Raw genomic sequence first — 288,358 nt, 5'->3', positions numbered from 1 at the left:
TTTATCGTTAAAGCAACAAGCTATTATACATTTAAATGTTTGCCTTACCACACCTAACACTGGACAAACAGAAGTGAGCATGCAGTAAAAACTAAATTATTCCTTATTTTATTTGCTCCCTCCATCATTTGATTAGAGACACACAAACTAACAATAAACCAGCCACTCTATCACTCTACATCAGCAATGTCTGCATGTAAACCAGATCCAGGAGATATTATCAGAGAGTGGAGTCTGGAGTGCACGGAGGTTTCTGAGGTGGTTGGCAGGTAGAGCGCTCGTCTGTTGGTTTAGTCTGTGTGCGTGTGATCCAGACGGTTTCCATGTTGCTGCTCAGGGCTCTGCGGGGTCAGACCATCTGCTGCAGCTCTTCTTGTTCTTCTGGAGGATGATGGTCCTTCTTTATGACTCTGCCTGGATGTTTGGGCTCGTTGCTCTCCTGCAGAGTTTGAAGTTATTGTTTTTGGGTGAAAGGTGCCACAGAAAAATGTTTTTAGCTGCTAAAGTTCTGCAGCCACAGAGGAACGAACTTCCTCAAATCCATCAGAGATGCTGTTAATCAAAGCGTTTGTCTGTACAGCACCCTTTTCAGCACCTTTTTTTTTTTAATTTTATAATTTTCCCCACAATTTCTTTTTATTTATATTTATTTATTATATATCTATATCTATCTATCTATATATATATATATATATATTTATTTATATCTGTTTCTGTAATATTTATCCTGTGCGTTCCTGTTTTTGCTCCAAAATGAAATAATGTGGAAATCAGAAAAATATTAACCATTTTATCGTGCATAAGAGTTTTGCTTAACAATAACAAAAAAGCCTTTGACTGCTGTCCTTCAACAAACCTAATGTGTGTTATTATTGCTAATGTTAACCTGAAGCAGGCCAGAAGTGGCTCCACGTCTCGTCTTCTTATTCCACCTTAAACTTTTTAATACTATTATGTTTTTATTTACTTTTTAAATTTACTCTGAGTGGGCTAATTTAATCTTATTTTTTGATATGAGCCACTTTGCTTTTTGAAAGTGCTTTCTCAAATATCCTTTGCCGGGCCAGTTACCTATCACATACTTTCAAAAACATTGACCTACATCAATATTTAATGTGTTGTTCCTCTAACACGTTTATGAAATTTGATTTCATAGTTTTTGCACAAACTTGCTGACAAACAAAACGAGAGATAACTGTTAGAACATTGGTTTTTGATTTGTCCCACTGATCTCTGCTGAATCAGTTTGCAATGATAAACATTAAGACTGTATAATTTTTTTCTGAGCTATATCGTTTTACACTTTTTTAAAGGTGTGCCTGGATCTGATGGACATCCAGCCAAAATGGAGGAATGGACCAGCGTTCCCAGCATGACCAGTATGAGCAGCAGATCGTTTCCGCCTGGAATCAACGGAGTCGAGAAAACCAACAATGAACTGGACATCAAATATCCACAGCAGGTAAGTAACCTGAACATTACCTGTAAACAAAGTGTTTTTGTACAAGGAACACTTTTAACTGCAGGAAGGTACAAATAAAATATGACTTTTATGTTTATTTTGGCAGTAAAACAGGAATAAATTCTGACTTTGAAATTAAACTGGTCAACATGTCACAGGCTTTACATGAACTAGAAAATAAAAGTGTGATTTGCAGCACACAAATGAATTTATTAAAGGCAGAATCCTTCTATGTCTGAATTTTGCTTTACTTGCTGCTATTTTGCCATTTGCTTGTTCTGCTCTGATGATAGTTGTCAGTCCTGATTGTAAGGAGAGCCCTGATTGGCTACAATCCACCAGCCCCTCTCATGTTTTCCAGTTTCTTTCGGGGAAACTAGAACCAGCTGTTAAACTGAGACTTAGAAATACTCCATTGGAAGTTTTGAAGAAGGAGCCTAAATTCTTGGATTTTCTTAAAAGGTTGTCTCAAGTGTCTTTAGCTCATTAATTTCATCTGTGTGTTAACCTCTAACAGCTGCTGATGTGCACAGAGCTTATAGAACAGCTGTTGTAATGTGGACCAATCAAAAGCAAGTATTTTACTGTTTACTGTGGAACAAAAGGGAGAACAAGGACATTTAGAGAAAGAGTTCTTTCTCTAAAAAAATGTAAATTATTATTCACGTATTTTTATTTTATTTTTGTTTTAATCTTTTTTGTAAATTAAGGAGAGTTTCTGACTATGCAATTTAAAAAAATTAGGAAGTGGAAGATCTTCAAAGGTCCTCCAGAAATCACATCAGTTCAAAAAAGTAAAGCTTTAAAGGTGTTTGTGATCAGGGAGATATGCAGGACTATTTTTTAAAAATAAACATACGTTTTAGCCTAATGGCTTTTCCAAAAATGAGTAATGACAAGACTCACGTATGAGAAAACCTTTTAATATTTATTAAAGGGCAAAATGAATGTTTAAGCCATCATTAACGTAATTTGAGAGAAAATGTCAGTGACAATATATTTAAAGTAAGACCAGATCCAAACATCAATCGACAACAAAGATTAGTTGATGGAAAGGGTCGGCATTCGAATCATCCTGAAAGATGATGGATTGATCGGAATATTACTTCAAATCAAGTGGGATTAAAACCATTCCTTTTTTCCTTGTTTTCCTCAGTCTTCATCCAGTCTGCCTGGTTACCTCTCAGCTTGTGCATATTCTCCGCCGAACCAGTACTGTGTGTATGGAGGACCTGCAACCAACTACATGAACTCTGGACACCACTGGCAGCCCCAGTCCTCCAGTCTAACTCCCAGTTTCAATTCCAGAATGACCCCTAGTCTGAGTCCTGGAATGACTCAGAGTCTGAGTCATCCCAGCTCAGCTGCACTGCAGGAAGCTGCAGATTTCCACTCCACATCTTTCAAACTTTCACAGAGAGAAGGTGAGACTGACTCAGACATAGCCTTCGAGCCAGTTCTGTGTAGCACCACATCTGAACACCAGATCCAGATGTTTTTACTGTTACTGATAAACTAGCAGACCCCCACTGCTGTGATGAAAAACAAGGGAATTTATGAGACTAAATATTAATGACCTATTGGCTTTAATTTAAAGTGAAACCATTGTGCTTATTTCACTGTTTATGTTACACCGAGCCTTGTTCAAACCCCACAGTTCATATGAAACAAGCTCTTTGATATCATACAGAGCTGAGAGTAAAAAAAGAAAAGAGATGCATAAAAAATCATGTAGATAAGATAAAAGAGAACACATTAAAACAAAACAATATACCAAAACAGTTTAAATGGGTACAGAGTCAAACAGTTTATAATCCCTAATTTAAATTGACCATCAGGTCAAGGCAGGGTATGCTCTAGAGAGGTCACCGGTCTGTCGCAGGGCTGCCAACCTTTCACTCTCACATTCACACATACAGCCAATTTTTAAAATCACCAGCTAATGTGATCTGCACATGTATTTGGACTGTGGGAGGAAGCTGAGGTACCCAGAGATAACCGATGCAACCATGGGAAAACCATGCAAACTTGTACTAATTCCAAAACAACAAAAACAGAAATCTTAACAAAATTGTTCAGTTGAATGGTCTCAGTGTCAGATCACTGAGCAATGGGGATATGTGGCAGTTAGCCATCATTGTGTTCTGCTCTGGAGAACATTTTACGTTCATTTAGTGCAAGTTATAGATCATTAGCTCACCGTTAGCTCTATTAGTAAATTGCAAAAATAAGTGGACCTAGAACAAAACCTTGTGGGACGCCTTCCGTTATTATTAACTGTTGCTGGTCAGACAAGTAATTCCTGAACAGTAACCAGCGCCATTTTAAAAGTTTGACACGCAAACCATGATCATCTGTGTGGCCCAAAAATCTAGCAGCCTGGTGTTTTTCTTATCCAAGCCTTTATCCAGAACCTAAATAACAGCAAAACAATGCAGTGCATACACGCCTTCATCTGGATTTATGAAACACATGCCACAGAGCATGCGTTTTATGTAGAAGAGACATTATACTCTTAGACAAACCGGATAATTTGGAAATTGGCCTTTAGTTATTCCTTCTTTCCTACCTTATTTTAGGGGAATAATATGACTGGTTTCTCAAAGTGTGCTGTATTTCTTTGCCCCGCAGATTCCCAATTACTCTGCCAGCCCACTGTTGATATTCAGTAGTATTTCAGTCTTTTGTAGGATGGAAGCTAAAGAGAAAGTTGACTTTTGTGGCCTGGCTGAAAACTACAGATGTATAAAAGTGTCTCTCTAAAAAGCCGCAGTGCTTCTATCCAGTGTTTTAAGCTATAAAAACACATCTGAGAGGATTTATTTTCTGCTAAAAGCTGCATTTTCCTCCTCAACAACCACTAATGTGTGTGTGCGTTTTTAAGAAACATGGCTGGTTATGTTAAGATTAAAACAGCCCCAAATTGCACAGAAGAAATAGCTCCTGGTTTTCATAGAATAAATAACATTTCATTTATAGTTAGTTGGCTGTCCTGTTCAAAAACTGACATAATGCGCACATTTTCTGTGTAAACTGTTGTTAGCAGTACATTTCTAGCAAAAACAGATTAGGTTTGATATAAATTAATGAATTCGATAACTGTTTGCCTTTTTTCATCCTCAGGACTTAGCCCAACAAATCAAGTGGGGAATAAAAACCCCAATAAAAAAACCACACAAAATATTAATGTACTACAAAACCAAATGAAAATGAAACTCTGAAATTTTAAGGGCAGACGTCTGAAATAATGAAGCCAAATCTGATTTCCCACCAGCAGCGTCAAGCCTTATTAAAGCTGCTGAAAAACACGAAGCCCACAGAACCAGTTCCTGATAACGTTCAACAAACAGATCATTCCTACTTATCCTTTGTTTAACCAAAATATCCCTTTGAAGTTGGGTTTTTTAAAGGAGGATCAGGCTGGGCAGCAGGGTTCAGTACAACACACTCAAAATGAATTTAAAAACCCAGAGACGACCTTTGAAGGAAGGTTGAATAAAATAGTTATGATCACTGAAACAGAGAACTCAGTCATTCTTTCTGTAGCATCTCTGTCCATCAGCTGGAGATGAGATATACTCTCTCTCCTGTCTGTACACTCGTACCTAGAGTAAAGGTGTGTTTTGATATGAGGCCTTGATTTTAATTGAGCCATTGAGCTATCTGTGAAGTTTCTTTAAAATGGCTTTCAAAATAGCAAAGAATAGAGAGGCGTGCATGCAGGGTTCAAGTCCATGCACAAACTATAATTCATTTTTGCAGTTGGTGAAGTTCTTTGTCAATTAATGAGAGTTTCGGGGTATTTTGATGCTTTCACTGTCCTACTTATGACTTCTGATGCTGCCGAACTGACGCTAACACTTCATCTTATCATCACCAAAGTATTTATTCTGCCCAGCTTGTACAATGAAAACTGACATTAAGAAAAAATGTGTTTTGTAAGTGGTACATTTTAAGAAGAACTAGATCAAAACAAACAAACTGGCCAAATATTGAACACACAACTGTTAGATGTTTCTGTCAACTTTGCACAACTAATGGGCAATCTTATGAGTGCCCCAATTCAGGTCAAATTATTTGTGGGATAATCATTTCTATGTCTGCTACTATGTGGATGCTAAAGGCTGTTGTGACCTGTGCTTTCAATGGTAGAAGGAGTATATTTATCTTGCACATGGACTTCAATGCTAGCTCTGTTGTCATGACAGTAACACCAAGTTACCCATGTAAATTGATACAAAACTAGATTACGTACATGAAATAGATCATCTTTTTATCCATGCCAACAAATCTCTTTATGATTAGATTTCTAATTCCGTTAGGGAGAAGTCTTTGACTACCAAGTGTCTATTAAAAATCCTTCAAATAATTGGGATTCAAAGGTTTTCCTAAATTGATGGGCCACAAATAAAGTTGGCATCCTCGTAAGGCTGATACGACTGTGTGCATAGTTGATTAGAGAAGAGCTGTTTAATCTCGATAAAATAAACTGGATGCTGGTAAAAGAGAAACATGGTCACGATGTTGCTAATGGGTTATTTCTTGTGTTTCCTCTGCAGAGGAAGGGAAACTTCCCCTGAACAAACACCATCACTCTGCTCACAGATTATCTTCCGCCTCGTGACGACGTGGAGGAAACGCAGAGGGACTGGAGCGATGTTTAAACGGGGTCATGTTTTAGAAGATTAGTGGCAAACTGAGCTGTGACTGTGCTGGAACTATAAACCAAATCTGTCAGAATCGGGACTTTTATTTAGTGACGAAAAGGTGAAGGAAGAAAACAGGAAATAGACGAGAGAAAGTCCTAAAAAAAATTTTTTTTGCTTGAATAAAACTAATTTGTCTTCCATATAATTTGATGTTGTTGCCACAAAAGAGAAAGTTTAAGCTGCATTTGAATTCTGTTATCTTGTAAAGTATTTTGGCAAAGCTGTACATATATTTTTCTATAAATTTGCTTAATAAAAATTTAATAATGCAACAAAAAATGCATCTGTGCTTATTTTAGCATTAGGAAGAAAATATTTTAAACATATTATATTAAAATGGGTCAGATAAGATCTTATCATTAAAAAAACTGTAGATATTAATTAGTGTTATTATCCAAATTGTTTTGTCTTATTTAAAATGCATTAAATGTGTTTGGCTCTCCTGTAATTGAAGTTTATTGACACTATTTATAAGTACATAACAGGTAGATTTTGTTGTTTACCTTAAGCACAGCATATATTTAAGAGTACTTGATAATAACTCTGTTCTTTTCTTGGCTTTGTCTTAAATATCGAATGTATGTAAATGCAGCCTGAGGTTACTCCATGTCATTTAGTTCTGCATTTAACACCAATAATTGATGAAATCTTCGTCTGTCTGTTTGAACACAACCAAACATACCTTCGTCTGACCCACCTGAGACATACCAGGCGTGTCTGAGAGCCTGAGCAAATTCCACACTTTTTATTTTTCAGTTAAAAGTTGTCACCTGTGTAGAATTCCCTGGCTTTGGGACAATAACAATATATCTTGTCTTTTCATCTTATCTCATAGTAACTGCTGCCTGCTGCAAATGTTTCATCGCTGAACAACCGTTGGCCGTCCTTTTCTTCCTCTTGGCTGGTTTTGAAAAATAGCTTCACTGTGAAAGTTGTCCCGATGCATTTTATAGTGAATGGAAGTCTCTACAATAATTATTTTGTATTATCCTTCTAACAAAAGTGAACAGTCTCAGTTAAACTTTTCACTGACCATATTATTTATATTTCTGACACGGAGAAGCAGAGAGATGATGTCTGAGAGCTGAGACGTGCGACACAATAACACAGAATCTAATGGACATGAAGATCAGAAACCGTTTTGTTTATAATTTTAAAACAAGATTTTGGTAATACTAGTCTGTGCACAAGTGCAATATCCTTTTATCCTTTTTAGCAGAACTGTATTTATGTGTATTTATAGTTTTATATTTGATATTTTTATTGTATTATGGCTATTATACATGGCTGTCTCTTCACAAGTAGTTACTGATCAAATGTTCTGTCATTCATATTTTATTTAAAAGATATACATTTAAATGAAATAAAAGTTACAAAAACACATGGATGTGATTTGACTGCAGTGTAAGGAGAGGTCTGACTGAACCGCCATCACATGTTGAAACGGCATCAGCAGTGCTGCAGTTCTTTCTACGTACTGTGACCAGTTCTGAGATAACATCAGCGTCTCGGCCATGCACGCATGTACTCACAGGCATGTTTCTATGTCTGTGCTCAGTGACACTAACCGAGCGCCACAATAAAACGTGCATAAACCAAATTTTAACTTTAAACATAAAAACAAATTTTAAAGTGGCCTTTGAAGAAGTGGAAATATGTTTTTTTTAATTCTCACTTTTGCAAAATTCTGTCATTTCTCATTGTATTTATTTCAAAATTAGTTTTATACATATTTGTCTTTGGTTTCTCAGGACTCACTCATATTGTTCCAATGAGCAGTTCTCCAGAAAGATGCAACAAACAAACGAGAATCACTGCTGTCATCAAACACGTCTCACACACGTCTCACACACGTCTCACACAGCCTCTTTTCAACTGCCGATCAGTCAGGATTTCCTGAACTACAAACCAGAAGCTTAAATTTGTGTTTTCTGTCAGATGGACTCACCCTGCAGCTCACGGTGAACATTTCGGACATTTTACTGCCGTTTTCTAAACTGTTAGTAATGATTAGCCGATAACAGGGCAAAAGGCAGGATTATAACCACAATCAGAATCAGAATACTTTATTAATCCCTGAGCAAATTATGTGGTTACAGTTGCTTCAAGACAGTAAGAACAGTAACAGACTGAACTAAATTAATTAATACAATAATATTACAAAGTTACAAAATATAAGAACTAACTCTAATATATAAAATTTAGTATTATTTCTTATGTTTTGTAACTTTGTAATATATTGTTTTATTTAACCATGAGCATTCTTTCAAAAAGTCTCAAAAATCAAGCAGGTTGAAAATCATTTACTGAAGTTTTCTGTACTTTACTTTGTGTTATTTACTGAAATGATTAATGTGTAAACTATGGCACACACAAAGCACCATCGTCTAACTGGAGGTATTTATTGGGGAATTGAGACTTTCTCCTTTCCAGTGCTTCTAAAAACCTTCTGAAAATATCTGTATTATATTAATTAAAATAAAATGATGAATCGCCGGCATGAATAGGTGCCACATGCACATTTAAGAGGATGCCACCAAAACAAAAGAGGACAGATATCGTGCCTCTGTGCATGTTGACTCAGAAGGGAGAACGTGAAATGAGAAAAGTAAAGGAGAGTAAATATTTGAAAGCAATAAAGAATCCCTGGGAGCCTCAGTGTATTATATTTCATTTTATTTTGAATTCTCACCTGCTCCCTGAATTTTGTGGTTTTCCTCTATAAATTGATGCAAAGAGGAAAATGTCACAAAAAGTCGGAATGTTTGATGCTCAGAATTAATGGAAACGTTTTTTCTCTATTCTTTTTTTTAACAGGTGTGTCAGAGGAAAGGTGCAATTGTTGGGAAGTAATGTCCTACTGTGAGACGCTGCTGTGCTTGTTGTGCATCATGTTTAGGTGTGTGTGTGTGACACTGACCAGCATGTAAGGATCCAGAGGCTCCCAGCTGAACACTAAATTGTAATGAAATTACAATGGGTGATTTTTATGCACCTCAGCTGTCAGTGAAACTCAATTTCTCATGTTTCATGTGAAATTGATGCTTCACTCGCAAAAAAACAAAAAACAAAACATTACTGATCTTTAACTGGTTCTAAAATTCTTTTTTGTTGAAAAAGCACAAACCTCCTAAATCAGGAAAGAAGTCCAGTTTCATTCCCGTGAGCTGCTGCTGCAGTCAGGAGAAGCTTCCTGCAGGTAAACAACAAAAAAAAGTAAGATGATCCATCAGCAAACAGCTCAAAGTAAACAGAAGCTGCCCATTAATGCCTGAACAATCTGAGTCCCTCTGAGACCCAGGCTGACAGAGCAAACAGCGGCTCATTGTTTAAAACTCTTTAGGAAGCTTTTGAGTCATTTAGGAAGCAACTTGAGTCCCACTTGTCTTTTCCATTATCTGCTTTGAGCTGCTCATTGAGTCTGCAGCTTTCTGTCTGTGCAGGTGGGGCTGCTCACGATTTTTGTCTTCTCACACAGAAAACCAAAGCGTATAAAAAATAGATAAAAAAAATAATTATGAAATGGAAAATTATGGCCATTTATGGCTGGATTCATTTGCATTAAAGTGGGCGTATTGTTGTCTGTTAATCTGTCTTTTGTGCTTTAACTGTTCAAACTCGCCCTTTCGTGTATTGTGCGACATGCTTTCACCTTTTTGTTTCATTGTATTTCATACCCTTTGGTTACCTTTGACATGCCAAACGTGTTGCACCGCAGTACGTGTTGCCTCATCTCTCTCACACCTACAGAACGGAGGCGCCACGAAGAAGAGAGGCAGCTCGGCGTGAAACCGCTCTAAGCCGCCAAAATCACAAACCCAGGGCAGTAATTATACCAGAGATAGTTTATACACCCACTGTTCTATTAAACACTTAATATCTTAAGCCCATTTCATGTTGCGAGCATTTCAGGTCACATTTACACATGCAGCTTTGATGAACAGTACAGAAGTGTAAAAGACTCCCAGGAGTGTGTCCAGGTGAAACTTGAGTGTAAATAATGAGTTCAATTGAAGATAGCGATCAGTAGATTATCAGCAGTGTTACTAGAAATCTTCAAAACTTCAAAGAGTGAGGGTCAGTTTGGAGGCAGAGGAGGATGTCTGAAGTGCAATGTGATGATAAGACGTGTCTGTGACATGGGCTGCAATTTAGAGTGTTTTAATTGTGTTAACATACTTTTGTGACTTAGGTCATGGTATAAAATTTGTTTTTGAGCCTAGGTTATAAAAACATCTTCCAAGAGACACATCAGACAATCAGAAATTTAATGGATATGTAGGTTAAGGGAGCAGGGGTGATGAGGAAGTGTTGGGTGGGTAAAGAAATTTAGAAGGACACATATTGTGGACAAGAAAGGGGAGGAAAATTGGGTGAAATATAAGAGTGAAGAAAGGTGCACAGTGGACTATTTGTTGTGCAGAAGATGCAAACTGAAAGAGACAGACTGCAAGAGGGTGGCAGGGGAGAATGTAGCTTGGCAGCACTGGATGGTAGTTTGTAAGAGTTTGGAAATCAAGAAGAGCAACGGAGTGAAAGTCGAGGCCAGAATTAAATGGTTGAAGTAGAAGAAGGAAGAATGTTGAATGTTGAGTTCAGGGAGGAGTTGAGACAGGCTGGGTGGTAGGGAAGAGCTATCACATGACTGGTGTGGTAAGGTAGACTACCAAGAAGGTGTTTGGTGTATCCTCTGGACACAAGGAAGAAGACTAGGAGACTTGGTGGTGGAAAGAGCAAATACAGGAAAGTATTCAAAAGAAGAGTTTAGCAAAAGAAAAAGCAGGATAGTCAGGGAGATATAACTAGACAGGAGTAGACAGAGAAATGGCACTAAGGAAGAAGGAAAAACATGAATAAGGTGGTTAGGCAGAGATCAAACTGGAAAGACTGTGCAGCAACTTAAAGTGATGAGGGATTGAGATGGAAATGTACTAATAAGGAGATAGAAGAAGTACTTTGAGGAGTTGATGAATGTAGACATTGTCAGAGAGGAGGACAGTTAGCAAACCAGGAAGTGCAGAGGATTAGAAGGAGGGAAGTAAGGGCAGCTAGGAGTGGAAAGGAGGTTGGTCCCAGTGACATACCTGTGGAGGTATGGAGATGTCTAGGAGACAGGGCAGTGGCCTTTTTGAAAGTCAGTAGAAGCAAGACAGAACATGTATGTGAAAGAGAGAGAGACAGGTGTAACAATTCTGAATTAGACAGTTTATGGCAAATCATCATGTCAACACACCCAGTCCCTCCACCTTTGCCTACCGCCCAGCTTACACTGCACCCACCATGCCTGCCCCAATGGGTGGTGGGGCCCACTGAGGCAAGCCCTTTTATTTCTTCAGTCTATGTCCAGCCAACCCAGCGTGGTTCTCTGCCCTAATTGAGATCTGGGTACAATTCGCTTTGGGAAACCCTGCCAGGGGACATGCAACTTGTCCATGTGAGGAGGTTCAGTTTGTTGAGGTGATTTGGGCATGTGGTTAGGCTGCGTCATTGGTGCCTGTCTTTGGAGATTTTGAGAGAAGACAGACCCAGAACCAGCTTGAGAGAATATGTATCATGGCCCGGGTGAGTGGCTGTGTGTTTTCCACTAGATTGGTCTCTGCATACAGGTGGAACCTCAGCAGCCCAAGTGTCTACACCTGTTGCTTATCTTCGGGGCTGTATTTATGTCCAGCGCTCTCAATGAATCTTCGCTAGATTGTCTCTAACCCTGGTTAGTGCCAAGCTGTTCATGTTAAGCCATCGTATTCTTGTTGTATTGACTGTTCGTCTCCTGTGATTTAGTACTCCTTAGATTATCCAGCCACCCTTGCAATTTGTCACATTCACCTGGACGCTGGTTTCTCAGTCGGTTTGCAGCCACCATCGTTGCCATTCTGGTTCTCTGCTTCACCTGCCTTCCTCACTGCCTTTCCCTCTTGGACCCACCGGACTCTCTGTTTGGACCCACAACCAATGAGCATTCACCCGGACCTCACCATCTGCCTCCCCCTATGTCGTCACCTGCCTCCGGACAAGTAAGACAAGATAAACTCTACTGAACCTACTGGCCCTCGAACAACAACCCTTTTTCCTAAACCACTTGTAGAGCCCGTTTCCTGTTCACAGTTGCAACACCTGATTCCTGCCATAGTTTACTGTTTATGCTCAGTATTCCAAATGTCAAATTCCTGTGTAATAATAAATCTTTCATGTCTAGCCACGTCTGTCTGAATTTTTGGTGCATGCCGTGACACATTATCTGCTGTCACACACTGTCAGATTTGCCTCCCTGACACTTCATTCTCTTCCTCAAAATGAAAATCTAGTTGGAGGAGCCACACTGGAGGAGATCCACCACCGCTCACAGAAGCACAATTACAAGGACACAAACAAAACTACTGAAAGATGGAGAATGGTGCAGCGGTGCACAAGAAGATGACCTCAAAGTCGAGATTGGCCAAATTCTTTAGTTTTACGGCCTGTTCTTAGAACGTTTTCATCACACGTCATACGTGCGGTTATGTTTTAATGGTTTTCAAAAGCCGTAGATTAAAAAAAAAATAATAGTGAACATAATTGAAGTGGGTGGAAACATTTCATGGGTGTTTTTTTCCAATGAATCCTACAAGTTAACCATAGCTTCAAGATCAAGATATCATTAAGAAGAATGTGGAAAGGCTTCAGTAAATGTGCACGCGTGGCATGTCATCCATAAATGCTGACATCATCACTGCAGATAGCAACTGCAGCTGAATTTTGCTTTTTGAACTTTTCATACCTATTTGCGACTCCACGCGCTTTGCTTCTGTCTGGCTGCTTTTGTTGTCAGTGTACCGTAGCCTTCACAAAGCCCATCGCGGGCTAATTATTGCAAAACAACAACAGTCTGCTTCATGTTGCAACACTTTGAATGTCAAGTCATCAATTATGACGGCTTAGCATGTCAGACGGAGAATCTCCTCTATTCTCTCAGGTGGCGGAGGATTTCTCCTTCACTGAACAGATTTTTATTTTAGTGTTAGATCTTTTGTTACGTGATTTTGTTTGAGTCTCTTCTGTCACCTTTCTGTGCATTAATATTCTTGTTATGTCTGTAATTCCAGACAGGCAAGCTTTCTTTGTGGAACAAAGTGAAGGGAATTAATTCATCTTTACTGTCGGACATCCATTCATCCATTTTCTTAACCGGTTATCCAGCTCACTGTTAGGCCTCATGCTGTAATAGGTTTCTTACTAAAATGAGGTCTAGGAAACTGCCGTGGAGAATTATCGATGCATACGACAATAACAAAAAAATTCTAATATATGTGAGGATATTCCACACACTATAGAGCTCTCTGACCATGCCCATGAACATTTTCGCAGCTGACCCATGTAGCACACATGTGACCCCAACTCCTATTGGCTGAGCTGTTGCCTCTTGATTATATATAAAGTCATTTTGCTCTTGAAAAAATGTCTGTTTTGTTTTACAGCTGCTCATTTTCAAATTAGTCCATGTGGCTAAAAATGTTTTTGGTCTTTGGGTCAGTGTGGTTCATGTGAGTATTTTTTATAAAGCTCAGATGCATTTTCCATTACAGCTGTACAGTCCAGCTTTGCTCTTGGGGGCTTGAGTCCTGCATCAATTGTAACTGGTCAAAACTAAACTAAATGAGGAACAAACTGCGGTTTACTGGTCCACAGTTTCATGCAGACTTTGTCGTTGTTGCAGACAAGACCATGCCATTCCCAAAACCTGTAGCATTTTTGGCATCCTTGACAAAACACTAGCATATGATGCCTCAAATGAAATGAGGTTGAAATTGGAGTTGTAATGATGGGTAATAAGATCTTACTACAATTAAAAACAACCTTTGGTGACAAAGTCCCTGTTTCAGTTTCACCTTGACACCTTTCTCCCATTTGGTGAAGAAAATTCTCTAACTAAATAAGAGAGGGTAGACACACTTTGGCAAGCTTTGGGACATGTTGAATTTCTCAGATGTAAACAGAAACATGAATCAACATCTTCTGATATTTATTCCACTGCCAGATGGATGCACTAGGATTGTATCCATCAGTCACTGGTAAATGGGCCTGTACAGTTTCAGTCATTTTTGATGTTTTTTTTTTTACTAAGATAGTCCTCAAATGAGTTAATTGGTAAGTGTAGTTTCATCCATATGACACACAAAATTATGGTTAATAAACCTATGCTAAAAAAATCTGCAAAAAGTCAAATTGACTGTTAAAATTTTTGTTGTAGTAATTTTCAGTTTATTAAAAAAAGATTAATTATTTATTTGTTATTAATTAACTAATTTAGTTGCTGTATTTTTCAACCAGCCATTGATTTTAAATAAAGATTTTCTGTTAAAGGATGATGTGCTGGCAAAAAACCACCAGGCATTTTCCTTTTATTTATTTATTTATTTATTTATATAATTGGATGGTGTAGATTCAATTCAATTTAATTCAATTTTATTTATATAGCGCCAAATCACAACAACAATTGCCTCAAGGTGCTTTATATTGTAAGGCAGACCCTACAATAATACATACGGAGAGAGGCTACAGAGACCAGACTGGAACTGGTCCAAACCTGACGCTTTATTAAAGCCCAAAGGAAATGACTTCATCTTTATTAGAGTGGAAGTGACTCCCTTCAATTTCCCCTCTGGAATAATGTGTAGAACATCCCATCAAACAGATCATGTGATTGGTTCAAAAGATTTATTTGAATGAAAATTATACCAACAGTGAACTTGACCCAGTTAGAGTTCAATGCTGCATGTCAGGGCAGAAAACTTCACAAATACACATTCAAATGAAAAACAACAACTGAGAGACATCTAGAGCTCCTTCTGGATCCAGGAATTTTCAGCCATAGAAATATTTTAGATGCTTTCAAAAACGATTTGTTTGCGTCTCTTAATTCACGTGATGTAATCAATTTTCCCCTCATAAAGTCAACAAGACCTTTGCAAAGTAAGTAAAGTTTAAAACTCTTTCACTCTCTATTTAATTTTAGAAAAATATGTAAAAAGTTGGATATTTTCTAATATGTAGCTATCCAAATTCTTTCAATTGTCTAAACATATCCATAAAACCATAGATGTCACAACTATGGACAACAACGGAATATTAGTCTATTAGTTGGAATAATAGTCTTTCCAATATATTAAAAAAACATTAATTACACAAATTAAACAAATTAATCCAAGAGGTATATTACTACTTACTGAGATCCAGTCATCAATGAACTTACCTAGTTTAGGGAGCCTATCACAGCAGTCACTGGGGTAAGAGGCGGGGCTACACAGGTCACCAGTCCATCACAGCGCTATTTATTTAGATTAAACTTATATTGGTTCTCTTATCTGACTACCGGTATGTTGGCTGACAAACGTCATTGTGCAGAAGTAAGTGTTCGTTTAATGCATCTTTGACTTTGAATGACGTTTGGTAGTTGATTGCTTGCACATTTTGCAGAAAAGCGTGTTATAGGGGCCTGCCCAACCCATTTTAAAACCATTACTTTACAAATAACTTGCCAAATTTCTGTTCTCTAAACAAAGCCACATGACACTACAAATTTAAACGAATCAAAAGAGAAAGCATTCCCTTTGTAGACAAAGCATTGCATGATAATGCAATGATTGACGTTGGAAAATCGCAAACATAACTGGCACACAGAGTCAGATTTGGTTCCCATAGATCTCACCTGGACATCTTCCTTCTTGAAAAAAAAAACAAAAAACCTTTTGTTTTTTCCAGTCTGATAGCATCTCTAATGAATAGCTGCTTGTACAGCAGGGTGCTGACAGGCAGACAGACATAACAAATCTGTGAGCGATGAGGAAATGCGTCAGATGGGCAATCTCAGATCCATCTTAGCTATCTGACGGTCATCTGTTTTTCCTCACACCCAGCTGCCGTGCCATCTTTCACCTTGAACCCTCCCACAGCGTGGTTCTCTGCTGCCACCCAGGTTTTTCTGGCCAGCACTTTTCTCCTGTCTTTGTGTTACTGTGAACGTTTTGATTTGTTGCTGATGGCAGCTAGTGATAGATAATGCCATGTGGGTATCTTGGTGCTTGTTTTCCAAGCACCGAGGTTGAACGGTTGGTTGATATTTTGCTGAGATTGAATTTTGGGTTGGGACCAGCCTCACTGCCTTCAAAAATGCAGCAAAATATAGAAATTTTTCCGTGCAATTGAACTGTTGTCATGAGTACAGATGAAAACTGTGAAGTCTGTTGCCCTTTTATGGCAACAGACTTCACAGTCACAGTCTTTTAGATTTATGGGAATATCAGTGCTGGAGTTCAAATCATCAATCGCATGTTTGTGTCAGTTATTTTGTATTTTGTACCTTGTGTTAAGGATTATCTAAGGCAGCAAAAGGCCACACAATGACTGAGAGGTCAGTGTTCGTGTTCATGATAGTTAAATGTTGACTACAGCACATTTTTTTATCCAGGCAGTGCCAAGAGCAGGCAAGAACCTGTCAAGACAAGAAAACTGGGTGATGACATGTAATTATTTTCAAGTAATATATGAAGATTACAGTAGGAATGCTAAAACAACAATATAATTGCAATTATCATAGCCCTGCAATTCCCTACTGGCGACTTGTCCAGGGTGTACCTGCCCTGTAACGCTGCATTGATGAAGCGTAGATGGTTAATTTCAACCAAACACCTGAAGCTTTTATACAGTCTATACAGTATAGAGCCATCACCTGGTTGGCACGCCATAAAGTAATGGTTCAGTGCTCGCAAAATCAATTCTTTACTGTAATTTAACATGTTTGTTTTTTCTTGGTTGTGAAAACAGACCAGTGGCTCCATTCCAGCTATCATCCACAGACAAACCAAATTAACCACCTCACTCACCACATATATAATCCTCTGTCTGTGGACTCACCTGGAATAATCTATCGCTCCTCTCTCACAGTGACCCATACAGTCCCCTGGCTGGGATCGCCACCTGTGCATAGTCGTTATTATTCAATAAATGAACTGAACTTTGAGTCGGTCCACTTTGTTTTTGTCTTCACTGCCAATTTGGGATCTGACAGAGTCATAAAGGAGAACGATGCCTGGTATGGCTAAGAGAGGGCCTATAAGTCACTAACGTATGCGTACGTGCAGATCAGTCAGATCCACCTCTCACTCAGTTTCGCTTCAAAAATCCCAACACGGTGACAATAAAAACACTTCACTCAAATCTTTATAATGAGACCTCACTAACAAATGCGCGACCTCACAGTTTTGTATGGAGCCTTTGGCGCTGACCCTGTAAAGGACTGGCGACCTGTCCAGGGTGTACCTTGGCCAATCAAATGGAGTATTCTTGTCTCCAGCAGGAAGGCACAGATGTTAAACCAAGCCATCGTTAGAAGGTTTTGGTAACTGTATATTGTTGACACTTTGTTGCTCTTTCTTTAGAGCAAACAATACACCTTACACTTGTTCTCATGCATTTTTGACTTTTTTCCCTCATAAATTTGTGAGATTAAAAAAAACGTATGTTATTTCTATTATAACTGATGTTACTATTTATGCTGCCTGCTAATGTATGATTCTATCTTCCAGATTTAGATGAGATTTTTTCTGAAAATGTAAATCTGTTTCTCATATTTTTTTCATGAATTCATAAATGTATTTCTTAAATTTGAGATTTTTTTCTTCGAATAAATTTATTATGTTAACTTTTTTGTCATAAATTAATCACACTTTTTTATACCTTTAACAGCTTCTTGAAGTTCACAGTTATATGGTAAATAAATGGGGAGAAGAATATTCACATACCTCACAGGATTTATATCCTAAACTATGAACAAACAAGCACCAGGTATAAAAAAAAATCGATATATGCTTTTCTTTCTTTAGGTAAAGTCGGTCTAAAGTCAGTGTTAGAATAACCTGGGCTGTGGGTTGCAGGGCGTCTCTGCCTATCAGCACATCTTTTACCTGTGCTGCTGATCTGTTAATCCCTCCTTTAGATCTAATGGGAGGATCTGGGCTTAGAAACATCAACAGAAACTCTCACAATATTTGACCTTTAGGTTAACATCGAAAGGCTTTTAAAATAGTTGAGGAGAGGGGAGGAGGTGGAGGGGGAGATGAAGCGGTTTTTCAGGCTAAATGAAGATCTCGGGTTTCACGGTAAAATGGAGGTGACGGACCTTTCCCCTGTTGGTTAAAGATGCCACGCTGCTGACATATCATAAACTGTGACCTGCGGTTGTAAAAACTTTATTTCACCAGTTTAACTAGTAACTAGTGTAAGTACAGTTTGAGAGACATTGCATTGTTGTGTCTTGTTCCTGACTTTTTCAACTGTTCCAATGAGAGTTAAGACTTTTTTTCACCTGCACAGGTTTCCTCTTTAAAGGTCCAGTGAAGCGTGCCGAGCTGCTGCTGTGCGCTGATGCTCGCCAGGCATGTTGCAGCTGGTTTGGACACCATGGAAAAGAAAGTGAAATATGCTCATTTATGTTCCATAACTGAGCAGTTTTGTGGTGACTTTGTGTTGTTTGCAGGCTTGCTTTTATGTGTCTTGTGTTTTTCTTTTTCTTTTTTAAAGAAAACCATGCCTGTATAATTAAAAATCCTATAAGTTTCAAAGCACAAGACGACATCTATCAATCTCATCTATTCTGTAATCTCCAAGAGAATCAGATGGAAAGGTAAAAATCTGTTTAGAGTTGTTCCTTGTTGGTTGGGCGACACCTGGTGGTAACAGCAGGTGGTTTTCAAGGTAGAAGTCATAAAGTGCTTAGATTGTTGGGGTTTTCGCTGGATTATTGTGGGGTCTTTACTTTATCTGATTGGTAAGTGTCAAATTAAGAGCCAAATGAAACCAGGGACTAAGATTCTGAACGTTGTCGATGATCAGCATATAGTCTTTCTAGTGAAGCATTCAAAGCCAGTCAGGTCTAACAGTGTTTGGTCGGCCCAGTTTAACCTGTACGAGCTTCTGAATATGTCAAGTTGATTGTTGACTGTGATTTACAGTAGGAGTGACTGTAAGTGAAGCTCTGTGAGAAACTGGTGACTACAGACTGTGTAAAAAGCTGAATGAGGTTGCGACTGGTTTTGGACATTTTAAAGCATCGTGGCGACTACCATGTTGGTTTTCTTGTGCATATTTGGACAAAAAGAGGACTACTAGACTTGCTAGCTCAGATGGCAAGGTTTAATACACAAGCACAGATACATTACATGGACAAAAGCACCGTGTCACACCTCTTAATCTTTGAATTCACGTGCTTTCAACACCTATGCAGTCTGCATTTAGAAACATTTGTAAAGAACGGGTTGTTCGAATTAGCTCACCGAATTTGAGCCTGGTACTCTGGATGCAATGAGTGAAGTTTTTCTCCTTCCTAGATTCCACGATCAACTGTAAGTGGGATTATTGCAAAGGGGAAGTGTTAGGAACCATAGCAACTCAGCCAGGAAGTGTCAAAGTTACAGAGCGCCGTTGGTGTAACTTTACATAACCAGTGCCCTGCATCCCAAAGCTCCTCTGGCATAAGGACACAAAATGTCCACTAGGAGCGTCAAATCTACCCAGTTGGAATTAAATTACAGTTAAATCTGGGAATAATAGTTAGATTGGGATTTAATGCTTAAAGAAACATTTATTTTGAAAGGATGCTAAAGAATAATTTAGAAGAGGTTCTGTGGTTGCAGCAAACATTCATAGGTTATTAGCAATTAATTAATAGTTAGCTAAGAGTTAGTTGACATTCTTTTTGTTGTTTATGTTCCAAAGTTCAACATTAGAGGAATTGTGTTCAAAACATGTTTTATGAAATCTTTTTATGGATTAGAACAAAATTAAATTAAATTAAATTAAATTAAACACTGCGAAACATTCTGACAGCACTCTGCATTTAATCATTAGTTATTATGAATCTCTGGCTCTCATCAGCAATTTCTCTGCATCATTGTAAGTTTAATGCCTTACAATGTAAAGCTGTTGTTGTGATTTGATGCTGTATGAATCAAACTGAAGTGAATTGACTGTGATAAGAATGAGAAAATCCTGAAAACTATGGATGACTCAAGTGCTGCTCATCATTTCTTTAACAGCTCCTGTGATACAAGCATGTGTAGAGGATGTTGAGTGTCTGTGTTAATAAAAAACAAATTTAAATTCTTTATCAAATTCTTTATTGCAATAATTTGACTGATATCTCCTACTTCGTAAGGAATGATTTGACTGGATTGTAAATTGAAACAAATCAGCATCAATCTATCGAATGTTTTGTTTTTCTGACCTGGGACATAAATGCCAGTGTTTGCTGGGACTTTATTGAAAATGACTCTTTAAGGAACCTTTTTTCTTTATTTATTCCTCTGGGGATCTTTAAAGAACCTCTTGCAAAAAGCTGAAACTAAAGAAGGTGTGTCAAACTCATTTTAGGCCGTCGGTCACAAACTGATCTCAAGTGTAAATAACTAAATGTTTAAAAAAATTGCCCAGGGTTGAAAAGCACTCCACTGTTTCTTCTTTCAAAAAAGTCTTCTTTTCCCTTTTCTTGTAAATAATCATCAGTATCTTCCTTCTTTATGATTTAAACAACTTGTCTAGCTCTAAAAATAAATGTGCTGTGAGACTAGCATCACCAATAAAAATGAAGAATATATTTCAATGAAAATTTGGAGTCGTTTGTGACCTCACTGGACCCTTTGGTGGCCAGGGTTTGACCCCCATGCCAGATGTTTGACACCACTTTTATATTGCTCTATGTCAAGGATCCAGTTAGCACCTTTATTTTTGTAAATGTATCTGTAAATGTGCCTTGCAGGCTGCATGAAACGATCTTGTCAGGGAGTTTAGAAAGCCGTGAGATGGGCACTGACAGATCTGCGGTCACGTCGTGGCAGATTACATCATGGCCCTTCCGCCCGCCTCAGCAGCCCTGAAAGGACTGAATGGAAAACCCACAAGATGAAACAACGCGTATCTGAATGTGGGTCCATTGAAATATACAAAGATTAAACACCTGGGTGGTGTAGAGAGAAAATGCCAGAGCGATGGAAGAAAAAGCAGTCGAGTGACAAATGGGGAGCTTAAAGGAATAGTTCAGATTTTTAAATAAAGAGATAACATCATGGCAAAGTTAGCTGTGAAAGTTGTAGTAAACAGAAAAATGAAGCTGTTCATCACTGGGAGAACCCCAACCTTTCACCCACATCTTCTCAGGTCTGGACCACACAGGGCTTCGTGTCAGTGTGTCCGGTGTTTAAATGCTCCCAGCAGAGGAAGACGAGGTCAGGAAGCAGCGCATCACTAAAAATGGCCTCAAGAAACCAAACACACTCCTGTTATCTACAGTAAGACCTTAGTTTAACCAGTGAGCCTTATTTTAATTAGGAAAAGAAACATGCTTGTAAGAGACGACTGAAAATAAGATGTTAGGTTTATTCAGGAGGCAGCTGCAGCTGCATGGAGAATTTTTGGTTTTACTCAAGGTTACATCAAGGTTAAATCAGCTTGACACAGAAAATTGTTCAAAATTCTTCTTTATTATAGCATTAAACTTACAAAGTCTTTCAAGTAATTGCACTTTCTCACTTTCAGTATCCAAACCTGCCATGCCAGCTTCCTTCCTCTCAGGGTTCATGGTCTTTTGGATCTTTTCAACCCCCGAATAGGTTTTTTCTCTGATTTCTGGAGGTCCAGAGAGCCATAAGTGTCTTTTAATTTTCCTCCAAATAAAATCAAAGAGTCTGAGAAAGCTCTTCAAAAATAATGCTATACAACTTGTACTGTTAATAATATGGCAAGCTTTCAGTTTTACATGTCAGGGTTGGAATCACTGAGAAAAGATCGAATCAATAAACATTTTCACCCCTCTGGGGCAGGATACTTGTTATCATCTTTATTGCATTTTATCAATGCAGCAAGTTTGGTTCGAATATAACATTTTTTTTAAAAAAGCTCAGTTGCTGAAAAGACAAACAGCTTTTAGGCAATGATGCTACAAAGTTACTGTTATTGCAGTAGGAAGATAAAGCAAGCCTGATTTTTGTTGATTCATTTATTTGCATTTTTATTTCCAGTCTTTTAGCTTAAAATGTGTTAGATAAATTTTGTGGAAATATTAAGAGTGAGGTTGGGCAGCATAGATGATGATAGGAACACCTGTTTAAAACATTAGTAAAGCTTTTAGAAAATGTTTTGTTACATTTATGAGACATGTACTGATGAACCACAACACCTGCCAGATGTTTTTTTAGGCACCATGCTGCCCCAAAATAGCTCTAGTCTGTCGTGCAGGGACAAGGGATCGGATCCTGAAGGTCCTGTGGGATGGGTCCTGTGTAGCTCAGCCTTGTTCTGGAACATCCTCCTTGATGTTTACTCAGACTGGGAGCAACAAACATATAGAATGATAAATCTAAGAAGTTGACTTCTGCCTGTACTCAATGACAAACCAATCTCTGAAAATTAAAAAAAAAAGAAAAAAAGCCCCACATAGAAAACCATTTAGATTAACACTTAAACCTGGTTTTCTCATCAACCTGCAGCCTTCTGATGGGTGGTCTATACCTTTGGTGGGGTTTCCCCAACGTGTGACCCCTACTGGTGCTCATGACCCCCCTGTGACCTTCTAGGAGTCACTGTGGGGAATGAAACAGATGTCAGAGAGTTTCTTTATGAGTTTCTAATGTGGAGAGTCCCTCGGCTCCTATTTAACATCAGCCGTTTGTTTTCAGAGGCATTTGTTTCTGGGCCGCTAACCTGAGAAAAAGACTTATGCTTAGAGACGAATGCAGCATCAGTGTCTTCAATGAGTGGCTGAAGGTGCTGAAACATTTGTGATACTGGAAAACATCTGATTTCCTCCACCACTTGTCTCTTTGTACAGAAGACAAAACCTTTTCTTCTTCTTCTTTTTCTGACCTGTGCATACTTTTAACAGGAGCTGATGCATCACCTATATCTATCAGCATCAGTCTGAATAAACAGGCTTAAATGTTGCAGTTGTTGGTTTCAGAGACACCACTCCTAAAGTCTGCATGACAAAGTCCACTTGGACAAGAATCGAACCCAGAAACAATCCATGATGTGTCGTTGACATGTGGTTATCCATCCATCCATCCATTTTCTGACGCTTATCTGGACGTGGGTGTTGGAGCAGCAGTCTAAGCGAGGGGTGTCCAACTCCAGGCCTCAAGAGCAAGGATCCTGCAGGTTTTAGATCTCACCCTGGGTCAACACACCTGAATCAAACGATTAGTTCATTACCAGGCCTCTGGAGAACTTCAAGACATGTTGAGGAGGCAATTTAGCCATTTAAATCAGCTGCGTTGGATCAAGGACACATCTAAAACCTGCAGGACACCGGGCCTTGAGACCTGGAGTTGGACACCCCTGGTCTAAGCAGAAATGCCCAGGTTTCCCTGTCCCAGCCACCTCCTACTTCTCCAACTCTTCTGAGACGAGGTCAGCTCATTTCCAAGAAACAACAAAGAATGTCCCGGGTCTACCCCAGTGTCTCCTCCCAGTTGAACATACCCAAAACACCTCAATGGGCTCCTTTCTGTGTATCCATGTAACTATGTAACCACTTAAGAAGAGAAATCTCTTTTTGGACTCACTCAAAACAAAAACTTTTCCTGTGCCACGAATTGCTTCTGACTACCTGCACAACTGAGATTCAGGGTTATGCTATTAAATTAAAAAAAGTAGATTTTTTATTTAATGTTTCCATGATTTCACCCACTGATTTCTGGACTCCATTGTCCAACAGACTAATAAAATCGTAAAATTTTACTCACCAAAACAGAAAGCAGCTCCCTAACAAAGCTTTTTAAGCTTCTGTTTCAGCTTTAAACACTGAATCTGCTGCTGAAAGCTAGAATCACACTGAAAGGCAAAGAAACACGTTCTCATCCAGCTTCAGTGCAGATTTGTTACATATGTGTAGAGCATCACGAGTAAAATAACTGCTGTTCAGAACTTAAAAATATAAAAAAGAAATAATTAATAAATAATTAAAATATATGAAAATCTGTAATATCTGTGAGATTAAAGCAAATCTCCGTCTCAGGTACCGACATCAAAATGCGTCTTGCTCTCTTTGGCATGAAAATATTGTCACCTTGATCTAAAGTCTGGAAAAACAGTAAAAATTCCTCACCTGCACTAAAGCGGTGCAGTGGCTTTGCTGCAGGTTATAATAGCACGCATCAGAGCGAGTGAAACACGCTTTATAACAGGAGGCCAGACTCCTGTCCCGCCCTGCTCTCTGGGTTATTGAAGAGTGCAATAAATCAGTCGCAATTCAGCCAAAATTATGCTGCATGGATGCTGACTTACATCAATAGAGGAGCACAAATTGCACCTACACTGGGCCTTTAAAGGGGCTACCTGTTAGATTCTGGATTGGTTTTAAAAGCCACTGTACTGCCTCAGACTAGCTCTCACTCAGGTCCCTCAGATCTGCTCCAACTGCTGAAGCAGCTTTCTATAGAGGGGGTCAGAGGAACATGTCGAGAGGAGCAGTATTTACCTTGTATTTCAACAGTTTATTTATTATAACATTTAAAAATGACAATAATCTTACATTTTTCTACCTTTTTATATCTTTTTTACATTTCTCACTCCCTGACCAATTAATTGTTCGGATGTTTAGGTTAAAAAAATTATATACATTTTTTTGTTAGTGATTAATGTTAAGAAAAATGTAACTGGTCTGTAAATATATTAACAATGATATATCTGTTTTGGTTACAATTAATTCTAGTTGATTGAGTTATATAACACTTGATTGTTGTTTATTTTCATTTCATTTCATGTATGTTCTATAAGTGTAATAATGTTATGCTATCATTTATTAATGCAATGTTTACAGACAGTTTTGAATTAATCTTATAAAACACTTCAGTAATTTCTTTTTTATCTTCTTTATTCTGTTTTTCAGTTACTGATGATTAATTTTTAACTCTTAATTTTATTTTTTTTCTTAACTTTCTTTTGAATAAATGTATTTGTTTAATATACTTTATTTTGTGCAAAAATTTCAAACAATTTGTATTCATTTGATTATTTTTTTGCTTTTTTCGAATCACCATGCACCGACATGTTTTCAGTATACCTTTCTTATTTCTCGTCTTTATTCTGTTTTGTTTTATCAACACTTGACATTTTCATTATTCAGTTTTTCATGTAATATTTATTGTTTGCCAATTTTATTGATTTCATATCTTTTATTTTCGCAGCCCTTAATTTTCTCGTTTAAGTGTGTGTGTTCATGCGTAATTTTTTTTATTTACTTTTTGAATTGCATTTGATTAGCTTGACAGGCGCTGTATAAATAAAGGTTGACTGATTGATTAGCTGCAGAAATGCTGATGTGTGTTGGACTCGCGGCAGCTTTTTGTTCTACACAAACATTTCCATCATCTCTGGTGACAGAAAACGAACTTTAATCAACTCTTAACAGGTGGAAAGGTGTATTCATGACTTCACAGGGTTTGGCACTCATGACAAAACAGAGCCTACAGACAAAATAACTTATTTTAAATTCTTTCTACTAATAATTTACTCCTCCAAATTATGGCTGACTTGTCAAAATACATAACTAATATAAAAATAGCTATAATACATGATAGGACGCTTCCCGTAAAAAACAAAACATTTACACATTTTGTTGTTGCAAAGGTCAAACACCATCATTTAATTCACATTTAATCTCAGTATAATTCTAAACGCTCTCATAAATGTACCCACTGATATGACTGAAGCGAATGATACAAGTCAGATTTCATAATGACAAACAATTTGTGTAGGACATATTTCAAGTCTTTGCTTCTGTTTCTCTTGCAGTGAGGTTCAGCTTTTATAGCCAGGCCTTGTTAACCCTTCTGCACTTTTATATCTTCATATATACGCTCTCTACCTGCTTACAGGCAGCGTCCTGTTGAACTTGACTCCTTGAGGCTCTGCAGGATGGAGGCCTGCAGTAAAACCTGTGGTCCAACATTAAAGGAGACGACTGATCAACAGCAGATGAGGTCGCTGACGCTCTGATCTGACGTCGCATGTAGCCGGTTTTACAAAGGTGAGTGGAGCCCGGAAACACGGCGCCATTTATCTCATAAATCAGCAGGACAGTAACCAAACACTGGACCTGTGGGTGGATGTAATGGCTCCGAGTGTATGCGCTGCAACTGGGAATAAAAACTGCAGCTGGTATCTCAAAACAAAACAGAAATGTAGGTGCAGCACATCCGAGGGTTTTCTGAAAATCTTGTATTCCAGATGAATTTAATATAAAGTCTTAGGTGCTTTTGGTGGAAACACCTGAATGTGCAAGTTAAATATTGGATTTCCAACCAGATCAAGCATTGTACCAGTATCATTGTGACTAAATGTTTCCAGTGCAACAACCAGTAAGTAAGTTCATTAATGAACCAAAACTGTAGGTGCAGCTCCTACTCACATAGAGGCATGGCTTTGCTGATGCTGCACAAAAAATGCACTGAAACCTTCAATTGTACCAGGTAGAAACATCAAAGTGCTTGATTTCAACAAGGCCGTGAAAATTGAACTTAAAAATACTGATTTTATCATTAGAATGACAACATATAGACTTGAAAGACTAAGCGACATAATAAAAGAGCTAACAGAGGACTGTCTCACTTTTTAATTCTCTGTAGAGAGTTGTGAGTGAAAGTCAGAGTACATCAGCAGTTCCTGGAATACTGAGACCAGCTCATCAGGCACTGACAATGATGCCATGTTAAAAGTCACTTAAAACATATTTCTTCCATATTTGTGATGCTCAGTTTGAACTTCAGGCAGACACGGTGAAGAAGACTCTGTGTGAGTCGCTGTCATGACTGACTGGATACTGAAGGAAGTGACCAGTGAGCAAAAAATGTAGCTTTGGTGGAATTAAACTGCTGTTCAGACACATCTGCCTTAACTTTGAGCAAGAGCAATGGATAAATGCTCTAACTGTGTTTATTTAAGGGAATAGTGTTGTATTTCTATACAGTATATTCATTTTGTTTTCTTTGCTCTTTTCAAACATAGTTTAAGAAGTTTTTAGTTGAAACCCATTTTTGCATACAGTACTTAGTTTTGAGTACTGTTACTGTTGTTTTATTTATGAGGATTTAGTGCATGTGTTGCATTCATTTCATTGTTTTGAGGCAACTGGATAGTGTAGTGGTAAGCCCACACACCTTTGGAGCGAAAGTCACACGTTCAATTCCCTCCCAGTATCCAGTAAAGGTCCTGGCTAGGCCCCCCATGCCAAACACCAAACCATGGAATGGTGCGGCTACATCTGCAGCCTGTCCGCAGCTCGGACACGACACATTTCACTGCATGTTGTACTTTGTATGATTGTGAATGTGACCAATAAAGTTTGTTTTGTTTCTAGTACGTTTATTCAGATGTTTAGCAATAAATATGAAGTGAAAAAGTGTTTGATCACAAGTTTATTTTGTTTAAAAGAATAGCTCTATATAGCTTTATTATCAGTTTGACCTTCAGATCAATTTTTACCTCAAAGGAGAGGTCAGAGGTCAAATGTGACATATTTTAAATCTTTTCTATATGATAATAATGCACACCACAGTTAGTTATAAGGCTTTTTGTCAATTTATGACCAACAAATTATAAAGCTGACATTGAAACCTCGGTGGATGTCAGCCAAATTTAAATTGATTGTTAACATGATCCCGCTCTACACCCCTACAAAGTTTTATCAGAATACATTCAAAACATTTCCAGCTATCATGCTCATACAGCGTGGTATGTAGGCAAACACTACCAAAGACATAACGTCCTGCAGGCATAGCAACAGCAGCCTCACACCAGAACTTGTTGTATTCTGAGCTTAACCTGAGCGGTTAGGTAAAAAACAAAAACTTGAAACAAAAAGTGCCACATCAGAATTCTTCTTCTGCGTTGAAGTTCAGCACTTTTGCAGACCCATCCATCCACCACGCCCTCCTCGCACAGCTGACTTTGTGGCTTTAACATGTACAGTCATTCAACACGATTATTAAAATGTAAAAGACGTAGGTGACACCACAAAACCCACATAAAACTGCCCTCACACTAACTCTCACTCCCCCCTTTGTGCCGGACTCCTCTGCAGATATCTTTCTGCAGGCGTTGTAGAGCGATGTGTAATGGAGAAATGCGGACGGACCACCCACCCTGCCGGAGCTGAAACTGGGTCCACAGAGGCCAGTTACTCTGTTTCCACAGGTCACTCATGTCCGACTTGTTAAATTTGTGAACCAGGAAGAAGACAGCGTGTAAGCCTTCAAGCTACAGCTGAACAAAGACATCTGCTGCGCAAAAAGGAAAACGGAGTTAAAACTTAAAGCTCCGATCAGAAAAGCATCTTTTCCTGACTCTTCATAAACAATTTCAGCTTCCAAAGCAGAGCGTAGGCCCGACAGCACAGGCTCATAAATCTCCTCTGAGATGAGTTACGGCAGCTCGGGGACGCTTTGGTGTGTCAGACGAGGGGCAGGCATGTGAAAATAGCCAAGATCATCACGCCATCGCTCATGGAGAATGTCCAACCACGCAAAGAAATAGTCCCACAGAGGGTTTTCTGACATTTGCAGCCATCTGTCATGAGTCTGAATTCATGAGAGAAGCTCTCCTGCAGAAGTCTGAAGCACTGGATTTTATTCTTTTATCCTTGTCCTGCAAGAGGCAGGCTTATGTAGTGTGAACATTCAAAATCTGCCACATTCCTACTAATTAGACACAAAAACACTTAAAAAGGAGCTTTGTTTAAACATAAAGATAGCTCTTTCTAAAACTTCAAAATGTGGAAAACTTATGAGCCGACATTAGAAAACATTTGACTTAAAACCAATAAATAAAATAAAGGATTTGAGTGAGATCTGTGCTTTATTCTCTGCAGTTTGTTTCATTGTTTTTAGTTTTTATTAACATGAATTTTCTTTGTGCTTCTGTCATTTCATACATCTAACCTTCATAACAATGACCATGTCAAAATATATTATTTAACGAGTGTAGTGGAAACTCTATGGACTGTTATTTTCTCTCGTCATTCTACTTGCTTCTGTTTCTAGAATAGTATACTGCAGTTTATTTGTATAACACTTATCAAAACTAGTTTTACAAGTGCTCTATGAGAGCACAAAGAATACAAATCATATACATAAGAGTGCACCAAAACCAAAACTACAAACTCTAATGATAAATTATAATATAAGCCAATAGTTTGATGGAGGATGTCTGGGAATGTTAATAAAATGAACAAAAAAATTAAAACTCACACTTTTAAGAAAGCTAACAGATATAGATAAGTCTATAAAAGTGATTTAAAGAGGGAAAGTCTTTAAAGCACTCAGAAGAATCTCAAAGAAATGGAAAGTCAGAGCTGTGTTATTAAAATCTGAGTAATATGTTGACTTTTCTTGGTCCTTGTAAGAAGTCTTGCTGCTGCATTTTCAACAATGTGAAATCTACAATGTACATCTACAACACCGGTTTAATATCTAGCTCCTTCGGTCTGTACTTTGAAGTGTTTCTATGCATTCATAAGCGTGTATGAGTTTGTGATGTATAAAAAGTGATTAAAGGTAAGTAGGTCTGTGATTTGTTGATTATGGTTTGTTGTGTTAAAAGCTCAGTTACACTAGATGTAATTCCAGAATTCTGAGTGATGTGTCCTGAAATACCAATAATAATCTAAGTATCTAATCACTGTGTTAGAAAAGTTGTTGTAGGTTTGATTTATTAGACAAAACCTTTTTTTCACACCTGGAAAAACATGCACAATGTTTACTAGAGACTGAATCCTGTGACTGATTTATGACCCGCCAGTGCTGCAGTGACAAGTTAAGAGTAGGTGGATTGTAATGAACAGTGATGGGATGATACTTGTTCTATTGTGCATGGAAAATATCAAATATGGGAAATTGACCAGTCTACATGTGGCACCAAGAGGAGTATGTTATCTTTGTCCTCCTGTTGCTCATCATCACCAACATGCAGGTGACGTTTTCACACGACGTGAGCAAAGTTCTCGGTGGCCAGTCTTTTCGTTGGGATGTTGCCTAAGTTGTCGTCAGCTATAACCCCACGGTGCCCATTTTTGGTCCTGGTTTTATCGTTTTGAGTCAGGCTATAAGCTGAGGTCATGTGGTTTGAACTCCGGTAGATGGAGAGGCTGCAAAAACAAGATGGCTGCCAAGCCCGCCTTGAGCTCAATGCATCGGCGGCTGTGCTCCCCTGGGAGACCTGTGTCCAGACTCAGAGGTGGAGGAGGACAGATGGTGAAAGACATCGAGGTCTGGGACTTCTCTCGCCTCTGTTTTGTCTGCGGTCCCCTCCGCGTTCGGTCACGGTGGACCAACCGGTCGGGGTTTGACGTCAGAGGGGCGAGGATGCGGTTACGGGCCTCCAGGACCGGCATAACGGAGATCAGAGACGGCCGGCTGTTGGCTGGGCTGCTTCACTGTACACAACAGGCAGAAGTAATAACACACATGGGTGGATCTGACTCCGTGACTTCATGTGAATCGGTCTCTTTTTTTCTGCTCTGCTGTGAAAACAATGGAGAAGCTCATAAAGAGGAGAAGAGAAAAGGTTTAATATCTCAGACAGAAGTGCTGTAGCCTCATTTTGTTGGATTTTATTTTGATGGATGGGCTAATTTAAGTTTACTAGTGAAAAACCAATCCTCTAAGAACAACACAAACCTAGAAGAGCCTCAGAGAGCGCAGATCTCCGCCAAGCCATATCCCGCAATGTCATTGTTAAAGAAACTGAATAGAATTCCAGGAACCGTGTCTTCATCCTGATCTCCAGCTACAGTTTAGCTAGCTCTTCCTTCACAGCTAGATTATTTGTTTTAGCTTCAAAATAGTTCTGAGAAAGTTTTCAGCTAAGTTTTCAGATACTCAGTCCACTTCAGGTGAGAGGTGAGATACACCCTGTCCATCACAGGACTGACACATAGAAACAGACAATGATTCACACTTAAGTTCATTTAGAAATGAAAATTAACCAAACAGAGTACCCAGAGTACCTGAGAACCCACGCAGGCACGGGGAGAACGTGCAAACTCCACAAACATAGTGGTTCATTTTTAAAAAAAGATTAAAATATAAAATATAACTACAAAAAAAAATGGATTTCTGTGGGGTGTGGGTCTGGGCTCAGCTGCAAGAGGACAGGTGGGACAGAGTGACAGGTCAGGTGACTGGCATACCTGTTGTGCATTTCCCAGTTAAACGCTCTTCCTCTTCATGCTAAAGGTGCAGAGCCGACAATGCAAACACACATCAGATACGGAGGGCTGCTGCTGGGCTGTGAACTGTTCTGGGAAGAGGTTTTGAGTCACTGTGGAGAATTTGAATGTGCTTCGCCCACAGGGTTATCTTTGTGAGCCAACAGTTTGTGTGTGTGTGTGTGTGTGTGTGTGTGTGTGTGTGTGTGTGTGTGTGTGTGTGTGTGTGTGTGTGTGTGTGTGTGTGCGTGCGTGCGCTCAGCGGTGCAGTTAAACTGGTGGTGGGCTGTTGTCTATACAGAGGTGAATCCATGGGCGGCACAGATTCCTGTTACAGTTGCTTCATGCAGCAGCGACTGACCTGAAATTCAAGTTAAAGATATTTGAGACGAGACTTAATCATCCTAACATAAGATAGGACTGCACAGGTCTTAAATTTTTACTTTTGTTCATTATTTATCTTGGTTACACAGTTACTCGCAGCACACCAAATTAAAAAGAAGCCAAATAGGACAAAAAATTCTCAGGTTTTAAATAAACCTGCAGCTTAGAGCACTGAAAGAGAAAATAACTAAGCTATGATCTGCATCTACAAACTCTGCAGTGTCGCTATTTGTATTCTTGTATCTATGAACAAAGTCAAATTACATTCCCAATTTTGTCTGAAGCGAATGTTGTTTGAAATGAAACAAGAATTAACAAGAAGGAAGGTTTTAAAAGCTGGAGCCACAGAGGTCGCGTAAAAAGAAGTGTAAGAAAAACATATATTTATATTAATAGATGTACTTAAAGTTATATGGTCAGCTGTGTGACACACACACACACACACACACACACACACACACACACACACACACACACACACACACACACACACACACAGGTGGTGTGAACCTGTGAGGTTGCATATAGGCCTTATGTAAGCATCGTGAAGAATACCTGCTTTAATGTCACAGTATGGATGGCGATTGTCTGCAGAGTGCTGCCATCTAGCGCCACATGTCATAATTACATGCTAGGCATTACAAAGCATTCACAACAACCATGGCTTATTGTGACTTTTTAACGGTTATTATTATTGCTGGTTATAATATTCTTATTTGACATTAAATAGTTTCACATTTATTTTTAGTCGAAGTTATTTGCAGCTGAAAAATGCTTTAAGAGTCTTGGTGCACATTAAACACTTTATGACCACAACATAATTAATATGAACTCCCAATTTTTCCTCATCAAAACTGGGCTCAGTTTGTTTCAGTGAAGTTTTTAATCTTTTTTTTTTAAAGATTTTAAACCCAGCAGTGTGAGCTGGGTTTAAGACTAATGGAGATTACTCTTATTAGTTTTTAAAGGTGGGTTAGCTTAATTTATAGATAATTTATTTATATTTATAATTTATAAATTTAAATAGATTATAGATTCAAACATTTTCTTTCGATTTGGGTCTCAGGAAACAAACTTTGGTTTGGCTGAAGTCTTTTCTTTCTTCCTTTTTTAAAAACTAGTTTTTCTTTTCTTTTTTAATTCTTGGAAATTTGGAAAGCCGTTCCTCTTTGAACATAAAGTGTTTTCCTGGTTTTTCCCTCTGTTTTCTGTATTTCTTAGAGGAAACTGTCTGTAACTTATTTAAAGCATTTTTGTAGAATAACAGACTGTCAGAAGTGTGTCTGCGTTTAGGTTTTGGAGTGGAGGTGCACAGCTTTTTAACTCTGGTCCTCATATACAGAGCATGACGGCACTGTGTCAATCTGTAGATGCATCCCTGCTGAAGTACAAAGATCAATACTGGACAGTACAGGAGCTGAAAAATGAGAAAAGGTGAGAACATAAGATCAGGCTGTAAAGATTTCACTAGTGTTGCCAAACACAAAGCCCGGATACTTAGTGTGTGTTTAACTTTAAGGTGGATGCACTCAAAGTGCAGACCACCTCCAGGCATTAGCCATGTCCTTTACTATGATGCTGTTTTCTTCACCATTCACTCTACCCTACAGATGCCACTGGGCCATTTCTCTACACCTAAAAGTGAAAAATCAGGGACTTCACCAGGCTGAACATGTAAAGGAGCACATTTTTTGTGTCACGTTGAAGCTCTTGTGGAAAGCGATGTCATATGTTCAGACATGTCTCGGAAAGTGTGAACTCTGTTTCTTTGAAAAAGCTCGCTCCTCAGTGAGTTCTAAAATAGATCTCTGAGTACGACGGTGTTTATTTTTTCTTGGCTTCTGGTCAGGATAATGCTGCGGTTTCAGAGGTAAATATCTCTGAGAACTGCTTGCCAGGTTTCCACCAACGTGACTGCAGATATTCTCGCAGGAGTCAAAGCCGCAGCGTTGGCATTGTTAGTGCTTTGCTTGAACTTCAGGGCTCCTTTGGGAGCTATAACATTTTATTTATGTTATTTTCATGATTCTCAGAAAAATAAAAATGACTTGAGGAGAAAGAAATATTATTTTGACACATCATGTTTTTTTATTCCTTTTAGTGTTTTTTAATAATAAACTAAAGGTTTGCTTTTGTTTGCACATATTACTCAAATATTACAGTGTGTATATATATGAGCTATGTAATAGAAAAGGTAGCTGCAGTATAAAATGTGATGTATTGATGTTTATTGTACACATGAATCAGAGCAGAAAACCCACACTGCACTTTTCTTTTTGCTGTATGTTAAAGAGCTCTGTCCAGTAAACCACAGTGATTTTGACTGGTTTCAGTTACTCCATGATATTTTTACAAAACACATGCTACTGTTGTCATGGTTCTGGGTCATTTTGATCCAGTGTTTTTGAGTTCCTGTGTTTTGCTGTTAGTTAGTATTATGGTTTATTATTTAAGGTTCCTTTTGTAACCCTGAGTTTATTCTGTTTGCTTCTTGTACGTTTAGGCTCCCTCTTGTGCCCTTTGTCTCTTTTTCTTTGTGTGTCTGTGCTCATATATGTTTGTGTGAGTCTTCATGTCTTGGTTCCCTCTTCTGTTCCCATGTTCCCTTCCCTGTGTGTCATTCTATGTTCCCCCTCACCCATCATGTTTATCCATGTTTCCCCAGCCCATCATGTCTCTCTTGTCCCCTCTCTCTCCCCTGCTCCCTCACTACCTCTCTCGTCTGCCTTTCCTCCACTCCTCTGCCAAGCTCATGTGTCAGTTCTGCATTCTGTTGTTTCCTGTTTTATTGTGAAAGTTTTGCTTTCCTTGTTCAGTGTGTTTAGTTTTGCTTCCCTGGTCTCGTTGTGTCTAATTTATCTCAGCTGTGTTCCTCATGTGTTTTATGTTGCCTCGTCATTGTGTTGTGTATTTAAGCCCTCTGTTTCCCTCTGTTCAGTGACTTGTTCTCCTTCATACCAGCTGTGTTCTGTTCTTTGTTTTGTTTGAGCAATAAACCTGAGTTTATGTGTTAAAGTCCTGTCTAAGAGTCTGCGTTTGGGTCCAATCCTGCCTGCTGCAGACAGTCCATTACAGCTATGACATAAAATGATTTGCAAACCCAGAAACCAAACTTTTGCAAACATTTACATAAAAAGAATCAGAATTTAAGAAAGAAAAACAAAAGAAGTAAGATCTTCAAAATGAATAAATAATGAAGGACTAAAATTCGTGGGACAGTGGATTCAAGACATACAACAGCCAACAAGGGTTTTAACACAGTCGGTTTATTCTGTAATGATACATATCACAAACTCACACACACATATATTAAACACACATATTAAAGGTTATTACGCATTGTTTTCTAATTAGCAGAACTCTAATTAAGAAAAGCAGCAATCCTACAAAACTCTGTCCTAATGTGGGGCATTTTTCTTTCAAACATGCTTAAGCTGAAATGACTACCCAGTATTCTCTACTGTTAGCTGGCTGCCCACCTACAATGGAGGCCAGTCAAACTGCATTAGAAAGAAAGTATGAACAGGGAGCTATTAACAAGTCACAATCATAATGTGCAGTGTTTGCGTTGCGAAAAAGAAAAAATCGGTATATATATTTCTTTTCCTCTTTGTTTAAGGCAGCTTTCTTCTGATTGGATGCCGCTCATAAACAGAAGATTTGAACAGTTGGCTGGTGGAGCTTATAGAAAGTGTTGATCCTGAGATCATCATATTAGGGATATCCACTCTCACTGACATCATAGAGAGCTGAAAATTTATTTTTTTTAAAGTTTATGTTTTTTGTATGGAGGACCAAAACTGCCAAAATAAATAAGGAAATAAATGACAAAAAATTTCAATTTGAAGTAGTAAAAATAAACATATGAGGAAGGCACATGTGCAGCTGCATACTGAAGCAGAAATGAAATGTGTCATGGTTCAGATTTCTTCTGATTTTTCCTTATTCCCTTGTGTATTGCCTCTTCCTTATTTTTTTGCCTCTTGTCTGCCTTCACGTGGTGTGTCCATCATGCTGACTGCTTACCTGTACATGACCCCTGGCTATTTTCAATAAAAATTTCTACTCTCTTGTGATTTTTATTTTATTTTATATATGAACAGTATCTATAAGACAGAAAAAAGAAAAGCACAACAGATACAATGATCAGCTGAGTATTTGACAGTGAATGTTACCTGAGGGTCTTTGTCGATGTAACAACAACATAAGGACGGTGGAGATAAAATATCAACAGAACACCATCAGGTGGAAGACCAGGGTCGCTACAAGTGGCAGGTGAGCAAAGACAGGGGGCGGAGCTGAATCTGTAGGCTGAGCAGTGGATGGGATCAGCGTAGTCAGTGGGGCTAAGATAGAAAGTAGAACTGAGGTAAGAAACATGGTTGATATAGTGAGCGGGGTTAGGTATAGAGAAAGGCACCTTTTGAGTGAATCATGGATGAAATCATAGATGGTATAAAAGACACAGAACACAGCTTTCTGGTCTCGTCTGAAAAGTGAAGCTGACGCAGAAGTGCCTTTAATCTGCAGTCTTTCCAGTGGCCACCAGGGGGCAACTCTCGTGGTTGCAAAAAAAAACCTCTGGATGGTGTAGTAGAAGTCTATGGGAAACTCAGCACCTTCCCAAATACTTTATTGGGTAGTTTCACATTAAACTGAATAAATCAGAAGTCTTTAGCCAATTAGTGTGCAGTCTGTGGTTTCACCTTCCAGGTGTCACACCTGGTTTGAAAAAACAAGACAGGACTTTGGGTGAAAAAATTTGAAATAAATGTTGATCATACTGAAAATTACCTGTGACAGTGATCCAGCTGGGTGGAGACTCTCCATGATGACTAATGTGACATTTGTAGAGGCCTTCATCAGACATGGAAACACGAGGAATGGTCATGTGACCTGTCGACTCAGTCCCGATGAAGGAGCCATCTTTATAGAAAGCAGCTGGGAGGTTTGAAGGTGTGGACTTTGCTTTACAGAGCAGTGTGATGGTCTCTCCCTCCATCACAGGAAGCACAGGACTCTGCAGGATCACTGGGCCACCTCAACACAGACACAAACTACAGCATTTCATCCACTGACACACAGCTTCACCAACACTAACTACACACAATCTTCTTACCAGTCACAGTGATGTTGACAGTGTTACTGGTTATTCCCTCTCTGCACTCACACCAGTAAACACCACTGTCCCTTCTGAAGATGTAGGTGATGGCACATGAAGAACCAACTTGTTTTCCCCACCCATCTCCACACCGACTCCTCTGTCGTTTGGACGTGTTCCTCCTCACAGTCCATCCAGCAGGGCCGTCCTCCCCCTCACAGCTCAGAGACAAAAAGTCACCTTCAAACAGCTGAGAGCTGCTGGGGCTCACAGTCAGTCGAGCTGTGGGGAAGAGTGAGAGACAGCATCTGCTTTTTTTTTCTAACGTCTAGCAGAGGGCGACTGTGACTTTGGTAGTATAGAGGTCTGGGGGACATTGGCCCTCCGCCCTCTATGATTTCACTAAACACTTTCCTGATGAGGTTATGGTTTCAGTTGCTATTTTAGAGGCTTATTGAACACAAGATAAAGTTCAGTTTGTAACTTATGCCCAGTTAAAAAACAGGATAAACTAGAACATTGCAAGCACAGAGATGATGGGTGAAAACACTCAGCACTTTTGCACTGTTAGGAAAAATAATTGAAAAAAAAATTAAATCACCTTTTTTTTGCAGTGTAAATCATAATAATATAATATTTTAATTCTTTTGAACACAATTATTGTATAATAGAAACATAATAGGCCAGATTGATGCCTTTCAGTTTCCATATCTACATGTAAAATGATGAATCTGTTGTGGAATTTTATTTTTATTATCATGTTTATGCAATCATTTTCATATTTGCTGTAAGATGCACAGCACAAAGGGCGCATGGTTAGCACAGGATGTTTGGTATGATGAGAGATAGCCAGCTTCACATGAACAAACTCGCTATTACAGGAAATGTCACCTGTGACCTGAAAGGTGCTTGAACAGAATATTGTTACATGAGCAACACCTCTTACAGCACATATCCAGTGATGATCACTGTGAGTGACATTTAACCATATAATACTGGATCTTTCGTGTTTTTGAAGTTTGACTAAATCATCAAACGGTCGAGCTTTCAGCGGGTCATAAATTATGATTATTGTTCTGACGCCAGTTTCAGCTAATAATAATAACAATAATTAACAATATTGTGGAACACATTGGTGCTTAAAAAGGAAATGACTGCGACTTTTGAGTTAGCAGTAAGTATGATTGTGATGTGGCTCTCAGACTGAAGAAGCACAATTTAGAGCTCTGAAGAATGGTTCGCCCGGTGTTACCCTCTCTGACACATATTTAAATGCCTCTACGCTTTTGTAGATGCTTAGAAAAAGTCTAACTGTAAATACTTCATATTTTGATAGACATGTGCCTCTTTAGCTACAACAAAATAAGTACTAACCTTGATTTGTTGTGTGGCACAGCAGTGAGGTCAGATCTAAAGAGACAGGACACTCAGGTTCATTTAAAGTTTCACACACAATAAGACAGATGAAGTACTTTACATCAGAAGCGCACTCACAGAAGAACCACAGTAGAAATGTTTCTGCCATTCTGCTGCATGTTCGCCTCAGAGTGACGCAAGCAAAGCTCTACGCCCACCTCAGTGAGGACCTGATGTAGTTTCCTCTTCTTTGAATATTAACTGTTATGTTTCCTATAAGAGAAAAACGAAAGATTTTGTTTGTATGTTTCCACACATACTAAAAAGATGGTCATCAGCAGGTGTTAAAATTAGGTAAAAACAACCTCAGATGAACAACAAAACATTTGGTTTGGGGTTTTGGCCCATTCTTTGCAGCTTTGCTTCATTTCATTGAGATTTGCAGACATTCATTTATGCACAGCTCTCTGAAGTTCCCAGAGAGGGAGACAAACACAAAGAAACAAAAGAAAAAAGTAAACCCATAAAAGAGATCAAAACTCAACAAACATTGAAGAAACCTGTAACCCATGTTTCAGTCGGGTTGAGGTCTGGACTTTGACTGGATCGCTGCAGCACTTTGATTGTCTTTAAGCTCTTTTTATGGAGATTTGCTGCTGTGCTTTGGATCATTGTCCTGTGTCATGACCTGTTTTGGTCAAGCTCTAGCTGTCAGGCAGATGGCCTCATATTTGACTGTAGAATACTTTGGTGTGCAGAGATGTTCATGGTCATCTCAGTGACTGCAAGGTGCCCAAATCACCAGCCCTCCACCACCGTGCTGGCAGCTGGCAGGAGATGTTTGTGCTGCAATGCTGTGATGGTGTGTATTGCAGCCAAACGTTTCCACTTTGGTCTCGTCTGTCCAAAGCACATTGTTCCAGAGGTCCTGAGGTTTGTTCAGAAGCAACTTTGCAAACTGTGCTGTTATGCTTGTTTTAAAGAGACGTGGCTTTCTGATGTTTTCTGCTGTTAACCAGTCCAACCAAGTCATACTTGTTCCATTCTTTTTTTTAATTGAACCATCATGGCCTTTAACATTTAACATGCTAACTGAAGTCTGCAGAGTCTGAGCTGTAGGTCTTGTTTTGTTTTTTTTTTTGGGGGGGGGGTCATTCTTTGAGCTGTTTGATGTGATGAATTTTTCTGAAAAAAAAATGTTTTGTAATAGCCTGTAAATGTGTTTATTCTGCCACAAATTTGGTCATTTTAACATGGGGGTCTATGGGGATTGACTCACGGGCAATAAGAGAAACTGCAGTTTTTGGCTCCTGCCAAATGATTAATATTTAAGGCCATCATTGTCAGCATTTGTCAACTGCAAACTTACTCAGCTGTTTTTCTCTTTATATTGTTGCCACACTATAGCAAAGTATGCCAGGCTAAGAGTAGTAAAAAGGACTTTAAATCCCAGTATTTTTGTCAAGTTAGGCTGTACATTGGTAAAACTAACATGGGTGCAAGAGACCTCTGTGACAACTCCTGCACCACCAGAGTGGCATACTATGAGTGCCTATCAATATATAAACCTAAAACCCCGCCAGAGATGACTAGTATCATGAAGGTGGTTATCAGCTTTCTCTGTTATCCCTTTCTGATAAATCAGAGACATTATCAGATGAATGGGAGAGACCTCTATAAAGAATATAAAGACAAGAGTATAATCCTGCATGCAATCATTAATCATAGGAAATAAAGATCATCAAAGCACAAAAGAATATTATCTTGAGTTATATTTATTTCACAGCTGCTCGTTCGAGCTCTGAAGCCTTTGATACATTTGAACATTAAATGTTAGTCAACGTTCAGGTCTGATTCTGTCCCGAAGCTTCATAAAGTAGACAAAGGAAATCACTGCAGCTTGTCAACAGATCAAAGTGAACTTTTATTTTTATTGAGTGATATTGTTGCTGATAATTAGCCTGCAGACTGATCTGTTTTCTAGTGGCTGCAGCTCCAATAGAGTAAATGAATGTGAATGCATGCAAATTCCATTCATTGCTGGGTGTTGTGTTTCATATATAAAGAGTGAACATCTAGGCTTATATAATACAAAGTGTTGTCTGACAGTCCCTGCTTGGGTGTTTGCCATGCATTCTCTGGACACATACAAAAAGCAGCAGAAGTCATCGGATAGTTTATAAACACTGATGGGTTAGATCTGGTAAATCACATAGATTAGATATTATATAGGAAATATATCAAAGTTTGCAAAGATTATGAAATGGGGATGTAAATGTTGGATTTTTGGGTTCCTGTATATGTGGAAGGAAATGAGGATTTGCACATATTGCCAAAACAGTCAGTGAAATCACAATCATTTAATTTACAGATACCATTAGGCAAAGCTGAACTTAAACCTAAGGAATATAGCAAGAGCACTGAGACATCAGTGATACAGGAAAGCATCTATACAACATTCCAAAACATGTTGATTTTGGGCGGGCAGGAGTGGAAAAGAAGAAATCTCTCTTCTTGGGCTACGACACACATGTTAATATCGCACTCCAGCTGCTTTGCTAATCACCAATGACTGTAGAAAACGTCACCAACACGTATGGTTGAGTACGAGCCAATGACGTACGAGCCCAAAGAGCGCGCGTACTCCACTGACCAATCATCACGTCCCTATGGCCGCGTCCACGTCCCTCCTATGAAAGGGGACTGTAGAAAACAGTCAATGGGTGAAACCAACTCGGTGATGCAACCTGAGCCCGGAGTGTCTTTACTCGCGTTGGAGGTGGTCTGTGTGGCCGGTTCTTCTCCTGTATTTATTGAAGGACTCCGGGATCTTGGATCTGCACTGAAGAGTAGTAAGTTCTAGCAGCCAGTTGCGTAGTCTGCTAGTTTTAGCTTAAACAGAGCCCGTATGAGGGCAGGAATCCTGCCTTTGGGTAGTATTTTTCTAACACCGGTAACAGCTGACTGTGCCAGCGACACTAAGACACGTTAGCTCGCCTGACCTGACCGGCTGAAGCGAGCCAAGATGCTAACTTATATTAAGCGGTGTCGATTTCCGCAACTGTACAAAGAAAACGTGCACTCATTATGTGCTGTGTAAATCAAAGAGTACACGCCGCGTATTAATGTGCTGTGACAGTGGCTCTGTCCTTTCTGTGTGACGCAGTTCGTAGCCTCGTTTAAAGTCAGACTGTGACAGGTTTGTAACTGACTGCACCGAGCAGTGTTTGTGTTGACGAGCCGGAGAGTTTGTAGCACAGATCATTTATCAAAGACTGGCAGTAATCACTGCTTAAATCACTACGAGTGGCTTACTGTGACTCACCAGTGTCATTATATTAGGAACTGTGTACAGATGCTGAGCGTTTTCTTGAATGTCATTTTGTGATGTGTTGCCTGCTGATTTTGGCATTATGGACATTCACTCGGCATCACAGCAGACTTTACTTGCCAAATCTATCAAATTTAATGAGTTTGGGATGAGCTGGTATGAAGCACAGAGTAATGTGAGCTCCATCATTTAAACTTCCTGCTTCCCTCCCTTCACTGTTAACGGGTATAACATCTGAGGACAGGTCTGAGTCTTTAATTACAAACCAAACAAGTAGCCAAGAAGAAGGAGTTTAACATTGTACTACTGCCAAAAAAAATAGAAAACGGACAAATCAGCTGTTTTACTCATTTGGAAGACACTCTGATTTTTCATTGTTTTGTCTCCTGAAAACCGCGGGTATTTTTATTATTTTACATGAAACCGTTTTTTCTCTTATTTCCTGCAGTCTGACACTTGTGCCCATGCTCCATTTCCACACTTCAGCTGCCAATAACCACTCAAGAGGAAGAAGATGATTTTCACAGGCGGTTTAATTCTGTCACCACAAAGATCGTGCAAAAACCTCTCGAAGTAAGTTATTTATTGTGATAGACTTAGTATTAGAGTTGTCATATGTCTGAAAGTTTTCAAAACTGTTAGTTTGAAGGTTCTTTTGTGGCAGAATAAACCAGCTTTTCTAGCAAATAACTTTACCCAGGAAACACTTTGTGATTTAAAGGATTTATCCCTTTGTCTTTATTGTTTCTTCAGGATGTGTCTTCAAATCTGCATATGGCTTTTTTTGGCGCTCACTCCGATAGTTGACGCTCTGGGTAAGTAGGTGTTGTTGAAAAGTTTGTAAACTACTGTTAAATCTTCGGTTACATTAGACTGCTGTAACTGAGAACAAGATTAGTTATAACTGACTTTATTAATAGGTTATAAAGTCATTTCTTCCTTCACCCTCATGTTCCTCACACCTCTCTTCTTCTCTCACTCATTCCCTGCTATGGCTGTGCGATATTATGATATGTATCGATTGATATAATCAACTTTTACTGCACTACAAACTTCTTAAAGTATGTTTTAAAAGAAGAAAACAACATTCATATATGAAAAATATCATACTATTCCCTTAAAAGTAAATACTGGCTAGACAGTGAGCTGCCTTGGTGGAGGTTTGCGCTCTTGGAGTACTTCTTGTTTAGTACATGCATATCTGATGTATATTTTTATTCTTAAACCTCTGTCTTGTTTCCTTTCTCCTTCAGACTACAAAAACATCATGTCTTCACTTGGCCAGCAGGTCATTCTGCCATGTAATGCTCCTGAAAATATGGAAGTCCTCGCCATGCAGTGGTCCAGATGTGGTCTGGAAGAATACGTGCTGCACTATCGTGATGACCAACTTGATCCAGATGGCCAGGATCCGTCTTATATGGGCCGGGTAAACCTGACCAATACCCACATGCAGAATGGAAATCTCTCAATGATACTGATGAACATGACGACTGCTGACATTGGAACATACGAGTGTATAGCCTTCCAGAGAACCTCAGGGATGGGCCGTGTAGTCCTCAGCATCATAAACCTGAATGCCAGTCAGTCAGGTGAGTTTGTGCTCATGTCAAATGATGACACTTTAAAAGAGTTTTCACCTCCCTGACTGCTGACAATTCACACCAATGCATTTTTTTTTCTCGACAGATGAAGGAAGCAGGAATGAAGTCAGCAGTGGCGCAGCTACAGGAAGAAACCATCTTGGTCTCATTGTGTCACTGTCAGTTATTGCAGGGATCATTCTGGTGGTTGGTATTCTCTATATTAGGTACCAAAGATGCAATGGATCCTTAGCTTCCACCCCAATATGAAATGACATCAACATCTCAGCATGTCTAAATTAGAAAGACCCTCAAATTTATTCCAAACATCTAAAACTTAAAATGACAGTTAAAAGCTGAGGTGGGATTTTTAAGAGATTTCTATGCACTATTTACCACTAAGAGCGCTGTGGAGCCCATCGAGAATGAAACTTCAACTTTGGTTAAAAAAAAAATTAGCAAAAGAATTTATATTTCATAACGAAGTCGACAGAGCAAACATTATGGCGCACAACAAGTTCATGCATCAAATTTGGAACAAGTCCAAATTAAGTTTCTTTCAAAGCTTTACTTCAAAATATGAACTTAACAAGTCATACACTAAATGTGTAAACCTTATGCAAAAGTATTTATTATAATGCACTGAAACGTTTTCTTATTTATTTATTCATTTGGTTTTTAGTATAAAGGTGCTTTTAAAACTCCTAAATGAAAAAAAAGACAGAATTTTGTGTGTTTTACATCCAAGCACAACTTTCCTGAAAAGAGAATTTTTTTTTATTGAAGTTACTTTCTGCCAGTATTATGTTTTCATGTTTGCAGATGCATTTTGTCTTTAGGTTGTTCTAGTTGCCAAAAAACAACACTGTTGTGGTGCTAAGAGGGAAAAGTCCCGTAAATTGTTTAGTAAAATTTAGATTATGAGGGACTTTTGCTGCCACCGTCTTGGTGTTTTCAAACTGGACATGACAACGAGGGATGGATCTCTCTGAGAAACCGAGTTTACTTACAGGGTACCCACATGCTTAAGTATTACCCTGCTTCATCTCCCTTATGACTCTCATGGGGATCATGTTTTACAAAGTGAGCATCATGTTTATTTCAAAAGACTAGAAAACGGTGACTGACAGCATGAACTCGTCTGGGAGATGTTTACAGAGTTCACAAAGTAAATTGCCAGTCGCCCCCAAGCTGTTCAAGTATTTAAGCATTACTGTATTTTCACTAAAGCACTGCATTATACTGAATAATAGAAGCCTTTAACATTGAGTAGCATTCCAGATATAGTTATGTATTGTGATAAATACTGTATGGTAGACAATGTGCCCATTAAGCATTAGGGCACTTTATTAGATACTTTATCAAGGTGTTGAAAGTTGAATGTGAAGGATCATAGTCACCAGCTACCAGCTGCTTATCACTAAAGGAAAGAAAAGTGATTCGCGCCTTATGTTTTTATCTTCTGTCGTTTTCTGCTTCATGGCCCGATTACAGTGAATTTATGGGACCATATTGTATGTTTTTTGTGACTCATGAAGAAATGCATTAGGCACATACAGAGTATACATTTTTGTAGCAATAATAACTGGCCTTTAACTGTTGAAATGGATGTTTTCAGGTACATGATCACATGATGACAGTTTCATGTCTTTCAATGTGCTTTCCTATGTTACAGTATTTAACATTGTTTTGTTTTTGTTTTTAATTCCTTGGTCCAAAAATGTTTGGGTTTAGTATTTCACAAAGGACAAAGCATCCATACTTTTTACTGTGATGATGACATGATGACCACTAAAGCCTTGAAACAAACTTTGAATATTTTTCTTACTTTGTGAGTCTCTATATTGCTATGAGCTGTGCTTTTTTTTGACAAAGGAACATTCCAAGTGCCATCCTTTGTTTTGTATGTTCTGTACATGCTCTGTACAATCATGACCCTGAGACCAATAAAGATCTATTTATTCTTTCACTTGAGTGTGCCGCTCTTGTTGACTCTTTATGGTTCACGTAAAGATAATGTAGAGCAGAATTAGCGTTTTATTTTTTTTATTAGTTTACATTTTTGTTTCCTCTTTAAATTTTTGTTTTCAGTTCAAAGTTCCAGAGCATTTTTACTTGTTTCACTTTATCTTTAAATGTTTAGCTTTCAGTTAGTTTCAGTGTCTGTTTTAGTTTTTAATTGAGTATATGAGGACTGTCAAATGGAAGATCTAATTTCAGGATAGGTGTGACGATACACATATATACCAACCTCCTAATGATAAAATGGATCACGTTGATTTAAAAAAAAAAAAAAAGTTAAGGACATTTTCTATATATTTAGTTTTGCTAGCATACATTCATTAGATCTTTTTAAGACATGGTTTGATTTTGCATTTGACTTTAGTTCATAGTTAAGAATTATCTTAATCTGTAGACTTGCTAATACGGAGTTTATATTTACAATATCCTCAAAATATCTGTTAACAGCAGATTTAAGTATTTTTGTTATTTTTCATTAGTTTCTCTTTTTATTTAGTTTCCAGTTTCAGGTAGTTTCCAGAATGGCTTTACTTGACTATTTTTCAACCCATCAATTCTTTATATCTTGCTTGGAAAAATGGGAAATTCAGCAGGTGCAGCAATGCTTGAAAGTAAATAACTGATATGAGAACCTTTATTCTTCAGCACAGTCTGAACTCTCTGAGATAGCTTTCTGTCATTTCTTTAAGTATCTCCAGGAATAGTTCTCCAGGTTCTTGAAGGACATTCCAAGCTCCTCTTTGGATGTTTCTGTTCAGTTCTCTGTCAGGATGATCCCACACTGCTTCAGTAATGCTGAGGTCCAGGCTCTGGGGAGGACAATCCACTGCACTGGCTGTGTGCCTGGGATCATTGTGAAGCTGCTGCCATTCAGATATTTTCCAGATGATATTTCATGGTGAATGAAAAACTAATGAGACTTTTCTAGGTTTATAATTCCATCAGTTCTGACAAGACCTCTAACAGCACCATGTTTAACAGATTGCTGTATACCCTCAGTGTTGTACCTCTCCTGACCTCCCCTGTACATATTGACAATAATGCATGTGTTACCATTTATTTGAAGTCCAGTTCTTGTGTAATTTGGCATACCTCAGCCTGTGACATCTATCGGACAATCTACACCACGTGCACAATTATTATGCAAGTTGTATTCTTGAGGATTAACTTTAATATGGATCAAAACCTGTGTTCTTACTCAATGCAAAATGTTAATAAACCAGAATGTTTGGCAAAGGAAATGTTAGTCTGGACATCCTCAGGGGGAAGCACATGTGTGCACAATTATTGGGAAATTAAAATGAATAGCTTAGCTATTTCAAGAGTGCTGAAAAGTCCTTCTGAAAGACTTTTTGCAATTTTTTTTTAACCAGTGTCTGTTACGTGGGGCCAAGAGTGATGAACACCTCATATAGAGGTGTTCATCACTCCTGGTCACGCCTTTATTCCTTAAATACATATCCTCTGAGAATGCTTAAATCCAACAACTATTACAGTTTATGTAGCTTGGAATTGGAAAATATGCATAGAAATACTGATGAGGTCAAAATGGGGCACATAGTGTTTTTCCCCAAGCTCACCGATGATCACGAGCTCGAGGTAGTGACCAAAGGAATGAGATTATTTCTGTTTGCTGGCCTGGAAACCCCTCGGTGTTCCCGTGAATAAGCTAGAGGAGGTGGCTCGGGAGACGGAGGTCTGGGCTTCTCTGCCGTTGCTCCCGGGATAGATAATTATGAACATAGGCAAAATACAATCTGATGAATGATTGTATTTAAAATGGTCACATTTTTTTCTTACCTGCCGTAAGGAAGCACAGGAGTGTGCTTTTAACAAGTTTTCTTTATGGCAGGCTCAACTCAGTCAGTTTCAGAGTATTTTTTGTTCATCGAAGGGCAAAAATTCAGTCCCCCAGCCAAGTTTGAGCCACAAAAAAGCAAGTTTAATTCAACTGAAAAAAGATGACTTATTGTAATATATAAATTTGTAGGAGTTTGTAACAGAAGAAAAGTGCTTCATACATGTGAAACATTTTTCCCTGCAGCTCAATTTAGCCAGTTTTTTTTTTCATTAGAAAATCAAAACACAGCACAGAAGTTGGAAATGTTCAACAGGAACAGGTGTTTAAATACTCACTGAGCGGCACGACCCTGATCTATGTGACTGGCAGCAACAATAAGAGCTGTTTAGAGTGTCCACAGACTGAGGAAAGGTGCTTCAGTGGTTCCTTTAGTGCTTCATGGCACTTACGGCATTTCCTGACGTAGTCATGATCTTTCAATCTGTTGAAAAATGTTTTCCTTAAACCTGCATTCTTTCTAAAGGCCACTAGGGGGAGACTACATTGCGAAATGACTTTTGCTCCTATAGAAGTCTGTCACCTCTGACACAGGCTCTGACTCTCTGATCATCTGTTTTCTTATGTGTTTTGGTTTTTGTTCGACAGGAAAGAGCAAACGACAGGTGCATGTTCTTCATACACTGATGGAGACAAATGAGGATTTATTTATACCCTGAGCCCAAATGTTCAGGACATGAGGAAAAGGTTCCTGGTGCAGAGAAGAGGGACCAAGCAATCCACCCTTGTTTTCTAAAGTGGAATTCTCACCACAGATGGACAGATACTTCTCAAAAACTGGTGCACCCACCATCAGATAAAAAAACACCAGTAAAAGTAATCTTTTATAGTTTCACATACAGTGTTTTTAAATGTTTCTTTCTATCATTTGTACAATCACTGGCAGCAGTCTTTGGTGATAAGCTGTGCCGGCAGATATGAATATGCAGTAAAAAAAACTGCACTTTGTTTACCTCCAACATTATACATGACTTTGTGTTGCCATAAAATATCAGATCTATTTAATTTAATATTTATTACTTTTACATGACAAAAATATTTCTCTGTTCTGTGCAGTTTAGAAATGATGCTCGATGGTGACCTCCATGACGTCAAAGTCCTCAGTCAGTTTCTGCTCAGGGTAGGGGTGTGGTGCTGTTGCTATGAAGACAAAGAGTTCAGGTCCAGTCATAATTAGGTAATAATAAGTGAGAAAAAACAATCAGAATTTAAGGGGACCTATTTCCATATCTGCATTTTTCTTCTAAGGCCCTTCTAAAATTGCTTTGCATGATTTACACTTCAAAATAATCAACACAGCTTCACCTGTGCTCAATTTGTCTGACTTACACCTGAGAATTAGATTGATAGATCAGATTGTCTTTGTTCTTACAGTATCTCGGATTTTGAGGCTCTCCCGGCATTCCCAGTGTGTTAGCTAGTTTCAGTGTTTCCATGTATGATCCCATGCTTGTTTCTCAGTTTGTTTTCTTTTTACTAACTATGCGGTCTGCCTACCTGTGCCAAACTGCTTCCAATTTTTAAATAAAGATTTAGATTTTGTATTGTTTTTAACAGGTCTTCTCTGTCCTGTGTTTGTGTCCCCTCTTCATTAATTGTTCTAACTTTGGCAGTTTCAGGCCTCTAATAGTCTTTATATATGGCGAAGTCCACCACTGTAGCTGCATGTGTACAGTTATGACAGAAAATAAACAAAAACACAACAGATCCCCTTTAGATTGATCATCTGATAGTGAACGTTACCTGAGGGTCTTTGTCGATATAAAGACACCATTAGGACAGTTGTGATGACATATGGACAGAACACCACCAGGTGGCAGACCACTCTCAAGACAAGTGATAGGTGAATGGAGACAGTGGGTGGAGCCGAATCAGTAGGCAGAGCTGTGGCAGAAGGAGATGCCATGGCAGTGGATTGGATCGGTGTGGTCATTAGGGTTGAGACAGAAAGCAAAGTTGATGTAGAGGGTGGGGATAATGTGGAAGGCGGAGCTGTAGTTGTTGGTTTACCTGTAAAGAGAATGGCACTGTTCAGGTGATTCATGGATGAAATCTTAGATGGTAATCTTAGATGGACGCAAAAAAGTGACGCTAACGGAGAAGTGCCTTTAATCTGCATTCGTTCCAGTGGCCACCAGGGGGCAACTCCTGTGGTAGCAGAAAAAAAACCTTTGGATGGTGTAGAGGTCTATGGGAAACTCAGCTTCCTCACTAAGCACCTTCCTGATTACTTTACTGAGTAGTTACAGGTTAAACAGAACACATTAGAAGTCTTTAGCCAGTTAAAGTATTTGGTTGGATCCGACCTGCAGGTTTGAAAACACCAAAGTGGTGATAGCTAAAAAGCTTGAGGTCTCATATTGGGACTTCACTGACTAATGGGTGACCTCGTGCTATCTATGTCCATCTATGGATGAAATAAATGTTGATCATACTGAAAATTACCTGTGACAGTGATCCAGCTGGGTGGAGACTCTCCATGATGACTGATGTGACATTTGTAGAGGCCTTCATCAGACATGGAAACACGAGGAATGGTCATGTGACCTGTCGACTCAGTCCCAATGAAGGAGCCATCTTTATAGAAAGCAGCTGGGAGGTTTGAAGGTGTGGACTTTGCTTTACAGAGCAGCGTGATGGTCTCTCCCTCCATCACAGGAAGCACAGGACTCTGCAGGATCACTGGGCCACCTCAACACAGACACAAACTACAGCATTTCATCCACTGACACACAGCTTCACCAACACTAACTACACACAATCTTCTTACCAGTCACAGTGATGTTGACGGTGTTACTGGTTATTCCCTCTCTGCACTCACACCAGTAAACACCACTGTCCCTTTTGAAGATGTAGGTGATGGTACAAGAAGAACTGACTTGTTTTCCCCACCCATCTCCACACCGACTCCTCTGTCGTTTGGGCGTGTTCCTCTTCACAGTCCATCCAGCAGCGCTGTCCTCCCCCTCACAGCTCAGAGACAAACGGTCACCTTCAAACAGCTGAGAGCTGCTGGGGCTCACAATCAGACGAGCTGTGGGGAAGATATGAATTATGCACATTTACAAAACCCTAGAGCAGCCATCAGATTGTCTCTGAGAATTACAGTGAAACAATTAATGCACACAGAACCATCTGCAAACACCAACATTTAAGTTTGGAAGGTGTTTTTTAAGGGCAGTAGTTGTTTGGGATCACTCCCATTTATCCAGGTTTATCTAGGGTATGGTTAAGCTCCACCACAGTTATTCAGGATTAGATTACATTAGATTACATTAGGTTAGATTGGAATTTCTTATCTCCCTTGGGAAATGTCTCGGAATCTCATCATATGAGATAACACACATACAAACGCTCATTCACAATTTCATCTGTTACTACTCAGTCATTTAATTGATAAAAGCACTTAAGATATTTTGTGCCTATTTAACTATTAATTTGGTAACCTGTAGCTTTTCCTGAGGACAACAGTGTATAATTTTCATTAAGGATACCCTTCAGTCTCTTCAAATATCTCCTGGAGGAAGTATGCCAATTATCTTTGAATTTGAGATCTGAACTTGTCAGAACCAAAACATGTAGTAAAGCTATAATGAATAATAGGTTTGTCATAAAGTAGTGCAGCCCTTAGTTTCACAGTTGAAACCTGAGGACATTGTGGGGCATTTCATGGTCTTTATGACTCGGGTGACTGCAGTTATTTGCAGCAGCTTCATAGTGCAGAGTGATTGTTGCTAAAGGTTAAAAAAAAAAATCCACACCAAATGGAATGTCAGTGAAGTGGAATCCTTCAGAACAGAGAAATGAAACCGCCAAATGCTGCAGTTCCTTTAATGTCCACCTGAGACTGGCTCCAAAAGTGGGTCAATCACATGTTAAAATGTCCAACTTTAAAGCAGAAATAAACACGTTTACAGCCTGCTACAAAAAATGTCTGGGTTTTTTTTTGGTAGTTTCCCTTGTTTTCATAACTCTGTCTTTTATAAATTCTTTTATTTAACTAATCCACTTGGATTTTGTTGACGATTGGCCACGTGTGACGCATTAGACCGATAGTTGGATGGTGATATCAGCTGCTATAGATGCCAACGTCTGTACGGCTTTACCTCAGTTAATCAAAGTCACTCAACTGAACCTCGGAAGCATGATTGAGCTGCTGGCTCTCTATGAAGCATTTAAATTATGTTATCGGGCCTCCTGTGTGGTGCAGAGCGTTGTTTTTCAGTTTTAATAACTGAAGTTGTAGTATTTGTATTGGTATGTTACTTAGTATTAATTAAAACATAAGTGTCTTTGCAGTGTATGCAGGTTTCTAACCAAGCATGCTAGCATTCATTTATCACTCAATTGTCAAGTCTAAATATGTTCACTTCTTATTTGGAATGGAAAATTTGATACATTTGAGGTTTCAAGAGTCAAGAAACCAATCAGAGACGTTACACTTTCTATACAGTTTGTGGTGATGGTGAGCAGCAGGTTAGGTCAAGATTCAAGGTGCAGAGAACACCATCTACACAGGATGTTTTCTGAGATGAGAGATGCCCAGTTTCCTTATCTAAATGCTTCAAAATCAGGAAACAGCGTCTGTCATCAAGCTGAACAGGATGTTGTGGGTAAGTGAGCAACAGCTGTTGCAGAAGGTGCAATCGTGATCACCTTTCTTTCTGCAGGTCAAAAAAGGTTATGTGGTGTTTGATGGTTTGTTGTTATGGAGTCAGTCTGCCAGTCCATTTATGCAGACATTGTTAAGAAGGCTCTGAAATGCTGGAAAAAAAATAAAATGAGGCAGAATTTCAGAGCCCTCTTAACTAGAAAATATTCATAGTATAAAAGGTAAAATGTTGCAGAGCTTTAGTTATTTTACTACTGAATGACCCACGTTCACATCTAATGCGGCCTTTTTTGTCAAGACTAATCACTGCTGATGAAAGCTGGGTCTCCAACCACAACCCACCGACCAAACAGTAGCTATTAGTTTAAGTTTGCAGTCGAAGTCCGAAGCTGACGAGTGTGACTCTTTTTTTCAACATTCACGAGGTTGTGTATTATAAACTCGTATCCCAGGCTCATATCATCAGTGAGGAGCTAACCAAACTGAAATGTGGTGACTGTGATCTTGTGCATGCATTTAAGCGGGTTTCTTGGCCACAGCAAAGCATTCAATGCACACCACTGCCCCCCCCCCCCAGCAGCTCTGCCTCAAAATGAAATTCAAATGAACGTGGAGACAGTACTTTTATGTGTAAATACAAAACTTCAGTATCGACACCACTGGATTTCAAAGGAAACAATCATGAAGGGGGCAATTTTCCATCAGGTATTTTTTATTATTACATTGGGCAAAATTGCTGAAGCTTTTTAAAATAACTCCTTTTAGCTGGATATCATCTAATGATTTGAGAAATCTGTCTCTAATTACATCTTTTCTTTGCTCAGCTCAACAACCCTTCATCAGATTCACTACAAAACTGTCGGGGTATTTTGTGGACGTGAATAAGTTCCATTTTGAGTTTGAGGTTATTTGGACGAAAGGTTCCTCTGTTACCGCTGCTTCCTCCACGACAGCTGCTGCCTGCTGTGTCTACATGAAGGGTTACACAAACACACACACAGGCATGTATGGCTGGCTACCTTTGTGAGGACATTTACTCTTATTAATGCTTTGCCAAACCTGTTACCCCTAAAACCAAGTCTTAACCCCTTAAATAGGCCTTTGAAAGGGTGTGAGGGGAAAAAATCCTTCATCACTTTGAATTCCTAAAATGTAAACTAGTTTGTACAAAGACCACTGGACATGACTGCATTTAGGCGTCTTTGTCTTTGGTTTCCTGTGAATCAGTCACTTCACCAAACCACGATTTAAAAAAAGACATAATCATGCATGCACATTCAGTGAGCATATATCCTTCAAGCTTTACGCTTTTTCAGCCAATAATTAATGATTGGTTGTATCTGTGAATTGTAGTTATCAAAACAAGAGTCACACTCACAGTAAGCATATAAACCAAGAGCACCTTGTGGAAGCAACTTTTATGCATTTGATTACATCTTTGTTATGAAGCCTTCATTTTAAAGAATTCAGATTTAGATGCATATCTATATTTATGTCTCTAAATCAGCTTCCACTGAAACTGCCACCAGAAATTAGCTTTTATTTGATTTATTTTTATTGTATTAACCTTGATACTTAAACCTTTAGCTTATCTCTGTACCCTTTTCTGTCTCAGCTCAGTTAGTTATGAGCTACATGGAAATAATTTACGGGAAAACTACGGAGGCCTGTGAAATTATATGTTCTGGTAAGTGAAAGCACATCGTAAAACATGAAGAGGAATGCCATCATTTGTTTTTTGTACATCATGTTGTATTTAAACATGTAATTGTACAAAGTGTGGTTTCCTGGTAGAATAAAACAAAGTGAACTAACCTTGGTTTGTTGAGCCACACAGCAGGGAGATCAACCCTAAATAGAATAACACTCGGTTAGTTTAAGTTTCACATTAATCTGACAAAAAAATATGTGGTTTACTTACACAGCAGCCACGGTACAGATGTACCCTTCATTCTTTCACTTGGTCATATTTGACTAAGACTTAACAACGACACTTCACGCAGTTTACAGTAAAATGAAACTCGCGTCCCCTCCCTTTGTGGTTTTCTTTAAACTGAGTACAATGAAAGACCCTTTTCCATTCCATAGAAGCAGAGAAATTACGTATTAAGAGACTGGATTGCACCACAACCTTAAGTTAACCATCAGCTCTCTCATGGTTTGTGTGTTTTGCTGTTTTCAGTCATTGATTTATATTTTTCAGTAATGGCCTCTGTTTGGGGTTTTGGGTTTCTTCAATGGAAGTCAGTAATAAAGACAAGGTGGGAGTTTTGGCTCAGACAATAATAAAGATCCAAAGCACAGAAAGTATGACAGCTATAGCTGTAAAACAGTGTCTCATGGGCCCGGCTTTTTAACCCTCTGGGTTTGTTCAGAATCACTACCCTTTCAGCTTGTTCGTGGCCAAAAGTGGCCACCAACAGATTAGGTCTGTAATTTTTATTATTTTTATGTTTTTTTGCCATTTTTTCTGCATAAAGATTTTAAGTAACTTCAGTTCTTTTCATAAATATAAAATAATTATTACTTTTTAAATTTTTAACCCTTTAAACGCCAGTTTGTTTGTCCACTGCACTAGCTGGAAGACAACCTCAAATCTCACAATTTTATATAACTGCATTGCTACTGAAATTTCTTGTATTATTAATAGTAGAGTCTGGGCATGTAATTGATTCACATCAACATTGATTATAATGCATTGTTATTTTTGTGCTGGGAGAGCAAAAACATAAAAACTCCCTCTCAGCTTGTTCGTGGCCAAAAATGGCCACCCCCTGTTTACGTTTACAAAATGCTATAAAATTCATAAATATTAAGAAAAATTTCCACTTTTTTTGACTTGATTTTTTAGATTAGCATCAGTGCTGTTCATAAAAATCAAAATTTCATTCAAATTCAGAATTTTAACCCTTTAAATACCAGTTAAATCAAATAATCCTAGGAACTCATAAATGGAAAAAAATCATAAAACCCCAATTTTTTTCAAAATAAAACATGCCATCTGATTTATTTTCTAACCATGATGGAGGTTAGATGCATAGCAATAATTAACAGTATCAATGACTTTTATGCATCTTTGTTTTTTTGTGCAGTGACAAAAAAAACAAAAAAAAAAAACTCTCTCTCAGCTTGTTCGTGGCCAAAAATGGCTACCCCTTGTTTACATTTACAAAATGCTATAAAATTCATATATATTAAGAAAAATTTCCACTTTTTTTGACTTGATTTTTTAGATTAGCATCAGTGCTGTTCATGAAAATCAAAATTTCATTCAAATTCAGAATTTTAACCCTTTAAATACCAGTTAAATCAAATAATCCTATGAACTCATAAATGGAAAAAATCTTAAAACCCCAATTTTTTTCCAAATAAAACATGCCATTTATTTTCTAACCATGCTGGAGGTTAGATGTATAGCGATAATTAACAGTATCAATGAGTTTTATGCATATTTGGTTTTTTGTGCAGTGACAAAAAATAAAAATAAAAACTCCCTTTCAGCTTGTTCGTGGCCCCCTTGTTTACATTTACAAAATGCTATAAAATTCATATATATTAAGAAAAATTTCCACTTTTTTTAACTTGACTTTTCAAATTAGCATCAGTGCTGTTCATCAAGACCAAAATTTCAATCAAATCCATAATTTTAACCCTTTAAATACCAGTTAAATCACATAATTTTAATGATTTACATGGGGATAAAAGCATAAAATCCCAATTTTTTTTCTAAATGATGGAGGTTAGATGTATAGTAATAATTAAAAGTATCAATGAGTTTTATGCATCTTTGGGGTTTTTTGCAGTGACAGAAAAACAAAAAAAATCTCTCTCAGCTTGTTTGTGGCCAAAAATGGCCACCCCCTGTTTATCTTTACCAAATACTATAAAATTAATATATATTAAAACATTTTTCTACTTTCATTGACTTGATTTTTTAAATTAGCACCAGTCCTAGTCATGAAAACCAAAATATAATTCAAATTCAGAAATTATACCCTTTGAATACCAGTCAGATTATGTATTATTACTACGCTTTTGGGGGAAAATAGCAATAAAGTTCACATTTTTTAGGGGGGGGGGGGATGGCCAAAAATGGCCAAAAAGAAAATCACAAAAGGTGTGTTAGTGGCCAGAAAAGCAATTTAATGACCAAATAACCACTGAAATGACCAATAAAATGATCAAAATTTATATTCCAGTGTGTGCGCTTCTGTGTGCATCCTCATTAGCAGCAAGATGTACTAACCACAGTAGAGTAGTTTTTGTAGGCACACTTTCTACACCTGGTGCAAGGGCTGCTGTTCCAATCCTGGAGGTGCGCCTTTTGCACCTTCTTCTCATTTTGTTGGTGGGGTGTGGGTCAACTCTGGTTCAGACTACTGTATCTTGAGATAAATGGCAGAAGTGGCTGAGAATCAGGGACAAGGGTGTCTTGCAGTTGTTGAGGTCACCAGCATGTGCCCCAGCTCTCCCAGGATCACTTTTCATTTGTAGGTTGTAGAGGACTCCCCCACTTCACTGAATTTGTTTCCGGCGGGACAAAGACATCGTATCCCAAGACATCCAGGAGATTGGAGAAAAGAGCCAGCAGCCATCAGTTAGTTTTCCTTCAACAACTCAAGGTACCAACATCCTCTCTAAGTTATCCAAGCAATATTTTTGCCTATTGTAGTCCAGGATTGCTTCTTGCTTTCACGCATCCTTTATTCCCCATCACTGACTGCTGGTTCCCTGTGTGTTGCTGTCAAAAGAAGCACATTCCTCCATTGCTTTGGCATGTGGGATATTGCTGTGGTAGTTTTGGTGAAGCCAAAGACAGACAACAAAATCTTCCTCTGTTGCAACTAGAAGAACTGGGGAGGAAGCTCTGGGTTGTTTCCCCTGTGCCAGTTTTTCATCTGAGGAGTTCCTCTGCCAAGGTGACCGAAGTAAAGACGTTGTCCTCGGAGCTCCTACGTCAGCTGGAGTCTGAACCCCATGCCATTTTTTACTTCCTGAGAACTTCCAGTGTTGTCATCCAACATGCTATGTATTGCTTTATTCTGGTCTAGGCTTTATCTCCACTTCATCTATAATCCTCCAATCCTCACACCTTCGCCTCCCGTGCAGGTCTATAAGGGTGCACATCAGCTAAAAGATCTCCTTTGTTATAAAAAAGTCAAAAGTAGATCTCAGGCTGCTAATGCAGAGAACTGCATACAGGGTGAGCCCTGGTTTGATGCCAGCGGGTACTGGATTGTAGAGCAGTCTCTCTTCAGTGGTGGGACCCACATGGTTTTCCTTTCATGAGGGATCCACTCAGTCACCGGCTCCTCGGTCTCAGAAAATGCTCCTATGTTCTTTTCCATCAGCTGCTCGGCCTCCACCTCCATGCCTCCCAACCCCAATCCTCCCCCAAAGAAGAGGATTCAGGCAATGGCTAGTACTCATCATCAGTGGTGATGCAGTCAGCCTCTTTGGAGATTGTCCCCTCATCTTCTGGAGAGGAAGTTTCTTCATCTTGGGCAGATGTCTTTTCTTCAAGGGCAGAGGACTGCTTGCTGTCCTTGCTCTCTGACCAGATCATACAGACAGTGCTTGAAGCAGTGATGACCTTCTTGCCATATTGCCAGAATAAATGATCTGGAAGCTGTTAGGCTTACTTACAGCAGTAGCAACGTCTGCACCTGCATAAACTCCAGGACACGTTTACAAACAGTGTTTGTTGTTGTTTGCGCTGCAGCTGCAGGTTTGAACTCTGCAAAATGTCCTGTGATTGGGTTTTTTTTATTTTTGTTTTTGTTTCTAGAGTTAATATTTTGGGTATGGTATCTTTTTATGAAAAATACAAGAGTAAAAGTGCTTTTAGCATGTGCTTCAAAGCTAAGTTTGACTGGGAACCTCGAAGCTCAATAGCCTGCATCGACAGAAATTCACTGCAGCCTATGTAATGTTTGATGCGTCATTATTTATTCCAGTCTATCTTGCAAATACATGTTTGTGCTGCAATGTCATGCACAAACACAAACTATTAGATCCTTAAGATCAAACCTATGTCAAAATTGTTTCATTATTTTGGTCCATTGGAGTGTGGTAAGCCATCAAAGGCCGCTACTAGAAACTAGGAATATTACATGAAATTGCTTGCTTGGCCAAAAATGGGTAAATGATGTAATTTGGTAAAAAAACCCATTAAAAACTACAATTTTCATGTGTTGAGTTTAGAATGAAAGCAATTTTACCTAAATCGCATGATATATTACTGTCAATAACAAGGAATTTAAAAAGGTGGTTATAATGAGTTTCAATTGGCCAAAAATGGCCACGATAGAATCAAGAGGAACAATTTGGTGTATAGTGATTATTATTGACATTATTAAGGAGCTGATGTTGACAATTTAAAAAATCTGAAAAAAATACACACCTTTGGGAAGTTTCATTCCATTTGCATTAACAGAACGAAAATGGTTGAAAAAAGAAAAGTGAAGTGGCCACAAATGGCCAGGATAGTTAAGGATGTTGTCTGTTTTTGTGTTCTCTTCACCTGCTGTTTCTGAAAGTGTTGGGCAGGTTCTGTCCAGCCCCACCCTCTGGGTGGAGTCCTCAGGTTCCCGCTTCAGCTGTCACACCTGTTACTCATCGAGCATCCAGTATTTAAGGAACAGCTCGAGCTAGTGACAGCTAAATGAAGCTTCATGAAGTCTTTCAGCCAATTTGATTGCAGAAGAGTTTATTCCTCAAGGCTTCATGTGCACACAGACCTCCCTCGCCACCTGCTGGTCAAAAACTGCCAAACACACAGACTTATCACTGTTCATTTTAAGTGCAGTCTTACATGTTGTGTTGTTTTTTTGTTTAGTTTTGTTTGGTTGGTTGTTGGTTTTTTTACTATGGACGTAAAGTCTGTCAATAAAGATTGATCGACTGATTTATTGATCAGTAAAATTACTAATATTTGATTTTCAGATATCATTAAATAAAGCTGTGGTAAAACAGATCATAAATGATCAGACACAAAAAAAATAGGGCAGAAGCACTGGAACATCAATGACACAAAAAGTAGTATATACTATATTCAAAAGGAAAGCAAGACAACCAATGGAACACCAACAGAAAATGTTAACAGAGAATAGAACAAAAGGCAGCCAACATCCAAAGAGGATCAAAAGCACTGGCAGCAATAGGGACCTGTAGCCCCTAAAGCACCCACACCTATAGCTATATAATAATAATAATAAAGTATTTTCAGTAATAGGATCAAATTTGGAGACTGTATTCTAAAGACTCCAGTCGTTTGTTTTTATTGTTGTGCTTTTTGTTAAGGACAATTAAAGACACTAAAATGTCATTTAGTCCATAGTGCTTTTATTATTATTTTATTGTGATCATATTAGTTGACTTTATCCCAAAAATCAGCTAACATGAGAAAAGTATAACAACACATTGCTGAAAAACATGACACTCAAAATTACATTTTTTATTAGTATTTGTGTGAGCCTTTAAGTGATATCAGCAGTGATGCTGGCACATTTGGGGAGAACTGTCTTTTCCTGAATCTGGACACAGACACACACAGCAGGGAAAAGCAGAGAGAGGGGGAGGTAGACCTTTGACCTTTTAACTTGTCAAATGTTTTAAATACTGAGCTTCAGCAAACACTGAAGGTGCAATTATTTCTATTTCATATCACTTTATATCTTTTTTTATCTCAAAAACAAATGTATCTTACACTGTATATATTGATGCATTATCTATCAAATAGATAAATATTGTTCTTTTAATATATTGGCACAACTACATTTGTCTGAAAATGAAAGCTTACTTATATGATATGGGTAAAAAGAAAAATCCCAAGATGTAAAAAATGTAATAAAATAAGTAGAGTAATATATTAAATATTATTTTATTGGGGGAGAAAATCAGGCCTGTCAGTCATAACTGTCTTAATTCATATAGAATAGATATCAGAGCAAAAATCAGGCTGACGTTTGCTAAATGGGTCAAACTGGGCAGAAATGATACAAACACATAAAATCCTTATAAAATATGATGTAACACTATAGACCAGGGGTGGGCAACTCCAGGCCTCGAGGGCCGGTGTCCTGAACTACAAGACATGTTGTGGAGGTAATTTAGCCATTTGAATCAGCTGTGTTGGATCAAGGACACATCTTTTCAGGTGCATTCTGCTGCTGATACTTACATACTTTAAGTTTCTGAATATATAACTTTTTACTACCTTATATAGTTTTTACTTGAAGAACTTGAGTAGTTTCTCCCACACTGAAAACAGTTTAACGATAACATTATTTTAACATTAGCTAAAAAGAATGATTCCTTTTCCTCACACACTGCTGAGTTTGTCCTGTCTGATCATCACAGGTGGAAGGCCTTTGTCTCATCAGCTCTCCCACAGAGATTATCACAGATGATCTGCAGCAGTGAGTTTCTCAGTCAGTCCTGACTCTGGACACTTGCATTTCTCAAGCATGGAAATCAAATGTGTGATAAGCTGCAGGATTAAAACACACGTTATTTTATAAATACATGTTATACTTTTATTTTACAATCACAGACAAAGAAAACAAGAGAAGGGAAATGTGCAGGACAGACAGAAAGGTGACAGGCTCAGAGGGCATACACTACTACAAAAAGAGCACAAGGAGTATTTCCTGTTTGTGCAAGTATTTGTGTTATTAGGGGTACTAAATGAAATGAGGGCTAAGTTTAAAGTGGTTAAGTTACTACACTGGCCAAACACCCCTGTGAATAAATTACCATTCTTTTAACTTAACGAGTGAACTGTCTGTTTGTTTCCCCTTAAAACAAACGTACGTTTGACTTGACACCACCAAACAAAACCTGCTTAGGAAGCACAATAAACAAACTCACATTAACATTAGTGTAATCGATCCTGAGGTTTGTATGGGACTATAAAAGTGATATTCAGTTGAGTGTCATGGTCCTCCTGCTCCTGATCACAGGCAAACCATCACCGCTCGTTGGCGTGTTCATCATCATCTTTGACCTCTTGCTTGAATGTCGCTCCCAAAAGAACAAATGTTTTCCAGACACTTATAAAACTGTTAATTATACAAAATTGTCTTTCTAATGATCTTTGTGAAGTTATCTTCTCTTAGCGATAGCTTTGATAGTTTGTGTTTCCTGTCTGAAGAACCTAATCTAAACTTTACAGGTGACTCAGGTAAAAAACGTGCCAGTGCTGCTGATGTCAGCCTCCATCTTTCCATCTTTAGTATGTCGGCGCTGCACATATGGTCACGGCAGCTTATTGTGGCGAGCGGAGCCGAGGCTGACGGCTTTACAGAAGCTTTGCGCTCCCTGGCAGAAAATGACTCTCAGGCTTTTGAACATTAAGACTCGATTTGGAAGTCTGACACAGCAGCTGGTCGCCGTAACGAGCCATCTCACCCACGATCACTTCTCAGGGTTTCTGACTTAAAGGGATTTCTCCCCCAGATTCCCATTTGGAAGGCAGACAGCTGCATCGTGCTGCTGAATGCAGAATGAGACGACAGGAAACCTCAGAATGATGACAAGATCTTTTTTTTTCCCTTTCAAATGAGAAAAGGTTCATTATAAAACTGCAAGAGAGGAACTAAAGGGCAGCTGTGGTGTGTTTGGACCACTTTTCTAATGAATTTGAGCGAAGTCCTTTTTTACTGCTAGCCTCATTTACTCATACATGTATTTTTAACTAAACACGCTTGCTATGTTGGATGGATGCACTGATGGATGCATCAAGGGCAACTTGGGATTCAGTATCTTGCCCAAGGATACTTTGACCTGCAGATTGGAGGAGCTGGGGATCAAATCACCAACCTTCCAATCAGTAGACACCCCAATCTACTTCTTGAGCCACATGTAATCCATGGGGACCTCCAAGTTTCCCTGAAGTTTCCCCAACAAGGCCAGTGTCCTGGCATATAATTTCCTAGTGATCTGACTTTAGAACTTCTGAAATTTACCCTGGAAGTTTTTGCAAAATCTCAACAACACACCAAACAAATGGCACCAAAAGCATTCTCCCAACTTTGCTTGACTTCAGTGGAGCAATACATTTGGTAAACTCTACAAGCAGCTTTACTGGCTGGGATAGTTTTGCATTTTTCACTTTTGTTGTACACATTTAGTGAAATCAGGACCTGAGCAAAAATGCACACCTCCATCAGGACAGCAATCACATACTAAGCCTAATACTTTCTGCCACCAGAGTCCTCGTGTGCTTCCTAACATGGATTATTTTCACTGTTTTAAAGTGAAAACCCTAAAATGTGTCATCTCATTAAAGCTTACAGAGGTTCCTTCATTAAGCTGAAGGAGTCCGGCATGTGTGGATGAATTTATACCATGAGAAGCTTAAACAGCGAGCTGGGCTGAATGTAAAGCCTGAAGCTCGTCCACATATGGACCTCTTGTCACACATCACTTTGTATCTGATGACTGGTAGCTAGAGGATGCTCCAACCCCCAGCAAATGCTCCGGTTCTGTCCATTCATTCTTTCTGTCACATCCATTCTCTTCATCCAAAGATGTCAAAACATGAAACAGTTTCTGTTCAGCAGTTCTTATTAATGTCTAATAAAAAAACGACTAAAGCAGCATGTCTCCTGTAATGTCAGGGTAAAAACAAAAACAACTAAACAGAACTTCAGTGGTGATTTCTGCAGAAACACAGCTGTTCACCTGTGTTTCTGCACTTTGGCCTGAAGATGGTGCCACTGCGCTGCTCCTCAATCCACTGCAGCTTATTTAAAAAAAATAAAATCCCATTAGCTCATATCTGTTAAATTTATTAAATTAATTATATCTATAAGAAAGTTACACAGTAGCATTAAATATTCATAAAAGAAGCTGACAGCATAACAGGAAACTATAATAAAGAGAATAAATAATTAATGCACCTGAATATGTCTCAGTTTAGAAATAGAGAGGAGAAAATAAAACAAGTATTTCTTTATTTCCATGTCATCCTGTCCTTTTTAAATTACCTGTGTATTGTATAATATTTAATGTAATTCAAGCAATTTGATGACATTGACTGTAAAAACAAGAATTCTTGTAAACGCTACAGATATATAAGTTAAGACTCCTCTGTCCCCACAATTTAAATAAAACTATAACCAGCTGAGACTCCCTGATGACTGATTTTTAATATGCACAACAACACCAGCTAAATCTAAGTTATTAATATGTTACGATGTCGGTTTGTAAACACAGCAACAACAACAAAAACTCTTTTTTTCCAGATCTCCATGAAGGCTGCTCATGAACTCAGGGTCAAAATGTAAAATTCAAGTAAAGAATTAGTTCTGCTCCTTAACCACGTGTGTCTCTGTCAGTCTTGCTCAACCTGTTTTTACAGGCCTGAGCATAATAAATCAGATAAATCAGCGTTTGTGTAGACAGTTTACCTCTAACACACAATCTGACCTTTTGCAATCAAACTGGCTCGACATAAAAACAAAAGCTGCCTTTACAGCTCCGTCATGGTGAGATTTGTATTACAGAAATATATTTTAGTGCAGTTACATGCCTCTTTATAGTGTACTCTGTTCATGTGAATGTGTGTGTGTGTGAATGCAAACATGATCATCATTATGACACAGAATATGTTATTTAAAAGCTGAAATAACACATGGACTGCTCATTCTGTCACCTGAGACTGTCTGCCTTCAGCATCAGCTTACACCTGTCTGTTCAGTATGGCTTTACATGCCGTGCACTGCTTTACAGACCACACCTTAAACTGAGCTGACCACAATTTATCATCAGACCAACCAAGCTGGATTTGGTCTGCCTTACTTCTGACAAACGGGGTTTGCACCGTCACGAAAACAAATCTCTATAATTTAAATCATTAAACCTTTGGGCAAAGACTTGGTCTAAGATTCAGGGAGCTTTAGACTGGAAGGGTTAAGCGGCAGTGTTTCTCAAACTTTATCCAACATGCTCCACACCACACTATGAACATCGCAATTTCTATCAATCACAACCGAAAGGATCCAAGTTGATATAACAAAAACTCCAAATGTCCCTGAAATGAAATAAAGTGAACATATCTGAGTCACATTTGAGCTCTGTTAGCTCTGAATGAGTTCCAGCAGCAGCAGATAAACAGACTGTTTGTTGTGGCTCAACGAGCCGCCGCTCATCTGGACATTCACTCCTCTTCCTCTTCGTCTCTCAAATTGAACTTGAACTAACTGCAGGAGAGTTTGATATATTTATTTTGTTTCCTGCATTGCAAAGATAACCAAAACAGGCTGATAATATTAGCCCCTGCTCTCCCACAACCAACCTTATAGTTAGCAAAGCATCATCTGGAATCTTATAGATGTGTAATCTGCTTGAATTATTGATATCTTTTGGGATATTCTGCAGCCACAGCTGGAAGGAATCTTCCCTCCATGATCCTCAGAAGATTTTAAGATTTTCCAGGTTAATCTTGAGAAGATGCAGAACAAGCTTTTTATTTCCATGATCATCCTGTGAGCTTAAACACAAAGGCGTCATTTTTCTCTTTAGGTTTTGCCTTGAAGAACCCGCATGTAAAATCGCCACCAGACTTCATTTAAAAAGATGGTCGTTTTTTGTTTATCTTAGCAAAAGTAGCTCATTTATAGAAAACAGTGCAACACAGTCCTTTTAAAACTGATTTATCAGCTACACAAAACTTATATTCTTGAATGTCAATCAAATATTATTTTTCCTGTTCTTTAAGGACACAAACAAATGGGTTTCTTTAATATTTAACCCCAGAGGACGCAGCTTTATCCTCTGTGCTCTGGCATTCTTTGTTCAAGGCTTTTCATAGCTTGCTCTGCGTTTGTGGCCTCCTTAACAAAGAGCCACTAATGTGCTGATAGCACAGAGCACCAGATGTGTTTATCACTCCACTGTGTACTTTACTTTGAATGACCTGCTCGTGGGTTTTAAGTGGAGGTCAGGAACAAGGCAGCAGGGAGTTTAGAGCAAGATAGATCTTTGTATGCAAAACGAGCTCTTTATTTGTGGCTGTTGGAAATTTGAGCTCTTTTTTTGTTCCGAGTACCGTTTAGGGGGAAAAAATCCACTTTATTAGTTTTGTTCTCCAAATTAAAATGCATTGAAGCATTTTTTGATCTGATTGCTCTGTGTAGATAAATCTACAACGGTAACCTAAAACTTTGTGGTTCCTGACCTTTAGAGGACTTTCGTCTTCACTGGAAGAATGAGCTATCTAATGTCAAAGGTTCAATGACCTTAAAGAAAAAGCTGTATAAAATATATAAATGTGTGGTCTCTGTCTAGTCTCTGACAGGCAACCTAGTCACCAAGAAAATACAACGAACCTGCCTGAATTACTTTTTATTTGATATACGAGACTTAACCTATGTATTTTACATCAGTCTGATATAAAATAATGATCATGTACTGACTGATAGCCATGTACACAAAGTGAAGGGAGAGTAGTCCCAATTTAGAGATGGGATGTGTCCACCGTTCACACCTGAGATTCATTTCATTTTTACTTACTACTTGTTTTGAAAAACGTGATGTTGTAGGGTGAAATCATAGACTGTATTTAAAAGATGGACATAGCCACCGTACAATGCTCCTTTTGGTTAGTGAAGTTAGCATAGCCTCAAGCTGAGCACTTTTACAACCATCTTGGTGTTTAAAGTAAGACATGATGACTGGCGAGGGGTGGACTGTGACCACACGGATCAGTTTACTCCAGGTAATCCAACTTTCTAGTTTTTGTCATGATCATAATCTACAAAATTAACTTGTATTCAATAAGGCCCAAAAGTAGAGGCCACAGAGCAAAGCAGCAGAGTGCGTTTTTTTCCTATAGGCTTCCTGACAACTCACCCCCTGCTGTCCAATGCAAAGAATGTTGGTATAAGACATGTTAATATGGATTTTACTATATACTGAAATAAAATGGTGTTGATTTGAGGACCTAAACAATATACTTTCTATGTAACCCTGAATTATTAGATAAATTAAAGTAACTAAATAGGCTAAGTATGATTTAAATTGGTGGCTGTGGTGTTAAAATGTGTTTGTGGGAGCAGAGCTGTGGAGAAAAGATCTGCTAGAAAAATAGTTACTGATTAGTAGTACAGGTCTTTGTTTGTATGGATTACCTTTGACTCCGCCCTGTATGTAATTTCTTTTACCAAGTTATTAAACTTTTCTTTTAGTGATTTTCTGTAAAATCAGGTTCCTGAAAAAGAGATTTTCAAACTTTAGAAGTTGTCTATGTGGTTAAACAAAAGCAATCTAGTAAAAGTTCTGAAATGCTGTGAAACTTTAATCTGGGAGCCACTGATTTGTTGTTCCTCCATGCTTAGACTCCTTTGCCAGCTATATTCAGCTCCTCGTGTACCTGGCGGTCTCTGGAGGAAAAGGCACAGCTAAAATAATCTTTAGACATAATCCTTAAAAACTGTTGACTGTGAGCGAGCAAAGCATTCACATTTTTACTTTGAAATGATTCAAAACTAGAAACAAAGGGCTGAAAACAGAGTTGGACTCTCCCTGCTGCCCAATATTTGTGCACCTTGTGTATCGAGAAAGCTTTAATAATCTCCAATAAAACATTTCAGGGAGCGTTTGGTGATGGGTGGCCCGCCCCTTTGGCTTAAAGCAATTAATTCAGCTTTCTGACATCAAACTCCGGGCTCAGCGTGACAGCTTGGAGCTCAAATAAAAAAATAAAAAAGCCAAGTTCTCCTGGGAACAGAGTAAAGATGGCAGGCTCTTTTCTCCACTGTTTGCTCAGTGGCTCTGAGAGCAATCTTCCCCCCAGCCTGAATGAAATGCGAGGGCACAAACAATGTGCCGGAGTAGAGAAAGGGCCGGCGGGGAATGAACAGTTTGGAGTATTTGCTTAGTGGAGGAGCCGCCACAAAGGCAGAGCCACAGCGTTCCCATGAATCAAGGCGCCGTCTCAGGCGCCTTTTTGTTGTGGCGGGTCTCCGTCGCCAGCTATTAAACAGCACTACATATAACTGGTTTCATGTCACTTAAAGCCTTTTCTCAGTGAAACTGTACCATCAGGTGACCTGCTCTCGCTTGCTTTATCAGGCTGGTCGGCATCCAGGCGGTTGGCTGAGCTCTGCGCTGCACGTGGCACCGCAGTTCAGCTCTAAATATTCGTCTCTCATCGAGTGTTTTCGCACTTCAAAGTTGTGAGAATGAAGATGACGTTTAGACCAATAACTCTGACGTTTAGCCATAGTTGACCGTTGCCCTGCCAATTTCCATCCCCAACCCAAACGCCCAGACTCGGAGCTCTCTGGGTGGCCATGCTGGAGGTCTGAAAGGCACCCAGATTGACGCTTAAGCTCTTTTTCGCCTTAAGAAAGCGTCATTGTAGATCTCCATGAATGGCAAACTGCTGTTTATCTAAGATGGACCCTTTTTTTCAAAGACGTTCCACCAACGCAAGACCACAAATTCACAGTTCTCATCAGAGCAGGCGACTATTTTCATACTGAGATCAAAGATGAGAAATGGCCCTTTAAAGCAGCACTTGGCAAAACTTTACGGACAGCATCCAGCAGTCTGACCTGAGTGTCTGGCTTCAGGAGAGCTCGGGCAGCTGAAACTGCTTCAAGTCCAGTTCATATGTGAACATATCCCCCGAGTTTATTTTAATCTGATCAATAAATCTGATTTCTCCTTGCCCTTTGAGTCATTCTGCAGAGCTGAAACAAACAAAATGTAATAAAGACAAATTTTTGATAAATCTGAATTCAATTGTTCCTAACATTAGAAACAAGCTTAACAAATTGATGCAAATAAACTACAGTCAGTAGCTCTGTCTTATAAACTTCTCAAAGTGGGAAGAATGCCTTCATAAAGCTGATGGTTAACAATAAAAAATATTTTTTATATTTTAGTATATTTTAATTTTCAAATATACTCTCTTAGCCATCTACAGCTAGTGACTGACTACAGGAGACAGTGGGCGTCTCTCATTCCTGTTATCATCTCATACTCTGACTGTCATGGGAGGTGTGGTAGTTAAGCAGATCACCTGACATTTAAGCCTTTAAAGGCTGGCCCACATGTTCACACACCTTCCACCGTCTTCAGACTTTTTTGCTGTTGTTCACGACATTTGGATGGTGGCAGGTGGACTACTAAGTTTGCACCCGCAGACACAGATTCCTGCTAATTAGACCAAAGTAAAAGTCTAATAAAACATCAAAGCTGCACCAAAGACTTTTTGATATTTATTACTGCACAACACGCACATTATCTGTCAGATAATTATGTTAAAATGTTCCAAAAGGCACTCAAAGAAACTCCAGTGTTGGGGTGTACTAGTCCAAGCAGCCATGACCCCAAAATTTTAAGCCTTAACAAAATCCTGTTGGGTGAAGACAAAGCTGCCCACGGAAAGCCAAGAAATATGCTTCATTTTGTTTTTGATTAGTTTTTATGGCAGGCTGTAAACATATTTATTTGACATTTTAACACGGGCGTCTGTGGGGAATGCCTCGCGAGTCACTGTTGGAGCCAGTGGACATTCGAGGAACTGCACTACACCCCTGATTCCAGTACTTTCTGTAAGGCTGAAACAACAGATGATAGTTAAAAATAAAACACATAAAATAAATAAGCCAAGTAAAAAAATATCCAAAAATAAAATAACAAAGTCTGTTTTAAACTGCAAAGAAGAAACGTGGGTTTTCGGTTGTTGAAGCGTGTGCAGGAAGCATAAATTGGCCTGCAGCTCTCTGTGTTTTCACGCAGCATTTGGAGCATTTCCTGTAACGTCTTTCAGTCTTGTATGTGCTTTGTCCTGGAAGGCCACCGCATACATCGCATCAGATCACAGTCAACATGACAGCTTTGGGCTTTTGACCCCTGAAGCCAACATGAGACCCTGCAGATCCTCGTCGCCTATGTTGAGCCGCTGAGCAAAGCAGAGCAAAGATCACGATTAACCGTCTTAAAAACCTGCTGCCTTTTGTAGACGGACGCAGCCTCGGGTGATCCGGCTGTTGCCGTGCTCTCTGCTGAGGCGAGAGGAACCCGCCGAGCAAATACAGGTGGCTGGAAGTCGGGGACGGTGGACAAAACTGAGATCTGTCTTTTCTTGTTGAAAAGTGTCCTTTGTTTCTTCAAGTCCTTTATTTGACACTTCACTCCTGCACTCCTGGTTTTAGTTTGTTGTGTGGCAACCATTTAAAGTATGTTTTTCAAAAACTCAGCTTCCACGCTGTGCTCACTTTTCAAACCTGAAAGCTTGGTCCATCTTTTATATACAGTCTTTTTGCTCTCTCATTCACTTGTGGTCCGACACCTAATGTGATATCGCCATGTTAGTTTTGTTCCATCAGAGCAACTAACTGTGATGTGATGTCACAGACTCATGCTCTGCAGCTGGACTTTCTGTTTAGTTTTACAGCTTTAGCTTTTGTTGGTGTTCTTTCTATTTGCCAGTAAAATCTAATTTTTCTTGCTCACTTTAGTCCACCCCTGCACACTTCTGGCCTGCACCACCACTGTTGGAAAAGTTTGGCTTTTAGACTTTCTGGCAGGTTTGCTAAAATAATCAGTATAAGGAGCAGATTATGGTACATATAGCTCAATTTCACGTGGAAGACTGAGGTTTGTGTCCTGCACAAAGCCAAAAGTCAGTTCTGATTTGTTATTTCTAGACTTGGTTTACTTATATAATTATTTTAATATTATATAATTTGCAGTTTGGTTTGATTTTTTATGGATGTTACACAAAAATATTGTAAAGATAAAAGTCTCATATGCTTGGTGAAGATTATCCCATACACAGTGCATCTGCTGCATTGCTGCTCAAGGTTTCAAACACAGAGATATCAGATTTTGCATTAAGTCATGCATTTTCACTGTTTTTATTTGATATCTAACTAAACAACTGACACCATACGACCTCACACTGACCGCCAGCAGCACAGCATCATGTCCCTCCACCTCACATGCTCAGACACCCTTAATAAACCAAAAAAATCTGTCCCCGAACTTATAGAAGAGACGTGTCTGCTGGTCTTCACCCCGTCTGTAGTGTTTTTCTCCTGAGTGTGTTTTGGAAGCCGGTCGCAGGCCCGATAAAGCTGAGCGCAAATATGAGGAAGATGTGGAGGTTTGCTCAGTGTACACATGCTCAGACAACAGCAGAAGAGGCTCGGCCGAGAAGCAGCGGTCCGAGGTGGCAAAGGAGACAAAGAGATGAAACCAGGCTCTGAATTTGGGCAAATGAACCCAAACTCAGAAACAAAGAAGCAGCACACGAGTCTTTAAATTTCCCTCCAGATCGCCATCAATGCTGAAAACTGTCAGGATGTAGAGGAATGACTTCTGCAGGAGTGCTTCGTAAGACTGAAAAAAGAAGATTAATGGATTTAAAGGGACCAAGAAAAAACAAATATAAAACAATTTTGTTCTGAAACAAGGTGTTCCACTTTAAATGAAGTTAAGGGGTTGTTCACACAAGCTAATCCCTTTAGTGGATTAACAGCCTTAAAGTGCTGCAAACGGACTCCACACACTCTAAGAAATCAGATACTGTATATAAAAGATGCACATAGCCACTGTGACCACTGATTTGTGCATGTTTTGGTCATCACCCTTTTTTTTTTTTTTGTTATTCTGAGCCAGAAGTGGAGTGCTAAATACTTAAAAGGTCTGTACCTCACAGAAAGCCATAAATTAATACAGTACTGTGCAAAAGTGTTGAGCCACCCTTCACATCTTTACATTTTAGAGAGAAAATTGGAAATATGGGCAGCAATTCATTGAAACATTGTGTTTTTCTATCCAGGTATGCTTTTACTGCGTCGGCAGTGTGTTGCACATAAATGCACATTTCTGTGTTCATAATTCCATAAGTTTTGACTAGATCTCCAACACCACCAAAATACAGCTCAAACCGTCACAGAGCCTCCACTGGTTTTTTACAGATGACTGCAGACTCTCACTGTTGGACCTCTTTCCTGACCTCCTCCTTTTCCTGCAGGTACAAAAATATATTTTTTATGCTGTCAAATTGAGTCAACTTTGACATTTCTCATTATGTTATCTCAGTTATGTGTCTAAAGAAGCATTTTAAATGATTTAATATTCTTTGTTAAGTTTTCTGCTATGTGTCGACACAAGACTGGTTGGTCCAGTGAGTTTGGTGCTTTTGTTATGCTTGAATGATTCACAGGTCAATGTTAAGTGGCTTAACAACCAAAAAAGCATTGATCTGAAAGGTATGAGGACTAGAATGAAAATGAGTGAAGAAGCAGCCTGACAGAGAAAATCTTTCACTGACCTTCAGAAAATCTGAAGGACTCTTCCTCCAAACTGTTTTTTTTTTAAATTACAAGAAAGATTGGATCCTCGGGAACTAAATATAAAGAAAGACATTGCTGTTACAAGCAGATACTGACAGGTGACAGGTGACAGGCAGCTGTCACCTGTCCGTCAATGTGAACACAATCCCTCCCAACAAATGCCGTCCCACAGATTTGTTTGTCAAAAGCAGAAGCTTAAAATATTTGAAAATAAAGGTCAAATGAGCTAAGTAGTGCAATGTTACTAAACTTTCATATTTTATTCATTAAATATTTGCTATTTTTTGTAAATGAGTATAATATTTGGTAACAAAAAAGCCCCGGCGTTTATGTCTTGGAGCGTTTGCTCAGGACTGTAGGAATAATTGTGCATACAGAGCTTACGTTAGGACATCCCTTATATGTATGCATGTGTGTGTATGGGTGGTAAACGCTCCTTGTACAAACACAGCATCGCTGGCTAAGCTCTGACCTCGAGGCGCTCGGCATGCAGCCTTCCCATTATTCCTGGTCAGAAAGAGGTCATTATTATTCATAACGCGCTGATTGCTTTTCTTAAGCAAACAGAGATGCTCAGCAAGGCGGCGAGTCTGATGAAGCCCCTCATCACACCCCATCACACCTCATCACACCTCAGCAGCAGTCTTTGTTTATGAGAAGTGACCATCGTTTTCCCTTTAAATTTCCAGTGACGCTGAATTTCCATGTGGAGCTGCATGTTTTTCCTTTACCTTTTGTACCATTGGGGGAAAACAACCTTTGACATCTGGAGATTAAATCTGACCCAAACTTTTGATACAACTTTTCCTTGTGGAATTATTGCGATTAGATGTCAAGAAAAGACTTCCAGTCAACAGTTTATTCAGCATCCAATTGTTTTCTGGGTTGTTATTTGTGAGTTTGAAAAAGAGATTGTGGCTTTGGTTTCAAGAACATCAAAGTGGACATATTCTGCTCATTTCCACCTTAAAAACCTGGACTCTGAATCATGCAAAGCTGCTGTTGTAAAGCTCAAAATAATCCTTCATATCTAATACTTGGCCTTGGTGCTGCCCCTTAGTTGAGCTAGTCTCTTTTAGCTCCTCCCCCTTTGAACCAATTTTGCCCTGATTGGCTGCCCCTCACTAACAGAACTGTTAAAACTCAGGTGGGCGGGACTTTTGTTCTCACAGTTGTGTATCCGAGATGATCATAGGCTGATATCGTTCAAGTCAAGAGTAGTAAACAGATACTGATTATTGCAGTTATTCATAGTAATTCATAGATTGATTAATTTATGGATTAATAAAGAGAATCCCAGTCTGGATGCATGTTTACATGTTTACTGGATTAATTCATCTCCCTCATCCATGGTCTTAATTAAAGATCTCAGAGTTTGACACTGTAAATATGTTACACCTAAACACTGTTTTTCTTTCTTTCTTTTCTTTAGACCAGATACTGAAGCTGAAACTGTGTCACTAGAAATGTAAAGAACTTTGTCTTAAAGATGAAACTTCACACAGGATCAGGAGGCACCAATCCTTTGTGAAGTTAATAAACAACCTGCAGTGTCTGTAGACGGCTTTTCTCCCAAAGCTTTACAGACAGCTCATCAAAACCTCGCCGGTGTCGTTTCACTCTTTTCTTCTGACACCTCCACCATCAGAAACTCAGCCTGTTGAGTCCCTCTTCCAGTACACAGCCTGTGTTTTACAATCAAAGTCAGACTGATTGGCTCAGAGGTGTGGCAGGCTATTTTTTTTTAAAGACTAACCTATATTGCTCAGGTCAGCTTTGTTTGATTTCGCAACAAACTCTTACAGCAGGTAGAGGCAGGCACCAGTCACCCCAGCGCACAATTAAACAAACACACTGATTTCCGAGTCAAATATTCCATGCACACGGATGGAGACTTGACCTTGTTTGAAGCTGTAAGTCATGCAAAATGACCCGCTTTAGTCTTTGAAGATATTGTTTACTCATGGCTTTGTGCACAGAGTGAAGCTGCGGGATTTTAAACTGTAAATGAACCACATTCATGCGGAGCTTTTAAAGTGCTTTCAGTCACAGATTCATTCAGTACTTTAAAAATAATTTGAGCTGTTTTCTGTCTCCTTTTTTTGCCACAGCCCATTTCTAATCATTGCTAATAAGAAAAGGTTCCAAATTAAATTTTTAATAAAATAAAAAGTTTGTCTCATTTTTCTTCATTAATTACATTTATTAGCCCCAGCTTCACTCCACATATTTCCCCTGGATGTCTTCAGTGGCTCGATGCCCACCAGACAGGCAGCTCTCGGAAACAGATAGCCTACAATTTGGAAAGACTATAGGTGACTACAGAAGGAAGCTTTGGTACAGAAGGACAAGTGGTACAAATGTCTTTTGGGGGTTTCATCCAAAATGAAAGCCACAACAGTTCTAGTTAATCTATAAGCCAGAAGACTGAGTTCCTCTTGTGCACATTCTTATTTTTGAAGTATTCGGTTGGTAAAATAAACCTCGGAGGACACCGCCATGGGCTCTTTATCCAAACTATCTATTAAAAAAATTGAAAACTAAATAAATAAACTATCACTAAAACTGATGAACTGACTCATCCTGATGCTTGTAGTAACTCATAAATGATATAAAGCATACATCACACCCCGCACACCACAGCTTCTTTATTTGGAGATGGTGAAGCATCGTTCTGCATATATTTTCATATTAATGAGGGAAAACTGATCTCCTTCCCTTTGCAAGCTAAGTTCAAATTGATATGAGTATAAAGTACACAGAGACAAAATGCTGACATTAAAAAAATAAAAATGCTAATTAATGTGCTGACTGGAAGAAAATTGATTTTTTTTTTCTCAAATGAACTCGATAGCTAAAGAAGAAAATGTACACACTCTACAGGGTTGGGTTTGTTTGTTTGTTTGTTTTGTTGTTTGTTTGTGGAGATGATCCATTTACACTGTGGAGCGTCTTTCTGCATCAGCTGAAATATTACTGAAGCTCTGTTACTGTCAGCAAACTCGTCCTTTTGTGGCTTTTGGAGTGTTTGGACAGTAAAATCAGACCATGGAGACATTGAGGAATATTTTCTTTATTTTTATAACATTTAATAAACTGATTAAAATGATTGATCAAAAACATAATCAGCACTTTTTTCTTGTTTAAGTTCTATTTATTGGCTGGAGTTCAGGAACCTGGCAGCTTTAAATTTCATAAACTCGGGTGATTTATCAAATACCAAAACAGCTGCAGCCTGGTTTCCAATGAGTCTGTATAATATATGTGACCAATGATACAGCATAATATTCATTTTGAATGGATTTTATTATGTTGTTTGTGCTATGTGGAGAAGATCAACAATTAAAAACGAAAAGAAAATGTCAAATAGAAGATGTTGATCTCAGTGGACATGCAGGGAACGCCCAGAAAATTAAAAAAAAAAAGAAGAATAAGCTGAGTTTTTATAAGCACAACAGTAAACAATAACAACAACAACGTATCCAATAGGTGAAGGTCATTTTTTTTCCTAATACAGGGTTTTTCCCAAAAAATCTCAAACCAACAAAGTTTAAACAAAGTTTATTATTAGGACATCTTTTAAGTAAGTAAAAATGATTTATTTTTCTAATCTTGTTAGTTTGCTTATTCATTTTAGGAAAAAGTCACCCGACCTTTTTTGTTGTCAGTCGGCCTCAGTTTGCATTACACCCCCAAACCCTAATCCTAACCCTCAGGGTTAGGGTATAGTTCTTTATTAGAGTCAGTTAGATCTTTTTTTCCTTGATTGCCAAAACCTTGTGGAATAATTTTAAACATTAAACATTCTGATGTGTAATTTAGGGTTAGGATAACTGAGACATCACAGGGTTAAATTCCAGGAGTTTATCAATGAAAACAAATGACTTCATCATCAAAGTGAGCAGGTCTGATGTGCACATTAAAACAGATTATTACCTAAACAAAAGAAGCTACATCATCCTGATATTAAACAGAGCTGAACTGGCTCTTTACACTCTGACTCTCACATCAGGAGCGAAGCAAACATGACAGAGGACCGAAGAGTGAAGCATGAATATGTGTGTTAGCTCAGCAGGAACAATAGGAAACAAGATTATTTAAAGACAGTAGAGGAGCCTCCCTCCCTAAGCACACCAGACAAACAAGCTGAAAATGTGCAAAGTGATGCATAAAAATTCACCAGAAAGCAGAAAATGAAAAATCCTCACTGAATGTCGTCTCTCCTACTCTGCCATATGTTTGTCACATCAGTGCTTAACCTGTTGTAGTTTTTAAAATTCCATGTTTAAATATGTGCATTCAATTTATTTAAAGCATTCGACTTTTTTGAGCCAGAATGTCTTTGTGCTGAATAACTGTTTTCTTGAATGTGACCATGTGACCCGTGAAGCCTGTTATCTGCAGTTCAGCATCACTTCTGTGTGACATTAATGTGCTTTAAGAGGAGAGCTTGTCACCTTTTCATGGGCTATTGTTCCAGTTGTTATCTGCTTCTATGTTATCTGTGACCCTGCGGGTGATAATCAAGCCATTTAGTGCTAATGCTGCCTCAGTTTACTCACATCTTTATCTCAGTAACACGTTTTGCACCTTTAAGGATACCGCAGCTCAGCTCACCCTCTGTCGTATTCCTGTTAGGCAGAAGATATTTGTATCCTTTATAATTTGGTATGTTAATATACAAAAACTGACATTAAAAAGTTGCATTAATTTAATAAACACCCAAAAAGTATTTATTAATTTACTTCTAAAAGCAGACGTTAATAGACTTGCTTTTATGCAATCTTATTTCTTAATGTTTCTTTGATCACTTTAACTTTTTAAAACTTATTTATGCCTCAGTGTTTAAATCTACTGTACTTTTTTGCATTAAATCAAACATTTTAATCTTATTCTGTTTCATTTTTAGATTAATGTGTAGTTTTCTGTTTGAGTTTAGTATTCTGCTTGTGCTTGTCTGTAAAGGGTGTTTAATTAAAAAAATTATTTGCAGATGGGCTGGCATTTGTGCAGATTTTTTTTCTAGTATTATTGACTCCTTAATGCTTTATCTGCTTCACATCTGAACCTGCAGCTTCCTTAGAAAAACCAAACATAACCTCAGACACATGTGTTTTGATTGTAGGAAGAAGCCGAAGAACACAGCGAAGAAGAAAAAAGGGAGAACAAAGACCCGAGGAAGATTTGACGGTGTAGAATTGATATTTCACCTAATTTCGTTTTGTATTTGGCCAAACACGGTCTACATCCTGACATTCCACCTTAAAAATTAAGAAGAAATTTACAAATCTGTATATTTTACTGCTTGGGAAAGTTTGTGCATCATTTTAGCCCTCAAAAAGGTGCACATAATCACCTGCAGGTCCAATAATCTAACCGAAAACAATTATTAAAATCATTTCGGTCACACTCCAGTTTTATATCAGTAAATACATAATTTTCTTTTACCGTAAAAAAGCACAACAACCTGAAATCTTTCTCTTCTTTAACTCTGGAGCTACAAAAGGACAAAATATTTCCACTCATACTTTGGAATTAAAATAAGCTCCACTGTGAATCTTTACTTTTAATTTTCACACCTGTGTAGCCATGCTGGCATCACCACTCCTGGAACGGCAGCACATTTTAGGGAAAACCTAAGATGTTACACACCCCTGAGGAGTACATTTGTGTATGTTATATCTGTAGGTATGCCGGGATCATCTGTTACAGACTTCTGAGCACAAATGTTTGATGAGCCAGAGCCAACTTCTTCAGGAAGACACTCATGTGAAACAAGAATCTCAAGAATTTTTTTTTACCTTTCAAAACGACTTTGTCTGCCAAAGCAGGAACACTGAGCTCCTGCTTTGTCTTCCAGAACCTGTAGAACATTTATTTATTCTCAATTTTATGTAAATACTGAGATTTTTAAATAATATTTTGGACTAATGATGAAGAATTATACAATTGTAAGTCATAAGTGGAGTGGAAAAAAATACATTAAAAAAATATACAACCTCAATGCAGGAAAGTATAAATGCATGTGTGCAGGCCTCCACTGGCATTTACAAAGGATCGTCCAGGATGTTGTGAGCTCCTAGTAATCTTCTCCACATAAAATCGTCTTTAAATGTTCCTTAAAGAGCCCTCAAAGTGAGAAAGATGGATTCATTGAGTTCTTGAATCTTTATGGAGAGGTTTTCCTAAAGTCATCCACAGAATAGCTTGAAAGTATCTGATGTTACATGGGTGGAAGGTTTTTAAAAATTCTGTTTAACAGAGTCCTGGCACACCTCTGGTCTCCTTCCTCTCTGTCAATTGTGTTACTCTGTTGTGCTTAGATATATGTGGACGAAAGACACACAAAGAGGTCAAATTTAAGGGAAAACAAACCTTATAAGTAATTTTTTGCTGCTTGACTGGGCCCCGGTGTCCTGTCCGGTTTAACCTTTGTGAACCTTCAGTTGAATAAAAACGACACAACAAAGATTTCATATGAAGCTTTTTATCAGATGGATGAAAAACAGGGGAATGGCCCTTTATCACATTTACAAATGTACAGATCAGAGTTTTTGCAGTGAGGAGTCCGGCGGGGCCTCAGGAGGAGTTCATTATGGGCCTGCCGTACACGCCGTGATAGTACCCGCTGTCGCTGTGCGCGGGCTCCAGGCCGGGTTTGGCCGCCATCAGAGCCCCGGACACGGGGCAGCCGTAACCTCCGTACTGCACCACCGGCTCCAGCTTGTGGTGCTGCGGCTCCGACATGAGGTTGTTGATGGAGAATGGGTGGTTGAAGGAGTAGTGGGTGTGGTAGGGGTCCGTTTTCAGGTGCGCGGCCTCGTGCAGCAGCAGCGGGTGCGGGTGGTGCGAGAGCAGGTGCTGCGTGTGCGTGAGCGGGGAGGGCACGCGCACGGGGCTTGAGGCTGGCGGTTCTCCCCGGTGGGGTTTGAGGTCGGCGCCCTTTCCGTCAGAGGACGGAGGTGACGATGAGGAGGAGGAGGAGGAGGAAGGCGGGGAGTCCGAGCCTCTGCCCGGCGCTCCGGCCTCACAGCCCGGCTCGCTGTCCGCCTTCTTCCCGCACTTAAAGCGCTTCTGCCGCCGCAGGTAGCAGCCGTTCTCGAACATGTTCCCGGAGTCCGGGTGCAGCGTCCAGAACGAGCCCTTCCCCGGCTTGTCAGGCGCGCGCGGCACCTTGATGAAGCAGTCGTTGAAGGAGAGCGAGTGGCGGATGGAGTTCTGCCAGCGCTGCTGGTTTTGCCGGTAGAACGGGAACAGGTCCATGATCCACTGGTAGATCTCGTTGAGCGTCAGCATCTTGCTGCCGGACTGCTGGATCGCCATGGTGATCAGGGAGATGTACGAGTACGGCGGTTTGGCGTGCGTGTAGCTGCGCCGGTAGGCCTTGGACTCCCGTGGTCTGATGGCGCAGGCCTGTCCGTACACCGGGCTCATCACCGGCACGTTCCCGTACGGCGGCGGGCTCATGGAGCTCATGCTGGGCGGCAGCGCGGCGGCCCCGGCGCTCTGCGTCATTCCGGAGGCCACAGAAGAGCCGCTCACCCCGACCGGGTGGCTCACGTAATGCGCGTTCATGTGGCCGGTGCCCGTCATGCCAGGCGTGCCCATGTAGGTGCTCATGGAGTTCATGTTGGCCGCTGGGGGGTAACACTGCGACACAGAAAAAGCCAATTAACATTAATTAATGCACGAGGACACACACACACACACACACATTGAGTTAAATCCTAAATAATTTAATTTAATTTAAAATTAACAGCCTGATAATGTCGCATAAACACACAATAATAAATCCAGCGGATTTATTTCAGCCTGACACAAAGATCAGAGTCAGAAAAGACACCGGAGGCCAAAACAGAGCGAAATAATTCGTTCCTGATCGGTGCTACGATCAGTGTTCTGTCACTGCAGTCTTTAAAATAGTGAGTTGGAAAAAAGGCTGGAAACTTGAAAAATACACATAAAAACTCCAATAAAGCTTCACAGCAGGCGCAGAGATAAAAATACACGAAAGCCTCTGATTAGTTTCAAATAACAAATCGGAAGTTATTTAAAACAGTGAAAACTGCTAACTACGAGATTCTGATTATTATAATAAAGACTAAGACTGACTTTCTGTTTGATTTTCCAGTGACCCAGTTTAACAGTAGCCATGTTTTTAGGGTTTCTAATACACCTGTATTCCTCTGTCTAATTCATCCTAATTGAGCTGTATTTGCTATAATCCGAGCCCGTCCATATCTTTAAATCTATAAGCACGCAAATCCTTGTAAAGGCTGCTTTCACTCTGTGGTTTTCTTGAAGGTGAAGGTGAAGTCCAAACCTTCCACTTTACCTCTCTGTGACGTGTTTATACTTTATTTATTTTTTTAAAAATAGACCCGAGCTCACGCGCAGGGTGTGGGGACTACTGGTAATGTTAAGTAAATCACTAATGCAACTTTTAGAGGGGACAATTTTATTTGAATAGAACAAAATTATCACGAGAATTACAATTTTTAAAAATAAGATATTTCGCTTTAGATGTATAAAAATGTGGGAATTTTATTCAGCAAAAACGTCCAAGGAAATTATTTTTATAAGTAGAATAAAATCTTTTTTTTGTCTTTTTTAAAATAAATTTTTAGATAAATATTACACATTTATTTTTCTTATTTTATTCTCTTGTTAACTGATTTTAACGCTTTTGTTTTATTAACCTAGAAAATTCTTTGTGAATTCAAATCAGTTACGCAGAGTTTTAACAGCAAGTCAAAGCGCTTGTTAAAATCTGTCCCTCCAGAATGAAAAGCGGGTGTGAAATTTCGTAAATCCTGTAGAAAAATAAAGGTGACGTTTAATCGCGTAAAAACTTGCATTTTGTTGCCCGTGTGTGTCCTCGCTGGCAGCTGCAGCCATTTTTCTTTTGCTCGGTGTTTGTTTTGCTGTTATGATCGAATTTAAAGCAGGTATCGTTTTTAAATGTTAGTTACAGTTTAGATTATTTGACACAGCCGAGTATTGAAGGTCAAACAACCTCCTGATTTTCGCTTTAATTACCTGGATTTCTGGAACAAACTAGATCTCAGTTTAACAAATTCTACTGCAAATATTTACTTAGTTTACTTAAAATGAAAAACATGGATCATTATTTTTACTTGAAATCCACCCGAAGAGTGGCTCCTTTGACAAACTCAACATGCTCTAAAACGACTTTAAAAACTCTTCAGATTCAGTTTTACACCTAAGGTGTAGGCTAAAGTTTAGTTTAATCAAATTAAACTCAATAATACTAATAACTGGTTATACTTTTATATGAAACATTCAAACTGTGCGTAAACGACTAAATTGTGTAGGCTCGGTACAGCTGAGCCTCTCAGAGTCCAGCTCAGATCCTGTAAGTGACCCTCAGTTATCGTTTTTCCGTCACTGAGATTGTCCGGCCCGTGATCGGGTTTTATCTGCCTCCTCTGCGGGGAAACCGCTTCCTCTGATCGATATTTAACCAATAAGCCAACATCCCCACTGACTGATAACACCCACGGGTGAAATTCACGGACCTCGGGCTCTGCGTAGTAGTAGCTGCTGCTCCAGTCCGGATGCTCGTGTCCCTCCATTTTAACGGCGCTCAGCATCGTGCACGATCCAGCTCCAGATTCATCCAAACAGCTCCACACAAGGCTGGAAAACAACCACGTGAACCCCACCTTTCCTCAGCTGGCAGCCGGTACCGGGCCGCTGAATCCCGCCTGTCTGTTTGTCACCGGAGCTGCTGCCTCTCACCTGCGCGCGCACTGTGGCCGGCGGACGGTTTGTGCGCACTGAGCGTCTGCGGCACCTGCTGCTCGCTGCTGCGCAGCCGCTGTCCAATCAGCCGCCTGCATCCCAGGGCCGGATAATAAACTCCCCGAGGGCGGGGGGGCACGTATGCTTAGCTGGGCCCCTGTAGGAGTCTCACAGCAGATTCAGGTTTAATTTTGACTCTCAAAAAATAATTAAAAGTGAAAAGAATTAAAGAAAAATGGCACCAAATCTGTCGCACAGTCCACTAGCAACGAAAATGGACAGAATCAGATCCACAGATTCATGCTTTGGATTTTTTTGTTCAAATCAGCAGGATTTTCTATCAACACATCTACTGATTCATGTCCATTTAAACAGGTGGATTTTCTCCCAAATTAAAGAACAAAAAAAGTCCACAAAGTTTTACTGATTTTTTTAATCTTCTGTAACTCATTTCATCAAAATGATCACTATTACACCTTTTTTCTGTTTTACACCTAAGGTGTGTTTTCTTTTGTTTTTCAGTCTCATCTTCAACTTTTGTTTGGTTACATTTAGCCACAAAATTGGTTTGTGTTACGTTCTGTATTTTTATTTTTTTGTAAACATTTAAAACTTCATTTAAAACATTTAAAACGTCTCTTTCAACAGAGTGATAAGCTAGCATAAAGTTAGCAGCATCTAAGCACAGAGTATTAACACTGTTGAAGTATTAAGATATAGGAGTTACATTACAGATATCAAATCAAAAGGGCAAAAACTAAATGAGAGCAGGGAAATCGGGTGCAGGGCAGTAAAGTATGAGGCCATCTCTGGGTATACATGCAGAGGAAAACCAGGGGTCACTGTATTGTATTGCACTGGATGGAAGCTTTTCTTTTGAAGGTGGTCTGACCAAAAGACATTTTTCTGTCTTTATGATATAAAGGATGTGCTAGTTTGTTTAGTATGTATAACTTCAACTAAGAATCCTCAAGAATTTAGATTTACATACAGTGGTTTTAAATACCAAAACGATGCCAGTTAACATCATAATCCTCATGTCTACAATTCAAGGCCAAGGGACCAGATTGGGCCTCTATGAATCCAGAATCATTAAGCTTGAGGTTCTCACAAAATTTTGGCCCACCTATACGCTTGAGTTAATGAATTCACAGAGTGGAAGTACACAATTGTTTCAATTTAAGAATAATGCATGTCTCAAATGTAGTTTGTGAAGCTCAAAAAGCTGTAGGAGTGGTAAAACACAAAACATGCTGGTTCCAGAGAGGCTGATCTTTAATGTCTTTATATAACCGTGAAATATGAACCTTTCCCTTTGTGTGAAAGTGTTTAGTTCCCGGCAGAGTGGAGGCTGTCCGGGATCTCCTCCTTCCTTTTCAGCTGCAGGGTTCACTGTTTGTGCTCTGACAGTGTGTGTTTACCTGCCGGTGAATCTGAAAGGATAGCCGATACACACAGCCGAGGTGAAGGAACAAGAGGAGCTGGACCACCATGCTCTCTGCACACAGCCGCTGTTTTATCTTCTGTGGCCATCAAACATGACCACAAATATTTCCCTTCATTTGTTGGTTGCACATGAAGACCGAGAGGGGGTTGAAGTGTTTATCAAAGCTGTGACACAACGAATGGCATCTCTCACCTGCACACTGAAAGTATTTACAAGTCACAAGTTATGGATTAAATACTGACTGAAGACTTTAAAGCGGCTTCAGATACAACCTCCTCTGTTGTATCTGAAGCCGCTTAACAAAGAATCAGTGGGCATGAAGGATAAATATGGAATCTGTGGCCAGGAAGGAGATCTTCCTTACACGTGACGTACCCGTAAAAAGTTGCAAATCTTTATTATTAGCTTTAAATCTTTTATTGAAACAGGTAGTCTCACTGAAACCTTACTAAAAGTCACTTTATACATTATCATGAAGTAAGAAAAACACACACAAGGCTGTTTACAGATACAAACCTTTAAAATGTCCCAGTGAAATGAGGTTGTTTATTTGTCTCCCACTGAAAACTTCACCTCCACATGAACAGAGTCAACATTTTGGGATTTCCTTCCCTGGATGATTGCGCGTGCACCAAGATATTTTTTTATTTTGCATCCTGGGATAAGATGGACAGAAAACGTGCCCAAGCATGCGGAGAACATGGAATCTCCATGTGTCTAGAGATCCTCATGGGTGAATAAATGATGAAAAATAGCTGTGATTTATTGATGTATTATAAATATTTTATTTTCATCAGCTACAAATGATAATACTCCTTACTCTGCATCCACAGCCTCCAAATTCTTGACACAGGAAACAAACAGAGATGTTGTGTGCTTGATCGGCTCTTCATTACCCACCATACATCTAACAATAATCTGTCATTTGTGATTTTTTTTTAAAATTGGCATCACCTCCTAACCCTGCTATATATAAATTCAGCTACAAAACAGATAGAAACAGATTGTTCTTTACTTCTTCTGACTACACCCAGTTCCCAAACATTATTCATGAACACTCTGTGTTTATTTGTGTGCATGAGTTCAGTGGGACTCTGTCCTCCTGTCAGTCTGTGCTCTGTTTTGAAGGACACATCAGCTACTAAAATGCGTCACGAGGGCAGCAAAGAGTGAAGACTCCATGAGGAGTTATAACTGGGGAGAGCGCGTCCTTTCCAGAAGTGTTTTTACCTTTAAGTATCACTAAATCATAACCACAACTGAGATACAGAAACCACAGAGAGAGGAGTGTTTAAACAACTTGTCCTTCATATTCATACATTTCTGCCCTCCAGCATTTATCTGTGTGCCTGTGATTACAAAAGTTTTATTTTTTAATCTTCTGTTATTTAAATAAATAACAGAAGTCCTATGGAAAAAAATGTTATGAGCACATCTGTATAATGAAAAAATTTCACATCATATTTAACTGACGGGACTTTAAAATGAGGCTCCAACGTGGAGACGTTTCATTTCTACAGAACAAAGACACGCTGTGGAAGAGAGCCAGAGATTAATAGTAACTAAGGGAGGATTCAGGGTCACCTGATCCAGTCGTAACTATATGCTTTATCAAAAAGGAAAGTTTTAAGCCTAATCTTAAAAGTAGAGATAGTGTCTGTGTCCTGAATCCAAACTGGAAGCTGGTTCCACAGAAGAGGGGCCTAAAAGCTGAATTCTCTGCCTCCCATTCTACTTTTAAATACTCTAGGAACAACAAGTAAGCCAGCAGTGTGAGAGCGAAGTGCTCTAATGGGGTGATATGGCACTACAAGGTCATTAAGATAAGATGGGGCCTGATTATTCAAGACCTTGTATGTGAGGAGCAGGATTTTAAATTCAATACTGGATTTAACAGGCAGCCAATGAAGGGAAGCCAATATAGGAGAAATATGCTCTGTCTTTCTAGTCCCTGTCAGTACACTTGCTGTAGCATTTTAGATCAACTGAAGGCTTTCCAGGGAGTTTTTAGGACATCCTTATAATAATGAATTACAGTAGTCCAGCCTGGAAGTAATAAATGCATGAACTAGTAAGAAGAGATGCTCGGAGAGGAGTTAAAGAAAGGAGTCGAGGATGTGCAGTTGACAGAGGAGGTGCTGTGGTGATTGTTGTTCCTGTTGTGCTTCATGGGCCATCGTGTTTGCAAGAAATCAGCTGTTTGATTAGCCGTTCTTTAAAAATGTGGACATATGTATTTATATTTAACAGTAACAAGCTGTTTGTGGAGATTAAATTAGAAACACTAAAATTAAAGTATAATGGTGGATACTGTAATTACTGTAAAATCCTCTGTGGTTATGTGTTAAGCAACATTTGTGCTGTTTCACCAGCTGAAATTTGACTTTCAAAGTATTTTCCACATAAACATAGAATATATTCCACCATCATGCCTGATTATAGATTTGATATGTGACATATGTGACTTAAGAATGGACAAAAGGAAACTGTATGTGGAAGAAAGTAGTGAATAATTTTAGAAATTAAAGACCTTTGTTGAAGACCTCTGATGCCCTCTGAGTGCAGTGGCTTTTAATGAGTTTCCAGCCCTGCAGAGGACTCTTTTCTAGCTCCTATTTCTGCACCTAATCATGCTGTAAAGTGAGGTTTTTGTGACCCAGGTGAGCAAATATTGTCTCTTAGTCTAAACCCGTTTGGCTGCTGCTCGGCTGAGATTCCTGCAGGAATAGCAGCTGTAAAACCGAGGCAGCCTCTGGGAAAACTGGGAATCTAACCTGCAGCTGGTGCTCATTCAGCTGAGTCTATATCAACAAAATGACATTAGATTTTATTTCCTCAAAATAAAAAAAAGAAAGAAAAGAAAAGAAAAACCAAACAGAAATTGCAGGTGTCTTCAGTGGAATCTGCTCATGAAAGTGAATTCTTTCCTTTTGACTGCTTCTCAACTAAAAATTAAAAACAATTATTCAGACTTTCATCAGGTGCATCAGGTGTTTTATTAGACGTACCCCTTGTTTTTATGACAGGAGCTGTCATCTTGTTTGTCTGTTCATCTTGCCACAACGCTGACACCTCCTGGTAACATCCCATAACTACAATGATTAAATCACAATTCAACATCAGATTTTCAACTGGCCGAAATTTTGTTGTTATGATAATAAAAAGAAAATATATATAGCAAAAACAGTAATAAAAGAAGCTTTTAGAGCAGTAAGAGTTGATTCTATGTTGGGGGTTTTTATTATCACAAAGGGAGAAAAAGTTACATTATCTAAAACAGTTTTTGTATTTCTAAAAACAAGGCACTCGTACTTTGTCCTTTTCATCAGTTATTTATTTATTCATGCAATTAACCCCTTAGGTGAGGCGAACACATCAGATTTTTCATCTTTTCACAGAGAATTCAAGTAAATAGTTTTTATTCAAACTGTGCATTTATTTTTATTTGTAATTTTCTGTGTTGCTTTGCTTTTGATTAAGTTTCATTTAAGTATTGTGATCTCTAGTTTGTCAATAAATAAATAAATACAATAAAATAGTCAAGAATAAATTATTATAAATTATTATAGCAAGGAGCTGTTACGTGTTTGTTCTTTAATAGTGATTATATTGATTTGATGAAAAAAATTTATAGAAAATAATTTAATAATTACTTAAAGTCTTAATTAATTTATCAAATTACTATTTTATTGAATAAAAAAGAGAATTATCAAATGTAAAGGAGCCTCTTTTAGCCGTGTTATCACTAAAAGTTGCTGCCTTTATACTTGCGGTAGTGTAAACAGCGGTTTTGATGGTTTTAATGAGGTAAGGACGCCAAAAAAAAGTCGATGTGTCCCTACCGAGCTTCCGTACACCGGAAGCAGCGTGTTAGTTTGCTGTGGTTGTTACAAGGGCAGAAGATTTGTTTCTGCAAGCATCTTACTCAACTGATACAATTTATAGTGCTCTGATTTAGTTTTAAAGCAGTTATTCATTTATCTGAAGTACCACAAATCTAATATAAGGTAAGTTCAGACGTATCAAAGACGTTAAATAAAACGCCTTCAGTTCAAAACGAAGAAATAAGCAATCGTTTGCTAACATATTGATGTTTCTTGGGCGCCCAGCTTGTTGTGTCATGCTGTCATTAAACAAACTCTTTAAGGTTGCGATGTTCTTCAGCTCAATCATGTGTCAGCTTCAGATTGAAAATCCAACTCGGAATTTTATTTTGGTAGAGTGGCAAACTATTTTTCAAAATAAAGTTACAGCCTTTTTCTTCTGTCTGAATTTAATATAAAATATTGACAATCTGTTGTTTTTGTTATAGGTTTTAAATGTACAAAATTACATATAATCACAATAAAATAAGGTATTCTCATTTTAATCTGTTCTAAAATATTTGCAGACAATAATTTAACTTTCACCGAAGAGCGAGGTTTGCTGTCTGTTATCTGTACTGGAGGGCAGAGCTGTGTACCTCTGTCTAGCAGTGAAATAAAATAAAAATATTCTATCAGGAAAGTTAGATGTTTGTATTTGTTGGTCTCACCTCAGATGTCTCCGAAACCTCTGGAGCCGCTGGCTAAGAAGCTCATGAAGGGCGTGATTGCTCTGGAGCTGCTGGGCGTCCTCGGGGCTTACGGTCTGTTTCGCACGATGGACACCAGCCGAGGTATGAAATTATGACGTGAAATGGATCTGAAATAGGTCTGGCTTTATATCGTCCTAAATTTCCTGTTTTATATCCTGCACCACCTGCAGATTTCAGGAACACCATGAACAGGAGGTTCCCATCCATCCTAGAAGGTAAGAAGAATCTCCAGGTTCAAACCCTGGCTTAGCAGGGGGTGTTCTCCAACACTGGCTTCTTTCATAATAATAATTACTGTTTATATAGTACAAAGTGTGGTCCAGATTTAAAATCACTACTGAATAAGAAATTCAGAAACACACACACCACAGCCTGCACGACGTATGAAAATAAAAATGTCAGAGCACAGATGACGTTGAAATGTACATACAACAGATGAAAATGAGCTCATATTTAAATCAATTAAAACCCAAGTAGGTGAAATAAATCAATTCATATGAAAATAAAAATGATTAGTGCAATTTCAGCAGAACAACAAAGTTTTATTGAAGATGCCAACATGGCACCAAATAAAACACAATATACATTAAATCAAGTAATGTGTAAAAGTATGTTAGGTACACACTTACTGCAGAACAACCTGATTTTTTTGAGCCATAAATTAAACAACATGTTTATAAACCTTCCTTCTGCTTCATGTGGACATCATATCATAATTTCTGTAACTTAATCAGCTGCACAGCCATGCTGCCAGTCTCTTAACCCACAAATTTCCAACACAACAAAATTAATTTTGTGACGTCCGCTTCCTCTCAGTTTACTACAAGTCCAACGAGTGGGCGGGGATCTACGGCATCCGAGAGAGAGACCAGGAGGCTTGGTCAGCCAAACAGGATTGAAGGTGTCCATTGACGTCATCGTCATTGTCGCGTGCAGCGCCTTGGCATCGGAGTCTGGAGCCTCCCACTTCGGCTGCTTCAGCACTGCACGTCAGGAAAAAAGACATCACTTCCTGTAAAGACTCATCCGATCTCGTTCGTTTATACAGGAATTGTCTTTCTCTCTGTGGAGAAGTTATTAAATGTGGCTGGTATCCAGCCCAGTCAAGGAAATCCTGCCTTTGTTTTTATTTTTTAAACACATATACTTTGTATATATTTGCCGCTGTATGAAGCAGCCAAACCCAAAACCTCTTTTTGGGGGTTTTTGTCTCACACTCGGTACCCAAGTACAATCTCAAGTGGTGGTGATGATATGGTAAATGGACTGGTTCTTATGTAGCACTTTTCTACTCTATATGAGCACTCAAAGCACTTTATACAACTAATTCATTCACCCAATCACACAAGCACTTTTTCTAACTGTTAAGTGTTTACTGTCTAACATTCATACACATTCACACTCCGATAGATGCATCGGAGAGCAACAGAGGGTTAGTATCTTGCCCAAGGATATTTGGCATGCAGCCTGGGATCGAACCACCAACCTTCCAGTAGCTGACCTGCTCTACCACCTGAGCTACAGCCACCACCTTCCCCCTGACATCCTGGTTCCCTCTTGCCAGAGCATTTGTGGACTCTCACTGGATGTAGACACCCTGGTCGGGAGTCAAACCCCTCACCTGAACTTCCAAAGGCGAGTGGTGTTACCACTATGCTATTGATCGATCAATCGATATACATATATATGTAGAGGTGTGTGTGTATGTGTATTTGTGGACTTTCTTGATACTTGCCCTGTTAATCCTGCTTTTTCTTTGCTGACCTTTAGCATTACATTCTTGTACTTCCTCTTACTTTACTTTGATATAATAGCTGTGAACTAACAACAGCCACAAGAGGTGTTATTGCTTGATATTAAATTACATTTAAAATGGTTTAAATCTGTTAACTGCTATATTTGATAATTTTATCCATTCATCCATCTTCTTTTGCTTATCCAATTCAGGTTGCGGGCAGGAGCCGGAGCCTATCCCAGTTGAAACTTTATAAGTTTTAATAGTTAATACCACACCAACAAAAAACCTGAATCTAGTTTAATTTGTAAATGTAAAACAACAAAACCATGAAACGGTGCAGACCATTCTAAAAATGCCACATTCTGATCAGCAGGTATGTTCAACTTGATCTGAACGACAGAAACAATCATTAAACCTGTAAACACACTGAACAGGATCATGAAACACTTTAATGTTTGTGTCTCACACAAACACACACACACAGGTTGTATGTGAATTGATTTGTTAGATACAAGGAAATTGCTGCTTATGTGTCAAACAGGCTCATCCCATGTCAGCTCAGATTTGCCTGAAAGAAAATTCTGAACGAATCATGAGATTTCTCCATTTCTACTGATGTCAACCAGCCTCCTGGTAGACACACCTGCGGTCTCAATTTGAAGTTCTTGAGGTTGTGCTTCAATTATCGCACTCACAAACTTCAGCCTCTCACAGCTGAGGGTAAAAAGTATTCCCAGGGATGAAGGTCGGGATGTTTTTACACATCACGCTGAAATCCTTTTTTTGAGAGAGCACTTTAAAATCCTAATATCTAGAAAATTCCTAGAGCTTCAAATGTGTTAGAGTAAATATGAATGTGGAGCGTCAGCAGTGCAGCTCCAGTTAACGTTAAACGGTGGACGTTTGAAGTCCCTAAAATATTTCAATGTGTGATCTCCGACAGCGGATTTGGAGACTTGTAGAAACCACAGTAGATTTTATTTAGAGCTTCTCACATACAAGACACGGGATATTCTTGAAAACAGTCCAAAGGTGAAAAACAAACCAAGAAAACGGCACAGCAGCACACAGCCTCTCATTGGCCAGAGAAATTTGGGCCATGAGGCTGGAACTAAAAACAAAGCAATATTTCCCTTCTCTACATAAATATGAGTTATATGAGAGAGAACAGCGTTACAAATTTTGGATCTAATAAATTTACTTGGACTTCGTATATTGCGTCATACCTGGGAATATCACAGTGAACTTTTCCCCCAACATTTAAGCTTTAACGAGTGTAACGATTCACTTTTAGACTGTTTTTAAGACAATTCTGTGTAAGCAACATTGTGTGAGAAGCAAAATGTTTCTACAGGCTGTAGACATCTAAATATTTCAGCAACTTCAAGCATCCTTCATTCATTCAGAGGCCATTTTCATAGAGGCACAGGACTGGATATTTACCCTAAAACACAAATGTTCCCTCAAAAACATCATGAAACAGCCCTGCTTTCATCCCGTGAAGTATTCATTTATGCATTTTAAAACCAAAGTTTATTTTAAACTTGATGGACTGAGATGGAATGATCCAGATGAGATTTGCAGCAAAATGTTCAGCACAACAAAGTCTTTGATTTTACAAAAAAATAAAACAAGCTAAACGTGGCTCCTCTTCATCAGCCCCCAGATTGAATCTGTAAACACCGTTTTATGTCCGCGTCCTCCCGGTTTACGATGAGACCGTCGAGTGTCCGGGGATCTACAGCGTCCGGGAGACAGACGAGGAAGGCGTGGTCACCGAAGGTGTCCCTCAGCTTTAGGCCAACATCTTCAGCATCCTCATCATCTACTTCCTCTTCTTCTTGCTCCCAAACGTCCCGCTTCCCGTCCTGGCTCGGCCGAACCCAGTCTTCTTCTTGTTGAACACGGTCTTCTTCCTGCGCAGCGTCTTGGCGTCGCGGCCGTGGATCCAGTCGTCGCGCTGAGCCTCCCACTTCAGCTGCTTCAGACCTGCACACAGGAAGTGTTAGAAAAGACAACACATTTGGTTTATCTGTGCAGCGCAGCTGAATGGGACTGACGGGACTTTCTCTCTGTGGAGAAGTTATGAAACGTGAGACGAGAGACACCGGCCTTCGTCTCGTCTGTTTGTGTTTTTAACCCTGTGATAACCTGAAACAGCCTCAGCATCCTTCAGCCCACACACATCAGTCTGAATGTAATCATTCTTAGTTTCAAGGTCCATTGAATGACATCACTGTAATAACGGAGATAGCAGTTGGGTCAATATAAGGAATAAAACTCTAACTTACTCTATGAACATTTCAGGTGCTGTAATTATAATAGAAACCATAACAACGTAATCAAATCCTCAGCCTTCAGGTGGCCACCGGTCTTGTTCCTGCAGTACTATGAGCTGTTCAAGGTGAAGCTCTGATCTCACCTGCTTTGTCTCTATTGGCCATGGCGTTCAGCCCGATGTTGTCAAACTTGGAGCCGGCATTCTCGTCCAGCAGGCAGCCAAACTGAAAAAAAAAAAGAATAACAATAATGATGTTATAAGACCTTTGAAATATTTATGATTCCATAAATATCCTGTTGTGCTTCTTTCCATGAATTCTCTGAAGTCAAACTGACCTCTTCAGCAGAAGCAAACATGGCTGCATCTTTCTTTTCCTTCTTCTTCTTCTGTTTGGAACCTGAAACATTGAACAGTGATCATTAAATAACCTCCGGAGTCGCTGATTGAGTTTTCTATACGCAGCCAAAACAAACTGACACATTAAATTATGTTAATAATTCTTTGAGCTACAGATCCAGCATTAACCTAAAGATCCAGAGAAGTCGAGGTCCTCTGAGGATTTTCTCTTTCCCTTCTTGGTCTGTGGGGTGATGTCTGGAGCTTCCATCTCATCGTCATCTGAATCTATACGGTGGAAAAGGTTTTTCTCAGTTTCAATATTACATTTGAAAAGAATTATTTTCTCTCATATCTTCTGTTCCAGTGATGGACGTTCATATTCAACACGACCCAAGTTCAAATAAGGAGCTTAGCACGTGCACAGCTAATGCTTTCAGCTTCAGACTGCTCTAAACACTCAGTTTCACACTGATTTTCCTCCTCTTTCAGACAGAGCATGGACTCCGTATAAGATAGGGAAGGATTATTCTGAAATGTGAATCATGCAAAGCTGCTCTACAAGAGTCCAAGAATTAAAATAAGGAGGTGAAAATGAGCAGAATAATCCCACATTAGCAGAAGGATAAATTCTAGCCATCTTTCATACTTTAGCATATAACCCCAAATTTTGCATTCATTTATTAAATGTTTTTAAATTAATTGTAAGATATTATATTTTAATTAGGTCCTGCTTTAACAGATGAGTTGACTGAATTTAATAATCTGTATTTTTATAATATTTAAACTTCACTGGTTCCAGAACATTAAATGTAAATGTTTAGTGGTTTTCTTTGAATTATGGGGTGCTCGTCTAAAAAAGGCTTACAGATTATTGGCTCAGATATCCCATGATGCACTGTGTTCCCTCTTCAGTATGTAAAAAACAGTGGTTAGGATTTCAAAAGGTACTGACCTCCAAATGCAGCAGCTTCATCCTCCAGCTCAGGAACTGAAAGAAGAGAAGAAGGATCAGGTTTCTGTAAGATCACAGGTCGATTCTGTCCTTTAACTCATGAAAACGTGGACTTGAATATATGAACATCAATGTAATCTGAAGTCAAATAATGACAAAAAAGACATTTATACAGGCAGAAAAAAAATAAAAGTACTGGTGTATTAATTTAAAAACAGAATATTGAACTGAAACTCAAAACTAAGCTGGATTAAAATAAGTTTTTGTACTCTGTCATATTTTTTACCTTCATCATCATCATCATCACCCTCTTCGTCTCCGTCAGGGTCCATGAACATCCCTCCTTCTTCCTCCAGTTCATCGCCAAAGTCTTCCTCATCCATGCTGCCCAAAGACACCTCCTCATCGTCCAGGTCGTCCATGTCTGAGTCGTCCACGTCCGACTCCGAGTCATCTCCTGATTTCTTATCTTTTTTACTCTTTACATTACTGACAGAAAAACAAAAAAGTCGTGAGGAAGAGGAGGGTTCAGTCAGTGTGTCAAACTCTTTAAAGTCTTTATTTGTTCTTTTCAAACAAAACCAAAATCGTGTTCGAGTCTCACAGCCAATCAGATTATTCTGTTTTTAGACTAAATAAATACCAACATAATGCTCTTCCTAGTATTTCCTGTATTTGCTTTCCCATGTGTAGCTACAGTAATACAGAAACAAATAAAACAATAATACTTTAAACCGAAGGAAAATACATTTAAGAATAACAAAGTAAATCAATAAATAAATGGAATGGAAATAAAACCCAAGAGTAAATCTGACAACTCACCCTGCAAAGTCCAGATTATCACTGCCGAGGTCGGTGAAGTACGAGTCGCCTTCAAAGGTGTCTGCCAGAAAACAAACAAACAGTTACTCAGCCAGAGAACTTTAATTTATACCACGAGCAAATGAGGAAGAACAGGAGGAGCACAGCCAGAGATACAGAAGGGCCTCCGGTGGGCTCCTCGTCCTTTAGCGGGAACCCTGTCACAGCCCAGAGCCGAGCATTCCCCCGAGAACACCAGAACCGGCAGGTCGACCACTAATGGCCGGGTCTCTTCACGGATGAAAGCAGGTTGACACTGAGCACATGTGCCAAATGTTTAACTGGTGAAGGGTAGCAGCAAACAGCACCTCAGACTGGCCAGGGGTTCACCGATTCCCTGATCTGAGGGACGATCCTCCCATCATCAGGATCACGCCCAGGTGTTATCAGGCACATGTGGACCAAACTCACAGTGAGCCAAACTACGACTCAGACTGGATCAGCCTGTGATTTTAATTTTTACCTTTTATTTGAAATATAAAAGATTTAAAATGCAGTTCTGTTTACTTCAAAATTTCAGTGTTTTATGTAATCTGTGTTTATAAATTTAACTGTACAAGTGTCTCGACTGAAGCCAGTAACCAAGGATCTGTGATGTTTTCATGAGGAGATGCTGAGTATTAAATTAGAGATGATGGTTTATTTACCAAGAAGTTTCTCAAACTCATCATCGTCCACATCCTCCAGGCTCTCGTCGTCATCATCATCGCCTCGTGGCCGGCGTTGCTGCTTCTCCTGCTGACGTTTCTTGAAGAAGCTGACGAATGAAACAAAGAAACAAAGCTCATTAAACATAATACAGTCGAAAAACAGGGAAAATATGTCAGGTGACTTTGCTGGGACGCACCGATGGAAGAAGATCTCGTCAACAGGAACCTGACTTTCTTCTTTAGACAGAAACTCTGCGCTGTTCACTGACAGACACAAATAATTTAAAGGATCCACACTTCATCTGATATCACAGAGCAGGTGAAGGAAAAAAAAAAAACATAGAAAGTGTGAATTTTGTTTAGTTACCTGGTAGCAAGCTGACAGGTAATCTGTGTTTGGGCTTCATCACAGCGGCGTCGGTGTTTTCTATAGAATAAAAAATGTTAAAAAACTGAAAGTTTACACTTAAAATTATTAATATTAGTTAATTAAAAGCATCAATAAACTGTCACAATGTGTGAAGTCAGCATGATTAAATCTGTTTTGATCCGAGACAGCAATGAAACCACAATAACGACTCTTCAGGATGTTTTTTATCGTTTTCTATCTTTCTGAGTCTCAATTTTTTATTTTTCTGTTGTTTTCAGCTTATAAAGACTTTTATTTAGATTGTCTTTACTGTCCACTGTCTCTTGTCTCTCTGCAGGTTGCTGCTGTTTTGCAGCTTTGTGCATTTTATTTCATCTCTTTTTAATTTTTTTGTTCCTCTTTTAAGTCAGTTTAATCATCCTTTCTTTTTTGAATCTCTTTAATCTATTTCAGAAATGTGAACATTTGACACCAGTTTTCACCATTTTCCCATCTACATGTGATCATTTTGTATCCATCTGTGTTTATGTTGCATCAGTTTTTGATCATTTTTACAAAATGCATCCGATAGAACTCGTGTTTGCTTGTCTTACGTTCTGCTTTGAGCTGTTTGGGGTTTCTGAAGACGAATCGATCGAGGAAGCGGATGAGGGTGAAGTCCTGCAGAGGGTCCCCAGAGTACTGGATGAAGTCTCCCTGTGGAAATAAAATCATATCAAACATTAACAGCAAGAATCATGATGACTACAGAGCTCCTGAGCGTGTGGAAAGGGGCGGGGCTTTTACCTGCAGAATGGTTTTTGCAAACAGCGACACTGACGGGTGGAAGTGCAGAGCGAGCTGCAGAGAACATTAGACATTAGGTTATACACAGCAGCTTGTGAACACAAGCTCTGGATGAGAACTTTGTGTTTATTGGGACAGATTTTTTTTTACCTTCTGCAGCTCCCATAAAGTCGAGCGATCTGCGCCGCAGAATAACGGGTTTCTGTGCAGCGGGTCGTAGGTCTGAACACTCTTAATTCCTGAAAGAAAACAGGACAGAGAAACAAACACAATGAAGCTCATCTTCTTATTTACTGTCATGCTTTATTTTAATCAGCCAGGTGCAACAAACACACATAACTATGTCGCATTTTAAATTAGAGCCGGTAGTGGTTTCTGGAATAGAGATTACAACATGAGCTAAAAGTTTTTCCTGATCCAGGCAAATAAAAAAAAAAAATCTGCCATTAGTTTCATGAAGCTAAAACAAAACAACAAGCTATTAAACATAAGTCTCCCAGGAAGACAATGGGTGGAAATGGTGGAAAGTACCAGGGGCACTGGCGGTTATGTTAGATTAAACCCATCCTTCAACAACAGTTTTCAAACAAAGAAGGCTGACAGAAAGATAATTACGATTTTATGAATGTCAGCATTTTATGTTTCACAGACCTTCCAGGTTCTGGTGATGTACCCATGATGCTGCAGGTTTGACCTCCTCTCCCTCTGTGTTTGTTTGTTCCTCTAGTTTGTCAGCATCCACGAATCGCTCCTCTTCATCATCATCCTCCTCATCTGCAGCGAGGTCTTTGAACGCCTCCTCTTCCTCATCCTGAATGAAGCCATAATTCAAAAGTTTAAAGCAGTTCATCTTTGAGAGCATTTATGTCCAAAAGGAAAATCTAAAGCATCAGTTTTACACCCTCTGAGATTTCTTACCCCCTCCTCCTCCTGCAGCAGTATCTTCAGGCCCGGTTTGGCCCTCATGACCTCCGACACCAAGAAGAGCGCCCCGCAGGCGAAGCTGGCGCTCTGCTCGGCGCTGATCTGCAGGAGCCGCTTGACAAAGGCTTTGACCCGCCTCAGCGCCACGTCAGCCTTCATGGATTTGTACAGCAGGTTCAGGAACATGTTCGGGCGGGAGGACGATGACAGCCCGGGGTCCAGCAGCTTCCTGCAACACAGGTGGAGAAAGTAAACACCTGGATGTTGTCTGTTTAAAGCCCACAAATGAGCTGCCAGGCAAGGTTTTTCTTACCTGTACAGAGCCACATAGTACCGGTCCGAGATGCTCTGCTGGGAGTCCATCACCTGGAACAGCAGCATGAGTGCCTGCACGGCCGTATTGAACTTCACCAGATGAACCACTTTGAAGAGTGTGTCCATCTGGTCTCTCACTTTGTCGTCCCCGGCGCTGGTGTAAGGATACGCCCTGTTCACGCCCGCCAACAGCGCACTCAGCATCTTCGACTCAATGTCCTTCTTTTTGACGCAGGCACGGAAGAAGGAGAAGTAGATGGTGATGAGCTTAGCGGCGAGCCCGTCCTCATCGTGGCTCAGGATCACCTGGCTGAGGAAGCACACGGCGTAGTACTGCGCCTTCGGGCTGATGTTGGGTCGGAACAGGAGCCGCTCCACCTCGCAGCACACCACCCCCTTCATGTTGGGGTGTTTGTGCAGCAGCGTCTCCAGCAGGTACGAGGCCTTCGCCGCCGTCTTGTACTCGGGGTCTCCAAGCTTGTTTACCACTTGGGTGAGCAGCGCCTTCTCCTGTTCCGGACGGCTGCACAGCAGCTCATGGGCGGTGGCTAGCGCCTTTGCCTTGGTGGCGGGCACTGTGTCGTGAGCCACCGAGTCCAGCGCCACCACAAACTCAGCCACGTGGTGCTTCAGCTGGTGCTCAAAGTACCAGAGGATGAGGCGGCGGTCGCGGGCGTCACGGTTGCCGCTGGCCTTCTCCTCAAGCTGGTCGAATGGGTGCTGGGCAAAGGTGCGGAGCTTCCTGTCCTCAGGCAGCAGGTTGGACAGCAGCAGCTCTCGCACCGTGTCCATCGCCATCAGACCCATCCGCCGACTGCCTTTCTTCTTCACCATGGTGACTAGGTTCTCCACGTGCTCCAGCATGTGCACCGGAGCGTCCTGAATCAGAACCGTCATGGCTGCCATTCTGTCCGCCAGCACACCGGAGGAGACGACTGTCTTCATCCAGGCCGAGTTGGCGCCTTTCTGCAAGCTCTTCTTGGTCTTGTAGAGGTTTACCTCAGCCTCGAACAGCTGCTGAGCGAGCGACTTGTACTGGGAGACCAAGGCGGCATCCTGTGGCGCCGACGAGCCCTCTTCTGTGTAATCCAGCTCGAACCACTTACCACCAGGTTTGATCAGCAGCACCTGCCGCGGTTGGAACTCAAACACGGTCGGGCTCTGCTTCGCCTTTTTTGCCCCCGATGCCGGCGCCTCTTTTGTCTTCTTCTGCTTCTGATCGACGACGTTGGGCTGAGTGTCAGGTGCCGTCTCCTCTGCTTTCTCCACTTTGACCTTTTTAGCTTTCTTCTCGCCAGCAGCCATGGTAGTGGTGGCGGCTTCGCCCTCAGGCTCGTCCAGGATGGTTTGCTGCGTCGCGTATGCCCGGATGCCCAGCTTGGTGATGAATGACTCCAGCTCGCCCTCCTCCAGGTCATCTATCGCTCCTTTCATGCCGCCATCGACGAGCTCGTTGGAGTCTTCGAGGCCGGCGAGGAGGATGTAGTCGGCCTAAAGACGTAGAGAAGAACCACAAAGAAAAGAATAAAAATGTGCGACAAAGAATTCTGATTAATTAATTAGTAATTAATTCTGATTTGTCTATAAATTGTATTTAAATTTTTACTTTATTTGATACATTTTTATTTATTTATGTAAATAATACCATGGAAGCATGGATACATCCTGAGGTTATAACAACTGTTCAGCCACCGGTCTAATGGTGTGGGGATATTTACTTGGCACACTTCCCTTAGTACCAACTAAGCATTGTTAAAACACCACAGCCTTCCTGGTTACTTGACCATGACACTGAGTTCACTGTACTCAATGGCCTCCAAAAGCATCAGAGCTCAGTACAGGAGAGCACCAACAGGAGATCCGCATCATGGATGAGCAGCAGCTGTCTGATACGATCACGTCCATAAGGACCAAAATCTCCTACGAATGTTTCGAGCGCCTTGATGACTCTATGCCATGAAGAATTAAGGCAGCTCTGAAAGCAAAACGAGGTCCAACCCAGTAACAGCAAAGTGTACCTAATAAACTGTCCAGTGACTGTGCTTTTACGTCACATAAACTTTTGTGTCAGTTCAAAATCTATAAAAACAAACCGACCTCCACAAGTTAAAACGCTCTCTGACCCTGTTTGTGAGTGTTGGCCCTGTTTCACCAGGTAAATTCACCTTAGTTCCTCCGAGCCGTAAAACCTCCTCCAGACTGAGCTCCTCTTCTTCTCTCTCCTCCTCCTTCGTATTCTTCTCTTCACCTTCATCCTCCTCTCCGCCGCTGTTTTCCGCCTCCGGCTCGTTTCCTTCGGCCTCAAATGTCACTTTTTTCGTCGCTTTGGACTTTTTACGTTGCTTGTTTTTCGCTGCCATGCTGTTTGCAGCGTGAGGGAAACTGACCCGGATGTTGAATGAAACGTTTCCGGTGCACGGTTGCCAGATCTCATAGGGGGGTGCTATCAGAATTAAACTCAGAATCCTTTTATTGTCATTAAACATCAAATGAGAACCAGCTCCCTGGTAGCAGAATTTAGAATAAATACAAATTTATAAAAATCTTAAAATCTAATTATATAAATGTACAGGGTCATTATGTGTTAGCCAATATTTTTCACATTTGCGAACAATAAGCAGCCCGAATTGACTATTGGGAGGTTGTAATTGACGTGATGTAGTTTTTCCACTGGTAACCATCAAATAGTCGCATCATTACAGAAGAAACCTTTAAAATGTGACAATTCTCAGGCAAGTTCTGCTCTCCCAGAGAAGCATCCCTTCTAAGTGAGTTTACGGACCTTTATTTGCAATGAACCTCAGATATAAGATATAAGACAGCATCGGTTTTTATTTTTATATTTTTGACTGAGGTGTGATGTCGATACTTGGCACAAATTAACAGAAGATTTCTGGCGATTGAGAAGATTGATTCGTTACATAAAAACAAATAAATCTAAATGAGATTAAAAAAAAATTAAATCAAATATAAAAAACGAGTTTACATTTTTTATCCCCTACGTAACCGTCTGTTCTCCAATCACAGCGTTTGTTGTCTGTCTGAAGCGCCAATGTGCTGTTATGAAACACGATGTCAAAGGAAATGGAGGAAGATCTTTCAAAATAAAATGTCAATGACTATTAATGGGAAAGCTACTTTCCACAATGGACTTAAAAAATGTAACGGGACACTGAAGGACAGGTGTTGGCTTAATGTGCTCTGGAATAAATAGAGACAAATTCACAGAGACTGAAGATTAAGAAATAAGAAAAATGTATCGTTGTGGTTTTCAAGTCGTGCAGAATGTATCAATGTTATAGGCATGAAACATAATTCAGATGCATTAGAAAAATGTTGGCCTATTTATACTATTACTTTAGAATTTTTTATTGTTTTATTGCTGCTTTGGGTTTTCGTACAATAATTTATATTCATTGTATATCTTATCAGTCTCGTTGAGAGTCACATTCTTTAAGTTTTATTTTGAAGCTTAACCGGATGGTATCTCTAATTACTGCGACGAGCTTAGCGTTAGCATGTGTAGCTTTAACCTTTTTGCACGGGGACGGTGCAGCTTTTGACCTGCTGTAACTTACACACGGATATCAATAAACGCATTCAGACGTTTTTATCATGTGTACCAGGTGATGAAACGTCACCTCTGACGGCAGGTTTCTGTTGTTTTTGTATCATTAATGGCCTCGTAGTTGAAGCTAACCGGCTAGCCGCTGTGCTGTCAGAGAGCATAGTCCCTCCATGTGGTTAAAGTAAAATCCAGTAATGAGGCGGTTCTGTTCTTTCCTGTGAAGCAGAATGAGGGCTCTTCTCTGTGTTAAAGCACAGCAGCTGCTCAGCAGAGGTTTTATCCACCCTGTCAGGCCGTCAACAGCAGGTGAGAGGTCAATTTAGATAATAAATTCAATTAATAGTTTATTAGTGTAGATAAACATGGGGACGGTATGAGATAGAGGCAGGTGATCCGCCGTGGCGACCCCTGAAGGGGATCTAAAGTATCTTTATGAAGTAAAAAATGTAATTAAATGAAACAGTAAAATAAAGTAGAATAAAAATGGCTTACTGAATGTGATTTTATGTTTTGAGTCAAATACTCGCCCCCCCCGAAAAAAAAGAAAAAGTTTTTTTTAATGCATTAATTGAATGTTTCTGTGTGACAGTGCGATGGCAAGCAGCCCCTTCCAAACTCTTCTGCAGCTCTCCACCTGATGGAAACAACACACCACCCTCCATGCTGCGCCACCTGACCTCCAAAATAAAAGCCACGGGGCCAATCCCTGTGGCAGAGTACATGAGGGAGGTGCTCACCAACCCTGTGAAGGTACATAATGATTAACTCCACCTTAAGCCTGTACCAAAGTTCTGATTGGGTGCCTATATAAACAGAAGGTTTGCCCAGCAGGTGGGCGTGGCTTCTGAGCCTGAGATGACTATATTATGGATATCCTATTCCCATATTTTGAAGATCCAGGAGTAGAAAAAGCTGTATGAAACTGGGTGTTCAGAGCTTCTGATTCATAGTGATTACTTACACATACACTGACCTCATAATTTAAAACTTTGGTGATGTTTAACATGAATTTCCAATATTAGAACAGGGGATATATAACAGAGAATAAGGAAAAGCAGAACGGGTCTTCTGTAATTAATTCAATCCAAGATTACCAAATACATCTTAGTGATCAAAGAGCTGTCCTACATCTGGAATATGTCAAATTATGAACACCCAGACCTCACAGTGACTCCTGTGTTCTGATCTCTTTGGGCCTTTGTGGTAACCACCAATCTGATGATAGTGTTAGCACATAAAAGCAGCAGCTGATTGTGTTAGAGTGGTGTCTTACACATGATGCTGACTCTGATATTCACACAGGGCAGGGGAAGCTGCCAGGTCAGGTCAGGTTAGGGGTTGTTTATATTCCATTGAAGGGGTTTAAGGCATCACTAATGATGCCAAGAGCCACTGTGAATGAGGGGAAGACACTCATATGTTTCTATTTTCTAGACTGTATCGATTGAACATCCACTGCTTTAACAGCAAGTATATGAGAGAAAATACAGGAAAACAGGAGAGGTCCAAAGACTACAAGGACGTCATCTTTAATCTGTGCTTTTATTTTGGTATTTCCTCTCTAATGGAAAAAACTCTTGTGTGCAAAATAAGACATTAACAGTCATTTTAACATTTTCTCACATTTTATAGCCAAACAACTGATTGATTTGATAATAGTGTTATCATCAGTTTATACTTGGAAGTAAATGCCAGCTTTTCTTTTTTATTGTCATTATTATTTGAGAGAAATAATAAAAAAGAAGTCATTGTTTTTACATTTTAGGTTTTCTGTTTTTCTGTTTTTAGTGAGTATCCTTTCCTTTTTTGTTTTTCCCCCTCTCAGGGTTATTATGTGAGGAACAACATGCTGGGACCTGAAGGAGATTTCATCACTTCACCAGAAATCAGCCAGATCTTTGGGGAGGTGAGGCTGGAAAAATACCTCAAACTTTCAGTTTCATTTTACATGATGTTTCCACTCAGCCGGCCTCTTATATACACTGTTCACATCAGGTAAACGTGTCTTTGATCGGCCTTCATCGGTCATTTTACTGTTAGCGGTAGACACATACTTCATCAATAATAAATATGTTCCAAAATATTTTGAAAATTATTATTAATTTGTTTTTAGTATTTGTGTGTGCTGGTCCTGTGTCATAGATATCATGATATGACGCTTTTATATCATGTAAAAATTTATAGCGGTATTTGCAAGTATGGTATGAAATGGCACAGCCCTGTTCTCACGGCACGTGGGATCAGCTTCTAGGTCAAATGCTGATTGATGATGATAAATTCCTCCTTCATTGGTGCTCTGACCGTCTCAGAGCTGGTCACAGTTTGTGGGCTTCTGCTTGTCCTCTTGCTTTTTGAGGAATGAACAAAACTAAAAACGTACTCAAAAACCGAGTTCTTCCAGTGATCCAGGAGTCACACGGAAAAAGTGATGACTCAGAGACTCAAAGAGTTTGAAATTAAGATTGTGGCTTCGCACACCTATGGTCGGTCAATGCATTTTCTTAGCACAGAGGCAGAATGTAAATACAGACTTTTACTATGAATGCATATGATGACTATGAATGTATAATAAAATATATACATACTTTTTTTTAAAAATACCTACCGAAAAGATAAATGACAGGCAGTGTGGTTTTAAAGAAGTTTTTTTTGTGAGTTTTCCTTTGTTTAAACCCTGGAATATAATGAGTATGATGTGAATATGATATGATCAGGACAAGAAGACAGATGAGTAAGATTTTGTTTTTTTTCATGCTGCTTGAAATCAGTGTTCATGTGCAGTAAAAAAAGATCACAAAAAAGTTCCTTTTGTATAAAGTTCAGCTGTTTAATGTCACGGATCTCACAGACCTGGTGATCCAGGTATGAAGGTCTCTGCACCGTGTTGTGTCTGTATCGTGCTGTTGTACTGTTTTTTTGCCATTTTCACACACTTGCACTTTATGCAGTCCTGTCTTTACTGTTATATGGTCTTGGAGGAATGCTGTCTTGTTTCACTGTGTACTGTACCGCTACATATGGCGGAAATGACTTGACTTTCCTTGAAAGCAGCACGTTTAGATTCAGTAAGATAAGAAAATTTTGTACTTCTCTTGCTGGTTCAAACATGTTTGGCCTCCTCCAGCTGATCGGAGTGTGGATCATCAGTGAGTGGATGGGAGCTGGTCAACCCAAACAGCTGCAGCTGGTTGAGCTCGGACCCGGAAAAGGATCGCTGGCGAGCGACGTCCTCAGAGTACGTCAGCCAGGCTTAATGCTTTTCTAAAAAAAGAGTAAAAAGATTTCACCCCAAAGTGGAAACATCTGTGTCATCAAGTTGCAATTTTTTCTCTCTTCAGGTTTTCAGTCAGTTGCAGTCGGTGCTGGGCGGGGCCTCTGTGTCGCTGCACCTGGTCGAGGTGAGTCCGGCTCTGAGTCTGCTTCAGGCTCAGAATCTGACGGGAAACCGCAGCCAGGAGGCCGACGCAGAAGATGATCCGGTTTACCGCCGCGGAGAAACTGATGCAGGGCTGCCGGTGTCGTGGTACCACCAGTTAGATGATGTCCCGACAGGTACACTGGAGCAGAAAGCAGGCTGTGGTCATATTGGTTTATATGGAACATCTCCATGCCACAGAATTAGAGAACCTGGAGGTGTTAGCAGGGTTTTTCCTGGTTAAAGTGAGCACATAAACACCGTTAGTCCATCTATAGTTTAGGAGTTTGTGTTAAAATGAAAATACCTGAAACTGGTAACCAAAGTAATTTTTTCTTCTATGAGTGTTTTGGCCATTGACATTTTATGTTTTGAAGCCAGATTTGACAAGTGAGGTACACTGCACACTCATCAAATCATACCCTACTTTAACATCCACTCTAAATTTGACTGTTAATCACATATTAAACCTCTTGTTTTATTTAGTAAGACTTTACTAACACCGAGTCCATAAGCTCATTAGGAAAGCCTCTACTTGTACATCAAATGAAAAGTTGGGTCATTACCTCAGAAATATCTTTACAATAAGAAACCATTCTGCTACCGGAGGAGGAAAAATTGCAGGTTTGAGGAAGTGTTCCCTGTTTTTTATATACAGTTATATACAGTTTGTGGTTTTGACAGTGAGTATTTTCAGTGCTGAATTGATCTGAGGACATCAGGCTTTATCAGGCTTCAGGCTGATATATATTCTTTTACTGTTACTGTTTACCATTTGAGTTCTTTATGTGTTAGCTTTTAATCTCTATTAAAATATGGTTTTTCACTTTTCGCTGCGTGGCAGCCTGTTACAGCAGCTCCGCTCATTGTGAGCTTCTTTCTTACCTCCTATTTACTTTCTTGTAATTTTTAAAGTTTTAGCAGTTAGATTCTGCAATCATGGACTACCGTTTTGTGCTAGTCTTGGTTGTCTTTCTCTGTTTTTATTTAACAAATTTCCCACGTGTGGGACTAATAAAGGTTATCTTATCTTATTTTCATTGAGTTTTTCCTCTTCTTCCAGGATTTAGTGTCTTTGTCGCTCATGAGTTCTTTGACGCCCTGCCAATTCACAAATTCCAGGTGAGATTTAAAACCACAGTGTGTGCAATATTTATGTAGCAATAAAGCTTTTTCTTTACTGTCGTATTAGTCCCTAAAGTCCTCTCTGTATACTGTGGTCTTGCATTGCATTTGACTACACTGTCATGATTGGTCCTACCACCAGATGGCACCAAATCAAAACACAAGAAGTCCTTAAAAATGCCAAGTATTTAACGGCTGTGTTTGGTGAAGGATAGGCTGTTTATATGATAGGTTATTTGTGTAATTTAGCAGTGACAGTTCTTTGATTAATTTTTCCGTATCTGATTTTTAGCAAAGTGAAAATTAGTGAATCTTTGTGTTAACAAGAAAAACATGTAGTGAAGTCATTATGCTATATATTAAGTTTAAATGAAACCATATGAAAAACAGAGTTTTCATGTCTTGTGCGAAGGTTTCTGAGTGGCTGTTCCTCTGATGTTTGCTGTTTACACCTGCAGCGCCCTCATAATAAGAACGCCTTTCAGCTGTTTTGTCCACAGAGGCCCATCTAAACATGTTCGTTTCTCTGTTTGGGGCAGAGGACGGAGAAAGGCTGGAGGGAGGTGTTGGTGGACATCGACCCAGAGAAGCCGGACACGCTGAGGTTTGTCGTGGCGCCGGCTCCGACCCTGGCCTCGACGTCGCTCGTGCAGGTCAGTAAATGTAGAGCTTCTGTGTCCAGGAAAGCAAAGCGCACATTTATTAACATCTGCTTTTTACAGTTTCCAAATAAAATCTACACTCCTTTATGGTTACCACATCACAGTTTATTAAGGCCTCTCTGGTTCTTGAAACCAGATAAAGTGGCTCATTGTTTGAATTTTAAAGGCTCAGATGACCTCAAAGAGAAATGAATCCGCCTTTTATTAAGACCCACTTCTGCCTCTGCTGCCGAGGAAGACGATGACAGTAATAATGATGATGATGTCAGACCTTTGGCAGGATGTTCAAAGTGTCTGAGCTGAGCTGGAGAGGCCAAATCAAGCAAGCTGTGGATGTATAGATGGCATAAATGTGGGCAATAAAAAACCAGATGAGGGCTGTAAAACAAACCTCAGAGAGTCTGTGTGAAGAGTCAATTTCCACAGCGTTTAAAAGACTGAAGGACATCAGTCTTTAAAGTGGGTGAAAAAAAACTGCTTTTGTAAGTTCAGATAAACCTCCAAGGATATAAAAGTCTGGATGTTTGGATTAAAGGGGAATTGTTTCTCCTCTGCACTGTGGAAAATATAAACACTTGAGTAGATGTAGTTTTGGAACAGTTTGAAGTCATGTGCTGGCTGTTGAGGTGAGGAGATTTCTGCCCAGTGGTTTGAATGTCGAAGTGAAGAAATTTCAGAAAGTGGAGGTAAACTGCAGGAGTAATCGTGACTCTCTTAAGGGATTAGTTACTGCTGGAAATGTTCTACAGGACCAGAACTACCCTACTGAAGGTTCCATTGGTGCTTTTGATGGATGCAGCTATCCCGGGTAGGAAGATGTCGAGGACCTTTAGTTGTAAGGCTCTTTTCTTCACTGTGTAAACCAGGTGTGGGGAACTCCAGGCCTCAAGGACCAGTGTCCTGCAGGTTTTAGATATCATACTGGGTCAATACACCTGAATCAAATGATTAGATCATTACCAGGCCTCTGGAGAACTTCAAGACATGTTGAGGAGGTAATTTAGCCATTTGAATCAGCTAGGACACATCTAAAACCTGCAGGACACCGGCCGTTGAGGCCTGGAGTTCCCCCACCCGTGGTGTAAACGGTGGGAAAGGTCCTGGTAGTCGTGATGCTCCACGTGGAGGTTGCATAAAATGTGACATATGAAGATCACTAATCTTTGTGCCAGGACCTGACTTTGCCAACTTTGGCAGGAACATCCGAGGAACACTAACGTTGCTTCGATGAGTTTACAGTGACCAGACATTTTGTTTGTCCGGGTCAGGAGGTGTAGCGGGTGTGTCAGTGTTTATTTCCTCATTATGGGGGGCTCACCCATGCCTGAATGCCGGTGGATTTGATTGGAACCTGGGAACCATGTCTTGGTTTTCCTTCACTATAGGTGCACATCACTGTGGGTGGCAAGGGGGCTTGGTTAACGCAGCATTCATGGTGTCATAACTATGATTATGAATAAAACTGATGAAGCTCATCTCTCACCTGTCACAGATACAGCCCCCTTAAGATGGTTTGAGGGATCTGCAAGGCAACAGAAAGGAAGAAAAAAACCCATTTTTTTTCTATTTCTGGCTCATTAACTATCTATAAAAGATGGGCGTGGCCATCGTAATTTCACTGATTTTTGAAACTCTGTTTCAGTCAATATTATTTCTGCGTCTGTATTGAAGATTCACCTTTTAAATTATCCTTTTCCCACATTAAATGGTGGATAACTATACCTGAGGGTTGTTTATGAGGTATCATGGGAAATGTAGGAAGACAAAATGAGAGATTAAGTTTAGCTTTTTATAAACAGGAATCGAACTGCTGAATTGAACTCTCTTCACTTGTTCCGATCAGGTTTATCACACTGCAATTGTTTATGGACTGTTTGAAAAAGGGAAAATGTTCAGAGTTCAACAAGACGTCTGCACGTGTCATTTGTTCAATTTTGTATTATTGTAGGGTCTACCTTACAATATAAAACGCCTTGAGGTGACTGTTGTTATGATTTGGCGCTACATAAATAAAATTGAATTGAATTGATTTGAAATTTGTTCCAGTCAAAGAAAAATTAACACTAAATAAAGCAGAAAAGAAAACATCACATTTGAGAAGCTCGAACTTGAGGAAATTTCAGCTTTTGATCAATAAATAATTCCAAAAAAATGTCCAGTCCACCTTTAAAAGGTGGAAACCTGACCTGTGTGTGTTTACAGTCCAGCTGTGTTTTTGTCTCCAGCAGAGATGATAGAGAGTGAAGCCATGTATTATTAAGTTACTGTGTGTGTGTGTGTGTGTGTGTGTGTGTGTGTGTGTGTGTGTGTGTATCAGGCAGACGAAACGCGGGATCATGTGGAGGTGTCTGCAGAGGGCGGGGTCATTGTGCAGCAGCTGGCCCGGCGCATCATAGAGGACGGCGGTGCGGCGCTGATCATCGACTATGGCCACAATGGAACCAAGACGGACACATTCAGAGTACGACACACACATCAAGCTCGCCTGCTAAAGCTTCCTGTGTCACATATGTTCAAAGTCAGCCAGATAATAACATCCAAGTCTGCATATTGTAAAAAATCCTCAGTTACTGCGGTGGATTGTGCCACCGTGAAATGGAACTTTGGGGCACATGTGGGCATCGTACAGTGTGGCCTGTGTGGGGCATGTATGGCAGCCCTCACCTAGGGTGTGGGTGTACGGTGGGTACGCTGCGGGTCCCACTGTGGGCCCCTCTCTGCTTAATGTGGGCAGCCCACAGTGCAGATGTGCCCGACATGTGCTGTCGGGCACATCACACAGTGGGCTGGATGGGTCTGCCCACAGTGACCCCACCTGGGCCTCAAGGAGGGATTTTTGGGATGTCATTCACGCTAGTTATGGAATTACTCATCCTGCGAATACAACAGAATGGTGAGACTTAATTTTCTTTCATGTTTGGTAGTTTTTATCCAACTGTTCCTAACTACAAGAGGGACTGGCCATAGACTGTACACAAAAGATGGAGGTTACCACCATTTCTAGCTATTTAGCACGCTTTATCATAAACTGTACAGCTGACACAGATACCTGCTAATTAGTGCTAATTAACATACTAATATCATCCAAAAATTTCATGTTTCAACACTGCTTCCTCTCTCGAGGTTACCTGTCTGCCAGAGTGACCACGCCCCTAAGTTTAAGCATTAATGGAGTATAAATGTGAATGAACTGGGAAAAAAATCTCCCCTATACAGTTTTTATGAAGGGTGAAACTTTCCAGAGGCCGAAACAGTTTTTTTGTAGCAGGCTGTAGACATGTTGGACATTTTTGTGTATGGGAACTGACTTGTTTTTCGAGACAGCCTCAAGTGGATGTTAGAGGAACTGCAGTTTTTGTGCACTTGCATGTTTTAGCCTCAGAAGCTGCTGCTTGGCTGCAACCAGAGATTTTTGTTAATAAACTGAATGCTTTAGTGTTTAAACTGAATTAGTAGGTATGAGTACGCAGTTAATCGTTTTACACAACAGTAGTAAAAACAGGTTGACTTTTATGCAGTCTCTAATACTTCCATCAGTGTTTTAAGACCTCATGCACACATTTTGATAGGAACGATTCAGAGTTTGATGTATTTTGAGTCTTTAATTGTCGTTTTTATTGGTCACAAACAGTGCACTCCGTGTGTCCTCCAGCTGTCATGCTTTGTAATTCTTTTGTCTTCGTGAGGACCAGTTTGAGGTTTACCTTCATGTGAGCATGTTTTGTTCAGCTCTAGTGGAAGGAAGCAGCTGTAGGAAGCAGAAAGGCTCCTGTGCGTCAGGCAGGGGGAAACCAGGGTCAACCGGCCCGTCGCTCCTCTTCCTCAATTCTTCTTCTGAGGTTGCCAAGATTTCACAGCATTTTTTTTTTACTTGGTTAGAATCTTTTTAGATGGTTAGAAATAGGTTTAGTTTTAAACCTTTTATGCATGCTGTACTTCTTAAACATCCCCTCATGTAGTTTGAAGGAAAAACCAGTATAAGAAGCCCCTACTTAGCTCAAATTTACTACTGCCACTGTAAATAAGGTTTGGCATTGAACCCATCATAGGTTTGCTCATCATTTTGCTCCTTTGCTGTTGGTCAGGGTTTTAAAGGTCACCAGCTCCATGACGTCCTCGCCTCCCCTGGCTCTGCCGACCTCACCGCCGACGTGGATTTCAACTATCTGCGGAGGATGGCGGGAGGAGGCGTGGCCTGTCTCGGCCCCGTCACTCAGAGGACGTTCCTGAAGAACATGGGTATCGACACCAGGATGCAGGTGAGTCTTCATCACTGACAGATGCGAATAAAAACAATCAGCATGATTTCTTTTTGTGTAATTTCCTCATTTTGTGGAAATCCAACACCAAAGAGTGTGAGTCACTGCTCCTTTTTCTTAGTTTCAGGTTAAAATTTGAATATACAGACCTTTTAGGGTGCATTCCCACCAGGTTTATGCAAAAATTCATTCACGAGTTTAAAAATATTACAACTTATGCAGAAAATTCTGCAGAAAAATGCTGTGCAGGGAAAAACTTTCAGCAGAGATATTGTCACCATTTCTGGGCAGGTGGAGCTGTTAGTTCAGTGAAACTTTTACGTTGTGAACTAAAAAAACAAGCACAAAGAAAAGTAAAACATCGTATGATTGTAAGATGATCCAAAAGCATTTCAGTGTTTCTGAGTGACACGTTGTGGCCCACAGTTAGAAAAATATCAGACACACACAGTATGTCCCGAGGCTTTAACCCCCAGTTGTTCTCCGCAGGTTCTGCTGAGGAACTGCAGCGACCCGTCCACCAGGAAGCAGCTTATCAGCAGCTACAACATGCTGACCAACCCCGCCAAGATGGGCGAGCGCTTCCATTTCTTCAGCCTGCTGCACCCCAGTCGCCTTGCCAAACCCCAGAAACCAGAGGGGCTGAAGCTCGAGAAGAAGAAGAGCCCGGCACCGCTGCCTGTGGCCGGATTCACCGAGCTTAAGTTCGCCTGAAAGAGACGACTGTGAAATTTTGGCTGCTGAATCAGAAGTGAGTGTAAACAACTACGCTGTCCCGAACTTCTTGAACTGACTGCACCACAAAGCAAACAATAAAGAGACTTACAGAGCTGAAAACCAGCAGAACGGCTGCTTCATCACTTCCTTTAAGCCTGTGTGAAATTCAAAATGGGTGAGTCATTAATTAGATTCACTCCCATAGAGTGATTATGAAGGAGGAAACTATCCAAAAAGGCCAAAACTGTTCTTTTGTAGCTGTAAACATGTTTGTTTCTGCTGTAAAGTTGAACTTTTTAATATGGAAGTCTATGGGGACTTATGGAGACAGCCTCAAGTGGACATTAGAGGAACTGCAGTTTTTGGCACTTTAACTTAGGGAGTGTCAGAGTCAACATTACAAGTTGTCTGTTGGTTTAAAAGATCATGTTCTGATGTGTTTTAAAACATATTTAAGGAAAACACATTTTGTAGTTTTATGACCTATAAATAAAAATTTTTGAACATTCGTGGACTGTTCTTGTCTAACTGGTGATAAAGATTTGTCAGATTATGGACACCAGACACTAAATCACTGGATTAAACTGGGCAACACTTCAGGTCATAGGTCATCTCACGTAGGAAGATCTCGTTCCATCGGTCAGCCGGCTGCCATCCTGCACATCTTGAAGCAGTTAGCTGAGCTCACTGTTGTGCAGCAGCCATTCACAACGAGCCCATCTCTCCTCCGGTAGCAATTAAAAGATTCGGTTACATGTGGTGGCAGTGGCGGTGGGGTCGCTGCTGCCAAAACAAGCAGCGGCCCTCCAGACGAGCGGCGAGCAAGGCGATCGGGTTCAGGACTGGTAATTAAATGATCATTTCCAAACATCCTGCTGCAGATCGCTATCAGCTTTTCCTCTGATTCATGGGGTCCCTCGCTGAAGGGTCTGACTAGTACATTTGGAAGGGATTGCGTGATTTCATTAAACCCGTCTAGCGCGAAGACGTTTGAAGCGTTTGTCACCTTGAATCTGCCACCAGCGTCCAAAATTATAGAAACACTTGTGCTTTTTAAATCCTTGAGATTGGAGCTAATTCACAATAGATACATCAGACTTTGTGTGTAGCTTAAAAATTGGCAAATTCAGGGTCAGCCCACCCCAAATTCAAATTCATGCTACATCCAACCAAAATATGTATGTACACTCTGCCCAATTTTAAGGGGAACTTAGTGCAGTGGTTATTTAGAATTATTAAAATAGTAATTGAAAATTGAAAAAAAAACAAAACAGCAGCAGTAATGTGTATTTCCAGAAATTGACCCGAAATTGATATGTTCCTCAAGAAATCCACAAACCTCACTGCGAGCAGTTTATAAAAGATCTACACTGAAGATCTACATCCTTCATTAATATTTTTTCCACAGAGCATATTTTTTAACTTAAAACAAGTTAAAAATAAATGAATAAAATAAAGATTTGTGTTAGTCTTCATTAATTTGGTCAGATTTATGGACACAGTCGCCCTAAAGAGGCTTTAGATGATGATTTAAGACACGCACACACGTCTGTGTCTATATTTATGTGTTATTATGCTGTTGTGAGCCTTTAAAATCTCAAAATGTGATAAAATACCCCCCACATGAACTTCACGGGTTCTTTCCAGGTACTCGGGCTTCCTCCCACAGTCCAAAGACACGCAGTTAGTTGGGTTAGATCACTTGATGATTCTAAGTTGGTGTGAATGGCGGTCAGTCCCTCTGTGTGTTAGTCCTGTGACCTGTCCAGAATGTACCCCGCCTCTCACCCTATGGTAGCTGGGATAGACTCCAGCCCTGAACTGGATGAACTAATAATTATTTTGCATATTTAAATCTCTGGCTCTCTAATTATTGCTTATTTATAATTATGGTCAATTATTAAACCCACACTACAATTTTTGAAAATAAAAACAAGCCCAAATCTGATTTTTTTTTTTTTTAAACATTTTGCCCACATAATTTGTGTTTCCATCAGTTTCATCTATCTGTGCAGGGTCACAAGGTTTCAGCTGTCACAGGGTGAGACGTAGAACACCTGTCCAGGTCATCAGTTTATCACAGGACTAACCTACAGCCAGTTAGAGCAATCAATAAACCTAACATGCATGTCTTTGGACTGTGAGAGGAAGTCTGAGAGCGCACACAGGCACAGGGAGAACATGCAAACTTGGATAGGCTGTCAAAGTGTGACAAGAGTGCAAGTAGTTCTTGAGAGCACCCTGCTGGCACCCAATGAAGGGTTTAAATCACTTCCTATGACTGATAAATGAAGGCAAAGTTTTTGTGTTGAGAGTGCTCAAAGCAAATGCCTGAAAAACTCAAACTCTATGGAGTAAGTTGAGACCTGCGAAGACGTCCGCCTGTTTTTTCCACAGTGCTGGAGCCTCATCAGAAGACGACTGGCACAGGCACAACAATAACGAGTCACCCGCATTTTGCCGTTCATCTTTAATATTTTCATCCACATGACAAAACATTTCTTGCAAAAATATAAAACATGTGAAATAAATTCTCAGGCTGGAGTCAGATCGGGATTGACGAACACGTTAGAGTTCAGAAAGACAAAGGAGACAATAGCAGCTCGAGTCTTCTCAGCTCGTCCTCTTCCAGAGTTTCTGAAAATAACTCACGTTTGTTCCTCTGCAAAAGTTTCTGCCATACAGCCACATTATTACAGGTCGGAGAAAGTGATGCATATACCCACTTAACTTTAATATAATGTCCGCATCAGTCACCAGCTAAAATAAATCTGTTAGCAAAAGAGTTTCTTTAAATAGAAAAACTAAACAACTCTACTAATAATTAATGGTACATAAAAAATGTTTCTTATTTGAGTCCAGGAAGTGTTCATTTAATAAACTTCATAGTTAAGAACCATCGTTAGATGCAGGGCCAGCCTCAAGTGGCCATTAGAGGAACTGCAGGTCTTGGCACGTGGCATTGACATTGTTTTGATGCTTTAAAGACCAAATCTGTTCTCAAAAGTAGTCGGATAAAAGTAATTTAATCTGCATTGAATAAACCTTTTGTGGACTATTTGGCCAACATTCATTTTCTAATTTTAAGATTGTAACTGCAGCCTCAAGGGAGCGCTAACATGGCTTCAAACTTTTGCAGATGACCAAACTGAGACTTACTGACAGTGAAATTCTCATTAAAAAAAGTTTCCCAATAGTGCAAAGACATCCCAACATCAATAAAAACTACAGTCAGGAGAGAGCGCTTGTTTCTCGTGAGTTCCAGTTAGTCACAAAAGACGACATTAACATCTACACAGCTTTTTAGAGCTAAAATGTAACGACCACCTGCTAAAACTGTGCTATCTCAGCTGTAAAAGTGAGTTGAGTTGGTTTGGTTTTGGATTAGCCCTTCCACGGCTCCGCTGGCAGTGCTGACGTACGTTGAAGCCCAAAGTTTCTGGGGAGAAAAAACACGATGCTTCCGTGTTTCGGCTCTTAGCGTCCGTTTGTTTATGGCTTTGTAGAAAAGAAAAAGAAACTGGAAAAAGATCAAATATTGGAAAATTTAAAATTCTCTGGACCTGAATTATCGCTGCAGTGAGCTGCCTGATCAGCGTGTCCTCGTGTGTCATCACACGCCGTCATGGGGGAAAGCCCGCGGCCTACACAGGGACGCTTCTGTCAACAGTTTCCCGGGTTTGAGGCTAACCCTCTTAAAAAAAGTCAACATGGCCGAGGCCTCTAGGGGTCCTCCTCCATGTCATCCAGGTTGGGCGACATGATGAAGTGTTTGGGGTAGTGCAAGCCTCTCTCGTCAGCGTATTCCTCCCAGCGGGCGTCGTCGCTTTCGTGAGTGATGTATCGCTCACCTCGTCGTGTCTCGAACTCCCTGAGGTCCAGCCAGGTCTGGTAGTCCTGGACGATAACGACAACATTAAACACTATTTTTTTTTATGCTCAGCTTTCACTCCATCTTAGACTGCTACAGGAACTTTGCATGATTCATTGCTCAAAATAATCCTTATTTATGTTAGATTGGACCAGTTCATCCTCTATTTGAAACAAGCCATTATACCTCCTCCCCCTATTAAGCTACCTTTCTTCTGATTGGTTGCCCCTCGGCTGTGTTACATGACCATAATAGGGAAATCTGCTAAGAAGCATGTCTGAGAAAATCTATAGTTGTATATTTGATATAGAGGTCAACTGTCCCTTTAAATCAGTGATTTATGGTATGATTTGATCATTCAAAAACAGAGTTAAAATAATAACTTTATGTCCTGCATCACAGACTGTACACAAAAGATGGACACAGCTTCCAAGTCTGAAACATGAATATGAAGCCAACATGAATCTGCATTCTTTCTAATGGCCAGCAGGGGGCGACTCCTGTGGTTACACAAAGAGTAGTGAATGAGAAACCAGCCTTCACCCCTCTTGCTCTGTGACCTCATTACATTTTTTCCTAAAGGGGGGAATAAATGTTTTACTTTCATTAAATCTTTATTTACTTTAATAAAGCTCCTGCGCTACTGCAGACTCTTCTAAAGAAAGCAGTTTGGTTACCTGCAGCCAGGGGTGGCTCAGCGACTTGTCCACGCTGTAGCGCTTCCTCATCTTCACCTGCAGCAGGTTATTAATCAGGTCTTTGGCTGTCGGAGAAGAATAGTCAAGCGGCGTTAAAACACACAAATTGTTACAAATGTGAACATGAATGAACCCAAGTCCAGATGCTCCCTTACCCTCTTCTGAGATCTCCTTCCAGGGGTTGGCTGGGTACATGAAGGCGGCATTCTGGATCTGGTCATTGATGTCCTCGTCCTCATTGAAGGGAAACGTCCCGCTCAGACTGACGTAGACAATGACGCCGACCGACCACATGTCCAGAGATCGGTTGTAGCCTTTGCTGCGGAGCACCTCGGGCGCCAAGTAGGCCGGAGTGCCGACCACTGAGCGGCGGAACGACTTCTCCCCGATGATACGAGCGAAACCAAAGTCGCAGAGCTTCACCTGGTTGAGAGGGAGAAAAAATGCGGCATTAATCCACTGGCTCTCCTGTGAGTTCCTCGTCCTTCTAATTTATAATTAAACAGAAGGTAGTGGTGGCGGCGACTATCGTTCTGCTCTGGACCCTTGGTGAGATCGGTACTATGAAAACTTCTGGCTCTTGTGGTCTGCAGTGCACCGGTGTGGAGTACTGTCACACCGACAGACAAGGCTCCCTGGAAAGCAGCTGAATAACATCAAGGACCAGCGCAATAGCAACCAAGTCCGGCTGTTGCAACACCTGGGTGAGCTGCCTTAGTGTGGGAAAGTGCATTTGTACTAACCTGAGGAAACGGCTCTGCAGAGGCCAGCAGGACGTTCTCAGGCTTCAGATCACAGTGGACGATGTTCTTGAAGTGAAGATGCCTCAGGGCTACCAGGATCTGCAGAGCCAACAGTCACAAACTGAATGACTCCTATCAGAGTCCTATCAGACATCCACATAAACCCTGCCTAAGCGAACAGACAAAAAAGTGTCTCCTTCCGCCTGAGCTTTCACATTCTCACCTGTGTAACCAGGAACTTGGTGAGCCGTTCGGGTAGCCGGCTCTTCTCGCTGGATAAAATCATCTCCAGCATGTCGCCGTGAAGTTTCTCCATGACCACAAACACCTGCTCGGGCGTCTCAAACATGCACTCCAGGTTAACAATTCCTGGATGGTGGAGGTTCTGTCACACATAGGAGACAATCTGTGAAAACCAGATTCCAACTGGAGCAATCTAATGAAGTAATTTACAGTTTTGTAAAGATGTTATCCATTTTTTAAAACTATAAAAAGGATTCCTCAAACATGATGCTCGATTACATCTTCAGCCTCATTTTAAATATTGTTTGATCACTGCGTTCATCGTGGGAAACCGAGATTGTGAGATTAAAATTTGATTGATCGTGCAGCCCTAACTTAATCTCACATTAAATTAATAAAGCTTGCCACGTCTCACCTGAAGTATGGCCACCTCGTTCCTCAGCTGGCTCTCCTGCTTAGTAGGAAACCGCATTTTGTCGATGATTTTGATCGCCACGTCTCTGCCGGTCTTTCTGTGTTTGCCTGCAGAAAATGAGAAAGGAGATCGATTTTCATTTGATTGTTTGTTCTTTTTAATTGCCTGTAATGCATATAAAATATGTCTCATTTTAACACGACCTCTCACCTCCATAAACGATCCCAAACTGTCCCGAGCCGAGGACCTCGTCAGCAAAGATCTGATACACTGAGCTGATATCCTGAACAAGACAGATTAGAGCACTTCAGACTGTGAGAACATCCTTAATTGTGTTTTAAGAAGGGACAAATCTGAAATAAAGAGAAAAAAAATCTGTTTGTGTGTGATGGCTTACCACATTTTCTTGTATCTGGGAGTTGGACACTGATATGCTGATAGACAGTTCCTCTGAGGAGACAAAATAAATATATATAAATGTGAAATCTGCAGGTATTTAAACCCCCTGACTTACAGCAAACAAGTGTTTTTTTCCCCCAACCTCCAAATCATTCAAATCTCATTTCCAACATTTCCTTGTTAATCAAAGACAGAGGTGACGGGTGATTTCCAGCTGGGATCAAACATGCAGATTTCTTTGTACACCACATGATGAAAAGAGCCCTGACGACATTTCCAGCTGCGACAACGATCTCCAAATCGTTTTCCAGATCTCACAAGAATAAAAGCCTCTGTTTCCTGTCTCCTCCTTTCATGTGATGGGAGCATTAATTCAGGCTGACACTGAAAAGCCGACGGCGCGTTCTGTGCAAAGAAAACTGATGAGCTGACATCGATTTCGGATCGCTGCCCGGGATTTGATCGGGTCACCCCTCTGCGATCAATACCTGCAGTCTGATGTAGATAGGCAGCCTGTTGATATTTAGGTCACCATGCAGAGCTGATGTAGGTTTATCGAGCAGTGGGAAGCACACAACCGCAAAGAGTGCCGAGGAATTTTGACACAGGGATGCAATTCTTTCACTAGAGGCCTGAGAGTTTGAGCATCCAAAACATTCCTAGGACTGCACTCCTGCGCACCTTGTGACATTTTTTCCAGTGACGTATCAGATCAAACATACAAAGTGCAAATGCTTTTTTCTGTTCCTCTACATCAGACATTGAACTAGTGCTAAGAAAAAAAAAAAACGTGATTTTGTCTTTAGATTTAGAGACTCACCCGAGAATAAACTAATAGCATGTTTTTATCAAATATATTAAAGTTATTGCACAAAAACAGCTGATTCTCAGGGGGTCAGGTGACTGATTTTCCATGAAATGAGCCAAATGAAAGCGATCCAGGAGCAATTTGTTGGCAATCTGCATTTTCCAGGAAGCTGGAGCGTCATGTCACAAGGCAAAAGTGAGAACATCAAATTAACATTTTGGATCCATGACGTGGAAATTCCCAAGAGCTTAATCCGATCGAGAATCTATAATCAATATTAAAAAAAAACCAAAAAACAGGTAGATAACCAAGAGCCCCTACACTGTGATCACCTTTGACTGCAGGGATGGATCAGTTATGAAAAAAGGGTTATTTCTGTAAATATTGACTCTTAAATTGACGAAATGATTCTTCCCGTCTAAATCTGTGCGATTACTGCTGTTCCCTAACAAAGACAAACCCAGACCACTGCAAGTTTATGTCGCGTAATCATTCGTCAGGATAGAATAACATTTCATAACAATACAATAACAACAATAAAATGGTTGGACCACTGGAAAAAAAAAATTTGGTTAACATCACATGAAGTCTTTTAATGCTTCAATAATCTCCACAGTACACCACACAAAAAAAAAAAGCACCACTGCCTGTGAATGCAGCACCAGCGTTTGCATGCCTGCTGATCACTTCCATTTATATAACTTTATTGACACTAATGCATCTGGATCAGAGCAGTGTAATTTCTTTCCTTTTTTTCTGTTTTTCGGGGTGGGGGGTGGATTTCCCTCGGTTATACATGACTATAAAGGTCCAGTAAGGGTCTGTGTGTCACTGAGGTAATAAAAAAAAAAAAAAAAAGTGGTGTTACATCACCGGTGCATTAACTTATTGATGCCATGATTTCAAAAACAAAACATCCATTTTCAGGAGGAAATTGAAGCTCCCCATTAATTACTCAACAAGTGGAAAACGCCACTGCTGACTGCGTCCCCTGAAGCGCCGCACTTTTATAACACACCAACTGTGCTCAATAACAGCTAATGCTCTTTTACTTTAATTCCATGAGGTGCATTTAGGTGCTCTAATTTAAAGGATGAAACTTAAGACTCTTATTTTCAGACAAAGAGACAGTTTAACCTGAGATGGATCGGAGCTGAGATGAAGCGGAAAATCCTCTGAAATCCCTTCAATCATGTTAAAATGCCAGCAGACGGCGTGTGTCTGCGTGTGCGTGTGTGTGTGTGTTGTGTAACGGTGGCCTCCTAAAACAATATTTGGAAGCTTTTCGCAGGCAAACAAACAAACGCACGTCCATTAAAACATAAAAAGTCTAATCTGATTTCAGAAGCGACTCCATTACTGTATCAAAGGGCAAAGATGGGCATTAATATAGTGTGCATGAACCTCACTGGGTGTGCCTCCATTATCAAACATCTGCCTTTTATTACATAAAGATAAAATTTAGAAAGATATTCCATCTTTCTAAAAATATACAGACTGAATATAAAATAGAAAGACGGCGTATACACATCGAGACTGAAGTGCACCAGCTCAGTGATGCAGCAGAAAGGTCGTCAGAGGTAGAACAAACCATAACAACGCTTTTCAAATTACTACTACTACTACTACATGTACAACAAAAGTAGATGCAATCCATCAGTGCAAACATCCACAGGCTTAAAAACATGTCTCTAAGTATACACACAATGGGGGAAATAATTTATCTCCTGCTGAATTTGTAAGTTTGTTCATTTACAAACAAATGAACAGTTTCTGATTTTTACAATAGTTTCATTTAAACAGAGAGAAACAGAGTATCAACCAAAAATCCAGAAAGAACACATTACATAAAAGTTAAATTGATTTGTGTCATTGAGTGAGGTATGTATTTGATCCCCTGTAACCCAGCTAGAGTTCCTGTTCCCACAGACTGGCTGTGAGCCAATTGGGTACGCAGATTAGAGTTAGTTAATCAATTACAGATACTCCTGATTTCTCCTTGTTGTGTATAAAGTACACCTCGCCACAGAATCGGTTTCAAACATTCCAACCTCTCCACCACCACGGACAAGAGCAACGAGATGTAGAAAGAACAAGACTGGAACAGACTACAAGACGAGCAACCAGAAGCTCAGTGAGAAGGTGATAATTAGGAACTGGAAGAAATCTGAAACGACCATCAGTCACCCTCGTTCTTTAGCTCCAAACAATAGCTTGCCTCATGAGAAAGCTGGAGGATGAGCCCAAAATTACACAGGAGAAGCTTGTTAATGATCTGAAGGCACCAAGAAGACCATCAGTAACACATTCCCGCAGTCAAGCATGGAGGTGGAACCATTACGCTTTGGGGCTGTTTCTGACTGTACAGAACGACTTCACCACATTGAGGAGCCAATGGACCATTAAATCTTGGAAGAGAACTGATGGTGCTTCCTCATTTTCAATCGTTTAACTTAGCTGGAATGAACAAGCCAATATGAGCGTCATCTTTTTGGGTTCACATTTTTGATTGGTTGCCATTCTTCAAGAGGTTGGGTCTTATGTAACATGAATAAGACTAATTCCTCAAATATTCTGTTTTTTTCTTTTTACATGCTTGTAAACCATAGAGAGAGTAAAAGAAAGACTGGTGTAGCCACCATGATCTTGGTTTGCGAAGCCTCGAACTAAACAATGTCACAGTCGCCATCTTGGTGTTTTGAATTGTGTCTGACAAGTCACTGGTTAATTCTCATTTTTGACCCTACAATACTTTACAAAATTAATTCCTAGTTTGTTTGTTTTTTCAGTATGACCTGCAGCTAGCATTACATGTCTACTGAAGTCATAGTAAAAAAAAAATGAGAACGTTCCATTACAGGAAGACCCAGCGCCCCCTGCTGGCCGTTAGAATAAATGCAGGTTTATGACACTTCTATATTTATTAAGGTTTTCATCCATTCAGTTCATGGTAGTATTGAGAGCTTGAAAAGAAGATGACTGGACTTCTTTGTTTTTTTTTTGTTTTTTTTGGGGCTATTAACTTCTACATTGACTTTTCAGACACAGCGGTCACATCCATATTTTTTCACACAAAACTGAATTTCCTGCTGAAGGTACAGAAGGAACAGGCAAAAACAAGAACAGGACCAATGACTAAAGAGGGTCCGTTACTTACTGTGATCCTTCCCCTGGCCTGGGCCCGTGCCGACGCTAGCCTTGGGTGTGACGGGCATCAGCGCCTGCCGGATGGCTTTCTCCCAGCTCTGCCCTACATCACGTCCCACGCCAGATGCTGCCAAAGCTGGGTTGGGGTAGAGGCCACCGTTGTCCTCACCGACATAGTACACCATGCTGCCCGTGATGATCTCAAAGCAGTGTGGGTTGCTGCCCTGAGGCAGCCTGCCAAAGTCTTGCGCTGGCTCCACCTGCAGGATCTCAGACAGGGGGATCTCCTATGGAGTAAAAAAGAAAGTTTAAATCCTGGGTCTTGTGGATGAAGTAATCTGAAAACGTCCCTTTAGCCTGAACTTGAATTTCGGCACTTATAGATATGTCTTCTCTGATTTTATTATTTTTTTAAGAGTCAGAATCATTCATGAGGTCTTGAAATTGTCCAGCGGGCTCCATCCTAGCACCTCTCCTCTCCTCGCTAAAACTAAGACACTCTTTGAATGTCAGTGTTTAAAACTTCTCTTCCTTCCCTTTCTGGCAGAGCGCAGAAACCCTGCACCCCTCCACAAACCCTTAACCATGCCAGATCAAACATTTCAAAAAGAGCGATTGGCTCAGTGGTGTCTCTGCGCTCCTCGGACTCATTTGAACATTTTGCCAAGTTCACCCCGAGCCACGCCCTCCCATCACCATCTTTTCATCCTCTGATTAAAAGGCAGGACGTGCCTTAGAAGCTTCGGGCACTTGGCAGTGTGGCAGTACCCAAAGAGGCAGCAGGAAGCGACCCGAGATCTCCAAAAACCACCACAGACCCCCCTCCCACCGCCACCCCAACCACCCCACCCCTCCCTCACTTTCTCTTCAAAGGAGGGTTTATGCTGCGCTTTGTGCTAAAGGTCAACAGGTCGGCGGCCGGCGGCAGGCGCGAGATAAAAGGACATGAGGTATGAGAGAGGGAAGTGATGGAGCTGCAGCTGAATTCAGTGATCACAGTTTTCAAGGAAACTATTTAGTCCAACTTGGAAGTTCAAAATTGGATTAAAAAAATAAATAAAAGCCACAAATCTGCACTGCCATTAAACACACATCGCTGAGCACACTGCTGCTCTCGCTGTTCATTACACAGCTGAAGTTTACAGGCACTCGTCATGGGCATAAAAGTCGTGGTAATTTGGGTCTTTTAGTGACTTCTTTGAACTGTTGCTTTTCCAGTTAAATGATTGCGCAGCATGCATCTTTAATGACTTTAAAAAACAAGAATTGTGAGCTTGAATTTATTTTGGATTTTCTCTAATTCACACATAGTCAAAAGTCTACATACGGGCTCAAATATAAACATATATCATCACACCCAATATTTAGCAAGTTGACCACAGTTGGTAGCCACCAACAAGCTTCTGGTTCAATATGAATATTTGACACCTTTTATTGGCAGAATTGGTAGAGTTCATTCAAACTGGTTGGTTTCCTGGCATGGACATGGCTTTAAAGCATAGCCCACAAATCTTTAATGGGGTTGAGGTCGAGGATTTGTGAAGCCCATTCCAGAAGCTTAAATTTAGTCTGTTCAATTGTATCCGAGTTGCAAGTGTCTATCTGTTGATTTGAGGTATTTTTTGTTTATTATTTCATCTACTTTGGCCCAGAACATGATGTTACCACCACCATGCTTTACAGTAGGTTTGAAAACCTCACCTTTACTTCTCAAACACCTCTTATCACTGTGGCTCAATCTTTATCTCGTATAAGTCATAGTTTTTCTTCAGCAGTTATTTGGTGTGTCCATGTGGGCAGCTAGAAATTTTAGTCAAGCTTGACGGTGCTGATTTTGGAGAGGGGGCTTCTTTCTTGGTCAGCAACCACTCAGTCTAGTGACGTAAAACTCAATTCACTGTCGACAGTGATGCTGGTGTCTTCCAGACCTCAGCAAAGTGGTGACATATCCAAACAACAATTTTTTTGAACGATGATCTTGAATCTTGGATGACCTTTTTAGATCTTCACTGAGTTCTTTGGACTTCTCCATGGTTTTGAGTATGGGTCAGTCCAGTGAGTGCTGTCAAACAAATCCTTTTATGCTGGCAAAGAGGAACTACCAGTTCAAGTCAATTTTGATCACCAACAGTTAACAGGCCTCAGCCTCGTGAACTTAAGACAATGTAGAAATGTCAGCACCACTTCTTAAAGTATTTGAGTGAGTGAATGTACATGTTTGTCCTTGGATTAAACAAAGTCTAAAATAAATTCAAACGTATGCACCCAGTTCTTGTTACAATCGCAATGCGCCTGGCAATTCAATGTCAGTGTTGGTACAACAGATATTTTAAGTGTTTCTTTGCCACCTTTCTTTAAATATATTAAGTTACATTATCAACACAGAGCTTTCAACCAATGATAGACAACCTGCTCTTGGAACAATTACAGTGGACAATGTGGTTATAAGTAGACAGTGATGTGTGTTAATGTCTTATGAGGTCCATGCTGTGTAACGGTATGAACCCGACTCCCTCCGGCTCTTCTCTTCACGTCGCTGCTTTGTTTGGCCGAGCAGCTGAAACTAGATCCGGGGCTCACCGGGTCTCCTACCTTGTAATACTTGGCTCCACTTTCATTCTGAAACAGAGTCAGACTCTTGCTGTCCAGCCTCCAGTAATGTCTCTTCCTCTGCAAAGACAAAACAGGTCATTAGGGAGAATGCTTTGAATCTGAGTCCAGAGAGAAAATAAAAATCTTTAAATCTCTTTTAGTTTCCAGCAATCAAAGACTTTCCTTTGAAGTTTTGAGTGATGGATATGAATGAAAGTATCTGAAGTACATGGAACCTTTTCAAACAGTACTATATATAGGACAGAGTCTTTTTGTTGGCCAATAATTTAATTCCCTGGATGACAACAGATGTGTTCACATGATGCACTTAACTGGTAGTCAGTTTAATTTCTAGTAGAGCATTTGCATGTAGAGCATGTTTCCAGATTGTGTGGATATATTAAACCAGTAACCAAAGCTCAGTGATTAAAATGGATTTAATAATTTCTGCACTGACTTGATGAAGCACCTCGAACTTCCAGACTGCAGTGCTAAAGCCGACGTAGGTTATCAGTGCCCCGTGTTTGTTCATCTGCAGAAACTACCAAGCTAAAATTTTTGAAATTTGGCAGTGAGGTAGAGAAACTAAAAAAGAAAGAACCTTTTAAGTTTTAGTGCAGATTAACATCACTTTTATTACATTTTCTAAATACGATGCTGGGATTAGTGAAGGCACTCGTCCAGTTTGCACACCTCATTTAACTCCTACTGCGAGGCACATTATTGAAAAATGCTATTCACATGAGCCAGTTAGTGCTTACAGTGTGATGTACAAACGTTTTATATTTGCATTGTGTTTCATGTATCTTGTGTGTGAATATTGCCTATAAATGTTTCAGCTTTTAGTGTTTGTGTCTGTTTTTTGGAATTGTTTTGCTGCTCCTAAGAGCCAAAGGATTGGACTGGATTGATATTTTTACTTAATTATAAAATTAATTCAGATATTTCCTGCTTTTGTTGTTGTTCCTGCAAACAGACCAGCTGTGTTTATGTCAGGCACCCAAAGGCTTAAACAACCCACAAAAGACCCCTTAGTTTGTCTGCTTCATCTTACCAGGTTGTCGCGGTTGGTGTAGTGCACCAGCCAGCCTTCTTTAACCACTGTGGAGCTTTTTCTCTTGGTGTGTTTGATGGACTGGACCACACGCATCAGAGGGATGTTGCTGCTGGTTGACGGGCTGCGTGAAACCAAATAAAAACAAGCAAAGAAGCATTTTAAGGAAAAAAAACCCCACACAAAAATAAGATACTGATGAGAACGTCAAAGATTCAAATAAAAAAATAAAATGTATGCAAGTCTTTGGAGGAGTTCCTTCTTTTCTGTTCTCTAAAACCAGCTCTATGCTCTCTTAACATTGAACAGACTCGTTGTTTGTAGACTTCGGTTACAAACCACATGAGGGTGAGCCACGCTTGTGGTTTATTGCTGACAGAGGTAAAAACATGCCATCCAACACTGGACGCCACTTTGAAATTGTACCGTATATCCGAGAGGAATTGTTGTCATGTTCACATGACACATATCATGATCTCTCTACTTATGACAAAATATCCAATACTGAGGATCAATAGATTTTCTGATAAGGACAAATTAAGATTTTTATAATGCTATTTTAAACCCTGTCACCAGTTCCAGTGATTAGAGAGAAAACTGCACGAGTGGCGTTGAAGAAAGTCATCTGCTTCACCTGATTGTTCTGACCGTCTCGTCATCCTTCTCGCAGTCTGTGCAGGGACCCTCGAAGAAGATCTTGTCTTCGGTGGACTGCTCGTCCTGCTCGTCCATGCTATGACCTCCATCGCTGTTCACGTCGCAGTTGTCCACCTCCATTGTTGCCTCCGAGTCCACACCGGGACTGGCCGGCTCTGAAGAAACAGGAAAAACATGAGAGTCTGGGAACATGTCTTAAAACTTCCATCCCAAGATTTCACTGAGCTGCAGTTCCTCTAATGGCCAGCAGGGGTTGGGTGTAAAATGCCAAAGACTTGAAATGAAAACGCTTCTCAATCCACTTTAAAAAAAAATATGGTGTTATGGGGTGAGGGGCCTACAAGGGACCAAAAGGAGATCAAAAATACTCTGACGTGATCAGTGTAAAGTCTGAGCTCTGCAAACGTGAGATTTCTGTCTCCTTTATTTCTTATATAGACTCTTCACTCGTTTCATTGTCTCGTAGAGCAGGTCACCTACAGGAAAATCATTGTTAGGGTAATCAGGGAGCGAAATTAAGTCATCTTTTGTTTTCTATCAAAATAAACTTGCTAAGAGTTTGGTAGCATCAGTGCTGCAAAAACGAGACATTTTTTTGACATCACGTTGAACTCTGACAACCTCAGTTAAGCGTTTTTTAAATATTTTCTGCCTTTTAATAGACAAAATAACTGATCACTGATTTATGAGTGCAAGAAATTCTGTGTTGCAAGCTGCTCTTTAGTGCTCAGGGGGAATGAGCTAACAAAGTTTTGTGTTTTCTAATTTTATTTATTTAACCTTTTATTATTTTCTTTTGACTTCTTTTCAGTGTTAGTCAGTCATTTTAATTATTATTTAAATTGCTGTCTTTTATTGTTGTATGGAGGGCATGTGTTCCAATGAAAACAACATTTCTTGAAAGCAGCTGCTCAGTGTTGTAAATAAAGTCTCAATAAACACGTCGATTTAAGTCTCATCATTTAGGATGATATAAACTTTTTCCCAAACTAGCAAATACTAAAACTAGTTCTTGCTTTCGACAAATAAAATATTGTTTCAGTTAGTCTGAATTTTTTCAAAAGTCTAGTTTTTATTTCTTAGTTAGAATATTTCCTCACATTTAATTTTTAGTCTTTAAAATTTGTTTTAGTTCACTGTGAAACTTGTTTGCATCTAAAGTGACTCATTAAAGAATCATCAGTAAATTTTAGGTGTGCTTGGAGTTTTCTTTAAAATAATAATAAAAAAGGAAATCAGATATGGTGTTACAGATAAACAGTAGCCAGGGTGGGAATCCATTTAACTGTCCATTTAACGGTTTTGCTTTAGCCTCTGGGCACAACTGTGACTGTTTTATGGAATCTGGTATAGCCAACTTCCTGTTCCCTGTGCTGGTCAGAAGAACCTAATAGAATAAACTGTCATGAGATGGCAGCTGACGGCTTTGAGATTGCATTTCCTCCTTGGTCTTCTTTACCTGTATGAAACCAAAGTGTCCTCAGTGGTCAATAAAAATCCAACAACAGGAAGAAACTAAAAAGAGTCCAAGAGCAAATCTCCTGTCCTTTGCCTACAGCGTCAGAATCTGTCTGCAGATATTACATTTTGCCCACCAAAGGTTTCAGATGATTAAAGCAGTAAAAGTGAAACCGACTCACCTCCGTTAAAGTCGACCTCGCCGAGGCAGTCTCGAGGTACTTTGGCTGCACATCTCTTATGGCAGTTAAATTTACAGTCTAAAAAACAAACATACAAAAAACATATTAAACATTTTAAACTTCTTGACTAACCATGTGATGAAGAGTAACCGATGGTTCCTACAGACTACTGCAGAGTCTCTCCACACACTTCACGGGGCGATTAAGAAGAAAGTGAAGGACGGTTAGGACTTCACAGCAGATTGAATATCTTTGGAGTTTGGACTGTTGGTTTCTCTATTTTCTAAGATTTTCCCATGTGTGTGTGTTTTTGCGTGTGTGTCGTCACCTTTGCATTGCAGGCCCTGGCGGAAGAGGCCCTTCAGCAGGCGTTTGCAGAACTGGCAGATGGTGGGACGGGTGTAGGTGTGGACGGAGAAGGTGTGGGGGACTTTCACCCGACCCAGGACCATCTTCTCCATCCAGATGGGCCGGCCGCTCAGCAAGGAGTTGCGCTTCATGGCGCCCAGAAGAGGGCGCTGCAGAGTGGCGGAGAACAGGAATAAAAATTCGAAGAAGAAATAGGATTTAGTTTTCTGTTTATGCTCAGATTTCCAAACAGAGAGCAAACTGACCAATAACGCTTCAGTAACTCATTTTAGTTTCTATTTAAATTTGTTCTTCATGTAAAAACAAATCATTAAAAGACATCACGCTTAGACGCTGGAGGAAGAAAGTGTTTAATAATTCCTACCCTTATCTAGAGTATCTTTTATATCTGTAGGGCACTGCCATCCTGGAATAGACGACTTCCACCAGGACAGAAATGTTTTTCATAGAATCAAAAGTGATCATTGAGACCAGTTTAGCTTGATTTTCAGTGACCTTTCATCTCCCAGCAGGGCCTCCAGATCCTCTGACTGATGAGGTCAAGAGTTCAGATTTTATCTCAGTTCTTCTGCCTCTGGCAAAACTTCAATTTATAGTATTTTATACCAATATAGAAACAAGATACCCATCTGTGGATTCAGCTTTCAAATATAAACAACAAATGATGTAGTCTTCTTTTTTTCTCCATTTTTATGCAAGTTATTTTATTAATTACCACAAACATCCTGAAAGAGGCAATCAGCTAAATCTGGAAACAGGCGAGCCTGTTATGTTGTTGCGCTCATGCATGCACAGCTTCACGTGGGTGCTGGCAGACTTAACTACTGATTATCACAGTAAAGGTGCTCTGTGTTCGTAATGTGAACAAGAAGCACAAACCTGTGCTGAGGTGACTCACTCTCCTAGCACCATTTACATTTAAGGGAAAAGTATTAAATTTAGCTTTCTTTGTTCTTTTTAAATGCATTTTATGAGGTTTGCAGTTTGCCCTCCTGAAACTCCTTCTAACACGCAATCTGCTGGAGCTGATCGCCCAGCGTGCTGGTCAACAGCATGTTCTTGTTAGTCTGAAAAACTTTAACTCTTTATAGCAATCTACTGACGTCGAAGGAGAGGTCAGAGGTCAAACGTGATATATATGTGAGAATCATAGTTTCTGAGCTATGAGGATTTTTTTAAACCATTATGTTGGCCGGAAGCTTTTGGTGGATGTAAGCCAAATTTTAAGTTTTATCAGAATTCATATAAAACTTTTCGAGCTATCGTGTTCACAGACAGAATAACACACAAGCACACAAACGCTACCAAAAACAGTGAAGAGTTTGTTCTGCGTTCCGCTGTATGTGTCTGGATTGAGCTGCTAATGAATCAGAGTTAGGAAACCTTAAAGGAAACAAGTCCACCATAAGGCTAACACGGTGACACACAACTAGACACTCTCACACCCACATCTAAAGCCAACTAACACTCAATTAACCTAACGAGCGAGCATTTGGACTGCGGCGGGATCACCCAGCTGATCTTTAGGTCGTTTTTGGTCTTTGATTGATGTTTTTTTTTTTAGTTCTAAAAGGAAATGAAGGGAGTAATCAGAGCTTAAGAGGTTGATCTGAAACATCAAATTTAGAGATTTGCTCACTCATCGTGAAAGCAGCGCACAGACAAACTCTTTTCCATCCACGAGAACAAGAACAATGACTGTCCTTGTACAGCGTGCAGCTTGCAGGCCACTGTCCTGGCAGGAGCAGGAAGCATGTGACACAATGGGCCTGAATTAGTACAGAACAGTTGGATAATCAAACTTCTCACTTCACTGATTCGCCACATGTGCGTGGACCTCTAGACCTCCTAACAAAGTCCAAATTATCTGAAATGTCCATGTAGAAAGCGAGACTTCTTTAAGATCTGCTGCCCGAGCGTGATCACTCGTCGGGTCTCTTAAAGGAACAGTTTCTTTGTGGGATCTGTAAAATCTCGCTCGGCTGCTTGTTAATCAATCAGACTAACTGATTGTGCAACATGCTGCTCGGGTCCACTCAGGTCAGACACATATATGGGTCTGACTGTGCTCGGGTCCCCCTCTGATCTGTGTGCTTGTTCAGCCTGTGAGAATCTGACTGTGACTCTCTCTGCTTGTTGGCTTGAACCGGATGGAAAAATCAAGTGGTTTGCCTCGAGCCATCAGACAGAAAGTGCATGTGTGTGTGTGTGTGTGTGTGTGTGTACTGGGGCTGGGGCTGCACAACTGCATGTGAAGTCTGTGCATACATTTTAATACATTAAAAAAAAACAAAAAAAAACCCAACTAAAATGAAAATGACTAATGACAGATTTCGTGTGAGCGCAGCAGACCCACCTCCTCCTGCAGTGCTGGGGTGAAGTCAGTGGAAGGTGGACGAGCGACAGACAAGGTGGCGCCTGGCAGGGAGACATTTGACAGTCGCCTCTTCCTCACACCGCTGCAGTTATTGGGGATCTTGAACGCACACCGCTTGTGGTAGTTCTGTCCACATCCTGCACAGGAGAGGAATCATCGTTAAGATTCACAGTTCAACTAAAGTTCTGATCCCAAAGTTAATAAAGGAACCGAGTCCGACCCATGGCCTCTAGGAGACACCCCCAGTACCTCCAGCTCTTCCAGGATGACACCAAGGCCCTCCCTGGGAGGCATTCCTAGTCTCACCCTCTCTCTAAGCCCCAACAACAATCGAGAAAGATATGAATGATAGATATGATCTATGATTTCATTCTTTTGGTTTCGGAGCCACAGATAAGGGCAGAAATGCAGATAAACCTGTGAATCAGCAGCTTTGCTTCCATGTTCAGCTGCTTTGAATCTCTGGCTCTCTTCCACGACAAGCTTTTTATCCTGTCTTCCTTCTCTCTGCCCAACCAGTTGCGGCGGATGGCCGCCCCTCCCTGGTTCTGCTGGAGGTTGCTTCCTGTTAAAAGGGAGTTTTTCCTTCCCACTGTCACCAAAGTGCTTGGTCATAGGGGGTCATATGATTGTTGGGTTGTTCTCTGTATGTATTATTGTGGGGTCTGCCTTACAATATAAAGCGCTTTGAGGCGACTGTTGTTATGATTTGGCGCTGTATAAATAAAATTGAATTGAATATAAATGTCTGGTCTTGTGCTGCAGGAGGGCTATTTTGTACCTTTTGTGGCTAAAAAGTGCTGAGACTAAACCTCAGGAATGCAGATTCTTGATAAAACACGGCAGGGCCAAAGCAGAGCATGAACCTTTTATTTTTCTTACCAAGGGAATTTTAACCCTTCAAACAGGGCCGGGCTTTTAAGTCCTTTCTGTCCATTTTCTATGCAAAACCAGGTTACTCAACATCATTGGCTTATATGAAATATGGATACGGTTCAGTGAAGAAAATTTCATCCCTCAAATTAAATCTGTCTGTACGAGTAAGGGCACAGTGAGCCCCATTATTTATCAGATAAATGCATTAAAATGTGTCAGAGTATTAATTTACTCTTCTAAAGGTTCCTTTATGCCCAACAATCTTCTCATAGCCAAATCATCTGCTTAAAAACGCAGAATTTATTGAGTCCAGGATGTGGTTCAGAAAGCTGTTTACAACATCAGAAGCTTAAATGTGCAGGAAAAAAAGCTAAAATTTTCTTCCATCAAGGTTGTTTTTCTATTTTTTTTCTGTTGCTTCAGGTTTGGGAACTTTTCATTTTTAACCGTTTCAAACGTACAAGCGGAAACCAAACATCAGCTGCTCGGGTGTCTCTCTGCTCGGCATCACAACAGAGCGCCGAGATCAAAACATTAAATACTCTTTCTGAAAAATGACTGCAGGAAGTTGACGAGCCGCTGCAGCTTTAAAATCAGGTCTGAAAACCAGTGTGTGAATATCAGAGTGTGTATGTGTGCGTGCCTCTTTTTATTTCGAGGTGATGATTTGGTCAGCGTGGACGTGGTGGAAACCCGAGAAGCCACCACGTGTTACCTCAGGGAAAATAAAACTTTATGAGACGTGGTAAAGCAAACATGACATCACTGTGAACTCTGATGGAGGTTGAAACAGTCGAGTTTTATAGGTTTGAAGGTCCAGTTATCGGTCACTCAGAGGGAATAGCACACAGCCTGCCGGACTTCTATTACATCCCTGCTGAATCACTGACATCATTTCCCATCATAATGTTTAAATAATGAGGAGCCTATTTTAATGCACACACATCCTGTAAATGATTTCTGATGACTAAATCTGAGACTTTATGCTCATGATCGTTAGACTGCTCTTAGAAGGCCTCTTTCCTCTTTAACATTTTCCAGTTCCTACTGGGAGAATAACCCAAGTGCAATGGCTCTATTCTGAGCTCCGTCCAGAGGACCGAGCCCCTCACCCACTGTCTAAAGCCCGGCTCAGCCCACCCACCTACAGAAGAACATCATTTTGGATGCAGTGATTTGCCAATCATTTGTTCAGTCACTAACCAGAGCCCATGACCAGGTGAGGGTAAAAGCAGTTTGGTACAGCGCTCACATTGCTGCCAGTGCCACAGCGACCTCCCTCCCTCCCCCCTAACTCGGGGCTAAAACTGTACCTCAACCCAAGAGTGGTGGCAGAGAAGCACAGCCTCGGACTTTAACGTGCTGACTCTCATCCTGCTCGCTTCACCAAACCCCAAATCAAACACCAAACCAGATCCCTGGCAGGGTCCAACACTCACTTTGAACATGCAGCGGGCACAGCCATGAAAGTCTGCTAACAACATGTTTTTGCTGAAAATGGAGAAAATGAGACTTTAAAGTAAGCCAAGAACTGTAAATTCAAAATTCACTGCACAAATATATTTGTTTCTGGTCATTTTTGGGGCAATTTTTTGTGTGAATTTATCTCCAAAAAACTAATCTCTGGCTCTACTAGAGCAGCTTTGCATGTTTCATAGTTCAAAATAATCCTGTTTATTTTATAGGGAGCCTTGGTGCAGTCCCTGTTTTGTTTTATTCAGCTCCTCCGTCTGTAAGGCCACCTGTCTCTTCCTTCCATTAGAAAATGTTTTGTGGGACTAAATGTTCCGACCACCCTTCCTTGAAAAGCGTTTCTGGGAATAAAATTTCCTGGCACAGGGAGCTCTATCAGACCCCTCGCACATCCTCCATCTCGAGTATGAGCTCTTGCCTTCTGGCGGGAGACGGCGAGCCTAAAATGCAGACTGAACTCTTTTAAAAATTTATTTTTGCCCACATCCATTAAGCATTTAAATAACAGCTTTATAATGTTTATTATTTCTTTGTGAAGACAGTTTCTGCCACAGCATTTGAGTCTTTGACTATTTTTTCTAAGGGGACAAAGTACATCACAGCATATCAGAGGAAAAGTTCTGAGAGTTAGAGCTGTGGGAGTAACCCCTTCCTTGAAAAGACATTCCTGGGACTAAATGCTCCCGGAATAAAAATACCTGGGACGTAAAGTTCCTTGGACAAAACTTTCAGCCACTGTGTTAGAAAAACAGTTCCCGGGACTAAAATTTCTGGGTTCTCCGAGCGGAAACGGACATGTCAGCAGCAGTAAAAGCACAGAAGCTTCCTGAGTGCTTCCTCACCTTCACATTTCAGTCCCTGTCTGACGAGCCCCCACAGCATCTCCCCGCAGTCATCGCAGAAGGCCGGCGCCTTGTAGGAGTGAACGTACAGAGTGTGAGGTCGGATCTGGAAGTCCTCCTCTGTGGCGAGAGCTGAAACAGAAACACACACACGCAGTCAGACTATGACTGTCTCTGTGGGAAGCTTTCCACCCGCACCAGGAGGAGATGGTCCACCAACACGATGATGCTCGGGCTCCGAGCATGAGCGTATCAGAATTACAATCTGACAAATGAATTTACCGCTAGAAATGGTCACACATACACTAACTGTCAAGGGTCTGGCACGTCTTTCTGGCGTTACAAAACTAGAAAGCCTCACATGGAATAGTTGTACCCTGAAGTATTATTTGTCTGAAGTTACACAGGATTTAAAATATGCAAGTAAAGAGAAGAGAAAAGTGCTTAAATCAGGCTGAATTGTGAACTTTTTACATTTCGCTCTTCAACCTAACACACAAAAACATTTTTATTGAATGTCTGGTTTGCATTTTCAACCTTTATTGCATTTTTTGAAAATGTTTCATCTGCTTTAAATGTAATGTGTATGTACTACATATATACACAACCACACAAAGCATTTTGTGTTGCTTGTGTGTATAAAAGCCGGAAAACAACTTAACCGAGCAGCAAGAATCACACTAGAGCCGGCTTCATCTTGATCGCTCGGCGCTCTGGTACCAGCTCGAATGGTAACAGTGAAATAAACCAGCTGAGCTCTGCAGGGTTTTGCAGCAGTAGCAGCGAGAGGTGCATGAGGAGGAGGAAGTGGTCGTGGGTTTGCACCCTGTGTGGTTGCGATATGTTTTCACCCTCCTGTGTAATTTAAACCTGGCGCGGCTCTGCGTCTGGGTGTTCGGCTGTAAAGGTGTCAGTTTTAGTTTTCACAGCCCAACCCGTTGACACGAGTCAGGAAGTGACAATCCTATGCACAATATTATGTTTAGAGCGAATGGGGTGACCCAGGGAGCCGGCGCTGGCGGAGAGGAAACGAGATCTGTGCCAGCCTCATTTTACCCGGAGGATACGAAACTTAGGCAAAAATAAATAATAAAGATAAAATTTAAATGTTTAAAACTTACCTTTGACTTCAGTGTGAAACCCAAATACAAGATTTGAAGATTTATTTAATAACGGACCGTGTTTTTCATTAAAATATATATATAAAAAAATATTTTATTCTTACTGCAGATTTTAAAGTTAATCTCTTTATTATTAGCTGGAATCATTTTTGCTTCTTTTTCATACCTTAAATGGTCCTGAGCTCTCCTGAAGCTGGAGTTTAAGAAAACAGGTGCAAACTAACAAATATTAAACCATGAGTTATAGAAAGTCCTAAAAAATCCCACAAAAAACAACAACATGCAGATGTAGGTGTGTCTTCTGTTTTTGCAGCATGCTTTCTTTCTTTACTCATGCTTATTTCATTAATGTCTGTGCATTAATGAAGATCTCAGGGACATCATCTACTTGTCTGAAAATTAAGAACTTAAAAACTGGGAAAGACTCAGCAGCTACCAGAGAAGGATATACAATCATTATTGACAAAATTTAAAAGAACTTTATTTATACAGCACATGCTCAGTCCAACAAGCTGAAGCATGAAATTCAGAAGAGAAAAAAAGAGAAAATTAAGGTACACTCAAGAGAACAAGAAAAGGGGGATTCAGTCTAAATATAAACACTAATAAAAGCACTAAGGGGACAATAAAAGCTGGACTCTCTCTCAGTCTTCTTCTAAACAATCCAAGAAGAAAAACGTGACCATTTCAGAACTGAAAACAGGAGAAGAAGAAGTTGAAACAGGAAACAAAGCAGTCATGCACGTTTTCGGCATTCTGTTCAAATGCTGCAGAGATCTTGCTCTGTGCCATCTCAGCATCTCCATCCTCGTGCATTGATGCATCGTGTAGACACTGCTACATGTGTCAGATCACAGAAATCAGGTGTACGACGAGCTGAAACGCCACCACAAGTGCACCACGGGCCTGCAGCTGTGACGACATTTAGCATAAAATCCCTGCAAGGCCGCAAACTGGCTGGCACGGGGTGATCAGTTACACCAGATCAGCTACATTTAAAATTAAACTCCGACGGGGTAGGATTGGAGTGATGGGCTGGGGATGGGTAGGGCTGGAGTATTACTGGCTATGTATGCACACTTGATTTTATCACTATTTGGAGTTTTGCATATTTGATAAATGTTTTTAATTCGAACATTATGTCCACCTGCTGAGGGAAAAAAAGAAAACGGACTTAATTCCTTACCAGAGAGCACCACCTCGATCAGGTCGCCCTCCTGGATCTCCTCAGCGGAGGTCAGACGCTGCAGGATGTTGTCCGAGCTCAGGTCGTGACGGAAGAGCAGGATCTTGTCGTACATCCCAAAAAATCCACATTCAGGAAACTGAGGAGGGAAAAGGGGAGGTGTTATTGCTCAGAGTTCACGTGGCACAGACACACGGGTAGTGTTAAACGTGCTGCACTATTCAAAGGTTTTAGGGACTCTAGGTGACTGCATTTGTGCCCTCACAGAGAAAACTGATCATTCCAAAACACCGTGCTACAGTTTAAAAGAACAATTATCCAGAGAATTAAACACAGAAAAACAGAAAGCGCTATATTCATGAAAAACTCATAAAAATCAGTCAGTCACAGTCGTAGCCTCATGGTGGTTTTACATGTTCACCTGACTCCTGTGGTGCGGTGGTTGAGTTACAGACCACATGCCCCCCCCCCCAGCTTCCCCTTCTGCTTATCACTACAACATACAGCCGAATACAAACTGTATATAAAAGACGGACACATCCACCGTGACATTACCCATTAGTTTGAACAGCAGTTTTAAAGCCTCAATTTTGGTTTTATGTATGCTGGATATGCCATTTTTAATTTTTCACTTGCATGAGGTGAGCACAGTTACTCAAAAGGGTGGAGTGCTGATTGATTAGTTAACAAATAGTTTTAGGATTTCACCTACTGGTCCTTTTTTTAAGAATCAATCTGAGGATTTCAGGTATGACCAATTTAGCTTTTGAAACCTCATGAATAAGAGTGGATCTAACAGTGACACTAAAGGACATTACATGTTTATACTGTAGTGACACTAAAGCCTACCCTGCTTTACTGTCCCCTTAGAAACCAAGTGCCAAAACTGAGAAAGTAAACATGTTTTATTCAATAAGACTTAAAATTAGTGACCGAGACTATGCAGCCATCAGGAAAGTGGTCACTTCATTTTTGATCTCAGTCAAAGGTAAGGTCATTTTCCCCTCACACTTCTTTTTAAACCAGAGCAGGCGCCCCCCTGTTGGCCAATAAATATTGCTAGATTAGCTTAATGGCTTCACTTTACACAGAGGCTTTAGGGCAGCTTTAAGTGGTAACTCGTTTCCAACTAGGAACTAGCTAGCTTTCTAATAAAGCAATCTAAAATATTACACCGTCTGATGCGGCTTTTTTCCTGTGGTAGGTTTTTAAAATGATAGCCCGAGGGGAAAACCCATCAAATATGACTGAAGACTCATTCATCATAATCTGTGTGATGAAAGAGATAAATGGATTGTGACACATAACACTTTTAGACGTAAACACGTGTAATAAAGCACTTTTTACACTCAGGCGGGCCACTTCCTGTCTCGTTTGTGGGATTTTGTTCAGAAAGTCCTGACTCAGTGTTTGGAACAGTTAGCAGCAACTGGTCTTTCAAAATAAGACCGATTTTTAAAAAAAATAATTTAAAATGAGCCTCTTAATATACTTGGGTAATGTGTATGTGTGGGGATACAGTGATAGTAGTTAGTGTCTTTATATTTTGTGCCATTCTGAGCACAAGCATGCAAAACAGGAGATCGTCAGTGAATAAAGCACCTAAGAAGGTTTTGTTTAAAATAGAATGAACTTTAAAACTGGTGCAGGAAACCCAGATAATCAATAAATATGATTTTAGGTCCATGAATATAAAGTGTATTAGGAAGAAGAACACCAACATTTACGACTCTCATTTGAATTGGAAATTTTCTGTGCTCTACTCGTTTTATAGCCGCACTGAACTATCTGTAAAAGAGCTGCGCCAGCCTGCTGACCTTTGACCCCTTTCAGTGAACTCTCATCAGTTTATTCTCACTGCAACAATTTTTTCCACTTAGACGGAATTTTTTTTGTTAAAATCATGACCTCATCGCCTGTCGTGGTCCGGCTTCTTTCCAAAGTCAAAGATTACCTAACCTTTCCGTATGAGGAACACATGACAAGTGATGAAACAAATTCACAGAAACGCCACACTGGGAAACTACCAGAAGCCCAAAGCAGCTGAAATAGGTAGAATTAAATCAAGAATTAGATTTTCTCCTGAAAAGCATGAAGATTCCTCAGCAGCTACAGCTCCTTTTTCTCTTTTAACAGGAAGTGTACAAATGTTGTGGTGACAGGTCCACGTCTGGGTCACTGTCCATGTCTAATGCAAGGCTGTTACTCTATTTAGTTCCCAGACCAAACAAAACCCCAAAGAAAATCTAATGTTTGAATCGGTTCTGCTTTGCTTGGACCACAATGCCACTGCAGGGGGAAAAAAAAAAAACAGGCCAATAATCTTTTGTAAAACTTTCTCTTAATACTTGTTATTTGAGCATTTAGTCCATATAAGGAAAATGGACTAAATGTATTGCATATTTACATCAGGTGTGCATTTGATTCCAATCATCATAATTAATTATGTATTTGAAAATGCATAAAAATACAGTCTAAAAGTTTAAAGTACAATAGCTCAGGCTTCAAGCTGCCTTGAATGCTAGGTTTCAGATGGTTTTTTCTACTTGGCTCTGGATGTCAGTGAGACCGGATCTCTTAAAGGTGGAATTTATGGTTCAGCAGGGAAAACACCTTCGCAGTCTGCTGGCAGTCTGGGGATGACCTGTTTACTTGCAGAGAGCTCCTCAGTCAATGGAGAAATTAATTTAATGCTTCTCTCATGCCTGGTGACTGTTATTCAGGCCCCCTTGCCAACCAATCAGCATCAGGCAGACGCATACATCATCTGCTTCCAGCAACCCACAGTCTGAATTTTTGAGAACTGCGGGGGTTATAACTTCTCTTTGCTTGCTGGATAAACGGTAACATGTACGCAGACAGATATTTGTGGGACCATGAACTCCTTTCTGATTGGTCATCTTAGGTACAGAAGCCCCGCCCACCTGTTGTCCAGGCCTTCTGTTTATGAAGGGTAGCTAGTAAGAATAAAACTGGCTGAAAGAGGCTCATTTCAGACCAATATTAGATGAATAGGGATTATTTTGAAGCATGAATCATGCAAAGCTACCCTAGAAGAGTCCAAGAATGAAAATTAGGAGCTGGAACTAGAAACATACTGGTGATGGTTTGGCCGGTTCCTCCATTTGTCATTCAGATGGTGCCTAAAACAAGCCATGAATAAATAAATAAAAATCCGGGTTTTAGCAGTAAACTTAACCACTTGATCTGACCGTTCTTAAAGTCATATATTTTGGCATTAGTGAGATGGGTCTGTCATTCCCAAACAGTATTTTTTAAATATTTTTTAAATTTTTAAATGACAAGCATCATTAGTGTGATGGAGTGTATTTAAATCCATACCTTGGTTGTCTCCTTACCTTAACCACGTGCACTTTACAGAAAGTGAAAGCAAGAGTAAAAACAGAGAACAGTGAGACACAAACACAGGACCTCGCAGGACCAGCTTTTGCTTGTGTGTTAGTCCTACACAGAGCTACAGTTAGGGCCATAAATATTTGGACAGAGACAACTTTTTTCTAATTTTGGTTATTTACATTACCTCCATAAATTTAAAAATGAAACAACTCAGTCTGAAGTTCAGACTTTCAGCTTTAATTCAGTGGGTTGAACAAAGAGTTTCAAATACATAAAAATGCAAGAAACTAAAGCAGGTTTTTTTTTCTTAACACTATCTCTTCATTTCAGGGGCTCAAAGTAATTGGACACAATAACTAACAAAACAAAATGTTCATTTCTAATACTTGGTTGAAAACCCTCTGCTGGCAATGACTGCCTGAAGTCTTGAACCCATGGACACCACCATAGCTGACTGTCGTGATGGGGTTTTTTCTCTTTACTGTGTAAATGATTCTGTGATCATCCACCACTGCTGTCCAGGTCTATTTGTGTTTCTGAGTTGATTAGTGCTGTCTTTCTTTCTCAGGATGCACCAAACTGTAGATTTTGCCACTCCTGCTATTGTAGCAGTTTCTTGGATGGGTTTCCCCCCCCGTTTTCGCAGATTAAGGATGGCTTGTTTCATCTGCATGGAGAGCTCCTTTGACCGCATGTTGTCTGTTCACAGCAACATCTTCCAAATGCAAGCACCATACCTCAGATCAGCTCTAGGCCTTTTATCTGCTTAAGTGATAATGACATAACGAAGGAATTGCCCACACCTGCCCATTAAATAGCCTTTGAGTAAACTGTCCAATTACTTTTGGTCCATTTAAAAAGAGGGTGGCACATGTAAAGGAGCTGAAACTCCTAAACCCTTCATCCGATATACAGTCCTGATCCAAAGTTTAAGACCACCTGAAAAATGACAAAAAAAAAATCATATTTTGCATGGTTGGATCTTAACAAGGTTCCAAGTAGAGCTTCAACATGCAACAAGAAGAAATGGGAGTGAGGCAAAACATTTTTTGAGCATGCAATTTATTGAAAACGATGCTTAAACTGAAACAGGCTGTTTTACAGCTGATCAAAAGTTTAGGAACACACCTCCAAAAAAAACCATAAACCCCACAAAGCAGGAAAGGTTCAACCATGAACTCAGTAATGAGTAGCTCCACCGTTTTTGTTGATCACTTCAAAAAGTCGTTCCGGCATGCTTGATGCAAACGTTTCAAAGAAGCGAGTGGGAACATTTCTCCAAGTGGTGAAGACTGTCTGGAACTGTTGTCCTTTTTTTTTTTACTTCCCTTGCCATCCATCTCCAAAGGTTCTCAATTGGATTTAGATCAGGGGAACACACATGACGGTCCAAAAGAGTGATGTTATTCTCCTGGAAGAAGCCCCTTCTCCTGCAGTCATTGTGTACGGTAGCGTTGTCCTGTTGAAAAACCCAGTCGTTAGCACACAGATGAGGGCCCTCAGTCATGAGGGATGCTCTCTGCATCATCTGGACATAGCCAGTGGCCGTTTGACGCCACTGCACCTCCTGAAGCTCCATTGTTCCACTGAAGGAGAGCACCCCAGACCATTATGACGCCCCCTCCACTGTGGCGCGTAGAAAACATCTCAGGTGGAATCTGCTTGTCATGCCAGTAACGTTGGAAACCATCAGGACCATCCAGGTTAAACTTTTTCTCATCAGAAAAAAAAACTTTCTTCCACCTTTCAATGTCCCATGTTTGGAGCTCTCTTGCAAAGTCCAAACAGTCAGTTCTGTGGCGTTAAGGAGACGAGGCCTTTGAAGACGTTTTTTTGTTTTTGAAGCCCTTCAGTCTCTTATGCCGTCTGATAGTTATGAGGCTGCAGTCAGCAACACTAACGGCCTTAATTTGGGTCGAGGATTGTCCAGTGTCTTGACAGACAGCCAATTGGATCCTCCAGCTCAGTGCTGGTAAAATTTTTGTTTGGGTTTTCCGCTTGAGTTTTTTGTTCCATAACCCTCGGGATCATTTGAGAAATTCCAAATGACTGTCTTTTTTTTTTTTTTTTCTTCAAATGACTGTCTTAGTGAATCCCACCTCAGCAGCGATGGCACGCTGTGAGAGACCCTGCTTATGTAGTTCAACAACCCGAGCACGTTCAAAAAGGAAACGTTTTTTTGCCTTTGCCATCAGAACATCACAACAGTGTGACTACCTGACAGAAACTGAATCCACATTTTTGCACAGATTTTCCCTTTTAAAGGCATGTGGTCCTAAACGTTTGATCAGCTGTAAAACAGCCTGTTTCAGTTCAAGCGTTGTTTTCAATAAATTGCATGGTCAAAAAATGTTTTGTCTCACTCCCATTTCTTGTTGTATGTTGAAGCTCTACTTGGACCTTGTTCCAACCATGCAAGATATGAGTTTTTTGCCATTTTTCAAGTGGTCTTAAACTTTTATCAGAACTGTATATGAACCTAACTGTACTTCTTGTAGCCTCCAAACAGGAGGCCTTCTTTGGACAGATTTATTTTTTTAATTGGGAAAACACCACCAGACAGATCACTGAGCTTGATGGAGTACTCAGATTTGAAGTTTAAATATATGCATACTGGCTTAATAAAGACACGCCTATACGTTTGTATTAAATCAATAGAAGTTACAAAGAAACACCAACACATCTAAAAATGGAACTTCTCACTACCTCTCACGACTTTCTCCGTTTCCTTTTTGTTATTTTCTGCACAGTTCCTGAGAAATAATGACATAAACTTCTCTGCGACACGACATCTATAAGTAAAGACTTCATTTAAAGGAAACATGGCAGTGGTTTTGCAGGTTTTAGTTCCTTAAACCGTATATACCTCACTGATGGCCATTTTGATGCACGAGGTTTTCCTGCTTTTGAGAGCACAAACTCTACTTAATGGCACTCAGACACTTGAGACTTCACTCACAGCTGCTCCTGCAATAAGTAAATATGTATATGGTGTTTCTCTTAATTGCCTGTATAGTGTATTTAAAACACTGTAACATGGTTTGTAAAACAAGCAGCAGTGGTTTATGATTTATTGATAAGCTAAAACATTTTTTAAAATAACTAATCGGCTCCGTCCTTTGATGGTGTTTTTAATTTTCCTTTTTATTTATATCATAATTCATGCGGGTGGGTAAAAGTCCATCTCAAATCTTCTAAGTAACTTGATTAGTGAGAAAATAAGGAGCTAATTTGAAGAGTTTGTGCTCTTGCAGCTTTGTGAAGGGTGTGTGCGTTTTTGTGATAAAGTGTGTGTGCGTTTTTGTGATAAAGTGTGTGTGCGTTTTTGTGATAAAGTGTGTGTGCAGTGGATTTGGAGTTCAGCAGCTTCTGCAGCCTGCAGACGGAGCAGGTGGAGCAGCTTCCTGCTGAGCTGAGCAGGATGTTAGCAGCGTGCAGAAAGCATGCAGTGTGGATCCTGCAGGCTGCTGTGACGGCAGGAAACAACCCAACAGGTGACGAGGCACAAGCTGCGTGGATCACGTTAGACACACACACACACACACAAAGTGCATCATGAATTATGGCTGAGGTCTCGTCACTAACACCCTGCAGTCATTAGGCGTGCGGCTACACACCGCCTCTCAAACAGAGACGCTGACAGTCAGAAACACGGGAACAGGACGGTCTGATCAGGGACATGATAAACAACAACAAAAAAAAAAGCCGTAGAAACTATTTGGTGTCTGAGTTCTCACAGGAGATGAAACTCAGCTCACGTTGGCCTACTTGTGATGGGCTCATCCTCTGAAAACATTGCAACCCTAATCCTTTTGTGGCTCTTTGTACTTGCTGTTAAAAAATTTCAATTAAAAACAGTTTTTAAACATGTCTGCTGGAGTCAGGGGCAGTTTATTCCACGATTCAGTTGCTGCAACCACCGAGGCCCTAACCTTGGACAACCAGGGGCACCTCATCCTCAGCAATCCCGTGGAAGCACTTAAAGTTAAAAGGGCAGAGAGGTAAGGAGGCAGAAACCCATGCAATGACTTAAAGGCAAGCAATAAAATATTAAAAGCAGTTCTAACACTGACAGGACTCCAGTATGAGTGATGTGTGGTCATGCTTTATGTGCTGGTGGAGAGCTGCAGGGTTTTGGACCATCGAAGGCAATTTTTTTTTTCTTCAATGGTCAACCACTCAACGCTGATTAAAGGAAAAAAACAAGACAAAATAACTTCATGAACTCTGTTATTGATCAGTTATTACTTTCTAAAGTTGAAGCTAAGTAGGTTTGGATTGTGTTATAAGAGCTCTGCTTTGGCTCGTTGTCCAATAGGAGGAAATAAAGTTGTGTCTAGAGGGGGTGGAGGACGATGCTGCAGTCACTCAGCTGGCCTAATGTTGCTTCTATAATCAGCAGAACAGGTTCCAGTTGCACGTTTATTCTTTAAACATGACAAAACATGCATTAGATTAGAGAAAGTCCTCTCTACATCAATATAGATTTAATACATAAAATGAATTAAAAAAAAGAACATTTCTGCACATTTCTGGCTTTATATGTTTAGTTTTTTTTATTGTCATGCAGAAACACACCTCCTGCATGATTCACGGTTTGAAATAATCTGTGGTTATCTCACAGCGGACAAGTTCAACAACTTAGCTGAAGCAAGCGTATCATGGAAGGTACCAAGCTTTTATTTTGAAATTCTGCATCAATGAGAAGTGAGCTGTAGCTCTCACCGTGACAAAAAAGTGTGTCGATTAAATCCAATAAAAAGTGAGCAAATATATATATATACGCTAAATTTACAGTTTAGATATAGAAAGCAGAGAAAATCTTTACTATTATGTTGTGAACTTCTACTGGGCATGTGCCAGCTCCTCTTCCTCGTCTGCCTGCTGTTCTTTAATAATTTTGCCACCTGAATACAAGAATATTCAGCCAGATGTTGAATGAGATAAAACAGCCCGTGGGCCAGTATATAAAGGTGGACTTTGACACTATAGAGCATCATCAGCTTATATTCAAATTGATGACTGTTAACCTAACGATGACAATGGGCGCCCTGGGCTGCATGTAAATTTTACCACGGACGTGCACTTCCTGTCCAGCATGTTTTTATAAAAGACATTTCACAATATAACATAATCAGATACCATCAGCAACACGTCATGCACACTTCCAGCTTTGAAATAATCTTACATCTTCCTCTCCCATCCTGCCTGAATGACGTTTTCACACATTAACATTTTATTTTCTCCCTGAAAATACACCAACTCTACTTTTACCTCACAGGCATTAATCATACGCCATATGAAACCATGTTTAATACGAACTTACTGGAACAGGAGATAGAGGCCCCTTTAATCAAACCGAATGAAGCATTTCAACCTTTTATTTTTATTTTTAAAAAGCTTTCAGAAAATCATCTGGACCAAAGAAACCTCTGAAAGCAGGACTAAAGCAGGAAGCGGACTGGGTGAGGTCTGAACCAGAAGTGAAAACACTTCAGATCAGCTGCCATGACGATGCATTTGGTCTCCATCCAATAGTGTTGGATATGGAGCTGTCAGCTGACGTTTGCTCTGAGGTGAGCAGAGAAGCGCACTGAGAGGACCGTTAATGCACCAGAGTGTGTGTTTAATACACACTGATCCTCTCTTTATGGGTAATCCTCCATTAACCGGGTTTACACACACACACACACACACACACACACACACACACACACACACTGTAATTTTCTCTAACTCTTCTCTGATGCTATCACCAAATTCCACAGTCTGATTTTGGTCATCAAGGGTCTCAGAGGGCAAAACCTGCAGGCTCTAAGCTTTAACCTTTGACCTCCAGACAGCACGGTGGAGCCAAAACTCCTGATTTATTAAAGACTATGACACATATGACAGAAACCACACGCACAATTTTAAAAGGTGCTTCTAGGCCCATGTGTGCTTTAAGTACAGCAGGTGAAAAAAAAAAAAGTTTAATTTTAGCAGGGGTCTTGTACAATATTATTCTGCTTACATTAGCATTAACAATATCTCCCTATTAACAGCTTGTTTCCTGCACCTTGGGGTGTTTTAAATGCCGATGGTACTTCTCATGTAGATCGTTTTGTGAGGTTGTGTTTGCACAGTGGCCAACTTTGACGCTGGGTTGGTGCTGTGATGACAGAAGTAGAAGAAAAACTGAAACTTCTGGCTCCCACAGATTTCCCTTACCTGCATCTGCTGTTAATAACACCAATATCCAACAGGGAATAAGAGATAAATCCTAGAAGTTGCTAAGTTACTGTGTTAAAAGCCTTGAAGCAAATACAAAAGCTAAAAGAGAAATGCTTCTGCAGAAAATATCTGAACACTACCTTAAAAAACGACTTTGTTGGAAACCAAAGCATAGACGGATGACGTGCACCTGAACTACGAGCACTTCACTGTGATTGGTTGCTTGTTTTAGATGAAGAAACAGAACCTTTAAAAATAATCCTGGTCAATAAAACAGCCGCTTAAGATCATGTTTATGTATCCAATTACATCTCAGTGCTTGAAGAGAGAGGGCTGTGTATAGAAAAGGCTTTTACTCGACGATGGCCGATACAGTGTTTTTGTTTAACCCGTTGCTGCTGTCATCATCTACAGGCAGAAAACTAAAAATTGTGTCACTGCCCAGAAATTTCTGGACCAAATAGGGAAAAAAGGCACAGCAACTGCTGTTTGTGTCACACCTAACAGCAGGAGGTGAAAACATTTGGGCCGGTAGCGACGTGAAGAGCACAAACAGATAAAACCGCTGCTGTCTTCCGCCGCTCCAATAAAACTCTCGATCGCGCTTGCGGTGTGCGTGCAATTAGCCTGGAGGGACGGCGGTAAAATGTGCTGATGGGAAACGTGAAGGCAAACAGCTGCGAGTGTTTTCCCCGGCATCCGCTCGTCTCTGTCACCTCGCTCAGGAAACAACAGGATGCAGCACAGAGAGGGCCAAGGTTGTCAGAGCGAGTGAGAGCGAGTGGGAGTTTCATTCATCCACTTGTTAAAAATCAGTGCTCAATGCAAAATATGAAAACAAAACTCACCAAATCATGGCTGTGCATTAATAAAACAGTGCTTATGTTACCTGAGTGAGGACTGAATCAGTTTAAATGGTATGAAATTGGCTCATGGACAACACTCTGTCCCCTGCTCTCTTTCTGAGACCTTTGAACTCTTTATTATTTGTTTTTTTTATCCAAAGAGGAGCTCAGGTTGAACTTTCTGCTGCTCGCTTTGAATATCCGGAGGTGACTGCAGGAGACCAAACTGCAATCTTCATAAATTAATCATTAATTCCTTTAATTTAACACCCTCCTGCAGCAGCTGTTTAAGGCCACCTGATTCCCCCGTCTTCCAGTCTAATAACCTCGCATAAAAGCTTCGCAGCACCACGTCCGGCACAGCTGGCATGAAATTCATCAGCACATATTACTTTATCCATTTATCTGCTGCTAGTAAAGGACAATAACTGCTGATTGAGCTCATCTTTCACAAGTCTACATCAGTGTTGACTGATGGTTAGATCCACTGATTGTCTGGAAAGATTAAAAATGTAAGATTTTACCGATTACTTTTAAAATCACTGCTTATAATCAATTGCTGTCACGGAGCTATCATCCACTTTTAGAACAACAGATTTTAGATCAGTATTAGATCGGCTCAGTTTCAATTTTCAGATGATAGTCAGACTTTTCAGTTTCATAGTGTTACTCATTTAGCTTCTCCTCTCGTTTTAAATAAATAACATACATGTAGGAGAAGGTTCTCCATATAGACGTTTACTCGTATTCTCACACTCGGTGCTCACTTTAGTATTAGTTGGGGCAAAAGTGTAGCCCACCAGGGGGGCTAATTGGGCTCAGTGATTGGCTTTGCAAAAGTATTAAATAAGGAAAGAGCAGGATTTTAGATTTTACTGCATTTGCAACAGGAAACAATGAGTTGCAAACCACAATGAAAATGGATTAATTCATGGGCCAGGGGACTAACAGAGGACTTTATTAATCTTGAGTGTATTTTCCTGGTTAAATAAAAACTTAATAATACTACACAAATGTAAGATAAGCCCTGTGACATGTTTCTTTGTAGGGAAAGCAATCCAGTGCTGAGAGACGCATGTTTGAGGTCAATGATTGAGAGCTGAATGTTTGCTTTTGGAGTTTGAACCCTTTAATCCCTCACATCGATCCCACACTTGGGATTTTCCCACCTGTCTTATGTAATTAGTATCTGATGGAAGCAGAGCAGATCTTCACACAGACTCTGAGTCAGGTAAGACTCTTCTCACAGATGTACACCATGCTGAACTCAAAGTTTCCAGGGAGCTGAACTAAATCTGATAATCTGATCCTGGCTGCCAACGATGCACCGATCCAACTTCACCACCTCTGCTATAATACTGCCGACAGTCCTGATCCAATACCAGTGTTAAATTAATAAGCTGCGGGGTGGCGGTCAGCACTGTCAGCTCACAGCAAGAAGGTTCCTGATCTTCCAGCCCCATCCTATTGTTTAATTAACAGTAAAGAAAATGGTGGGACTGATGGGTTCGGCGCCGTGAGGAAGGAACTGGGAAGAACTGTTTTATTATGAGAAACCAGCTGAATCCGCTCAGGGTGTGCTCACATCAGGCACCGATGCCTCGTACTGTGCCCGACGATAACTTATAATCCAGTCTAAGTCTCTCTGCTCTCTTTTGCACTCACTTTCTATTTGACGCACAGACAGGTGCTTTTCAAATGCACGCTTGCAAAGCACAGGTTTCGTGATTTTTGCATTTTGCAGATTAATTGAGGAAGAAGTGACACACTGTCCTCTCACATATTTACTAATTAGTGATTTCTGCAGAGCCAGCCATCTGTCGAAGAAGTGTAGGACAGCGATCGCACTAATGATGTCGCTTGAAGAGGTAAGCCAGGCTATGTTTGGCCTAACCGGGGAGGCATGCACATTGGTCAAACCAAGCGGTCTTTGATGGCCTATCGGAGTCGGGCATGGCACCAACCACCTGCTGTAACTATGCCTAAGTTCCCTAACTTTGTATAAATTTACTGGATTTACAAATTTACTAGGGCGCTCTTTACTATTTTAAAAAGATAGATGAAAAAAGTCCAAGGCAAGAACCATAAACAAACTGGTTTGTAAAGCTGGCTCCTGTGGCTCTCATTCACGTTTTCTATTTAAATCTTAGCGCTGCAATGTAAACGATGACAGCGATAAAATTCCACAGTCGTTTTCCAAAGATGCCTAAAGTCGGACCACAACACATCCACTTGTTTTCCTGCAGTTTAGAGGACATCGACTACAGCGCAGTCACTGGAGACCAACTTTAAAGCAATTTTCATAGTAAAATCTCACAAAATGCGTTACAGAGACTCACTTTGTGTGTGTCAGATTCATTACAACATGAAGAACATGCACACAAAAACACACTACAAAAACATCCTCCCTCCTCAGATACCCCCGCGTGTGTTAAACTGACCTCACCGCTTCCTTTGCATTCATTCAGGAGCAACACGACCACAGTTAAAAGAAAAAAAAAAAAAAAAAAAAAAAAAGTGTTTCGACACCAACTCAAAGCCGCCCAGCGCTGAGATTTCACAAACGAGCTTACGCCTTTCAGCGCTGCGACTTTTTACTGATAAAAGTTCACAACTGCAGCAGAAACTCCAGATTTTACAATCTCTTAAACATAAATGGAAACAGCCGATAGTGTGACCAGATCTGAAAAGAAACGGCAAAATCAAAAACACATCTGCTGAAAAACCACAGAGAAAGAACACAAAACGCTCCCCAAACTCCAGCTGAAGGCAAAAGGACCAGCAGATTCTGCTCTGCGTCTCATTTCAGATCAGAATTATGGAATTTGAAGTTGATCACAGACGATTTTAGTGCGCCCCAGGGTGGCTGTGGCTACAATGTAGCTTGCCATCACCAGTGTGTGAATGTGTGTGTGGATGGGTGGATGACTGGATATGTAAAGCGCTTTGGGGTCCTTAGGGACTATTAAAGCGCTATATAAATACAGGCCATTTACCATTTACCATTTAATGGTTTGTGACCAAAACATCATCAGATAAACCACAGAAGACCAAAGGGTAATGGTGAAAATTTGTCTATGTTTGCACACTGCCTTTGCAAAACTTTTTGTATTGAAGTCTTTATTTTATACCATAAGAAACAGGAATGTTTGATGAATAATAACCCTCTGTGGGTGAATAATACAGCAGGAGACCAAAGGTAACATCCCCCACTGTAATCTTCAGCTCACGAATCTGCTGTAAAAATGTACCTGAGGTGTTACAGCTGCTCATCTCTACTCCACAACAGTAGCCATTATATTAGTTACAGGATACTAGGATCACCTTAATTCTCTCTGGCACAGATTCACGGTGCTGAAAACATTCCTTTAGAGATTTTGGGTTCAAATTTCCTGGCTGCACATCCCTGATGTGAATCTCCAGTTCCACCACATCTCAAAGGTGCTCTGTTCGAATGAGATCTGCTGACTGTGGAGGCCGTTTGAGTACAGAGAAGTCATTGTCATGTTAGGGAAATGAGTTTGAGACGATTTGTGACATGATGTGTTATCAGAAGATGGGTGCGCTGCGGTCATACAAGGATGGATGTGGTCAGCAGCAATACTCGGGTAGGCTGTGGGGTTTACACGATTCTCATTTGGTCTCAAAATGTCCAAAGTGTGCCAAAGCAGGAGCGGAACATGGTGTGGTCTTCTGCTGCTATAGTCTGACATGTTCTTCTTCTGCAGACCTTGATTGTAATAAGTAGTTCTTTGAGTTATTGTTGCCTTCTATGACCTTAAACAGCCTGGCCTTTGTCACTCACTGGACATTTTGTCTTTTATATATCACTCTCTGTAAACCCAGAGTTGATTATTTGGGAAAGTCCCAGCAGATCTTCAGTTTCTGAAATCTCAGACCAGCCCGTCTGATACCACCAACCATTCAAAGTCACTTAAACCACCTCAAGCACCCAGCTCATTAATTAAATAAACTAATATACTGTATTTTATTCTTTAGTAACTAATCAAAGCCGGCCTGGGTACATTCTGAACATTAACAGTATCATTTTTAGCAGTTTTCTGATACACACAGTCTAACATCTCTTGCATGACTCGCCCTCTGTACTTGAGGCACGAGTCCAATACGTTTAATATTACAACATTTTTTTAACTTCTCCTTCTTTCACTGTGGTTTTTCAGTCATCACTTTTAATGGCCAGGACTTTAATTAAGGAAGCGGCAAGTTTCCCCACTTACGGTGACCTCAGAGATCATGCTGTCAAGCACAGGAAGACATCTGCCTACCAGCGAGCCCACTAACACAGACACCGTTCCAGTACTTCTCACACTAACTTTGGTCATTCGACATTAAAAACTGGACATAAAGCCCCCTTTTGAGAGCAGCAGACACAGGCAGGGTGATCCTTGCACATGATGTCATCTCACCTGACAAATTGGATGTAAATGAGCTGCAGATATCCCGATTAGATTCGACATGGTTGCACAGAGCTAAGTAAACATTAAACGCAAACCAATTTCCTTTTTCTGATCACACGACATCGCCCAGACGGAAACAAACCCACTTCCTGGCTCTTATCACAGTGGCAGGTACAATGGAAGCAGGTGAATAAGGTCAGTATCCAGGTCACTCACGTGCTGACATTTAGCAGTTGAACACCAGCGTTGTAATTAGACGCTATTACTGCTGATCATCTGCCATTTTAACAAACTTGCAGGCAGGTGTCTTCACTGCACTTCCTGCAAGACTCAATTCAGGAGAAAAATTACCCAACTTCTTTTATTTCAATTGCAGGCAAAAGCCTGTTATGTATAAAAACTTCCTGCTGGACACGGATAAGCTTCTGGCAGGTAAATGAGCTCATGCAGAGAGCTGAGAACACATTAACAGATCTGACTACACATTTACAGGCAAAACAACTCTCCTCACACATTTATTACAGATTTTACTACTGTCCTCCAGTGTAAATACTTCTTTCACCGCTTTGCAAACATGCGTTTTAATATAAAATGATGTTGAAACACTTGTGCAGACACATTTCGTCTAGCACATCTGGATCAGGGAATATGAGACTGGAACATGTGCCTTTTTTCTCACAGACATTCGTTGTTGCCTCGGGCCAGCGTACAGCTCACCTCGCCAAACTGTAGTCAGAGACAAGGGTCTTACTTGACTCAGAGTCCATGCAAAGTGGTGGCAGCTCTGCTCTTATCTATACTAATTACATAAAACAGGTAGGAAAATGCCAAGTGTGAGATCGATGTGAGGGGTTAAAGGTGACGCTCAAACTCCAAAAGCAAACATTCACCTCTCAATCATCGACCTCAAACATTCCTCCTCTCACTCAGTACTATTACTCAGTTTAGCAGTAGCTGGAGCAGAAGTGCAGCTCACCAGAGGGGCTAATTGAGCCCCAGCGATTGGCCAGGAAAGCACAAAAAACAAAACGTGTATACTGCATGTTGCCGCAGGAAGCAATGAATCGCAAATCATACAAATGAGTCAATTAAATTCTTGAGGTTCTCTTCCTTGTTAAATAAAAATGTAATAATACCACATAAATGTAAGATAAGCCCAGTGATACGTTTCTTTGTACTGATGTTTGCCTTTAAAGTAAAAGTTGCACCTTTTGCAGCAGCTAAGGTGAACGCTTTCCATTTCCTGTTTGCACTTTGTCCAAGTTTCACTGCTGCTCGCAGAAGAGTTGGCAAAGCAGGCTGGCATCTTCCATTCAAACCACCGTTGATCAAGATAATCTGCTAGAAGCCAAAATACTCATGAGATTTTTAGTGCAGCACCCTCTGCGCTACTGGAACCCCTCACCAACTGTTTGGGGAACACACACTTTTACCGAGATAAAGGTAGTCTCTAGGCCAAAACTTTCAAAATAAGAGTAAGCCCGTTGCAATGATGAAAACAACAACAACAAAAAAAGTGAATACAAAAAAAAAAAAATTTGTCCATAATTTGCATCTATGAACATGTCCTTTATTTACTGATGGAGGCGTGCATTTCAATTAATAAACAAACGTAGGAAGCATTTAGGTTTTTCGCGTTGATCACACTTTGAAACAAGTATCCCAGCTTAATTTGAAGAAATCTGTCATTAATGGATTTTAATAAATTATAGCACTTAAAGTTTAATGTTAGCTGGTTAATATCTGACTCTTCATTTACTGTATCTAAGCCAATCTGGTCCTCTGAGGAAAAAAAAAATGCTGCCCAATGCAACTCTAAACTGTCCCGTCATGAACAATGGTCACTTATCCAGGGTCCGGGTCTCCCCGGTCACCTCCTCCAGCTCTTCCAGGGGAAACCAAGGCTTTCCCAAGCCAGCCGAGGGACGCTATGTCTCTAACATGTCCTGTGGCTGCTCTGGGAACTCTTCTCAGTAGACGCATAGGAGTCACCTAAGAGCCATTCTGGTCAAGTGGCCGAACGACCTAAACTGGCACTTTCGATATTGAGGACCAGCAGCTCCACCCTAGTCCCCTGTGTGTGCCTCAACCTTTGGAGGAAGCCCATTTCCACTGCTCATATTCTGGATCTCATGCCTTCGGTCACCTCGTGGTCATAACTGAGCACAGGAGCGTAGAACAACCAGTAATCGATTAACCACAGTGCAGAACCGGTTATAACGGACTAAACAACACAAAATTAAACAAAAATTAAATGACAATCAACGAACAACATTCTTATTCACATTCTTTCTTAGCTCCAAAACTCAAACCTTTTCATTACATCTATAAACAAACTATAAAACAAAAAAACTATAAGATTGTATATTAACTATAACTATATATTAAATAATTAAATTAATATCAAAAACATGAGGTCTAAAGTCATATTGAGAAAACTGAACGTGGGAGTTTAGGGCTCACACAAAATACTCGACAGTTCGGAGAAGTTAAAGCATCCGAGGACACAAAATCTAAAGAGACACTCAACAAAATAAATAAAAGATTTTATAACACACTTTTAGTTTCAGACAGCAGCTGTGTGATGATCGGGATCAGAGTTCAAGCTGGAAACTTTGTGCTTTTCAAGGGATTTTCTTGACTAATGAGATGACAAATGGAGCTCGAAAAGCTAAGCTGGGATTTTAAAAGTTAAAAAAGAGTTGCTGTTAATGGGTTTTAATTCAACATCTTATATAAAAGGAAGTAAGTGACAGGATTAAACTTCCTCACATTCACATTTAAAACACTAAAACTGAACACTTTACTCCTTTAATAGCATTTTTAATCACTAACATTTATAAAAGTATATAATTTTAATATTTTAATTTAATTCAAGTTGAACTATTCATTCCTGGCTTCAGTTTTTTTTTTGGACTCTAGTATAGTGACTTTGCTTTATTCTCTATTCAAAATAATCCTTATTTAATTTTATTTATATGCTGAGCCTTGGTGCACATTGGCTGCAATTAAACTTCTTATTAAGTCATCTGTACCTTGCTTATTATTAAGAATTTATAAAATCCTGGAAAAACCTGGAAATGAAACATAAAGGCTTATTTGAAGAGTGTATCAGCAGAGAAAGAGCCCAGGCGAAAGTCATTAATGAGCTTCTCACAGGCTCAAACAATGGACCCATTTCTGCAGTTTATTACTGAGACTGGAAAACATTACTGGGATAAAAGGAACTACATTGTGTGAGTCATACTAAACACTGTTGAGTTTGGTTTAGTTCAAAGAAGTAAGTGTGACCACTGATCACCTGTAGTGAGGTCATTGCACAGGCTTCCTGTAAAATTGAGCAGTCAAACTTGTAATTCTTGGTTTTGAGACCCTGCATGGTCTCAGATGTGCTCGTACGCTGCGACCCTGCTCAGGTCATCTGGATCAGGCCTCCTGGTTACTCGCAGCTCTGCACCAAGACAGGTGAACACACGTTTACCATATATGCTCCATGCTGTCTAAGCATCATAATCAAGGTTGGCATGTTCCAAACTTTAAACCACATTAAAATAGTTTTTTTTCTTATATTATGAATTTTAATCTTATTTTACATTTCTTTAATTGATTTAACTTCTGGATTTTGACTTCCTCATTTTTTTTAAACCACCCTAGTGTAGCCCTATGATTGCCGTTTATAATTATATATTTTTTGGATTATGTAGTAACCCGTTTACACTGTCTGTATGTACTGCATATGGAGAGCAGATTGATTTTGTTTGTGTAAATAATTTATGTACATAAGCCATCTACTCTTATGCACTTGAAACACACCTGGAACTATGGAGTTCCACAGGGTTCTGTAGTGGGGCCCGTAATTTTCTTCTTTACCTTATTAAAAGAAAAACCTTGGAAATTTAAATTTTTCTTACCCTGTAGAATCATGTGATCCCCTAAAAAAACAAAAACAAAAAACCAGTTTTGGGTGAAGACATCTATCTTGCTGCTGTAGGATATTAGCCTGAGCTCGATCTTTGGCTGCTCTTCTCACCCACCATCTAATATCTATCAAAGAGGTTTTTAATATGAAAATGAATGTGTGTCTGTAGAGCTTCTACAGAGGGCCAAAACTGCCAAAATCCACAACAATACACAAATAAATCATTTCATTATGTTTTTTTTCTTTTCAGACATTCCCTTTAGGGGTCGCCAACATCTGCCTCCTATATCCTCTTCTGGTACAACAACCCTCTGCATGTCCTCCTTCACTACATCAGAATCAGAATACTTTATTAATCCCTAAGGATATTATGTAATCCATGAATCTCCACTTATCTCTTCCTCTTTTCCTCTTGCCTGGCACCTCAATCTTCATCATCCTTTGTCCAATATATCCCACCTCCAAACCATCTCACCCTTTCCTCTTTAGCTTTGTCTCCAAGCTATCCCGCTGAGGCACTCATTTCTAATCCAGTTCCTCCTTAAATGCGTTGCTTGTGGGTTTGCTTGTTAGTTTATCTACCCTGTAATAGCCATCTCATCTGCATACTGAATCGGGAGAGAACAGGGATTTTTTTTAAAGACGTAAAATGTATGTAGATAAATTAAAACAAATGAAAACAAATGATGTAAACAAAAAATAGGGAGGAAAAAATATGAATGAACAAAACAAATGTGAAAAAAATTATAAAGTCAATATAAAGAGGGATTAATTGATAAATATAAAATCATAAAATGTTAGATTATTTTTCTGCACTTAACTGCATTAATTTTTAATTGACATCAATTTCAATTCAATTCAATTCAATTTTATTTATATAGCGCCAAATCACAACAAAAGTCGCCTCAAGGTGCTTTATATTGTACAGTAGATAGCACAATAATAATAAAGTCATCAAGTCATTTATTGATTTAGGTGATTTAAATCCTTTGTGCATTTTAACAACATGTTGGTGAAAATGAAGCATATGTGCAGATGCACTCAGCCCCGCAATGAGATTAATGATATTCATATAAAAGCAGAACCAGACGCACGTGAAGCTCTATAAATCTGACACAAAGACAGCAGCCGGGTCATTTCAGAGACACATTACATCCACTATGCATTCATTTCCTGGAGACACCCTAACCATAACCCACAAGCACTACTTCCCTAACCCAAATCCTTACTCAACGCTCAAATCATCTGATGATCGTGGGAACAGGTACACAGAAAATAATTTAGTCTTTCACCTTTATACTAGTCTTGAATTTCTGGTGATAATTATGTATTTTATGGGGCAAAAGTAGACTTTTTTTTTTTTTTTTTTTAAATAAAAAAGCACCAAAGAAATTATTTTATTTATTACTTCATGCCCACCCCACTGCTTTATGTACCTGCACCTTCAGCCAACTATGAATCAGATTTAAACCCACAACCTTCTTGCTTTGAGGCGAGAGTGCAGACCTCTAGACCCACATGTAGCGGATTTATTACAGAGATATATGACGGAACCTGTCACAGTGCTTTAAATGGCTTTTATTTCACTTTAAAAACAGTAAAACCTTGAAATTTAAGAGTAAAGTCAATATTTTACCCCATTTCTTTTTTGGCCAACACAGACCATCTGCACAGTTTATAGCAGAGACTTTTGGATTCTACATCTTGAAGACCCATAATTAGCATTTTGGAAACCACCATGTTGGTTTTTATAGTCAGAAGTGACCACATCTGGACCAGAGGGTGGAGTGCTAAGTTATCAGCCAATATTCATTTGCAACAAACAGTCTGCTTACACACTAGTATTTTACTCATTAAAACTTAAGCACAGTTTTAACCATATTAAAAGTCAGATAATTCCATTAAAACACTCTAACAAGAACCAAACACACAAACAAACATAGCAGAGGGGTCAAAAGGTGAAGCCATGCAGACAGCTAGCGGTTACAACTGGTGATACGGCGGCTAGTCTACTAGCTCTTTTCCACTTGTACCTATTAAACTTAACAGGATGTGACTCAGTTTTGATTGTTTTCCATTAGGATAGAGTAGGACATAATAAGCGTGGGGTCATTATAGCAACACAGCCGAAAGTCCAGTGATGTTATTGATTTGCGACACGAGCACCACAACAATGGAGGATGTTTGTTGAGGCGATGGTATACCTGCTGCTCGATCAGTGGCTTTTTGTCAAACTCGGGGACTTCCGTGTTGGTTTGGGTTTCTGGATTTCAAAAATGGTGCTTTTAATTTTCATGAAGGAGATGCTGTCATCAATCATCGAGTGACACCACTGACTAGCCAATCGGTGGCATGCAATCACATTTTTGGACGTCCACAGATCACTTGGAACCCCAGCCAAGTAAGTACTAAAAAAAAAAAAAAAGTACCTGGTACTAGTGGAAAACCCTAAAAACTGAGTCAAGTCAAACCAAACTGAGCAGTTACATGTGGAAAAAAGCTAAAAGCATGTCCTAAGTCCTGCATATGAGTAATTTAAAAGAAATATACATCCTCAAGAACCATATTTGTAGCTGTAAACATGTTTGCTTTTGCTGTTTGAGGCTATTTTAAAATAGTCTATGAAGACTGACTCACTACTGGAGTGGAAGTTAGAGGAACTGCAGTTTTGGCATTTATGCATTAGTTTCATGTTTTAAAACTACTGAAGGTTGCTGCTAGCAAAATGAACATTAATTTGTGATTTTTCCATAAAAATGATTCTCTTCATGCATTTTGTGTTAATCACCATTTGCCTTTGGTGTAAACAACATGTATATTCTGTGTTTGGGGTGACATGAGCTGCGCACCTGAAGATTTACAACGACTACGAGAGTTGCAAGTATTTAAAAGCACCATAACACTGACTCCCTCTCTCACATACCTGTGCTACTAACATTCACGTCTCCACCTGAAGCACCACCTGGCCTTGGCAGCCATGGAAACCAGCAGAGTAGAGGACACAACAAAGAGACACTGCTTTAAAGGATATCCTTTATTAAAAGCAAGCACATAGTTTTGTAATGCTGGTTATTGTTGCTGAGGAAGAAATTTAACACATGAACCACTGGTCACTGTCAAATAACCTAACATGACTTTTTCAAGTTTTCTAACATTCAAATGCGAAATTTAGAAGCATTTGGATGTGATCACAACAACCTGAGAAACATTAAGAGGTCATAATCCAGGTTAGTGAAGTTCAAACTGTAACTGTGTGTAAATATCACATTATCCAAAACATTATCCAAATTTTGAAATAATACAGACAGTATTATTTTTATTCACCCCACCGAAGCTGCCCGTTTTAAAAGTTTTAAGCTTCATAAATTGCTGTAGGATGTGCTGAGTGATGAAGGGCTGTTAGTGCTGGGATTAAGTACGTTAATAGGGTGCTTTCCAGTGCAGGAACTGGTGGGCTGGTTCAGGTTTGAAAATGCCCCCTATAGGGCCAGATTCAGGGTCTTTTCAGGTTAGAAGAAAAGCACCTAATCAGGGGGAGGCCTTTCTGAGCAGCCCCTTAAAATGCTAGCAGAGCTTGGTGGGGTTGAGGTAAACAGAGACAGCAGCAGGCTTCAACAGTGTAAAACTGTCAAAACAAACAAACGCAACCACTAACAATGCCACAAATTATCTAGCCATCTACTATCAGTTCCTTTCATGTTTGCACTTCTCACAGACCTGTCAAGACACTCAAAATTATTAGCCATATAATGATTTACAATTAAATAGAGTTTGCAAAGTGCTTTGACACGTATGCAACAGAAGGACACCCAAACAGAAGATTTATAAAGAGCTAAACACTAAAGTTGCACAAAATTTAAAAGGAAAAAAACTATTTAGGACATTTGAAGATTTGAGGCAGGCAGTAAGCAAGACAACTAAAAGATAACCAGATAGTAAGAAGACATCACCCAAAAGCAAGTCAATAAAAATGTGTTTAAAAGGGGAGATTTAAAGGAGTTTCCTCATTCCTGATCCATATTAATGCTTGCAACTTTCACAGTGGTCACAAATGATGAAGCAAATGGAGATCAAGTATTCTCTGTGCATTTTGTACTAAAGGCCAATTTGTCTTTAAAGGAAAATTCCTCTAATTACTGTTAACAGTAATGCTAACAGCAAGCAGTATCCTCCAGACTTGGGAGCAGACAGCAGGACCCCACATGAGGTCTAAGGTGAGCGATGGCTCGTATGAGGCAGATATTTCTACTCTGTAGCTCCACACCCAGATGTGCTTTAAAAGATATCAGTAAAGAGAAGAAAGCCAGACCAGAATCAGGGTGATGTAACACCGTCTGCTAGAGTGAGTAAGAAGCTGAACTGTTGCTTTTTGCACCAGCTGGAGGCGAGAGTGACTTTTTTGTTCACACCACAAAGGAGGCAGTTACAATGAGTCAAGCCCTGAGAGATAAATGTACAGATGACTTTCCCCAGGTATGACTGTGAAAGCATTGGTGTTATTCTCAAGATTATTCAAATGTAGAGGAAGCAGGTCTGGATTTTTTTTAAATGTATTTATTTATTTTAAAGTGTGTTGGTTTAAAGCTGAGAGCTCAACCAAATCAAACTCCTGAGTTTCTGACACAAGAGCTCTGATGGTAACAGGTTACTGTGACTTTGAGGTATTAAGTTTGAAACAGAGGCTGGGTTTTTAGGATCACCAAGTCTCAAGGAAAACTCCATCTGTGTAGAAAATCAGTAGAAAATAAAAGAGGACCTAAAATCGAACCTTGCAGAACACTACAGGTAAACTTACTTATGGTGACTGAAAACGGTCCTTTCTAATAGATCTTTAATTCAGTTAATTAAAAGCAAAACAAGCCCCTAACGCTGCCTTTTTCAGAGATGAACTGGTTAACCCTTCAGTACCTCTGTGCCCGGCCTGCTTGTTCGTTATTGCACTCACAGTAAAGGAGACTCTTTGCAATTCTGAAAAAGTGACAGATTATAAGACTGAAAGTCAGAATACAAGTCTCCTACAACTCCATGCATGCTGCTGCTGCTCCTTTGCTAACTTGCCGCTGATGCGACACATCAACTAAAAAATGCTGCAAGACCAAAACCAGGAGGCTGCAAAGCTCCGTAAAGTTTTGAAAGCTGTAGGAGAAAAATTCTCTGCGACCTTATCGCTGCTTATCGCCTGCTCAGTGATGATTAAAAATATTGCGGTTTCAGCGTTTCACAATCCAGGATGGGACTGTGTGTGTATGGTGAGGGTGGTATGGGATGAGGGTGTAGCAAGGCGACCTGCAGAGGAGGGGAACTTCCCTATACTTTGCCACGACTCCTCTGGCCTCCTACACACACACACACACACACACACACACACACACACACGGCAGTGGCAGGACTACAGTAAATCAGAGCAGATGCATCCACCCGCCCACAGACGGAGCTCTCAGCTTATGATGTGGATGCAAAAGGAGGAAAAAAGTTGAGAAATTCCAGTGATCGAGTCATTTTCGGCACAAACCAAACGAGACCAGTTTCCACCTCTTCGCCTCTTTAAGCGTTCCTGCTGGAACATCTACTTTGGGTTTTCAATCAGCCAAAGAAAGAAATGACACTATAAATTATACTGTAGTTTAAGCAAATAAAACATTTTTGTAGTTGCAATATTTTTTTAATCTATTATTATTATTAACCTGGAGGCAGGAGTGGGCAAGCAGGTCAGTCTCTACATGCATTTCTATGAATTTTTTTTTTTTTTTAAATGCAGATGCACAGAGATTCCCAGGTGGCAGAGAAGAGAGGAAGATTCTGCAAGAGCTGGAAAAATCCTCTGCAGTCACTTTATTTCCCGTTTTCACTTCTTCTTTTCCTGCTGCACATGTCACAATTTCTTTTTCTCAGTTGTGACACCTAGACCTCATGTTTTGTTTGCAGTTTGTCGGCTGATATCTGCCTACATATGCTGACTGACTGCAGCAGGCCAGTAAATTCAGCTTTGCCCTTGAATTCTGAGAAAATGTCTGCACCAACAAATTACATGCATATTTACTACATTAGCAGACTTTAAACAGGTGTGATTCTTAGCGAGGGGATGAAAAAAAAAAGGCTTTTGTGTGGGGGAAACCACAGAAAACTAACGCTGTAGGTGTGATGATACATATTAGCAGATACTGGAAACAAGCTATCAAATGTGGCTTTATCTGAAAACTTCAGAAGGAGTAGCGATGGTATAAATACACGTCTGCGTGTTTGAAAATCACTGTAGTACGCTATAAAGCTGTCAACAAATATTCCATAAATTGCACAACAGAATATTTGCTCCATCAGTGTCCGTGTCCACATCAGACCATAACCCCCACCCTAACAAGTGAACTTCAGTGGACAGGTATGACTGTAGTTCTCATTTTTTCCCCGTTTCTTTTAGACATATTTGAAAATCATGTTGCCAGCAGGCGTATTGCTTCATTGTTGAAGCTTGTGCCCATCTTTGATTCTAATCTCATCTTTGAGAGACAAAATCATGCTACGACCACCTTAAGAATACTGCAAGGATCCATTCAGCGCTCAGGTTTAGTGACACAGACCCTCATCCATGCTTTTTTCCTTTTGTTTAGATTATTGTAATGACTTTCCAAAGAGTATCAGTCATAAAGCAAAGTGCAAACACTATTACAAAAACTGAGAAACGTAAACATATTACACCAGTTTTAATGACTCTACACTGGCTCCTTAGAACTCCTGTAATTTATTTTAAGATTTTACTCATTACTTTTAAAGCCCTTCATGGTCTGGTCCCATAACATAGACTGGCAGAGGGAACAGTCAGGTGGAGGGAGGAAGAAGATCTAAGGTCCGACAGAGATGGTGAGGTTGAATGTCTGTAGGAGAAATCTGAAGTTTAATTGGGAGCCAGTGAAGCTGTTGCAGAACAGGAATGATGTGGCGAGTTGAGAGGGGTTCTTTTTCTCGATTTACTATTTTATTCTGTTATGCTATACAAATAAAACTTGATTATTTTCCATTTTTATTAAAAGAAAGAATCTTAAAAATCTCAATGCTTAGACCTGACAGTGAGAAATGAAGAGATTTTAAAGAAATTTTGCACCCGTGTGGAGCTTTTTAAACAAATATTCAAACATGATTTTGATTTTGTCGGCTAAACTGTGAGAATGCACGAGAGTCAAAGCCTCCATCACTTCATTTTCATGTTAAAAATTGGAAATCAACTTCCTCATAGCAGCTGTGTCTTCATATCACAGAAGTGGTGAGACCTGGACGTACGCATGTTTCAGTGTTTTCTTTGTGCACATTTTTTGCCATTTAGGCCAAATAATGTGCACAAAAAACACTCCTTTGGTCGCCAGTATGTGCAATAACAATAAATACAGGCTATCAGCTGGCTGTTTTATCACTTTCTTTCACTTTGACCACCCTGCTGCTCCTCCAACCCCAAACACACGACTGTGAAACAGGAAGTGCAGCCGCTGACACAGCAATGCCAACCAGGAAGTGACATTCCCTGTGAAAAAGACTTTTCCTCTGCTGAGGAGCTCAGCCACTGACAAGCTGCAAACAAATACAGCCTAACAGACTGGATGTGCTCGCACAACCCAACCAGTGCTGGAAACGCGTCTGCAGCAAGAAGTTAAAAATGAGAGCATCACTACGTTTTAATCTCCAACCCATCATGCCCTGCAAACTTGCTGCAAACAGTGCGTGTTCATTTGGGTTTGTGTGTCTGTGAGTGCGTGTTGTAGCCTGCTGGGAAACGCATTTAGTGATGTAAACGCAGGTGGTACGTTCAGCAGTGGTAAAAACCAGAAAACCAGTAGATGGTGAGAGATAAGGTGAGGCTCAGAGCGGAAACAAGAAGCTTGCGAAGAAGCTCTGACACAAAGTTGAATGCTTCCCCGAGTGCGTCTAACAGTGACGGCCTGCCCACTTTTCTTATATTTGGCGACAGATTTCAGCAATTTTTTTGGGTTTTATTTTTAGATGTGTCTGACAGAATGATGCCTGCCTTGGTCGCTATGCGATGGACTCGTATATTTGTATATCACCGTCTGCAACCACGCAAGGACCACTTAAGGGTTTTTTGGCATCAGACCATTAACACTGGGCTTCGTGCACAAGTCAACACACTTGATAATTATTTGTGTCCACATAGGATTAACTTCTTGCCTGTGGGGGTTTGCAGCAGTCTCTAAACAAGCACAATTCCCACCTAGTTTGCAAACTACCTTCTAAATATCTCACCCCAGTGCTTCGGTTCTCATTTGTTTTGATGGTCCTTCATATTATTAAGCCGCTTCTTTAGACAGGCTCTAATCGACTGTCTTGGAATGCACCTACCCACAGTAACACTTAGTGTATTTGGGAAATCCCCTGTGAGCTGGACGACCATTCGAACAAGAAACAGGTAAGGAGCAGTTCATGTGTCTCCGAGCTCAGTGATGACTACCAAGAAGATGGAGCTGGAGATCATGCAGAGATTGACAGAGTCACTGGACAGGGAGCGGACTAATCATTATTAACTCATCACTGCAGGAGAACATTTAACACTCCTTCCTCCAAAAATGCAATCAAATGCTTGCAGCTCACGAGCTCTAGCAGATATCGCGGCCAAAGTTCAGATCTGTTGAAGTGCAGAATGTGACAGGCTCAACACACGACGATTAGAAAAGATGATTCCAGCAGGGCAGGGAAGGGGAAAAAAAAAGAAAAAAAAAAAGAAAAGAAAAAAAAAGGAGGAGATGTTGATGCCGTGAATTAGAAAGACTGAATGACACGCTGTGAGTTTTCCTTCTATAGGCTGACCAAAGGAGGAAAACACTTTCTTCAGAACAGTTTTCCATTCACGTAGACGTGCCGCGGTTGTGTTTTCTCAGTCGCTGGGATTGTTGTTGGTCAGCACAGATTATAATTGTTACGACTTCCTCCAAATAGCACTCTCTCCTTAAAGCTCTTAAGGTAATCAGGAAAAGAGGTACAGCAAACAGACCGGCATCCTGCTGGTTTGGAAACTCTCCCCTCTGTGGCTTCCTCAGCAGCGAGCGGGTTCTACACTGGGGTGGAAAGCAGCATCGGCATGCTTGAGCCTTACTTTGATCCAAGGAATCGAATCATGCTTATTTATGTGCACACACACACCCCGGATTTTTTAAAATATTCTTTAGGACTGCTTATTAAATAGTGCAGTGACAACTAACAGGGTGGGTTTAGACAGTCACCAAAGAGCCTCAGCTCAGAATCAAACCTGTGTCGCTGTGTTCAGCCCTGCAGCCTATGGTCACCTGCTCAACTTGTGTGGCAAACCGGTGCCTGAACTCCGACCTTTGACCAATAAGTTTATAAGAAAGGTAAAAAGAAAGTTGTGTGGCACTGAGCCTCTGCAGGTGGGGTGAGGAGAACAAAGGGATGCTAAGGTGCTGAGCCTCATTTCTATACAACTAATTGGGTGGATGTGGGATGTGAACTTTTTTGAATCCTGAAGGTGAGACATGCTAGTTAAATTCTGAAAACTTCTGCTTTAAGGTTGTGGATTAAAAAAAGAGGAAAAAAAGGAAAGCGTACAGAAAAAAACCCTTTGGTTTTACCTTCTGATCCACGATGGAGCAGACGAGCTCCCTGACGGAGGACAGCGACACATCTCCGGGGTCGAGGGTGACCGCCTCCCTTGTGAGTCCGATCTGAAGCAGGAAGGAGATGCCGTGGAACGAGCCCCGCGAGTTCGTGGGGCTGGGCGCCGACTGGCTGCCGTTGGAAAGCCGGCTGCAGATGGTGGCCGGCGGGCTGGGGGAAGGTGATGGGGTGGGTGGGGCCGGGTGATGAGGTAGGGCATGGAACGACCTCGGAGAAGCTGGCAGGGGCGGCGGGCTGTTATCGGTAGACATTGTCTGCTATCTGTGACGTGGTGGTGGGAGAACGACCTCGAAGGTGAACATCCAAAATTGAAAAAAATGAAAAAACGGTCAGCAGAGCGTCGTGCGTCCAATCATTTGTCCCAATTTTTCAGCACTGAAATCCTGCGAATAAAGCTTCCTTTCACTGCAGAGCATCTCTGAGGCCAACCAGAAGAAAAATAGACTGAAGTAAAAGCCCGAGCTCTCGGGGAGATCGCCTTTAAAGAGTTTTATAACGCAGTTAAATCCTCAATAAATCCTCTGACCTGCTGGATGAGACTGCTGATCGGGAGCAAGAAAACAACGATGAAATGCAGCAGATCTTCCCCGTCTCTGCTGCTTTCACTCAAAACATCTGCTAGAAATAAAGACAGAGGAAAGATGAATCAGTCAGGAAAAAATAAAATCTCTCAAACTTTAAAATCTGTAAGAAACTTGCACATAAATAGACGTCAACTTTGGTGGCACTGAAATCCTTACTGGAGAAGCTAAATAAAAATGTTTATACTCAAGAGGTTAAAGCGCAATCATTAACTTAATGATGTAATGATTAACTGAACTATTCCATCTTAAAATGTTTGTGTAATGCCACAGAGGGGGCGCACTTTTACATCTTTACCTATGCTAAAGGTCACAGTGCACAGACTGGGAAAGATGAAAGGAAACGTCACAACAATATAACAATATACGCTCGAAAGCCGGGTCCTTTCATGTGGCGTCATCAGAACAACTGCAGAACAGTTCTTAACATCAATATCAAAATATGAATGTCTAAATATTGTGAAATCTTATCTTAACATATTAAGCTTAAATACATGTGAAAATAAAAAATAAATGACCATAAATACGCAAGTGGAAAACGGTGCAGGTGTGTTATGCACAGCTAATTTTCAATAAGTCATTAGTTCCATGAAAATGTAAATGATTTAAATTGTTTATGTCGAGGTTAAAGACAAATTTGTAAAACTTCCAATCTCTTGTAGCCGTCACAAAAGCCTGTTCTGTTGTACCTTTAAATTTATTCATAAACATGGTTTTTATTAAAGATGCAGGCATTGACGACTGGTCCCTCAGCATGAAGCCCACCTGACTGTAAAGAAAAGATGGAAGAAGAGAAGCCTCCTTACTGAGGATTTGGGCATGACAAGTGAGCCTAGTGATGCGTGAGTTTACAGGTCATTGGCCAATGAGCACATCCTGGATAATCCTCCTTCTTGACTCCAATAACGATCGTAATTTACAAAATGAACTTCAGCAATTTTATTAAATATGACCTGAAATTAGTGACTGAGCCCAAAAACTCATCAAGAGAGTGTTTACTGAGGTCACAGATAAACTAAGCACAGGTCCCATTTCGATGTTTTAAAGCCTGGAATCTTCTTGGGTGTTGCACAAACATGTCACCTCCTGTGTCCATGATGCTGCATTATACAACACCCACAAAGGACGCATCATACTGCTGCAAATGATTTTTTTTTAAAAACACACAACGCAAACATAACGTACGCTGAATGTTGTACGAGGGATCACATGATGCTGATTTCCTGTTGCCAGTAGGTGGCACTGTGACTGTGACTCATTACTGTAATGCAGGCGTCCCCGCAGCTGGATCAATAACTGAGTTGTCAAGCATGTGAAGTTTGAAACAGACTAGAATATCTATACTCAGTTTAACACAGAACTTCAAAACTTTGAAGAAATGTGTTTCTAGTAGACCGACCAAAGATCACGCTGATGCCTCTCTGGGTTGAGTTTGTGAACGTGCTACACCTGGAAATTTCAAAAAAACCTCACTAAAATTGGCTCTTTAATTCAAAATAGTGGACTTCTTATTGGGTTTAAGGCGTGGCTCCAAGAGGATTTTCCATACAGCTGGAGACACATGTATTAAATGTCATACATGTATGCAAAGCAAAACAGCTGGGCAACTGCATTGACATTTTGCAGGGAGCACTATGGGACCATTTTGCACCTCTCATATTTAAAACCCATAAAATACAAAGATTTTATTCACTTTTGACATGCGTGCAAACTTTTTGGTGAACTTTTGAGCATATTTAGCCCCTAAAACAAAATATTGTGTTGATTCGTTTGCAGAAATAATAAAAATAGGCAGCACAACTCCAACAGAGACTTCACATTGTCAGTGCCCAGGTGCTAGCGAGCCACTTTAAGGAGTATAAACCTGCAGGGAGAGATATTTTTTTTATCTTATTTTATCTCATTTGAATAATATTATTTATTTAAAAAAACCTTTAATTTTCCATCTTTTTGCACTGCATACTTAAAGACTTCTTTTTTTCCCAAATATATGGCCTTCTGTTATGTCTGTACAAACAACAGAGCTCACTAAGGCCTGTTGCTGCCCCTCTGTAGGTTTCCAGAAGCTGTCCAATCAAAAAAAGTTGCTTTAAAGAGAAGGCTGGCCTTAAAGAGACAGGAGCATATAAAGATTATTTTGAACCCTTATTCATGTACATGTATTCTAATAGAGCTCCAATATTAAAAAGCAGAGTTGGACATGAGCATTGCGAGCATTGCAATCACTGCATAACAATATGAATGAAATAGGGACTAAACAGCAGATGAGCATTACCGGACGCCTTTGGTGTCTGACAGCTTGCACATGCGCCGTCGAGTTGACTTCAAAACTTTGTTTTCATCATCTCCACACTTTCTGACTTCTGAAGCAGAGTTTATTTATAGAATTTAATTGCATAATAACGTCTGAAACAGGTGCTAAAGTCAGAAACTGTGGCTGCCGGCAAGCTGGCAAACCATAAAAGGGACCCATACTGCTCATCTGCTGTTTACCATCCATCTCAGACGTTGTTACGCAGAAACTTTCTATAAATAAATTCTGCATTTTGAACGGTTAAACTGCAGGAACATCAGAGTCAGATTATCGCATTATTTACAAACAGTTTTCATTTGAAGCCGAAACTAAATTCGTGGTTTGAATAAGTTAAGCGGTGCAATATTGATTTTTGACATGAAAGATATTGTTTTTGTTATGTTTAACTTGAAATAAAAATCTCATATTAAACCGTCGCTTCATGATTGTGTAAAATGTATGATTTTAACTTAAAACATTTATTAAAGTCGACCTCTAGCTCGTGCACATGAATATGAGCCGTTTCCTTTTGATCACTCTGTAAACTGTAGTTGGGCACATCTGGATTTTCGCTCACTGATGAGATGATAAAATAACTCTGAATTAACTGAACCTGCACCAAGACTGAACTTTGCCAACAGGTTGTTTGTTTTTCACAGCACTCACACGGATGAAAAACAGAAGTTAAAGGTATCACAAGTACCTCAGAGAGCCCGGTGGTTTCTCCGCTTCCATCGCAGCACAAGCGAGCAGAAAATGTGCGTCCCATCCAGCGGCAGCTCGGACCGCAAAAAGGCCGAGTTAAGGAACACAGACCCGGCGAGTCCTCCACAGCAGGTCCTGCTGGGACTGAAAGCGACAGTTAAAAGCAGCCAGAAGCACCTTTGGACTTTTGTTTTTGATTCTTTTCTCTCTAAACTCTCCCGGGAAGCCACAGTCCGACCGAGCAGCTCCAGCTTCATGCGGATCTGATGATTATCAGCTGCGAAACACGCAGAGGCAAAAAGGGCAGCTCTCACCGGCAGGAGGAGGTCCCACTCTGAGGGAAATTCAGGGACCGGACAGCTGGAGTCTCCGCAGCCCAGCTCTTTATGATGGAGGCTCCATAATCAGCCCCTGTCGGAGATTTCAGACAGTCATGGCTTCGGTTGCAGCACAAAGATTAAAAGTGAGGATTCATGAGAAGTAAGCAAAGACTGAACAGCTGAAGCATCAGAAAACGCTAAAAGTCTTTCCCAACATGACTTTCAAACCACTTTGAACTTTAAGCATTGTCTTTTGTCTGTCTGTTTGTGCGGGTATTTTATATATTACATAGTTTTATGTGAAACACACAGATGTAAATGAGCTGCTTTGCTTCTCTCCGGCACATTGATATTTTGTATTTTCATATTCATGTCCATAAACGTAAACAGTAAAACAAATATCTAACAGCATTTCAGCACAAAAGATTTCAGCACAAACTGTGGAAAAGATGCTGCTTTACAAACATTTCTACTGTTTACATTTGAGAAATTTAGTTAATAATAATAAATAACATTAACATAACATAACAGAGATAAATCACTTATGATTTTCTTTTAAATGGAGAGTACTTGAGACAATGATAAGTCACATTTTGGTACCTTTCAAAGTAAAATAGCATTTATCTAAAGAGAAAAACAATTCATTTAAAATTGAATTCAATTTAGTTTTATCTATTTAGCGCCAAATCACAATAACAGTCACCTCAAGGTGCTTTATATCATACAGTAAAGACCCTACAATAATGGAGACAAACCCTACCAATCAAATGACAACCTTTATTGGGCTAATTTCATAATGTCTATATTTGAGAAATGTTACTGTGGATGTCATAAATGAACTTTTTATATATTTAAAAACAGACAGTATTCACATCATGTGCTAAGAGGCAGCATTTCATCAAATTGCTGCCTCTTAGTAAAACATCAAATCTGTGTGTCAGAATATATATATAAATATATATATATATAAATATACATATATATATATTTATATATAAACCTATATATTTTGACAGTAAACCTGACAGAATATATAGGTTTCTGACAGTAAACCGAAAAAGTACCAGGGGTTTAAGACCAGCTGGACCAGATGTGGAAAGTAAAGACTAAAGTGGTTTTATTGTGACAGGAGCATTACGAGATGTAACCCCCCAGACTGAAAGAGTGGCTCCATCAGATTTATCAGAGGTCTCCGTCCTCTGGTCCTATGACCAGATAAGAGTCTGAACCCTCACGCTGCCAGACCTCTGGGAGACAGAGAGGTAAATTTTATTCATAAGCCTTCCAAAGACCACCTCAAAAAAGTGTTTATCTAGAAAGTATATACAGTTTGTATATATAAAGAATATATATAAATATATAAAGAACCCAGGAAGACTTCCTGGTCTAGTATTAGCGTCTAGTATTTCCTCTACTAGACCACAGAGTGAATCATCTTCATGTCATAGACAATCTCAGAGGCAGCTTCAGCGCTTTCCGTTAAATTTCAACAGGTGGCTCTGTGGCGCCATCCGCTGTTGAAAACAACGCATTAAACGACGTGTCTCGTAAAACTTCTCCAAAAACAACTTTAAAATTATTTTTAAAAGTATATGTCTTTAATAAAAATAGTACATTACGTCATTGATTCTTTATACAGTAAAAACAAATAAGTTCTAATAACCACACAGACATACAAACTGAGTGAACATTAACAAGGACAATGAATAAAGTTAATGTAAATATTTGTTATTCCTGCCGGGAACAATGCCCAGATTTATGACTTGAATATGTTCTAATGAAAAGTTACACAGCTGCTGTCTGCCTGAAAATACAGCAGCATTGGCAGGTCTCTTCCTGAAACACCATGTGCGTATTAATATACATCATTCCAGTCTCAGCTGCAGCTTTATCTGCAGCTCTGCAGCTGGCTCAGGGTAAACACAGAGGCTCGGTTACTACAGTTGAGTCCCCCTGTAACAGGAATCCTACAGCTGAAAGGAAAACAGCTTGCAAGCAGGAACACAATGTAAACCAAGGGTCAAAGATCACTTTAAAGACCAAGTTAAATGTTGCTTTCTTAATTTAATTTCTTAAATGCTAGCCGTTTTCCCTCACCAGGCCTCCATAACAATGCTTTATTATTATCATGTATTTTAATGTAAAAAGAACGATTTTAATTATTACATGTAATTAATGAGTTTAAATTTTCTCTCAACTTGATGATCAAAAGTACTCATTTTATTGAGAAGTTAACATTTTTGGCCTTTCTATTTTCTCTTAATCTTTTCCTTAACATAAAAAATGGTTTTGATTTTTTTTCTATTGAATAACAATAAAAGATATTATTTTATCTATTTGTTTAATGTTAAATTTGCAGATCAGGGGTGTCAGTTAAATCATTATGTACAGTTTATCAATTAAATATACCTCTTCAACTAGTATGGTGATGACAGCTTTCTTTAAGAGTGAAATTAGAGGTGAAGTGCACAATCAGCTGTTTTAAATGTAAGTGTCTGGATTCGAGGATTCTGTCTTCCTGTGCTGATGTCTTTTAGCTTCATTGTGCTACTGAGTTATTGTTGAAGTTTTTGGTACCTAATCCACCTGGTGGATTACTTTGAGGTTCCCTCAGTGTGGTGTTCTGATTCTGAGGGGGTCAGTGGGAAGCACAATGTGAAGATTTTATGTCTTTCTACTTTAAATAGCACTGTAATACACATTTAAAGATAGTATATCCAATAAATGTAGAAAAAGTGAGATGTAATGTTGACATTGTAGGGTTACTTTCTTTATCTGAGGTTAAAAATCACCTGTTTTGTAAATAGATCTTTAAAAGAAACAAAAACAAAAACTATCTGTTGGCAATCTTTCTAGGAAGTAGTGTAAAGGATTTCCCACTCATGTTTTTGTGGATTAAATTTGTTTTGTTTTTTAAAGCTCATCTATGGTTCGTGTGAATGTTATCAAAAAGTATTTTCACACTTACAAAAAGTAACAGATTTTTTTTTTTTTTTAAATATAGGCTATTATGGGACATTTTTACTGTCTGATACTCGAGATCAGACTGGGCTGCACGTGGCTCATGAAGTAAAAGCAGTTTGTTTCCACGCGGAGTCAAAGTCATGTAGGTCTGATTTCTGCCAAAAGAGGGCAGTGTTTCTCTTAAAAAAAACTGCCATATGTTTATTCATGTAGATGTCGGAAAATATCTTCACAACATATTTGTTCTAGTGAAATCTTGGCCAGATACCAACACCAATGTTTCACTCAACAGTGCAGTACTAATATTTTTTCCTGATGCTTTATTTGTTTGTTGTCCTGTGTATTACTGTAAACCATAAACTACATTAGTTCCGCAGTAAACCAGTTTACAGTAAACTTTACTCAAAAAATAATAATATAATAATAATAATAATGATGTAAACGAAATTATCTTAATGGTAGTGCAAATTCCTGTTTAGTATTGTAAATGAATACAGCAATAATACTATAAACACATTTGCAATAAACCTTTTTCAGTGTAACTTTGTCCTAAAATAAGGTCCCCTGAAAGTTAAACTTCCCCCACCATGTTTCCTCCTGCACAGTCCACCCATAGATATTAACTCAGGGTTCTTTAAGCACTGTGGTCGTACATCTTGATTAGCAACCCTCGTTTCTTTCCAGTTTTCTACTTTCATTTCACATCTGTCTCCTCAATCGTTACGGTTTAGACTTCTCACCCATGTGAGCAGAGTCTGCTGAGCTCTTCTTCCCATGGGAAACATCAGCAGAAAAAAAGTCCTAACAAGCCAACACCCAGCACACATGACAGAGCTGCTGTGGAGCTCAGAAGATCAAAGATCTGATTACAGGCCAGAAGAAACATTTTTAATGTGATAATCAGCCGTGCAGAGGCTTTGTTTCATATGAGGCTGAGAAGAGGTCTTGGTAGGAAAACACTTCCAGTAAATGCATGCACAACTCATGTGGACTGAATATTACCAGAGACACATGACCCGATAAAACACAGTCAAAGGCAACATGCACATTATTTTAAAAGATGAAAAGGTGTAATGGCGTAGAATGCAAGACAAATATTGTTTGAGTTTCCTAAACAAACAAAATTCTTTCCCCATATTTAATTTTCTGTGTCCGTCCTCTTTATGAAGGACATACAAGTCTCAGAGTTCTTTACCAATCTGGACTTTAACACATATCTTGTTGTTGTTTTGGTTATAAACATCTATGGGTTGCAAACAGCATACATACTGTTATATCACAGCAAAAATGGGCATATTTGTAATGGTTATTTGGGATGAACACTGATATCTTGGATGATGGGAGGAAACATTACAGAAATGTAAAATCTTAGAAACAAAATCTTATTCATGATAAATGTCTTTGTTTAGGATGACTGTCTACTTATCTTCAAAGCTTCTGAGCTATGCAGCAACTAAACCTCACACCTCTGAAAATGCTGCTGCGAATCTTCAAATAGGCTCAATTTAAAGATTAATCAACTACATTCTTGGTTTGAAACACCTTGAAACTCTCATTTTATATGATGAATGCTCTATATATACTCTTTCTTTATGCAAGTAAAAATCTCCCTGAGATTGAGAGAGTAGCATTGACCAAGAGAAACATTTTCACGATCCTTTAAAAGGGAATAACTTCAGGTTCTTCTGGGATTATTCTGGGAAATGGGGGCAGCGTTTTCAAAAGCTTGTTTTCCGAGTTGTGTCCATAAATGCTGGGAACACTAATAATAATATGTTGAGAAAGTGAAGACCACACTGATTATGGTTATTACACATGTGTACAGTACATGTACACAGATAACAGGGAAGTCGTCCATGGTGAGATTTAATATAAAAACAAACCAATGGCAAACATACAGAGACGGACATTTAACAGCAGCGTAGAGAACAGTGATGTACATGATTTACACTAATAATAATAATAAAACATAAAGTACAGTGGCACACACTATCTAAGTTCCTTACTGATACCGAGCAGCTGCATTTACAAGCAAATGACCCTAATCCAGTAAAGACAGAAGTTATACCTACCTAAGTATTTACTTTCTTACTGATTTTCTCATCCCATAAACAGTCATATAAAGAATAAATGCCTGAATTTGACATTTGTAAACATTTTCCTAAAGTATGACTTGAAAAAATGTGACTATGATTATGTTATGTTATGATGGGGAAAGCCCTTTTTTAAAAACTGCACAGAAAATTCGAAATGTAAATCTGAGGTCTATAAAATGACATTTAAAGGAATAAAAGGGCATAATTAACATAATTGGAATATGGTTGGGACACTTTCAGTGAAGGTGAAAACTGGGATTAAAAGTGGAAGTTGACAAAACAAGCAAATATGATTAGTCTCTTTTTTCCTGTTGATCTCTGTTTGGTATTGATGAAAATGAAGCCCCTGATAGGGTGTACAGGGGCAAGGGGCAAAACAAGAAACAAATATTTTAGAAATCTGTACAAAAATATGTTTAACACTAAAAACTATATTGTTATTTAGATGGCAAATAAACTGAATTTAAGTTTTTATACTCTGAGAAGTCAGAAAATAATTAAGCATAAAATTAAACAACTAAAACTAATTTTGTATTTAAGAATGCAAGTAACTAAGTGGAATGTAGCATCTTAATAAAAAATAATAATAATGCGCTTCACAGGCAATTTGAAAATTCAAGGATAACAGCAAAAATTATATAGGAAAGTGTTTGTGGTGGATTAGGCAGTACAGAACATTAAAAAACAAAATTGGAAATGGCTAATATTTAGGGCAGCTGTGGCATAAACATAACACTGGGTGGTGGTCTAATAAATTTGTTAAGTACTGTACACATTACAATTAAGCTTGATTATTTTAATTTTAATTTTTCATCAGTTTTTTGTAATCCTGTTGTTGCTTTGTTGCTTAATTGTTCATTTGATATATGTATTTAGACAAAAAAGGAAAACAAAAAAACAAAATAAATAAAACAATAAAAAATTAGTTTCTTTCAAATGCTGTCGTTTAACCTTTGAGTATTCAAAAACGGTCACATCTATATACATATTTTTATATATATTCTGAACGTTTAATGTTGACACAAATGGCATTCCATACAACACTCCCCCTTTCCCCACAGCAGTTAACAACAGCCCCGATTACACTCATGTGATTGGACGTAAAGGAATAACGGGGCGTGGTCAAAGCAATGGTAACCTGACACCTGCTCCACGCGCTGCTAACCAGTCACCACAGAGCAGCAGGCGGTCAGTCTGTCAGTGAGCGGCGGACCGGTGGGTCGTTGTTTCTCCGTGTGTCTCTGTCCTGTAATGGACCTCTTGTGTTCTTCTCTGTGACATAATCATGTCCCATTAACGGATTCGTCTCGCTGGTTCTGGAGTTAAATTAAACCTTGGTGGTCCCAGCGCTTTGGAGAAAAATGGAAGCTGTGAGCAAGTGGAACCCGCAACAAGTGGTGGAGTGGATGAGAGGTAAGGCTGCTGAAGAGTGGGACCTAACTTCATCCGGGGGTGGGAGTGGTAGTGGGGGCGCTTTTTGGAGGGAATGAACGGTTCTTTGGGGGGCAGAGAGGAGACTTAATGGTTAACTTTAAAGTTCTGCTTTTCCCGTCCTTAACCTACTTGTCATGCACGACTCTTCTTGACCTTTATGGATCAGTTTCGGTCCCATAAACTGCAAAGCGTAAAATCTACTACTTTAAGTGATTTTTTTCTTTTTAAAAGTTAATATTTTTTAAAGACGTTTCTAGTTTATGGCTAATTGGGAAGCTTGTGTCTTGAAGTAATTTTTGCTTTTAGATTCAAGGAGTTTACAGCATGTATATATTTAGTCAGAGCAAAATTCACATACAACAGATAAATATTATTTTTCTTAAAATATCTGAATTTTTTTTTTGAATATTTTACGATAATCTAATAATAGTTTTTCTGCTATTTCTTCCTTTTATCTATATGTTTTACTTCTGTTTGTGTTGTGTATGATTTAGTAGAGCTCTACTACTGGAAGCTTTCAGTCCTGTTTGCAAAGTATCCTTAAATAACAAAAATGAGAAAAAAAAACAAAACTTGATTTTTACACCATGAGCTGATAAAATTATATGCTACCTTTAAAAAAGCAAAAATATTGCCAGGTAAACCTAGTTACATGGTTGAATAGTTTGTAATACATGGCTCTCATGTTTGTAGATTTGCCAATATGTAGATGATAGTGGATTGTATATTAATGTATTCCTAGTTACATTTTGTTTATATTTATAAAAATAATCATTTTGTAGTATTAAAAGTTATCTAAGTACAGCCACAAAGGTGTTCTTAACAACACCCTCATTTATCAAGGGAGCTAGCATTAGCCCCGACAGTGGCGAACAGTGTTAGAAAGTAATATATACTTGGCTAGCTAGCAATAACTTGCCTATGCTGTGTAAATCTGATGATGTTTAGAGACTATAAGAGAGAGATACATGGTGCTAAAATAATCCTGAATTGACAGATGATTGGATATTTGGATTTAGGCTATGGTTACCATGTAAGCCCCTGAGATTGGATATAGAAGCCAACCATATCCACTCACGTTGTTATTTTACTACATGGCTACATGGCTGGGGTTTTATTTGATACCAAAAAACTAAACACCCTATATAAATAAAATGCACGGTTGCTGTAGACGATGGCTTTTTGATATTAACTTACTCTCTTTCTTGTTCACTAACATTGCCAGTTTTAAAATCCAGTGTGAAGCCAAATCAGTTTTTTTTTTTTTTTTTTTTTTTTTTCCTTCTTCCCTTTTTGTGGAGTTCATGTTGTTGTTTGAAGTTACTATTTAGTGGGCTACATTTCTTAGCAAACATTGGCTGTTGTTGCTAAGTGGTAATGTTAACGTTAAATCCTTTTAGATATTACTGGAAAGTCTGTTCCAAGTCCTTGAAAAAGGAAGTCATTCCACATTTTTTGTTAGAGGTACCTAAGATTCGCAGGAAGGTCTAACATTTTAATTTATTTAATTTAGTTACTCGTCATATAGACACTGGCAATAAGAAACATTTATTATGTGAAAAGCATTTCTTAAGCACATTTAAATAAGTAAGAATGCGAAGTTCTACTTGAGTATATACTTGAAAACTTGATTATTGTTGTTTTGCAATATAATTTTAGGTTGTATTTAAGAATCTGACTGAAAAATGAACACAGTCTAAACACAGATTAAAACAAACAAAAAAAACCCCTAAAATCCCAAGTATAGTGCAGGTTAATTAGACTTGAACATTGTTGGCTGACAGACTGTCTGATAAGGAAACACTCTGTGGTGGTTACAGTGTTGTTTACTGACTGTGGGATTTACACTCCCACATTCACTGAGCCAAGTATTCATATTCATCACTAACAGTGTTGTTAAGCAATAAACAGGCATGACCAGTTAGCACATCTGCCATAAAACGACACTTAGATTTAATAAAGACCTGTTTTTACCTACCAGGACGTGACTCTTGGCAGATGACTATCATTTTATTGTTTTTGTTTTTATAATTAATTTTATTATATTATTCAATTTTCATCATAAATGCATAAAGTACTTTATTGAAAAGCAGTTTATCTCCATGGTTTTTAAAGGCAAGTATGCAGCTTTCCTGGAAAAAACAGAAAATTCCTGTGTAAAATGACCCATTATAGAAAAATTTAAGAACAAGTTCAGGGAAACTATTTTAATTTTATTTTTGACCTTTTAACCCCTCTGAAGTTGATAAGTTTGATAATCTAAGAGTTATTAAAGTATTAATAGTCTGATATCTGAGGTAAACTAAGCAGGGTAGGGATAATTAGCCAAGTCAGTGAGCCTCTGTTGCCTTACTGTGCATTTTCCTGTATTTCAATCCCACTATGAAAAACTGTTTATTAAAAAACAACAAAAAAACAACACAGGCAATTTTCCTGCCAGAATCTCTTGATATTCATACCATAAGTGAAAAAAGACATTTACTTACCAAGGTGTAATGACATTCATATCAAACTCTTTAAACCAATATCAAATCTCTGTAAAAGTTGTGCTATCATGTATATATATATATATATATATATATATATATATATATATATATATATATATATATATATATATATATATATATATATATATATATATATATATATATATATATATATATATATATATATATATATATATATATATATATATATATATATATATATATATATATATATATATATATATATATATATATATATATATATATATATATATATATATATATATATATATATATATATATATATATATATATATATATATATATATATATATATATATATATATATATATATATATATATATATATATATATATATATATATATATATATATATATATATATATATATATATATATATATATATATATATATATATATATATATATATATATATATATATATATATATATATATATATATATATATATATATATATATATATATATATATATATATATATATATATATATATATATATATATATATATATATATATATATATATATATATATATATATATATATATATATATATATATATATATATATATATATATATATATATATATATATATATATATATATATATATATATATATATATATATATGTATATATATATATATATATATATATATATATATATATATATATATATATATATATATATATATATATATATATATATATATATATATATATATATATATATATATATATATATATATATATATATATATATATATATATATATATATATATATATATATATATATATATATATATATATATATATATATATATATATATATATATATATATATATATATATATGTATATATATATATATATATATATATATATATATATATATATATATATATATATATATGTATATATATATATATATATATATATATATGTATGTGTATATATATATATGTATGTGTGTATATATATGTATGTGTATATGAAAAAAAATTGTGCTATGTTTTTTATTTTTAGTCCAGATTTGTAATTTTACCTCCCTGGGTCATTGTGGAGGATCTCAGCCTGCGTTTGTATGTGTTTATTACACTGCTGAGAGAAAACCATTCAGCCTAGCTTTGCCTCAGTATGCACATATACAGTCATTCACATGCATACATACCAGTACACTGGCCATTTAGCAGTAAAGACAGTGCAGAGCTAAATGCAGTAAAGTGGTGGGCCTCCTGTCATGTGCCGGGTGAAAAGGTCAACGTGATGCTGGAGGTGCTATTAAACCAAATCTGACCATGTGACTTTGTTCTGCGTGAAAATGAATGACAGACACGTGAGCGTCAGTCCCATGGTTTGATCGCGAATGACAGTGAAAAACCTCAGACTTTACATTTGAAAGGCTTCAAAGTGTTTGGTTTTGTTTTCTTAGAAAATAATGGAGTTGTTTATTTAATTGTCAAAGTGATTATCAGGATAATTTTCCAAAGTTAAAAAGACTTGAGTTGGTAAAGTGGCAAACAGTCAGAAGCTTACAAATTAGATGTGTTGTTGGCTCTGATCCTGCTGTAGTATTGACAGAGTGGATTGCTGCCGCTGGCTGTAGGCAGTCGGGGTGTGTGTTGTGTATCTTTGCTCGACTCATGCGATCCAAGCTAGAGGTTCTTTTCATGGAAAGTTTGTTCAGTCATCTTTACTGTAAAATCACAAGCAGGTTTCCAATGAACTTCTCCCCCTGACCTCCAACTAAAGCCACTTTTTTTTGGTCACTCTGGTTTCTCATTCCTCTGCTCTTAGTTTTGCTGTCTTTTTACATAGACTGTATAGAAAAAAGGACCGCTTCCAGGCCTAAAAAATCAAGCCATTGAGGAAGTCTCTTAAACATGGATCCCTTTCAGTGGCCACCAGGGGGCACATCCAGCTTTTTATCAGTGTTTCATTGACAAAGGATTTCATTGCCTTTGTGACTGTAGTAAGGCATGTGTAGACTCGTGTCTAAGTGAATAAATGATACTATATGCATTGTCTGAAAATAAATAACAACCCAGTAATCAGTCCATCCTCCTGTAAAATAAAAAAATCTATCACCTAACTTTCTATAGCTAGAAATGTTCCTAATGGTTAAAGGTGGGTAAGAATTGTGTCATCAGGTCTCATTTATTTATTGATGACTTGCCCTTAATTTGAAAGTTGAGCTGTTGCTAAGCAGGTTAAAGGGTCCTTCCCTTCTCGTGTTTCCCGACGAGGAGCCTGCTTGGATTGCTGTTACGGTGGTCCTTGATATCCGTCCACTGTCTCGCGTCTCTTGCTTGAGTGGTCAGTGGTCACAGATGCCATCTCCAACATCTTGGACCGCAGTAGTTCTTGTTCTACTCTGGAGATCACACTCCAACTCCATCTTGTTCGGCAGTTTTCATGATAGTCGCTGCCCGCCTCTGCAGCATTGAGCTCAGCATAGCATCAGCAGTTCTCCACCTGCTCCAGGTTGGAATGTAAGCGTGGCCCACCAGCTCGTAGTGGAGGTCAGGCAGATTTAGAAAAAAAAATGGGACTTAACATGGATAAAGATAGTATCTTTAAACCATCAGGAATATTTCTAGTTATTTAATGTTGGGTAGTAGATTTATAGGGTGTGTTTTCATATATTTCATCTGAAATGCTTCTGTTTCATCTTATGATCAAGCCATTGCTTTCATGCTTTTCTCTTCTATTTAAATCAACATTAAAATCTTGTAAAACTTGATGAACCTTGCAAGGACGAGAGTGCTGTGAGTACAGCCTTAAAGCTCTTGGCTCATCAGTGTTTAGTCTCATGTAAATGTGAGCAGGCCTCCAACACCATGTTCCCCTGATCTAACTGAAGAAATGTGTGAACTATAAATAAATACTTACAATAAATACAGTGAGGGTACAATAAGAGTCTACCCCATGTTTCTGTGCAGGCTGATCAAACAGCTGTCGCTCACTGGTAAACATACGTCTCAGGGAATTAACTGAACGTGTTCAGACAGATCCACATACCTCCCTACTCCCGACAGGTGTAGTTACACATGACGACGGGCTGGTTAGACGGTTGGCACACTAAATATGAGGTCAATGACCTCTTTTTGGAGAGATGCGCGGGAAATAAAAGTCAATGAACAACAAGTAGACTGGAGGAAACTACATAGGGAATAGGTAACCGCATGCTAACGTATTTAATGCATTTACAGTGTTGTTTGTTTCTTAAATCACTTTTTCTCTTTTTTAAGTCAGTATTCGTACTTGAATTCAGTATATGGTATTGATCCCCTCGCCCCCAACTGGTTACAGCAGATGGCTGCTGCTCCGTGAGCCTGGTTCTGCTGGAAGTTTCTTCCTTTAAAAATTGAAGTTTTTTTTGTTTTGTTTTTTCCCTGCTCCCTTGAACTTCATGCCTTGTTTTTTCTTCAGGAGGAATGGGTGGAATCAATATTTTTATTGCTTGTTCTTGAACAAATAAACTCCATCATTCTGTTAAACATTACTGCTAGCATGCTTTAACCACGCACCAATAGTGCCTCATGGGTTTGGAAATAGAAACACAAGTCAATGTTATATACACTTATATCCTGATTTTGGCCCCCAAGATTTACTTCCCATCGTACAGTTAGTTGAGTGTTTAACTCAGTAACTTTAAATTAAATTATTTTTCAAGCTAAAATGCCAAACATTGCCTCGTGTCCTTGCTTCTCACACATGATCGTTTCCTTCTTTTCTTTGCCTCCTTTGATGCTAAATTGAATATATTTGAGTTTCAAGCACATTTTTATGATTAAAGAAGACTTCTGTTGGTGTTTTCTTGGAATTGAGGAGAATTACCAGTTAATTAAAAAAATCAAAATGTAAACATTTGTGTAGGTTTTTTTTTTTTTTTTTTTTTTTTTTTTTGACAGGAGTCAAACATGCTTCACAGAAGCTTTTTGTTGTTGTTGTTTGTTTGTTTGTTTTTTGTTTAACTAACACCCCAAAATACCGTAATTTAGTTTGTAATCCAAAAACACAATTTTTGTATCACTCCATGTTTTTGTTTTGGACTCTGTAAAGTTACTGAGAGTTTTATTGTCAAAGTAGTTTCCAGCCGGTTATTTTACAAGCAGCCAAACTTCTTTGACAAAGGTAATGACGTCTTTATAGATGCATGTAACTGATAAGATTTCCCTGTTTGGGCTGTAAAACTGGTTGTAACAAACTTACTGACTTGAACAGTTTTTAGTTTCAAGTTTTAAATCCGACTGGTTGGAAATGCAGAGTCTGTAAAATCAGATCGTTAACATGGACTTTGACTCTTTGACCCTCCTCTTCCTCACTCTCGATGCTTTTTGGCCAAAATAAACAATTTTATCTCTAAAAATGTCGATCAGCAGAAAGCTGCCAGAAATCAGCATCACTGTGGTTTCAGTTTGAGGAATTTTATCTAACAAAGAGCTTCCTGTCGGCTCTTTAAAAAAGCAAAAGCAAACCCCCCCCAAAAACGTCTAGATTACAGCTGTCACTCGTGAAACCCATTTTAATCAGACTTTGAAAGTGTGGGCCATGAGCAGCAGCTGGAAACATCTGTTATCGGCAATCTGGTCAGATTACATTGATCACTTTCACCACCTCCACATGTCTTTGGTGACTCAGGGAAACTTCTTTGTTGTTTTTTTGGATTCAGTTTAGAGGGAGTCTTTTTAAATGGGTCACATGACTTCCAAAGAGCGTAATTATTGGCAGTTAGTACAGGAACAGACAGACCAGTGTTGGCCAGTGATTACTGAGAGTGTCACCTTTATTGTGCTGGTGCCTAGGGCTGGGCTATATCATACCGTTCACCGTAATACCGGTGTAATTTGGGGCAACGATAGGAAAATGAAATATCGCGATAGAATATGGGTAAAACGCGCATGCGCAGTGCCTATGTTTACATACGCACATGGCGGCGACGCAGAATGAGAAGAGCGAAAGTGGATCGTTAAATGAAACGGATGAACCAGAATAGGTTTGTAAAAATGCTGCAACTTCAGTGGTGTGGAACTGGTTTAGCTTTCGTCCGTCAGATACACAACAAAGCACTATTTTTGGTAGAGCATGCTAGCGGGCCGTCGTTATTACCGTGTTGTTTGGAAAATACGGCACACTTAAAATCAATCCTTTGATTTTTCTGAAAATTGACAGTGCCCCTTATAATCCCGTGTGCCTTATGTATGAATTCTGGTTGTGTTTACTGACCTCGAAACGATTTTATGTGGTACACGGCGCTCGAAAATCTGTCACATGTTTTAGTACGACTTTGCTAAGCTACGAAGCTGCACCGCTTGATGGATTGTCGGAGCATTACGGCTATCGTAGGCAGGCGCCTCGCGGAGGGATACGTACTGTTCTTCAACATAATATTACCGTATTGTGCGTGTATAACCTCTTTTTAAGTTTTGTGGATATTCTACATGGTTATGCTGAGGATATGTCGGCCAGTTTCTACTGGAAATGCCTTTTGGTTAAACTGTCAGCAAGGAATTTGCACTGTTACATTTTTATATAACTTTAATGCACATAAAAAAACAGCTGCTTGTTTAAGTGAAAATACATTGATGGGGTTTTTTGCACTAATAAAGTTGTGGAGTTGTAAAGTATTTTGTCTAGTGTCAATTATATCGTCAGTTATATTGTTATCGCAAATTTTCAAATGTATATCGTGATAAATATTTTTGGTCATATCGCCCTGCTCTACTGGTGCCTGTTTAGAAAAGCTGGTGATGATTTGACTTTCAATAAAGGTCACTGTTTCTGAATATCAAGTTATTCGAGTGGACGCTTCAGTCATGTGACCTGAGATATGAATTCATATGTAGATTAATTTATATCATGGTTCTGGACTGCTGATGTTGAGCTACATTAGTAACAGAGGCACTAGCATTTAAAGCTGAAGTGTAACGGGCCAGTGAATGAACTTGATCAAAAACAAATGAAGGGGATTATGTGGCAGAAGACAAGGGACACTGCAGGTTTGTTCCACAAGCTTTGTTGTGTTTACCTGAGCTTCTGTTTGTGCAAACAGCATGTGTCTAAATAAAGGTTCAGAAGTGCAGAATGATCCGGTGTTGTACATCATGATATGGTTAATGCCTGGAAAAAACTTGAAAGAAATTGATCATTTTTACTTCATGACCAAATAAAGATTTTTATTTGAACCTAAATGAGGATTTTGATAATTTTCCCCAATATTGTATTAATATCTAAGTCAAAGAACAGCATACCTGTCCTAACAATATGTCAGGCAGTTTGAATGGTTACCTGCCTGTCAGTTATGAGTGCAGCTGTAAATCAAACAGACTCAAGTAAATGCTTGTTACTGGACTTATAAACCAAAGAACAGTGAGGAGGTTGCTGTTGAGGTTTGTGGTGGCGCTTCAGTCTCTCACATAGCGAGCAGCAGAGAGGCTTTCGAAGCTTAAACGCAACGCAGTGTCTTTTAAGTTTCTTGTATCCACCCCTGATTTGTTTTACACAGAGACAAAGCTACAGATTGAGGAACAAGTTGAAACAGAAGCAGACAAACACAGACTGTAGTTTAGTTTCCCACAGACTTTGAATTTGGCAGGTTGCTCACTGAGCTGTGGTAAGTCTAGTTCTCTCACAGTTTAATCAATTTTAAAAGTTTAAGTTCACAGTTTTTGCAACGTCTGCAAGATTGTGATTTGTGACATAAGTAAACGGCTTTAATCACAAATAAATGGATTTTGGATTGACGGGTATTTTATTAGGATGGCCATTTATCAAATGGCATGTGAAATAAATACAGGATTACATGGCTGAAAATGAGCTTCTGTAATGTAATCCAGTCCAAAGTGTTTTTGAGGAGCCTGTCACGACTTTCAACACATCATCAAATTAAAAGAAAACGATCGTCTTTTTGTGTATCCAGACTCACACGAGTGAAGTTTGACAGGTTTTCACTGTTTAAACTCATCAGCTGGAACAAATCCAAATAAACAGCGTCTCATCCAGTAAGACGGGATAACTGAAACTTTTGTTTTCGAGAAGGAGGACGCGACATCCATGTCATCTGGTTTGTTTAGTGGGGACGACAACCTTTAATCAGTGTAGTCCCGCACAAAGAGCATAAGACAGTCTAGGCTGGGGGTAAAATTCTTATCAGAGATGCACTTCATGGACAAAATGAAATCTTTAATCTGCTGTGTCTGCTCTGCTTGTGTCTGGCTTTCCATCATAGGGTCAGTGTAAAAATCTAATCTGTCTAAAATGTGAACATCTTAGACATTCAAAGTATGGTTCTCTGATTTTTTTTTTTTTTTTTTCTTTCTTTTTTCCCTGACTTTGAAGTTTCAAATTGTGTTGAACTGGATGCTCATACCACGGTGCTGCTAGTAGAAACTGGCACTTCAAGGTAGGGCTGCTCAATTAATCGAATTTTAATCTAGATTACGATCTGGGCTTTCAACGATCATTAAAAATGACTGAGCCGATTATTAGCACCTCCCTCGTGCTTTACTCTCGCGCTGCTCCGTGTGGCAAATCGAGCGCACCTCTCTGCGTTTCGAACACGCGTCACAACAATTAAGAGGACCCGAGGGAAGCTTGGAAAGCTAAGCACAAGTTATTTGTAGAGGAGAGGATAATGGGTGCTGAAGAAAGAATGCCGTTGGCTGAAAAGAGAGGTAAAACGACTTCAGTGGTGTGGAAACATTATGGGTTCGCAGAGTCAGACGTGGATCAAATATTGTGCAGTATTTTGAAGTTCACTAAACATAGATGTTTACATTTTTCATATTGCAAACATTTCCACTGTAATCAGTATTTGCACACTATTTTATATTATTTTTTGACAATCTTTAAAGCCATTATTCAATACATTGTTATTGTTAAATAAATATCGTCAAATAATCGAGATCTCAATTTCAGTGAAAATAATCGTGATTATCATTTTTGCCATAATCGAGCAGCCCTACTTCAAGGCACTTTGTGTTTCGGGTACAATTTTTTTCTCACAATTTCCAAAGAAGCTGATTTGATAAATCAACTTGCATGAAGTAGCTTGTTGTGGATACTGAGGACATGTTGGGTTACGACCACGATAATCTATCATATCAACCGAAATTCATGGGGAGAATAAATAAATAAAGAACGACAGCAAAGCAGCATCAGTAACCTTTAGAAATTACTTTTAGGATTGGGTGTTTGAAGTTTGAGTGTCCTGCCTGAGAATTTATCTCGTTTATTCGACAGTTTGTCACAATTTTCTTCAGAGTATCATTAAAAGTCATTAAATTTAACTTACTTTAATCAATCAGCCAGTTTAGTCTTAAATAAGCAAAAAAGAAAAGTGATTGTTCTGCTTCAATAAGTGATTGATGATTCACGTAGCCAGAGATATTGATAACTCTTTTCATTCTTAGTTGTACTTTGTGGTGTTATTGGATGTTTGCAGAGAGTGCTTTTCAGTCATGAATAAATGTTACCCTGGTAAATGCACCAGCTCTAACCAGATGGATTTAAATGAGAAGTGCTGATTGTCGAGGAGTGTGATTTTGATCAAAGACTGAACCAGCTGGTGGATGTTTCTATTTTTTTTTCTCTTAGTTTCTTATCAGTGAAGTTGAGTTCACCCAGGGAAGAGCGGTGAATCACAGGAAGCAGCCGGAATATCTCCATCGAGCGCCTCTTCCTGCCTTTTTTCCATCTGTGAGCAACTTTTGGGTTGCTCAGTAGAGAGAGTGTCTCGAGTCACGTTAGCTATATCAGCAGGTCCAGATATCCAAATACACCGATCATGCAGCGTACTGTTTACTAGACAGGTTGCAAAACCAGAAACCGACCCCCGTAAACTTGACTTACTTTTACTTCAATTCAGCTGTTTAGCTGATATCTCTCACTAATTAAGCTGAATTATTGATCATTTGTCTGATTGGTTCAAAAAAAGTGAGACACCACCGACAGCAGCCCTTTAGAAACTCACCCGTGAGCACATTATGTTTTTAAGTGTTTTGAGATTAATTTTGCTCCATTATGAGAGGTCTCTTCCACCTCATGTCAGGGTCAGTTGACTAATTCGAAAACTTCGAAGTGTGTTTTCCATGTGGTGTAGTTGGATGGTCAGAACAATTTATCGTATATGAAATGTCTCCTTTTTATGTTTTTCACCTTTGATACCAGGCTCACCTTGTAGGTGTGATTCCTTCTTTTTCAGAATCGGTGCACAGATGTGAAGCCCTAAAAGTTTTGTGGTTATCTCTGGGTCTTCAGAAGCTTTTGACCAACATGTGTGTGTTTTATGAAGTAAAAGGTATACATGTATAAAGGTAACGATTTCATTAAATATAATAAATATACTAAAGTTAAAGAGTTTAGGGTGGGGTCAAGTGTAGACTTTTTCTGGATGTGATTGAAATAAGCGCTAAATGTATCATAACTATGCCTCATACTCCTGGATGGTAACTGTTAAAACACAATAACTTTACACCACTACTTGTAAATAATAAGATAAATATGAAAGTTTAATATAAATCACTGTGATACAGTAGGTCTGGTCTGTTATTCACTCAGTCAACTCCCACAGTTCCCATTTGTTTAGTTTTTGAGGACAGATCTACACGGTGCTCAAGGAAATCCTTCTTCCTCTTGAATGGTGTTTGTTCGACAGAAGGCTGCCTCACACCCCTCAGATGAATGGTCAGGATGTGTGTGTGTGTGGGTGTGTGTGTGTGTGTGTGTGTGTGTGAGATATAGTGCAGGGTTTGACAGAGGCCTAGTCAGGCTATGAATAGCCTCATTGCTCTTTTACCACTTTTCCTCGCAGCCCTCCACCCTCGTCCTGTTGTTTTTGGGTGGTGGTGTAAAGATTCCTTTTGTTTCGCCCAGTTGGGGAGTGTCGGGTCTGAACTCCATCTTTGTGCTTCAACAACTCAACACGTGTCATTTGTTGTAATGAAGAGGTGACTGAGACCTCGACAGGGATAAACCTTCAGTACAGAAAGTGTCTGAGGAGATATCGGAGCTTTATCATGCGAGTGTCACACAAGCCAACTGAACTTGTGATTTTTGACTGTAAAATTACAAAATAATTCTCATCTTTCAGGAATCATTTGTTTTCTCTCAGCCCAGAATGGTAGAGCGCATAGTAAAATCTAGACACAGTGGAGTTTTTGGTCTGTATAGCAGTAGCACTGACACTCTTAAAACCTTTATTCTCGTCTTTCTGAAACTGTTTGAATTTTACCTCTAGGACAAATTATAACAGGGTTAGGATTATTTAAAGACTGCTTGTAAAATTGGCCCGCCCTGAGACAATGGTTTAAAAAAAATAAGGGCTGAGGGTATTTTCACGTTTAACTGCCCAGTAAGTTGTTTTTACACGTATATTAAAAATGCAAACTGTAAGCCCTGAAAACTACTGTTAGATCTACACATTTAACAAATTCAACATGTTATTTGTTCCATTTAAGACCTCAACAGAGACAAATGCTCAATACAGAAAGTTTAAAAAGGGTATAAACTGCATCTATAAGTAGATATTTAAACTTGTTTTAGTAGTTTCAATGAATTTTAATGCAGTTTAAATTGTTGTATTAAAAATTACAGTAATCATAATTCAACAACCCAAATTGATTTTTAGTATTTTATTAAAAAAGCAAAATTTTACCAAGAAACAGTTCTTTTCATTTCTGCTTGAATAAACAAAATGGATGTCTTTAGGTTTTCGCTTCAGCGTGTTTTCTTTAAAGGTGGGAGGTATCATGTTTGTTTTCATCTTTTTGATAAATGATTAACTCGGCTCTGATGAGCAGCTGGAGTTTCACCTGCAGCTTTTTTTGATATTCTCTCCCGTGCTTGAGATGGCTAGAATAACCAACTTTATGATGACCAAGTCTTATAAATACTCCCTAACAGTCAAATTTTAGTCTAAAGTCTGACAGAGGATGTTAATCATTGGCCATATAAATTCTACTTGTGTAATTAAGACCCTTATTATTCTTTAATTAACGTTTCTTTGATTTTAAATGTCACTGAATATTTGGCACTATGGCCGCTTGGCGCTACCAAGTTTACCTGTCAGCAGCACAGCAGCTTTCTTTTCCTCCAGGTTAACGTGCATTATGTGCTACGGCTGACTGGTTTACCCTGAGACAGTTTACATAAAGCCACTCGTTTACTCAGTCACGCCGTCATAGGACTGAGGCTGTCTTCTGTCTAACCTTGCTTATTTACAACGCTATTCAGCTACGTATGATCCACGTGTAGACACTGCTTTAACACTTGCTAGCCATGCCTGAGAATTCTGTGTGGAGCATCTTTTCTGTTGTCATAGCAAACACCAGTCTTACAAGACAAGCTGGCCAAGCTGCGATTAGTAGTTAGCAGTAGTCAAGTGATCCACCTCTACTTTACTCCTCTGTAACCTCCCGAGTTTACTTCTGTAAGCACCCACAGTGGTTATTTTATCGACAGTCACTTTAACGTCATACTCAATCTGCACTGCAGCTTAGGAAGTACAGCAAGAAATAATCTTTTTAAAAATATATTTAATGATACACATATTGATACTGTAGGAGAACTTACATGATAATACATACAAAAATCTGAATACATCTGAACATTACTCATGAACAAATTACAGTCTTTGCTTTTTAAGGCTTTTTTTCAGGATGTGGTATCAGGCTGCTAAAGGTTGCTTCAGCCAAAAAAATGTTTATTAGTGAGTTTGATTAATAATGAGTGCGTTATTTCCTCTAAGAAGGGAAAAATGGATGTAGAAGGTGAAGCAGTGTTTTCACCCCTGCACGGCTGGTCAGGCCTGGTGTGAAGTAGGTGTGAACATTGCCTCATCGGATTTGGAGAGCTGTGGAAGCAGACACCTCCTGTCAGATGTCAGGATGGTGTGGAGGGGGGTTGAGATCAGAGGTCTTTCACACTGAACTGTTTAAACCGTTTCTTCATAAACTTAGCTGTCTGTCAATCCAAAATTTTGGGGGGAAAAAACCCTAAAAACATGGCTGTCTTACCCTTTTATTAAACTTAAAGTGTCTTTTACAGGGATGTTTTTTGAAGTTGAAATCCTGTTCTTTTAACGTCAAAGGAAAATGTATAAATGGGGATGAATGAAGCGGGGATGCTAGGGCTATCTGTTCGGAGTTTGACACAAAGTAGTTGATGCTTTGTGGCTGTATAGCTCATCTCGCATCTGTGTGTGGGTGGAGAGGGTGGCAAGGAGAATCAAAGTTTGTTGGATTATTTTGTTTTCATAATCTTGCAGAGCAAAATTAGTCACCAAGCCCGTAGCACTGCTGCTATCTTTTGATTGATAACAGAGAAAATGACAGATAAAATTGATTAAGACACATGAAGTAATGACCCATCAAAGATTAACCTCCTAGTTTTCATGGGTTTAAGGCTATCGTGTAGCTTTGTCATTACGGTAACAATGAAAACTTTCCCACCCTGAGCTGCTGCTTCCTGTCGGCACACAGTTTCCCAGCAGCAGCTGAGAGACAGACAGGCTGAGGCCCAGAGTCGTCTGCAAACATGTGACTGGTCAAAGATGAAGAAACAAGCTTTTCTTACATCTGTGACTAAAGTAAACTTTGGAAAATGGGGCCTTTAGAAACACACGGGCATCGGAGCAGGTTGATTTTCAAACTGTTCCAGTTTTTTCTCACAATTATTATAATATTTTATTATCATTATAAGAGGAAAAAAGTGGAACTCATTAAACAGAACAAACACACATTTTAAAACGCTGGGACTAGCACTTACGTTGTTGAGAAAGAGTTCATCAACAAATGGTCCAGCTGCGGGCTGATTCGGACCAGTGACAGTGTTTCTGGATGGATGGATGGTGCATATAAAGATACTAAATAGTATAACTTAATGAAAATGTGCTTTTTTTTTTTTTTTCTTTCTTTCTTCTACCAAGGGCCAGTACTAATATACAATGGACCAAGTTTTCTAAGACTCAGCAGTACCAAAGAAAAGCTTATCCCAGTATGTAAACCTTTGTATGGCTTCATTAAATGTTCTAAAGTTATTTTAGAAAATGGCGATTCTTCAGTGAATTTCTCAATAGTAAATTATATCACAATTTCTGAAAATATGGTCATCAAAAGAACGAAATACACTAAACAAAGTGAATGTAGAAATTCAGGAATCATGTCAGAGTTCAGAGTGTCTGTGCACTTTGCTCTCTAACGGCCTTTCATGTCAAGCCGAATTTATTCTATCAACAAACACGAAAGTTTCAAAGGAAAAACTGAGATGGTTCTCTCTCATTTTAACTGTGCTGTGATGGCAGTGGACTCGGAGCAGGTAAGTTTAAAATCAGAGGTTAAAAACAGAAAGTTAAAGACAGTTTTCTTTTGTTGATAGTATATTTAAAGAACACTTGTAACAGCATTTCTGATGATACAGACAAAACTACTAAACATTCAGTAAAACTGTGTTCAGTGTTTGCAGTATTTACGACTTTTTCCAATGAAAAAAGATGAAATAAGACTGCATGGGTCTAGAGTAAGCACAAAAGTAGTGTAGACAGTATTTTCCCTGGAAATGTTAAGTACAACATAACTGGCTTCACACTTTAGTTTAACAATGACTAAAATAACTTGACCTTGAAGCTCATCATGAGCTGCACAGTTCTGCGGTCAAGTTTTTTAACCACATCAGTAATTTCCATCCACTTTTTGCGTTTCCTGTCATTTCGAGCCCAGCTGACGAGCACTTCAGCCATGCTCAGTCTTTTATTCACATTTGAGTCACACATCACCAGCTGCTGGCGTCCCCTCCTTCATAGCCTGGGTGTACTCAACAGTGTGTTTTTGCATCACTTTATGATTTTATTTTTCTTTCTTGCATAGTTTGCTAAGCTTTGTGCAATGTGTTTTAAGGTAGCACATGTTTAAGCATTAAACGATTACTGGAGGCTTCCTCTCAGACATGCCTGGGCTCTTTTTATTGTTGTGTGCACTAGGGAACACAAGCTCATGGAGTTGCTATAGCAATCATATCACAATATGACATTTTTGTATCATTTAAAAATGAATACCGGCATTATCCCAGACGATATGATACGACACAATTCTAGCTGACATAGGACGTATCGATGGACATCAAGGAAATGCCCCTCGATACGTGCACTGTTTCTTCATGTCTTTTGAAAAGGTGTTCCGTGGCCTCGGATGGGCTTGGAACTGTGAGTCACTGGCAGTTGTTTGTCTGTAAATGTCGGTGAATGAAGCAGCTGATCTGCTCCCGGTGTCGTTGTCCCTCCTCCTTCCTCTCACCTATTTGGAAATCAATCCTCTGAAACAGGCTATGAATAATTCATCAGTGAACCTGAGCTCAGAGTACACTGTGAAACATTCACATTACAAGTCTGTACAATTTAGATGAACTAAAAAAACAAAGTGCAGATACACTTGCTTTTTTCCCACCTATGCAGTAGGGAATTATGTTGTTCTCATTTAGACCTCACCTACAGATGATCATGTTAAAGCAATAATTATCAAACATTTTGTACCAAAGGGGAAAACCAAGATGTCAACCAAATCTCTTTACATAGACACAAGCATTTTTCTTCAATATTTCGTGCTCAGTAAGAGATGAATGGACCTCTATGGTGTATGGTTCAGTTTTGACCCAGGAGATAACCCTACTCCCTACTGTTTCAGACCATATTTACTAAATAAACAAGGGTTTTCTCTCCAACTCTTCCTAAAGTAAGTGTTTCTTATGGTGCTTTTTCACACAGCTACCGTCTGCTGTGTTTAATTATTCGTGCTGCTTGAGAAGCATCTCACAAACCAAACAACCAAACCGCCAACACAAGGCGCTCAGCAGTGTTACAGTGTGGTAATCCCGCTCGATCCTCGGCGCCTGTCAGAGGTTTGAAACGGCTTTCCGAGAGTTTGGGCCGAGCGCCAAACCCGACAGAGCAATCATTGAGATGAGGAATGATAAAAATGTCTCAGCAGCTACAGAAATTAATGATGTTTTATGTATTGCGGGAACATTGGATCCAGACCTGAATGTTGGACTTGAGTTTTTATTCTTTTATCTGCTTTATTTAACGTGTTAATCTCCCATAATTTAAGCAAACTGTCGAAGCCATTGGTTTTCAGACCTGAAACTATCGAACGTTTCCCGTCTGAGCAGGATCTTTCTGCATCACAGGAAGAATCGCGTGTAGAAGCTCATGTTTGCTCATGTTATGATGGTGGTTGTCTCTGCTTTGCAGGGAGACTCAGTCTTTTGTTATCATGCTTTCATTAGCGGGCGATTTGGCTCCCGTGTGACATTTAGCCGACCCTGCTGTGCAGCTGAGAGATTATCGGCCTCCTCGGGTGACAGTAATGTGATCCCGGCTGTCACCAACACATTCCTGCTGACTGCAAACTGCTGTCCAGCTCTGACCATCAGCAGAGGGAGTTTAGTTTGAAGTGTGGAGATGCGCTACAACCTAGAAGGAGTAGGAATTGTGGATATATACCTGAGGAAGGTTTGGGAGTATGGTCACAGTTTCAATTTGGGTGTATTGAGAAACTTTCAGGAGCAACTGAACTGGAGCAGAAACCAAAATAAATGTGTGAAGATCTCCAATATACAAGTTCAAGGCTGTCACAGTAGTATCTTGTTTTCTTTTAGGTTGATGAATTGAGAAATTTTAATTAAAATTTAATTTACATGGTTTAATGTAGGGATCTCAAACTTGTTTATCATGAACTGATCCGTTGCTAAATACCACCTCAAATTAAATCTTCAGATCAGACCCAGGACTGCTGGGTGCAGTCCAAGAAGCTGGAGTTGGAGTCTGTCATTCTGCAGGATGAGAGTGGTGACCAGATCACTCTATGAGGAAGGCCCAGTAATAAGTGCTTAACTTTCAAAATAATAGGAAGGGGATCGAAAGACAAAGCATGTTTAAGTCAGTTGTTCAAAGTCTGGCCCTCTGAGAATGTCCTGAAGTGTTGCCCATCCCTCCCCCAGATGGTCTAAATTTTACCCTGTTGGGGGATGAGCAGACGACCCGTGTCCTCCTGCTGGGGCCTGATTTGGAGTCCTTCCCAGACAATTTCACCCCCTCAAACGTTGCTGAAATCCTGTGAGTCTTTATTCTGGCCTTTATTATAAAGGCCAAAATAAATCTAATCTTACCGTTGTAATAACAGTAAGCAAACAAACACGCTCTGTATTCTCGGTGCAACTCTGTGTCAGAGTCTGCTGATCTCGGAGGTGTCCCGTCAGCAGTTAGTTAAGGAAGAATGTTCCTCCCTGCTGTCAGAGAGAAAGCGTGGGCCATCTGTCGTCCCGAACACAAACAGGAGTCGCAGCTTCTTTAATGACCACATGCTGGGGCAGTTGTTTTCTTCTCACCCTCCCAGACATTTTGTTGGCCAGTTGCTGCTCGGCTTCTGCATAACATCATCATCATCTGCCATTTGTCGAAAGCTCTGTGTGCTAAAACTCTAACATTTATTTTTAGTATGATGCAGGATTCCTGTGGGTCATTAAAATCTGAACTTAAATCAAGAAAAATAACTTGTTGAAATGTTTTGAACAAAAACAATGCTGTGGGGTGTTGAACTTTGAGATGGAGGATTTCAGGCTGGCGGACAGACGGTTGTAGAGGCTGTTGAACTGTTAAATTGTAGGGATGCACCGATACCGATACTGGTATCGGGTATCGGGGCCGATACTGTAAAATGTGTGCGTACTCGTACTCGTAAAAGTTAACCGATACCATGAACCGATACTAATGTAGCCCGGATGGGAATACTCATAATTCCCATGGACTTAAACGCCACGGTAACATAAGGTGTTTACAGTTGATGTTATGTGATGTAACTCTACCCTAAATGTAATTTGCCCTGTAATATGTCACAAGGTAAATACAGGTAATTAGAGCAATCAAACTGTTATGTTAATCATAAAAGTATTATTTTATGGTATGTAACTCTGAAGGGAGTTAAAATATTTTTCAGAGTTCTAATTTTCTGGAGGCCCGTGAAGGTAGCATAAAACGGGACCTGTGTATCTGTTGCAATGGAGGAGGAGAAGAGAAGGGCATGGAGAGATGCACGAGGTTAGCTGAACCAAAGTGAGAGACTCGGCTAGTTTTACTGAGGTTAACCAGCACAAAAGAGTGTGTGACTAGAAAGCTGACCGTGTGAGAGCTTCACAACAGAGTGTGGGTGAAGTGACTTTTTGTTTCAATGGTCGCACCACCGTGCTGTGTTTCCAGCTACGACCGCCGAGGCTAAAGGCTAGCCCGGACTGCTTGGCTTCGCCAAGGAGGCAGCCGCTATGGACTGTCGGAGAGCTGGACAGTGACTCGCTAACGTGCTGTAGCAGAGACAGCATCGGGTCCGCAGGGAGTGGATTTAGTGTGGGACTGGTGAACGGCGATCTACCGGGCAACGGAACTGTAAGTCAGACTTTTGTGCTCTTACTGGGAGAAGAGGATTTTTCTCCATCGTCCGCCGTGAGCAGCAAACAGGCCTGCAACAAGTGTGAATGTGAGTGTGTGGGGCCCATGTGTGAATATTGTGTGTTAAGTGGATTTATATAACGTGTTTTGGAGTGTATATTAGTGAGTCACTTACCAAAAGGTGATAACATAAGTTGGGTTGTTTAATATAATTTGAAAGGGAATTATGTCATTTATACAGTGTATTTCATTTGGTTAAGGAATTGGAATATCATTTGAGTTTAAAAAAGGGATGTGTTGTACAGTATTTGTCTCTGCCCTTACGTTCAGTGAACGTTTCGTTTGGGTTAAAGAGTTGTCTGGGGTCGTTTCTTTACTACTGGTTAAGTTTAACTTGTGTGTGGTAGAAGTATCGGTTTTTGTACTCGGTATCGGCAAGTACTCAGATCCAAGTATCGGTATCGGATCGGTTTGAAAAAATTGGTATCGTTGCATCCCTATTAAATTGCTGTAGACATTTATTCTCTTTAGCGTACAGTGTGTGCACGTATGCTTAATATTTTCCCATTATTGAGATTTTCATATTCTTCCCAACCAAACGCATCCAAAAACCCCGCAGCGAACATTTTCTGTGCTCATGTGTGTCAGATAGTAACTGGTGCGTGATGGCTCATTTTATTGATCCAGCTAAGAGAACTCTTTGAACTCATTCAGAGGTCAGAGGTGAATGTTGGGTGCAGAGTGGCGCCGCTGAAACGGGCGCCATCTCCCTCGAGGTCTCATGAGGTCACGGGACTGAAAGTGGGATACTGGTGGCCCGGTATGGCCCAGTATGACCCAATATTGCCCAGCATGACACAGGGACTGCAGTGAGGATGTGAAAAACTGTGCATTTATTTATTTATTTATTTATTTATGTATGTATGTAACTTACAGATCAAAATCCTTAATTAAAAGACAAAGATGCCATTAAGCATGCAAACCTGCGTATTAACCACTACTGGCAGAGCTATTAAATGTTAAATGAACCAGCACTTTGTGGTTTGATGATCTGAGTATTTTTGACATTTTCAGTGACAGTAGCCGTAGATTTGTGATGATGGTACAGAGAATTAGTGCTAGTTCAATACACGTGAGCTCCCCAACGATGTTCACATGCACGCGTGTGGTTGAGTTGGCTGTCAAGGATTGATTTACACCAGAAATTCAATTTGTGCTACACATGTGGGGGGGAAAAGGTCTCATCCTGTTCCCTCCTTTCACAGTAAAGGTCTCTTCTCGCATATTCCCTGTTGTGATAGAATAAGTCATGCATTAATAACTACTGCTTAAAGTGTCAAATGTATTGCTTCAAATCAAATTAGTTTGAGTGTTGTTCCTGCAAATGTTTCACAATAAAAGCCTCATTAAGATGTGATGGGTTTCTGTACAGTTACAAGTGCTATAGGACTTTTAATTTGAAATATACAGGAAGTGTTGAGATTGTAATAAACAACGAAATGAGGCAACTGTAACAGAGAGACTGTTTTTAAAAAACAAAATGGGGCTAATTGAAATTGTCCTAGCTACCTTTAGCTACTCAGGTAGGTAAAGATAGATAAATACAATCAGAAAAACATTATACTTGAAACAAAACTGTTATAGATTAAACAAAGTCTAGGACTAACAAACAGACAGTAAATTATTGAAAGAAACATATTCCTTTATACAGGAATGTGCTTCTTGGTCTGTTATTAGGTGACAAAAATGGTTTGCTTGTTGGTTGGTTGACCGAGGTGATGGATTTAAGAAAAGGTGTGGTTTGGTGAGCTGGCAGGACGCTGCCAGGCTGTTGGCTGTCACAGTGACTGATCGAGTCAATAAGGCGATGTTGACTCAGCAGCTGTGTTTGCTGTACAACCTGAATGGATCATAAAGAGACGACTTTCACTGAAACTCAGATGCTGAAGTGATGCTCTGTCTGGTTTACTTGCGTGTGTGTGCCTTAAGAACTCCAGGCTGATTGGTGATCCATGATATACAACCTAGGAATGTGAACAATCAAAAGCACTTCTGTTATAAAACACTAATTTTATTGCATCCCTGATGAATTTGTCAGTTTATTCAAATAAATCTCAAACCCAAGATTTGCTGAATTAAAAATGTGAATTTCATCAATAACCTGTTCTGTGAACATTAAATGTGCTTCATTGTCTTTTTGTCTCTCTCAGGTCTGGATGACAGCCTGCAGCAGTACATCCCATCCTTCCAACAGCTGCAGGTGGATGGGGAGAAGCTGCTCAGGATGTCCCACCAGGAGCTGCTGTCTCTGGGCGTGGCAAGGGTCGGACACCAGGAGCTGATCCTGGAGGCCGTGGATCTGCTCTGCGCTCTGGTCAGTTAGAAATCAGAAAATCCCAAATTCTCTTTTTACTTCTGATACTTTCCTGTTTAGAAATGTTCCTCTACTATATAACTGTGGATTTCAGTGTCCGCTGTCATCACTCATGAGTCAGCATGTTAAATATACCTGTTTCAAGTCCTTTGAGATATGTCTTTAGCAGTGTTGACCTCCAATTCTGGTTCAATTAAACAGTTTCTAGTGATTCTGATGAGAAACTGCCAAAGCTTCTCTCTGTGTGAGACTCTGCTGAGATGTTGTCTGGACCCCACAAACACCTGCCTTGTGTTACAAACCATAAAAATGTTGTAGGCGGATGCATGCACTCGAGTTAACTGAGTCATTAGATTTCGCAATCAGTAAAGGGAGGATCTAAGTTTGAGCTTTACAGTTTGAGCTTCCATCCATTTTTGGCCACTTGTCCACATCGAGATCATGGTCATGTTTATCTGGCTTTTCCTTGGAGCCCACTCCAGGGGAGACTCAGGATTGGAAATGCCTTGGAAAGTCTGGAGAGTCCAGGAAGGAGGGAGGTTTGGGAATCTCTGCTTAGACTCATTGGCTGATGCTTATAAGTTCAGCAGCAGAGCAGAAGATGATACTTTTCTGTCCATCACTGATGGCAGTGCTTTAAACCTCGTGTAAAAATTTCTAGAGCAAAGATTTGTGTCTTTTAAATAAAAGTTTTCATTGCATTTAAAAACAGCACCACAGCTACCACCATGCACATTACACGCTGCCTAAGGGGGCATTAAAACAGCTCAATGTTCATCATAACAATCATAAGACCAGTGCTGTGATCAGAATCCTACTGCGTCTGATATATTTGGACAGTTTTTCTCAGAAAGTCTGAAAACTGAGCAAGAGAGGGGTTTTCTAGGAAACTACTGAGTTTATCTTCGGCTTTTTTAGGTTTAATGTCACAAATGAATGAAAGTTTAGCAGAAGTTTGTTAGGCCCTAATGTGATTCTCCTGTTGTGGCCTTTAGTGGAACTGAGTTTTGGTTTAATTGGTCGTGACTAAAAAGTTCTGTATTCCTGTTTTCACTCGAACACATCAGCGGCAAACATTTATATGATTTCGAGAATTTCCAGAAGGTGTCAAACAGGAGCCGAAATCTTTGTTTAAAAGCACGTCATTTTTGCATGAAAATCAGTAATGAATTAAATAATCAGTGATTTAAGCCGATGACACGAGGACATTGAAACAAAGAGACGGGCTGGTTAACCATATCCAGACACAAAGGTGGAGTTAACTAGCAGGTAGGTTGGTTAGCAAAAGACATTCACAGACTGTATCTGCGAATCACACAAAAAACAAGCTAATGAATGTGAACTTTCTGGAAGTTCTCTTAGTTTGTTTAAACAGAGAGTGAGACTAATATTTAATATTTGCATTAAAACCTCAAACAGGCACCATCAACAAACCTAGAAGGACTGACTCACCCGACTGTGTCTACTTAGCCTTAAAATAAAAGGTTGTCAACGTGTAAGGTAGCTAAAATTTTGCATTTTAACTTGGAGACTCAGTAGTCATTAGAGGACATCCTAAACGTCCCAATATAACACCAAAATGTGTAAACTGTGCAAAAAATAATAATAATTTATTTATTCAAGGCTAAAAGTCAGAGGCATGGTCCCGTTGTTAACTTTAAACCTTTGCTGATCCCACTGTCTCACCTGGACCTCTGCTGAGACCTTTTTAATGTAGTTTTCTGAATTTTGTTATGGATCCCTGCTACAACCTGACAGCTTTATGCTTCATTTTTGGAGAGTGCCATTCTGGTATATATTTTTTCTTTGTAATCTATAACTTGGCATAATTAGCACATGTGTTTATGTATATTTATGACTGTAGCTTGCTAGCAGTTCTTATCCACAGACAATGTATTACATGGAAACAGCCACTGTGACATCACTAATAGTCGTATAGTGATTTGAAACAGGATGTGAGGAGCGGGGGCTGTAGTGTGACACCACACGCATCTTGGCTAATGACTTGTCAGTCAAAAGCATATCATGGATAATCCATCTTTCTGCTTTTAATAATAACTGCACTTAATAAAACTCACTTCATTTTCTAATCTGTATTACTTGAAACTAGTGGCTGAGCCCATGAAGTCATTTGAAGAGTAGTGCAAAAGTACTGCAAAACAACAAAAGGCTAATTACCCTAATTATCCGTAGGCAAACAGAATCAACCACAGTAGTCGCCCCCTGCTGGACAACAATGCAGTTTTATGGCATTTGCATGTTTCAGAAGATGCCTCCAGTCTGTGGTCTTACCTTACCACCCCCTCGTTAAGAGATGGTAAATTCTTGACCCTGAAAAACTAACGTTGAGGCTTCATAATGGCTGTGTGGTGGCTGCAGTCTTTGGTATGACCCGTTTAAAGTTTTGAAGCCCACACAGAGCCCCTCAGTCAGCTGTTTATGAGCTCTAACGTCTGTGTGGTGGTGAAAAGGAGGATTTACAGTCTGTGCTGAGGTTTAATGTTGTGACTGGCCTGAATGGGATTCAGTGGCCTTTTTTAAATGGAGACTGACACTCTGCTGTACCCGCCAACAAATGGTGACAATAAAAGAACGAGTAACCACAACAGACACTTATCAACTCCACTAACTACAAATTACTGTGTCCACCATATCAACTTTTCTCCAGTATAGTTGGTCAGATTGTCTGACTGCTATCTGATAATATGACATTTACACGCAGACATCTGTTTATAACTGAACTTTTCAATGTTTGTTTAAATGTGAAAAGCATTAAAACACAGAATACTAAGATAAGATTCCTGAAACTCCCAACATTTCAGGGAAAAGTCTTTTTGCCAGTCAGTGGAATCGTTAGTACAGTGTGGGATTTGCCCAAATAAATGACAATTTATTTGCTTCTGGTTTATAACAGCTTTGTTTTTCATATGATTCAGCCTGTATAAAAATACAGTGATGACATTATGTTGAAGTGATGTAAATCAAGCTTAGGGTCAGGTCTGGGTTTTGGTGTGGGTGGAGTTACAAGTGGCCATTTTGGAGATTTTGGACTTTACACTTTATTTATTTATTTTTTCTGAGGTTTTGTTTGTTTTGTTTGTTTTTTTTAGCCTAGTTTAAATTTTTTGAATACTTTTTGGATTGCTGTATTCTCCTTGTTCCCTCTACGCCTTCCACCAAGAAGGGCTGCTTTTGGCTCTTTAGGAATGTTGTAAGGAAAGGTAACTTAAAGAGTGCTAGTCAAAACCCTCCTTATACGGTATGTGTTTGCAATTAGCTGATCTTTATTCGATTCCTGACCCGTGGTAAGGCTGAACAACCTGACACTGACAGTAGTGTATTTCAGAGCTTTAGTCTGTATCCCACATCCTCCCTCAGCCATGTGACAGGGACAAGCGACGTGTCATTTCCTGAAATGCCTTCACTTACCTCTGGAAAAATACAGTTATGACATCACACTGAAACCAACCAATCAATGCTGCGATCAGCGCACACACAGCTCCAAAGTTTCAGGGAGCGTTTTCCTGCAGCACTCAAGCAAGGTCAAATGATGTGTTGTGGGTATTTTTTGCAGCATGAGGCAGAGTTTGCTGCGTTTTGGGGTGGAGCAGGAAACAGATGTGACCCTCCCACCTGTCAAAGCCCCCACCCTTTCCCCTGACACACACACACACACACACACACACACACACACACACACACACACACACACACACACACACACACACACACACACACACACACACACACACACACATTCAAACACAGTTTTCAGCATGTAGAGGAAGAGTTTTGTTCCAGCGTCTTGTCACATGATCAGTTTTCAACTGAGGCTCATTTAACAGCACAAGAGAGGCCTTTTCTCTCCCGACTTTAACCCACAGTACATACCACAGAGTTATTCTGATAATTGGAGTGACATTAGGCAGCCACAGGCTCTTAATGACCCAGATTTTGTGTTACGATCATGATGCACTCAATGATCAGGGAGGCCTGCAGTTGGGTTCACCGCTGTTGAGGGAAAAAGATGTTTTTGTTTCAGCTCAGATCTTCTGATTGACTGGAGGCAGCCATCTCTGTTCCACAACAGACATAAATAAGAAATGTAAAAAGAAACTACAGAGATGATGCTCTGGGGATAATAATGTGGAAGAAAAGAGGAAAAGAGCATTGTTTTATATTGACAGCTCCATTAAACATTTTCTATAGATTTTGATGTGTTTGGCATATTAATTATCCAGATGTTGGCAAGATTTGTGGTTTATGTTGCATTTTATAAATTATTTTTTGCAGATTGGGTACTTTCTCTGTTTTTGATGACCTTATAAATTTTGTTTGTTGTGCATAGAAACACTATGCAAGACAATGATTGATCTATAATACTTCTAGAGATCTTTCCCTTCAGTGCCGTCATTTTCAGAAAGTTTTAAAATACCTGAACTTTCTAAAAACCTTTTGATAGTTATTTGGATCATGATGAAATTAAAAGAATGCTCCTTATTTCACTCCATCACAGCCCGGCATCATCCCGAGCTCTTCTCTAATTGACGCCTAGTGATCACATCCTTTCTAACACGATTTGAAAGTTCTGCCTGAAACGTGAGGTCAGGTGTCATGTTGTGTTACAAAGGATGTGTTTTCTGCATTCAGTCAAGGTGGAACGTTGATTTGGCTCCAGATGTTTTGTTTGTCTTTGAGCGTCACGATGCCTCAAACATCTGAATTGCTGCAGGCGATAAAGTGAATCTAAGGTCGTGTTCAGACCTGCAGATGTAATAAAACATAAACGTAACACATCTGCACTTACTCATAAAATTAAACAAAAAGGTATCGGATTCATTAAACTGATTAATTAAGCATGTGGCATTGATGAGTCATTTTCATTCTGAGTCATTTAGTTTGAAGTTGATGTGGTGGGGAATATTTTTTTTTAGTCGCATAATCGCTATGGTGACTGGTTTGCAGGAATGTGTGTGGGGTTTTTGTGTGTGTGTGTGTGTGTGTGTTTTCATTAGGGAGACGGGGTGTGTTTGTGGTCAAGGGTCATGGGAATCTCTAAATTCCCTCCAATCATTCCTGAACATTGTTGTGTGTTCTTAAACAAAAAGTACTTTGAGGTGCAAAACACAATGTGGACTCCTCAAACTGCAGCTTTGTGCAGTGTAACGTTTCCGCAGTGCCTCTTTCAGAGTTTCCTGTGGCAGCATACTTGTGCTAAGGTTAGCAAGCCAGGAAATATTGACAGTGCTGATGGGAAGTGTAGTCTTTATGTTTAATAATTGAGTAAGAAGCAGGTTTGTTTCATTGAATCTTTCATCTTTCTTTAACAGAACTATGGCGTGGAGTCGGACAACCTGAAGACTTTGGTGGGGAAGATGAGAACAGCGCACCACAACCTGGGCAGCGCCGTGACGCAGCGCAGGAAGAACCCCGCCTACCACAGCAAAAATTCCAATCAGCCCACCAATGAATTCCTCACCGCCGTGGTCGAACTGATCGGCACCGCCAAGAATCTGCTAGCCTGGCTGGACAGGTAACCACGGCGGCATTCAGAGTATCCTGGTGTTAAAAACTAAACATTATTTGCTAATTAAAACAACCGCAATCTCGTAAAAAGCATTAAAAAAAAAAAAAAAACTGGATACCATGATGTCATAGTTGATGTTTTCATCCAGGCTTTCTTCTGGATTTGTAAATTTAGCTGTACTTGCATAATTACTCACACAACACTTTCACTAACATGGCATTTGTTTTTATTAACGTGTCAGTCAGAAGTTCAGTAATAATGTGCAGCTCAGTGCACAACTTTGTTCCTTCTAAGATAGCGGTGGTACTCTCCCCTCCATTCTGATTATTTTAGTATCGTGTTTCCTTGCAGCGCCGATCCAGTTTACTGCATCGCCGCTTTGACTCCTTCAGCTTTTTTGCAGCTTGTATCAGCTTGAAACACATTCCCGCTTGGCTGCAGCAGCTGGAAACAAACATGGATGCCCCATAATGCACCTGACATCTGAAGTGTGTCAGCTCGCTCACCCAGAAACACCTGGGGCCACTTCTTATTCAGTCTGCATCCAGTTATCTCATCCAAACTGTTTTCATAGTTGATATGTTTGGGTTTGAACAGCTGTTATGATCTGAAGTTAATGAAAACTTACAGAAAGTCACATTTTCATTAATTTATTTGATGTTCTGTCCTTTTTTTAAAATTTATTTTAAAGTGTTCTTCATTGCATGCTGTTTTGTTTCACTGTTTTTCACTTGCTAACCATTGGCTGTTCAGTCGATCAGTGTGAATGAGTAAAAGATCAGAGGTAGTGTATAAATAAAGATTGAATAGTCTGCGGCCCTGCTCGTATTTTGAATCCGTTTTAAAACGTTGCCTTGTTGTCTGCCAGCACTGACATGATTCTATAATTTAGTTTCTCTTTTCTCGCCAGGACTCCTCTGTCGAGTGCCAGTGACTTCACCTCAACCAAAGGCAAGATCATCCAGCTGTGTTTGGAGCTCACCTCCACCGTCCAGAAGGTCAGTGACGCTCAGATGCTGCTCTGTGTTTCTGTGCTTTCCTGAGTAATTAACAGGTCCACTCTGGGAAATACAATCTCCACATGAGATCTTAAAAGAGAAACAGATCTCTGATGTTTTCTGTGTGAAGCGACTTGTCATACAGACACATCACAGAGAGGAAGGAGGTCATGAACTAAAATGTTTATTTTCTTGATCTGTTGTTGTTGGTGGTGGTGATGATCATGAAGAAGCTCCAGATAACTACTGTATACATGAACAAAGTCATTTTGATGGCATGTCTCCTTCCAATAGCTGTAATAAACCAAAACAAACAAGAAATGGAGATCCTGACATGTTTCATACTTTAGAAACTTTGAGATTATTACTAAAATGTAAATGAAAGCACACGATGTGGAACTGCAACAAAACCAGTTTATGGAGAGTGGGAAATGTCAGGTTCGTGTCCTGAATACATTTTAAAAGTTTTACATTCTGTGTAAAATTCTGTGACAATGTATATTCATGCACCATCCTTAAATGTTGCTGCCCAAAGAACATGTCATCTAAGCTGTTTTACAGTCATTAAGGGACAGAGTAAGCTATAGACTGTATTTAAAAGATGGACATACCCCTGATGTCTGGTTTTGAACACCTTTTGAAGCCTCAGGTTTCACATTTTGATAGTCTCACTTTACTGGAGCCAGAAGTGACCATTTGGTTGAGGTAGTGGATTGCTAAGTTATCAGCTAATGCTAGCTGGCTTGATTATAAAATCTGAGAATTTCGATGTCTTTACCACACAGAGTAATAATATTTGCCAGAAAGTTGCATTAAAATGCTCTAAACGCACTGACAGCAAAAACATAGTTGGGAAGTTTACCTGAGGTGAAACCTAACAAACAGAAACTGGCTACAACCATTCACGCGCTATTCACCTGTCATTTAAAGTGACAGGCCCCTAATTATACACAAGCATAAACTAATACCACTTAAGAGAGTTTTTAAAAATGTCACTCACTGTTACCATGAGGAGGGGAATTAGCTTCACAGAACAGTTTGTTTCATATCTCCTTGCTCTCAGCTCTCAGTTATCCCATAAAGAAAAGTGAAAAAAATCAGGTTTTCTCAGCTCTGTCAATGCTAAATCCACAGCTTAAGGATCTATTCTATACAAAGTCTTGTGCAACCACGCATGAAGTCATGAATCAGTGATGAATTGTATGTAACCCTTTACATCGTTGCAGAGTCTACCTGAGGCAGTCGTGCTGTCACACTCGGTTACACACAAAATATGAGGGAACTAATTGTATGAGAAGTTCAAACATGATCCATATTAATGTAGCTGAGGCGTACAGACATGTTTTGTGCAACGACAGAATACTTCAGCTGCAAATCAGCCAGACGTTTCATTAGTTTGAAACTTTATAATTTCCTTTAGGGACACAGAAGTTTGTTTCAGAGCTTCACATTTTACAATAAGCTGGATTTCTCTTCATTTATTGAAGTATTCTGAAGCGGCTGTGCACTTGAATGTTTTCTGCAGCGTGCCACCTCCCTGCATGTGTCTGCAGAGCTTTCTGAGGCGTCGCCCTGCTGCGCTGTCATGCAATCATCCTGTCAGCGTGTTTACGGGGAACTGTTATTTCTCCGACCGCAGCAGGAATCCTCTCGGTGTCTCTGGGAGGCGTTCACCGTCCCTGCCTCCTGGTTTCACTCTCCTGTAGGCTGTCATTTCTCAAATATTTGTTTTGCCACTGATTCCCTTTCTCCCGTCCTGTGTCTGTTTTCCACACTCACAGTTCTGGCTTCTGAATGGAAAACCTGCCAAATTTGATATGAGCAGAGCTTCAAGTTCTCCTTTTCCCCAGATGTGAAAATGCTCCACTGCATCTGTTTTCTGAAACAAACAACTTCTTTAACCAGCAAGATAAAAATATTCTGTCTGCTGTACAGTAACATAATATTAACCTGAAAGTTCTTTCCTAATACAAAGCAACATAAAAATAAATTTACTGACGTCATGACTATTAATTCTTTTCCATAACTGATAGTAAAGGTATGACTGTCAAGGTGAGACCCCATACAAAACACAGCTGTAGTTGTTTGGCACCAGAATGTTGTGTGGAAAAAGCCTTATTTAGCAAATGATTCAAAAAATGACAATATTAGAAAATTGATCAGAAAACGGTAAGAATAAGAGTTAAAGAAGAGGAGGGTGAAGCAGTGATCTCCAGACTTCAGATCTGTGTTCATGAACTTCTCGTCCATCCTGACACCTAATTCAATTTAGTGTGAACAGTATTTGCTTTTGAAGCAATACTAAATTGGGTCACATAGTTTAATCATGTGACTCTGTTTTCCTTACCAGCATGGGCAATTACCCGACTCTTATCAGTTGTTTTTGTGTCATACACCACTTCAAAATAAAAGCACAAAATTAAAAAAACCAAAGACAGTGGCTGCCTTGTTTCTCTGATTTTTTTTTTTTAATTTTCTTCTTTTTTTCACTCACGTTGTGCTGATAATAAAGCAGATGTCTGGACAGATGTTTGTGAGGTATCTGAGTCTCTGTGTTTTTCTGTAATTCCAGGACTGCACAGTTTATGAGATGGAGGAAAAGATTCTGGAAGTGGTGAGTGCTGCTTTTGCTTTTCTTTCCTCTGTTCGAACATAGCAGAAGGTGTGCGTGCGTGCGTGCGTGCGTGCGTGCGTGCGTGCGTGCGTGCGTGCGTGCGTGCGTGTGTGTGTGTGTGTATATTTCTTAAAGCTGCAGGTTTGTTTATTCAGCTCAGGCACATCCACTTCCTGTCCTAGATAAGACTTCCTGTTGTTTCAGGATTCATACTTGGATGAAGTTCAGTCACTTTCCTTCTCATAGCCAGTTTCTTGTGTTACCTCTCTTTATACAGTAGCTCAGTCACCTTAAAGAAGGCCAGCTCCCTGTCAGCTGTGGGCTGTTACAGCAAGTAATCAGGGTTTTTCTGGCTCCTGATAGCCCCTCAACGGGTACAATACAAACTTGTGTCTTTTATTTGATAATTAAATCATGTTTTAGTGAATGAACCCTTTTGTCCAGGCTCTGGAAATTTCTTACACAGGAAAAACTGTTCGAGTCTACTTTTTCTGTACTCGTCACATCTATAAGACATTAACTTGGGCATACTTGGCTTATAGTGACAAGTGGACAGAAAAGCTTCAGCTTACAGTAAACCGAACGTGGCTGGAAATGGACCTGATGTTTTATGTACACACTGTTTTAATCCTCATGGAGACAGATGGGTGAGTATAATGTGAATAAAAATGTCTTTCATGAACTAAAGATTTAGTCCTAAAAACTACTGAAGTATAACGTTGGTTTTACATTATTTTTTTTTTAGTGCTATTTCCAGTACTTTATGGAATAAATATTTATGAAGCAAAGTTACTGCGTTTTTGTAAGGGGAGCAATGAACTCACCATATTTGAAAAAAACAAACAGCAGGAAGCTGACCAGTTATATCCCCAGAGGAGCATGTTTTCCTGGTTTACTTGTAATTTCCTGTTGGTTTGTGTTTTCCTGGTCAGCTCTCTGCTTCCCATGAGCTCGGGCTCGGTGCTGCGCTCCAGGCCTGGGTGTCTGGTCATTTGTGATGATAATATGAGGCTGTTCTCGCTCTGCAGAGGCCTCAAGCTCTTCTCTCGTACAACAAAACCAAGCACCTTCCCCACGTCCGTTTTTGGAGCTTTTTTTTGATGCTTTTCCAACTCCTGTTGCATCTGTGGTTTTCTTTCCCTTTTCCACTGAAAGGTCAGAGTTTTGGATCAGGCAGATTTGGTGCAGGAGGTGATTCAGCATTTCAGACTAAATTTAGAGCACTTTAGAGTCATCATGGGAGATGTAAGCTAAGACCACCATGCTGCCAATGGCTTTCTGTCTTGAATCATGTTTTATTCTTTATTCTAGAGAAAACGCATGACAAAAAGTACCTTGTTTCGTTTTCAGTCCCACGATATTACACAAGCTATAAAACACTAAAATGTAACCACAAGACAAGTCATAAAATCAAATATTCAGTTGATGTCGTTTAAAATGTAACCGTGAAACTCATGCAGTGTACAAGCTGGTGTGTAGAGTTTGATTCCAGAAGGTTATCAGTCAGATGAAATGTATTATTATTTTATTATTTATGTAATTAGACATTGTTTCATATGGTAATTGTAAGTCTTACGATTATGAAATCCAAACCAACACATCTATTCTTACATGTGCGCATGTTTTTTCTGCAGCAGGGTGGGGTTTAACCAACAGCAATATGAAAAACTGGTGTTAAATAAGGCAACACAGACTTTAACTCATATTTACACAAACCAGTCAGGTGCATAGTCACCACCTCGGGCCCATTTTGAGAATGGAAAAACCCAGGTGTATATATCGCAAACCTACACAAATACGCACGTACAAAATGAATGACAGCTACACAAAATCAATGTAACCCACGTACATGCATAATTATAAACCACTGATTATACAAAATAACAATGTTTTCCCTGGAATTTCTTTTAATAACTACCAGGTGGGTGACACCTGTGGTTTCAAAAAGGCTTCCAGTTTTATAAAAGTGTATAAAATCTGAATCAGATATCTTTTGAAATAATTTTTGGGGTCGCAGTATGGGACAGAAGAGTGAGCAGTGTAATAACACACTGTAATACACTTGGCGCCTGATCACTTGGTGAACACTTGCATGTATCCATCCATTGGACAAGCTGAACCTATTTGTATATTTTTTCTTGTTTTTCAGTCCCAAGCGCTCAACAGCATCTGTGAGAAGACTGTCCAAGCGACTTCTGACCCTGCAAAAAGGGAAATGTCCTGTTTGGAGGAGGTTCACATCACCAATGTCAAGCCTGGGGAGGGACTGGTGAGGATTTTTTTTTTTTTTTTTTTTTTTTTTAAAAGGGCATAGAATAAAAAAAGAAAATACACAAATGGGACAGAAATGATCATTTCCCCGTTGGGCTTTATCAGCGGGACGCCGCTGTCCAATAAGTACTGACTGCTGTAAAAAGAAAAACCCACAATCTGACCCCACTTCCCCTCAGAATCACTAACAGGTATTTTAGTGCTACGCCATGAACCACAGCCAGCGTTGAATCAAAAACAGAAACAGATGTAGGTCCAGAAAGGAAAACCCCACCGCCACCGCTGCAGCGAGGAATTACAGAGGAACTGTGTGAGGTGTATTTATGCAGAAGATCCATGTTTAGGTTCTGTTTTATCTTTCAGGGGATTTACATCAAATCCACCTACGATGGGCTTCATGTCATCACAGGAACAACAGAGAATGTGAGTGAGCTTCTGGGTCTTCTTCACCACTCATGTGCCATTTGTAGACTTAAAAAAATCTCTCCTAAAAGTCTTCATCACTACCAGAAATCATGGAAACATGCAGTCAATGAAATGTTAGTCTGTTAAACTCTGTGCTTCTCTTTGTGTGCTGTTCAGTCTCCGGCAGATAAAACCCAGAGGATTCACGCTGGTGATGAAGTCATTCAGGTCAACAAACAGACAGTGGTGAGTCGAATAGCCACAAGTTTTTCATCATTTTGGGAAATGGCCTTAGTCATTTTCTTAGATGGAAAGATCCCACACATGTCTGTGAGGCAGGATGTAGCTTCAACACTTGACTATAGGATTCCCAGGTATTAGCTGTAGAACAATCTTCTTGGATGACAGATGAAACATATTCACAAACTTCACAAAGTCCAGCTGTCTCTTTGTTTCAAGCGACAAGTTGTATCTTCTTTATTTTGTCTTACGTATAAACTGAAGTGTTGTGACTTTTCAGCATACAGGACTTTTTCCTTTCTGTCATATATTTAGTGCTAAAACAGTGAACACTCATGTTAAATGTGACCTTGTGAAATAAAAGGTTGGATGTCAGACTGCTCTGAACCATTTCGGGTCATTTCACAAAGGCGATGAAAACACAAGCTCCACCCACCTGCAGTTCAGATATGCCTATTTTTAGCAGGAGCAGCCAATCAGAAGGATAAGAGGAGGATCCGTTTCCGCAGGTTTCATGACAGTTCACAGCTTACCGAACATGAAATGCTTCATTAAACGCTGAAGTTCAGGGTCGTGAAGTTTAAGGTCTTTACTCGTGCTAGCGCTCTCTAGAGGCTGCAATTCTCTGACATTTGCTCTGATTGGTCCAGGTGGGCTGGCAGCTAAAGCACCTGGTGGAGAAGTTGAGGGCAGAGTCTGGAGGTGTTGTTTTGATGCTGAAGAAGAGGCCCTCTGGACCTTCTGCCAGCTTCGCACCGGCTCCACTGAAAAACCTGCGCTGGAGGCCGCCGCTCGTGCAGGTGAGCCGCCGCTTGTATTGTGCTGAAGTGCTTCTCAGCAAAATAAATGACTAACTCCACAGACTGTCTCCTCCTTTTGATTCTTCCTGATGGAGGCCCTCTGTGGTGGCAGATTGTTCTGCTGTCGTGGAGAGGTCAAATGATGTGGGGAAATCCCAAGCTGGAGTAGAAATGAACAAGTACTTGTGTTGCAGTTTTTCTACCTTTTTTATTTACAAGTTCGAGGGCCAAGTTTGATGACACCAAAAACATAATGATTGCACAATAAAAATGAGGAATTCAGGCCTAAAGTTCTGTGTAAAACGCAACGCTTGAACATGATCTGGAGTCTTTTGTTTTCTAATGTATTCTCGCTTCTCTTTTTCGCTGTAACATGAGCTCAGTATTCAGAGTTCCCTAACAGTCCTAACAGCCCCCGGCTCAGGAGCGTTTATTTGTGTGCTTGTATGGACGAAAAGAGAATTTCCATCAGCAAAAAACTTCACAGCAGAATTGAGCAGGTAGTCTGTATATCCTGAAAGCTCAAATACGCTGCATTACCTGGTTTTTTCCTACACAAAAACATTTTTGTGCTGAGAAACTGAAGGTTTTATTTCCCCATCGACAGATAAATGAGTGCTTGGCATAACACGTACTAAAACCTGTTTGCTTCTCTCTTGCTTTCCTGATGCGCATCAACAGAATTTTAAAACATCAAAATTCACAATAAAGCTTTTATGATTCACTTTCCTGTTTTTGTCGTCAGGATTGAAACCGTGACACAAATTCACCCAATAAAACTGACTGATTACAATCCAGCCTTTACTTGTTAACACGCTTCTCTTCACTGTATAACAAAGAAGTCGTCTGATAAAGTCCTTGTTAAGATTTTTTTTTTTTTTTTTTTTTTTTTTTTTTTGTTCGTCTAGTATTAAAACATGCAAGCATGTTCTTGTAAACCTCTAAAATTAAACAATGAGCTTGTAAAGGGCAAATTTTAAAGATACAACATTTTCTGAAAGTTTGACCTTGAAGAAGAGCTCAACGTAACATGATATTTAGAATCACCATTTATCATTTCCTACATGTTTATATGTTGTCAGTACAAATAATGGCATTAAGAAACATAGTTTGAAATAGCTCTACATAACTTTATTGACACTTTGGCCTTCAGATTCATCTATTGGCCCTGAAGAAGTGAGGAGAGGTTCTTTTTCCTGCTTCAAACTGGACATTTGGGAGTGATTGTGTTTTTGATTTTAGAGAAGTCGAAGTTTTTTCCTGTGGGGGGGAAAAAAGAAGAAAAAGCACGAGTGCACAAAGTTCCGGTTTATAACGGTAAATGTGGAAGGTTAATGGATTCTTTCTGCAGAATTTCCAGGTGAGGCGTAGTTGACGCAGGTCCTGAACCTGCAGCAGCTGTAGTGTTGTGACAGACGTCACTGTATGAAAGTGAAGCAGACTGTGTCGGTAACTAAATCAAGCTGCTCGTGGTGGTTTTCAGTCCGTTGTCGTAGCTTTGAGGTTTCGATTCGAGCAGAAAACGCAGCAGCCGCTCAGTCTGCAGCTACTCTGAGGTGAGCGGGTGAAACAATGGAGCCCTTCTTCCATTTTCCTGAAAAAAGGGAAGATAGGAAAAACTCTGCGTTGATGTCAGATCTGCGGTGGCTGACTCACACTTTTAGTTCACAATGTGACAATCCTGCATTCACCAAACCACCTTCAGGGGTTTTGTGCTGACAAGGGTCCAGGATGTGTGTGTGTTTAGGGGAGATAGGCATCCGGAAAGGCGCTGGGTAGCTCAGCTGATGAGCTCAGGGTCTAATCTCAGTCTTTCAAAACAGATCTGAGATCTCTTTACCTCATCGTCACTCCCACCATTCACTTCAAAGGTTACGCCACCTGCACTTACATTCGTTTATCTTTTGTTTTGTGAAGTGGGAACAATGACAAGCCCTGAAACTATTAGAATGAGTAATAATAAGTTAAGAATAAGTTAGCTCAGTCAGTTTGGTGTTAAGAACAGATGACAATCAAGTAGCAAAGACCAGGGTCACTAATGGAACCTCTTATTCTTATTTTGTGAGACAAGTGTTCCGCCACTGGAGCCACACCCACCCAGGTGAACTCATCTGTCAGTGTTGGGGAATTAAGGTAATCTCAGAAAACGGGGGAAAAAATGGCATAAATTGAGTTGACATGACAAACAAGTTGTCCCAAAAACTACAGTGCTGTGTTTTAAACGTCGTGTTTTATGTGGGTTAATGGAAGGGCAAGAAAATAAGAAACTGCAGCAGGACGTCAGCTGTTTGCTTATTTGTGAAGTAACTTTATTTGTTTCCTTTTTTTCTTTGTTTCGTAATGAATTTAAACACTGAGTTAATAAATTCACTGTTTAAATAAGGAAAAAAAGTAAACTTTTGCTAGTTTTAACTGTACATGAGTTCTAGGGTTAAACTTAAACATCTGAAACACTTTTTGTTTATGATGCTGTTTTTTGTTTTTCACAATTAGGAACATTCACAGTATCGCCAGACTAGATTAACTGTGGCATGGTTAAAAGTGGCTGCATCGAAACGTCTTTCAGACGTGTTTTTCAAAGTGCAGGTGAAACAGAAAGCAAGCTGAATGAAGTTCCTGTGTTTGTGAGAACTTGAAAGTGAGGAAGGAAACAGAAAAGCCTCCTCTGCTCTTTCTCCTCTGAGCTGGAACGACTTTCGCTTTTGTTTGAAGATAAACGCAGTTCACAAAGTCCTTGTCTACTGTGTGCTGAGACACAGAAGCAACCAAAAACACAGATTAGAAGAAACAAACCAAACGTGTTAGTTACATGTGATTCTTTTGTTTCCTTTATAAAAATGACTTAAATTTCTCTTTTCCTTTATTAGACCTCTCAGGGAGCGCCAAGTCTCTATAAATCACGAGAGTCAGAAACCTCAGACGCTCCTGGAAAGAGAGGGAAGACGACCATCTTGGATTTGTATATCCCTCCTCCCCCAGAAGCACCATATGTCCCGCTGTAAGTACCTCACAAAAGCTTCAGGATTTCAGAATCATCTTTTTTGTTTTTTTTGTTTTTTTTTTTATTTAATGCCTGTATTGCTGAGTTTCCCGCTCCTTGTGGCAGAGATGGGAACACAAACGTGTTTCCAGGTGTGAAAATGCGTCCCAAGTCTCCAAACTCGCATCTGGATGCAGACGTGCGGCAGCGACGCTTCACTGTAGCAGAGGAAAACCGGACGTCTGTCGCCCCTCCACCTGAATCCAGCCATCCTATCCCAGTTCGCCTCAGGCAGCGCTCCTCCTCACGCTGTAAGGACACAAAAGCTCTTGTTAATCTTAACCTTACTCTAGACCAGGGGTGGGCAACTTCAGGCCTCGAGGGCCAGTGTCCTGCAGGTTTTAGATATCACCCTAGGTCAACACACCTGAATCAAATGATTAGTTTATTACCAGGCCTCTGGAGAACTGCAAGACATGTTGTAGAGGTAATTTAGCCATTTGAATAAGCTGTGTTGGATTAAGGATACATCTAAAACCTGCAGGACACCGGCCCTCGAGGCCTGGAGTTGCCCACCACTGCTCTAGAGCTTAGTCTAACAATGAAAACAAAGCTCAAGCTATACTTTGAAAAAGAAGGGAAAAGTTTAGTCTTGTCCCAGTGTTTTTATTTTTTTCTGACTCAAATAAATATCCAGACTAAGTCAAGTGATTCCACGCAAGGGTCAAAATATGAAGCGACAGCCAGCAGCCACTCATTGCAGCACAAAGACAAAAAAAGCATCACAATGAGGGGAAAAACATGTGGGTTATGATGAGTTATACAACACTTACAGTACCACAGGAAGTGAGAGCACATAAAACCACAATCAAGTGTTTTTTTTTTTGTTGTTGTTTTTTTTGCTTGATGCATAGACTGTTCTCACACATGCACAGCAGCCCTGAACTTTTGTCAGAGGCTCACTTTAACCTTACAATCCTTTAACCTGCCAGCTCTGTATTTCAGTCCCTGTGATTTCATGTGAGAGAATAGCAGGTCGGATGATGTCATGTGTCTGGCCCAATCTAGCCCCATCAAACCAAACCAAGCGTTTGTACTAATAAGACTGGGTATCTTCAAAGAGCTTCTGTTGACTTGAAGGCTTGATTTCATGAACAGTAATTCCTCCCTGCTGAGTTTGGAGCAGTTTTGTTCTGGTTTTGGTTGGAGACACTGGGATATAGTGCCACCTTTGTCTCTCGAGTCACCACAAAGCGACCTGAATGCATTGTATTATATTTTGAAGCTTTATTGGTTCATAGTAATCAAGGACACCTTATGCCAGGAGTGGTTCTTGAGGATTTAAAGATGAATCACTGATTTAGAAAACAGCAGATTTTTAATTTTAATGAAAATTTTTCCCAGCCTGATTCTCCCAGAAAGAAAAAAACCAAAATCATCTCTGTTCGACTGACTGCAGCTAGCTGTTTATGGGCCGTATTGGTTTGTGCTCTAATATCTGGCTCAGTGTCAGCCTGAGGTGGAAGTAGAGGAGTAGTGTCTCTGAGATGGAGCTGACGTTTTGCTCTTTCTGGACTCTTCGCAGGTAAACCCAGACCCATCTCCATGCCTGTGGAGGCATTTTCAGGCGTGTCTGACCGGCTCTCCAGGCCCAGTTCTCAGGGAAGGAAAGGTAAGGCCCACCTGTCCAGCTGGACCAGATGCAGCGAGCGCCAGTAATCTGACAGTTATCAGTAATAGCCATCTGTCCGACTCATTAAAAGGCAAGGACAGACTGTAGCAGGGATGGGCTGCGTGCTTTGAATTTTTACCTGGTTAATCATTAACCCCGAAAGCTGCCACTGCATCTACGCGACTCATTTCATACTCGGGTCAGTCTGAGCGTTAGAGCACTTCACCTTGACGAGCACGGTGCGCGTTGGCAGTTTGTCCAAGATAACGGGCAGTTAATGAACGGTTAAATAAAGACACGTGAAGAGGTGGGCTGTTTTCCACTGACGGCAAACATGAGGCCGACAATAGAGCGAAGTTTACACACTGCTGCATGAACCTGTGAGGTTTAATGTTGAGTCATCCTAAGAAGTTCAGCGTCTTATTTATTTCTAAAAATATTATCTTTTTTTTTTTTTTTGCTTTGTTTGCATTATTATTTTTCTTTTAAATGAACAATTGGAACAGGAACGTCAGTTATGTCCAGATTTATCTCATCTGTTTCTTTAACAAGGCTCACTTTGACCTGCAACTTAACAAGTCAGCTGTTACTTTTAGTGGTTTTGTACGATTCAACAGGGAGGATGGAAGGATAGAAGCTCGTTTAGGGAGGAGGACTTGCTTATTATGTCTTTTCACTCACATGTAAATCCAGTAGTAGGACTACCTCATTTCTTCTGTACAAGGTTGTCGTAATTAGGAACATGACAGCTGTCATTTGAAGGTCTCACAGCTAAAATGGAACAAGCCAAATAATTAAATAAATAACCTGTTGTCTTCTAACAGGTAAGGACATTCTGCACATGTATCGGAGTAATGAGGGCATCAGCACCATCACGGAGGAGGAGCCATGTTTCCCTCTGCCGTACCGAGGTCACCCATCTGTACGCGGCGTCGACCATATCAGGGGCAGCCAGTGCTACATTAGCGCCAACCTGCACAACACGGCCACCATACCTTACCAGGAAGTGGGGTCCAAAAAGGCTTCTGCCTCCACCTCTGCCGCTGTCTCTCCCGCTAAGGGTGTAAACAAACAGTCCACGTCGCTGCTCAGTGGTTGGCTGGCTCGACTCAAACTGCTCAGCCACTGAGGAGGAAAAGCTGCGTTTGAATTTTATTAGATGAGACAATTATTCTCACCTGGTTTCTGGAAGAGTTTTTAATATTCTGCTTTTAAATATCCGTTTAAAAGTCACGGTCCTGATAAAAGGCAATGCAGTACATCATTTTATAGTTCTGGATAAAGACAGCAGATCATGGACTGTTGGAATTAACTGAACATGTTAAGATGGTGAGGAATTCATCTCAAAATCTAGCACCACAGCAAGGAAAAAACTAATCCGGAAAATGCATAGTGCTTCCCACTTAATGAACCTCATACTGGAATCTACTGAAGGCTCATTTTCTGTTTGATTAATCAGTCATGGAAAATTGGAAGATTTCAAAGTCGTCAAGGAACCTTTGACAATACCAAGCTGAAAACAACAGACTCAAGAGAAAAACTGTCACCTGGGGGAAGAAAACACTGCAACTGTTATAGTTTTTATATATATATTTTTTTAATCATAAAGGAAAGTTACATCTCAGAGTTACTTTTAAAATTGCTGCTATCATTTAGCAGAATTATCTGCAGATGTATGGATGCTTGAAGGATTGGTTTGCTGCAAAATTCCAGCTTCCATGTTTTCCCTTTGGCCTGTAGTGCTGTAAATTCATCTAGATACCTATATATATATTTTTGCCTTCTAGCCTATGTTACAGAACTAAATGTCACCTGTGTTGTGGCCCGGTTACTCTAAAAAGACCAATGCAAACCTCGTTATGGAACTGTTTTCCTTCCACTGTCTACACCTGACACCTAAACAAAGAGCGCAGCAAGCTAAATGCACCTCAGCCAAGGTGATTCAATTAATGTTTGATTCTGTTGCTCAGCTTCATCACAGGTAGATGGAGCCTGTTTATTGCAGAGTGAAGAAAGAGTTGTAGTACAGGGTGTAATTTGGTAAAAAGAAAATTGTTCTTTCTCAGAACTGCTTCTCTGCTGTAGTTTTTGGCGCTTTTAACAGCACAAAAAAATCTCACTTGGACAAGTCAAACCAAAGCAGTCTGTAGACAGATACAGAGGACTACATGCAAGAGGTCAAATATAGAGATTTGAATTTGTGGTGAATTGTCCCTTTAAAGTTTTAATTTTATAACCTGATCTTCCTCAGGAAAGGCTTTTCTAAAGATTATTTAAAAAAATGTTTCATGACAGAAACTTAAAATATAAAAAGCATTTTGAAGGTGTTCCTCAGGGAACCATCTCGGAACTGTTCAAGTTTTTAGATTTTTACCCAGTTTCTAGGTCATGAATATTTGGTGCCTTTTTTACTAATGAAGCATTATGCAAAAGCTACTAAGCTGCTAGAGTGACTCTTACCACAGAAACTGAGCAATATGGCTACAAACAAGTGGTTTTTTGTTTTCATTTTAATCTTCTTTTTCTTCTTTGTCTTTGGACATGTTTTTTTAATTGTAATACTTTGGGTGGCAACAGCTAACAATGAAAATAGCTCAAATGTTACTCTGAGTTGACCAACAGAAGTGAGTTTCCATGTTCCAATTAGTTTATGTCAAAGTCGAAGCTGTGATTCTAATGTGGAAGATTTTATTTTCTGTCACAGTGTACAATAATAACCTCTTCAAGCTTTTAGGAGAAGAAAATTTAGCCGCTCATATCATATATCATATACTGATTTTAAATACAGCTTAACTGTTATATTTTAAGAGGACCTTTTATTAATTTCCTGTCATATTTACTGTTTAAACAGTGGTTGCTCATAATTAAAAATGGCCAATTTGTGGGTTGATTTGGATGCTTTGACTTATGGTTCTTCTACATGGTCTACCCACTGGATTTGAAAAGAGACAGGCTTTAAAGGGGGAGGAGCTTAAACGGCTTGTTTTAGGAGGATGAACTAATTCAGCAGTAAGGCCCATGATCACATAAATAAGGATTCTTTTGAACTACCAGTCATGGAAATGGACACTACTAGAGTCCAAGAATGAAATTATGATGGAAATGAATAGATCTGGTTTTTGATCTGTTTAGTGTTGAATTAAAACATTTCTCAGCATTGGTTCTTTTTTTTAACATTGAAAATAATAAAGGTTTCACGTGTTGACCATCCAAATTAAAGGCAAAACTTCTATTTTGGGGCTTTGATCTCATTAAAGAAATCTGAAATGACAGATTATAGCATTCTGAATCTGCTAAAGATGAAGCTGGTCTTTGTTTTCAGTAGACTTTTTGTTTTATTTTTATTTTATTTTTTTTAATTTTCAAAACTTATCAGTGGATTATCAGAGCCTTCAGGTTTAACATTGCTGAAGTGTTTTTCTAGTAAAAACACCATTTGTAGTTAAGGAACTATTATTGCCTCTTTAGATATTTTGGTTTGTATGCATAAAATGGTTTCTAAAAATGTTTTATCTTTTGTTCTTTTCTCAAAGAACTTAAGATTTGTATACATTTCTAACTTTATCAGGGATATGAAAGTGAAAAAGAAGATTAAAAAATGCACATTTCTTTTTAACAGAGGGAACACAGCAAATAAAAACAGTGAAATGATTAACCAGTGTTTTAGTACAAGGATTATGATTTCAGAAAGCAGTTCTAAAGCTACTCTACCTGAAAATATGCTGCATCCTTTTGTAAAAACTCAGAATGTAAACACTTTGTGTTTTTAGCACAAAGAATAAATCACAAAGTAAAGAGAAAAACTTGAACCATGACACAGAGTAGACTTGGTAAATATATTATGTGGTGGAACAATTCTGAATCCGAAACTGAAATCAGGATAGAAACATCCCCAGTATTGCATTGTGGTTCCAACTTGTCATACTGTGGAAGCTGTGATTTTTAAACACTGAGGTAATAAATGAACTGGAAGCATAGCACATTAGTGGAATTCATTTCATCTCATGATCCAGTCATGATCGAGTGATCAGGCCACTGTAGCTAATTGTGGTTTAAGTTATTTGTTACACCCCTAAAATGGATTTAGAATTAACTTTGATAACAGATTTAATGGATTTAAATAGATTTGAAGTATCTAATATAAGATTTAATTATCTTTGTCATTTGGCGGATTTGTCTGCAGGAAGCTGCTAGATATTTCAGGTATACTTTAAAAAAAGAAGAAAATGATCACTTTCTCATCTCAAGTATTTGTTTTTCTTTTTATTAATGGACTCAAGAAAATGTATATTCTCTGAAGAAATTCTTTGCAGGTTTAAGGTTTCTATAATGAAAAACTTCCTGAGGGCATCCCTCAGGGAACCTTTCTGGATCCACTGATATTCAAGAACTGTGGACTTAAATGTTGTTTTTTTTTGTTTGGTTTTTTTAAGTCTTAACTTTTCTAATGGGTTTTTCACATTATTTGGTTTTATACAAACGAAACCTTATGCGAGCATTATAAAAGATTCTCAGCATGTATAGGAAATTTTTAAATGGCAACCGTGTGTTGTTTCTGAGAAAATCTTTAATGTGTAATTTTTAAAAGTGAACATGAATCTCTTTACTTTTTAAAAAAAATAAAGTTTAAATGAACACACAATAGAAAACACAGTTGCTTCATTGTGAATGCTTGTGGATTGAGTTTCTGCTACAGCTTTACTTGGCGTGACATCATAAGGAACGTCTGCTAGCTAATGTTAGCAACTTACCAAAGTATTAGTAGCCTTTAAAGAGGATCCGCTTCTCTTTTTCCTTTCTTCCAAGTCTCCTGTTCCAATTGTGGATGTTTATATTATGTATACTGAGAGGTGATAACACGAACATGGTCACGTTAGGCACAGAACCACACCCGCCACCATAAACTGAAACTCAGTGAATTAAATATAAACTCCAAATTGAATCACAAACGCATAACAAAAACTAAAAACCCAGAAGATCAAAATCAACCGACCAGAAAAAATCTGATACATAAAGATTACAAAGATTACAAAACTCAATCAACACCATGACGTCAGAATCCAAACTTGACTAGAAATGAACCAAAACTAAGAACAATAAAAAAGAAGAGTCCAAATATTAATACAAAGAGTACAAGCTCAGGCACAAAACCCAGAGTCCATGACATAGGTTAAAAATGTAGGGCGTAGTTGAGTGAAGTAAATGAGTTTTGTAGAGAAAAATAGAAGTTTGACACCATCCTTTATTTTTGCAGAAAAATGAATAGGATTGTTTTTTCATGCTTAGTTCTATAAATACATAAATAAATTGTAGAGCATGTGAGGTGCCAACTGTAATGCTGTGTTTGAAGTGGGGTGTTGCAGAATTGATCTAAATGTATAGTAGCCATAAAGGCGGAGGAGTTAAAATGCCTCATTTCAGAGGGAGGATGAGGAGGTGCAGGAAGGCCCAGTGGAAAAAAATGAAAACCTGGAAGTGGAAATGGGTGGAGCTGATCCCTTTTAAATCAGCTGAAGTGAATAAGGGGTATACGTTTATTTATTTTCCTGTAATGACCACTTTTGGCAACAGCTGTTTGGCGACAATAACATAGTTGAAGTGTTGAAGTTCACTTGTTTCTTGTTGATCTAAAGTGAAGGTGGTTTGTAAAGTTGTCCTTTTGCCAAACTTCATGCATCATAATCTGATTTTGCTCTGTCTGATTATGTAAGCACAAACGGTCTCTCTTCAGAGCTCTGCGTTTTGTTGCCTCTGTAATGCTTTGGAAAAATAAAGTGCAATTTATTTTGAAACTTTGCGTTCAATATTTTTATTTTTTGGAAGTTATAGCAAAGCTTATGATTTATATTTGTTTAAGTTAAATTAGCAGCTGGATTATAATGAAAGGTTTTAAGTTACAAAAACTTCAAATGCCAAACAAATGTTGGTAGGCATAAAAAAATGAATTTGAGTACAGAGGTTCAGTGGGGTCCTTGGTTCTCATAAATGTGAGGAACACTGATATTCTATTTATACCTGATAGTCAAATGGGATAAAACATTTGAATATATATTTTAGAAGAAGCATTTTAATCTGGTGACTGCAGCTAATTTAAATACTAACAAATGACAAAACCATTTAACTCATGCTGTTCACGCCCTGTCCTAGATTCTGTGTCACACTGATGATATAGAAGTTTCATAAACTCCCAAAACCTCATGTATCAGTTATGATACCCCTGGTGTTACAGGGTTAACCTGCATTTCTGCAAGTGTACCTGAGCCCATGCACCAATTTCCATGACGGAATTGTATCTGTTTTTAATGCAGTGATGCCTGAGGGCATGAAGGTCACTGGCATCCGATAATTACTTTCATCCTTGCACACTGAAATTTCCCCAGATTCTCTGAATCTTTTCATGATAATATGCAGTGTAGATCATGAGATGGTCACAGATTTTCATTGAGGACCCTTATTCTGAAATTAAAGATGCATCTTTTTTGCAGCTCATAGTTTTCATGGAATATGATAATGTATTTGTTTACATCCTTCCATTCTCTTCTGGTTATCCTTATCAGCGTTGCCGGGGGGAGGCTGGAGCCTATTCCAGCTACCAGTGAGCGAGAGGCGGGGCATACTCTGGACAGTTGCCAGTCTCTCACAGGGCTAACAGGGTATTATCTAAATATTTGATAGATTTTTATGTTTCACTGGGAATAAAATATTGGCTCATGAGATTTGAAAATCATTGCATTTTGTTTTTTATTTATTTATTATTTTATTTTTGGAGTTGTATTATAGCTGCAGATAAACCTTCATAAGAAAAACTGAGATGACCATGTTAGGAATATCTCCTCCCACTGACTCAAGGAAAAAAACTGTCTGACACCCATCTGAACTCACAGAAAATACTTGCACATTGACTGATTTATTTATTTTGGCCATTTTTAATATGAACATCCACCATTTTAAGAGTAGATATATGACAGAAAACAAGAAAAGGCAATAACAGGTCCACTTTAATCTGATTAAATGCTAAATCAAACTTTAGAATTTCTGGTATTTTTTTGTAAATAATTAGTGAATTCTGTTGTTTGAGCTAATCCCTCAGGTAATAATCTTAAAGGTCACATATGAAGTTTTCAAAGGCTAACAGCTCCATCACGTGGACCCTGTGGTGAACTGCAGTTTGAACTTGTGCCTATTATTGAACTCTTATTCAGCTCTCCAGCTCTGTAATAGACAGACTCAGGTGTATCTTTAGAATAGTCCATATTTTCTTCTGTAATGTTTGAGTGGATGCTCAGGAAATTTGTAGTAAGCAAATGTTCAGAGCTAAAATATGCAGACTGGTGCATGAACACATTTCACTCCACTATAGTTGGCTATAAGGCGGCCTTGAAGTTTTATTTTTTCCTACAAGAAGGCTGAATGTCGATGACATGTGTCTCTTTGATTTGAGTGTAAGAGGAAAAATGGTGTGAGATACTGAAGCCAGATGTCTCCCCTGTAACTAAACAGCACTGCATAAATTTGCTTAATCTGCTGAAAATAAGTTTTATTTTCTACAGAGCAAACGGGAAGTTTCTGAGAAACAGACGAGGGCATAAAGATCACGAAGAGCACCGAAACAGGAAGGACGCTGCGGAGTCTGAGTGGTGCGTTTATGTAGAGCGTGAGTGTGATTTTGTGACTTTGTGGTCTGCTGCTGTGTTAACATATAACTTCTCACAAGCAGAGCACACTTCAGTTCCTCCTGTGCTGCGCGTCTGTCTGCAGGAAACGCATTACACTGCCGGACACCCAGACTGCAGGTAAGGGCGCTTCTTTCGGCAAAGTTTCTTGCTTCAGTCCCCCCTCTTTTTCATTTGGCGTGTGTACAGAAACCTTAGATAGAGAGAGACATGTAAAGTTATGACTAATGAGACCACAAACATCTGCCCAGTCTCTAGAGGTTTTGTTTTTTTCTTTGACCGAGGTAAACTGGTTTTACAGTACACAGGAAAAACAAAAAAGGCAACCGTTAACAGATGAAATATGCAGCATCATGCAATATCTCTAACACTGTGAACCTGTAAAGTGCAAGATAAAGTGTTAAAAAACAGACAAAGAAACCAAATTTCATGATATCATATATTATTTTTACCTGTTTTGGACCTCTCAATTACCCCACATGATCTTTTCAGGTATGTGTTCATACATTTTCCTACCAGAAACTTGTGATTCAGTTCAGTTGCATTTATACAGCACCCAATGAAACAGTTGCCTCGAGGTGCTTTATATTGTAAGGTAAAGTAAGGTAAGCACTTGGTGATGGTGGGGAAGAAGAGACCTCCAACAGAATCAGGCTCAGGAATGGGTAGCCATGCTGTGACTGGTTGCAAAGTGATGGGGAAAACGACCAAAAATGAGGATAAATAATTCAATGTAAATATTAGTACATGTTTAGCTATAAATGCATGGGGAGTGGAAAAGAAGTGCACAGTGCATCATGGGAAGTCCCCCAGCAGCCTGAGCGTATAGCACACATGTATACCACCTACTAAACAGTGGAACATGACGCCCACAGAGATGTTGTATACTAAACTTTGGTCTCAACATATTCATGATCAGCATATCCAGGATATCTTTGCCTTATCTGGCCTCACAGAGATGAAACTCAGTATACAGCCTGAGGACAAGTGAAGTTTAAATATCAAAACAGAACTCGGACCAGGAAGTCCGCTTAGCCTACTTGCAAGGTCAGCAATTATAAAGTGTCCTGCTGTAGCAACCATGATTCAAGGCATGCTTAACACAAAAAGTGTTTGTAATCTTCCAGGAAACACACACACACAGAGAAAATCAGTGTTTCCTGTAAATTATGCTTAAGGAAAGACAAAGACTTCAAAGACGTCAGACTATCTCTAAAACCTACAGACCCTCCTACTACCTGCACACTTAACAACGGAATTTACATAATGTACACATAAGTGACTGGACAGTACATGGAGACTTCTGCATACTACTATGACGTATGAATTACCACCCCCGTTAGAAGTGAAAGGTTAAACCTGAAGTTTCCCCAATAACTTATACAGAACAGTGCAGAACTGTGATGCCCCTCCCTGCTCTATCCTATTTGTGTGAACGTGTTAATATTCATGAAACAAACTTCCACACTGTGATATAAATGAATACATAAGTTCATTTCCTCTTCCTTTCTGTTTGTGTGAGTGAACCTAACATCAGACAGCTGACATGAGAATGCTGTCAGCTGCTGCAGGTCTCTCTTCCATCCTGTCTGGCAGCAGTCTTCTTAGGTGTTTGTGTTTCGCTAGTTTTGGGTAAATACATCATTTTCTACTTAAGCAAAGCTTCTTGTCACATACCGTGCGCACATTTGAAATGAATGGAGGCTAATTCAGGATACTCACACCAGGTTAGTGTTTGGATCATTGTTGAAAACCCCATTTCCTTGTCGTTGCTAAATGCTAAATTAGATAGAATGGCTTTCATGGGTCAAGCTTAACATTTTGTTTAGATGTGTTATTTGAAGCAACTGTTGAGTTAAGTTTAGTTGTTGTGGTAAAAGAGCAGCTTAAGTTCCTATTTTTGTTCCTATTTTTGTTTGGTACATATACTCATCTGTTCTCTTTTATAACCACATAAGTTCATGAGTCATGTATTCCTTTAGTAGGTTTACTTGAAGTGAACTTTTAATGCTGGTAAAACTGGTGTGTAATTACCCGTCATGCATATCTGTCCGGAATCAAGGGTTGGGATTAGTGTGGGTGGATTACCTGGGACTTGTTGTTTTTGTTTGTTTGTTTGTTTTTTCATTTTACATTGAATATATGGTTACCCTTTTCAAGAAAAAAAAAACGATTTAATGCTCATGTTCATGGTCTTCATGACTTCATTACTCCAGCATAGCTCTCCCCACTTACCTGTCTCACCTACCTGTCACTTCCTCTGTAGCCTGGCTGTGTGTGTTTGTCGTAATTGAGTGGACGGCTGATGTTGTGACGCAGTGTGCAGATGAGCCCCAAGAGGGGACCCAAGGGCTGACCCTACACCCCCTGTGGTGGGCTGTGGGAAATGGGGATGCCTACTGAGCCAGTTGTTTCTTGGCTCTCTCCTTCAGGGGGAAATGACTTTAAATAACACAAATAGAAATGAAGAAGTAAACAAATAAACCCTAAACGAATATTCTTATTGCAAAAGCTTATCCCAGGGTTAACAATAATATAGAAGACTTACACCTGGTAGTGACATACATTTTGGAGAGAAAAGAGACAGAATTTATTCAAAACATAGACAAAATTCATCGGGGCAGCAGGGGGCAAACTTCACTTTGAGTGAAGTTTGGCTCACGTGAGAAGAGAACAGCATTAGTTCCTATTTTTGTTTGGTTCATATGTTTTTTTGTTCTCTTTTGTAACCACATAAGCGTATGAGTCATGCATTTCTTTGGTAGGTTGACTTCAGGTGTTAACTTTCTCTGCTGATAGAATTGCAGAGCATTAATATTAGTAATGTGAGAGTTAAGATTATATGACAGATGTTAATAAGTAAAATGTCCCAGTTGGGAAACTTGCTATGCAGATAATGCAGCATACAAAAGACACTAAATACCCCACTTTTTCAGTATAAATATACTAAAAAGGGTCAGAAAAAACACAGAAAATTACTCTATTAGTGGCACCTTTGAGGGGGTTAAACAAGCAAACCCCAAGGATGGTAAGGGTCCACAATGGCACTCTGCACCTTTGAGATGGTCCTAATTTCAGATATGCTGAAGGTTATCATGGTGGCACCTCTGATCGCACTGCACAGGTTGGCTTTTTTTTTCTAGTTTGTTTTGAAGCCAATAAATATAAAAATGAAAGTTTACAAAAACGAAAAAGGAAGGAAACGTTTTGTTGCTCTGATGGCTCTTGTGACAGATGCTCTTCAGTGGGGTGGGTAGAAGTCCAACAACAAAACCCAAACCCTTGCAAGCATAACAGCGCAAGCATTGTGTCTACAGGTAAAATTACATTTTGAGATGATTCTTCAAGCAGACTGGCAGAAAATCTATCAACATGCATCAATTCTAAGTCATCACTGATCCTAATAAAGGTAAAAAAAAAAAAAAAAAGTTTTATCTTATGACAGAGCGCCTTGCTTGTTCTCTATGGTTATTACAATACCACAAATTATCTCTCAATACTTCCTGAAAGTTGTTTTTATAGAAAATGAAAAGGCAGACTCAACAAAGAAAGAATGAAACGGTCTCATCTGTATGAGTTAATCAAAAGAGACAGAAAAGCAGCACAGTGATGTTGTTTATTCTAAAATTAGTGTCAAAACCGAACGTCAGAGTGTGCAGATAAACAGGTAAACAGTGGAATTAGGACAGCATGATTTAAAAACATTTGCACTACCCAGGCTTTTGTATTTCTAGGACACACTGGGGTCTACAGAGAAGATCAGGGGCCTGTTTAAAAATTCATAAATACCAAATCAGGAAACCAAAAGTGGCTCAACTTAGGATGACCACTGCACCGAGGCTCTGTGGGTTTCAGCCTGCTGCTCACAGGTGCAGGCAGCCAGACAGCGTGGGGCATTTGACAAAAGTGTAACAAAAATATACAAATTTACTTAACTGCTGCTTAAATAAAACTGATAAGACAAACCAAAGTGAAATAAAATAAACGTAAAAATAAAAATGCTGATACAGTTGAATGCATTCAAATTTAAAAAATAAGTTTCAATCAATAAAATAATGTTAAAAGTAAATTAAAAATGGAAATACAGGAAGGTATTAGCTGCAAGAAGAACAGACAATAAAAATCTGTCTAAAAAAGATAAATATGTAATTTAATAAGGAGCTGAATAAATAAAAATGGATATAAAATCAAAAATAATATAAAATAACTAGCTCTGAAATGAGTAAAAATAGTTGTCCAGTTGTCTGAGTACATGTGAGGCCCCTAAGGAGCATCATTGTTGGTTGGCTCCTCCCTCTGATCTGAATATCTGAACCTCTAACCTGCCTTCCTCCTTCTCCTGCAGAGTCATCTGCAGCCATGAGTCGGCGTCGGGTTTCAGTCAAAGACCTGGGAGCGGTGGACTGTCAGGGCTGGCTGCACCGCAAGAAGGAGAGCCGTAGCTTCCTGGGAAGCAGGTGGAAGAGATACTGGTTTGTCCTGCAGAGGAGCTCTCTGTACTGGTACAGTGACAAGATGGTGAGCCACAGTTATCTCACAGTTAAACCCTACAGCTCAAACAACGTGCAGTAGATTTCAGGTGTGACAGGTGCGATTAGCTTCAGAAGATCTGTTCCCGGTTTGTGCAGCCTTTGCAAAACATGAATGAGCGCTGTATTCTTAGTCTTGGACTCTATTAGAGTAGCTTTGCATGATTCACAGTTCAAAATAAACCTTCTTTATCTTATACCCCTCATTTCATCCTCTATCCTTATTTGAGCTGCCCACCCTACCTTGAAGCCAGCTTAATTCTGATTGGTTGCCCCTCCTAAAAAGGTTTAAATAGAGGTTGGGTGGGGCTTTTGGTGTCTGAGTTGACCATATTATGGGTACCTAACTCTGTGACATCACGCAGAGCAAAAGTAGAACTAAATATCTCACGATGTTTACCTGTACACGCAGTGACCTTGTGAAACTTTTGGATATGATGTGTCAGACAATTGCATCAAAGTTGCTCCAAAAGCCATGAACATGCCCAAGATATCTAGTTTAGTGGCTTTAAAAAGTGGAGGGGAGCTCTAAATAGATTTTAAGGGGGTGAGTTATGCACAAAAATAACCTTTGCAGTTGAAGTCCAAACTGTTGTTGAAGCAGGCTGAGGTTTTAACATGGGAGTCTGTGGGGCCTGACTCACTGTTGAAGTGAGCCTTAGAGGAAGTGCTGCCTGTGTGTGACACACATGACAACTTTTAGAAAAATTAATAACTAAATTACGTGGTTTTGAATATTTTTAAGTTTCTGCTTTGATACAAATACATTAATATTCCATATAAATGGGTTTAAATAGAAACATTTCTTATAAGTTAAGAATTATATGTAAATCCCTTTGTTTCTGTGAAGCTGTAAATTTAAATAGCATATAGTCAAACCACACTAAGACACAAAGTAGGTCAAACTGCAACCAAACAGACAGACAGAGCACAGTCCGCAGCGATGTGCATCCTCTGACTCTGACCACTGTCACTTTGCTGAGATCACACAGGAACCTGAGATACAGACACGTTGTTTTCTGCAGACTTCACTGCATTAAAGGGTTTCTAGTCAGTTTTTCTGAGCTTTTTTTGCTCCTCTCTGCAGGCTGAGAAAGCTGATGGATTCATCAACCTGTCAGGCTTTACCATCGAACAGGCCAAAACCTCCAGGAAGAAATAGTATGACATGTTTTTTTCCCCCCCCCTCTTAAACCACAAGACTTACTCAGCTGTTTGTGCACCCTCTGTTGCTAAAGCATCTTTAAAAAATATCTCAGTGGTGAGAGATCCGCTGCAAGGCATTTGTTTTCCACATCTTCACCAACTGTTTGCTTTATATAGCGCATTGAATTTATCATTACTTTGCTCTGTGTTGTGTTTCAGTGTCATAACAGCCAGTCATCCGACTGTTGTGACTATTATTATTGGTGCTGAGAGCTACATAGAAATGAATAAGTGAGTACTTTTAACCCATTTTTATTATTTTATCATATGTATTTTTAAAAAAGTTGACCAATTCTGCTTCTCTTTATTTCCTGCCATTGACTGTGTACACTTACAGGAATGAATTCTTCTATAAAATATTGCTTTTGACAGTTTTTATACACTTGGTGCTGAATGATGTTATAGAGATTTGGATAGAGCTGCCCCTAACATCTGTTGTTTAAACCTTACACATAGAGCAGCCAATCAGAGGTTGGCTTAAATGGGGTCGTTGACTCTGGTAATGCATGCGATGCTGGAAATCAGCATCTTAGGCCCACTTTATACCAGCAGAAAATGTCATTATAACGTTTCAAACTGATCCACATAAAGCAGGAACTGTTGAGATTTTGCAGACATGCTTGTCTCAGAATGTCCTCTCCTGACTTTAGTGGCTTATTAGTTTTATAGAAAAGAGTGAAGCCTCGAATTAGTGACATTTGCAGTTCAGCCAGTGGTGGCTGAGAAACTTTACTCTGAACTAATAACTATCACTATTCTTTGTCACAAAGTACATTCATTTCCTCTTCCCTGAGTTTTAATGTCATCTTTCTTTTTATTGAGTCACTGCAGTACACTGTGTAGTATGTTCAATGTTGTGTGTCATTTATAGAATTTAATGCAGTGTGTGTGTGTGTGCGCACGTGTGTGTCCAGATGGATCAGTAAACTAACAGACGCAGCTGAACTAGATGAGGCAATCAACAGTGAAGGTGAGAGGATTAAAAATAAGAATCTACCACAGCAAGAAAATGATGATGGTGACACAGCTGCAGCTGAAGTTTCCACACACTCATGAGCATGACTGTCAGGGTAACTCTGGGCTTTTAATAATTTCTTTGAACTCTTTGAATCAGGCGTAAAATTATGACCACTGAAGGGTGACATGAATAACACTGATCTTCATGGTGGCAACTGTTAGTGTGTGAGGCACATAAGGGTGAACATTTTGTTCTCAGAAACTGGCATAAAGATTTGAACAACACGGGCCAGACTGTGACAGCTAGACATCCGGGACAGAGCACCTACAAACGTGCAGCTCTTGTGTGGTGCTTCTAGTCTGCAGGGGTCAGTATCTGTCAAAAGGTGTCCAAGGAGGGAACGGTGGTGGACCAGTGACAGGGTCACGGGGGGCCAAGGCTAACTGATGCACGTAGGGAGCAAAGGCTGGCCTGTGTGGCCAATCCAGCAGACGAGACGTTGTAGCTTAAATTCCTGAAAAAGTTTATGCTGGTTCTGATAGAAAGGTGTCAGAATACACATGGTGTGCATAGTTACAGGCCAGTCAGGGTGCCCATACTGACCCCTGTCCACCACAAAAAGTAAAGAAGAAGGACTACCTGCCAATTCTTCTACATTGCCTCAACTCTACATTTGAAACTAACACATTTGGGTGTTCCTGTGGGACAGTGATCCCAAATACATTAAAACTGGTTAAAGCAAACTAACATTAAGCTCTTAGAATGGCCAAAGCCCTGACCTCAGCCCGAATGAAAATATGTGGATACACTCAAAAGCTCAAAAGTCCTGTTTTTTCAGAGTCATTAGAGTTGTGTGCTGTGCAATCATTCCACTGTGGAAAAAGAACTGTGCAGAGGAATCATTAATGCCAAAAAATACCATGACATACTCATGATGAGTGTCTGTAAACTTCTGACCACAGTTACTTCCCACTAATGTATCTGTCTTACTACTAACTTTTTACACACTGGACCCTCTTCTTTTCTTTGATCAGCCCAGCTTTCCTTTCCATCTTTACACATTTGGTTTTCTAAAATTTCTTTCCCCATTCCTGTCCCTTTCGCCTATCTTCCTTCCTTTGAAGCAGTCTTCCTATTTTTCCCTTTTCATATCGTTTTTCCTTGAAAAACTTCCTCTCCCTTTCCCTTTGCTAAATCTTCCTTTCCAGTTTCATTCCTTTTTTCACATTTACCCTTTCCCTTACCCTTTCTCAGTTTTTCTTTCTTTTTCATTTTTTCTTTCATCACATCTTCACGTGTCTTCCCATTTCTTGTCTCATGTTATCTCTTTCACTGATCTGTTGATCCTCTAGTTTCCTTCACACATCATCTATTTATTTTCTGCTTTGGTTCCTTCTTTACATTTTCTCTATTTATGCATTTCTCTTATGTGTGTGCAGAGCGCTACAGTGAGGGCAGTGATCAGGATGAAGAAGACATATCGTTTTCTTCTCTTGACTCTCAGCTGGATTCAGTAGCCACCCAAAATGTAAGTAAATGCATGAAGTCCATAAAAAAGAGCTTAATGTGAAAGTAAAATAGGTACTAACCATACCGTAGAGGGGTTATACATTTGGGAACAAATGGTCTTTGGGCTGCAGCATTTTTAGTTGCAGTACCACAAATGACCACTGAGGAAAACTCTGGCAAAGTTTGTTCAGGCCGTTGTATTGATTTTGATTGATTTGATTTGAAACCAAAGTTGGTAACACCAGTTTCTGAAATACCTTGGCATCAGTTTGGGGTGTCATCATGATGCCCATCTTTATGTACACTGATCAATAACATTAATACAAGCTGACTTTGTGCATGATGAGGCCAAAGAAGTTCTGACCTGTCTGGGATGAACATGAGACTTTAGGGAATGTTTTGAGGGGGTCTGGTACCAGATCTTGACTGGGCTCGTTCTGAGTGGGAATTGGGGAGTTTGGAGGTTGGGTTTTTTCTTCCTGAGTAGTACGTCAGTATAGGTTTTCAGTCATTAGTGTTAAGTACTTGATTTGAAGTCAAGTGGACTTTTTGATGACATTTTTGTCTTCTTCAGTTGTGATGGGGACATTATGCTCGCTGTTTTCCCCCATGGTTGACGCCATACGACAAAAGTGATGTACATCCACTGGAACAAGCCGTTGCTTTGGTGTTGTTTCAGCCAGTGGTGCATCTCTCAATTTTGTATAAGACTGTGTTGGTTTTTTAACCCCAACCCTTTCTGAAAACAAAAAATCCTCAAACTCTGTGATTACTTTGTGTTCAGTTTTGACCTTCTGTAAAACTGCTGATGTGGAACTTTTGACTGAATGGGAAAACCTATTGTTCAGAAAGATACTGTGGTGGGTGCGCACGCTGTAAATGCTGGTTTAAATGGTACGTAGCTGTGGCAACCTGTGCTGGTGGGTGTACTGGGGCACTAAAAGCTGAGTACCCAGCTCCTAGGCCTTGTTCCAGATTCAGATCTTCATCTGGAATTCCCCCTTAATTTGGATTTCCTATTCATAAAGTTGGAGCAGCCCAACTAACCCAAAGTTAACAATGGCAGCAGGGAACGATACATGATTGGCTCTACCTTTCTAAGAACCAAAACAAGTTCTTCTTTTCCAACCTACTACTGGACCGCACTAAACTCAGGAGTGACATTGTCAAGTTTCCATTCGACTTCCAAGGTAATTGGAAGGTGGTATTAGTCCCAGGTGTTTAACTTTTCGTGGTTTTGTCACCTTATAGGTGGTTTTCAAAGTTGCTTGACCGCCCTCTCCTCATGTGATTGATTACATGAGACAGGTGAGACCACCTGGTCTGTGATGGTCACAACACAGACCAGAGGTGGTGACATCCTAAACCAACTAGCAGCCACCTTTAATGTAGACTTCAGAACAATTACATTGTGTTTTAACCCCCAATCACACCTTGACCCATGATGACATGGTGTGAAAAACCATTACAAACAATTCACACCTTGGCATGGTGAGAACCAAGGTCTGAAATTATGCTGGACTATCTCAGAGGGTTCACTTGTAGACACAGAAGCTTTGTCCATCTTTAAAGGAGAGACCACGTATTATGCACTTAATGAAAACAACAAAAGCATTGCATTCATTGTAATTCTCTTTCTTTAATAATTACTCCAACCCTCACAGAATCCCAGCTCGAACTTCACTTAATTATTCCAGCACACTGATTTCAGACAATCTAAGGATCTTGGCAGGAAAAGCGACTGGACTTCTTTGAGTTTCTTTAAGTCTTAACTATACATCTTTGCTGATTTGATGAAAGCTAGGATAACCTTTACATGTGTGTGTTCCTTTTCTTTCCCTGATGCCTTAGAGGGAACAGTTTCTGCCCGCTGTTGCAGGGTCCTGATTACTCTAAGTTTCTTCCAGATGGTAGTGGTAGTATAGGATTAGTTAATGGTCTGTGTGCGTGGGCTTCCGGTAAACTTCAATGTTGAGGTTTCCATTCTCCTCAGTGTTCACAGCACAGTCCAGAAACAGCAAACTATTATCCTTTGTTATATCACTGAGTTGACGTGAACAATGATTCACGTGAACAATTGGTGTCATCCATGTATCTGTACCAGTGTCTAGGTGCTGTTCCTTTACTGTTCCACCTAGCCACTTCCACTTCCTCCATACAAAGGTTGGCTAGAATGGGTAACACAGGGGAGGTCATGGCGCGCACATGTCCTGATAATGACCCACATCCTTTTTCATACCTTGGCACATGATCATTAGTAGGTCAACGAAACTCTGGAGCATCATGAAACCAAAAATACAACAAGGAAGATCCAGAGTTGCTGAGCAGCTAGAGTCCTCTATCAGACTATTCTGACATGTGTTCCTGCCATAAAATTTGAAAAGAAGATTCAAAAAGAGATAAAGAGATATCATAATTTTATTTAAAATGGTACACTTGCTCAGTTTAAACATTTGATAGGTGTGTTCTCCTGGTTTCTGAGTGGGTTTTCTCCAGTTTCTTCCCATATTCCAAAGATGTGTATGGGGTCAGGTTGATTGATGATTCTAGCATGCCCGTGAGTGTGAACTGTTTGTCTCTCTGTGTTAGTCCTGTGACAGACTGACGACTTGTGCAGGGTGTATCTCTCACTGGGATAGGGGTTAATCAAGGGTTAATCCTAAATTTAAAGTTACTGAAAACATATTCTGAAACACATTCTGTCCTATTCACAGGGAAACCGTCTTCAGCCTCCCTGGGAGTCTTTATCCTGCACCTCACTCCCCACTGTCTCCTCAATAATCACTGAAAGCAGAAGTAGAACCAGCTCGGCTGCAAGCTCTTTGAGCAAAAACCGAAGACAAAGGCCAGTTTCCGAGGGCGGCGGTCGTCTGTCCTGGCTGGACCTCCCCAAGCAGGATGAAACCAGCGGAACACAGACTCCTCCTCTAATTGATGTTAGAGAGGAAAAAGAGGAGGGCACAGTCAAGGGTAAACACCTGCAGCTACACGTGGTTATCATGTCGTCTGCTGCTACTTAAACTTACTGATTTCTTCCTGTTTCCAGAAAAAATGCCAGATGAGATGGAAAGCCTCTACAACCATCTGAAAGCAGCCAGCCTCTCTCCAACTGGACAGAAATTTCAGAGGGACTTCAGAGCCTCGTTTATCCGGCGATGTAAGAATGAAAAAGTCAACGAAAAGGTTCACCTGGTCCGGATACTCAAAAGCACATTAAAGGTGAGTCTGAACCTTTGTCTTTAACTAAATGCCAAAAAATGAAAGGGTTAGGGTACTCAGTTACACGTACTGTTATCAAGCAGCAGACCCTGGGGCTGAAATGTCAAAGGGCCGTCATTCATCAGCTGATGGAGTAATCCAAACAGCATGTTGATTCCTCTAATGGCTGCTTGAGCCTGGCTCCAAAAGTGAGTCAATCACAAATGACCTGTTAGTAAGTAAGTGTCCAACTTTACAGTCGAAATAAACATGTTTACAGCCAGTTTAATATATGAAGCTAAACCACATACTTAGATAATATCAAATAAGAAATTCTTTATTTATCCCAAAATTTGGGAAATTACTGTGTAACAACAGTCAATTACATAGAAATACACATACGAATATGATACAATAAGGAGCTATTCTTGAAAATGAATGCAGGTATCATGGTGGTAAGGATTTTCTGCACCTGTCCTTGAAGCAGCAGAGCTGTAACAGATTGTTAGTGTTCGGCTGCATGTCTGGTAACTGGTGCAGAGGGTGTTCAAGATCCTTTATTATCCACATACTTTCACCACGGCCAGAGTTGTTTGGAAGACCTCTCCGTCAGCTGCTCCCACTGGTCTTAATTTGCTCACCAAGCTTGTTCGTATTATTGTCACATTCCTCATGGTGATTGCTGTAACAGCAAGTATAACATGAATTTAAAAAAAAAAAACACTAATCGACTTTTAAAATTTGACTTTACAAGCCCTATGTACTTGTACTTATACCTTCAAATAACTCACTCAGAACAAGAAGTCAACTTTATCAGGTAATAAAGTCATTAAAATAAAACTTTAAAAGATGTAAATTTAAAACATAACAGCCTGCAAGATACCCATGCATTTCTAGACACCACATTTTCAGGCCTCGATGACAGTGTTTTTGGTGATCAATAATTAATGGTACTCATGGCCATTGATGGTCTTTGATCAATGGCCAACTGCAATGTTGAATTGCTAAGCTATCAGCTAATGCTAGCTATCTGGCATAATACAGGGTCAATCTATGTTGACACGCAGATTGACTCTCTAATAAATCCCTAGATTTTTATTCAAGGAGACTACTTCTGTGACTGCCTCTATCTTTATTAATAATAATATCTCCAAACTATTGCTGGACATTTTAACAAGGGAGTTAATGGGAACTGACCCGCTTTTGGGGACACCCACAACTAAACATTAGAGTAATCTACACCCTGTTTGATTTCCTCCATCAGCTGATGCCTGATGGAGGATCACTGCATGTTTCTAACACTCGTGTTTTTCAGGCTAAAGAGTCCGAGCTGCTGGCTTTGGAGCAGATCCTGAATGAACCAAATCTCACAGCGCTCATGTACAGGGAGTGGAGACTCTCCAACACCATCCTGCTGCAAGATATCCTTCAGCGCAACCAGGAAGCAGAGGGTGCCACAAAGCCCAGACGGGATAGTGTCTGAGATTTTAGACCTGCTCAACACTGCTGTACAGTAACATTTTCACACTTATGAAGTCTGAAAGACACTGAAAGACAGAAATGTCTAAACCCCACCATCATCCTGTGATGACAGGAAGTTGGTTTCTACTCTTGATCGAATAACAATGCTACAAGTTTACTTGAGGTTAACCTTTAAACAACGCTTTTCACCTCACTTCTATTCACGCAGCAGATTGGAATGTTTGCGGGTCTTCAAGGCTTAGGAAACACTGTTTTTAATTTCAAGCCAAAACTTTAATTTGTATTTGATTAATTTGTATTTTTTAGTAGGTTTGCTTTATTTTTGTGGATGTATTTTTTATATATGATTTCTGTTTATTTTATTTAAAAAGAGATGACCTCCACCAAGTAGCTTGTGTGACTTTTTTCAGTTTGTTTCTTTAGCAGGAATACTCCAAAGGTAATGATGGATCTGCATGATGGTTTTATGTGAAGTGGGGCTCATTCCAGCTTAGAAGTGACTAAAGTGTTGGATTCAGGAACTTTTGGAAGGATTCTTTGAAATTGGAAAAAATTAACGTGTTGAGTCACAGCTTCACAAATACGTTTCATGTTTAAATTTTAAAAATCTGGTAGACATTAACTCAGTATATGGACTGGTTCTTATTCAGTGCTTTTCTATCTACTCTTCCTGAGCACTCAAAGCGCTTTATTCAACACGTTCACACGTATCCACATCCACCCTTTTCTATGTCTAAGTGCTTTCTATCTAACATTCACTCTGATGGATGCGGGAGCAACTCAGCGTTCAGGATCTTGCCCAAGGACGACTTGACATGCACCGGAGCAGCCAGGAGTCGAACCTTCTACGCCTTAACTTGTTGTTGTAAATAAAATATTACAACTAATCTGGATTCAGGAGCCGAGTTCATGTCAGGTGTCCCTTCCAGTTGTCAGCAGTGTTAAAGTTTACTCAAAGTAAAAGCAAATGTTGACGTTTGCAAAGATTTAAATGCATTTTCAGTGAAAGGAGAAGCGGGATCTGTTTATATTTGTTGATACTTTTGTTGTGTGAACAAGTCTGAAGCAATGATTTTACGGCAGCTTGTTTTCTACCTCTGAACTTGTTCACTGCAGTGTCGTCTTGGGGATGTCTAACATTTTTATCATCCAACACAAAAATCCCATTAAAGCTGGGGCTGCGGTCGAACGCTGGGTTTGAATCTGCTCATCAAGCCGATGCCTTGATTTAACATTTACAATAATTCATGCGTTTGTTTTTACATTCAGGTATAGGATACTTCATCATACGCGTGCTTTGTTTCCATGAGCGGAATGAAATAACACAGTAAGAACATGTTCTATTCAGTCTTCTGAATGCAATACATCTATAAACTCTAGAAATGCTGTGAAAATATTCTGCTCTCAAAACTAGTGGAAATGTGGGAACGGGTTCCCAAAAAGCACTGAAAGTAGAACTGGGTCTAAACTGGTGCTGCATTGGTGAAAGACAGGTTTTAAAGTCTGTAAATATTTTGCTTTTTGCTGTATTTATTGTACATTTGCAGTAAAACGTTTGAAGTTTCTCATTTTGTTGAGTCATTGTTTTACAGCACACTGTAGGAACCCAGTACTGACATTTCTCCACATTCATTCAAGTTTGAAAAAGCGATTTCAACAAACCAGCTTCAGGAGGTTGAGGCTCCAACAAAACGCTTTATTAAAACTCCTAGATTTGGCCTCTAGGTGTCATCAGATTAAAGACAACCAATGTTGGGATCCGGTTTATGATTGAAGGCCACAGGTAAAATGCACACAGGGGCAACATCAGTATTTATGAAGTGTGTGTATGATGTCTGTAAATGTATGATTTATATCAGTTCTTGTCATTTAAAAAAAAAAAAAAAAGGTTTTCCTTTTAAACAGTAAGGTGGCATTTCTTGATAGCAGAATAAAAAGCTACTGTGACAAAGAAATCTTTCAGCATGAAATCTTTGGACTATAATTGTACAAAATTTCTTTCCCATAATAGTATGATCCGAGCTTTTGCGAATGGCGTGCCAATCAAAATAAAGTCCCATCCCTGCCTGCCTGCATGGATTCTCAACAGGGCTGAAGATTTTGCTCCCGCATACCGACAGGTTATTAATAACTGACATATATTGTTTGAAAAGCTTAATAGTGCTCCTTTGGTCTCCAACATGTCCTCTGAAAAGGAAATCAAAGACCACCACCTGCAGCAGTAGTGACAGTAAACAAATTTTATTTTGTCATCTGCATTTACAGCTGGAATTCTGGGAATTCAAACACGACGTCTTTGCCTGTGAGCTTCTTGTAGACACCAGAGAAGGTCTCCACCTGAATCAGGAAACATTAAAATCAGCGTTAGTTTAACTTAACCTGCCTCTTATTTACCATCATCACTTTTTCTTTACATAATATAAAAACAACTACAACAACAAGTAAGGCTGCAGGACATACTCCCGTCTGCAGCTGAAGGATTTAAACAGCTCGATTTTTTTATGCCAGTATGTTGTATTTAATACAACCCTTGGATTTTGGTTTCTTGAACAGACATAAACAGAAACTGAAGTAGGACTTTGATCTCTGCATAAAACTCAAAGTAAAGAACAAGTTAAGCGATAAATTCAGTGTCTGTTTATGATCAGTCTGTGCACTGCATGGTTTAGCTCCCCAGTAACGGCCCCAAAGGACTCTGGGAAGATGTAGGAATATGCAGGACGCTCGTCCTCACTGGCCGGCAGCCAGGGACAGAGCTTTCTGTCCGACATTGTGGAACGGGACTGTACGTCTCGGCTCAGAGCTACGCTCCCATACGCCACCAGGACAGAGCCAGGAGAGCAACTCTCTGGATGTCCACGTCGGAACAAGAAGGTTTCTGACTTAAAACATCTCCAGAAATTTAACCGATGGACACGTGCTCCATGTCTTATCCTTGTAATAAATCACGTTTTTGGGAGGCGTTTGGTGTGACAACCTGACATTTTCCACACTAAACAATCCATCCATTGATTAATAAGTTAAAGACTGACATTTGAAATCATCGTTATTCATGTTTCCTGAACATGCAGACGCCTCCGCTGCTTTAAAACTCACTTTGTGTTCGACGTTGTTCTGCTGAGCCTTGTCCAGGTGGACCTTGATGAGCCTGCTGCTGTCCAGTTTCACTCTGATCCTCTTACCCACGATCTCACTGGGGAACACCAGGTCCTCCAAGATGGCGTCGTGGACCGCGGTCAGAGTGCGGCTGAGGGAAGAATGGGGGGGAAAGAAAACAAAAAAAAATCATTAATGCTTAATTTCCAACTCAGTTTAGTTTCAGTGTGTGTCCACAGCGAGTTTGCGCGCTTCAGTTCAGTTTGGTTCTTATTGGTTGAAAGCTTTAGGTTCTACTTGAGCTTTTATTACTTCTCTACACTGGTGGGGTATTTATCGTGGGCAGAAACACTTAACCATGCTGACATCCTGCTCGTGTTAATAACTTTGAGCAATACTAACACAAGACATTTCTTCCTCCTCAAGTCTGGTTTTTATTTTATTTCAGTAAAGTAAAACATTTTTCCCGATAATAGTTTTATGTTACAGCATTAATCTTGGGAGTGAGGCCCTGAGGGTCAACACCTGAGGGGTGGTGTTGATCACAAAGCTTGTCTCCCAAGGGCAGCCATGGGTCCCTGCAGGCCTGCCTCCACTGTACGATGTGTGCGGCTGCAGACCTGCACGACAACCACAGGCCGATCAACAGGATGCCAATCTAGACAGCCGCCACCTCAAGCAGACTGGAGGGGTGGCAGACCATGACTTACAGAAGCATCGGGCACCCCTATTGTACCTTAATGAGTTTCACTTCCTCTAAATAAATCTTACTGCGAGTTTTAGTCAGCCTGGTCCGAGCTGAACTTCGGATTACTCTGTTTTACCAAGATGTAGCTCGGATAAACCGGGGACCAATAATCACAGCAGTAAAGTTTTCCTTCTAAAGCACCTGCAGCGCCGTTTCAAAGATCCAACTTTCAGCACAAATGAGCTCTTCAAAGAAAATAAAAACATTCAGTCATACCATCTTTAGTTTCTATTAATGATCAGTCTGTGCACTGCATGGTTTAGCTCCCCAGTAATGGCCCCAAAGGACTCTGGGAAGATGTAGGAATATGCAGGACGCTCGTCCTCACCGGCCAGCAGCCGGGGACGGAGCTTTGTCTCCAACGTTGTGGAACGGGACTGTACGTCTCGGCTCAGAGCTACGCTCCCATACGCCACCAGGACAGAGCCAGGAGAGCAACTCTCTGGATGTCCACGTCGGATTAGATTTAACACCGGGTTTATAGCATCATTCTGTCCAGTTAATAAACCTTTCTCCCCCCTTTTTTTTTTTAGAATCACATTTGTAGATTTAAGTTTACAGTTATCCTCACAATTTATTTTATTTTGAAGGACAGAGAGAAATAAATCTTAAGGGTGTTACCTCAAAAAAGATGGTTCAACACACTATTAACATTAATTTTTTTTTTAATCATTTATACACAAAGCACTTTCTAAAGCTTAAAGAGAGCACTGCAGATGCATTAAAGTCATGTGATGAAAATGAATATCAGAAGAACTTAATTTTCATCACATGCATCTGGTAGCATGCATTGCATCAGTACCTCCACAAGGTGGTGGTAAATCGCATGTAACCACCACCAGGCTACCCAAAGGTGGACTGATAAAAGGGTTTGAGAAGGTGACAGAAGATCGATCACTTTGCAAACCATAGAAACAAACCCAGAGAACACTGACTTTCAGAAAAATGAAAGTAAACTAAGCACAGTGTAAACGCTGCCAGCTAAAGTTCATTATAGTGTTTTAGTATGAGCTCGAAAAGAGAGAGAGAGAAAAAAAAAAAGTATTAGTGGAAATGCTCATCATTGCACCATCTTCCCTCCATTCTTTCACTTGAATCAATGTCAGAGCTGGAAAGTCTCTAACTTTAAAGACTCCAGATCCATTATAACACTCTTGTGAGTTTGCGGCAGAAATCTGTGAGATCAAATTTAAAGCCAACTCTCTGCACTCACCTCCTGGGACGCTTCTGCTTATTCTTTGTGCGGCTTTTCCTGGTGGGTTTGGGCAGAATTCTCCTCTGAAAGTCAGAAATTGTTCAATTAATATCCAACGAGTATTTGGGCAAACAAAAGCAACGACAGAGCAGCATGAAGGTAGCAATCAGGTTCAGGCTGATATTCTTGCTTACATAAAATGGTTTTATTTCATTATCAACCTATAAGTTGAACCCTGATTTGAAAAGCTGTGCACTGCATGGTTTAGCTCCCCAGTAATGGCCCCAAAGGACTCTGGAAAGATGTAGGAATATGCAGGACGCTCGTCCTCACCGGCAGCCGGGGACGGAGCTTTCTGTCCGACATTGTGGAACGGGACTGTACGTCTCGGCTCAGAGCTACGCTCCCATACGCCACCAGGACAGAGCCAGGAGAGCAACTCTCTGGATGTCCATGTCGGATAAAAGAATCACCGCAACACATGGACACATACCTGAGCTCACCCCTGTTCTTAACAGGGTTATGCATTTTAAATAATGTTTTCCAGGCATCCAGGTTGAAAGCAAAACGTAATATTTCTGGATATCAAGTAAGTCATCAACCTGACAGTCACAGTGGTATCCTCACCTGTGCAATGAAGACCACGTGCTTTCCGCTGAACTTCTTCTCCAGCTCCCTCACCAGGCGCACCTGAATCTTCTGGAAGGACTTCAGCTGAGGGACAGGAACGAAGATGATGATGGCTTTCCTGTTTCCACCAACCTCGATTTCCTGAAAAGAATAAAGCAGCAGTCATTTAAGAGCACAGGGGCTCTGAAGTGTGGTGTGACGCCATCTGGGCAGGGCAGGAGCTCTCCACGAGGTGCCCAAGTCCCAGCTTTGGATCCTTGAAGGAAAACGTCTTAATGTTTCCTAAATCTGTGGCTGTTAAAACTCGGACGAACATGCATTTAGCTCTAGGTTAGTACAAAAGAATTTTAGTAAAACACGACAACTTATAACACCAGTACGTATCAAAAAGTGTGCACTGCATGGTTTAGCTCCCCAGTAATGGCCCCAAAGGACTCTGGGAAGATGTAGGAATATGCAGGACGCTCGTCCTCACCAGCCAGCAGCCGGGGACAGAGTTTTCTCTCCAACGTTGTGGAACGGGACTGTACGTCTCGGCTCAGAGCTACGCTCCCATACGCCACCAGGACAGAGCCAGGAGAGCAACTCTCTGGATGTCCACGTCGGATTAGATTTAAAACTTATCATAAAGATAAATTAAAGCTTGATTTTAAATCAGTGAAAAGCAGCAAACACAGCAACATGCTTGTTAAAACAAAATCTGTGTATCAGTTATGTAAATAATTAAATGACATGAAGCTCATGCACACAGGCTCGTGTGAACTCTCACCTTTGCTGCAGTGATGTTCAGCTCTCTCAGCTGAGCCTTCAGGTCAGAGTTCATCTCCAGCTCGAGCAGAGCCTATGGAAAGACCAGTCAAATGAGTAAAGGAAGCACAACCACATCACTCATCCTACCTCTGACTGGCTCAAACACTTTCTATTAGTTTCATATTTCTGCTTCTAACATTAAAAAAGGCGAGCCCAATCCCACCGATGGCAGCTGTTCCATGTGGTCACTAAAGGAGACGAAAGAACCCCATTTTAAAATAAATTTTTAAAAATGAAAGTTATTTTGTGAGACTTAATTATCAGCTGCTGCACCAGTAGGTTCTTCATCCTGAAGACAGACTAACAACTCCACCATCTTGGACTCCAACTGGTGATGGTCATGCTCTTGAGCCTCAGTGAGCTTCAGCTGCTGAAGGTTCAGAATTACATCACCTTCCAACATCTCTCCACAGCAAGGAGAAAGACTTCCATCACCAGCTGCTGTCCAAGACAGCAGAGTTAGAATCTGAGACAGCTGAGTGATCGCCATGAGAGCAACCAGGTAAGCTTTAGGGAACGCTAGATGAGAAATACCACAGCCGCCTGGTGAGCAGGGTTAAGACATCACTTCAGTTATTGTTAAACTAATCAGTTAAGCCAGGGATACAGCTTTCTGTCCCACAATGTGGAACAGGACTAGAGCTACGCTCACAGGTGCATTATTTTACTTGCCTTTTCTTTTTTTGAAAGACAAAACATGACCTGGGTTACTTTTTTTGCTTACTGAACTTATACTGTATCACCACTATTGCACTACAATGCTGGTGCTGCTGGTACTTTGTTTCAATAGGTTCACACTTCAAATTAGACACTTCAACGACAGCCGGTCTTTGGAAAAGGAGCGGCAGAAATATGATATAATTTTAAGGCTGCATCACCCCATCAGTCCACCAACCAGTATGTGGACAAGACCACCAAACAGGGCTGTCCCAATGAAACACTCAGCCTTACAGGACTGAGAAGAACCCGCAGTTGAGAGTTTAATGTGAGTCATAATTAAATCACACTAAAGACTCAATCACACACAGCCTTACATTCCACCAACAGTATAATTCTTGTTTAAATAGTCACTTACAGACAAGAGTTCTGTTACTGTACATGAACCCCTTTACACTTTGAAAACTTAGAAAAAAAAAATCAGTGCCGTTTTAATTAAATGTAATCTGATGTAAAATTGGCCTCACATTAACAGATAGTGCAGTTATGTAACATGATCAATAAATCATACAGAGCCCTTACACCACACATTAATTCATGCTGCCCTTTACCGTTTTCTCCCCAAAAGCTCCCACAGTTACTCATTCAGCTGGACTGAAGCTTCAATAATACATGGATCTGTGATGCCGTTAGAGTTTCTTACCTGAGAGATCCCAGACTCAAACTCGTCTGGCTTCTCGCCATTAGGCTTCACTATTTTGGCGCTGGTACTGAACATGGCCTTTGTCTCTGCACGGAGAAATAAAAACATTTAGGTTAGACCCACCGGCATCCGAACATATTTAATATCCACCCTTTATTGAAAGCACAGAGCACCGCTAACCTCCAGGCGTAACACCTCTGAGCTAACCGGGCTAGCCCACAATAGCACAGGAGATAGATATAACAGCCCAATGGGCAGAAAATGGCACATACATATTAACTACTTTAGCCAAAATTAAAAGAGCTGAACCGCCGAACCTGAAAATCAAGCTCTCCTCCCCTTGGTTTTGTGGCAGCTAACTGAACACATGCACGGCCTGTTGCTAGCTGCTACTCGCTTGCCGAACTCATTGAGCAGAGCCCCTCTACTATGTCTTATTTAGACATTAAAATGAGCCATCCGATACTGCAAATCACACAATCTAAGCTATCACAGGCTTCACTTGCCTTACTGTGGGTAAACTTTGCCATTAAACACATTTAAAGTACATTTTAAAACAGAAAAGCCAGTCCAGGGTAAAATAGCACGACTAACCTCTGTCAACGACGGCCAAGGAAGAGGCCGGAACATCGCGAGAGTTGGATTAATCCAATCGGGAGCGACCGTTTTTTTCTATCGCGAGAATTGTAGAAACTCTCGGAGAGATAAGAACTATCGCGTGGCCACAGTAGACTTAACATTGTTGGACAAGAAGAATAAGGAAAAGGCATTTATTTTAAACTCTCATACAGTACAGGCTTACATTGACGAATATTATAATCATGTTCAAATATATACAGACGCCTCAAAGAACACAGGCGGTCAAACTGGTGTAGCAGTTGTGGTCCCAGAGTTTACGGTGGAAATAGGGAAAATTAATGGGGATTAATGATGGACTTTCCGTATACACTGGAGAAATGCTCGCAATACTATTAGCTATTCAGTGGGTAGAAGACATGAGGCCATTACATGCAGTCATTTGTTCAGATTCTAGTTCATCATTGGTCAGTCTACAGCATGACCAATGATGCTGTAGACTGACCAATGACTGACCTTCTGCTCTTCAGAAGGTAGAGCAGATGTTTTAGCAGAAGTTCAGCAAACACTTTTCCGAATATACACGATGGGACTTACAGTTGTTTTTTTATGGATTCCGGCGCACTATGGAGTAAGGGCAAATGAAAGGACAGATAGAGTTGCAAAGGAGGCCACAAAACATGGGGTGGTTGACATGGCTGTTAGCTTTGGCCAAGCAGAGATAAACAGTATTGTAAGGCAAGAAATGAGGAAAAGATGGCAAAAACAGTGGGAGGAAGAAAGGAAGGGACAATGGCTGGGAGGAATGAGAACCACAAGACAGACTAGGAGAGAGGAGGTGATCATATCAAGAATGAGATTTGGACATACTGGCTTGAACACTACATTATTTATGATAGGGAAACATAATACCGAGAAATGTGATTACTGTGGGGTAGAGGAAACTATAGAACATGTCATATTGCATTGTCAGAAGTATCAGGTCGAGAGGAGACAATTGATCCAAAACCTCAGTAACATAAAAATTAAACCGGATCTTATTGATTTATTGCAAAAGGAATCGGGAAGTAAAAGTTATCAGGCCTTATTTCAGTTTCTAAGAGAGAGGAAACTGTTTGGAAGGATTTGAGGGGTTTTTTTTTGTGTGTGTGTGTGTGTGTGTGTGTGTTTTGTTTTTTTGAGCGACGTTCCAGACCACACTTCATACCAGTTGGTGGCGGTAATGCACCTTTCAGTTGTTTGCCAACCGCCAATAAAAATGTAGAAGAAGAAGAAGAACTATCGCGTGAGTTTAGTAGAAAACAGTCGGGGAAGCTACAGACAGTTGATTGCACTGCTTTTAATTTTGTTTACTGCAGCATTTTCAGATAGGGATATACAGCTAATGAAGAAACTAAGATGACTGCAAGACTTATCAGACTGATGTTATATATTTAAGGAATACTTTTTTGGGCTTTTTTCGGGGGTTTAGCTTTCCCGGACATCTGTACACCTGGCTGCTGATTTGGTCCCATATTTCAAGGTTTTATGTCAAATCACGCCTTGACTACTCAAATTTATTGACATTTGTATGTGTCTGAGTTAATATCACGATGCTAGCCACCTTCGTTACCCTGTGGTGTGTTGGCAGACAGTGATGTTTAGGCTGACTGGTCTTTTCAGAGTTGCATGCAGGACCTTTTGTAGCGCTGCTGACGACATGGCGAAAGGGAAGTTTTTCTACGCAGTTAGGAAAGGACACAAAACGGGAGTCTACACTTCATGGTGAGACTGGACACACCTCAATGCCTGCACACTGGTTTTTAATAAAAATCAACGTTATTGGCTATTCAAAGTGCATGTTCTTTCAGTGAGAGTGAGTGGATGCCAGCTTCCGTTCAGATACACGAAGATCTATTTTTCTCCTTGAGCTACAGTAAAACAACCCACCGGGTTTAAGATCATATCAATGTTTCCCTGTCAGTACATCCCACCCTTTAATTCGGCATGGAAGCAGAACATACACTACTTCGTTTTCACGTTTTTCAGGTGGTTAACCTTCAGACAGTTAAATGTATTTCCGCCATTAATGTGGCTAATTTGTGAGTAGGATGGGGCTAAAATGGATTTGTTCTAACAAAACTAGAAATGTAGTGTGTCTTTGGTTTGTCATTATTACAAATAAATACAAATAAAATAAACAACACGCCAGGACCAGACCAGTGAAACTCCACCTTCTGTTAGTGTACAGAAGTTTAACTACACATTTAAAATTTGAGAAAAGAAACTTTGGACCCATTGTTACAAGAATGGAACATTTCTGTTATTGTTTTTCTGTTACTTAATTAGTTTCATGTACCGTAAATGGTAGGAAACAGTCAAAAGTTAAAACACAGTTAAAGTCATCCTCCAAAGCTGTCCAGTGGGCCGGATTGGAGTCTGCCCTATATATTTTCTCTCTTTTCAGACCATTTTGAATGCTGGAAATTCATAAATCAGTAGTTTCTGAAATATTCAGGCCGGTGTGTCTGTCACCAACAATCTCTGCCATGTTCAATTTCACTTAAATTCTCTTTCTTCCTCATTCCAGTGGCTCAGTTTGAACTTCAGTGGGTCATCTTGACCATGTCTATGTGCCTGAATAGATTGAGTTGCAGTTGAAAAGGTGTATCATTAAAGTGTCCGGAGGAGAGAAAGAAGACATCTCAAAATTTTAATTCTTCTGATTTTTTACTTTTTATTTTTATTTTTTTGTCATTTAGGGACGAGTGTAAGAGCCAAGTGGACAAATTTCCATCTGCCTCCTTTAAGAAGTTTGCCTCAGAGCGAGATGCCTGGGCGTTCGTCAGAGGGATCGAGCCTTCTGCAGTTCCAGACGTGAAGAAAGGTGAATATTTTCTAATTTTATACTCTTCAAATACATACTCGAGAATCTATAATTAATTGGAGCTGGGATTGAGGCTGAACTTGGAGCATCTTGGCACTGAAATGCCCGTTAGTTTGGATTCCAAGAATATGTTAACCCAGCTACTGTGTCTGATGGGGATGGTAATACAGCATGCAGGTCTGGATTCACACAAAGCTCACAGGTGATTTTAAGTGGAGAATCAGGTACTTGCTGCACACTGTTCTTGATGAACTTTTTGTGTTTGTGGCTTTCAGTAACTCAGAGCGTGGAGTCTGATGTCACTCTGCTTCCTAAACGAGGCCCGGAGCCGCTCGAGTACATCCCTCTTGGCAAAAAGAGATGTCACTCGGAGGAGGCGGTGGGGCACCAGCCCAAACGAGTCAAGCCATCAGAAAACTCGACATCACAAAACCCGTCATCAGAGAGCTCGGACGGATTCACGTACATGGGTGAGATGTGCAAGATTTAATATTAGAGCTTAACTCCATTCAACATGATGTTATGGGTATAAAATCATGTTATTTACTACATACAGAAATATTTAAATGTAAAATGTAGAAAATGGAAGCAATAAAACTTGAACTCCAGTCTGAGCTGTTCTGCGTTCTCCGTACAGGTGACGCTGTGGTCGTTTACACTGATGGCTGCTGCTCAGGAAACGGACAGAGCGGAGCGCGGGCCGGCATCGGGGTCTACTGGGGATGCAACAACCCGCTGTGAGAATATGTGCACGTGTTACAACAAGCGTGTTTTAAACAGTTCCTAAAATCTTAATTGCATAAATGGACCCATCGGTTTCTCACATTTGTTGCCTCTGGCTTTATAGAAATGTTGCAGAGAGGCTGCAGGGAAGGCAGACCAACCAGCGTGCAGAGATACAAGTAAGATTTACACCTCAGCATGAGAGTTTGTCTTAAAAGTGCAGTTTAAAGCTCAGTGTTAACTCTGCAGGTCTGCACTTAAACAGTACTTTTTTTATTTTTAACACTAACACGGGTTGATTTCCATTCTGTCGCTTTAGAACCTTTTTAAAGGGACCACCATGATAGCCTTTTTTCCTTTTGTGAGATGTTGTGTAGAGAGAAATAAAAGAAGAGCACTTCAGTTTCCCAGCTATTTTTGTGCTTTAATATATTTTAATGGGAAGTATGTTTTTTGTGTGTCAGGTAAAATCTACCTGACATTACTGATAGTGTTATAAAACTGCACGTTAGTGTGCTAGGGTTAAAGAGAGGAGAGGCTGCGGCACTTTCAACCAATTTAAATTACTGAGGACCAACATGTAAAGAGGCTTATTAAATGGTACAGCAAATACAAAGAAGCGCCACCTGCTGGTCATAGTTGGAACAAAACTAAAAATGGTGCCACGAGAATGAAGCTTTTAAACTCACCTTCTGAAAAGTTTCCTGAAGGAGCAGATACGTAAATGTACCTATTTATTGGAAAGAATAGCAAGATGCAGGCCTGTAAATGTCTGTTTGTTATTTTATGCTCGGATTTTCCTCTATAAGCTTTAAAGCATAACTAACATCTCTGCTCTCGCTGCAACAGGCGGCCTGCAGAGCACTGGAACAGGCCAAACAGAATAACATCAAGAAGCTGGTTTTATACACCGACAGCAAGTTTACGATAAACGGTGAGTCACAAACTCGAGTCACGCTGCGGTCATGTTGCATTACCACTCAGATTCCAGCTTTTGAATTTCCCGCTGAATGGGTAAAGGTTTTTTTTTTTTTTTTTTTTTTTCTTCATGCAGGTGTGACCAGCTGGGTGAAGAACTGGAAGCTGAACGGCTGGAGGTTGAAATCTGGAGGTCAGATTACCAACAAAGATGACTTTATGAAACTGGACAGGCTGAATGGACAGGTGGAGGTGGTCTGGGTAAGTATCAGCGTTTCTTTAGATTCATGCAGGTCAGAAGTAAACAATGTTTTTACATTTACTGCAGGATGAGTCTTTATTGCAGTCAACCGCCCCCTGCTGGGGAGGTGATAAATCTGTCCGTGGCCTGAAAAATGGCCACATGGGGGCACCGAAGGATCAATACAGTCAGAGTAAGCAGCTGAACAGGTTTCCTCAGGGGCTAAAACTGTATATATGAAAGGGACAGTTTCAGTGGATTACTTGGATTAAGATGATTATATTTTGTTTTTCTTATATTGTAAGTTTTCTGAAATGTTATGCTTTTGATAAGGAGATGAAGTGTTACATACCCAAATAATTTTCCAGTTTCAAACATCTTCAAAAAAGAAAAATCTGAGCATTCGGCTGAAGACAGGTTCAGCGTTCCTGTTTCATTTTGTTTGCACGTTAGATTCATAATTCAGAAAATATCGTCTAAATATTTATTCTTTTAATCAGCTCTGAATGATAAAGATTTTAAATGATAGTAACTCACTGGTTTGTTAATAAGACTAAGTGTTCAACAAGTACACATTTTATACTAAAATATGCTAATGTTTCTTTCATTAGTACTAATTAAATGTGCTAATTTGCATAAATGTTGAATAAACAACAACATTTTATTCAGACTAGTCCCACAAATGTGTAAAAGGTTCCTGCACTGCCTCACCTTTTTCTGTGCTTTTTCTGTCATTTTTTTTTTTTTAACCAAAGCATTTTTATTCCTCCTCTTGCTGCTGGATCATCGGGGTTTTTATTTTAATTGTACAAAGTCAGGCTAACACAAAGCTGACTGTTACTTATTTTCTAATTCAATTATTCGAATGCTTAAAAATGTAAGATATATGTTAAAATACAGGAATGCCAGAAAGATATTACGAAAGTGTTTAGATTTATCGTGAGGGAAGAATTCAACCCCCTCAGTCCAAATTAGGCCCAAAAAATGTGAATCTTTAGGGCTTTTGAAGGTGAAGCCAGAGAAATTTGGAAATTGGAAAATGTAACTTAAAATGATGAGCTCATTATTAAATTCTTTCTCTTCACTCCTGGTAGATTTTTTTGATGTGGTGTACAAACAGAAATTAATATTTCCAGGTAGTATGATGTGGGAACGGTGTAACAAGTTCAAGTTAAAAGTAACAGTCAGAGGAAAGCAGCAGCAGTATTGTTAATGCCTTATCTGATGGATCAACTGGTAATGGTAAAAACAGCCTTTTTGAAGCTTGTATGTATCAGGATGTAATTTAAAATCTTCTGATCATTTGCAGGTCTTAATGATTTAAATACAACATGTGATAAGGACACCATGATTTAGCAGCAATAATTTGAAGTAATCATTTACTGTGACTGCATTACAGACCACAGTACTAAACAGTCTTAGTACTGCATAGTACAGTCATATGCAATCATTTGTTTAATGCTCAGTAAGCTTCCAAGTGATTGTTTATTAGTTGTTGTCTTCATGTTTTCATACTTGTCTTCCGTTCTGGTCCTCCTCCAGATGCACATTCCAGGTCACGCCGGCTACAGAGGCAACGAGGAGGCCGACAGGCTGTCGAGAGAAGGAGCGGCGAAGCCTCTGCAGTAGAAAAAGACGAGCACCTTTAAATAAATCTGCTGCAGGACTGTTTAATGCTCTTTTTTTGGTTCTTTAGCTGTGAAACAAACCTTTCAAATAAATTTGAGAGGTTTGTGTTTCTTGTTGTGTCAGTTGTGACTGTACTGAAGCTTGAAGGTTGGAGAGAGTCTACATGCTCATCTTTTTTTTTCCTTTTTTTGTGTTAAATGTAAATTTTGATTTGTTTTGGGTCTGAATAAAGATTTTAAGTTTCACCTGTTGTTTCATGTGAAGTAGCAGGAAGTGAGAAGACAGTTCTTGTGTCTAAGAAGCAGAGAGAAGTTGAGGAAATCATGTTTAGTTTATTCTGTCTCGTTGTAATGCCCGCAGCCCTCCAGCAGGAGGCGCTCCAGGTCATCATTGGAACACAGACAAAGGGCTCATGAGGATTTGGGGTTTATTTAAGGATCTCCTCGCGTGCTGATTGACACATTTTGATGAACGTCGTCCCAAACACGCCGGTGCTTGGGGAATATTGTTTTCAAATCACATGTAAGTAAAGTTTATTACAGTGAAACTGAAATGAGAACGAAGGCGTTTGAGATCAGTGTCTGAATCCAGAAAATCCTTTTGCTCTGTCACAAAATTAAACTGGGAGATGTCTACTCCCAGTCTGACAAACCAGTAATCATTATCACATTATACAATATTAACTCTCCTTATGGGCAGCTTATCAGAGTAATCCTTGTTTCCTGGACTGAAGATGTACATTTATTTCAGTTTTCTAAAATAAAGTTTTATTGTGAAAAACACCTTCACTACACTAGCAGCAGGTAAATTCCCCTCAGAGGAAACTCTGACATACTGCTGAGGGCAAACACGAAACCTCCCAGAGACTGAAAGAGACATGGCGCATTAACAAGTTTAGTTTATTTAAAAAAGGACACGCTAATTAAATTGAACACTTCAGTCATGCAGGCTCAGTTTTTATAAAGGGTAAAAGAAAAGCAAAGATGAGGAAGACAAAAGAACATCATTGATAGAAGCATAATAAAGAACATTAAAGGCCACTTATAAAGCTCACAAGCACAAAAACACATGAACCCGATTACAAGGACATATAAGACAGTGTTTATCTTTAAAGACTTGGACACTGCCTCCATGCAGAGACGGGCATCACCTTTCAAAACAATTGAGCCGTTACTGTAAAAGAAACAGGAATCCTAAACAGGAGCATAAATAATGAAAGGAAGACATCTGTAGAACTAACAGCTGACAAGGAGGAAGGACAGCCCCCCCCCCACACACACACACACTTTATTGCTTAAAATGTACGTCCTCAGTTAATCTCCTCACTTCTTAGCCTTCCTGTAGTCCACCAGAGAGGAGCAGAGGAGTCAAAGCAACAGGCATTTAACTTAATGAGGCATCCTTCTTTCAGAGCCACATTTTAAACCACCTAAGTAGCCCAACTAAATCTTTATGTCTCAGATGGAGCAACAGTTTTTCGAAGGGATAAATATAAGCTAAATAATCAAAAATCTCCAAGGCACTCTCTTTTTATATGAAATTATATTTCCTTAATCTCATGGTATCATTATATTCAACATAAAACTCTGACTCGTTTAGACACACACGCACACACACCTGGGAGAAAACAGACTCCATGAACACACCGACTATTTTCCAGCTGGTGCTCTACCAGTAGGAAACTTCCATTTAGGTGAGAGTGGAAAATTCCACAAGGAAAACCCCACCAATAGGAGGAGTCTTCAATAAATCAACCAAAATGAATCAAATTCAATCCAAATCAGATGAGAAAAACATCACACAGATAACATAAATGTTATAACAAAGATATAAAATCTTAGTCCTCATTTACTGTAAGTTGGGATATTCAGTAGTTTCCTTTTGGTTAAGATGCCTTTTTCTTCAAGTTGATGTTTATATTATGAAAGTCCAGGTAGTGCTTGGAGGTAATTAATGTTACCTGTGCCTATAGGATATTTTATATTCCCAAATAAAACAGTGATTTAACTAAACGTGTGCTGCTTAAAGAGTTCAGCCGTGCTGTGGCATATTTTTATACTTAAAGGTAACCTCCCCCTCTGAGGATACACCTGTGCCTCCTTGATTATATCTCCTCCATCCTCCAGATGCTTTTTAACAATTGAGACGCACTGAGACTGATTTACGTGTCATAAGCAGGAGAACGGTGCAGACTAGGAGCCACAAATTAGAAAAATGAGAAAGGCGACTGGACACAATGGAAGCTAACAAGGGCAGGGGAGAAAATCAAGGGAGAGAAACCTGACACAGGTAGAAACAATCAGGAAATCAAAGCGGCGAAGACAGGAAGTCAAGCCGCTGGAGATAAACAAGCACAAAGCAATTAAAATGAAAAGAGGGACCAAAAAACAACAAGGAGAGCCTTGAGATGAATGTCTCTGTGAACTGAAGCTATAAACAAAATGTAACTGACTGGATCATTTTTTTTAAAATGTTTGACTCTGCATTTAGTACATATGTCTTTTTATATTTTTATTACTTAACTTGGCAGGAGCTACATATAGTTATATTAACCAATTATAAAGTGCTAATCTGAGGCTGCACTGGGTTAGATTTCAGTTTCCAATATTTCCATTCCAGCGTGCAGTCTCTTTAATATGCCGCGTTGTTGTATGCATCACTGCTGATAGGTTAACTCTTCATACACGCTCACAGAATGAGATTGAAGTACCTAAAACTACTATGTCGTTACCACAGTGAAAGGTTGTGCACTTGTGTCCCTTAAATTGATGTAGTCCTTTCGATATTTGGCGTAAGCACCCTTTAAACTCTTAACATCGATGATGACCGCTAAGCCGGCAAGTAAACCCAGAGCTCCGCAGAGCTTCGAATCACACAAGAAGCACCTCAGAATCGGAGGATTTACCCATGCACCCAGTCTTTTATTTTGAAAGTTGACCAGCATGTCCTGTGTCAGGCTTCCCGGCCTCCTCATCTGGTCTGTGCAGCCCGACAAGCCTAAAAAAAAGGACACGGCTATATTTTAAGTGAAGCTCAGTGAATCAGATGCTTAAAATATTCCTTGTGGAATGACAAACATTGTCTTGAGGAGGTGACAGCATTGGAGCTGGAACGTGATCCAGCATGTGGGATGTTCTCGTGATAACCCTTTGCAATCAGAACATGGAATTCATTATTTATTTAAATTGTGCTTCCAAATATTAGCAATCAGTGGGCAAAAAATTGATATTTTAACTGACACACCTCAAAAAATAATGAAATTCTTTCCAAATGAGTCCTGTTTCATTTTCTTTAAGACCTGGGCTTAGGTTTGTGACCTCACAGGGTTCAAAATGACACTTAGTTGCAGTTGGCAGCCATGTTGTTTTGAACATTTTGGAAAACCCATCTGAATGTCTTCTTTTTCTCCATGAGGCCTAAACCTTCTGCCTTGTTTTTCTTTTCATGGCTGAAGTTAGTTCCTCATCTGCAGCTGCTTCAGAAGGAATTCAGAGCCAATCAGATGCCTCCCTGATATTACTGGATAATAAATGGAAACATCTTGTAGGCCCAAAACTTCTGCACACACTGAGAAAAGCTTTGTTTCTCCAACACGGAGAAAGAGGAATTAGACTCATTTGTCCTTCCTCCTCCTCCTCCTCCATTCTCCTGCAGCCTTTCGATTGGTCGGTGTCGATGTTGGAAACAGGACGGAGGCTCTGGGTCTCTCGCTCTGACCTCGACCGCTGCCTTCCGGCAAGCGTGGGGCACCGCGACCCCGCCAGAGGCAGCCCAGTCTGAAAGAGAGTGCCTCTGAGGGTCAAAGGTCACCCCGCAGCAGCTTCACCTCCTCGTTGGCTGAGACTCGTTAGCACTCCTCCTCAACACATACATGCCTCCTTAGCAGAATGAGCTCTGGCATCGTTCCGCCGCTGCCCTGCTGGAGGGGAGGAAGACCAAACAAACTGCAAAGAAACTTAACTAACCAGACATTAGAAACATCCTGCTCACACTTCAGCTGGAGGTTTTGTCAATTTTTAGATCATCTGCTCTAAAATAAACCACAATGTTCTGCCGGGGTTGCAGAACTCTCTGACACCGCAAACCGTCTGACACTGAGCGGGGGATGTTCGCTGAAGTGCTCGCAGTGCTGACGGGGAGAAAAGAAAACTTCACGCAGGCGTTCAGCCGCTTGACAGGAAATCAACCTGGCCTACGCCGCTGCGTTAGCCAAGTCGCTCCAGTCCAAGTAAAGTCTCACGAAGTTTGAGGCTTCGGAGTTAAGGTCCTGCTTTCAGTCGTGTGCAGGTTGAAGAGGCTGCACCAAAGTTCCTTAGAGGTTAAAGCTAAAGTGTCTCACATGGTGCTACACAGAGCTTTGCACACCCGCATCTAGATGTTATAGCTCTACTCTGTCAGCAGGGGCAGTGTTGAGAAGATTTTCAATAACTGGCAATGTGGGCTGCTCGTGTCCATCTTCGTCCTGTTGCTGGTCCTTCAGCCACAGCTGACTTCTTTCCACTGAAATGAAACACAGTGTTGGAAACAAGTGAAACTCTACTGCAGCAGCTGTCTGTGCTCCTCATGCAAGTTTTTTTGATCTTTTATTTAGCACCTCTTCCTCTTCGTGGTGAGCTCCGATGTGGTTCTTCTTCCCTGTTCTGGTAAACCTTTTAACCAGTCAGCAGTCTACCAAAGCAGAGCTACATGCTGTTGGCTTTTTGGAGGACTCTGTGCTAGTTGAATTCCTATGATCCTTCCCTCCATGTAGCTGCAGAGCTACGAAAAATGGACACTAGTGCAGGACCAATAATTGCAATGTTTATCCTTAAGTCACTGAAGTCATGTCTTTGAGTCCATAAACACCGGGGTGTTTTCATATGTGAGCATCTGTGCTGCTGCTTAGCACTGGACACTTAATGGGCATGTCACAGTATGTGCTCTCCCTCTGCTACCACTGTGCAAACAACTGGCCGTGTCTCAGTATGCGTACTTGTGTGTACTTGTGTTCTCGTGGACTTGTGATACGTCATCAGTCGCAGACCAAGTACTGTTCAAATTTAAAGTACGCTCAAAATTCCCAGATGTGTTCTCGCTCCTGTTTTATTGAGCATGCATCAGTGGAGACTTATGTGGACTTGGTGCAGCCAAATATCCCAGAATGCATGAGCTGCTGTACCTCCCGCTCTTTTCTAGAATCCGACGCTTGCCTGGATTCACAGACAGTGAATGGGAGATATGCACATTATGCTGTGGCTCATTTACACACTGGTTTATGACATTAGTGAGAGGGGCCTGGCACTCCCAACTCGTCATTTTCAACATGCATGGTTTGTGTTCTGGAAGGTAAGTCGATCTTGGTGCATCAGCCTGAGCGCTTAAAGACTGAGTCAACTCTATATTTCTATAGCACATTTAAAATAACCTCAGCTGACCAAATTTTACTCATGCTATAAAATCACTAAATCAACAATAGAAATGCAGTAAAACACACAATAGAACATACATTTAAATGATCATTTTCTATTATATTCTGCTAATCCAGAAACAAATGCCATCGAGACTAAGTAGGTTTTTGCGAGTGTTTTGAAAATCACTGAGTGTCTGGGCAGCTCTTCTATGAAAAATTAGGGATGGACCCGGGAACATCCAAGAGCAGTTGGTTCATAGGTCCAAACAGGAAGCAAACCGCAGGATGAGAGCATGCCAGAGCCTCATATCTGAGTTAGTGAAGCCGTGGTAAGTCTGAGCTCATGTCAGGTGTAGCTGCTGTCATCCTCTGAGGTATTGTCAGAAATATCTGGGGTCGTATCACTGGTTGCGGGTCTGATCACGGCTGAGCTCATGAGCCAGGCTCCTGCTCTGAAATGATTTCTTCCCCATCTCTCCAGTCACTGGCGCTTCCTTTTTCATCAGGCATGAGGCAGAAGTGTAGCTCAGCACGGCATCAGCGGCGATCGGGGCACAGAAGGAGTCACAACCAAAGATGGTGAGATGTGAAGTGGCATCTGTTTCCATGACAGTTGTCTGTGTCCAGCTCCCTCCACAGGAAGAAAATCCAATCCAGGGTAATTTTGAGGTGACTGGGGAATATTTCTCGAGGTTAACTGAGCTCCTTGTGTCTGTTTTTGTTACCCTCAGTGATAACATACCACCCCCACATACCATATATACATACCATATATATTGTCCCCTTATAAGGGAGGTTTTCACTACCTCAGTGGGGGGTCAGACCCACCGCACATCCTGATCCCTATAATTCAAATCTTGTGGTCAATGTTTCTTAAAGATTTTTGTGGTTTTTATTGACTCCTCTGGTTTCCTAAGAGGAAGGCATTGGCCAAAATCTCTCTCTGATTTGTTAAATAATTTGCTCCCATCGGGACCTGATTTTTTATTTCTTTTTTCGCTTTAACAAATCAAGCAAAGAGGCAGCTGCTCAGATTTTCCTCTCTGGGTAAATTTGTGCTAATCAATGAAATCAGAAAATACTCGAGGTCAAAACCCCGCCAGCTCTCAGCTCATTAAGAAGCTAACACATTTATCTTTAAAAATAAAATCTCAATTTGTTCCCTTGAGCTGATGTTAATCAGTCATGCTGACATCAGCTTAATTCCAACTCTGGGCTCACAAATTTGAAGCATAGTATGCAAATGTATGTAGTCTGACCCTTTCGTCGTTGTGGCCATATGACCATGTGATGGTATTTCCTGGCAACAAAGGATACAAAGACTACATTTCTCTGCTTTTAACGCTTGGATGGATGAATCTGTTGGTCAGCCAGGTCACTGAACGCACCGACAGCCTCAGTCGGACTCTCTGTCTGATCAATTTTTCCTTCATACCCACCAATCAGTGGATCAGCTATTTGCAGTTTGGCAGGTTCCTGTCATCCGGGGCTTCATTATCTCGTCTCCCTGCTGATTTGCATCGTGGACAGAAACGTATGAATCAATCTGTGCCCTCGTGGAAAGTTTGGCAGGCTCAGCGCCCCTGCAGCCATCTCGGCGTTTGTAAAGTTTCACTCCAAAATGAGATTTCAAGCATTTCAAAATTATGACGCCCACTCTGATTAAAAAAAAAAAAGAAGAACCCAGATTCTGCCATGAAAGTAAAACTCATTATGGAAATACATTGAACTTATTGACTATTCATGGGATTTGCCTGCAAACGACGGGAAGTTTCCAGAAGGGTGTCTGTGGTTTTTGAGATCCACAGAGGTAAATTTGTCATAAGTAATTATTTGTTTGGGTGAGTGTATTACAGTCTGTGTTATTCCAGGAAAAAATATAGAGAGTAAAGTTACAGTAAATATCAGACTCTAATTTACCTGTAAGTGTCCTCTTCTGCATTTTTCTAATGCAACACAATTATAACAATTAAAGGAAATCTTTATTTTGTATTGATCTGTGGCACAGGTGAGTGGTGGTTGACTCTCTTTTGCCTGTTCAGCAGGTGCGAATGTGAACGTCTCTGTGTGTGTGTCAGACTGGTACCCTGACCTGAAATATTTGTTAAGAAAATGGATGAATGGGTTATTTTGTGTAGATAAAAAAATAAAGATGCCATGCGCATTATGATGGCCTCGAGGTTTCAAAATGCAAGAACAAAAAGAAAAGAACAAATTTTGGAAAAAACATTTCAGAGAACACAAACAAAATTGTGTGAAAGACAGTAACCAAACCTAAAATACTAATTTCTTATGGCTGTTTTATATTTGAATTAATGTAATCAGTTGCATCAAGATGCTTTGCATGCTTTATATTGGAGCTGTGGTAAAGATCCCACAGTAATGCAGATAAATCATCGTGTTTCTCTCAATGTTTCCTAGTTTTTTCTGCAGTTTTGGAGGAGGTATTGCACCACTGAGGGAGGCTGCTGCCATCTAGATGTGCTGTTGCCATGAAGGTCTTACATTCACATGAAAGCCAGGATCCGAAGCTGACCAGCAAAACCATGTATTGTAATGAGATCGTCAGTGTTAATCGCTTCATCTCCCAGCGGTTTCAATCGATCGGCTGTACATTTGTGTGTTTTTTAAGGTTTCACATCCTCAAAATGAAATAATATGCATGTAGCTGAGAACCACAGTCTGAATAAAGAAATCAGACAGTATGAAGAGACGGACTATTGTGAAGGAAACTCCACTTTAATATAAAGAAATCCCTCAAGAAGTGAATAAGGACAAAATGCTCTTTTTAATATTTTTACATGCACCGACAAAACTGCTTATAAATGATTGAGTGAATACTGCAAGTCATCTCTGAGGGTACTACAACGTCTCCACGCTCTTATACTGATCAGGCTGTGCTTGTGGCCGAGGTCCAGCAAAAGACAACAACACTTGTTCCCTACTCACTCGTGGGTCCCTTAACAGACTCATCATTCTTGCCTGGACACATGAACACTATCAGAGCCTCACAATCAATCAACACCATTAACATCATTAGGTTGCCATGACCTGGCCATGATAATATCTCTACCAGAACTTTCCTAACTCTTCTGATTATGAGATCTTGCTATTGGACATTTTAACAGGTCAAAGTAGGAAACTCACTGGTGTAAATAATAAAATTAATGATGACTGATTTGCATTTAACATGCTGAACTGCAGGTCCAGTGTCAAACTTCAGGCTCCAGACTGTAAAACGTCAAAAACATATGCAACATAAACTTAGGCAGGTAATCAGGACTGTGTAGGCTGCAGTGATAATAATGCCCACTGATTCAGTTCCTCTGTTGTTTATGTTTATGCTATGTCCTCCAGAGCACAGTCGGGATAACTCCTGAAGGACTCAACTGGATTTTCTTCTTTGCTGGAATCCTCCAGATTTGGTTTTGCACAGTTTACTTTCATCTTTGGATTTAATTCTTTTCTTTTTGTTTCCCCCCACAGTGGCATGACTTTACTTTTGACAACCATCAAACTGTGATCTTCTCACCTTTTTAGACTTTTAGACACCATGAGGTCATTTCAACAGTCATCTTTGAAACTTTCTCACTGTGCAGCATGAGACTGCTGTTTCAGAGCTGCGACCAAACACATCACCGCTATGCTTTCACGCTGGTCATCTTTTATCTTGGACATACAAAAATTGCACACTATACACTGGACATCATGCCAAAGTCCGCCTTAGAGCCAGGAAACAGCTTTGTTACAGGACGAAGGTGAAAGGTGATTCAATCACTTTGGTCAATTTAAAGATTCAGTGACATTTTTCCAAAAACTTAAATCCTAATTTCCAAACACTCAGTGTATGTTCAGCGCACTGTGCACTTGCAGGGCTGCCAGGCCTGTGTGACTAAACCAGCCAAATACCCAGAATTGTTTTCGGGAGGGAGCATTTCAGCATATTGTGTGTGCTTAGCCATGTTAGTGTGTGCGCTGATGTGGAATTGCTTTGGTAGAATTTGAGTATAAATACATGATATATTGTATAAGATGCTAAATTGATTCAACTTGCATCAGCTCACCAAAGCAGCCAATTTCCATGGGAAAACTGTGCACATACACAGCCAAAATTACAATATTTGACTGTTTCTGTGGCTCTTTGCTCAATGATGCTGGTGATGGTTTCATTCAGCAACATAAGATCACATGCTGAACACCTCTAAGAGCTAATTTAAGCTAGTGGTCTGTTAGTTCAGTCCCATTACACCCTCAGACATCATTTTCTTTGCACTCTTTACTTTCACCTTTTGTTGTACGTGATGAAAATTTAGCTAAGTTTATAATCTTGCTGATTTTGGCTTAAATATGACACCTTGTTATCCAGTTTTCTTAAAAAAAGAAAGAAAAAAAAGCTAAAGCATTTACTGCAGGAAGCTCATTTAGATGTGAACTCAAATTAATAGTTTGAGTCCTTAATCAAGAAAAGTCATTTTTTACAATACGTTACTTAATCACTTGCTAGAAAAAGTAATTTGTTACGCAATCCGCTGTATGACGTCTGCGTTACTCATTGTCATTGTTGAAATTCATTGTCACATAATTGCCAGTCAACTATAAAAACCACACACAAATCTCTGAGGACAGAAACAATCTCTCTTTTAGTTTTTAAGCATGAACAATAAACTGACAACACAAAGCAAAGATCAAAATCAGGCACAGGAGACTTCAAAGTGTTCACCACAGTGATTCTCTTTTACCATTTTCCATTCTGCTGCCCTGCGTGCAGATAACTAAAGAACTGCTGCATTATTGTAACTGTAACATAAGTGCTGAATTTTGTGCAGTGACACATTACCGTGTTACTAATAAAATGTAATGTTACAGTCTTCAGTCACAATCTAAATTTCTCTATTTTCCTGTCATAAGTGCATTAATTTCACAGAAACAACAAACCGAAAATCATTAGCATGAAAAAGCTGTTAGCATCACCTGTGTAATGTGAACCCCGACTGCTCCCCCTGGTGGTGGGGATGTTTTACAGCCCAAATAACACAACCTCATCGACTTAGCTTGGCTCATAGCAAAACAATAAATTCTCACTTTATTTAAAAACTGCTTAATTCTGTGTCCAAATCATAGCTGGTATAAAAGATGAACATAGTGACTGTGATGTCATGATGTATGAAGCTATGAAGCCTCGAGCTTGGCGATGTCCACCTTGGTGTTTTGAAACCAAAGAGCGCACCATCATCGTCTGACTCTGAGAATGACCAACTTTTATGAAACTGACTTAATGCTCAATATGACCTGAAAGCAGACAGAAAAAAAGGCAGAGGCGTCTCTTTTCAGATGTGGAAGCTACATCCATCTTTTACCCTGCTTTTATTTACTCCAACAGAAGCAGTTTAACTGGCGACAACAGCTTTCTCTGTTCAAGGCTGTGGCTCTTCATCCTCTTAAAAGCATATATTCATGTTAAATTAGCTTTGCACGGAGGAGTTACATGTTTGTGCTGGATTTCTCAGCACGGTATATGAACTGAGCAGTCATTGTGCCTTTCTTACTGTAACACGTCTAAACGTCTGCCGTGAGACGCTGCTGGTCGCATAAGAAAATAGATGGCTGCTTGTTTTTGGTCTGTATAAAGGAGGAAAGTACCAGTCGTTTTCAGGCCCATGCAGGCCTCAGCACGGCTGAGGTCAGGCCAAGGTCGTCAGGGTGGAGGTGCTGCAGTGCTATCCATCAGCTGCCAGGGCTCCAATTATGCAGCAGAGTCCTAACCAAGCGTGAGATGTCATTACACAGATGGAGCTCTAGAGGAGAGAGAGTGAGTCTGCATCTGTTTGTCTGTCAGGCTGCATCAGTGTTCATCTGTGTGTGTGTGTGTGTGTGTGTGTGTACACATTCATTATCTGAGGGAGGATAGCTGGAAACAGTCTTGTCTATAGTATTCTTTATGTGTGAACAGATGCTTCCAGCTGTGGGCTGGCATATGATAATCTGTGTTGCTTTTTAATGTCACCTGTGAATTCTTAACATGATAGATGAATCTACCTCTGCATTACTTACCGCGCAGTAAAGACGATGCTCCACCAGGCTGTGTGTGCACAGTGTGTGGGCAGCTGTTGTCAACATTCAAACAGTGACAAGAGTTTGGTGTTTGGCAAACGTAAATCTCTGTGGACTTTCCGAGTCAGGCGTGAGCAACAGCAAAGTTAAACCAACGCCAACAATTAGCTTGCTGACAATGACGTTTTAAGGGATTACTCTGACACGAATAAAGTCAAATTAAAAACAATGCTCCCCGACCTTCGTGGTTAAAAGGAAGTGTCTGTCTGTGATCTGTAGTGACCAGGTGAAGTAAGTTCACCTAAGTAAAATTATACAGTTACTTTAATATATATATGCATGTATATATATATATATATATATATGATTATGCATGTTTTTTTGAACATGGCGCCTTTTAAAAAGTAGAATTTAACTGCCAAATTGCAAAGCAGTGTAATTACGGTCATACTATTTATTTACTTATTCAAATAATGTAACTATCAATGTTTCTATAGACCAGGGGTGGAGGAACTCCAGGCCACAAGGGCCGGTGTCCTACAGTTTTAGATCCAACACAGCTGATTTAAATGGCTAAATTACATCCTCAACATGTCTTGAAGTTCTTGTAAGGTCTGGAAATGAACTAATCATTTGACCCAGGGTGATATCTAAACCCTGCAGGACACCGGCCCTTGTGGCCTGGAGTTCCCGGCGCCTGCTATAGACTTTTATGGACAGTACAGTATATATAGATGTATATGATGGGATAAGACCTTTATGTACACCAAAATCAAGGTGCCAGTTCCTCTAGTGGCCACTTGAGGCTGAGAAGATGGAAATAGCTTTGAAACCTTAGGATGAGTGTTTTCACCATCATCATCTTGGTTTCCAAAAATGGATGCGACGATGTCATGAGATGCTCATTAGCTAAAGAGGATATGACGGAACCTCCATCTCAAACCACAGCATAACCAAGACTTACAAAACAGATTTAATTTTGAATACATGACTTTTATATATAATAGGACCCAGAATGAGGGACTAAGCCCATAAACAGGTAAATGTCTACAGAGGTCCTATCAGAAAGCTGTTTTCCTATAAACTTCTATAGGACCAGAAGCCTTTTTGAAACCGCAACTATTGCCATCTGGTGGCCTTCAGACCAAACAGTGAGTGGAAGTGAAACTTAAAAATCCATGATGGGGCTCAAACTCCAGTGTGCTGGTCAAAATTTGTGTTTCTGGCTCTCACCAGTTGTTTCAGAGGGCAGGAACAAACAAACGATGTCACTGTTTGGTTACAGGACTTATTAGAGGGAAGGGAACAGTAATTGTGGAGGAACATAAAAATAGTCCAGTGGAAAATTCCCCACTGTGACTCTCAGGAGGCTCTGAGGCGACCAAACGCTGAAACAGAAACACAAGATCAGAATTATCATAAAAAAAACTCGAAAAGGTTTTTACATCAGTGGAAAACACTCAGCTGTCTCCAGCATCAAACACCAAACTCCCACTTTCACCTCCTCACCAAAACTGACTCATAAACTTCTTCTAATTGCTGCTTTCAGCGTTTGAACTCGGCACCGTGAGCGCCCAGCGTCCTCATTATGAGAAGAGGTGAATTGTGGGTAGAATCTGCGGGTGGTTTGACAGCCCGCTGTGAGCGCTGATGTTTCAAAATGCGGGAAACAGGAGGAGGGAGACGAAAGAGAGGACGGACGAGATGGAACAAAAAAAAGAGATTAGAATTGGGGAAAAAAAGCTGGCGAGGGCGAGGAGCGAGGAAAAAAAAGACGTGGGAAAGGAAGGAGATGACAGCGAGGGAATGGGGAGAGATTTGAGGAAACATACGGCAAAGATAGACAGAAACAAAGAGAGGAGAAGGAGGGGGGAGAGGAACTTTGGGAGGACGAGGTGGATAAAACTGAGAAGAAAACCAGGTGGAAAAATAAAGTGGTTGAAGAGAGTGGAGACAAAGTAAAGAAAAGTACAGGCAGGTGAGGAAATCAAAAAAAAAAAAGAGTAAATACATGGTCACTTAGAAATGGCCCTGCATGGTTTTCCAGTGATCATGTGTCTGGGAAGTTCTTACTTTGAAGTATTAACTAAGTTAACTTTCATCTCAATAGTCACCAGGACATTAAAACTGCATGTCTGGAATCTTCCTCTTTCAGGTGCTCCCTTGTCAGGGGTCGCCACAGCAGATCATCTGCCTCCATCTCACCCAATCACCAGCATCCTCTTCTTTCACACCAACCTCTGCATGAATCTTCTCTGTGGTCTCCCTCTTCTCCTCCTGCCCAGGTGCATCCTTTGTCCGATATACCCACCGTCCCTCCTCTGCACAAAACTGCATGCATGGAAGTCATATCTGTTAAAACAACCTCCTTAGAACAAATTAGCTGACTTTGACCCCTCCACACATGATGTTTTAAAAAGCTTTTTTTCCTCCCCGATAATCCGAGTACCATGTCTCTCTTCTATAATATCAGATAAAATGATGAGGTGATGACATTTATATCCAAAAAAAAGTGAAAGGTTGCTTTTACCGTGGCATCCAAATGTTCAGCAAAAAGACTTTTCTGGACATTCTGCAGAAATTCTTCCATGACTCAGTGACAAAAGGGGATACTGTGACCATAGTTCATATTTGGTCAGATACTGACTCAGTGACACTAATCTTTATACTTTTGTGACTGCACAGCTCTTCTGTGCAGCTGGGTTGAAAATGTGTTAGAATTTGTAGCTTTGAAGCGGATTTGAAGCACTGTCTGCTGTCTGTGTTTGTTTCCACTGGCCCAGCTTTGATTAAATATTTGGATTGTTTTTAGATTTTTATATTAGCCTCTTGTGTACTCTGCATTGTCTCTCCCCTGCAAAATTGCTTTAATGCTAAAGCAGAAGTGCCTGAAATGTCATTTTTTTAATGGCCAGCAGAGGGCGACTGCATGGTTTGTAAAAAAAAAAAAAAGTGATTTGTATTGAAATCTACCGGAAAATCAATCTTTTGTATCCTTGGTCTGTGACTTCAGGAAACACTTTACCTATTGGTTTATGGTCTCAATCAATAGTCTCAAGTCTTTTTGAATAAAACATGACACTTATTTGTAAAACATGATCTCAATTAGAGTAAAAAAGCAGGATAATGTAGAGTACTTTTAAGGGCGGGCCTATCTTATAATCGATGAACTGCCACTGCACAGAGTGTCCCTCGACTTGTCAGTCAACTCTGCTCTGCCCTTTTGATTCCTAAGTTAAGACAAAAAGAGGGGGATGACAGAAAGACTCATGGGTGAGGTGCCTGTGGCTTTGTCCATCTTATGCATACAGTGGGTGAGGGGGAGGGCAGCAAATCAGAGGGGGGTTAAGTATTTCTTTAAATATACAACTCTCTGCAGTGACAAATGACAAGTCACCTGTTTGGATGTACGTTATTACTCTCCAGCTCTGCTCTCAGCTCTGCATGGGTTAGAAGTGGGACTGTGCGGGTACTGCAAGCTGCCTGGTGGCTGTTAAAATGCTGCTCAGGTCTGCAGCAGGCTGAGATCCAGTGAGACAGCCGGCAGCAAAAAGGCAGACAGCCTGAATCCCAAGCACACATCCTGCCTGCCTCAACGGAAAACATCTTCATCCACACAGCTCAGCTGGCAGCAGGAATTTTGCAATCAGACTTTTTAGTTGGAGGCAAGATTATTGGAGGAAAGACAGGGCTGATGGGAAATGTGGTCTTAATTTAACCAAACACAACCAGCAACAATGCAGAGCGGCTCTTCGTCTTCTTCCGTAAAGGCCCGTGGTGTCTGCCACAGGCCTGCATATTTCTGCATAAATTAACTGATTTTTGGCTCATTTCTCCACTCGGCATCAAGTGTTTCACATAACTTGCTTGAGGGGGACCAGATCTTCCCAGTCATATGCAGTCATATGAAGAATTATTATTTCGTAGGCGTATTGTAATTGAATAAGAGGGAAAATATCTCCGGCGCTGTGTGAATTTTAGCTTCTTCTCCATGTGAAAGTGCGGTTAAAATGAAAAAGGTGAAATATGGGGGTTTCAGACTCCACCAGTGAGACATAACAATAAATAAACAGTCTTCTTTTGAAGTTGCACTCTCTTTTGAGTTTGAATTCGACTAATCGATCATAGAGTAATTTCCTGAGGTTGCTCTTTTACTCATCCAGTTGGCAAATCCCAAATAAGATGTGCTCTTAAAGCTGCTTCAGCCTGCCCAAAGTCGACTCTTTGAATACAGCGCATGGCAGTCTTACTTTTGACAGCAAACCTTCATTTATAGTCATAGTCTTTTGACTAAAACATCATATTTTAGGCATCCACATTTTTTAGTTTTAGTCACACGGTTTACAAAGCATCTCATTTTTGTTGACATCAAATGCAAAATGTGTCCATATGTGTTCTTTTCTCTAAGCGCCGACATTTTGATGCGTTTGCATGAAAAACAGGGAGCTACAGTTAGATTTCCTGGGGCGGATCACAAGTTAATACATTCTGATTGGGCATCATCTCTTTAGAATATTTTCACAGTTATCATCTTGTTTTTGCCAGAAAAATCATAGTTGTGCGTTGGTCCTACAAAGACCCTACAGAGTGTTGTCCAGTGCAGCTGTTTTCCACCATCAGCAACTGGTCTGTGGGCTACTCTTGGGTTTTCTCTTGAGAGAAACTAAAGTTCTAACAGTGTAAGAAGTGAAAATCAATTGTTTAAACCAATGAAAAGGTGGCACCCACCTGGCTGAGCTGGCGCCAAAGGCTAGAATCCCCAGACCGTTTCCTGTGTGCCATTCCCGCTCAGCATTCAGCCTGTGCACAGCATCACCTGATTAGAGATAAACATTCTTTGTTTTTTGGGGAACTGTGTTATGGTCATTACTCAAGTCAACATGCAATCAGCTTTAACATCATTCTGAGTTCTTCACCAGCTTTGTGTTAGCATGCTGTCTTTCCTTTCCACGTTTTCATGATGTTCTCGATCTTTTGTGGAATAATGGTAAATGGTAAATTGCCTGTATTTGTATAGCGCTTTTACTTAGTCCCTATGGACCCCAAAGCGCTTTACACTACGTTCAGTCATTCACCCATTCACACACACATTCACACACTGGTGATGGCAAGCTACATTGTAGCCACAGCTGCCCTGGGGCGCACTGACAGAGGCGAGGCTGCCGGACACTGGCGCCACCGGGCCCTCTGACCACCACCAGTAGGCAACGGGTGAAGTGTCTTGCCCAAGGACACAACGACCGAGACTGTTGGAGCCGGGGCTCCGCATGATCATGCAAACCTGCACTGCAGTTTTAGACCACTCTATTATTTTTCTTCTCAATTTAACACAAGAACTCAAGTCAGCTGATTGTAACAAAAGAGTGCAGGAACAGAAAAGCATGTTTAATTTTTTTTATCCTCTTGTTATGCAAATAAGTGTAAAACGTGTATGACTCAGGAGTGTAGTCTGTAACTGTAACTGTAATGTGTGTGTGATGTGACTGAAGCTCCTCCTTGTCATGCCGTTTCTCACTCAGTGCCATATCTGTTGTCCCTGATGGCTGATCTGTCCCTGTGCTGGAGTCTTGCTGTTAATCTCCTCATGTCTGGCTTTCCATGTACACATGTGGAACGTCGAGGAGGTCCCAGAGCACAGCCATGCCACCAAATATAAATTACAGCAGATGGAAATGCTGATCTTATTTTGACTCGCAGCCCTTGCTGATATTTTGGGGGGTGAGGAATTGAGCCAAATATTTCTAAATTATTCTTTTTCTGCTTTGCATATTTCCACTGACGGAGACCTCAGCGTATGTAGAAATCATCCGCAGACTGTGCAGCAATTTTTATGTGTTAACAAAGAAAACAGACATTTATAGATGCTTCAGAGTCTCTAATATGTTTTGATTTTTTTTGTGTTGCTTTGATTTTGTGCTTTGTTGAAATCCTTTATAGGGACTAAAATGAAAGGCATTAAGAAAACATCAAGCAAGGCTGTGAGTTCGGTTTCAGATCCAGTTACAACTGCTGTGTAAATCACTGCAGAAACCCAGCCTAATAAATTATTGTAATTTAGTGTAGTCATGACTATAAAAAGGTATGTCCCCTGCACTTCATGTCTTTGGAGAAGAGTAAGTGAAAATAAATCACTTTTAGTCAGAATTCTTTTTATCTTAAAAACAAAAACTTGAGTGGAGTCTGTTTCTCAGGCTTCACACAGCCCAGACAACCTTTTTAAATAATCCAGGGTGCTCAGGAGAATATAGCTGTAAGCATCCATAAAATAAGGCAGGGCAGCCTGCAGATTGCCTGAGAGCCAGAACCCAGGGCAACAAGAAAAGTTATACACTGAAGTTTCCATGCAAATTAAATTCTGATAGAAGTTTCAGAAAATCCTCAAAAGAAAGTGATAATTCATGTAAATACTGCTGTTGATTAATTTAGATTACTTAGGTAACATCATTATTGTTCTAACAGTTAAGGAGGCTTTCAGTCTGTGCCAAAAGACTGAAGCAGGATTGTCAAACCAGTAATTATGGAAAGATCATATTTCACAGAAATATGGAATTTATGTTCATTTTATTGATTTACTTTGATTGTCCCAACTATTGTATTGTCATTGCACCCTGGCAACCACTCTCAACCAGGGAAAAATTAGTATTCCCTAAACAGCTGATGAGAGGCTGCTGGAGATTTTTGGTTGTTGCTGAGTGAAATCGGTTGAAAACAGATCGCTGCACCAAAAACCAATTTGTGATTGCTTTGGTCACTGGAAGATTGATGGGGTTGCCTGTAGTTTGCATCAAAGATGCCAACTTTTCTGCAAACACTTGCTAACTAACCGCCAAACAGTAGTGAAACTTAAAGTGATGCAAATTGGAATTGGACACTGTCTGCCTTCAAAGTAAAAGTTGTGTGTTACTGCTGAATCCTACATGTTTCAAACAGCATAAATGAACTTCTTCATTGTTCCACACATGCTTAGCGAGTAGTTCACAAGTATTTGCACAAAAGTCTTCCATTAAAACTATGGGCAACCGCACCAATCTTCTAGTGACCAGCAATCACAAGGAGGTTTTCTATGAAGCACAGTATACCACTGTGGTACCAATTTGGCCTAGTATAAGCTAGCAACCTCCAGCAACTACTTTCCAACTGCTTAGAGAATGCACATTTTCACTAGTGGCCAGAGGATGCTAGAGAGTCGCCAACTGACGTCTAGGTCTGTGTGACTGAGGATAAAATGATGATTTTTGGAGCAGTAGTGAGAACACAGCCTCCAGCTAATGACACATTTTGATATTAATGTTTCCAAAAGAATGCATTGTGATTAGTTGCGTTCATCAGTGCATCAGTGGAAATCAAAAGTCTACGCTTATAAATTAGACTGCAGACTTTGCCAAACTGTCTGAGAGTGACTGCAGACAGTCAGAGTTGGACCATAACTGTTTGGAGGCAGGTTGCCTCTCACCAGGTGACCCAATCATCTGATTGAAAGGGGTCATCCAGAGGTTGAGGTTGCCATTGTATAGGAAGAGTTGGACCTCCTCTAGTCGCATGAGTAACGGGGACCCAGCACCAATAAAATGAACTCTGCTCTGCTCAATATTCATTGTACCTCTGGATAAAGTGCCTCTAGTCAGAATAGATGTTATATCCCACAACTTAGACATTCACATTACTCACACTCTCATAACACATACATATAGGATCTTGGGGGTGGGCACGCTACACAGAATCCAAAAGACCATTAGGGTGTACACCTCACCCCTGGCGTCATTGCCCACCTCTCAATTTTAAATACATGTAGACATTGAGGGCTATCAGGAGGGGCTATGCACTTACATGCTGCTCTCTGGCAGGTAGCTCCATGCCCTCCTGGGTTTTAAATGCACCTTAGAACACACATGCATCAACACTACATATGAGCGGGTGGAGGGAGGTTTGGAGTCTTCACACACCCCCATTCTCTACGGCCTGCTGGAGCGGGGGGGCTGGGAGGAGGAGTTGGCCGTCCGATTGCGGTCTGGATTGTGGGGCCTCCCTGCTGCTGCCGAGTCGGGGCGGTCTGCTTCTCTCCACCCCAGGGAAAAGGGTAACACCACCTGGGTCTGGGTGCAGTTTCCCCCTCCAGGGGCAAGGGTACCTAGACCTGGGGCTTAGAGTACGCTTGGGGAGTGTGATTGTGTGTACAGTGTCTATTTATGTCTGTCTCCACGTTGGGTGAGTGTTGAGTAATTGCATATGAGAGCATGAGGGTGTGAATGGATGTTTGTATCTGTGTGTGCCTGTATGTCTGTGTCTATATGTCAGGTTGGGTATCAGACGCCACCTCTCTGGGGACATCTCAGGCCCTCCACTTCCCCTGCCAGTGGCAGACGCCCTCAGACATCAGTGCGTTGGTGGTTCTTTGTGTCCAGGGATGGGCGTCCAGGTACACACCGGCTCACTCCTTGGTGGCTGCTTGTCGGGGCCTGGGGCTCGCTCGGGCCACTTCGGGGGTGGGGTGCCCTCAGCCTCTCGGCCTGGGGCTCGGTCACTCTGGAACAGCTGGCTGCCGGCGGAGCTCACAGGCACGTCACTGCAACCCCCCCGGCTTCTGCTCCGTGGCTGCTGAGTGACCCCTCATGTGGGACTCTCCTCAGCTCTTTCTGGGATAGTGGCGCGGCTGCCCCTCTGTTGGTCTTCCTTGGTCTCTTGTGTTCTGAGGGTCTCTGGATATCTGGAGTCTTGATCTCCTCCATACCTGCTTCATGCCCTGGAGGACGGGGCTATGGCCCCCCACACCCTCTAGCAGATCATTACATGAAGGAACCTTTTAAAAACAAGTGCACTCATGCTCACAGGTGTACACACGGGTGCTCACACACACAAACTACACCCTCTGTGGCTCCTACCTCAAAGCACACTGTGCGCTGTCGATCTTACATGCTGCACAATAATGTTTAATATTTAGTATTTACTGTTATATTCCCATAGATCATCGTGATGTTGTTTATTATGTTGCTCTTTTTTTTTCTTCTCCTTGTTTTCTCTTTTTTCTTTCTCAACAGGTGATCCAGGTGATCGATATATGTATTTTTTGTCTGCTTATTTTGTTGGTTTTTGTTTTTTGCCCTTTATTCCCGTCCCTCTTCCCCGCTGTTTGTCTTTCCCTCTTTCTTTCTCCCCTTTCTTTCCCCAGTCAAGTCTGTCCCGTATTTAGCAAGTGAAAATAAAATAAAATAAACAATAAAAGGTGAATCAAATAGACCATTATGGCAAGGCTGCACTGTAAAAAAAATCCTAATATAAAAGTATTTTACTGCATATTTTACAGTTTTGTTCTGTTCTTCTAGAATATCATTAAATTTACATAAATAGACTGTGATTTCACATTTCAAATGTAAATTAACATAAAATCACTGTAATGTAATAAAACATAATTTTCTTGTTTTTTAAATGTATTTGTCTGTACATATGCAAATGTATCATGATTTCACAAATATGTGTCCGTTATTTGAAAGATTGAACTGTTAAATTCAAATGTAATGCTATGGAAAAATATATAAAATAATTCTCATAAACTTTTTTAACATCAAATAATTATTGATCTTGCTATCCGGGGCGATCGCGGCTCAAGATTTGGCAGTTCGCCTTGTAATCAGAAGGTTGTCGGTTCGAGCCCCGGCTCGGACACTCTCGGTTGTTGTGTCCTTGGTCAAGACTCTTCACCTACTGGTGATGGCCAGAGGGGCCGATGGTGCGATATGGCAGCCTCGCCTCTGTCAGTCTGTCCCAGGGCATGCAATCCATTATTATTTAAACCAACTGTTAACTGTATATTTCTGTACATTTAAGTATTATTATTCATATTGCCACATTCATTGACCTTGTTTATAGGTAATTTCATTGTTTAATCACATTAACATGTTCCTAATTTAATGTTTAAAAGCACTTGGAAAAGGCAAAATCCCATGTAAAATTAGTGCAACAAACTGTATTGTCATTACTGAAAATAACTGTATTTTTTATGAGAAAGTTATTTTCTGTTATTTTCTGGTGTTATTTTGGGGCCCCAGCTGCCAGAATATTACTGTTTTTCTAGGATTTTTTTTTTAACAGTGTGGGATGGTCCATTTGGTAAAGTAAATCCGTTGGGCATCTTTCTTCACCTTTAGACAATAATTCTGATGGCAAAAGAGCCAAACGGGACAGGCAAAAAAAAAGAATAAGAAAAAAAAAAGAATAGATGTTATAATTAGGCAATGAAAATGTGATGTGGGCATAGTAACACCAACAATTTATCACTATTTAATCAACGTTCCCAAAAACAGTTGTGAACAAAACGAATGAATGTTTAAACTTAAAGACTTTTAACTTACAAACAATATGCTATTGCTATTTGGCTTGTGGTTTAATTGCTTAATCTTTAGTTTTTCAGTTCATTTTTTCGTTCAGTGAGAAAAATCTGGTTGGTTTTGGGCTTGAACAAGTGTATTAAAGCCAGGCTCCCTTCCATTCTCCATCTGAGAGCCCTGGAATGCCTTTCTTCTCACAGAACTCTCTAATTCCTGCTCTCCACATTCTTTATACCACTTTGCCCAGTCCGAGTTGGTTTTTCAGCTGAAGCTCCAGATTTCCTGCAATGTCCTTGATCTGTCTTGTTACAGTTCGCCAGGAAAGGGACACAGTTCTCAAACATTTTTTTTTTTCTCAGGGCATATCAGTGGGGCACAGTCCACCAAACACTCTTTGATAACTCCCCATCAGAGAATGATTTACTGGTTTTTGTGGGAAATCGCCAAACTGGTCATGACTGCTTCTGAGTGTGTAAAGCTGAGTAAAAAGTCCTTGTTGCTTCTGCAGCTCTCCTGGAAAAGGTTCAGATGTCTACACGCAGCCTGCATCAGTCAAGTTCTTGTATTCCTTTGCATGTTTAGTCTCACAATGGCATTCAAACAAACTAAGCACACAGTTTTACCTTTAACTTACGTAAGTAAATAAACTGCTCAAAAAGGAACACATTGAAAACACATAAGATTTCAATGGGAATTCAGCAATGCTAGGAACAAAAGGATGCTCCATCATTTGATGGAAATTAAAATTATACAGCAAAACCTTCTGCTATGACACGTATTGATGTGCCATTGTGAAGGAGTTGGGCTACTTATGTAACATCTGTAGGGTCCAGCTATCACCTCATGCTGCCGGTAGTGACCCTGATGCTAACCAAATGCAAAACTAGTGAAAAAAACAGTCAGAAAAGATGAGGAGGGAAAAACTGATTAACAACCCCCTCTGCTACTTACTGCTACTGACCAGACCAGAATGTGAGGGAAAAAACATGCAGTCACCTTCAAAAATAAAAGGTACACTGTTAAAAAAAACATCTTAAAAAAACGGTAATATTCTGGCAGCTGGGGCGCCAAAATACTACCGTAAAATAACAGAAAATAACTTCCTCATAAAAATACAGTTATTTTCAGTAATGAAAATAGAGTTTGTTGCGCTAATTTTACATGGGATTCTGCCTTTTCCAAGTGCTTTTAGACATTAAATTAGGAACATTTTAACGTGATTAAACAATGAAATTACCTATAAACAAGGTCAATGAATGTGGCAATATGAATAATAATACTTAAATGTACAGAAATATACAGTTGGTTTAAATAATAATGGATTGCATGCCCTGGGACAGAGGCGAGGCTGCCATATCGCACCATCGGCCCCTCTGGCCATCACCAGTAGGTGAAGTGTCTTGATCAAGGACACAACAACCGAGAGTGTCCGAGCCGGGGCTCGAACCGACAACCTTCTGACCACAAGGCGAACTGCCAACGCTTGAGCCACGATCGCCCTAAAGAGCAATGATAATAATACTTATGTGATGTAACACAAGCTTATATCATGTTATATACTTTTCCATAGCATTACATTTGAATTCAACAGTTAAATCTTTCAAATAATGGACACATATTTGTGAAATCATGATACATTTCTGAATTTATTTTTACAATCTAAATATGCATATGTACAAAAAAAAAACAAGTAAATTGTGTTTTACTATATTTACAGTGATGTCATGTTATTTTACATTTGACATGTAAAATCACAGTCTACTTGTGTACATTTAATGATATTCTAGAAAAACAGTACAAAACTGTAAAATATGCAGTAAGGTACTTTGACATTACTATTTTTTGGAACAGTGTACAAAGTTGTATTGTAGTTTCGAAGAAGTTTACAAAAAAGCACTAATCCATTCTCTGATTTATTAAAGACTGTTTGGTGTCTGAAATGGGACAGACTCCATACTGATTTATGTTTGAATTCTGATTTCCCACTGAGCTCCTGGGGGAGAATGAAAGGGCCGGATGTGGTCCGGAGAGCGTCCGAGACCGCGGTCTGATCCAGTGTGACAGAGTCGTAATCAAACAGCGAGTGAAATCAAACGTCTGCCTAATCTTTTGGGCAAATGTTCTTTAACTTATTCCGCTGCTCACCCTCCTGCCTTCATTATACTTCAGCATGTGATTGTTTTTTGTGTATAAGTAGGTGTATTTTCACAACTATTTCACAAGCTGCCATGGGATTGTGTGTAATTCTTTCAGACTTTATAAAGCTCATTCAGAACAAATGTAGTCACCGTCGTCCTCGTAAGAAGCAAACTCTACTTCGTGTTGAAAGCTGGTGGAAGGTCATTCTAATGTCACAGATATACCGAAGGTCAGTGTAGTGAACATTAACCGTTCTACCAAAGCTGCACATCCTGGCCTTGTTTACATTTACGTACAATGATGTTAAAATTTTTATTTAATGATCAGCATTCATTTATTCATTACGTGTTTCATCCAGAAATCACAAGGCTTCTCAGTGTTGTGATGTTTCCCTTCATTTCTGGCAGCTTGAATGAATTCCTTCAGTAACATGGACAGCGCTGTCTCACTCTGTCTGTCTCTCACTTGTATTAAATGTTAATCAGCCTCCTGCAGACTCAGCTGCTCTCTCTGGATTTGTGTTTCTTAATTCAGCTCCAAAGCTTCTCCTCATTCTTTATGCAGAAGTCTTAGAGAAAAAAAAAACCCTGCAGAGAGACAAACCGCACTCCCAAATTACAACACAGAAAGACTGACAGAGAGCTATTCTTAGAAAAAATGTGAAGTGTGTCCCCGGGGAGTTACCAGAAGAAAGGTTGAAGGGTCATCCTCTGGGGAGGTTAAATGCTGTCAGTAAATTTTATGCTAATTTTGTCCACAATTACTGTAGATTTTTGACATTTCTTCAATACAGGTGCAATATGTGCCCTGAAGTGGTGCAAGAGCAAAGGTCAGAGGGTTGCACAAATCATTAAGATTCAAACCCCTAGGGTAGAAAACTATCCACATGCACATTTCATGCTAATTTCAGTGCTAATAGGTGATGGGAGATTGAAACCGACCGCAATAAAAATGCAAAGGCTAACTGGCATTAAAATCCATAAGAGGAAAATTAAAGCTGTATCAATAAATGTTTTTTCTACTTGGCTGCAGAAGAGCTGTAAAGCTCTCTGCTCTCTCATGTGTTGCAGAGTTGCACAAGCTGTCCTTTAGTATCCGGACGCACTGGGTTAAGGCAAGAATGAGACAGCACTCACTCCTAACTAAATAACATGGCATCGCATGTAAAAACACTGAGCTAGCTACATTTTTAAATATGCAGGGTTAACGCTGTTGGGGTAAACTGTAAACCAAATCTTGATCTTTTACCCATCGGCCACCAATAGCACGAGTTTGGATGTATGAACTGCTAATTTCATCCAAACCAGAGATCTTGAGCCATGCACACGTTTATCTTAATGTTTCATCTTTACACTTAAACTATGTTTTAACTCACTGTTTAATTTAATTTTCATGCTGTTTTGATAGATTTGGGCACCTGCTTTGTTAGGCTGAAGAAAAGATCATAGGGAAATATGCTTGGCCATCCACTTTATTAGGTACACCTTGCTAGTACCCCCTTTGGTTTCAGAGTTGCTTTAATTCTTCCTGACATGGATTCAGCAAAGTGCTGGAAACATTTCTCAGAGATTTTGATCCATATTGACATGATAGTATCACACAGTTGCTGCACTGAGCTCATTGTCATGTTCAGGAAACCAGTTTGAGATGATCTGAGTTCTGTGACATGCTGCTGGAAGCAGAAGATGGGTTCACTGTGGTCATAAATAGATGGACAAGGTCAGCAACAATACTCAGGTAGGCTGTGGCACTGAAATGATGCTCAGTTGGTACTAAAAGGCCCAAAGTATGCCAAAAAAATATCCCCCCACACATTACACCAGCCTGAACAGTTGATACAACGCAGGATGGATCCATGCTTTTACGCTATTAATGCCAAATTTCTGAGTCTACCATCTGAGTGTTGCAGCAGAAATCGAGATTCAGAGTCTGAGTAGCCTCAGCTTTCTGTTCTTAGCTGACAGGAGCGGCACGCAGCATCCTAGAGTCGGTTGTTTGGGAAAATCCTGCAGTTTTTAAAATACTCAGACCAATAACACCAGGTGACGTTCAAAGTCTGAAAAATCACCTGTCTTCCCAATTCTGATGCTCGGTTTGAGCTTCAGCAGGTCATTCTGACCGTGTCTGCATACCCTAATAGACTGACTCGCTGAAAGGCACTTCAGTTATGCCACAAGAAAAATAAAGAATAACTCGTGGTATTGTGCACAAACAAAAAGATGACATTTTTGTCGTAGTGGAATGAAATGGCACGAGAACTGGCCGCTTCACCAGCTAGTCTCTGACTGTGTCTGCTGCTTGGTGCTGAGCAGACAGTGTGCAGCAGGTTAATCAGAGCTTGTTTTCTGTAAACACCTCCTGCTGCTGGACTCAACAATCAATGTGCCTTAAAGCCAAAACCATGAGCCACCAGTTATTCTCTGAAATTAGTGGGAATGTCATACATGTTCAAAAATTTTGGAAATTGTGGTTTGATGGTAAAAAGCAAGTTTGTCATCAGCTAATGTTCTCAATTATTTTTAGAAATTTTTTGATATATTTAAAAAAACAACAACAACAACAATAATAAAACATTTATTTTGTGTACACTTAAGATAAGAGTCATGAAGAAAATGTATTTCTTTGCATTCAGTTTAAACATGCACACACACACACACACACACACACACACACACACACACTGTACTCTGTATGTGTGTCACAGCTCATATCAGAAGCCCTGTCGCCACGGGGAACCACAGTTTGATTGATGGCAGCCGCATTTACGCCATCAGCTTCCCTGTGAGAATCCAAAATGGCTGCCTGTTTCCACGGAGACAACAGACGTGCCCCCCTGCTAAGGAGATGAATGAAAATTCTCCGTCTTCCAGGAGAGGCAGACGGAGGGAGCGAAAGAAAGGGAGGTCACGGTTTTAGTCGATCTGTTTTATTGCGAAAGAAGCCGTCGTTAATGATGATGCATATGTTGGGAAGTCCTGGATGGTGTCCAGCTGTTCCGAAATCCATCACCGAGCTCGTGACGTCCTTCCTCTGCTTCTGTGTGATGTTCTGGCATTTATGCAGTCCTGACCACTCAAGACGTTTAGACTACGAGTCAGATCCATACAGGATGTTATTATGTACACCTCAAGCTCTTTATCCAGCTCACATCCACAATCAGTTCAGACTCATCAGTTAACCTAACATGCATGTCTTTGGACTGTGGGAAAAAGCGCAGCGGAAACAGAAGCAGGCACAGGGAGAACACGGAAACTCCACACAGAAAGGCCCCAGACTGGATTCACAGCAGGAATCTTCCTGCTGGGAGGCAACAGTGCTAAATGCTGCACACTGTGCCACTCACAGTAACTTATAGAGTACTAAACTCTGTTACATCCAATGTAAAAGATGTCTTAGCTGATATAACTGTTCTTCAGCCAGGCTACCTCTGCTCCATCAACCTCATCAGCAACTGTATGAAAGGACCAGCTCCTGCTCCGAGTCTCTGCCAGTTCGTCGGCCTCCTAAGTGTGGTAATCAGGCTCTTTTGTAACTCCTTTGTGAATGTACCGTCCTGTTCCTTTGTTTCCAGTGCCTCCCTGCTGGGCTGAAGAAGTGCTTTCCTCCCCTCGTGAACCAGCCTGTTTCCTCTGAGCTGGTCAGCTTCCACCGAAATCCTGCTTCCCCGTCTGCCTGTTCACCCCCCATTGACCTCCTCCTCTCCAATGAACAACCCAGTGGACAGACATCCCTCCGCATAATTCCCCCCGAGATCCAAGTGAGCACTCTGTTTCAGTTTCTTTTGCGGCAAAGGACAATTCTAGTGGATTAACTGAATAGACTCGTCTGGACTATCTCCTCTCTCCCAAAAGACCTTCATCTGCATCCCTCGCAGCTCCCCCGGGTCCCCTTAGTGTCTCCCTCAGTTACCAATCTTCTTCTGGTGTTTGAACTTTACCAGTTATTTTTTCGGTTCTGAATATTGGTCTGACTGGCCTTTGACACCAGGTGTTTTTTTGAGCATTTATTTTCATTTTGAATGCGGATAGAGCCTCAGCATTAGCATGACATAAAAATGGTCCAAAATATGGAGTCAAAAAGGATTGGCTCCTCGAAGGAGTCCCCTGAATAAATGCTACAATCTAACCGGAAAACATGAAAAAGTTAACTTGCCAACATACAGCTGAAAAAGTTGTAGCCCTCCTCTGTGCATGTGTGAGTGCAACAGCACAGTTGGCTAATAAGCTTTTTGGGGGTGAGGGTAGGGATGGGGTAACCACCATGTTTGCTGTTAGTAAATTTTCCAGATTTGCAGTGCAGGGTCTCAGCAACTATTGGAAATGAGACTGGATGCCCCCTGGAGTCTAGACTGGTGGTGATGGAGACGAGGAGGTGAAGACTTGGATGAGGCTCCCTGACCAGAGTGACCGGAATGAGGTGGAGATGGGGAGGAGGTCAGATACAGAATGAAAGAAGAACAATGAGGTTTAAAGTACTGGGAACAGAGGTTGATTGGCTTGCAGAAGGTGGCAAGAAAATTGTTGGACCACAGTGATGATGACAGAATTGAGTCTAACAGCGTGGCAAATGCTTAAGTGATGTAAAGAGCTCAAACACCCAGCAGGGCACAGATCTTGTACAGGTTTGCTTGAGCTTCATTTGATCAGTTTTATCTCTAGTCCATTTCCTCTGGCCCGCAAAGGATGTCCAGTTGTACAGAAGTTAATGGAAAAGAAGTGTCACTTTATACAAAATGGTTATCATTTAACAAATTATGTGAAATAACAAAAAACAACAACCAGATAATGCATAGGGTATGATTTCAGGTTCAGATCCACTCCTCATCAGTCACATTTCATTTAAAAACACGAAAACGCCGATGTTTAAAGATTCAGCTTGAGACCCTTAAAGCAGTGCCCAAGTCTTGTGATATAAACAAAAACCCAGCTTCACAGCCAAGTGGTTATTAGAGCAGGAATTTGGCTGGGGAGGAACACTGCAGGGACATAAACTTTTCCTAACCTAAAGTATAATAGCTTCTATAATAGCACATCAGGCTGTTGTGGAATTAAATGCATGAACATTAGATATAAGTCAACTAGCAACAGTGTGTTTGTGTCCAGACAAGCTCTCCTTTTATTTTTTATCTCAGCAAAAGAATTGAGAATAAGCAAACTGGAAACAAAAGAAAAACATATTGTGTATTGATTCTGTTCAATCAATAAAGACATTAGACATTAAAAGATTTTCTTGTGTTGTGCATCAGGTAAAATGGTGCTGTATCGTTTAAACTTCAGTTTTATATTGATTAAAATAAAACATGTCCAACATTTCAACATCCCTCTAGTTTTACTTCTTGTTCTTTGTTTTTTTGATGGCTTCGTCCCTGCAAAACATCCTTGAATGTGTAGGAAAAAGTTCATGAGAAATATTTAAAATAAAACAGTCAAGTAACTCCAACATTATCTGGGTCCTCTCCATGCCTAAAGGACAGAAATGCAGATGAAGGAAAACAAAAGACATAAAGTCCATAAAAAAAATGCAAAAGGTGGGTTCGATTAACTGGGTAAGACCAGGTGAAAGTAACAAAGGCAATCATACAGATAGGATTTCATACACAGAACACAAGGAAAACAGGAAACAACTCAAACATCATATACTGAAACACGGAGACAGTGGAACGCTGCCTGGAACACACTGGAGGTTAGAATAAGGAATACAATTAAAACAGAAAGCAAAGAATTAATCAAAACAGGAATATAAAACTGAAAACATGACTAAAAAATATAAAACTGACAACATGACCTGTCTCCATGATAAAATATCCACTTTCTAATAAACGTTTCTGCGGCTAAATTCTCTATAAACGCCTCAAAAACACACTCCCATGAGCTTATTATTATTCTTTGACAAGTCTTTTTTAAAGTAAGTAAATCTGTAATTTCTTATTCACACTGATATTTGCATCTCTGAGAAAAACCAGTGAAGGGGACTTCATCTCCATCGATACCTCCACCTTCTGTCAGTGGTGATTTTCGTGCTTCTCTGATTGGCGATTCATCACCCGGCTGCTTCGCTTCCATCCCTCTTTCTCTCTCTCCTCCAGCACAGAGGCCGCGCAAGATAGGAAATGACCTACATAGCGTGGCGGCTCCCTCGCCTCGGCTGTCGTTTGCATTTCAAGGGGTGATGAATAATTTACACACACATGCACACACACGCTCGCAATTCCCAGACCTCCCCATCCGAACATTGAACGTACATCCCACCGCAACATGACAGGCCTCAATAACGTTAGATAACTGAATTCAAATATGGATCCGTGTGTGTGTGTATGTGTTATGGAGGAGGTGGTAAGCTCTTTGAGGAGGTGTTAGGAGGAGATGTGCGTGCAGGAGAGGGGCTGAGAGAGCTCAGGAACCACAGGTGAAACTTTCTGTCTGGAGTAGGAGCAGAAGACGAAGAAAGAGGGGGCGGCAAGAGAGGTGAAAAGTAGAAAGGAGGAAGAAGAGATGACAGGAGATGAGGGGCAAGAAGGAGAGGAAAGAGTTGGATGTGGCAGAGGAGGTAGTCATGCAGTTCAGATGTTTCTTTACTCATGGCTTGTTGTTTGAAAGACAGAAGTTTGGGGTGTTTGCACTGGTTTTGCAGACATTGTGGGGTCTATCCCCTGTTTGCTCTCACATTTTGGGGATGTGGGAACAAAAACAATCCCTACAATGTATGTAAAGATAATGTAAGTAATCATAAAATTAAAGCCATGGCTCTTTTTAGGTTATGGTGCAGTAGATGTTGTACTTAACATTGAGGAAATAAAGGCAATCAATGTAATGTCCTATGAAGTGATAAAAACATGACTGTGTGACCTACAGAGAGGACACCAAAGCCTGGTACTCACCCCAAACAAACACAAGTATGATTGCACTTCTATATAAGTATGATGAGCCTTCATGTGTGATGCACTTCATGCCCTTTACCCCAAACTAAACCTGACTGTTTTCAGGTTCAAAGCCCTTAAACAACTCCTTCAGGATCGTCTAAGAATGAGGATCAGCCAGAAAACTGTTGAGGCTGATTAAGCCGATTGTTACAAATAAACTCAAATGCAAATCCAATAAAGATGACGGATTAAGTCTCACACTCTTTATTTAAGGAATCATTTAACAATGGAAGGGGCAAAAGGTGAGCTTTCCAGGTCTCAGGGGAGTTCACCGAGGGAAAAGGAGAGTAGTTAGTCCTGGTGCGTGATTTCCAAAGTTTCCACAGAGACAAAAGGACACTGTGGACGAACTGGAGGGAATCCACTGGGGACTTCAGCAGGGAAGCACTGGGAACTAGGAGAAAGGGAATTGAGACAACAAAAAAGAGAGCAGTGTTTACCACACTTTGGGCGATATCTGATGGATACTGGATACAGAAGCCGGTTCTTTTGTGCTGTGGCTGATAAGGTTGATGATAACAGGTGGAATTCCTGAAGGACTGAAAACTCCAGACTCCAGCTGACTGCTGGACCAAACCTTCTGGAGGGCTCTTAGGAGTTGTTCATCGAGTTCTAGTAACAAACAGATCTGGTAGGGCACATGTGGGGTACACTCTGAGAGTAACAGGTTCTACGTCTGTTGTTATAGGCCACCAGGTCTTTGTATAACTAAAGTGAGAGCTGAGTCTGTGTCCTTTGCACAAAGTCAAGCGTGTTTTGAGTGGGTCTTGGACTTTGTCATGATCACCCCTTGAATCCGATCATGTTTCTGATGTTCATGAACATGATCTCATGGTTTAATGGGGGCGGGGAGGCTCTCCATTTTTTGGGAACTTCAGATTATCATTCCGTGTTTATGCAGATGATGTCATTCTATTGGTATCCTTCCTCATGCTTTTAAGTGGGCTTTCTTCTGATTGGCTGCCCCTCATAAACAGGGCGGTGGGGCTTTTGTGCTTATTGGCAGAACTACGCAGCTTAGATGGCCGTGCTTATCCTCTCTTACTGGCATCATACAAGCCAAGAGTAAAAAAAAGACTCAAACTGAGCATTTAAAGCAGTCTGAAGTCTGAACTTCTGGCTTACAGAGATTACTTGTGAATAAACTGACCTCATTATTTGAAACTTGCTTGAGATGTGCATTCGCCAGTGTAACAGTGTGAACATATATATGCATGTATGGCCTTAAATAAAGAAAGAATAGGTCCCTTTTATTCAAATTTGACACAGATAAAGTTATTTTAAGGACCATTTTCAGGAGTAGATTAATCCACACTTGATTCACTATTGAGTTTTTGATGAATTGAATAAGAATAAAGTCTATTGTGTTTTCACTGATGTATTTTTGAAGCTCTGATAGACTAAAAAAAAAAACAATTCAGAATTTGCCTACATGTTAATTTTAAAACCTACACAGTATCAAGAGTTACCCTTTGAGTGTTAAGAAAATAAAATTTGTTTAGCTATAAGGTGCAGGAGTGTCTATAGTGAGACACAGGGGTGTAATGTGGTGCTTTAAATCGCAGGAACAAACATGATTAACCCTCTAGTGGGTATGCGGTGGGTTATATTTAGGTATAAAGTGTGTTGGGCTTTATTTGAGGGTACATTGGTGTAATGGGAGGTGAATGGGGGGTATATGAGGTATAATGCTGTAATCAGTTCACTGCAGGAGGAAAACCAGTGGAGCTTATTAGCTTCTGCAGAGACAGAGAGAGAGCGCGCTCATGAGCCCGGCGCTCTCTCACAAGACTACTAATCCTGTGCAGCGAGAGCTTTAGGCTTTCAGATGTACACACACAGACACACACACACACACACACACACACACATGTTGTATTTATATCACTGTGGAGACCTTCACCTGATATAGACACATTGGCAGTGTCCAATATATCTAATTATACCTCAGCATTTTCCTGATAACAGTTTATCAAATGCTAACATGAAACTGATATGAAATCAGCGATAGTGAGAGCCTTCAGAGGATTATCAGCTGAATCTGCAGCTTTACGGTGACTTTCAGCGCGCTGTTTGGCTGCCGGGGCCCTCAGCTTTACTGTTTTGGTTCACTGCTCTCAGAGCATCATTTCTGGCTGCAGCAGAAGCTTTGGTTGCTCCAAACAAACATGGCAACAAACAACAAAGCCTCCGAGTTGCGGGAGGTGGGCTGCAGTCAGAATGAGGATTTATTTATTAATTTTCACACAGAGTTCAGCTTCTGGTTTTGTCAGACCACAATTAAATATCTGATTGTCCTCCTTCTTTTAAATTAACCTTCAAAGACTTTACAGTTGTTTAATCCTGAATGTGTCTGTGGAACTCTTTATACACAAGATATGCACTGCATTGGAGATATGCTATGTGTATTTCTAGATATAGTTGACTGGACAGCTTTTATTTCAACAGTATTTATACACCAGTAAGTAAGTAATATCTTAAATACACGGTGAGATATTACATTACAATATATTAATATTATAATATTACAATACTAAAAACCTTAGTGCATAACTGCACAAATCCATCCTCAAAAGACACATCGTAGAATGCATTTTCTTCAAATCTAGATATGATTTGTTAGTGAATGGGTTCTGTGGACATCTATCCTAGTCTGCTGGGGAGAAGCCACAAAAATATGTATAAAAACAGGAACACACTGCGGCGAACAGTAAAAAAATAAATAAATGAATCAATAAAATCTGGTGCTTCTCTTTCCAACATCCAGGGCTTCCACTCTTCAGGAAACAGGAAGCAGGTAGGGAATATTTTCACAGATCCCTCACACCCTGCTTGCACACAGCCTTTTTCAACTCCTCCTCTCCAGCAGGCGGTACAGTCAACACATTCTCACTCGCAGCTCGTCAGATGGTGACGTTTGGTCAGAAGCCCATTCTCCTCACATTGTAACGCAGGAGTTACCCCCCTTTATTGTCACTGATCTCAAAAGTGAGCAACAACAAAAATCTGCCAAAGGCCACATTAGGAGAACTGTGTTGAGAACAATGCCACTGTCCCAGGTTCTTTTATGGTATTTGTTGAGTTCTGGTTTCTGTTCTGATTTAATTAAAATAGTTTGTTGTGTTTCTACATTCATGTTTTTCTGTTTTCTATGTTGTCTTCCATATTTAAACTTCCAGTTTTATTTTGATATTTTCTTTCCTTTTCCTTGCCTGTGTCCTTTATGCTCCTGTTGTTAATTTCAAGCACATCCACCCAATGCTGTTTGGACCAGTAAAGCTGATTCTGTTAATTTTAGTGAGTATTTGGGGCTTCTGGTCATGTTTCAGCTCTATTTGAGTGGTTAGCAGTTTAATCACAGAAACATTTCCCTGCTAAAATTCTCACATGGTTTCATTTCTATAACTGTTTGAAAAGATGAATAATTAATAGTATTTCACAAAGAGATATGCCTAGGATAAGAGAGACTTGCAAAAAATGAAAATGTTTCCTTTTTTTCTTACCCGTTAACGACCTGAAAACACCTCCGATTTATATTCTGACGTGCTGCAGGGGAACGCATTTGCAGATAGTCTAAACTTAAGCAGTAAAAAGTGATGCATGTCACAAATCGGTGACAGTTTCGCAGCTGCAGAATGAATGCTTATACTTTTAATACTGTATTTTTTTAGATGATACTTATGTACTTTATAATAATGGATTGCATTTACCTTCACCCTTCAAAGTGCTTTACAATACCACTATTCATTCACTCTCACATACATACACCGGTGAAGACAAGCTACAGTTGTAGCCACAGCTGCCCTGGGGCAGACTGACAGAGGCGAGGCTGCCATATCGCGCCATCGGCCCCTCTGGCCAATACCAGTAGGCGGTAGGTGAAGTGTCTTGCCCAAGGACACAACGACCGAGACTGTCCGAGCCGGGGCTCGAACCGGCAACCTTCCAATTACAAGACGACCACCCAAGTCTTGAGCCACGATCGCCGCGATCCTGACTTGAGCAGGATGCATATTGAGCAGGCGGTTTCTGTTGTAGCAATGTCACCTTGATTTCAACAGTGATGTTATCATTACTGATGCAAATGATAAACAAAACTTAGGAAACAGGCATCAAGATGCAGTGAATCCCTATATATTATTAAACTATGTGAATAAAGTGCAGTTTTACAAGGCACAAAATTAATGATTGGGCGTATGGATTGATACAGCTAATCAATAAATGACTCGTGTAACCATATGGATGTGAAATCTTAAAGTTTAAGAGTCACCTCACTTCCTCTCCTGCCTTCCTCAGAGGCTGTGCTGCAGCTTTCTGGCTCTGCGTCTGGAAAGATGCAGCAGGGCAAAGTGCAGCGCTCGCCGCCCATACGTGCAGCTGGGGGAGCGCTCGTCGGCAGCCATCTTTATGTTCTTATCTTCCTCCCATACGCCCCCCCGCAGGCCAGGCTCAGCCCTGCTGTAATTGACTTTCTCCCACTGAGCCCAGTGGAGGCTTCAGGCTGCAGAGCTGCACTGAAAAACCTATTACACACTGCTGCACACCTACACACTGCAGACCTATAGAGAGGGAGAGGAGGGAGGGAGTGTGTGCCTGAATTCATCCAGAGGAGTCGACAGCGTGTGTCTTGGTACAGATCCAAACAGGTAGGAACGACAGAAATCTGATTAACCAGCTTAGATCAGTGTGAGGATGATGGATCTGTGTGTGTGCGAGTGTGTGCGAAGGTGTGTGTGTGTGTGTGTGCTTTCAGACAAACCCATCTGCAGAGGTCTGAAACTTGCTCAAGTTTGTGTGATCTATCAGAGTAAAAATCCTGTCTGCTTTTATTGTCAGAGTTATATGAAGAAAAAGTGCACTGCAGCCGATACCAGAGAACAAGGTCACCTTCTTCTGTTTTACTGTAAATTTTCATATTATTGATTCAGACAGTATTCAGGCGCCTTAACTTTTTGCACTTTGTGTTTGTGTTAGAGACTTCATTTACAATTCATAAAGATCAAGTGAAAGTATTACAAATAAAAATCTGAAATGTTTTATATTTACACCAGTACCTTGCTCGAGCACGTGATAGAAGCTTGTTTGGCAGCAGCTGTAAACGCTGCCAAGGAGGCTATCATAATGTCACCTTCTCATGCACCTGGGGACTGTTTCCACCACAATTGCTATGTTTAGGGTGTTTTTACACCTGCGGTGTTCGGTTGGTGCACTTCGTTTGTTTCGCAATTGGACCAAAACAACTAAACTCAGAGACTTTGGGGTGGTCTAAGTCCAGTTCCAAATGAACTCCACTGTGGTTTGTTTGTGAAAGAGGTGTCAAACAAAAGGCCTGGGGACCAAAATTGGCTATGCAAAGACTCCAATCTCACTGCAGAGCTTTGGAAAATGTAAAGGACGACATAGATTTTGGACTTTTAACGATATTTAAACTTTTGAAGCTTTCCCTACTGATAAAGACCAGTTTCACTGGTCCGGCCCACTTAAGATCAAAGTGGGCTGCATGTGGGCCATGACCTAAAATGAGTTTTACATGCCTGATTTATGGTGTGAACATGATCAGACCGACCCAACTACCAGGTGTACGTTTCAGGTTTGAGCTAAACACCTTCCTGTAGCCACATATTCATTGATGTGCAAAGGTGAGCTAATGGGCTAACAGCTAGCTGTGAAATTAACGTATATTCTTCATGTTCTCCAATAATCCAGAACACAGACACTTCTTCCTGCATTTACTTGTTGATCTCAGCTCAGACACACCTGGCCAATTAATGGACTTAACATTCTCACATGGTTTGAATTCACCTGGATTTTGTTCTATGTGTAAAGAAAACAAACCAGAGGAATAAAAACGACAGGTTCACAAAGTCGTCAGCTGATTTGGACCAGAGTAAATGGATTATAGATGTGAAAGTGCCTTTAGACAATTATTCTGACTGCATGGTGGATGGTGAGCAAGAAATGTTTTGGTGCATTAGTACATGACAGTAGACCTTGGAGACTTGAATTCAAGGTGCACTAGCACCCGGTGTGCTGCATTTGGGTTCAGAAATTGTGGAATCGTCTCCTGAAAACCTGCTGTTTGGTCTCCCATTTGTAGCTGAGGCACTAATGAGACAAAAGTTGGATCATTTTAACTCTGAAAATTGTCTTTTTATTAGTCATTTACATAATTAAAGCTGTGATGCTGTCAGTGAGGCTTGCAGCTAGCAAATGGGATCATAAACTCATCAGGAAAGTTGTTACTGGGGTCATAAGTCAAGGGAACAGAAGTATTATTTTCCCATGGACTTTTAGAAAACTGGACAATCAGAGGAGTCGCCCCCTGCTGACTATTAGAAATCATCATGCCTATTTCTGCTACCTCTACATTGGTTCACTTTATAGAATCAGACGATATGTCCATCTTTTAGATAAAGTCCAGGGTCTTGACAATTTGGAGAGTGTTTCATTCTAGATAGCATTTATTTTTCTCCTTCGACAACATAATAAAGTTTGTGAAAAGAGAAAGGGGGCTGAAATCTTCCAGAATTCGCTTTAAGAGCTGGTATAAAAATAACAGTTGGTAGTCAAATAAATGCAAAAATCAATAAAAAAGCAATATAAAAAACGGGACCCTCACTCACTCTGCTGTATTTACACTGAGTTTCTTTTTAAACAGAAATATTTTCGAGCCTCTGCTTATTTCAAGTTGTTTTTTCTTTGCCTAAAGTCAACAAAACACAACTTCTTTTTTTAAATTAAAAATGTGCAGACCAGTAAAAGCTTGTCTGTGGGCATGAAGGTTAGAGGGAACATAAATATTCTGTAAGTGTTCATAATGAGGAATATTTCACAGCCAGACATTATGTTACATAACCCTGATTATGTGAAAGCAGCTGGCATCGAGGTCATTCTTGAGACTATTAGAGGAAGAGAGGAACTTGGAAAAAGGACGCCGAGGGAAACTTTTTGGGGTTTCAGCACTTAAATGAAGAAAATCCCAAGGTTTAGTCAATATATTGAATTAAATCCAGAATTTGTAAATGGAAAAGTTTTTTGGTGGAGGAGTTCCTCAGGTTGAGTGAATTAAACCCCTGTTAGGTAACTTTTTTGGATGGCTTCATTCTTGCATATTTCATTGTGAAAATGCACTGGAGGAGTCGATGGTCAAGCAGCTCTTTTGTTTTCCTGTTGGATTTTTGCAGCCTCTCCTTCATTTTTGGTGCTTTATTTTTTCAGACATCCTAATGAATACTTTCAGTTTACAGTTTCTCTCGGCTGCTTTGTCTCAACTCTCTAAACAATGTGTGAAATCCTTCACAGTTTGTTACTTGTGCACAAAACAAAGACCCTTTTCTCATTGTCAGTTGTTTGCCCAAATTTTTAAGCACAGTTGGGCAAATAACTAAGGACAACTGTCTGCACTGTTAACAAATATTGTTGGGATGTCTTTGTGAGAATGACAGAGCATGTTTCCTCTCTCCAAAATTCAGTCACTGGTCACTTTATTAGGTACATTACTCAACTGTTTAGCTGTTAATGCACTTATTTAATCACCGAGTCACATGACAGCAACTCAGCTCACTTGGACATGTAGACATGGTCAAGACGACCTGCTGAAGTTCAAACCCTGCATAAGAATTAGGAAGAATGAGAAGAAAACTGTGAACGTGGTGTGGTTGTTTGCGGCAAATGGGCCGAGATGGGTCTGAGTATTTCAGAAATTCCAGATCTCCTGGGATTTTCTCACACAATCACCTCTGAAAGAGGGAAAATATCAAATGAGCGGCAGTCCTCTAGGCAAAAGTCCTCTGGTCCCATTGATGTCAGAGGTTAAAGGAGAAGGGCCAGACCGCTTCAACATGGTGGTATTCTCTTGGCAGCATTGTTCAAATGAGACAGCCTACCTGAGTTTTGTTGCTGACCACGTCCATCATTATGTGGCTGCAGTCTACCAGTTTTCTGATGACTACTTTGAACACGATAATGCTCGATTTCACAAATCTCAGATCATCTCAAACTGGCTAAAGTGGCCAGCAAGTTGTTAGAGGAATGATGTCATTGCCTAAGTCATCAACAGTAGAATATTTCATCCAATTGTCATAACCTGCCCTCAGAGCCCAGAGTTTAAATGCATTTACAGACTTGTACCCACAGCAACAATTGAAACAGCAGAAATTTTCAGAGATAAACACGATGCTAAGGAAGGTAAGATCGATGGATAACCTCAGAATACATGAAGCAGAGCTGGAAAACGTTTGTTTAAACATTTTCTGAGAACATTACCATCTGTGTTTGATTAAAGTTTGGAACAGCAGGTTTTATTTTTGTTCCCAAACAATATTTGATGATAACCTTAACAATGGCATTGTGTATCAATGGTAAGATGGGAATAATTCAGAAATATCATTTAAGAAACCACAGCTATCAGCGCTGTCAGTTTTGAGGGCGAGGCTGAGGTGGAGCACCTGACGCGACTCAGTTCCCACTGATGCTGATGGTGATGCATTAGGACTACAGAGAAAAACAGAGGAAACTTTTCTCTTTTAAGAAAACTTTGCATAAAGAGAAGAAGGTTAATCACACTTATGAGGATCTAAGCTGATTTGAGGATTTTACAGGAGCAGATGATACATCTCTGGGTCATAAAAGAGCCCAAACTATTTTTCCTGGCGATGTGGAGAAGGTTTTGAAACACCACTTACAGCACTTTCATTTTTTCTCCACTTTTACAATAATTTAATTTCAGTCTTTTAAAGCCTTTCATATGTCTTTTCATGGGGCCCTGTGTTTCTTTTTTATGTAAAGATTTGAAATAAAGGAGCTGAATGTGCTGCTCTGCAGAGAGACGCTGTGCTCTCTTGATGAGCTGCTTGAGCAGACGCGCTGCCCTGATGCTTTTTGCAGCTAAAGTTTTGAACTAAATAGAAACCTGACCGCCATAATATATGAGAGATTTCAAGAAACATTAAAGATTATAAAATAAAACTCAATACAAATAGAAAAGTTAAAGCTAACCTAATGCAAATTTCAGAATTGTTCTGATTATGAATCGTAGCAGTAGCAACATTAAACAGAGTTTCTTAAAAGCAGCTGCATTAGTTCAAATCAGTGACACAACAGCTTAGATTTAAATTAGATGACTAAATAATTAAGGCACTATAAATGTTCTAGTCTAATTTAAAGGATAAAGTCTCATAGATCACACAGATTAACAAACGTGAACCTCATCATCTACAACAAGCCAACATTAAGGACTCCACCTGCTCTCTGATTAGGATAAATCTACAACAGGAGAAAAAAACCTTTTCTTCTGCTGGCTGCTGCTTTCACTCACAGTGGGCTATCTTCCTGTGCCTCTATG

At 39.9% G+C, this 288,358-nt stretch overlaps 12 protein-coding genes and 4 non-coding genes across 24 annotated transcripts in view; 6 read left to right on the top strand and 10 right to left on the bottom strand.

Annotated features, from left to right (window-relative positions):
• The window catches only part of pax1b (paired box 1b), an 11,585-nt gene extending 5,122 nt beyond the window's left edge, over positions 1-6,463 (top strand). Inside the window, exons 4-6 of the mRNA XM_031751626.2 lie at positions 1,314-1,462; positions 2,619-2,886; positions 6,022-6,463. Of these exons, the coding sequence (XP_031607486.1) occupies positions 1,314-1,462; positions 2,619-2,886; positions 6,022-6,086 (482 nt within the window). The 3' untranslated portion in view covers positions 6,087-6,463. The remainder of the gene's footprint in view (positions 1-1,313; positions 1,463-2,618; positions 2,887-6,021) is intronic.
• Positions 6,464-36,485: 30,022 nt separating this feature from the next.
• On the bottom strand, positions 36,486-38,418 carry LOC116329524 (low affinity immunoglobulin gamma Fc region receptor II-like). The gene is made up of 5 exons (XM_039599123.1): positions 38,379-38,418; positions 38,259-38,294; positions 36,903-37,166; positions 36,578-36,823; positions 36,486-36,505 (listed from the first exon to the last, which is right to left on the bottom strand). Exons 1-5 carry the CDS (start codon positions 38,407-38,409, stop codon positions 36,486-36,488), a joined length of 597 nt encoding a protein of 198 aa, XP_039455057.1. The 5' UTR covers positions 38,410-38,418.
• A 2,532-nt stretch (positions 38,419-40,950) lies between these two features.
• Positions 40,951-45,123, top strand: LOC116329579 (CD276 antigen homolog). The gene is made up of 5 exons (XM_031751631.2): positions 40,951-41,092; positions 42,020-42,144; positions 42,325-42,386; positions 42,825-43,163; positions 43,261-45,123. The coding sequence occupies exons 2-5, from the start codon at positions 42,086-42,088 to the stop codon at positions 43,422-43,424; spliced, it is 624 nt and encodes a 207-aa protein (XP_031607491.1). The 5' UTR covers positions 40,951-41,092; positions 42,020-42,085; the 3' UTR covers positions 43,425-45,123.
• Positions 45,124-47,845: 2,722 nt separating this feature from the next.
• LOC116329565 (low affinity immunoglobulin gamma Fc region receptor II-like) lies at positions 47,846-53,677 on the bottom strand. Of its 2 annotated transcripts, none has more exons than XM_039598667.1 (6): positions 53,568-53,677; positions 53,462-53,497; positions 49,805-50,068; positions 49,480-49,725; positions 48,778-49,044; positions 47,846-48,174 (listed from the first exon to the last, which is right to left on the bottom strand). In XM_039598667.1, exons 1-6 carry the CDS (start codon positions 53,596-53,598, stop codon positions 48,092-48,094), a joined length of 927 nt encoding a protein of 308 aa, XP_039454601.1. In that variant the 5' UTR covers positions 53,599-53,677; the 3' UTR covers positions 47,846-48,091. The 2 variants fall into 2 exon arrangements, with proteins under 2 accessions (XP_039454601.1, XP_031607474.1); XM_031751614.2 differs by having other exon boundaries at positions 48,778-48,918.
• A 23,759-nt stretch (positions 53,678-77,436) lies between these two features.
• LOC116329578 (hepatocyte nuclear factor 3-beta) lies at positions 77,437-80,732 on the bottom strand. The gene is made up of 2 exons (XM_031751630.2): positions 80,505-80,732; positions 77,437-78,615 (listed from the first exon to the last, which is right to left on the bottom strand). Exons 1-2 carry the CDS (start codon positions 80,577-80,579, stop codon positions 77,545-77,547), a joined length of 1,146 nt encoding a protein of 381 aa, XP_031607490.1. The 5' UTR covers positions 80,580-80,732; the 3' UTR covers positions 77,437-77,544.
• Positions 80,733-86,040: 5,308 nt separating this feature from the next.
• Positions 86,041-87,867, top strand: LOC116329581 (protein CEBPZOS). The gene is made up of 4 exons (XM_031751633.2): positions 86,041-86,184; positions 86,717-86,834; positions 86,924-86,968; positions 87,570-87,867. Exons 2-4 carry the CDS (start codon positions 86,717-86,719, stop codon positions 87,650-87,652), a joined length of 246 nt encoding a protein of 81 aa, XP_031607493.1. The 5' UTR covers positions 86,041-86,184; the 3' UTR covers positions 87,653-87,867.
• A 907-nt stretch (positions 87,868-88,774) lies between these two features.
• On the bottom strand, positions 88,775-98,409 carry cebpz (CCAAT enhancer binding protein zeta). 2 transcript variants are annotated; one of them, XM_039599185.1, is made up of 17 exons: positions 98,135-98,409; positions 95,968-97,460; positions 95,649-95,883; positions 95,382-95,541; positions 94,881-94,969; positions 94,731-94,784; positions 94,538-94,640; positions 93,942-94,001; positions 93,772-93,838; positions 93,572-93,681; positions 92,886-92,946; positions 92,355-92,552; positions 92,064-92,101; positions 91,298-91,396; positions 91,108-91,169; positions 90,914-90,995; positions 88,775-90,480 (listed from the first exon to the last, which is right to left on the bottom strand). In XM_039599185.1, the coding sequence occupies exons 1-17, from the start codon at positions 98,327-98,329 to the stop codon at positions 90,317-90,319; spliced, it is 3,270 nt and encodes a 1,089-aa protein (XP_039455119.1). In that variant the 5' UTR covers positions 98,330-98,409; the 3' UTR covers positions 88,775-90,316. The 2 variants fall into 2 exon arrangements, with proteins under 2 accessions (XP_039455119.1, XP_031607434.1); XM_031751574.2 differs by having other exon boundaries at positions 92,064-92,099; positions 92,350-92,552; positions 98,135-98,408.
• A 295-nt stretch (positions 98,410-98,704) lies between these two features.
• Positions 98,705-110,223, top strand: ndufaf7 (NADH:ubiquinone oxidoreductase complex assembly factor 7). Of its 4 annotated transcripts, none has more exons than XM_039599485.1 (11): positions 98,705-98,737; positions 99,764-99,843; positions 100,127-100,287; positions 101,363-101,443; positions 102,662-102,772; positions 102,876-103,089; positions 104,016-104,074; positions 104,617-104,730; positions 107,057-107,200; positions 108,825-108,998; positions 109,488-110,223. In XM_039599485.1, the coding sequence occupies exons 2-11, from the start codon at positions 99,765-99,767 to the stop codon at positions 109,710-109,712; spliced, it is 1,362 nt and encodes a 453-aa protein (XP_039455419.1). In that variant the 5' UTR covers positions 98,705-98,737; position 99,764; the 3' UTR covers positions 109,713-110,223. The 4 variants fall into 4 exon arrangements, with proteins under 4 accessions (XP_039455419.1, XP_039455420.1, XP_039455418.1 ...); XM_039599486.1 differs by lacking the exon at positions 98,705-98,737 and adding an exon at positions 99,141-99,152; XM_039599484.1 differs by lacking the exon at positions 98,705-98,737 and adding an exon at positions 99,456-99,622.
• A 1,945-nt stretch (positions 110,224-112,168) lies between these two features.
• On the bottom strand, positions 112,169-166,469 carry LOC116329513 (serine/threonine-protein kinase D3). 2 transcript variants are annotated; one of them, XM_031751543.2, is made up of 19 exons: positions 166,189-166,469; positions 162,566-163,226; positions 134,227-134,365; positions 131,920-132,051; positions 128,708-128,865; positions 126,311-126,500; positions 125,983-126,060; positions 124,320-124,497; positions 123,686-123,809; positions 122,632-122,709; positions 120,050-120,326; positions 116,083-116,135; positions 115,896-115,968; positions 115,686-115,792; positions 115,251-115,412; positions 115,028-115,126; positions 114,440-114,707; positions 114,264-114,349; positions 112,169-113,612 (listed from the first exon to the last, which is right to left on the bottom strand). In XM_031751543.2, the coding sequence occupies exons 2-19, from the start codon at positions 162,860-162,862 to the stop codon at positions 113,439-113,441; spliced, it is 2,673 nt and encodes an 890-aa protein (XP_031607403.1). In that variant the 5' UTR covers positions 162,863-163,226; positions 166,189-166,469; the 3' UTR covers positions 112,169-113,438. The 2 variants fall into 2 exon arrangements, with proteins under 2 accessions (XP_031607403.1, XP_031607404.1); XM_031751544.2 differs by having other exon boundaries at positions 113,439-113,612; positions 162,566-163,229.
• A 6,251-nt stretch (positions 166,470-172,720) lies between these two features.
• cnksr3 (cnksr family member 3) lies at positions 172,721-234,967 on the top strand. The gene is made up of 22 exons (XM_039599122.1): positions 172,721-172,983; positions 195,178-195,341; positions 200,672-200,874; positions 201,779-201,866; positions 204,439-204,480; positions 206,630-206,749; positions 207,115-207,174; positions 207,334-207,402; positions 208,047-208,196; positions 211,064-211,194; positions 211,303-211,487; positions 212,762-212,848; positions 213,673-213,974; positions 220,566-220,641; positions 224,867-225,039; positions 226,138-226,211; positions 226,416-226,487; positions 227,171-227,226; positions 228,654-228,742; positions 231,438-231,693; positions 231,770-231,942; positions 233,237-234,967. Exons 1-22 carry the CDS (start codon positions 172,932-172,934, stop codon positions 233,402-233,404), a joined length of 2,790 nt encoding a protein of 929 aa, XP_039455056.1. The 5' UTR covers positions 172,721-172,931; the 3' UTR covers positions 233,405-234,967.
• Positions 234,968-235,625: 658 nt separating this feature from the next.
• Positions 235,626-241,905, bottom strand: rps7 (ribosomal protein S7). The gene is made up of 7 exons (XM_031751545.2): positions 241,837-241,905; positions 241,243-241,328; positions 239,842-239,913; positions 239,070-239,213; positions 238,461-238,525; positions 236,500-236,650; positions 235,626-235,740 (listed from the first exon to the last, which is right to left on the bottom strand). Exons 2-7 carry the CDS (start codon positions 241,315-241,317, stop codon positions 235,663-235,665), a joined length of 585 nt encoding a protein of 194 aa, XP_031607405.1. The 5' UTR covers positions 241,318-241,328; positions 241,837-241,905; the 3' UTR covers positions 235,626-235,662.
• Positions 236,051-236,268, bottom strand: LOC116329588. Its single transcript, XR_004200176.1, has one exon. It is a non-coding gene; the product is annotated as a small nucleolar RNA SNORA73 family (small nucleolar RNA).
• On the bottom strand, positions 237,489-237,706 carry LOC116329587. Its single transcript, XR_004200175.1, has one exon. It is a non-coding gene; the product is annotated as a small nucleolar RNA SNORA73 family (small nucleolar RNA).
• LOC116329590 lies at positions 238,689-238,902 on the bottom strand. The gene has a single exon (XR_004200177.1). It is a non-coding gene; the product is annotated as a small nucleolar RNA SNORA73 family (small nucleolar RNA).
• Positions 239,461-239,678, bottom strand: LOC116329586. The gene has a single exon (XR_004200174.1). It is a non-coding gene; the product is annotated as a small nucleolar RNA SNORA73 family (small nucleolar RNA).
• Positions 241,906-243,095: 1,190 nt separating the features above from the next.
• Positions 243,096-248,440, top strand: rnaseh1 (ribonuclease H1). Of its 3 annotated transcripts, none has more exons than XM_031751621.2 (9): positions 243,096-243,340; positions 243,481-243,582; positions 244,560-244,684; positions 244,960-245,154; positions 245,322-245,421; positions 245,532-245,586; positions 246,257-246,341; positions 246,462-246,586; positions 248,109-248,440. In XM_031751621.2, exons 2-9 carry the CDS (start codon positions 243,518-243,520, stop codon positions 248,193-248,195), a joined length of 837 nt encoding a protein of 278 aa, XP_031607481.1. In that variant the 5' UTR covers positions 243,096-243,340; positions 243,481-243,517; the 3' UTR covers positions 248,196-248,440. The 3 variants fall into 3 exon arrangements, with proteins under 3 accessions (XP_031607481.1, XP_031607480.1, XP_031607479.1); XM_031751620.2 differs by having other exon boundaries at positions 243,096-243,386; XM_031751619.2 differs by having other exon boundaries at positions 243,096-243,582.
• Positions 248,441-288,358: the final 39,918 nt, after the last annotated feature.

This window comes from Oreochromis aureus, linkage group 15, assembly GCF_013358895.1.
Source record: "Oreochromis aureus strain Israel breed Guangdong linkage group 15, ZZ_aureus, whole genome shotgun sequence".
In the NCBI taxonomy this organism is placed as follows: Eukaryota; Metazoa; Chordata; class Actinopteri; order Cichliformes; family Cichlidae; genus Oreochromis; species Oreochromis aureus.
The sequence above is the reverse complement of the archived record's forward strand: the minus strand, read 5'-3'. Positions and strand labels throughout refer to the sequence as shown.

What these genes read in the sequence shown, in the direction of transcription:
- LOC116329524 (XM_039599123.1), bottom strand. Translation starts at nt 38,409, where the DNA reads ATGGCAGAAACATTTCTACTGTGGTTCTTCT. An exon ending in GTGCCACACAACAAATCAAG is followed by an intron (nt 37,167 to 38,258) that starts GTTAGTACTTAT and finishes TCTTCCCCACAG; the next exon opens with CTCGACTGACTGTGAGCCCC. An exon ending in CAGCTGGATCACTGTCACAG is followed by an intron (nt 36,506 to 36,577) that starts GTAATTTTCAGT and finishes TTTTCAAACCAG; the next exon opens with GTGTGACACCTGGAAGGTGA.
- LOC116329579 (XM_031751631.2), top strand. Translation starts at nt 42,086, where the DNA reads ATGATTTTCACAGGCGGTTTAATTCTGTCACCACAAAGATCGTGCAAA. An exon ending in TCGTGCAAAAACCTCTCGAA is followed by an intron (nt 42,145 to 42,324) that starts GTAAGTTATTTA and finishes TTGTTTCTTCAG; the next exon opens with GATGTGTCTTCAAATCTGCA. An exon ending in CCTGAATGCCAGTCAGTCAG is followed by an intron (nt 43,164 to 43,260) that starts GTGAGTTTGTGC and finishes TTTTCTCGACAG; the next exon opens with ATGAAGGAAGCAGGAATGAA.
- LOC116329565 (XM_039598667.1), bottom strand. Translation starts at nt 53,598, where the DNA reads ATGAAGGGTACATCTGTACCGTGGCTGCTGT. An exon ending in CGTCAACATCACTGTGACTG is followed by an intron (nt 49,726 to 49,804) that starts GTAAGAAGATTG and finishes GTCTGTGTTGAG; the next exon opens with GTGGCCCAGTGATCCTGCAG. An exon ending in CAGCTGGATCACTGTCACAG is followed by an intron (nt 49,045 to 49,479) that starts GTAATTTTCAGT and finishes TTCTCTTTACAG; the next exon opens with GTAAACCAACAACTACAGCT.
- LOC116329578 (XM_031751630.2), bottom strand. Translation starts at nt 80,579, where the DNA reads ATGCTGAGCGCCGTTAAAATGGAGGGACACGAGCATCCGGACTGGAGC. An exon ending in ACTACTACGCAGAGCCCGAG is followed by an intron (nt 78,616 to 80,504) that starts GTCCGTGAATTT and finishes TCTGTGTCGCAG; the next exon opens with TGTTACCCCCCAGCGGCCAA.
- LOC116329581 (XM_031751633.2), top strand. Translation starts at nt 86,717, where the DNA reads ATGTCTCCGAAACCTCTGGAGCCGCTGGCTAAGAAGCTCATGAAGGGC. An exon ending in CACGATGGACACCAGCCGAG is followed by an intron (nt 86,835 to 86,923) that starts GTATGAAATTAT and finishes CACCACCTGCAG; the next exon opens with ATTTCAGGAACACCATGAAC. An exon ending in GTTCCCATCCATCCTAGAAG is followed by an intron (nt 86,969 to 87,569) that starts GTAAGAAGAATC and finishes GCTTCCTCTCAG; the next exon opens with TTTACTACAAGTCCAACGAG.
- cebpz (XM_031751574.2), bottom strand. Translation starts at nt 98,329, where the DNA reads ATGGCAGCGAAAAACAAGCAACGTAAAAAGTCCAAAGCGACGAAAAAA. An exon ending in ACATCACCAGAACCTGGAAG is followed by an intron (nt 94,970 to 95,381) that starts GTCTGTGAAACA and finishes GTTTTCTTTCAG; the next exon opens with GAATTAAGAGTGTTCAGACC. An exon ending in CTTTATGGGAGCTGCAGAAG is followed by an intron (nt 94,785 to 94,880) that starts GTAAAAAAAAAT and finishes TGTTCTCTGCAG; the next exon opens with CTCGCTCTGCACTTCCACCC.
- ndufaf7 (XM_039599483.1), top strand. An exon ending in TGCTCACCAACCCTGTGAAG is followed by an intron (nt 100,288 to 101,362) that starts GTACATAATGAT and finishes TCCCCCTCTCAG; the next exon opens with GGTTATTATGTGAGGAACAA. An exon ending in GTTAGATGATGTCCCGACAG is followed by an intron (nt 103,090 to 104,015) that starts GTACACTGGAGC and finishes CTCTTCTTCCAG; the next exon opens with GATTTAGTGTCTTTGTCGCT.
- LOC116329513 (XM_031751543.2), bottom strand. Translation starts at nt 162,862, where the DNA reads ATGTCTACCGATAACAGCCCGCCGCCCCTGCCAGCTTCTCCGAGGTCG. An exon ending in CCAGGGCCTGCAATGCAAAG is followed by an intron (nt 126,061 to 126,310) that starts GTGACGACACAC and finishes TTTGTTTTTTAG; the next exon opens with ACTGTAAATTTAACTGCCAT. An exon ending in GTGGAGCCAAGTATTACAAG is followed by an intron (nt 120,327 to 122,631) that starts GTAGGAGACCCG and finishes TTTACTCCATAG; the next exon opens with GAGATCCCCCTGTCTGAGAT.
- cnksr3 (XM_039599122.1), top strand. Translation starts at nt 172,932, where the DNA reads ATGGAAGCTGTGAGCAAGTGGAACCCGCAACAAGTGGTGGAGTGGATG. An exon ending in GCAGCGCTCCTCCTCACGCT is followed by an intron (nt 211,488 to 212,761) that starts GTAAGGACACAA and finishes GACTCTTCGCAG; the next exon opens with GTAAACCCAGACCCATCTCC. An exon ending in AGAGGAGGGCACAGTCAAGG is followed by an intron (nt 231,694 to 231,769) that starts GTAAACACCTGC and finishes TCCTGTTTCCAG; the next exon opens with AAAAAATGCCAGATGAGATG.
- rps7 (XM_031751545.2), bottom strand. Translation starts at nt 241,317, where the DNA reads ATGTTCAGTACCAGCGCCAAAATAGTGAAGCCTAATGGCGAGAAGCCA. An exon ending in TTGAGTCTGGGATCTCTCAG is followed by an intron (nt 239,914 to 241,242) that starts GTAAGAAACTCT and finishes GTCTTTCCATAG; the next exon opens with GCTCTGCTCGAGCTGGAGAT. An exon ending in TGAACATCACTGCAGCAAAG is followed by an intron (nt 239,214 to 239,841) that starts GTGAGAGTTCAC and finishes TATTCTTTTCAG; the next exon opens with GAAATCGAGGTTGGTGGAAA.
- rnaseh1 (XM_031751619.2), top strand. Translation starts at nt 243,455, where the DNA reads ATGTTTAGGCTGACTGGTCTTTTCAGAGTTGCATGCAGGACCTTTTGT. An exon ending in ACCAGCGTGCAGAGATACAA is followed by an intron (nt 245,587 to 246,256) that starts GTAAGATTTACA and finishes TCGCTGCAACAG; the next exon opens with GCGGCCTGCAGAGCACTGGA. An exon ending in GACAGGTGGAGGTGGTCTGG is followed by an intron (nt 246,587 to 248,108) that starts GTAAGTATCAGC and finishes GTCCTCCTCCAG; the next exon opens with ATGCACATTCCAGGTCACGC.